Source organism: Pipistrellus hanaki (assembly GCF_964339955.1).
Source record: "Pipistrellus hanaki genome assembly, chromosome: 9".
Lineage (NCBI taxonomy): Eukaryota > Metazoa > Chordata > Mammalia > Chiroptera > Vespertilionidae > Pipistrellus > Pipistrellus hanaki.
The window spans coordinates 68,580,883-68,869,240 of NC_140511.1; the positions used below are offsets into that span (position 1 = coordinate 68,580,883).

General features: G+C 45.4%; 7 protein-coding genes and 1 long non-coding RNA gene across 10 annotated transcripts in view; 1 reads left to right on the forward strand and 7 right to left on the reverse strand.

Moving 5' to 3' along the window:
- Positions 1-11,177: 11,177 nt before the first annotated feature.
- EXT2 (exostosin glycosyltransferase 2) lies at positions 11,178-119,846 on the reverse strand. Its single transcript, XM_084894494.1, has 14 exons — positions 119,655-119,846; positions 114,312-114,877; positions 113,012-113,101; positions 108,532-108,648; positions 102,748-102,943; positions 100,998-101,137; positions 98,300-98,393; positions 71,742-71,873; positions 46,620-46,809; positions 38,545-38,711; positions 22,609-22,752; positions 20,849-20,977; positions 19,084-19,166; positions 11,178-11,820 (listed from the first exon to the last, which is right to left on the reverse strand). Exons 2-14 carry the CDS (start codon positions 114,845-114,847, stop codon positions 11,682-11,684), a joined length of 2,157 nt encoding a protein of 718 aa, XP_084750620.1. The 5' UTR covers positions 114,848-114,877; positions 119,655-119,846; the 3' UTR covers positions 11,178-11,681.
- Positions 119,847-123,902: 4,056 nt separating this feature from the next.
- ACCS (1-aminocyclopropane-1-carboxylate synthase homolog (inactive)) lies at positions 123,903-139,423 on the reverse strand. Its single transcript, XM_084896140.1, is given in 16 exon segments — positions 123,903-124,074; positions 124,076-124,155; positions 124,316-124,469; positions 124,566-124,708; positions 126,266-126,407; positions 126,521-126,566; positions 127,720-127,809; positions 128,528-128,628; positions 129,803-129,880; positions 130,403-130,500; positions 131,797-131,863; positions 132,866-132,935; positions 134,114-134,184; positions 136,104-136,163; positions 137,630-137,899; positions 139,290-139,423. Coding segments are annotated over 15 exon segments (1,524 nt in total). The 5' UTR covers positions 139,290-139,423; the 3' UTR covers positions 123,903-124,020.
- Positions 139,424-142,585: 3,162 nt separating this feature from the next.
- LOC311628477 (putative inactive 1-aminocyclopropane-1-carboxylate synthase-like protein 2) lies at positions 142,586-152,809 on the reverse strand (the record flags this gene model as incomplete). Its single annotated transcript, XM_084895697.1, has 14 exons — positions 142,586-142,689; positions 143,874-144,027; positions 144,114-144,256; positions 146,048-146,189; positions 146,275-146,320; positions 146,678-146,767; positions 147,734-147,834; positions 148,150-148,227; positions 148,490-148,587; positions 149,573-149,639; positions 149,889-149,958; positions 150,298-150,368; positions 150,824-150,883; positions 152,381-152,809. 14 exons carry the CDS (start codon positions 152,807-152,809, stop codon positions 142,586-142,588), a joined length of 1,653 nt encoding a protein of 550 aa, XP_084751823.1.
- Positions 152,810-160,055: 7,246 nt separating this feature from the next.
- LOC311628272 (putative inactive 1-aminocyclopropane-1-carboxylate synthase-like protein 2) lies at positions 160,056-199,829 on the reverse strand. Its single transcript, XM_084895354.1, has 15 exons — positions 199,795-199,829; positions 170,184-170,719; positions 168,866-168,925; positions 168,351-168,421; positions 167,956-168,025; positions 167,702-167,768; positions 166,643-166,740; positions 166,302-166,379; positions 165,868-165,968; positions 164,576-164,665; positions 163,150-163,195; positions 162,919-163,060; positions 161,427-161,569; positions 161,187-161,340; positions 160,056-160,465 (listed from the first exon to the last, which is right to left on the reverse strand). Exons 2-15 carry the CDS (start codon positions 170,676-170,678, stop codon positions 160,332-160,334), a joined length of 1,749 nt encoding a protein of 582 aa, XP_084751480.1. The 5' UTR covers positions 170,679-170,719; positions 199,795-199,829; the 3' UTR covers positions 160,056-160,331.
- Positions 199,830-223,761: 23,932 nt separating this feature from the next.
- On the reverse strand, positions 223,762-225,123 carry LOC311627222 (uncharacterized protein C11orf96 homolog). The gene has a single exon (XM_084893551.1). The coding sequence runs from the start codon at positions 225,078-225,080 to the stop codon at positions 224,352-224,354; it is 729 nt and encodes a 242-aa protein (XP_084749677.1). The 5' UTR covers positions 225,081-225,123; the 3' UTR covers positions 223,762-224,351.
- Positions 225,124-241,821: 16,698 nt separating this feature from the next.
- Positions 241,822-272,610, reverse strand: ALKBH3 (alkB homolog 3, alpha-ketoglutarate dependent dioxygenase). Of its 2 annotated transcripts, none has more exons than XM_084894006.1 (10): positions 272,551-272,610; positions 270,493-270,642; positions 270,048-270,151; positions 268,727-268,761; positions 266,211-266,258; positions 265,206-265,309; positions 263,445-263,533; positions 257,572-257,781; positions 243,588-243,686; positions 241,822-242,576 (listed from the first exon to the last, which is right to left on the reverse strand). In XM_084894006.1, exons 2-10 carry the CDS (start codon positions 270,569-270,571, stop codon positions 242,484-242,486), a joined length of 861 nt encoding a protein of 286 aa, XP_084750132.1. In that variant the 5' UTR covers positions 270,572-270,642; positions 272,551-272,610; the 3' UTR covers positions 241,822-242,483. The 2 variants fall into 2 exon arrangements, with proteins under 2 accessions (XP_084750132.1, XP_084750131.1); XM_084894005.1 differs by having other exon boundaries at positions 272,498-272,566.
- A 63-nt stretch (positions 272,611-272,673) lies between these two features.
- On the forward strand, positions 272,674-283,224 carry LOC311627481. 2 transcript variants are annotated; one of them, XR_014795926.1, is made up of 3 exons: positions 272,674-272,750; positions 274,370-274,501; positions 278,333-283,224. It is a non-coding gene; the product is annotated as an uncharacterized lncRNA (long non-coding RNA). The 2 variants fall into 2 exon arrangements; XR_014795927.1 differs by lacking the exon at positions 278,333-283,224 and adding an exon at positions 275,408-276,706.
- Positions 283,225-283,661: 437 nt separating this feature from the next.
- HSD17B12 (hydroxysteroid 17-beta dehydrogenase 12) overlaps positions 283,662-288,358 on the reverse strand; it is a 117,288-nt gene continuing 112,591 nt past the window's right edge. The window contains exons 10-11 of the mRNA XM_084894004.1: positions 284,601-284,750; positions 283,662-284,340 (exon numbers count right to left, since the gene is read on the reverse strand). Coding sequence (XP_084750130.1) covers positions 284,236-284,340; positions 284,601-284,750 — 255 coding nt within the window. The 3' untranslated portion in view covers positions 283,662-284,235. The remainder of the gene's footprint in view (positions 284,341-284,600; positions 284,751-288,358) is intronic.

Genomic DNA, 288,358 nt, shown 5'->3' on the forward strand with positions numbered 1-288,358 from the left:
GCTCTGGCTGCCTGTCCCACCACCAGAGCCTCGAGCCCTGTGTTCATGATTAACGCGTTCCTGCTCATCTCCCCACAGCTGGCTACCCTCCCTCTGGCCTGTCCTCCCTGTCCTGCCCTCTAGGGCCTGCCTGACACTCTGAGAACCACATTGAGAGCTGGGGAGTTGGGGGTTACTCTAGTTAGTTCAATCCCCTTACCATGGAGACAGGAGACCCGGCTCCCAGGGAGCAGTGACTGCCCTGACAGGTCTAACCAGAGGCCAGGAAAGCTGAGAGCAGCCTGACATGCTGCCTGGGTTTGACTGCCAGGTCTTAGGGGGCAGCTGATGCATGAAGCACCCCCCCACACACCCCCCCAGGGCCAGCACTCAGCTCTCTGCTCGGGCGCCTTGCCCTCCTCAGCTGCTTTCTCCTGGGTTCTTCCCCGGGGGCGGGGAGAAGAGTTAGGCCCTGGCCTTCCCTGTTTCAGGGCGGGAGGCATCCCCGAAGCAGCACCTGGGACGGCTCAGCCCGCTTGAGGACTCTCCAGCTGGTGGCTCCTCGGGACAGCAGCAGGAGGAGCAGGAGCAGCCTGCTCTGAGGCTGCGGAGAAGCTGAGGAGGCGAAGATTCCCTTGGGCCCCTTGCCTAGGATCTCAGCAGAGGTGGCGACCTGAAGTGGTGGGCAGCCTCACCCCGCTGGGGGTGCCCCTGCGGCCAGGGCTGGACACTGAGGTGCTGCCCCCTCATGCTGTCACTGCTGCGGGGCGGGGGAGGAGGAGAGGGCCTGGGGCAGGCACTCGGAGGGGCTTGTCCACAGTCTTCCCTGGACTTGGAGGACACGGGCTTTGTCACTTCCCTTGAGTTCTTCCAACGATACTTGATTCTCAGCTCTGGCTGCTGTGCCCCAGCGCGGGGAAGCACGGTGGCCAGGCTGGTCCAGCGACTGACTCTGCGATGGCGAGGTGGGGCCCGGCCCACATCGCGTGGCCACACTGGGCCCAGCTCCAGTGCCCTTTCCGCCCTTGATTCCACCGACTCCGCCGGGCAGGCGGGCAAGAGGAACTCTCCCATGAAAACAGCCACGCAGCCTGCTTCCGCCCTCTCTCTCCGGGCTGGGTCATGGGGAGGCCGCCTTGGGAGACACCTTGGGCTTCTGCTCTGGGTGATGGCCCTGACTGTCAGGCTCGCTGGGGAGGACGGCTAGCAAGCTGGCCCCCAGGATAATCATCCACGAACCGAAAAGAGGAAAATGAGGAGGCCACACAAACCCTACTTCTCAAAAGTCGGGCAGCCCACATCACTTCATGAAGGAAGCTGGCGGCAGGAGAGGTGTCCCAGTGAACATGACCTAATCTCGCCCCTCCTCCACCCCCTACCCACCTCCCCCCACCCTTAGGTTCACAGAGCTAGGCCTTTATACTACTGATTTTGAAGGACAGTTTTCGATGTCTAACAATCTGGGTGTGCCGTGGCTGGAAAGAGGGCTGAGTGCTAGAAGGAACATGAACCTCAACCGATACTGACTTGTTCTCATTGTAAGATATGTTAACCCTGTATAAACGCAACTTTTCCTTTAGCTTAATGGCCTGGGGTGGATATTAAAAATATATATTAAAAAATACATTAAAAATTCAGAAAAAAATGTATTAAAAAAAAATGAGGTCGGTTCCATAAAATTTTACTGCCTATACCACCAAGTAACTACATTACAGCAAAGTATTCATAGAAACGTTCTTGCCTTTAAAGTAAGTTATTGCACTTACGTCTTTTCGGGGAGGGGAGGGACACGGAGGAGGAGGAGACCTGGGGGCCCAGGCCTGGGGCCGCTGGAGAGCAGGAGCCCCAGTCGCCCCGAGCACCTGGCTGGTCACAGCCCAGACTGTCTGTTTGGTTGTTGTTTGCAATAAACTCCTTCTCCTTCCTCCTCTCCACTGGAACCTGTCTGTTTTGTTCCCGACTTGTGACAGATGAAATGTGATCAGAGGGGCCTCTGAAATCTCACGTTAATTGAAGTCGGCAAAAAATACTAACAGTGCCCTTTTGAACTGCTGACACAGTGCAGGGTGGATTATGAGGCCTAGATTAACAACAGGTGGCCGCCCGGCTCCTGCTCCTGCTCCGGGAGGGGTGCATGGCCTGCGGGGGTCTGGAACGGTCCCCCTTTATCCCAGGGGACCCGTCTGCGCGGCCGGGGGTGGGAAGAAGCAGGGCTACCATAGTCCGCTTCTCAGGCAGCAAAATGAGGTCCCAGCAGCAGCTCCTTGGCACCCCTATCTCTGTGCTGCTTAGCACAGCCCGCACCGAGGGTCTTCCCAGCTCACGGGCTCCCTCTGCGGCACCGAGTGCCGGACCGTGTCTCCAGGGGCTGTTCTGGAAGCAGGCTCCGGCCAGGACACGCGGATCCGGGGCAGGAGGCCTGGTGGCTTCGCCCAGAGCACAGGACAGGCCTCCAGCACAGGCAGGTCCCAGGCCTGGTCTCCTACTTGGTGGCTGAGGGAACTTGTCGGAGGTCCATCCAGATGACTTTTAAAGCAAAGCTCTAGAAACACGTGATCAAGCAACAGGGCCCAGCTCTCCCGCCTTCCGCACGAAGGTGACCCCGGGGAGAGGCAGTTAGCTCCAGGGAGCCCTGTGCAGAGAGGGAGCCATCTACGTTCACCAGACAGCCTGAAGGAGGGGAGTGAGCCCTGCCTGGGTGACCAGCTAGCGGGAGGGGTACAGGTCACACGCATGCACTCAGTGGTTCACGTACAGGCAGAGATCCTGTTTGCTGGTGGGGCATGGGAGGGGCAGCAGTGATGGTCCGTCTCCTCACACAGGCCCAGACTCGCAGACTCAGCAGCTGAAGAACAATAGGCCCTCCACAGACAGCCCACTCCCCGTGCACACTGTCTGCTTTCTCAGAGTGTCTAGTGCCAGCACCAGGGACAATGAGTGGGAGAGCTGACATTTCCCCCAGGAATTCTGATTCCAAACAGATTTTTTTTTTTTTTTTTTTTTTTTAGCTCAACATAGACCAACAGGCTTGAGGAAGGGCGAACTTCCGAAAGGAGCTTCAGTTTAGGACCATGTGCAAACCATGTGTTAAGGTGTTGCCTTAACTAGTTGGGAGCAAACTCCTGTGGGGTCCGTGTGAGGTCTCCCCGGCGTCCTGGCTGCAATGCTGTTGCCATGCCTCCTGGGATTCCTCTTTTGGCTGTCCCACAAGCCCCCTCTTCAACCCTTCTCTGTCCCTTCCCACACCGTACTCCTAATTTCCACACTCTGTGGGGAAGGAGGAGCTCGCTGTGGCTGTGGCATTCAGGCCGTGATGCAATGTGGAGAGAGAATGAAAATCAATGAGTGTGTGTGCTGGGGGGCAAGGGAAGGAGATTGGGCAGAGGAAGGAGGCACGAAGGTAGCTCTGTGCAGATGAGGGCATAGAAAAGGACCAGCCAGGATGCCGGATGTTGAAGTAAGACACAAGAACCCTGGGTTTAAGAATGGATTGCAACTGGATACAAAAATAAACACCCAGAAATCTATGTGTTTTTTTTTTTATACACCAATAATGAACTCACAGAAAGAGAAACAACATCAGCAACAAAATCCCATCTACTATTGCACCAAAAAAAATTAAGATGCCTCAGAATAAACTTAACTAATGAGGTAAAAGATCTATACTCAGAAAACTACAGGACGTTGAAAAAAGAGATAGAGGAAAACATAAACAAATAGAAGAATATACCGTGTTCATGGATTGGTAGAATCAACATCATTAAAATGTCCATACAATCCAAAGCAATCTATTGATTTAATGCAATCCCCATTAAAACTCCATTGGCGTATTTCACAGACCTAGAAAAAACTCTCCAAAAATCTATAAGAAACAAAAAAAGATCCTGAATAGCCACGGCAATCTTGAGAAAGAAAAACAAAGTTGGAGGTATCACAATACCAGATATCAAGCTATATTATAAAGCCACTGTTCTAAAAACTGCCTAGTACTGGCACAAGAACAGACATATAAACCAATGGAACAGAACAGCGAACCCAGAAATCAACCCAAGCCATTATGCTCAATTAATATTTGACAAAGGAGGCAAGAGCATACAATGGAGTCAAGACAGTCTCTTCAATAAATGGTGATGGGGAAATTGGATAGATACTAGTACATAAAAAAAAAAAAATGAAACTAGACCACCAACTTACACCATACACAAAAATAAACTCAAAATGGATAAAAGACTTAAATGTAAGATAGGAAACCATAAAAATATTAGAGGAATCCATAGGCAGCAAAATATCAGAAGCAATATCTTTACTGATACAGCTCCTAGGGCAATGGAAACTAAGGAGAAAATAAACAAATGGGACTACATCAAAATAAAAAGCTTCTGCACAGCAAAGGAAATCATCAACAAAACAAGAAGAAAGCCCACTGCATGAAAGAATATATTTGCCAATGTTATATTTGATATGTGCCTAATCTCCAAAATTTATAGGGAACTGATACATCTTAACAAAAGGAAGATAAACAATCCAATCAAAAAATGGGCAAAGGACCTAAATAGATGCTTTTCTAAAGTGTACATACAGAAGGCCAAGAGACATATGAAAACATGTTCAAAGTCACTAATCATCCGAGAGATGCAAATCAAAACAACAATGAGGTACCATCTCACACCTGAGCGACTCATCAGGCGAACCCATCCTGAGAATATAGTGTTCCCTATCCCAAGTTTAACTAGACAATGAATGCTGTGTCCAGCTCATAGTCTCACTGGACACTCTCAATGTGTTCCCAAAGCCTGGAGAAGCCAGGAATCACTCTTTAGGAAGTCCTAACTTGGAGTATTTCCCAACGTCCAGACTTCCACACAGGATATAACACCTGGCACTGGGCGGTCAGGTGTTTCCCTTTCCTCCCAAGGTTGTCATAGGTCACCTTCTCCATCGAGGTGGTATAGCCATGGGACCAAAGGAGCATCTATCTGTTATTAATGAATATTCCCCATTGTGTCTTCTAAAAAAGGGCCAAGGAACAACTGGCAACTGGAAGTTGCTATGAGAGAGGGGATGGAAATCCTATTTCTTCCAGGCATTGGAGAAGGTGGAGTTAATGGAGTCCTCATTTGCCCAAGCTGTCAACATACCAAACCAACCTGGTAACAAGAAGAAGCCTCAAGGCTGTTCGAAGAGAAATTATTGGGGCTACCTCCAGAAAACCAGGACAGAGATCAGGTGCAGGGTAGGCAGAAGGGAGGAGATGAAGGCAAGCCCCTCAGGATCTACTAGAGAAAGGCTATTGGAAATCTTATAGGCGCTGCTGCCACCAATGCACAATTTTCGTTAATTACCTCAATTGTGGCTGTTATCCCCCTTAATGAGAAACACAGCTTCACTTCTAAGCAGGCACTGAGGCTGGAAGAAAGCTGAAACCTGAAAATCAGCAGATACAGGGCTGCATACAGCCCTTACTATTGAAATTAAGCCACATCCAAAACATAGGGGAGGACTCCAAATAGCTTCAGACAGCAGTTAGGCAGGCAGGGCCCTCACCAGGCACCGGATGGACGCTCTCCTGACTCGTCAAGAGGCCCAGATCCCAAGTTCTCATTTCAATAACATAAGAAAATAAACATGGGGCTTATTTATAGCACAGGAAAGGGACTTGGGCAAAAGAACTGCTCATTCGGTAATCCACCCTGACGGGGCCAGATAGGATCCAGACCCCCACGCTCTCTGGTAACAGAAATAGGGGCCGGAAGAGGGCTGGCTGCCAGCATCATCAGGTACAATCTGGTAAAGGTCCTGGCTAAGAGGTGGAGAAGTGATCTGATAGGTCACTCCATCTCATCAACCAGAATCTAAGCGCTCTTGCTGTGTCCAATTTCTGGTTGAGGAAACTAAGGCCCTGAGTGGACTCTCTCAAGGCCAGAGAAGGGCAAAGGTACAACTCAAGGGCGGGTGCTATGAGAAAAGGAAATTAAAATCATCCTTGGTTTGGCTCAGTAGCTAGGGCATTGGCCCGTGGACTAAAGGATCCCAGGTTAAACTCAAGGGTATGTACCTTAGTTGCAGGCTCAACCCAGCCCCGGTCAAGGTGTGTGCAGGAGGCAACCAATTAATGTATCTCTCTCACATCGATGTTTCTCTGTCTCTCCCTCCCTTCCACTCTTTCTAAAAATCAATGGGGAAAATATCCTCAGGTGAGGATTAACAACAAAAAACAATTAAAAAATTTTAAAAACAGTTCTTCTTTAAAAAAATTAAAAATCCTGAATCCCCCCACGCACCAAAGGAAAGGAAATGGTATTATCTCATTTAAAGAGGGACTAAAACATATCTGTGTAGAGTCCTCGGCCACCAGCAGGCTCACATCATCCTACAGAACTCAAGAACTGTGCCTAGAATTAGAGCTCCTTTCTATCAGCTTAGTCTTGTTCAATTTTATCTCCTAGATTTAGTACAGAGCCTGGCCCAGAGTATATGTTGGTGAATGACTGAATAATTCATCAAAATAATTCATCAGTTCTTATTTCAACTGGATGAGTAACTAATTGGCTATTCTTCAGCTGTGATGACCAAAAAAAAAAAAAAAAAAACCACCAACAACAACAAAAAACCACACAGACATTTGTTTAGTATATCCTTGGGTTTATGAGTTAATGCTGTTAGGTTGGCAGTTATACATAAAAGCCCAAATAGATATGCGGGTGATCCTTGACTTACAATGGGGTTATGTACTGATAACCGCATGAGAAATTGAAAGCACGGTTAAGTTGAGAATGCATTTAAATCATATAGCCTAGTGACTATCAGAGCTTAGCCTCGCCCACCTTACAGGTGCTCAGAGCACTTACAATAGCCTGCATAGGGCGAAATCATCTTGTTGCCCAGCATCACAAGAGGGTATCGTACCACATATTGCTAGCCTGGGAGAAGATCAAAATCCAAAAGGGAAACTATGGTTTCTACTGAGTGGGTATAAACTCCACACCAGGTGAAGCTGAAAAAATCCTGGTTCGAAGACTGTATTCTGAAGGTGAGGCTTTGTGAATGGACCGGGGGCCAGGGTCTGAGATGATAGGTCCAGCGCCTGCTCTGTGGGCAGCTCTCACCCTCTGCAGCTCCTGAGGTTGTAGACAAATTGGTGCTTTGCTGAGGAAATGTCCAGCAGGCACAGCTGCCTGGTACCTCTAGAAAACCACCTATGTCCTTCCCTTCCTCCGTCTCCCACCTGAAAGCCTGTGCCCTCATGGGAACGGGGGGAAAATGCAATCTGCGGCCCAACCAGTTGGGAGAAGAAGAAAGGAAAAAGCTCTATCCCCAAAAGGTTATAAACTAGAAAAAAACAAAATGGCAGACACAAATGATAGTTGGTATCCCTTTTCTTTTTATTTATTTATTTAAATATATTTTTACTGATTTTAGAGAGGAAGGGAGAGAGATAGAAACATCAATGATGAGAGAATAATTGACCGGCCACCTCCTGCATGTCTCACACTGGGGATCAAGCCTACAAACCCTGGCCTGTATCCTGACTGGGAATTGAACCAGGACCTTCTGGTTCAGAGGTCAATGCTCAACCACTGAGCCACGCTGACCAGAAAGCCACCATTTTCTTGAAAGGAAACTTGGGAAGCCAGAAGAGGGGTCAAACTCTCCTGTCACCTTCCCTACGATGCCAGGAGGTGAGCCTGACATTAAAAATCCATGGCCAACCCGAAATCAATTTGGCTCAGTGGATAGAGCGTCAGCCTGCGGACTGAAAGGTCAAGGGCATGTACCTCAGTTGCGGGCACATCCCCAGTAGGGGGTGTGCAAAAGGCAGCTGATCAATGATTCTCTCTCATCGATGTTTCTAACTCTCTATCCCTCTCTCTTCCTTTCTGTAAAAAATCAATAAAATATATATATTTTTAAAATCCATGGCCAAAAGCTGCCCATACAGACCCACACACCCTCCTGGGAACATAGACGTCTCAAAGCCTGAAGATGGGGGTTCCTGAGAGTCCACTAATGGAGGTGGAGGAGAGGATGTGAGTTGCACTATCCTAGAGAGAGGGGGGGGATGGCAGATTGAGTGGAGTTCTGCTTGCCTACTTTCCACTGCCGGAAGTAGCCCAGGAGGCCTGTCAGATGCTCAGACCAGGCACGGTTGGCCTAATGGGGCCAGAAGCTATCCTGGACGTTGCTCAGAAGTGGAAAAGGCGTGGATCAAACGCTGGCCTGGGACGGGAGCCCAGGGTCTGGAACAGAGTTCTGGGCGAGGTGAGCAGACAGGCCCGCAGTCTCACTGCCTCGGGCCTGCGGTGGAAAGCTCGAAGATGGCAGCTGCCTGCCAGCCTCAGCGCTGCTGCCAGAGCTGCGCCTCCCCCGGGATGTGGCTGGGAGAGGCCAGGGCCGTTTAGCTCTGTGCCGGCCTCTCTGTGCCAGGGCTGCTTGGGGAGCTGCCTGCTCGGCTTCTTTCACTGCAGCAGATCACCTAGGTCCTAGGCCAAGAGACATGGAAAAAGCAGCCCACTCAAAAAGAAGCTACTGTCCCCGAAGCTAAAGAAACTCCCCAGGCTCAGAATGGGTGGTTGATGGGAAACTTGCAACACCCCAAACCTCTCCTCTCGCAGCTGGGTTCCCACGGATCTCCCAGCTGCAGCGCCAGGGCTGGTCTCACCGGAACGAAATACCTCCCAAGCCCCGTCTCTGCTGTATCTCTCTCTTCATTCTACCTTGGCTGGAAGCCATCAAAGCGCCTGGGATTTTAACCCAGTGCTCATGTCTTTAGAACCCGTAGCTAGAAACCAACTAACTTTCAATGGTCAGAACGCTCCACACTCCAATCAGAGACCACCGCCCTAGGAAGCGGCTGAAATCATGGCACATGAGCAACTCCTTCGGCAAATGAGACAAAGAGGCAGCTGCCCTCTTCCAGCTCCCAGTCCTGGTTGACACAGGCCAGGAGGATGGTCACTTTCTTCCAAAGGTAGCAGAGAAACGAGCCCCTAAGAACCACAGTTTTAAGCCCAGTGGGAAGCGTGCAGGCTGTGGCGCAGAAGCCAGAGCACTTTTGAACATCATGGCACTGAGTACCGAGAGGAGACAGCATGGCATCATGTGCAGGAAAGAACTAGATATTCTGAGAACAAAAACAGATATTTTCCCAGAAATGGAGGTTCTGCCTAAACGTGAGTGAGGCTTGGTAAAATACGTGACATGAGAAACAGTAACACTATCTAACGTTAGCCAGCAAAAACATGCTCCTCAACCTGGCTCTCCAAGCCAGCTCTCTGCGGGACAAAGGCAGTGGCCGAGGGCACACACCGGCCAGGGCCAGCTCAGGCTTATCTTCTGTATAAGCCAGAAGGATGCACTTTCTTAAAAAAGATTTCTTAATCTAAAACCAGCTGTTGCATGCTGTAGGCCAGGACATGACATTTTAATCTGCATTATTGTTCCGCTTCTGAAACCAGGCCCAATGGCATCCAAGGGCAGATGATCCCGACCAGGGCTCATGGGTGAGGCTGGTTGGTGAGCAGCTCAGGAATCCGCTCACTAGCCCTGCTGAGTCCCTGAATCATGGTCACGGCCTGTTTGACTGTCCCTGAAGTTCCCTGGGACCTGGACAACCCGTCTGCTTGCAGAAGAGAGCCTTTGAGGTTAGTTTCAAGTGCCTGGGATATAATAGTCATTCTGTAATATATATGCTTTCATGCTGTGTTGTAAGATCTAACCCCAGTATTTAGTGAGGTGCTTTAAATGAAGGTTTAACATCCTTAGGAGGCCAATGACTCCTAAGAAGGTGATAAAATCAACACTAACATAGCTCCCGGGGGCTCCTATGATCTCAGATTAAAGAGTTCCTCATCCAAAACCAAAGGGCTAACAAGGTTTGGAAAAAAAGGAAAAAAAATGTACCCATTGGGATGGAGCACTGGATGAGAAACTAGCCACTAAGGCAGTGCATTCAGTGATGAGGAAAAGGGCAGACACTTGGAGTGGGATGAGAGCAGAAAACAGAGAGATGGAGCAGACAGAACGTCAGCAGTTCTCGCCTTTAGCAGGAACGTGGTGTGATGCTCTTCTCCTCTACCTGCCCCTAATTTGAAGGTATTCACTGTTTGTGTCAGCTCCTAGTATCTGGATGACATTCCCAGATACTAGGTTTTAATCATGCCATTCCCCAGTATTAGGAATATGAGACCAGAATGCCTTCCACTGTGCCCTACTGACTAGTATGTAATGAATCAAAAATATGCATTAAGCAAGCCCCAGCCGCAGCATCTGCCTCGCTCATCCCTCCCACCTGTGAGATTTTTTCACTCCTTCACATGAAGACGAAGCTCTCTTGACTTCCACTTCCAATTTTACTTCTGAAATTTCTCCGATCTCTCGAAAGTCTGTCTGAACACACGTGGAGTTGTGAAAACAACCAGCTTACACACGACAGTGTAATCACCACTCACCTCTGTGTCACTCAACAGAACAGTGGGATGTATTAGTGACTTCGACTGGCACACAACTAGGCTTCAGTAATTATATCCATATTCCAGGCAAATTGTTATATATTTTGTGTTCTGGGGACATATGTTATGGCTAAAGCCCAAACTGTGGCTAATCTTAATATTAGAGCCAGATAAATCTGTTTCGAATCCATAACATCTAACATTTGCCAGAGTAGATTTGTTCATCAACTGGGCTTAAAGAGGTATAATTCACACATGTGCAGTATTACTAAATGCTGAAACTTAATGATTTAAATATACCAGCAACCACTGCAAAGCAGTTGTTACAGCAGCATTTAACATTAGCCAGAACCGCCCTGGCTAATGTTACATTTATACCAAGAGAATGAGGGAAAGTTTGGCATCCCCTAGGGGTGGGGTTACAACTCCCTCAACTTTCACAGTATGGTACTTGCTAGAGCAACTCAGTGCATGGCTATTTGAGGCCCATTTTTCCCTGAGAAAACCTCCGGTAGACTGATTGGACCTAATAAAGGAAAAAGCAAAACCTTTGGAGGTTTGGAAGATGTCTTCTCTTACAATGTTTAGGTTGGGATCTTGCTCTGCTTGGTACACGTGGCACCACATATTCCTCCTGGCTGTGTCTTCCCAGACTTGGGTGTAGACTGGAGTTAGGAGAAGATGAAGTTTAAATACACTAAAGAAGAAAGTTACTCCTTAGACCACCCATAATCAATGCATTAGACATAGTTGAAAAAGGAATAAAAATTATTTTAATCACATTAAAAAACCAAATCAAACAGGAATAGTTATGGAGCTTATAAGCTCCCTGCTTGGCAGCCGATGATGCTCTTCTGTGCGAGAGTCCAGTGCCCCAGGTCCAGGCACACAGGATGGGGCAAGAGTAGGTCTGCAGTTGTGAATACGTGAAAGAGTTTATTCCTGTATCTTATTAATTATTGTATTATTTTCCATGAGAACTGTAAACCGACTTTTGCCCACCCTGAGCTGGACTTGAACCTGGGGTGCCACCAAGGCTTCCGTTCGGCATCTTCAAAGAAAAGCCACAGAGACCACGGAAACACCAGAACAGGGGGTGCCCTCAATGCTCAGGCGTCCTCCTGAGCTGCCCGTTCTTGAGAAAGTAGGTCAGTATGGCAATCTTCACTCCGACGTTCCCCTGCTGGCAGGAGTGCTGGGGGCATGTTCTCTCCCTTGGTCCAAACTTATGTTCAGGCCCCGTCTGTGGCGGGTTTATAAGCTGCCGATGTTGGGGAAGCTCTTCAGCTTCTCAGGAAAGTCGTCTTTGTACAGGACAGGGTCGGCTCGGTGCTCCACCACCTTGAGAGGCATCGTCCCAAAGACAGAAGCAAATTTGTTGATGCACTCAGACCTGTGGGATTCAGGGAGCAGGAGGGCAGGTGAGCAGATGAGAGGGACAGGGGTGGGGGGAAAAGAGAAAATGTTCAAGAGGTTGAGAGATGATAGCAAAATACATAATATTCAGTATCAACAGAAAAATCCAAGGAGGCCCAGCCTGCTCCCAGGTTCAAAAAGGTTGGAGGGGTGTGAACACAGAGTGATGTGGCGGAGCTCTGACTATGAGCTCAGTGGGAGAAAGTGAACAGGGAGTGCTGTCTGGAGGGCCTGCAGAGGTCAGAATATCTCTTCCCCTCCCCCTAAATTCCAGTCATTCTTCCAGATCAGCACAAGCAGGCCTCAAACCAAGGTGGATTAGCTGCCAACAATCTTAACCCCGTCTCTGCCAGCTAAAGAGAAGGTAACCAACAGAGAGGAAAAAGCCACTCAGATCTGAGCTCACTGAAGCTTAACAGGCAGAGAGGAGTCCCCTACCACAGAGCAACGGAAGGCAAAAGAAGTTAATGGGGATGGTGAACCTCAAGTTCAAACAATAAACACTTTACCCATTCAACCAACATTGGCTAAAGGCTCTAAGTGGGAATTACCGGTCACCTTCCAAAAGCTGAAGTTCAGCTTCCAGGATGGGAGCCATAGCCATGTGAGAACCAGCAGCCCACAGACCACTGGGAGACAGGACAGCCCAGCCTTGGAGCAGGGGAGAGTCCGTTTCCTCATCACCCCAACCCCCAGCCTGGCGAGCAGCCCCCTAGGAGGTGAGCGGGTCAGGCAGGCTGGCGGGAAAGGGTTCTGGCCCATCAGGCCAACTGAGTGTGACAGCTGGCAATGAGGACACTTCAGCCTGAGACCAGGGGGAATAACAAGCCTGTAAAAACTGCTTTTGAAGTTGAGGGGAGCTCCAAGATGGATTTCAGAAAGGTCAACATACTCTCTCTTCAGTTAGGCCCATGGCACCCGAGAGCTACAACAAGAACAAACTAATCAGAGGCAGAACCATTACAAGGGGCTAAATTTCAAGACACAGACCAGGAGTCTCTTCTGTCCTCAGAGGTACTGTCAGATTTATTTCAAAGTATTTTAATCCATAAGTTTTTATTGGAGCCCTCTGAGCTTTAGGAAGAAATCAATTTAATAAAGAAGCCGGTCATTATCAATTCTTTTCACTTGGTCATTATGTTTCTAGAAAAATGTGTTACTACTACATTTGAGCTCTTCTAACTAATAACATCACTGTGTCTACCAGCACCACAAATCAACATTGGGAAGGCTGGGACACAGAGAAGCTCAGTAACATGTACAAACGTCAAGTAACTAGTAAGAGGCAGGGCCAAACCCAGGCATTCTGGCTCCTAAGGCTAAAGTCTCAATGATGAGATGACACAAATTTATTTATTAACACAATTCTAGGGCCCAAGGGGGAGGAGCTGGAAATGAGTAGCTGTTGAGCAGTTATTACATGCCATGTCATTTACACCCATGATCTTCCTGCTTCCTTAAAGCAGCTCCCTCTATGCACCTCAGGGCAGGGTTATCATAACGTGGTGATGCAGGTGAGACATCAGGACACAGTGCTTAAATAACGTGGCCACGGACCAAGAGCTGGAGTGGTGGGCGGTTTCAAACCAGGCTTCCCTTCTGCTGGCAGTCTTCTGAAACTCAGGAGGCAGTCACAGATTCCAAATGGAGAAGTAATTGGGCAAAAAGACTGGGCATTTTCAACAAAATGGTATGAAGCGAGCATTGGACAACAGCTTCCCTCTCCGATAATGGGGTCAAGGCAGTGAAAAGTCAAATCTCTGCGAAGCCTTACTTTGGACAGTTCTGCCTGTAATTATGTAGCGACTCTGCAGTTTCAGTTATTACGCCTGTAGACTCTGGCTAGCAAAGCCAGCGGTGCCAGGATAGGTACCAGCGAGCATGTACTAAGAAAGAATCATGGCTCGGGCAGAGAAGAGAGGCCCCACAGCCCCCTGGGGAACGCTGAGGACAATGTCTCCTCTGTAACTAGACCTGCCAACAGGGCCGGGCCACCGGCAAGAGGCCACAGGCTCCGTCCAGCCTGACTTGCTGACAGCTGCCCCTGGCTAACTCAGGCTCCGTGCGTGCTTCTCTCTCTCCACCCAGCCTGCACTGGAGAAGTGGCAGGCCGCTCTGAATGACAAAGGTCCTGAAGTCTCCCGCCAGGTACTGACAATGCTTCCCCCTCTCTTTTCAGGGAATCTGGTTTGGGGAACAGGTTGGGGTGAACGAGGAGCTTGGCTTACTGCAGGTTGCCCCCGAGTTGTTCTGTCAGTCCAGCTACCCCATCAGTAACTGTCCCCCTGGGTCAGTTTTCTAATTGAGTATAAACAGGCTAAGAACTGCCAATGTCTACCTCTAAAGTCTGGAAGCATTGGGGGGGAGAAGCGGGGAGGGAGGGAAGAAAGAAAGGACTAATGCTGGGGAAATTGGGAAGGAACGAAATCTACCAGGCACTGTGCTACAAGTTTTCTTGAATTATTATTTTACTTACCAGCATGTAATATGGTGTTTGGTACAAAGATGCTCAATAAATATTTGTTCAACCCATGAATGGACACTGTAATTTGATAGATATTAATACCCCATTTTAGGAGATGAAAAGATTGATGTTCAGATAAGGTAAGTCGTTTTCCTTAAATCAGACAGCTAACAAGCGACAAACTCATAATCTGAACAAAGACTGGCCTGAATCAAAATATTATGTTCTTTTCCTAAAATCAACACTGTCTGTCTGCCATACTGCCTTGACCTCTTTGAAGCTATTGGCCAACATGAGCAGCTTAAAGAAGTAACAGCAGATCCTGGAAGAAATGGATGCTGGGTAGTGCAACTGAGATTTCTGATTCTAGAACCCAAAAATAGAAGAAGCTTATTGAACCACAAAATCCAACACAAGGTTCATAACTTTTGAAGTGGTTCACTCCTTTCACTACTTTGTGCAAAATGTGATTCTGCAAAGGGGACGATTACAAAAAAGAAAACACCAATGAACACTCTACAGTCCACCTCTTGGTTTACACAACTGGCTTAAATCATGTCTTCTCTCATTATCTAAGGACCTTATTTAATAATTCAGTGATCCAGTCTTTAATCCAAATAGTTTTACTCCCAGTTTCTAACTAATTTCAAGATTGATTCCCTATTGAATTTCTCAAAAGGGTAATCTAGATTCCCTAACTCTACTCCTCACCTCAGGGGCATAGCCTGTGCCTTGGGGCACCACCACTCTATGGCATTATTTTTTTCAAAGTCACCGATGACCATTCATTTCAAAGGCCTTTTCCTAGTCTGCATGGTCCCTGCTCCTCTCCTGCTTCTGAGCACTGCAGATCCCGCTCTCTCCTGGCCTCTCCAGTGGTCACTTCTCTGTTTTCAGTTATTCTTTCTTTCTCCGAAATGTTAGAATTTCTCAACATTCTGCCCTTGGCCCTTCTTCAGTCAATTGCCATCTCTGGGCAGATGCCCTTAATCTTCTAGAGTTCTAGCTCCACATTCCCAACTGCCTGCCTGCCCCATATCTACACCTGCACACAGAGAGGACAAAAGCCTCCAAATCACACACCTTACTGCTCTCCAACTTCAGCATGATTAAGATCTCTTCCTGTCCTCATGATTATACAGTTAATGGTACGAGTATTCACCCCATCCTCTCTGCGAATTAGTGTCTCCTCCTAACTATATTATTTACACTGTTAAGGTACTACCACTCTTCCGGACTGGAAATCTAGAAGTTATCTTTCTCAACTCCTTCTCCATAACTTTCTCACACCTATCCAGCTAGAAATAAGTTCTAGTATATCTTTCTTTGGGGGGTGGGAGGAAGGAGAAGGGGAGATCGCTTGCAATTTAATTCCTTCTTTCCTTTCCACACTCAATTTAGTTCAAGCTTTCTGACTGTTCTTTCTTCAATCTCTTTATTTCATTCCATCCTATGCACTATTTCCAAATTAATCTTAAAACAATACTTAGATCAAGCTACTACCCTGTTGCATGTAAAGAACAGACTGGGAATATACAATAGAAGAAAAAAAATAAAGCTACCCCCCTGTTCAAAAATCTTCTATGGCTTACCAGAGCCTGAAGAAAAATGCCCAGGGATTCAAGGCAGTTTGGAACTAACAGGCCAGAACTCGATGCTCTAGCCAAAGTGAACTTCTTCCCCCTAGGTTAACTCATAATTTTATTTCTCCTACAATTTGATTCGGGATCCAAATGAGTTCCATATGTTGCAATTGCCTGATTTAGTCTGTAGGTTACCCCTCCTCTTATTTTCCTCCAGCTATTCATTTGTTGAAGAAACCGAGTTGTTCACCCCATCCCCACATGTGGACTTCGCTGACTGCATCCCATGGTGTCCTTTGATATGTTCATCTGTCCCTTGTATGTCTTGTCTACCAGTAGCTAAATTTAGAGTCTTCATCAGGTTTGATTTGGGGATAAGAATACTTCAAAGGTGAACATTTATCAGGAGGCACAAAATGTGTAATTGTCATGTCTCTTTTTGTTGTTAGCAGCCATTGACAATCACTGCCTAGATCTAATACTTTTCCATAGTTTGTATAATAGTGATATTCTAATCCTATCTTTTTTCCCTAATTTACTGGACTTCTATAAAGACTAAAATCTCCTCATGAACTATTTGAATGCCTGTAGTACAGCTGACATTAGAATGAACTTAACTGCTGGCCAAATACACCTTGAACTTGCTGATGGACACTTTTGATTACAGAGTTCCCCTGCCTGGGATCCTCTCTTGCCCAGCACATCATTAATTGGGATCCTAGTGGTCTTTGAAAACTCACTTCAAATGCCATCTCTTTTACAAAAATATTCCTAATAACTGACCTAGCAAGATGTCACTTCTCTTTCCTCTGATCAATTATAACTTTTAAAAAATATATATTTTATTGATTTTCTTACAGAGAGGAAGGGAGAGAGATAGAAAGCTAGAAACATCAATGAGAGAGAAACATCGACCAGCTGCCTCTTGCACACCCCCTACTGGGGATGTGCCCGCAACCAACGTACATGCCCTTGACCAGAATCGAACCTGGGACCTTTCAGTCCACAGACCGACGCTCTACCGCTGAGCCAAACTGGTTTCGGCTATAACTTTTTTTTAAAATCTCAGCTGAGGATATTTTTTCCATTGATTTTTGGAGAGAGTGGAAGGGAAGGAGGGTTGGAGAGAGAGAGAGTGAGAGAAAAGCATCGATTTAAAACAGACACATCGTTTGCCTCCTGCACACATCCCAACTGGGGATTGAACCTGCAACCTTCTGTGGGCCAATACTCTAACAACTGAACATACAGGCCAGGGCTCAATTATAACATTTTGAGCTTCCCTTATGTTACTTATTACATATAGTTTTGGATTAACTTTGATGTGTGTGTGTGTGTGTGTGTGTGTGTGTGTGTGTGTGTGTGTGCATGCATTTGTTTTTAATTGGAAAGTCCGATATAATTTGATTCAAGCCTAACAATATCTGGGAAGTTGCATTTTCTATTTTCAAAAGCTTTTTTCTTTTCTTTTTATTTTATTTTTATTGATTTTCTATAGAGAGGGATAGAGAGTTAGAAACATCCATGAGAGAGTCATCAATCAGCTGCCTCTTGCACACCTCCTACTGGGGATGTGCCCGCAACCAAGGTACATGCCCTTGACCGGAATTGAACCCGGTACCTTTCAGACCGCAGGCCGACGCTCTATCCATTGAGCCAAACCAGTTTCGGCCAAAAGCTTTTTTCTGATTGGAAGCCTCCACATACATCTCCCTTATTTACTTTCTTCAGTGTATAGTAATAAGTACATCCAACTTAAATCTCTCTCACTGCATTTTAGGTTGCTTTACATTCGTAATGATCAATAATTTCTCATTACATTTTAAGTTGCTTTGCATTTGCAATGATCTCAGTGGTGCTAGAGGCAAGATGTTTAACCTTAGCACATGTTTCAAGGCCATTATCAGATCAACTTTTCTCCCTACAATTCATTTCTTGGACCATATAACCCCACCACTTTAACTTGACCCAATCAACAACCAATTGCTTAATGCTGTAAGTTCTCCCAGACATAGAGGATAGTGGTAGGTTTAAAGGAACAATTTCATATACTCCAAATAGAACTATAATTTGGGTCTCTCTTCCAAATGAGCTATGACAGTTAATGTCACTGCCTTTGACAGTGTAATATTTATACCAGTGATAGATGTTTCCAAAATCACAATAACGAATTAACTGTTGATAAAAGTCCTATCATTTGGGTAAGATATTTATATATGAAAGAGATTATTTAGAGAGTAAGAGTAAGGAGTAAAGAATTATATAAAAGAATCCAGTCCAACTGAAAAGAAACATTGGTCTGTACAGAAAAATCCTCCAGGCTTGAAGGATGCTAATATGGCTGACAGATTTCAGAAATGAATGCTGCAAGCAGAAGCATGAGACCTGTGGAAACTTGAACTAGATATCTCATTCTACTACTGTAGCTTCTCCGAGTGAATTTTGGTCCCTTGACAACAGTGCTACTGGATGCCAGAGCCTGCTGTCTTACATAAGGAGCTGCCTTTTGGAAGAACTGGATTTGATTCAAGAGATTTGAAGATTGAGTACCTTTGGGTGACAAGTGAGAACTACTAGGTTTACTGTAAGATTATAATGGTCTCCACTCCTTTTAGATGCACCTACAAGGCCTGGTGTTATACTCTGCACAAAGGTGTGCTTGTTGAGGAGCTGACTGCATCGAACTACAGTGGTATTTCATAGCTGCCCTCTCCCTCTCTCTGTAATGTAGAGCTATGCTTTCAGTTCTGTTCCTGGTAGGTGTTTTAGTAGTGTCAGCACAGGTAATGTGTCCCTGGTGGGTTTGGTTTAATTCTTTCTGATCAAACTTCTACTGTAACATGGAGATATTACCCTGAGAAACAATCCAGTATTTCCTTAAAATTAACTACCTTTCACTCAAATGACTGTGGATGGTTAACTGCTTAGTCTAAACGGAGAATCTGGCTTCTGGAGCTTAAGGCCAGCAATATTTTTAAGACCCTTCCAGCCATTACAAATTGAGTAAGTAGCATTCCAAATTAATTCTTTGGGTGACCTGGGCTTGAACTAACCCAACTCCCACAGTGCAGAAGGAGGTGACTATGGCTACCAGCTGCTGTCCTTACATTTCCAAAAAAGTCCCATAAACAGGCCCAAGGCAGGAAATGGGGATCAGAAGCCAGGGCAGACTTTTGGTAAGCGGCTCACTCACCTCTCCACCATGTGCGTCTGGTCCAGAGAAAGCCCATCAATGGCTGTGCACTCTGGACACTTGAATTTCTTCCGCGGTGTTACCTACCGGAGGAACACAAAAACACCTGGCTGTCAGCGCCCAGGACAATAAAACCATGCTTGTGACACCACTCTGCATGCTTCTGTTCTGTAAGTGGAGATGCCTGTTCCCTCCATACACACATGCACACACCTCACCATTTCTCCATTCAATTCTGTCTGGCTCGGCCAACGGCAAACTCACAAGGGCCCAATAAAAAAGGCTTGGAGGGCTTTTGCCTTCTGTAGCTGGAAAGAAGTGGTGATGACAAGCTCCTTAATTCCTGTTTAATGACTGTTTTCTCACTGCCAAGGTCCTTGTATAAACACCATTTGTTCTTGCAGCCATAAGGGCGATGAAATACAGCTTCCCATAACTTTCACCGTAACCTTAGTTCCAACAGGCGCTCTTTCTCCTTTTTCCAGCTCATGGCAAATCCTATGAGCCGCATAAGGCTCTTGAAGATGCCAGGTTATTTTGCAATTCCCTTGAATCAGAAAAAAAACAATCCAATGGTCCCTCAGCCTCTGAATCCTTTTCTCTGATTCTGCCTTATCCTCCCAAACCTTAAACTTCCAGTGCTCTTCTAGCACACTCAGGGGAAGCTGCTAGCCTAACCTAGTGAAGATAAGTAAACAGCAGAGGGACTGAGGGGGGAATTAGAGGACTAACTAGGCCAGGGTCAGAAGCATAGGAATTACTGCCCAGAGTAAGCGGGCACAGCCCAAACAACTTGTCAAAAAGCAGATTTGGAGATAAACTTCCTTTAAAATGTATTTCACAATTCACATTCTTTCACTTTCCTTGTAGTGAGCTGTCCATGGAGTTAGTTAGAGAGCCGGGGAGAGGATGAGGATTGCAGGGTTAGAGAGCCAGTAGTGGCTCTTCCTCTTTCTTTAGTCACCGTGGTTTAATTTGGCTTCTCTCATTAACTAACAGTATGAGGAGCCACCCGGGAATGTCACACTATATTTCCAACATAAGCTTCCAGTATTGGAAGATTCCAGGATCAGGAATCTGGTCTAGAAGTAATGCCCATTGTCACACACAGAATTCTGACCCAGAATGAAAGAAGGTTGAGATGACTCTACTTATATAAAAAAGTGTGTGCTCTCTACATAACCAGGGATCTAGTTTGAGAAAAATCTGCATTTCAAGAATAGATATCAATCCCCAGGGGATCATTAATATATTATAGGAAAGGTAATTTTTAATATCCGGTAATCAATATTTACAAACATCATTTAAGGCAACTATAGTTATAACTTACAAAGTGTACTATCTTTTCAATGTCTATTAAAAAAAAAAAAAAAAAAGATTGGCTACCTTAAGATGTAAACTGTATCTTTTACCTAACAGAGCTAGTTTTCAAACCAGCTTTGAGATTAAAATTATTTTTTTTAAAAGCATGATTTGTAGATGGACCATCACAGCCTTCACCTCTGATACTGACGTTTAAAACCAGTAACCAAAGAAATTGCATAAAAATAAGGAAATATGTTTAAATTACCAAAGCCTACCCTTCAACTTTACAATGAGACAATGTTAATCATAGAATCTTAGAAAGTGAAAAGATAGCTCCAAGTTCATCTGGTCTAGTACTTCATCTCATCTAGTTATGAGAACTTCTCAGGCTCAGGGAAAAGAGACTTGCTCAAGATCACAGAGCAAGTCAGCAGGAGAGCTGGACCAGGATGCCTCCTACCTTGATGACAGCTTTCCCCGTGACATTAGCCACCAGGAAATTCATGGCAATGTCTTCACAGTTCATATGAGCGTCCACCCAGTTCTTGATGTCCCCAGGCATTTTGTAGGTATACAGGTAATTAAAATACTACCAGGTGAAGAAACAAAAAGAAGAAACATTCAAACAGCAGTTCCCTCTGGCTGATACATGAAATGCAACTCTGTCAAGGCACGGGGACAGCTTTCTCTCAAGGCTGTAGCCACAGCAAAGGCAAAGGAAGTAACAGAATGCTGTTGGCCAAGTGACCAAAAGCTTTAATATCGTCATTCCTTTCAAAATCACCCATTGAGAGCAGAGGAGAGGTACAATGTGACGCCCTTGCCAGGAAGCAGGCCCAGGGGACTGATTAAGTGTTTTACAAATGTTGTTCAGGGACACACTATACATTCATCTTTACTAAATTCTTCCCTGGAGTCACAATGCCCAATCCTGTTTTCTCTGTTCTTTCCATAGATTGCAAAGGGAAACGGAGATAAACTGAAGTGGATTGACATTGCAAAGGTACATGCTTTTTGCAGTAAAACAAAAATGAGGCAATTCTGGAACCACCATAACCTACATACATATGAAATAGTATAGACATTCACAGCCAAAAATAAGAGTATATACAATCTACTGACACAAACCTCCCGAATTATAAACCTTATTTATTATCTGTTACTAAGAACAAAAAAACATTTCTGGACCTATAGTCCTGAAAACTATGAGGGCAGCAGTGCCAAGATAGCAATAGCAATCAGGGCCGACACGGCTGAGCTACCTAAACTGCGCCGGCTGAACAGACCTTGCCCCTGCATCAGGCCTCACGCCACTGCTGATAGTGGACAGTTATTACCATTTAATTAAACCATACACTTCCAGGGAACACTCTATTACCAAACCGAATATTCTGAAGTCCAATGCATAGCCTTTAATCACTCCCTAATTAAGAGTCAAAAACATGAAGTGATAATTCTTAGACAAGGGAAATACAAAAGGCTCATAAGTAAACAAAAGGAATTTCAATCTCACTAGTAATCAAATCAGTTAATAAAACACTGAGATCCATTTTCATGGGCATTTCATGTAAGGGTAATGATAAGAACATTCACAAAATGTTCAGTACCTATGATAGAATCTATTATAATGCTCAAAAGTATAAACAGTTATGAAAATGGATATTAATCATTAAACATTAGATATTAAGCATTATTTAAAATAGTAAAAAAGTGAGAGCCATCTAAATAAGCAATGACAGAATAATAGTTACACATAATTTATGGAATACCAATTTAATGGTATATTAGCAATTCTGTTCAGAAAAAAATTATGGAGGAATGTTAATGACATGCGAAAATGCTCACAATATAATACATGAAAAGAGCAGAATAATACAAATATTTGTAACAGTATGTGTGTATATATGCATAAGTAAGTAAATGAAAGGCAAAGTGGGAAGACATCTAAACAACAATGGTTCTAAGTGATATACAAGAGACTTTTCTTACATAATAAAATTTGTTCTGAGTTTTCCATATTTTCTATTATAAGCATTTATTATTTCACAAGTAGAAAAATAATAACTTTATTCTTTAAAAAGTATCATACAACATGGCCTTTCTAAGATCTGAATAGAACATTATTCATAAACTCAGCAAAAATTAAGTTGGGCCAAATAAAAAGAGTATCATACTCTGTCAACTCAGACCCACCTGCCCCTAGCTTGCCCCACACCTTACCTTGTGATAAAAAGCTGCTCCCGTAAGCACCATGGACACCTCATTGGTCCACTCGGACTCATACTTCCACTTACTCATCTCATGGTCCCAGAGATGCAGACGACCTGGGTAACCCACCAACCGGTCAGGAAACTCCCGCCAGACCTAAGGATAGAAGCACATCAACAGTCCATTCTCAGTTCTCACACAACCAAGCTCAGAGAGTGAGTGTGAAGTTATCCAAACAGGTATCAATCAACCAACAGACTCCGAAGGTTCACGTTTTCACAAACTAAGGTCAGAATGCACTTCTGAAGATGTTTATTTGAACAGGTGCTCGCTCTTCTGACAGTATTCAAAGAGAGATGTTGATTCTGATTTCTTCCAACACTTCCTGTGCTTGCTTAGAAATTTCAAATAATGTAGAGAAATAACTTACTGAATTGAGTCAAGGTAGGTAATCTCTTAACATATGATTAATGAAATAGGTTCTGTCCTTAAAGAACATACAAATGAAGACTAAATGGAACCCTGTAACTAACTCACCTGTTCTGATTTATATTAAATTTTGGCAATTGTGAAAACTTGTAAAGTCTCTGTTTCTAAAAAAAAATTAAATTAAAACCAAAAACGATTTCTCCGGCACACAGCCAGCCATTCTTATAATCTTTTGGAAGCCGTAATTTAAGTATAGACAAATAATCTGTGACATATTGAAAACAAGCAAAAAAAAATTAGGTACAGTTTTGTTAAAAAGAATTTGGTAATTTGGGATAAGGTACTTCCAGTACCTCTCCCCATGTATTTCTGAGTAATTTAGTTTAACCATTAATGAGTATTGACAATTTGCCCGCTGTTCACGGGGCGCTGCTTTTCAGCATCAGGATTCGTTACCTTTTACTAAACCTCTAGACAGCAGAGTTCATTAGGACCCAGCCCTGATCTTCCTTAAACTCTCTAAGTAATCTCATCTAGCTTCAAACACTTTAAAAAAGACCTATAATCTAGTGTCTTATAAATTTGTTTGACCCTGAAAGTTCCTGAGATAACCAACTGTTTAATATCTTCAGCTGAATAAACAATAGACATCTCAAACTTAACATGTCCAAAGCATAGCTCTTGATTCCATATCTTCAGATAAGCCATTCTCTAAATTGTCTCCATCTAAATAAACCATCTACCCAACTGTCCAAGCCCAACAGCTAGAAGCCAGCCTTTATTCCTTTCTTTTCTTTCTCCACTTTTCCCATACCCAACCCATTACAAGTCCTCTGGTTCTACTGACCACCTGTTACCAGCTGTACTACCTCTCTCTACTTCAAACCACCCTCATCTCTCACCTAGACTGTCACAGGCTTCTTCTTTATCTCCTTGCTTCCACTCTTGCTCTTCCAAATTATTAACGAGCATTCCTAAAAAGACCATTCCTAAAACACTATTAGGGTATGCTATACAGGATAATTCAACCAATGGGCTCTATCCCATAATTTTAAAATTTATATTATTTTCATTATATTTTTACCCACATACAGGGGCGGGCAAAAATAGGTTTACAGTTGTTCATATGGAAAATACAATAATAAATAACCCTACCTAATAAAAGAGTAATATGCAAATTAACCATCACTCCGCTCCACAAGCCACACCCACAAGCCAATCAGAGCACATATGCAAATAATCCCAACCAATGGCTGCAGCCACAGAGGCTTGGGTTTCTCTGGCAACAAATGAAGCCAAGCTTTCCGCCTGCCCTAGCAGGCCTAAGCCTCCACTCCAGGCTACAAAGTTTCAATTGTAGAAGGTAAATAAATTCCAGTCACCAGGGCCTCCATTTGGGTCACTGGGGGGTGTGGCCAGCCTGCAAACCACCACAGGCCCCTCACTCAGGCTTCCCATTGCCCCAAGGGAATCCCCACCCTGATCCAGGACACCCTTCATGGCAAACCATCTGAGCCCCACCCATGCACCTATAGAGGCCTGGTGCATGGGTAATAAAAGAGTAATATACAGATTGACCATCACTCCAACACACAAGATGGCTGCCCCCATGTGGTCAAAGATCCTGCCCCCATGTGGACACAAGATGGCCACCACAAGATGACCAGCAGGGGAGGGCAGTTGGGAGGCACCAGGCCTGCAAGAGAGAGCAGTTGAAGGAGATCAACCCTGCAAACAGGCTGGCAGGGGAGCAATTAGACATCAATCAGGCTGTCATGGCAGTGGTTAGGGGGTGATCAGGCTGGCAGGCAGAAGCAGTTAAGGGCAATCAGGAAGGCAGGCAGGCGAGCAGTTGGGAGTCAGCAGTCCTGGATTATGAGAGGGATGTCCAACTGCCCGTTTAGGTCCGATCCAGATTGGGCCTAAATGGGCAGTTGGACATCCCTCAAGGAGTCCCAGATTGGAGAGAGTGCAGGCTGGGCTGAGGGACAGCCTCCGCCCCTGTGCACAAATTTCATGCACCGGGCCTCTAGTAATACAATAATAAACTGTTTTGCATACTCACAACTGTAAACCTAGTTTTGCCCCACCCTGTATATATGTCCCTTGGTCATACTGCTATAGCAACTGGAGGCTTCCCCAACCCCCAAGTGCCCCCGAGCCCAGGGAGGATGCTCCTTGCTTTCCCAAGGACAGAGCCAGTGAGCTAGCACTTCTCTTTTCTGATTTGCTAGGACTGTTGTAACACAGTAACACAAACCAGTGGCTGAAAATAACAGGAACCTACAAGTCCAAGATCAAGGTGTTGGCAAGGCCATGCTCCCTCTGAAACCAGTGTGGGAAGGATCCTTCCCTGACTCCTCTGAGTTCTGATGGCTGGTTGTCAGTCTTTGGCATCCCTTGGTTTGTACATGCATCCCGCCAAACCTGTCTTCACATGTCCTTCTTCCCTCCATGTCTCTGTGGCCAATTCTCCTTTTATAAGGATACCAGTCAAATGAATTAGGGCCCACCCAATGACTCATTTTAACTGGATTACCTCTGAAAAGACCCTATCCTATATAATGAAAGGCTAATATGCAAATCGATCAAATGGCAGAACAACCGGTCGCTATGACATGCACTGACCACCAGGGGGCAGATGCTCAATGCAGGAGCTGCTCCTGGTTGGTCAGTGTGCTCCCACAGGGGGAGCACTGCTCTGTCAGAAGCCGGGCTCAAGGCTGGCGAGCACAGCAGTGATGGTACAAGCCTCTCCCACTTCTGCAGCAGCACTAAGGACCCATCAGGGGTCCCAGACTGCAAGAGGGTGCAGGCCTGGCTGAAGGAAACACCCCTGGCTCACAGTGCATGAATGTCATGCACCGGGCCTCTAGTTTCCAAATAAGATTACTAAGAGTTAGAATTTCAACATATCTTTTTTTTTTTTTTTTTTTTTTTTGAGGGACACACTTCAACCCATAACATCCACTGAAAATCTTTAAATGTTTCACCCCAACACAAAACAAAAAATGGCTTTCTGTTGACTAAGAACATCCAAACTCTCCAGCCTGTTCTAAAGGGTCTACCACTCTTCAACCTCTTCTCTCACCACCTCTCAGACTGCAGCGTGGCTTTCTGTTCCTTACCCACAACTGGACCTTGTGCTTGCTATTCCTTCTGACTGCAATGTTCTCTCAGCTCTTCAAAAGGCTGACTTCCTGCTCACCATCAGGTTTCTGCTTAGGTACCTCCTCTGAAAGGCCTTTTCACACCTTCCTAAGGAAAACACTGCCCCCCAACCAGCCAGTCTTCATCACATCACCCCAACATCAGGATTCCTTGCTTTTCTTCACCAAACTATTATTTTTCAAAATTGTTCTGATTATTTACTGTTTCTTATTTATTATCTATTTTCCTCCCACAGAATTTAAAGTCTGTGAGGACAGAGAATTTGTCTTATTCACTGCGGCGTCTGAAGCACAAAGAAAAGGGCCGGCACACGCCAGCATTCCATGCACACGTGTTGAATGCATGAACGGGCAGAATCTCAGCAGGCAATTGCTGAGAATGAAAGAACGGAACCAGAGAGCCTGTCTCTGTTCTTCACAGCCAGAGCCATTATATTCCTTAATTCAGAAAGGATGTCTGCAACAGTATTGATCAACCGGCACCATTAATAATAATGTGATATCCTTTGTGTGTGAAGATCACAGTAATAATTCACCATCACTAAAGCACATGGTTCGAATTGTTTTTCCAGAAGCGGGTAAAGGGATATTTGCTGAGTCATTACACTCTCCTGCCCGGTCCTCCTTGTGATCATCTACTACATGCTTTTTATGTGAGGTCTGCCCTGGGTCTTGAGCGTGGTCTGGAGCTGTGAAAAGAACTTTCCTTTGTGTGAAACCAGCTCACCTAACAGGCACTCAAACCCACAACCTTGGCCTCGTTAACACCATGTTGTAACCAACAGAGTTAACTGGCCACAGGCATCATCCTAATAGCTGCAGACAAACGAATCCATGTCAAACATTTCCTCAGCTGTGTAATGCTGCTGCTGCTACTCTGGGGTTTGTTTTTCAGCAGATTAAAATAATATGATACTATTACAGTTTTATAGAGCCCAGAGCAACAACATAGTACATGAGCCGTAACTTCGGGTTGGTTTGTGGGCCTGGGCAGGCTCCATCAAAATGCACGGCCAGTTTCCTCTTCCCAGCACCCAGCACCTGTCTATGCAAGTCACACCAGCCCAATGCTCACTGATTCACTTCAATAGAATCAGAGAGATTTCTGAGGGCTCCAAGCACAAGCAAGTAAACACCAGGATGGACAAAGTGGAGGAAAAGGTGGGGAGAAATGGGGGGGGGGGTACCCCTTCAGTGGGAACCTCTGCTGGATGGAAGTTGCGCCCCCATTTACTCTGAGTCAGCACAGCTCTGTAATCCATGCAAAGGAAGTTGAAATCACTTTCCCAAGAGGTTCTTCTTTTCAAGCCCCCGTTTCCAGCAATAACAGTAACACTGGCTCCGTTTTAGGGTTGAACGCTGTTAAGATTTCAGTCCTCTTCCTGTAGCTGAAGTCACTTATCAGCACTTTCTCCAGAGGGACTTAATTGGTGACACTGGGTTGCAGAGCGCTAAACTGTGCGGCTCTCAAAGCATGCGAGGTGTCCCCGGTTTCAGATTCCTTTGGAGCCTGTAGTGAGCGCGGCTCCTCACGCGGGGCCTCTCTGCCCTTGACTTATTCCAGGCAGCTGGATACAATCAAGATACCATCCTTGTCACTTCATCTATAACTCTGCAGCTGACTGCAGGATCAAAACGGAGCGGAGCAGAAGGGGCTGGGCCCTCTCTAATCGAGCCCCAGTGTAGCACAGAGTCGATTATGTACATAGTAAAGCATTTTCCCAGCCAGAAGGGTGAGAACTCCAACTCTACCCCCCTCTCCTCTGGGCTACGCACCTCCTACTCTAATTCAACTTTTTTCTTCTTACCTCAGGAGACTGCTCTGGGGTCAGCCTTTGACATGACTAGCAAATGCCTTTATATATTGTACAGTGCAGGCATTTCAGACTTCACACTCTACCCCTGTGGGTCTAGTAACAGTGCTTCCACAGCTCTCTCAAGTCACAAAGCCATGGCTCTACTGTAGTGCTCCACATACTGTGTCCTCCTCTATGTTTAATCGCACACATCTTTGAAGACAAAAGCCAATGTCTCTTACAATAAATTCCATGGCCTGGTTAGGGGCTCAGCAATAATTTGAACAGTCCTTACATTAGGGGCCAGAGATTATAATAACATAATACCATCCTCCGACTGTTTCCTTCCAATCTAATTTTTATACATTTGGTCCTAACCACCTCTTTCCAGGATTATGAAAACTTCCTCTTCTGGACTCCCAGCTGTGATCACGTGACTGCTTTCAGAGTTACCGATTTTGTTTTTTAATTTTTAAGCTTCTGAGGACCTTGTGGCTTTCCATCACTAGAGGATCAAACTAAGCTCTACCTTTGTTTAAAGGGCACAGGGGCAGCCTAGATCACTTCCTACAGAAAAGACAGTGGGGGACATGGTTAAAACAGATCCAGAACTGGCTCCGCCACAGTCATGCAAGTGACCTATTCAAGTTGTTTCTTTCATTTTACCATCTGCCAAATGAGGGGCTGGATTAGGTGACCTCTAATGTCCTTTTAGAGCTAAAATCATTTATCTTCTCCTTTACTAAGCTATTCCCAAGGGAACTAACCCATTAATTGCAATCGGTTGCAAGTTATAGGTTTCTAAATAGCATGGCCTGCATTATTTAGCTTTGTTTAAAATGCCATACACATATGGGTACCTAATAAATGTTCCTAAAAAAGAGGATAATGCACTGTATTCTAAGCTAGCTTAGAGAATGCATTTTAAACTCAGGGTGTGAGCTAACCACAGTCACATTCAGGAAACTGACTGGGGGGAGAAGGGGAAGGTACAGCCACAGGTGGTGCCCATGTGGGAGATTCAATTAGGAAATCATGGGTCAGCTCCAGGAGAAAAGTAACTCTCTGAAGTGGCTGCTTCAGTTACCACACTTTCAAAGGCACAGCTCCACGGGGATATTGCTACTGGGTGAGAAGATGCCACATGTGTTAGGATTCAAGAGCCAAGAGAGGGACTGAGAAGTGGTGAGGTAAGTATGGATCCAAGGTGCACCAAACAGGGCCAGGGTTTCATTTCTCTCCTTGCACATGCCCCTGAGTGTTGGCAATCCCTGGCCATCAAAGCGGAACAGAGCTCTATGAGCCAGGCCAGCCCTGTGGTCACATGCTGGGCTCGGCCAGGGCAGAGTTGCAAGGAACCCAACTTGCAAACGTCTTTGAATTACTGGCCCTTCAGGCTTGCGCTGCATGCTCCCCAGATGGGAAAGGGGTCGCTGGCTGGATTCCAATTCCTAGCTGGTTTCCACAGAGGAGCCAGTGATCAGATTCACTCTCAGCCCTCTGGGAACAAAGCTCACCTTTTATATTTGGAATTTCCTGAAACGAGAATGGAGGACTGATTGGCTTCATTTTCAGCTCATGCTTTTCATTACACTGGTGGTTGGTAGTTTTTGTCAAGGGGGTGCCTGAGACACAATTAAATGCTAATGTTAGACATTTTAGAGGAAAGGAGCCCTAAAGTTATCACCTGGAGTTCCCTAGTGCTGACTGGTTTTGTGACAAAGACACGTGCATGCTGTGTTAGGAATTAAGATCTACCTGTTGGATCACACCAATCTACCTGAGAGACCTTTCCAACGCAAGGCAGGATGCTGTTTAAAATAAGCCAAGCAGAGCCCTGGCTGGTTTGATTCCCGGTCAAGGCACATACCTGGGTTGTGGGTGCGATCCCTGATCAGGGCGCATAGAGGAGGCAACAGATCAATGTTTGTCTCTCACATCGATGTTTCTCTCTCTCTCTTGTTTTAAAATATCTTTATTTTTATTTTTTAAAATATATTTTATTGATTTTTTACAGAGAGGAAGAGAGAGGGATAGAGAGTTAGAAACATCGATGAGAGAGAATCATTGATCAGCTGCCTCTTGCACACCCCTAACTGGGGATATGCCCGCAACGAAGGCACATGCCCTTGACTGGAATCGAACCTGGGACCTTTCAGTCTGCAGGCTGACGCTCTATCCACTGAGCCAAACCAGTTTCGGCTCGATGTTTCTCTTTCTCTTTCTTCTCCTCCTCTAAAAAACAAAACAAACAAAACAAAACAAAAACACAACCAAGTGGGAACAACATATCGCGGGAAGGCTTCTGGGATCTTGGCAGCAATCCCACTTTGCCCAGCCTGGCTGGAGGTTAGGCCTTGGTGCTGGGGGACACGATCTCCAAACGTTCCAAACTCCTGCTGCAGGAAGCCTGGGGCAGTGACGAAGGCAAAGAGGCAGTCTGGAGTTGGCCACGGCTGACAGAGGAATGTGTGCTACTAAGTCTTTCACCAGTTACCACTACCAGGAAGGCACAGCTGAAGAAGGTGGCTTTAGAAGTAACTCCTTGTGCCTCCTGTGGGTGGTAAGGAGAAGAGGCTCACTTTGATGGTCTAAGTTGCTGACCTGCCGACACTCTCTCAGGCAGAGATCCTCTCACCAGTTCCCTCACTACCCAGTGACAAAACTGAGAGCTGGAGAGGGAGTGGCTGTCCCAAGGTGACACTGCTAGTTCAAGCTAGGTCCTAACTGCCAGGCCAGTTGTCTCTTCATGACGTCATGATTTGCCACCCTTCTGATTCTAAAAAGCACCTCATCTCCCCATGCTCCATCCTCACTCATAAACAAGTCAGATGCTGTCTTACATCACACGCAGTGTCATCAGGGCAGAGATGGTAAAGTCACATGTGCATGTTGATGACCAAGTTGAAAACAGATCAGGGATGGGGGGAGGCGGAGGGAAGGAGGTGGGGAAAATGTCAAAACCCTTTGCTCTCAGCAGTACTCATCTTCTAAAAGCTGAAGGCTCTTCATGAATGTGGTTTCCATTTAGCAAAGAGAGCCACATGCTCACACCATTAAAAGAAGGAACTCCCGTCAGCTATGTAGCAAACTAGAGATTCCACATATGACATCCCAGGCCTACTGGAACCTTGTAATCTGTGAGGCTCTGGGGCAGAGAAGGAAGTACAAGCAAAAAGCAGCTGAACAAAAGATTAAACTCAGCTACTATTTTTCATGAGGCAATGAATCCCTTGAGCGATAATAAAGAAGGAAAGAGGAGACGTGAAATTGAGGGTATAGGAGGAGGAAGAGATAGGTCAGGATAGGGCCATGGATTTTCTAATTTTGTGCTCCTTAAGACCCACTAAACATGAAATCATTTTTATTTCCACAAGCTTCACTCCAATGGGGGCCATGCTAATCTAAGTCTGGTCCCAGGGGATTGCTTAATGAAGTTAAAAGAATAGTGATCATAAGCCAATGGCTATTCTCGTTAAATCCTGCACGAGTGGAAAAAGAGACGTTAGTTTTATAAATAGCCATTATCAAGTCTTCAAAATATCAAGTGGATTTTGTTTTCTTCTCAATGTAGAAAGGGAGGAAGTGGCACTGACCACAAACCCTGTAATCCTGGCTGAATTCAAAGCATAAATGTGGTTCAAAATAATTTCTTAATGAGTAAATTCATCACAGTGCCCTGTATGTGTACATAAACCCCAGAATCTCTTGGGGGAGAATCAAACAGCAGAGGGACTCTTTCGAATTATTTCTTTATATCCCATCTATTCCACCCCCCTCCCCAAATGACTTGTGGTGCCTTTAAATAAGAGGTAAAAAGTATAATAAAGTCCAAACTGTCAAAACAGATGATGTCCTCAACAGCATTAAAAAAATAAAAAAAAAAATCCACCCTGGCCAGGTGGCTCAGTTGGTTGAAGCATCATCCCATAAATCAAAACGTTGTAGGTTCAATCCTAGTCAGGGCATGTATGGGAGGCAACCAATAGATATTTCTCTCACGCTCATGGTGCACGCACTAACCCTAACCTCCGCCCCCCATCCCTGCTCTTCCCCTCTCTAAAATCAATAAAACATATCCTTGGATGAAATCTTTTTAAAAATCCAGAAATTTCCATCTATTTAAAAAATATTAATCCTAATATCAAGTTGGAGTATGGTAATACAACAGCAAGATTAAGTCATGGAGATGGAGAGATTTGAGTATCCCTATTAAATCATTTATGCATTCAACTCACAGATACTTATTGAGCTACCACTATTATTTAATTAACCATCTTATTATGAGACAGCCACACCCCCTACTAGGGATCAAGACTTCAACCCAAGACATGTGCCCTTGACCAGAATGGAACTGGGGAACCTTCCATCTGCAGGCTGACACTCTATCCACAGAGCCAAACTGGCTAAGGTACAAAATTACTCTTTGCTGTCTATCTAGCAGGCCAAGAAATGAAAGCTCAGGATTCCCTACCTAATAAAGAATAGGAGAGTATCTAACTTAGAACAGCTCCTTATAATTTTACTCATATAAACTATATGGGAGAAAATTCAATGTCCGAGAACATTAAGTTCACTCTTTAATCAATAAGTATTTACTGAGCATCTACTATGTGTCAAGCACTAGGCAAACAGTAGTAAACAAGGCAGACACACTCCTGCCTAAAGGGGAGTTTCTCAGTCTAGCCCCAGATCTATGCCATGGGTTTCATGATGGCCCTGCTTGCCAGTTAGCCCGCTCCTTCCTTCTCTCAGAGCAGAGTGTCAACATTTCATCAAGACTTCTGACCCACCCCTCAAATCTTTGGCATAACACACAGGCTGGCTGGAAACTTAGAAATATTAATTTTAAAGGTGGCCAGCTCTTGATCGAAATGAGCCAACAGACAGTGACACACACAGTGCACAATTAATGTGAATCCCAGGCACCAATTTTTGGGCATGAAGCAGTGGTGTGATCTAAGAGATATCAATATCACTCTCACCATCACCTTGCTTTCTAGACTTGCTTTCCCAATCAGGACGTTCCCAAGGTCAGGGGACTATTCTGATCTTTTAACTTTTCTTTCTCTTTATTCTTACAAATAATGCTATGACTAATGCATTAGCAATCATCAACCATGGCCTCAAACTCACAGTTTGTGAGCAGTTTACAATGGGCAATGCATAGCTCAGCTTCACGTTTGGGAACAAGAGAATTTTCCTCAGAAAGCTATTTCCTGAGTGTAGCTGGGAGAGTCCGAAGCCTGGGTGCTGCTGTGGCTTTCCCCTGGCCCTATGCCAGGCCTGCCCACACACCTCCTATAAGCATCTCTATCAAAACCAAGGCAGATAAGCAGCCCATGCAAGACAAATCCCCCTATCCCCAAGTCAGAAGCCAGATCCCGAAGCCCGAATTCCTGGAGAAAAGCCTGTAATCAACCCCAAAGAGACAATAGGCAGCTTTTGGAACAATAACCTCAGACATATGGATCCTTTCAGGGTTGGAATATCGCTGAGGTTATCTCCGTTTGATGGGGTGGGGGAGGGAAAGCGGGCGTTCTTTAAACCATCAACTGGACCAACACCTCTTTAAAGGAACCACCCCACGTTATAAGCACCAAACTATAAAGCCAGGTGGCCCTGGCGGCACCGAGGCAGGAAAGGTGCTGAGGCCCGGAGGGGGGCACACGGGGCTGGAGTGGCAAAGTCAGGAGAGCTCTCTCCTCACCAGCAATGCCGGCACAAAGTAGGCACCTACAAAACACACTGACACCAGCTCCCCGGACTTGCTCTGCATGGGAGTCTGAGGAGACACCCCTCTATGGAAGGTTGTGCCAGCAAGAAACATGCTCCCTTCACTTGGGGAGCGGGAGCCACTTGCCCCACATCTGATGCTTCGTTCATGGCTACGTAAACAAATTCGGAGCTTGTTCCTTTTAATGTGCTCAGCGGGGAAGAGAAAAGTGTCACTCCGTTGTCATTCCCAACTGGGTGCTTTTAACCGCTCAGATGTTATTTCACGGCTCAGCATACATATTCGATTTCCTTCCCTTAATATTTGTTTGACTTATTCTCCGATGGGGACTGGGTGCTTTAGAAAAGCTCTGCGAGGTCAGCCTCCCGCAGCCTCTCTCAGCACCTCCGTGGGCTCCTGGCCGCGGCCCTGGCTCTTCTTTCAGCAGTTCTCACTGCAGCAACCACACACACCAGCTATTTTCCCGCCAGCTCCCCTGGGTCTGGGGGTGTAAATCAAAGCAAGCTGGACGTAGGACAGACCAAACAGATTATTCAGTTCCCCCACAGGCTGGAAACAGGGAGCCTGAAGCAACATGAAGAGTACGCAGGGAGAGGGTCTCTGAGGAAGGACGCCTCACCTCTGCCCCAGCCTTCCAGGCTCCTCTGAGGGAAGCTGAGTATACACTACGGGCAGGGTCACTCACAAACATGAGCTATTTGGCCCATTCCCTCTTCCAAAGATGGCAATCTCTGCTAAGGGCAACTCTTCAGGTAAGTAAGAAAAGTGAAAAATGAAGTAAACACAGACAGATGTCCTTTTCGATATTTATTATTGCACTGATATTATGCCCAGGCCCAGCAAAGGTACTCAGAGAGGGACCATCACTCATGTGTCACATTCAGGCTCCAAGAGAGCTCAGAGTCATCAGCTTCTTCAGATACTTAGTGAAGAGGGTGCACCACAAACCCTAAGAAAGGTAGAGTTTTCAAAGAGTGCAACTTGGGCTCAGTGGTTCTAACTACATTGTAAAGCTTTAGTGTCAGACCCGGAAAATGCTGATTCAGAACAAGGTCAGCAAGATCTGACCCTGTGTGTGCCCCAAACGGACCCAGCTCTCAGCGCCCGCAGCTCCCCAGTGACACATGCTGGACTGGCCCCACTGGGTACTCCTGCTACAGTCCATTGGCCAGATAAGAAAATACTTGAATCCCCATCTTTCCAGTCACCCATCAGGTCAGATTCTGTGGAGGATCAAGGACCCAAGTCAGCCAAGAGGTCAAAGACGGTTTTATGTTCTCACGAGAAAAAAAGAAAGAAAAAAAAAGTGGGGCACTCCAAGCTACTTTGCTGTCTTCCCATAATTCTTTGAGAGTATGTACTTGCTATTACCTTGGGTAGTTGTGAACAAAATAATACAAATAAATTCTCAAAATTTATTAGCACCCAAGAGGTTTGACCAGCCTCTATAGCCCATGGGATACCCAGGCAGAAAAAGGAAGTAAAATGTTGGGCACTGTGTACGCCTAACAACATACAGTTGGCTCTTAGTGAAGTCCATTTACCACGTGAAGTACTGACTTTACAGCCAGTATTACCAGCCAAGAGTGTTTCACATCTCTCAGGTGAAAAATGTTCAACACTTAAGTGCTACTAATAATTTTTATGGTTGGAAATGAGGATCAAAGTATGAAAGGAAAAATAAATTCACGGGTTCATACATGCAGCCAAGTCTGCATGGCTCATTTTCTGCCACATGTTTTAAATGGTCTCTCTAAAAGGCGGGGGAGGGGAGGAGGAAAAGTTGCATTTTATTTCCCTACTCTTTAGGTATGAAATAAAAGCAGACAGACTTGGAGGGGGGGGGGGGGGGAATCAAACATTGGAGTAACACTATACACTGCTACTGTTCCCCCAGGAGTTCCTTGCAAATGAGTATCAAGAACTCAATAGATACTTTCCTGGTAAAATACATAAACAGATAAATAAATTATTCCAGGCTGAAAAGAATTTCAACATCTGGCAGCTCGCTAGAGATTGTCAAACAAGTCAGAAGCACGCAGGGCCAGAGAAGATCATTCTTAGCTCCTGATTTTGGGGCTGGAGAGGGAATGTAACATTTCCCAAAGCTCTTTGCCTTCCAAAAGGGAATATGACCCATTTAAACAGGCAATGACCCCTGTGTTTTCTTCCAATAAAATAAATAATGATACACAGCATTAGGTCTCTGATCCTAATGTCTGTGTGCTCAAGTCATAGACAGTGGAAGAAAAAAGGCCTTTCCTACATGGACTGGCCTTTCATTCTCAAAAACCTGCTGTGGTATACCTTCAATGGCTATATTAATTGAACATTTAACACTTTAAAGAAGGAATTTAACCCTGGCTGGTGTGGCTCAGTTGGTTGAGTGCTGTCCCATGCACCGAAGGGTTGTGGGTTCAATTCCAAGTCAGGCACAAACCCAGATTACGAGTTTGATCCCTGATCAGGGCTCAGGCAGATGACAACCAACCAATCGATGTCGATGTCTCTGTCTTTCTCTCATTCATTCTCTCTCTCTCTCTCTCTCTCTCTCTCTCTCTCTCTCTCTCTCTCTCCCCCCTTCCTCCCTCTATACAGTCATTGGAAAAAATCCTATATAATAAAAGGGTAATATGCAAATTGACTGAACAGCGGAACAACCGGTCACTATGACACACACTGACCACCAGGAGGCTGACCCTCAGTGCAGGAGTAGCCCTCGGTGGTCAGTGCATTCTGACAAGGGGAGCACTGCTCAGCCTAAAGCTGGGTTCACGGCTAACAAGCACAGCAGCAGTGGCAGGAGCCTCTCCTGCCTCCATGGCAGTGGGGAGCAGGCCTAAGCCATCAGTCAGACATCCCCTGAGGGCTCCCAGACTGCAAGAGGGTGCAGCCCGGGCTGAGGGACGACCCCCTACCCTTAAATGCACAAATTTTGTGCACTGGGCCTCTAGTATTATATAATATCCTCTGGTAAGGATTAAAAGAAGGGATTTAACTTCTTTGAACCCCCGTTTCCTCAGCAATGAAGTGGCAGGATATCTCTAGTTCCCTTTATGTTCTGCCTTTTGGATGCTTAACAGGCATGCTAAGATTCTGATCCTTTTGGCCAGATCAGCAGGGAGGCCTGAGGGCGGGCCCCGTCTAGTGCAGAGCCTGTCTATGTGCTGTAATGCACAGCATTAACATCACCTGTTTGTTTATGTTTTGACAATGGCTGGGAAAGCACTGTTGTGGTTCTAAGAACTTCTTCCTGGAAAGGATTCTAGGGCTCACTATCATTTCCAGACTAACAGTCCAGGTAGCCCTTCCCCCATCATTCCTCTTACATCTCTTACCTTTTACAGTAGGGGCAGCCAGTGCTAGTTATTAGTTACTGTCTTGCATCCTCACCCCTGCTTGGAATTCTGTGGCTGAGACTCCACAAGAATATGTCCAACTTGGCTACATCACTTTGAATGTTCCCTTTCTCACAAAAACAGATACATGGGTATAATTTGAAGCCATATAGGCAATGAAGAGAGAAAACCTGCAGAAACGATACCCTGAGTTGGCTAGAGAAACAAGTACCGGTGATTTGCTTTTTTTAAAAAATGAGAAGGAGATTTACTAAAAATCATCCAATACCCTAAGTGTGATGATGTAAAAGACATCTCTATGAATGAAAGTAAGTCCACAAAGATGAATGTATGTGTGATTAGCTACTCTCAAGCCTTTCACTGGCCAATAACTACAGTGACCAGGGTATCTCACACCTATTTCACAACAATTGCTTTTACACTCAAATGGAGTTATGATACATACATACATATTTTTTAAAAACAACCAGGGAAAACTTGAGCTTTGAATTTTTGGTGGTGGTGGTTGTGGTGATAGAGGGATTCCTATTTCTTCCCCTTAAAGTTCACTTTTTACTTAAGAAATGTACTTAAATGAATTTCTGTAATAAATACACTTACCAAATATGGCTTCATTTAATTAAACTTCATGATTTCTTAGAGTGTCAAATTCAACAAATCCCAAGACAACTAAGGAATATGGCTCCCTCTCCCCCAAAGGCTGGATGACTCCAGGGTATCAATGTCACCACCTTCGCCCAGGCCAGCTGTAGCTAATGGATTTGTACCCTCTGTTTTGCTTGGGCCTGACACCACCATCACGGCCCTGCAGCCAGGGCCCCCCCGTCGCCATCGTGCATCTCGCGCACATCCTCCCCCGACAGAGCTCATCGATTCCTACTGCTTTTCACCAGGCCTCAGCTCAGGGCACTTTCCCCTGGGGAGACCTTTACTGGTCTCCATACTTAACCCTTGAACCCTGCCTAATCCATCAGCCGCATCGAATGAACAGTGATAGAGAATGTTTTCTCCCTACAGACAGCAGCCAGCCTCCCCACTTAAAACTCAGAAAGAAAGCCATCAACAGGGTCTGCTTTCTGTTTGTCAGTGTCGCCAGCTTCTTCACTTACTGATGTTTTTATTGTTGCAGCGCCCAGCTGCTCGAGTCAGGGGAGCGCTACTCAAAAGGAGACATCAATTAAGGGCTTGTTAAATGCTGTAGATGCTCTTTTGAAAATGACCCTGGGACTCTCCTTGGGAGTTCCCAAGACTAGCAGAGGGGCAGTTGTCATTTTGGAATAGGGTTACCCCAAAGTTTTAAAGAATAACTTCAAAACCCCATGCACAGTGTTGGACTCTATTTGAACTTAAAAATCATGGCTTTGGAGAATAAAATGTAATAATCTTTATTAGGAAAAGTAAGCAATAATAGGCAATAAATATTAAATATGCAAATATACTGCTTAAAATCGCCTTACCTCATAACCAAACTGCAGCTCATCAGAGGTCAGCATAATGATATCATCATCAATAGCCAGGACAGCCTCTGTCTCGATTTCGTCATAAGGGAAGAAACGGTTACTCAGCTTGTTTTCAGCCGTCCTCACAACCTTTAATGGAACCCGGATTTTGGGCCAGAGGGACTCTGGAAAAAGAAAACGCAAGGTATTTATCTTCAATAAAGTGGTGACAGCAGCATATCACAGATGAGGTGGAAGAATCAAATCCACACACAGTGTGCAAAGGCAGTTCTTAAAATGCAATTTTATAATATTTCATACTAGAGGCCTGGTGCATGTATTCGTGCACCAGTGGGGTCCCTCAGCTTGGCCTGTGGGGATCAGGCCAAAACCAGCTCTCCAATATCCCCCAAGGGGTCCTAGGTTGCAAGAGGGTGGTTCTCTGGTGATGCACCCTGGAATTGAGCTTCCTCCTCTCTGGTTCCAGGTGCATCATCAGAGAACCACAACTGCCAAGTCACCGCAGCTCCCTGGTGGTAATGCACATCATAGCTACCAGCCGGACGGTAGCTTAGGCTCATACACACACACAAACATACACACACACATACACACATGCACGCACACACGTGCGCGCGCACACACTGAGTGGCCAGATTATTATGATCTCTGAACACATAATAATTTGGCCACTCAGTGTATATCCTATATAATAAAAGGCTAATATGCAAATTGTCCTCTCGACCAAGAGTTTGTCCAGCAGGCAGGCCGGCCAACCACCCATGTCCCTCCTCCCCCTGGCCAGGCTGGCCAGACCCACCCATGTACAAATTCATGCACTGGGCCTCTAATATAAATATACTAGAGGCCAGATTATTATGCACTCAGAGATCATAATAATCTGGCCACTCAGTGTATATTTATGTCTATCCTAAGACCCTAAAACACTACTAGTTCTCATCGCTGTCTCCACCAGAATGCACAAACTGGCTTCTTCTCATAGCTGAGAAAGGGAAGCCAAATGACCACAATCACAATGGTAAGAGAAATCGTGTCTGGATTGACTTTCTCAGGCCCATGGTTTTAACATCAGAACCCTACCACCTTTGCAAAGTACATTCAGATAGGTCCACCCCAGCTCAAAGCTTGCTGTGTCTCTGTTAGAAACAGCTCTGTCAGTAGAGGGTGCTGGAGGGACACTGCAGGAGGGCCAGATTATTATGCACTCAGAGATCATAATAATCTGGCCACTCAGTGTATATTTATGTCTATCCTAAGACCCTAAAACACTACTAGTTCTCATCGCTGTCTCCACCAGAATGCACAAACTGGCTTCTTCTCATAGCTGAGAAAGGGAAGCCAAATGACCACAATCACAATGGTAAGAGAAATCGTGTCTGGATTGACTTTCTCAGGCCCATGGTTTTAACATCAGAACCCTACCACCTTTGCAAAGTACATTCAGATAGGTCCACCCCAGCTCAAAGCTTGCTGTGTCTCTGTTAGAAAACACAATGCATATGCTCAAGATGTCTGCTCCAATGTGCCCATCTCCAAAATGCAACCACAAACAGCCATCAAAGCCGTGAAAATCCGTCCCTCATCCAACTGTTTCATTGAACGGGTTTATCTTCCTTAACTTAGCACTTTACCCCTCGACAGCCCTTCCCTATGATTTACTGTTTTTGGTTTCTCATCATGTCCAATTTACAGAGTAAATATCAAATGTCTAGGTTCAATTATGTGGGATTTTCTAGTATAGTGAAGAAACACCAACCCATGACTTGCCTTACATTTTCCCCATTCCATTTAGAAATGAGAGAAGCAAGTCAACCGCAGGTTCCTTATTTTAAAATGCTGTGTTTAGCACAGCATGAAATCAATCCTTTTTTGGTACAGTCCCCATCTCTACCCACCTCAGGGGTCTTTACACGTGGGCAGTTTGTTCTTCACACATTTGTTAAATTAGAATAGGAAAGCTAGGTGTTAAACTGCTTCCCAGAAGTTCATCATGTGACTGTGGGGCAATCTAGTTTTCGAGTGCAAAACGTGCCATTGGTCAATGTATTGCCTCTCAGCTTCAGTTTCACCCTTCACTGCCCTGACTGCGATGCTGGAACTGGGTCCTGCAAACAGTTCCCTTTGCCAGCTGGCAACGTGTGAAGAAGCTCTGTCAGTAGAGGGTGCTGGAGGGACACTGCAGGAGGAACCCGGCTTTTCTTCCTGGGTCTGGGTGCTTTGTTACTTCTTGCTCCTTCGGTACTTGGCCAGCGGAGAGGCAGGCAGGAGCATTTATGCCAGCAAGTTTAATTGCCCGGCCCCCCAGAGGCAGCTCCCAGAAGGTTCTGCAGACAACCCAACCAGCTTCCCAGTGAGTTCAACAGCACCTCTGGAGGCAGCTTCCCAGAAAGTTCTACAGATACTACTTCCAAGAGCACTCAGCTGAGGTTCTGCCCACGTGGTTCCCAGTGAGCTGCACCGAAGCCCTCACCAGTTTCCCAGCAAGGTCACTAACACCCCCTGGGTAGCTAACCGTCAGTTGAGCCCCAAGGGTATCCAAGGAGACAGTTAGTTGCTTGCTGGCCAGAGCTGTGTGGCACACCTCAGCAAACCTCACCATGCAGTGAGCTGCATGGTCTGAATCTCAGACCATGCTGGAGAAGGGACGCTCCCAAACTTACTTTCTGTTATCTCTAGAGCTCTTTTTACCCCTTAGTCACCAATATCATGGTACTAGTTAACAGTTCTTTACATTAAACTTTTCCTATTCAAGTTTAAAACTTGTCTCCTCCCTGGACCTTGGCTATCCACCAGGTCTTATCAGATGAGAGGGAATTGTTCTCTATGGCCGCTAAGGTTAGAACCATGACAAAACAGCTGGGGGAAAGTTACAGGAAAATTGATTTAGACTCAAAGTAGTTAAGAACTTTCTGATGGCGTAAACAGTTTTAAGGTGGAATTAAATGCCTTCAGCAATATGGGATTTTGATTCTGTTTATAAAATCAGGACAAAAGCATGAGGTAGGAAAGAAAAAATTGATGGTAAAGTTTGTTTCTTTTTTCCTTCCACTGGTATTTTCAAAAGAATAGATTTACAGTGGAACCTTGGTTCTAGAACTTACTTTGTTCCTGAGGGCTGCTCAAGAAACTAATGTTGCCAAAACCGGTTTGGCTCAGTGGACAGAGCTTTGACCTGCAGACTGAAAGGTTCAGGTTTGATTCCGGTCAAGGGCATGTACCTTGGTTGCGGGCACATTCCCAGTAGGGAGTGTACAAGAGGCAGCTGATCAATGATTCTCTCTCATCGATGTTTCTAACTCTCTATCCCCCTCTCTTCCTCTCTGTAAAAATTCAATAAAATTTAATTTAAAAAAAAGAGTAACAGCTTAAAAAAAAAAAAAAGCTAATGTTAAAAAACTGAGCTATTTTTCCCCATTAGATATAATGTAAATTGAATTCATTCATTTATTCCAGACCCCCAAAGAATTCCCTGTTCTAACCTAATGTACTGTTTAAGCTATAAGCAAACACTTCTTTTCTTAAATTTATCAAACTACCCCCTCCCAGCCTTAAATGAATCACTTTCAGCACTCGGTGCAGGGATGTCTTTCAGGTCAGAATGCAGCCTTTTTGCTTGTTCATATATCACTGCCTCCCAAATGGCTCTTAGACACTTTTTGTCATGCTGAGGCATCAGCTTGAAAACTGAAGTTTGGTTCGACCACCGAGACATTTTTTCAGTGAACATCTTGGTCGAGAACTAAATCGTTCATGATGGGTGACATTGGAGAAATGAGGTTTGACTGTACTTTTCTGTTTGAGTTCCCGACGAGGACCTAGTTCTTTTACATAATCCCAAATCGGAGAATTGACAAGACATGATGATGTTCCTACTGATAACGGGTGATCTAAATAGACCCCGTAGGGCTTAGTGCAAAGGGCATGAGCTTTAAGATCCAGAGAGGCCTGTGTTTATTTCTGACTCCACTATTTGCAGTGTAGTGGCTCAGGCAAATTACTCAATTAATCTGAATTTCATCCTTGCAAAGTGGGGATAACAACAGCTTTCTCATAGGACGAGAGATAATATATGTAAAGCACTTAGCACAGTTCCTGTTCCTGGGATGTAAAAGGTCTACAATGCATGGTTATAATAACATTGTATCACTGTCTTCACAAATGGATTCTTTATACAGTCTTATGAACTTCACTTCTCTACTGACAACCTGAAGAGGTGTAAACAGAGGACATGTGGTGACCTCTTAGGATGCAGAAGGAAACGGTGTCACGGCCAGAAGTATTCAGGCCCTAATTCACATCACTTAACCCAGATGGGGCATTTTTCCTTATACCTTTAAATTCTAAATGGAACAGTTGGCCCTGTATCCCGTGTCTCATCCTGCGGCTCTGTAGCTGGCAAAATAAAAATGTCCCCTTCCATTCACCAACAAAGAAGTCTGAAAAGTAGGATTTTCACACACACTAAATTTATGAAAAACACGCAGCTGAGCCAACTGACCCGGTAACTTCACAGTTATGAGCTTTAGTCTAGCTCAAAGAAGAAGAAAAAACCTCCTTGTGTTAAGGACTTTTAAAAAATGTGTCTTGATTAACGGTTTTCTCCGTTGGATGCCATGTGAGCAAAGAGAATTTTCCTTCAACGTGGTAAAGGCACCACCAACTGTTCAGGCTCACTGAGGATGACAGCAGTCCCATCCTGGCGGTCACTGTCACAAACACAACCACAGATCAATAAGTGAATGAGGAGACTATCTCCATGCCAACCTGGAGATCACTTCAAGAGGGCTCAGCTGCTTGGTGTCCACCTGGTCCCCCAGATCCTAATCCCCACAGCTGCAGAATGTAGCTCTAAAGGAAGGGAGCTGCTACTCTCACTTCCCTGTTGCCTCCGCTGAGCTGACCATCCTGACAGGCGCAGCCAATCCCGTCCCGCCTGCTAAGAACTATGGGAGTTGCAAGGTGAAAAAGGTGGGAGCTCTTGAGATCGATTCAAATTTTAAACTGACATCAGTTAAAAAAGAAGGCTGAGGTCAACTTGACTGAAATGGACAATGGAACGGCTTTCTTCCAACTGAGGCCAAGGGCCAAGCCAAATCACTCCTGTATCCGTCAAGTGGGGAGCTGAAGAGTTGGGGAGCAGGAGGCAGGGGCTGCCTTTTCTGACAAGGCTCAAAACCAACGTGACGAAAGCTCCCTGGAAATTTCTGTTGCCTTGTCTAAGTATTTATTTAAATTTCAAACCAAGCAATTTAGACTTAGATGTAACCAAAAAGAAAAAGGTATTTGGTTGGATTGGAAAGTGAAAAAAAAAAAGGGGGGGGGGGGGGGGGAATATTTCTGACTACACTAATCCTCCCAGCAGCAGACATGTTAACCACAATATTTATCTTAGTAAATGTAGAGAAAGTGAAAAACATCACTCCTGCCTCTAATATTTCAAAGCTGTGAATTTGTTTTTTAAAATACATATATATTACTAATGCTATACATAAAAAAATCAGATGACTTTGCTGGCGCGAGAGCTAGAGCAGACAGCCCCATTTGCCAACTGAACAAACACTTCCCCCACCCCAAAAGATTAAACATGGTTCATGCTCTCCCCAAACAACCACACTGACCGAGCCAGAGGCCTGACCTAAAAACCACTGTTAGAAAAAGGCTGGTCCAGTCTCTAAACTGAAAAATTTAGGGCCTCATCAGTTGAGGGCTCTCTTTCCTCCCTGGAGCCAAAATATTTAAAAAATAAACTAAACTCTTGGTCATAAAATTAACCTGTGCATTCTAGTAGGGTCTACCAAAAATCAAACTGAACACCCTGCTCCCAAACCTAGCTTCGTGCTATTGCATTTAGCTATGTCAACATGGGGGCTTGGACCAAGAAGAAAGAAAAAGATCCTCCTTTCGCAGTTTGCAATGAATACTTGCCCAAAAGAAGGGACTCAGATTCACAATAAACAAGTGGCTAACCACGCTTTCCAAGGAGAAGTCCCTTTTACATTTAGCACCAGACTTTGCAACTCTGCCTCTGGGCAGGGAGCAGGGCTGCGAGGCTCTCTGAGAGCTGGTGGCCTTTGTGAGCAGGAGCAAGTGCATGAGCTGATGGTGAATGACACCACAGGCTTTCTAGAGCCGGAGGCATACACAGCCCTCCTTCTTAAAACATGGCCCAGCCTGCCCTGGCTGGTTTGGCTCAGTGGACAAAGCATCGATTCCCGTCGGGGGCACATGCCCAGGTTGTGGGCTCAATCCCCAGTGGGGTTGTGTAGGAGGCAGCCGAGCAAAATTCTCTCTCATCTTTGATGTTTCTACCTCTCTCTCCCTCTCCTTTCCTCTCTGAAATCAATAGATATATTTGAAAAACAAAAACATGGCCCATCCTTTATCAATGAAGAGAGTAATTAGCAATACAGCACCACCCAATCCACTTCTCCTTGGGGGAAAGGGAACAACTGTACTGATGAATCCAAGGCAGCTGGTTAGAGGCCCTCCCATACCCGTCCCTTGTAACTCCTTTTTTGTCTTCTCTACCTGTTCCTGCTGGTCAGTCTCTTCCTTCCTCCTTACTTGACCTCCTTCCAACACCTCCCTTTTTATTCTACCTCTTTCCCCCCCTTTATTGACATCAAATAAAACAAAATTAGAAGCTGAGGAGAGAAAAAAAAATTGAAATAAATTTTTTTAAAGTAGTGTGTGTGCCCAGCCAGTGTTGCTCAGTGGTTGAGCATCTACCTATGAATCAGGAGGGCAGGCTTGATTCCCTGTCAGGGTACATGCCCAGGTTGTGGACTCCATCACCAGTAGGAGCCGTACAGGAGGCAGCCAATCAATGATTCTCATCATTGATGTTTCTATCTCTCCCTCCCTCTACCTTCCTCTCTAAAGACATTAAAAACATGTGTTTTTTGTTTGTTTGTTTTTTGTGGGGGTTTTTTTAAAGCAGCGTGCTTCACGACAAAATGCAGGACCTTCATTTAAAATACTACTTTGTTAACTCACACAACACCTTGGCTCCCTAAATCTAAAGAGAAAGCACATGATTCTCTCAGAGAACAAAAATACCACTGAGTGAAATGTTTTAAGTGTTTTAGGAGGAACTAAAGAATTTCCATGAAGCAATTTCTGATTTGCCTAACAGACAGAAGCATGGTCTTCTTCCAGCCTAGACTACACATGGACTACCGGGAGTTTCCAGAGTTGACTGTCCCGACTTCAGTATAACCAATTAAAAGGGACTAGCCATAAAAAGTGCAGAGACTACTGTCAGGCAATAAACTGGACCTTATCGGTGATAGTGGTGCACATTACAAACTTCAAACTGATTCCGCGCTCTAAGCCATCAGAAACTTCCTGGCTTTAATAGGCAATAAAGGGCAGGAGCTTTGAAGTCCCTGGGATTAGGATCAGTAATAGACGGACTGAATGAGAAACTAAATGGAGGTGGAACATACTCGATGCATTCTGAATTAAAAACAAATCCAATTAATCAAATAGTCTGGACCCTAGCTGCCAGCCAGCACATTACAAGGGTGGCCAAGGCAAGGAACAAAGTGATTAAGGGTGAACCAATGGGAACTCCAGCGAGTGCTCACGTAAGGAACTGCTTCGCAGTCTGGGAGGGCATGCTTTGCTGACTTTCCCCAACAGAGGTGAGGCCATCCTTTTTTCTTGAAGAGCACAGTATCAGAGCCGAGATAAGGAAGGAGAAAACAAATGCCTTTTAAACTGAGTTTTCATGTAAACAAATCAGCTGAGAGGGCTAAGGGAAGCTGAGATCTGTTTTCCCAAGGCTGGTGGGCTTTGATCCTACTGATTTCTAAGCCCCATCACTTGTGGCTACAGAACAAGCCATGGGCTGGGAGTTAAATGGGCCATTCTAGAACAAGAATGAAATGATTGATAAAACTGGGGTCAAGCTGTCTCAGAAGTGGCATTATTGCTGACAAAGTGGAAAAATTCATTTAAAACAAAGGAGGCCATTAACTTGGCTAGCCATAACGGATCCAGCTGAAAGTTGTACTAACACCCAAACCACCAGGCCTTTCCTGAACACATGACCTCCCCACACTTCTTACCTTCTGGAGGACTTTTATTCTGATTATTCCAGACGACTAGCAGTTTGGATAGACTGGGCACCTTAGACACTTCTGTGATGACCCGGAAGAGACTCTCCACTCGGTCGTAGGTGAGGACGATGGCGGTAAAACCTTGAGACTGTGGTGGGATCAGTGGGAGGAAGAGTGGGTTGCTCACACTACCCCATTTCTGCAAGAGAACAGATTAATGAGGGTCAGAGAAGGATCTACTAACAACGGGGCTGATCTCTTTCCCAACATCATCAATAAGCCCAAACATGGGAGGTTCGGTGGCTTCTACCATGACCCATCCAAGAGCTAAGCCAGGGGTCCTCAAACTTTTTAAAGTGGGGGCCAGATCACGGTCCCTCAGAGAGCTGGAGGGCCGGACTATATGAACTATTAATTCCTACTGTAACACCTAGACTGCGCTCACTGCCCAAAAAACCTGGTGGGCCGGATCAGACTCCTCTGCGGGCCGCATGTGGCCCGCGGGCCGTAGTTTGAAGACCCCTGAGCTAAGCAATTGTTCAAAATCTCCCCGTCCTCAAAATTCATACCGACTTTCTGTAATTCAGTTTGGCTCTGATACTATTAAAAACAGGCAGAGAATTGTTGCAGCTGAGGAGAGATTTCTAGCCAAGCATGGCAGATTAAACCCATGCATTTATCTCTATCAAATCCCCTGAAATGACAGTTAATAAATATAACATACTAATCTACAATGACAATGAGACAGGAGAAAGGAGAGCTGCTGAGGAGCAATATTAACATGTTTCTCAAAGGGGCCAGAGAAGAGGCAACAGAGTAGGAGAGTGAGAACTGAAACCTAAGGACCTACAAAGGGGGAAGCCAACAAGGTCAAAGTCAAAGTGTTGAACCCCACAAAGGCTCAGGAGTTAAGCTCAGTGGGTATGTTGTGAGGGTAAGAGGAGGGATAGGATTGAAAATAGGAGGACTGGTTAAAAAACACAGAAAGAGTAATTGAAAAATAAAATACGATTTTTTAAAAGAGTTTCAATTGGAAAAACAACACACACAAAAGACAGATTGAATATAAGGAGCATTGAGAGACCCGGATTCACAAGCTTTTCCAACTCAACTAGAGCTCTACTCTTTTCCCCACCCCCACTCACCAAGGAGGTTTATTCTCTGAGAAAACGGAAGCTCCAGACATGGAAACACAGGCACAGCTGAGAGGAAAATGCAGGTGGAAATCTATATTCTGAATGAGCCCTCAGCCTTCTTCCCCTGCAGTTCCTAAAGCGAGGGCAGCTGTGTGGAGAGCTTGCCACTCGTCATCTTATAGCAAAGCCTTCCAGGCAGCAAGCTGCCCTTAGACGAAGAACTTCTGACCCAGTTTTTAGTACTTCTCTTGTAACCATGAGCAGATCCTAGAATCACAGCCATTTCAAGAGCTTCTTCAGCATGAACAAAATAAACCAAATGAACAAACAGAAGAACAGGAACTCAGGAGAAACAGAGACAATAGAAGTAGAAAGAAATGAAAACGTCAACAAATTATATCCTCAGAGAGAAATTTTCATCCATGAAAGAATGAATTGTTACTTTTATTTTAAAAGATCTATCAAGAACAGGAGAGAACTCTTAATCTGACAGCTTGTAATTATGTAAAAGGCAGAATTGAAAGATAAATATGATAACATATTCCAGTACAGTGAAAAAAAGTCAGATGAAAAACAGGGTAGAAAAGATGAGAAAATCTAGAAGGTCCAACATCCATCTAACAGGAGGTTCCTAAAAAAACAAACCACAGAGTATGGAAGAAACAAAACTATCATAGAAATTAAATAAGTTCTTGGAACAAATGACATGAGACACACAAATTATTCAAATTGAAAGGGTCCAATAAGTAATAGTACACTGAATTTAAAAAAAGACAAAACCCAAAACAGAACAATGAAACAAAAACACAGCTATATCAAAAAAGCACATCACTTCTGAGTGCTGGGAATAAAGAGTGTAAAAAAAAATAAAGTGTGAATCCAGGCGATGAGCATGTGAGTTCACTGGACAATCCTTGCAGCTTACAGCTCTGTAAGTTTGAAATTTTTTCAAAAGATGTTTTTAAAGTAATGAAAGAAATTCAACTTCTTTGTTACCATTAAAATGCTAAGTAATTTTTATTGCAGCAAAGTAAACTAAAGTATTTTTGTACTGATCATTAGAAAATATTATTAAAGCATTACATTTTAACACAGCTTTATTGAAATAAGTCACACTATAAAATCTACTCATTTAAAGTATATAATAGTTTTTAATATAGTTTTTTAAACTGTGTTATTGAAATGTGCTATTGTAACCATTTGTAAGTACAATTCAGTAGAATTAATTACATTCACATTCATATATTATTATGGAAAACCCCAGGACCTAACTTCATTTCTGCAAGAAGGCAGTTGAATATGAAATGCCCTACCTGTTATTCTGGCTGCTTATGCCTCCCTAATGTCTTTTATAATCTGGAATTACCAAGTTTCTCGTCAACCTCATCCATATCACTGATGGACACCCATCACCACGTATATGACAACAGCTGTCTGCCAGATGTAACCATGTGGGACAGGAAATGTACACAAACATATGGAATACACATGGGATGGGAACTCAAGAAGACTGGATGGTTTTCCCAGAGTCCTACTGTAATCAGGATATTAAGCCAAAATGTCCACAACAGACCATAATTAGACTTCATAACTGAGAGACACAATTGGAAAGGCTACCTTCATAACACTGACTTTGTTTCCAGGACTTCACATGCTGACATTAAGCTGTAGGCTTAGGAAGGTGCCTGGATTTTAGTATTTGTGTCCTAGCATCTTATTCATTTGTAGGAATCCCTTTTAGTTTTCTTCCCCAAACCTTACTCTTCATATCTTCCTACTTTTATGGAAACTGAAGTCAGTAAAGTAGCCCTATGCTCAAGTCATAATTAATCCTCAAGGTTCCCCCCTCTGCCATCCCCATCCCAACCCACTCATCTACTACTCCAAAAACAGTACTCTCCTATGTTTCAAAAACACCACTTAAGTGGAAAAGAAAGGTAAGTGATTTTTTTAATCCTCATCCAAGGATAGGTTTATTGATTTTAGAGAGAGAAGAAGGGAGATAGATAGATATTGTAGATAGATAGATAGATAGATAGATAGATAGATAGATAGAGGAGAAGGAAAGAGGGAGGGGGGAGAGAGAGGAATATGGATGTGAGGGACAAACATCAATTTATGGCCTTCCATACATGCCCTGACCAAGAATCAAATATGCAACCTAGGCCTGTGCCCCAACCAGGAATCGACCCACAACCTTTTGGTGTACAGGACAATGCTCAAACCAACAGAGCCACCAGCTAGAACAGGAAAAATACTTTTTAAAGAAGTGCATAAAATATTTAATGTATGATGTTCAAAGAATCAAGATTTACTGAGCACATACTTACGAAGTAGTAGGCACTATGCTTTACATGTATTATCTTATTTGAGTCTGACAACACCCAAGACAGATACAGTCATTATTCTCATTCTATAGATGATGAAATTATAAAATCAGAAAAGTGAATTATGTCTCATTTGCTTTACCAGCCAAAGGAAAAGAAGGAAGAAGGAAGAAGAAAGGAGGAAGAAGGAAGGAGGAAGGAAGAAGGAAGAAGGAAGGAAGGAAGGAAGGAAGGAAGGAAGGAAGGAAGGAAGGAAGGAAGGAAGGAAGGAAAGAAGGAAAGGAAGGAAGGAAAAAGGGAGAAAGAAAGGAAGAAAGAATAAGTGATGTTCAAGGTTACATAACATCTAAGTGACAGATGTTGGAAACAGCCCAGCCATCTGACTCCAGAACACCAAATGGTGGTGGTTCTATGCCCTTCACCACGCCCCCCTACTCTGAGCCTGAGATACAGCATCACCATTTTACAGACTTGGAAACTGGAACTGTGGGTTATTCCAGAGTTCACTGTTTCTAGCTCTTTTCTGACACAAAAATGCCAAAAGTTCTTTATCCTTGATAATAAATTTGCACCCATTATATCAGAGGTTATAAAACACACCAACGATGTAACGCTGACACAAAGGGAGCACATACATTTTAAAAGGTACACACATCTCTGACACAGGAAAAACCATTTAAAAACCAACAAAATAAGGTCTGTTCTTGGGGAGCAGCAGGGAATGCTAACACTTGGATGCCTTAAAAGGAGAGGGAAATTCCCTGGGAGAGGAAAAGCTTGGTTTCAGACAACGAATCCCTTGGGACTGAAATGGAGGCACCCCTGACAGGCCCCACAGCTCTGATTCCAAGGTCTGCCAACGAGCTGAAGTCTGGCGAGACCACAGATCTCAGCTCATCCCGTAAGCCAGCTCCCTCGGAAGAGGATGAAGTGGGAGGAGAGGAAGGTACGGGTGGGTAAGAGACAGTTATTTGTCTTGGTGTTCAATTTTTCCACACTACTCACTTGCATACCAAATAGAGCTTGAAAACGAGAAGCAGAATAAGGCCACACACTGAGGAGACAGAGCATGTGAAGGAGCATAACAAGGACTGAAATCTTGCCATCACTTTCCATAAAAAAAACAGACACTGAGATGAACACAGAGGCGACATTTAGCTACTGAGCACATATTTGCTGATATAGGCTCCGATGATTTACTGCAGGATGCATCCCCGGGTTGATGCAAATGACTTTAGAAAAGTGGGTCAGCAAGCTCAGAGTCGGTTTTGGAATCATGAGTCCTTCATCTGAATCGAGGTTCTTTCACGTACACCAGCAGTGTGGCCTAGGCAATGTACTCAGCCTTCCTCACACCTCAGTTTCTGTATCTATAAAATCACGATATGCCGAAACCGGTTTGGCTCAGTGGTAGAGCGTCGGCCTGCGGACTGAAAGGTCCCAGGTTCGATTCCTGGGCATGTACATTGGTTGCAGGCACATCCCCAGTAGGGGGTGTGCAAGAGGCAGCTGGTCGATGTTTCTCTCTCATCAATGTTTCTAGCTCTCTATCTCATTTCCTTCCTCTCTATAAAAAATCAATAAAATATATGTATTTTTTAAAAATCATGATAATACGACTGACTCGTTTTCTAGATGGTATGACTTGACATTGTAATAATTACTTATATTATCATCATTTCTTAATTATTACTTAATAATCAGTGGTTGTTAATAAAAGTAAATAGGTGTATAAGTAAAGTCCCTGGCAGGTACAAACATTCGATAAGGGACAGCCAGTACTTGATCTTGTGCGAGTAACCATTTCTCTGGGCTTAATTTCCTGCATGTCTCAAAAGTGAGGTGCGCAGTAGCATATGCAATCGTGAGGTATATCTCAGCACCAAGAATTCTAAATCCTTTGTTATAATGCTTTTAGGTCATGGTTTACCTGGCTTTTCTATCTCAATTTCTCCAAATAGCTGCTTTTCTCTGCCATTTTCTTTTCCCTCCTATTCTTTTACTATCTGGAAAGCTCCATGAAAGCAGGAGCCATAAATGTTATAACACCCAGCACCTAGCACAGTGCCTAGTGCTACTCAATAAAACCTTGTTTAGAGTTAGTAAATTAAACCCACATGATGCAGGTCATGTTCTTTCTGTTCTCCTTATGTACGGATGTGAACAGCTGATGTACACTCAAATTGAGTGGCATCATGAATTCTGAAATGATTTCCAACTCAATTCATTCCTTTGAAAGTACTTACCAAGAATCTTATTGTGCTAAGTATTCTGAAAAAGTGTAGGATTAGGATATTTAACTGCCATTTACTAATTCTGTAATGTGTAAAGCTGTGAGTATTAATTTCCTCATCAATAAAATGGGAAGTGTGATAATATATACCTCCTAAGGTTTTAATGATTAAATAAGATCATGCATAATTACACTTAGCAGAGGGTTCAGCATAGACCTCCATGAATGGCACTTAAACACAGAAAAGTTCCAGCTCTCCCCAGTTCGTATTCTCCTTGCCTGCTAAAACAAAGGCATTAGCCATTCACAGCAATCATTCCTGCCAACACTATCTCTGGTACTCATTCACTCAGGCAATGTGAGCACGTACTATAAGCCTAGAATAATGTTAGAAATGCAAAAACGAACAAATTCCTTCCCTTCAAAATGTTCCTAATACAGTGGGAAAGACAGCCCGATAAAAAGATAAATTACAATGCAAAAGAACAAGTACTAAAGCGAGGATTAAAGTCCTGTGGGGGCATAAAGTCTCCCCAATCACCTCTGTCTCCCTGGAGATGCGGAGGGAACTCCTGAGTATTCTTCAAGGACAAGCAGGAGGGGGCTGGCCAGAGAAGCTGAGACATGCGTACCAGCCGGGGAAGATTCCACCCGGGTTGCGAGGTTGGGAGGAAGCAGGAGGGAGAGCAGAAATGAGAGAAACTCAGGCAAGCAGGATCCAGCCACATCATGCAAAGCCTTGTGTGACAGAAGTTGTTTTTAAGTCACATGATTAGCTTTTGAAACTTTCTTTTCCTGAGGACTGTTTGATAAATTAACATTGCTACCTTTACGTTCTATTTCAAAAGGTCAGAAATAGGAAACACTGATCTGCAACTAAGCTTCTGTCAATTGCTTTTTCCCTCGGCAAACATAATCCCATTTGCCTCTGGAGCCCAGTGACTGACCGCGAGGAGAAAGGCAGCTTTAATTGGGGTGTATGCCTTCACACAGGCACTCTGCTCCACTGGGGTAAGGTCAACAAACTAACCCCCAGAGGAAAAAAACCATACTGGAGAAGGACATTTGAAAACGGCATTTAGTCACCTCTGAAATACCTTTAAGACCTGACCCCCTGCTGGCTGACCAAAGAGAGTGTCTCTAGTCTGGGACCTCTTGACCCCACTTTCTGCAGGAAATCAAGCAAATTTAAACCTCCATAATTTACTCAAGAGTCTGACTTCTGCCAGGGAAAAGGAAACAATGCTGGCAATTAACTCTGTTGCCTGATTAAATTTCCATCATGGCAAGATAGAACATGGAGCCAGGCGCTTGGCAACAGAGACCTAAACACAGCGAAGCCCCTCTACTGCAGCTGCACCTTCAGAATCTTGGTTATCAATTCGCCTTTCAAATATACTCAATAAGCTGTTCACTCAAAGAGGGAAGGAGGTACCACGAGGAGAAGTGTGTATCATCCTGACAGAGTACCGGCATTTCGCCAAAATGCCTTGTTCTCTCTTGCCCACCCTTTGCTTCTCACTCCTACAACGAATATTCATTATAGAAGCTTCAGTAAGAAAACCAGATGGTTAAACTGCAATCGCATAAAAGTAATCCATAATAGCATGACAACTGTCAGGTCACAGTGCTCGCTTTAGAGAAGTTCTTTCCTAGCGCTTATTCAGAAAGCCCGGTGAATGAGCTGGTGGTGAGCAGATAGACTAGCTAGAGGGAGTTGTAGGTTCGCTTTTCAGGAGGCACTGAAAGACAGGCCTTGGGAGACGAAGCAAAGGGATTTTTCTCCTTCAAGAAAGAGATTCAAACTCCGACAACCAGGGGTGTCTTTTGGCAGTCCCCCATGAAGCTAGTTGTCCCAGCCCTTCCTCAAGTCCCAGTTTGCTTTCTCTTAGCGGAAAGATCATAGTAGCCCTATATGGCTAACCAAAACCATTCTAGCCAAGGTTACCCACCACAAAAACCTTAGAGGAAGGTGGAGAGCAAACGGCCTTTGCTAACCATTCTGAAATGTTCCTACTGAAACTACTTGAGGATTATAAAATCAAGAGTGAGGAAAGCCACATTTCATTACCAACTGAAGGACTCTTTCAGTCTATATCAACCCAATTCCAGACAGAAGAAATCAAGCTCAAAGCAAGATGATGCAAACTTTAATTCCCATTACTTACCATATCGGCGATTTTTTTAAATGTCACTATGTATAAATTTATGTGACAAGAAGAGAAGCAAGCAGATATTTGAGTCAATCCATATTTGACTTAAATAAAGGCATTTTGCCTGAGCAGCAAAGTGAGAAGAAAGAGAAGACAGGCCTGTTGCACAGAAGCTTTTGAGGCCCTGGTAATGAGTAGCCTTACCTATCCCTACCTTGATAGAAAGGGCAGTTTTCTTGGTTGTTTTGAAGTTATCAACCCTTACCTCAATGTGGTTTCAATTATGAATTACCAGACTAAAAAAGGGGGGGGGGGAGCTTTGATTTATTCTTTTTTGCTCCAATTATGCATGATGTGTTTCCACTGAAGACTTTGAAAAGTATTTCATCATGCCTCTCATCCTGAAGTGGTCAGAGGGCAAAACCAAAAGGAGCTAACCCTTTCATTTCTCCTCTAGGTTCAAACGGACTCCCTATCAATGGCTGTAAGGCAGGGCCTTTGAAGCAAACGGAGCAACGAAAGGGTTAAGCATTAGCATCATGTTACTAACGTGCACAGGGGTGGTGTCCCCTGTCCAAAAGGGTGAGATGATATTTATGTTAATGGGTACGGGGAGATTTGAAAGGGGCAGTCAGTAATGTGGCCCGTGCTGCCTTAACCATTAAGCCTCTGCAGCCCCAGTGACTCTACAGCACACTCTTCTGGGCATGCTCTGACTTGGGAAACCGGAAAACTATGGAGATCTAACAATGTCTTCAAGGAGAAGGAAGAGAGAAAAGATTTGAAACAAGTCGGACGTCTACTTGCCGCATGATGTCCTTAATTCATTCCACCAACAAAAAATAACTGATTGTTCTGAAAAACAAGAATAACACTGATGGCTAAATCTCACTGACTTCACATTTAACAGACACATGAAAGATGTCGAAATCTCAGGCTAGAATTCCCCTTAGTGCTGCGGACTCAGCTAAGGGAGAGAATAAATTACCAACTTAGAATTCCTACAACTACTTGCAGTAATCTGTTCATAAATAAGTGTTCTCATTGGTGGAGCTGGAACGTATCTGACCACATTTGTACTGTTGTACTGTAGGAACAGGTGCTGCAACTCTGACATCCAAAGAAACGGAGCCACAGAGTCTAAATCAGGGTCACAGGAGCAGGCCAAATAGTTCTACTATTAGTCTTTTTCATCTAAGTGTGTTTAACATCTTTTCTTTTTCTCTCTCTCTTCTTCTGGAACTCTGATTAGACATATGCTGGAATTGTTCCCCACATCACTCCATGATTCCTTCACCTCACCTCTCTTTGTCTCTGTGGGCTGCATTCTGAATAATTTATTGGAACCTAATAATCTAACCTTATAATCTGAAGATCCCTGCAGGTGTCTGCCTTATTTATGGTTTGTGGTTTTTAACTGTGAGCTGCTCATTTTCCTTAGACCCTTTGTTTGTAAAAAGTATGTAAGACCCAAGTTAATGCAGAGTTCCTCAAAGAGAGTTGGCGTCTACTTCTGCTGGTCCCTATCAACTCAAGCCACTTTTCATCAAATTCTCCTCTTAAGGCTTATTTGGGCCACACTTGTAGTATGAATTTGGACCACAAAGCCACAAAGGTGGCTTATGACTTCGGTTCTCAACATCTTGGTCAATACAGATTTACTGTTCTTTACTCTTTCTCTGATGATACAATCTTTTAGTTGCCATCCAGGCAGCTTGGGTTAGATCCTCCAGCTCACAGGCTTTAATCCTGGTCTCCTGTTCTCTGCTTCATACAGTTATCAGGTAGAAGCTCCAAGTCATCAAACTTGCAAAAATCTCCACAGCAAAAGCTGGCTTTGGCTCACAATCACCTCCAAGAATACCTAGTTTCACTTTGTTTAGAGAACCAACAAATACCACCCTTTCATACAAGTTTAGCAATAGGCTAAAGCTGCTTTATAATACTTCACTCAGTTTTTTAGTTGTTCTGTTGGGAAGGACATTTAGCATATATAATCTATCATAAAGCCAGTGACAGAGTCTTCTTATATTTACACTGTCAATCTAATCGTGTACTGTTGTGTTTTCTATTTAATTCTGGGGTCAAGATAAAAACAATTATTAAGAAAATATGGCAGTATAACAGGTGGCATGATCAATGAGAATCTCTGCGTTAGATAAGTCACCATACTTCTCCAGACCTCCACTTCCTCATTTATAAAATAGGATGATGGGGAGGTAGATCTCAAAAATAAATCAGTCTCACTTTCTTCATCTGTAAGAACAATAGAAATAAAAAATAGAGCCTATACAGGTTCAAGAAATGCCCTTCAGTACGAGAAATGCCCTCTAGTACAAGAAATGCCTTTCAGACCTCACGAACCACCAGTGGTCCTCGGACCACTGGTTGGCGACCACTGCTCTAATAAGTACATTCCAAATATCCCCTCCAGAGTCCCGCCAATTCTAAGCTCTGTGTTCCATGTGATTAAGCATTAAACTAGCAGCCTTACATTAACAACACTTCACTTTTTATAGCACTAAACATACTCTTACAAAATGGTTCCACACATATTATTTCATAGTAACTCTGTGAAATAAGTAATACCCCCATTTTACAGGTAAGGAAAATGAATTTCAAAGAGATAAAAAAACACAAGGTCAAGCAAATAGATGGTTTTGAACTCAGGTTTGAATCTAAAATGTCCTTTTCAATGGCCTTGATTAGTAACTGGAAATCAGTCACTCTGTTCTTACCTAAACCCAGTCATACAGATGAGCAAACTGCTACAAAGAGAGATTTGGTAAGTAACTGCATGTTACTTAGATCACCCCCAGGAAAAAGGGATTAAAACCTGCGATTCAGGAATTTCTAAGCTATAGTTAGCTTACTGAAGGCTCACAGTAAACATATCTGAATGCCTCTCTAAAAATTCCAGTTATTATCTGAGGTTCAGCTACTTAAATTTTTTTCTTTATATAGCACTGAAATTCACATTTGGCTTGATGCCCACCCTTCTTTTGTAAAGCCAAACTACTGTCAAGAAGAGCAGGAAGGGTTGCCACTGATTGCTTTTCAGGTAGTAAAGGAAAAAGTTGACATTTCATCCTCCTCGCTGGAAGAGAAACTAATCATTTATAAGAACCCTGGTCTGGCTCGGCTTCCATCAGTGGGATGGACAGAAGCCAGTTAAATGGCTCAACATAAGCCATATTAAAAGAATTTGGAATAAGAAAAAAGCAGGTTCCATATGCTGATGCTTTTAATAATTCATGAGTTATATCAGTCTGCAAGTAATAAATTTCACTAAGTTTATCTATGGTAAGATGGTTTAAGATACTGTCTTAAATGGGTGAATACAATAAAGTAGGAGCTCCAAAAACACATCACTGATTTATATGTTGATATGTTAAAAATAATAATTCAGCTCTTTGATAGTGCAAAAGATCTGGATTATTCTTAGAAAATGGCCTTGAAATACACAATCATCATCCCTGAATCTGTTGCTTAATATGTATACTGCAAACACTTAAAAGAAATGCTTCAATGAAAAGACTTGTAACTAATTTGATTCAAACAAACAAGTCAATCTACAATCCAAAGTGTCTGAGAATGTTAATGGTGGCTTAAATTACTATTTCTCATGAGAGGCAAAAAAAATTTAAATTTCACTTGACTATCCCATACTTGAACTACTACTCTGACAGTATGAAATAGATGCTTGTCCTCTGGCCTGGGTATAAAAATGTTTGCTGGTAGCCCACTGATGATATTATAGAGGTTAGCTATGGCATGGAAGAAGACTTCACTGGAGGAAACTCTACCTGGAGGTTAAATGAACTCTATCTTTGTAGTATGGAAAACTCCTATGAAAAATTAATGTTAAGCCAAAACCGGTTTGGCTCAGTGGTAGAGCGTCGGTCTGCGGACTGAAAGGTCCCGGGTTCAATTCAGGTCAAGGGCATGTACCTTGGTTGCGGGCATATCCCCAGTAGGGGATGTGCAAGAAGCAGCTGATCGATGACTCTCTCTCATCGATGTTTCTAACTCTCTCTATCCCTCTCCCTTCCTCTCTGTAAAAAATCAATAAAATATATTTTTTTAAAAATTAATGTTAAGAAAGTGATTTATCTCTGCATTAGCTCTGGAACACCTGGCAGAAGCAAAAAACAAAACAAGCAAACAAACAAAAACCACAAGAACAGATAAACTCTCTGGAAAAATGCTGCTTTATTCCCAGTGGCAAAGATTTGCACAGAAAACCTATGGAAGATGAGTTTACATTCTAAAATTATAAAAAATAGCAGAAAACAATGCAACAAAAGCAATAGGCAGCACATAAATGATAGGATTAGAGACCTTAAAAGGAAGTTAAAAATTGGAGAATATAAAGTAAGTATCGCAAATAATTAAAGATACAAAAGAATGAATTAAATATATAAAAAAAGACAATGGAAAAAACTGGGGCAGGCAGATTTGAAAAATAATAGCACTTCTAGAAATATCCACTAAAATTAAAATCTCAATGGATGGGTAAAAATCACACTGGTCATAGCTGAAGAAAACAGCAAGTTAGATGTAAAAAATTATCCAGCATGAAGAGAGATAAAAATATGGAAAACATGAGAGGAAAAAAATCTGAGAGACATAACAATAGAATAAAAGAAGTCTATATACATTAAATAGGATTCCAAAAGGAAAGATTAGTGAGTGCTATGTAATATTCAAAAAGAAAATGACTAAGAATTTTCCAAAACTGATTAAAGACATGAACCCCAAACTTAAGGAAAAATCACTCTCAAAAGCAGCTAGAGAATGGGAATTAGAAAATCACCATTTGGCAACCATTATAACAATTGATTCAGGCAAGAAATCATCAGTGTATGCTAAAAGTAGTGGGTGAAAGTTTGAGGAGTGACAGGATATTTATAGTCTCAAAGTATTTCCCCACCAGTGATTCCATACAAGAAGTATGTGGGGGTAAAGGTATATCATATCTGCAACTTTCAAATGATTCAGAAGGAAAAAAGTATGTATATATACAGGGGTTGGCAAAAGTAGGTTTATAGGTGTTCCTATGGGAAATAATACGTTTCCTAAATAATAACACAAGAATAAACTGTCTTGCATGCTCACAACTATAAACCCACTTTTGCCCACCCCAGTATATACAAACACACAACATCTATAATAAAAGTGTAATATGCTAATTAGACCGTATGTCCCCCGGAGGACCTTCCAGATGAAGCCAGGGCTGCGAGGAGAGCCCAGGTCCTGAGTACCAGAGGAAAGCTGGTGCCGGCAGCTGGGGGAAAGAAGGCCTACTCTTGCACAAGTTTCATACATCAGGCCTCTAGTATATATATATATATATATATATATATATATATATATATATATGTGTGTGTGTGTGTGTGTGTGTGTGTGTGTGTATATATATATATATATATATATATATATATATATATAGAGAGAGAGAGAGAGAGAGAGAGAGAGAGACAGAGAGAAAGAATAAAGGAAATGTGGTAAAATATTAACACAAGGAATATGAATGAAATGTGTACAGAACTCTACTATTTTGGAATTTTAAGTCTGAAATTACATTAAAATAAAAAAATACAGAGAATTTTAGGTCTATTTAATCAAACAACAAAATGCAGACAGAAGAACATACATTTCCAGCAAATCAAAAAAAGGCTGAACCTTCCAAGTATAATAATAAAACGACTCAGAAATTTAAGGTGTTATGTGTCCAGGAAGAGGAACTCTGAAAACAGGAATAATGAGCAGTTGGTCCCAAGATCCCTTAAACTGATAGGCACAAGCAGGCCAACTCTCTTGCTGTCCTCTTAGCAGGGGAGGGCAGTTTATTCTTGGGAGAAAATGAGTCAGAGAGATTCCATACTCAGAGAAACTAGGCATGAAAGGCAGGGTAAGACACTATACTGAACAGAGCAGAGCAAGTATTCATCTATAAAATGAAGGAGAACCCATCTCCTTCCTCCATTCAGCTCCCAAAAAGCATATAGCCCAGACTTATCCCTCCTCTCCCACACATCCAAGCAAAAAGATTAGTCTCTGGATCAATGAACCAATCCAACAGAAATAATCCATGAATATCAACATTTGGACAAACAACCAGGTCCCATCCTCTAAACCTAATAAGGCCTATCAGTTCACAAGCCTTACCTGTGTACAAAGAGCTTCTAATCAGCTTTGAGTGCCACACTCTTAAATAAGAGCAGACTGCTGAGAAACATCAGGCTATTGAAGAAAGTTTCCAATATGAAAGATAGAAAATAGCAAAATGAAAAAGGAATCAAAGGAAACAAACAATACAAGGAGCTAAAGAAAAATTAAAACCACAAGTATCTTCAGAAAGAGAAAATATTGTATCCTTTAAAAAAATAAGACTAGGAACCTATAAAAAAAAAAAAAAAGATTAACTAGTAGTCAAGAAAAAAAACTTAGAAATTAAAAATGCACAAATTTTTTTAAAAAATAAGTCATTCGATAAAATTGAGAAAAAATCTAAGAAATTAAACAAAACAAAACAAACAAAAAAAAAACCATTAAACAAAGAGGTAATAAATAGGACCGAAGAAATAAGAAAAATAAGAATCAACCTAGTACATTCATCATTTAGACCACATGTGTCAAACACAAGGCCGCGGGCCAAATCCAGCCCGCCAGGCCTTGCAATGTGGCCCGCACCGCGCTGTCATCACTGCACTCCGCTGTCAGTTTATGACATTGTCAGTTTATGACTGTTCAGTAAGCCATTCGGCCCGCGATTTAGGCTGGATTTTAGATTTTGGCCCCTTCTCTGATTGAGTTCGACACCCCTAATTTAGACAATGGAAATTCCATAAAGAGAGGAAAGAAAAAAAGGGAAAGAAAGTAATTTATATCTATATATATAAAAAGCTAATATGCAAAGTGTCCCCTCAGGAGTTCGACTGGGAGAATGGGAGTTCGATCACTTGCTATGACATGTGCTGACCACCAAGGGGCAGTGTGGAGAATGGCAACCAGTGGTGGAAGTGGGGTGCAAAGGGAGCGAGGGAAGGAGGAAGTGGGAGAGGGGAACCATGAGGTAACAGTGCACAGGTGGTGGCTAGGGAAGGAGATGGGGAGGCAGGCGGGGAACCTGATCAGCCCTGATCTCCAGCCAGGCCTAGGGACCCTTCCCATGCACGAATGCACTGGCTCTCTAGTAAAAAATATTAAACACATAAATTTCTCAGAAATAGACATGAACTTCCAAATTGGTATCTAATGAACAAAACAAAACAAAAACACCACTCATACCAAGGCATACATACCATCATAAAATTTCAGAACATAAAATTCCCCAAAAAAGATTAAAATGTTACATATAAGGATCAATAATTAGAATGACATCTTACTTTTTGATATTAAAATGGAAGCTTAGAAGTCAATGGAACAATGCTGTCAAAATTTTGAAGAAAACTCACCCCAACCAGAAATGTACACTAGTCCAACTATTAATCAAATGTGAAATGGAATACATTTTCAGACATGCAAGGTGACAAAAATTCATCTCCCTATAGTCCCCTTCTTAGGAAGCTATTGTAAAAAAAAATAAACCAAAAATGAGGATGATGTTGGAACCTGGAAACAGAATCCAACAACAAAAAAAAGAGAATAAAAGGGAATTTCCATAAGCATAGTACACTGAGTTCAGGATGACCACTGTAGAGGAGACCTAAGAGCAGTCAACCCAGAAAGAAAAGTCGTATAGTTTACATGTGCTTGACCATTTTATTCTTTTGTTGAAGAATTTAATAAAGATTAATTAGTGATAGGAACATGAAAAACTAGAAGGAAAAAAAAGAGGCAGTTATTAACTATCTGGAAAATAAAATGCTACACATTGTTTACTGCTTGGTTCAGTTGAAAATATTACTTACACAGTCGTAATAATGTATACAATAAATACTACATTAATAAAAAATGATTCAGCCCTACTGATAAGATGGAAGAAAGAGAAATGTGTAGAAGAAGGGAGAACAGGAGAAGTGCTAACTCAAAGGAAGCAAAAAGGTAATGTCTATGACTGAGAAATCAAAGAGTAGCATGAAAGCATTTTCTTAGAAGACGGGAAGATAAGCAGCAGAGGGAAGCCTAAAGAGTTGAAAGCAGCTGCCCTTTAGGAAAAGTCTTACTTCTGGTTATATGCTGTATTTAGTATTTGAATTTTAAAAGCATACGAGTGTTAAGCTGTACTATTTTTTCAAATATAAAATTAAGAAATATAGCTGAGATAAAAAATAAAGAATCTCCTTCTAGATGGAGCAACATGAATATTTTTCTACTCTGAAGCTGTAATGACTGTTTATTAGAAAATTATACTTTAAATATTAATTATTTAGAAGCCAGGTATTTAGAATAGGATATCAGAAATAGAAACAAAATTTATTAGTTGAAATACCCAACAACTACATTTTCCTGGTTACTTCTGCTACTGGATCATTTAAGCAGACTTTGAGGGAGAATTAAAATGGCCCCTGAAACGAAGAGAAAGGGAATTTGATGCGCTAGTAAGTGAGAGTTGGGGCATGAAGGATGACTTTGCCAAACATTCAATGTGTTCTTAATTACTCTGCTGCCAGATCAAGCTCCCACAGACTCCGAAAAACTCTTCTACTCACTGCCCTCCTACAAGCTGTGTGATGTAAAGAAGCAGCCAGGTTTTGATTCATGGCCACTGGAGCCATAAAAGTGGACTCTCAAGCAAGCAGCAGGGGAAGGACTGCATCCAGGGAAACAATGTGCACAGATTTACCAGCCGCTACTGGAGTTGCCGTGCGGCTGAGATACACAGGCACACCCATCTCTCTCTACTCGGAAGGGTCTGGGTGCCCGTGCAAAGACCTGATTGACATGACCATCATCTTAGCAACACCTCTGGGTCTGGCTTTTCATATTCCTACATACACTCCCTCCAACCTCCCACCCCCCAATCTGGATCTGGCTAGTGAGCTAATCTTTTTTTCCTTTTTCTTTCTGACCACCAGAACCGGCCAGATTCTTTGTTTGGGACACTGGATCAAGCTCTTTGGATCTTCCTGCACCTCTCTTTCTGCAGACCCAACTTGGCTATCTTTATTCCCTAGCTGCTGATGACCAGCGAACAGCTTGTTTCCACAGAAGTAACTGCAGACAGCAGACAATTCAAAGGCAAAGGCTGCTCAAAGAAAGGTCTGGAATTTGGGGTAATATAATGGGTTGCTTGTGCAACTGTGATCCTATCAGTGTGATACATCTAAAAACAAAGACTTCAAAAAGCTTAAACTTACTTAAAATTCAAGCTAAAATTTCTAAATTCCATACATACTTTAGTCATATCTAGGCAGTGGGAGGAAAAGGGGAGAATGAGCCCAGAAGGCCTCCTGGGGGGCAGAGTAGGCTTTCAAATTCCAGAGGAACATTCCACAACCTGGAAGTTAAAGGGCACTGGGTTGAGTTAAACAGACTGCTAACCTAGTATCTTTTCAACTCAGAGCGCTGCTTCAAGCATCTGAGCTGGTGCTTCTTCAGCCTGCAGAGTGATTTATTGCTTGTTAGTGTTTACAGCTGAGTGATATTTTCAGCTGCTTGTACAACTATAACCTTTGTGAGTGAGAGCCGCTGTCTGGACATCTCTAAGTACAAGCAGCCCTCTGAGTTCTTCATGCAGCTGACACAGATGTAGCCTGAACTCAATCTCTAGATGCTTCTAATCCAAGCCCTGAGGATCCAGAAGAGGAACTAGGTGGGAAGAGACGGCTAAGCTAGCCTTCTCTGGTCATGGTGTTCGGACACACACAGTGAATCAATCCCACATCAAAGTATGGTCCCTAGACCAGCAGCATAAACACCACTTGGGAACTCGCTAGAAATGCAAATTCTAAAACCCCGCCCAGACCTACTCAATCTAAAACTTGGGGTAAAGTGGCAGCAATCTGTGTTGTCCCAAGCCTTTTGGGAGATTCTGATGCATACCAAAGTGGAAAACACTTCCCTAAGACCTTAGGGGACTACAGCAAGCTGCCTCATTTTACCCACAACTGGGATTCCTGCTCCTCACGGGTGGTAACTGCCAATCAGGTACGCTTATGCCATATCCCACCTACTGACCCCTTCCCTTTCTGTCTTCAAAAACTGGACTTGGACTGAGGCTAACAGGGAGTGAAGGTAAGTGGCTAAATCGCCACTCTGGCTAGATTTCATAGGAATGAGCTCTTGGTTTTCAACCTTATTCCTATGCTGAATACAATAACCCATTTTGAGTCACTTCTCCACTTTCCACATCAGTTTTTATCAATAGCCATGGGGCCCCTGCCCTCTCCCCTACTAGTACAGTCAAGGAAGAAAATAAACAAATGTGGAATTGCTAGTGTTATTTATAATAGCAAATTTGGAAACAACCATCTGTCAAAGGACTTGGTACATAAAATTATGACACTGAAAAGGTAGGAAATAATCTTTTAAATTACATTGTAGAAAAATAACATGGGGAAATATTCCACCCTACAACATGATTTTAGGGTTATATTACATTTAGTTTTTTAAAAGTTATTGCTGAGAAAATATGGTTTGGGTGACATATGCCAGGAATCCAAATTTCACAGTTCCTGCCTACTCCATCCCCGTATCACATTTCAGTCTCTGTCCTCTAGACATGCGCACATCTGGCAGAGAACCAGAGGCAAGGCAAGGGAGGATATCCAAGGAGATTCCCACTACACACGCTAGGCCTAGGTGTAGGGATGAGGCCTGCCAAGGAGTAAGACCAGAAATGACATTAACATTCGGAGTGACACAGGTGTGGAGTATTTGGGGAGATGATGAAGTTTTGCTGATATGTGCAAAAATGGGGAGGAAAATGAAAGCATGAAGAGACTGGAAAGGCAGTAAAATACAGACAGCCTTGACATGAGGAGCTAAGAAAATTAATGATAAAAACAAACTCATTCCCTCATGAAGAAGAACCTTAGCTTGGTGAGAAATTCCTCCCAAAGAAGAGATTCAAAACAAAGGGCCAAAGTCTCTAACCAACAGATCTGCTTCTTAAAGTTATGCTCAAGAATTATTTTGTCAGACTTCTTCAAGTTTTGAGAGTGTGACACAATATGCATAACGTGATCAGTCTCCTACTTGGTTACAGGAAAGAATAACAGGGCATCTGGTGATGCAAATACTGGGTTTCTGCAAGGCCACCCCACAATATCTTCATAATCCACATAACTGGTTTTGTTGTTTATTTTTTTATTGACTTTTAGAGAGAGAGAGGAAAGGAGAGGGCTAGAGAGCCAGAAACATCAATAAGAGAGAAACACCATCGATTCGTGCACGCCTCCTATTGGGGATTGAGCCAGCAACCCGGGCATGTGCCCTGATGGGAATGGAACTGTAACCTCTTGTTTCCTAGGTCAATGCTCAACCACTGAGTCACATGAGCCAGGCTATTTGTTTTTTATAACATTAGATTAAGGCAGCAGCATCTGGCCAAAATAGGGCTCCACTCTCCCTTTCTCTCCAGCCTGAGCAAGCTCACTGCACGGCTGTAGGCCCTTAAAGCATACGTTTGAAAAATCAGACCTCCCTTGATTTAGTCCCCAAGATCCATGCCTACTCTCACCTCAGGGTCTCTGATATTGTAAAGTTGATGGAATCCAGAAGGGAAACTCTCCTGCAAGTTGGGTTTCTAGAAATCATATCTAGAGTAGGTTAAGTATTTCTGAAGGGAAGGAGCAAGAAAAAACCCACCTGAGAACCTAGAAATGTGATAAACACTAAATTTCCCTGAAAAGGACTATTTAAGAAAGAGTTCAACATAAAAATTTGACATATATTTTCCAACTGCATATCAGGATGTATGCTTTTTACACTTATGTTCTTTCCCAAATTTGACTATGATATTTTGTCCTAAATTAAAGCACATCTATTTCAAAACTGCAAAATGTCATGTACTATTTTCTTCTAGTTTATATTCTCATGAAAGACAAAAGTCCAACCATTTATTCTTATTACACTTTTCTTAGTGCTTTAGATAAAAGTACAGAATCAAGTCCCACTGTGCCCACACTTTCTGGCTGGGTCATGACCATCCCACCTGCAGGAATTCTCAAGCAGAAGAACAGATGTGATGCTCTTTGTCTCAAACTTGTACCACATGCTTGAAATAGTGGAAATGTTTCAGCCCAGAGGAGGCTCAATGGCTCCAATAAAATTCCATAAGCAGCCGAAACCGGTTTGGCTCAATGGATAGAGCGTCGGTCTGCGGACTGAAAGATCCCGGGTTCGATTCCGGTCAAGGGCATGTACATTGGTTGCGGGCACATCCCCGGTAGGGGGTGTGCAGGAGGCGGCTTGTCGATGTTTCTCTCTCATCGACGTTTCTGGCTCTCTATCCCTCTCCCTTCCTCTCTGTAAAAAATCAATAAAATATATTTTTTAAAAATTCCATAAGCAATTCAAAATAATCTACAGGTGGAAGACCTGGGTTCTCACTTGCTTACACAACTTGCCAATTATCTGACCTCAGATAAGTCATTAGACACCGTGAATCGCATTACATCAGCTTTACAGCAGAGAAAGAACTGGTCCTTCCCCACCTTCCCACAGGTGAAGGTCCAATAAAATAATGGATGTCACATCAGTGAGTGAAGCTTGGATGGCTCAAATCCTGAGATTCCAATCTTTCTCCTCCTCCTCTTCTTTACATATCAAGGGCTTCCTGTCTGAATTAAATTGTCCTAGGAATTGTGAGGAATAAAGAGATAAACCAGAAGTTCCCCTAAAACTATACAGGGAATTATGCTTCTATGCATGTTAAGTGATAGGAAAGAAATACAGGTAATATGCTCTAAGAGTTACGAGGAGGAAAGGTTACTGCCTGCTTAGGGGTCCAGGAAAACCTCATGGAGGAAGGGGTATATGAGTGGGCCACTGAAACCTGGATCAAATGTGGACAATTAAAGGCAAGGGTGATGAAAGGCATGTTAGTGAAAGGACCAACAGTCACAAAGGCACAGAGAAGGAAAAGCACAGAGTATTCCCAGGGAAAAAAAGAGAAATCTAGAACTCCGTTACAGAACAGAAGGAAATGAAGCTAACAATGCAGACTGGAGGAGACCGAGGAAGGCCCTGCAGTCAGACTGAGTTTGGACTCCAGTGCCATCCTCACCCAACACCCCATGTGCCCACATCCTGTGTGGATAAACTATACCATAAACTACTCAATTTTCCTAACCACCTTCTTTTGCCAGTTCAGACAGTCAGTTCTCCAGGATATTGCTCAAATTTATCCTCCATTAGGTCTCACCTAGATTCCTGAAATCGTCTCCTGTCTCCAGTCTTGTCCCACTGCAATTGATCCATTTTCCACACTGATGTAAGACTGACCTAAAACGCAATCTCACCACATCATACCCGTTTAAATGTTTCAGTGATTTCCTGCTACTTGCAGATAACTCCAACACCTTCAGTAAGACACAGGTATTTGGTGATCTCTCCAGGCTTCATCCTCTGCTGCTCCCTCACAAGTCTCCTTCACTTCTGCCACACTGACCTTGAAATTCCTTAAAATACCATGCCTCTTCACCCCTCGGCACCTCTGAGTTTGCTGTTCCATCTGGATAAAACTAACTTTCTCTCTTCCTCTGACTAGATAATACCTACTCTTCTCTTTTATTTTGTATTGATTTCAGAGAGGAAGGAAGAGGGAGAGAGAGAGATAGAAACATCCATGATGAGAGAGAATCATGGATTGGCTGCCTCCTGCAGGTCCCCCATTGGGGATCAAGCCCACACATGTGCCCCTGACCGGAATCAAACCTGGGACCTTTCAGTTCACAGGCTGACACTCTATCCACTGAGCCAAACCAGCTAGGGCCCTACTCTTCTTTTAACACTCAAATTACATTTAACATTGTTGTAGAAGTACTTGCCAATGCAATTAGATAAAAAAATAAATAAATAAAAGGTTCAAATGTTGGGAAATGGAAGCAAAAATTAGCATTTGTAGATATGATTATATATCTAGAAAACATAAGAGAATCAAATGTTAAAAATGAGACAATTGTAGATTTCAATAAAAGAATACACAATGTATATACAAAAGCCAAAAAGGTATGCTGGCCATGAAAGATCCCATGTTCAATTCCAGGCAAGGGCACATACTCGGGTTGCAGGTAAGGGGGGGAGGCGTGTGTGTGCAGGAGGAACCAATCAATGATTCTCTCTCATCATTGATGTTTCTATTTCTTTCTCTTACTCCCTCTCTGAAATCAATAATTTTTTTTTTAAGTCAATAAGGTATCTTTATACAAATGGTAGCTAGTAGAAAACTATAATGTCAGAAAGTATTTCTTCATAGGAGCGTAAGAAAGATATGATATCTAAGAAAATGTTTCAAGACTTATGAAGGAAAATGTTAAAATTCTACTAGAAAAACAAACCTTGCTTCCAGATAGCAATGTAAACTCCCCGAAGGCATGGACTTTCTCTGCTTTGTTCACGGATACATTTCAAGTACGAGGAACACAACCTGGAATGTGGCAGGCACTCAATAAAAACCTACAGAATGGATCTAAAAATCTAAAAATTCAATGTGGCAAATCAAACTACAAACTGGGTTTATATGTGTATTCTGAGGGGGGCTGACAGAAATATCAACCTTCCACTTAAAAAATACATATAAGAACAATTTTCCTTAGAGCAAAAATTCAAGTATTTAGGATTACAGAAGGCAAGCAGAACCAGAATAATCAAAATGTTATTGGTGAACTCTAAGTTGGTATAGTCATTTGAAAGGACCATTTCTTAATACCTATCAACATCAAAATGTGTTTATTCTTCAAGCAATTTCTCTGCTAAAATTAATTCCATAATTATAATTATAGTCACACATTTCTGTGCAAACATATATAGAAGAATGTCCTGCCGAAACTGTTTGGCTCACTGGATAGAGCGTCAGCCTGCGGACTGAAAGGTCCCGGGTTCGGGTCAAGGGCATGTACTTAGGTTGCGGGCAAATCCCCAGTAGAGGATGTGCAGGAGGCAGCTGATAGATGTTTCTCTCTCATCGATGTTTCTAGTTCTCTATCCCTCTCCTTTCCTCTCTGTAAAAAAATCAATAAAATATATTAAAAGAAGAAGAATGTCCCTTGTATTACTGTTTGAAAATGGGGGGTGGGGGGGAACAATCTAAATTTCTATCAATAACAGATCTGTTATGTAGGATACACCTAACTGGAATACTATATACCATCCTTAAAACTGAAGTACAATCATCCACTGGTATAGCAGGGGATTGGTTCTAGGACCCTCCCCCAGGGAAGGGTCCAAAATCTGCAAATGCACCAGACCCTTATAAAAAACGGCATATTGTTTGTATATAATCTATATTTGCATAAAGATGACAGCAGGGTATGCCCTACATATATCACTTCATTCCTATGGATTCGATATTGTGCTCAGCATATGGCAAATTCAATTTTTGCTTTTTGAAACTTTCTGGGATTTTTAAAAAATAATTTTGATCTGTAATTGGTTGAATTCACAAATGCAAAACTCAGAAAATTGAAACAGTGGACATAGACAGCCAATTGTATATTATCCAGAATGAAATGGAAATAAGTCAATGATCTATTAAAGCAAAAAAGACAAGGTGAGAACGATGTGTGTCGTATAATCCCATTTGTGTTCTGAAATTATATAACTAATAGAAGCCGGTACATGGATTTGTGCATCGATGGGGTCCTTCAGCCTGGCCTGCAGGGATCAGGTCAAAACCAGCTCTCCAACATCCCCTGAGGGGTAATGGATTGCGAGAGGGGTTTTTTTGGGGGGTGATATACCCCAGAATCGGGCTCCCTTCTCTCTGGTTCCAGGTGTGTCACCCAAAAACCACAGCTGCCAAGTCACCTCAGGTCGGTAGCTCCTGCATTGAGCGTCTGCCCCCTAGCGGTCATTGCACAACTTAGCTACCAGTCGGTCGGTCACTTAGACTTCTCTATATATAGATGCTTATGTGTGACTACAAACATTCTGTAAGTTTACCTTTGGTAATGGATTCAAGGAAGGAGATGAACAGAAGTAAACTTTACCTCAAGCAGAACAGAAAGGTTTTGCTTTGTTCATTTTTACCATAAACTCTATATTTACTTCCTCTCAGGCATTCGTTCAGGAAGTGTTGTGACCCCTCCCGCCGAGGAGGGCTGCCTCCCCCTGTGCTCCCACGGCATCCTGTACACCACTCTACGAGAGCACTTCACATTCACTTGCAGCCTTACTCACTGGCTTCCCCAGTTAGTGGAGGTTCTTTTGAGGGCAAGGACTGGCTTCTTTTTCTATATTCTCAGCACCTGGTGGAGTGCTTGACACATAGCAACTGCTTAGTAAAGATTGGAAGAGGAAAGGGATGGAGGGAAGGGGGGAGGGAGGGAGAAAAGGAGAGTCCTATATGAAGATTAATGAGGCAGCAATATACAGCTCTTCTGAGAAGGTCAAATCAGGAGACATGGAGGGTTGGCCGGAAAGAGAACAATGATTAGAATGAGGAATGGAGTTATCTTACATGAAAGTTTGGGGTCTATGAACTAGACAGCCAGATGCTCCAAAGCAGCTAGAAAGCAGTAAGTTCCAGCCCCTCAGCCTCGGGCATATCCCATGTAAAAGAAGATGCGGCCACCCCACCATGCCACAAGGGCCTGTGACTCCTTCAAGCAAGGAAGAAGCCCCGAGGTCAGCTTCTGATCATCTCACAGCTCTGCAGGAAATACCCAGGGACCTCTGCAAGTGGCGTGGCAATCCATGCTGCCCCTAGATCACCTTTGCTAGCTATTTTCCTCACAAGGTGTTAGAAATATTCATTGAAATAATCCATGTAAAGCATTTAGCCCGGTCCCTGGCAGAGAGTAAGCACTTAAGATAGAAACTATTATTATTAAGTAATTTACAGAATCTCTTCAAGAGTCTAAGCACTGCTACTGCAAGGCATCAGGAAGGCTTCATTTCCAACAAGACCCAAGCCTCCCCGCTGATCTTTGCAATAAACATACTGTCTTCCTAAGCACACTTAAAACAAACTAGGATCTGCTGCTTTTGTATTTTTTACTTTTATCATCATTTTAGAATTAAGCCGGCCTTATCAGACCCCAAGTATAACAGCACGCTTTCATTTTAGAAAGCTAGAATTTAAATATCCTTTACAAATTCAGTACATTTTCCTTTGTCCCATCCCAACAGCTGGACCGTGCCCAACATGGCTAGCACTGGAATTCACTTACCACAGTCGGAGGGTCATTCCATTCTTCATAGGAGATGGCAGCATAGGGGTAAATCCGGTCATTGATAATCTGCAGGGTGGCCAGGGCGATGGCTTTAATTGACTGGAAGTATGCTTCCCAGAACCACCGTGCCTGCAAAGAAAACAACACAGTTTTAAGTGAGCAAACAAGTGAGATAGAGTAAAAGTGATTATCAGTGCCGTTTAAATATCCGATGTCCTTACTGATTCTTTTCTGCTTGTGGGTGCACATATGTATAATATATGTTTTTATTTCCACACTCTTACTTTCAAATTTGTGTCCTCAAGGCTTATTTCTTGTAAAAAAGAACATAAATAATCTTAATATTTTATCCCATCCAAAAATCTTCAACATTCCAATTGTACATATAGTCCCATTTACAGTGTAATCATTCAGTTGGTTTCATCTGTTCTTTGGTCCTTTATTTCTCCTTTATTGCCTTTAAAATTGATCAAACAAATTTAATTATTATTCCATGTTATTCTTTATTAGATTGCTGGTTTTTTAGTCTTCTGTTATTCTTTTAGTAGCTATTAAAGTAAGCATCATTGATTTATGTATGATATTATATTTCAAATTAGTAATTTCACAACTTACCAAATATAAGAAAACCTCTGTTTATTCTCTCCCATCTACTGCATTATCAGTGCCAAATATTTTTCTTCTACATATTTTCAATAGCATAAGACATTATTATTAATTTTTAAGGTAAATTCTCATTTCCAGTTACCATATATTTTCCCTTTCTGATATTCATTTCTTCATGCACATTTGAGCTTTCATCTCAAATTATCTTCCTGCTACTTGAAGAACTTGTTGGTTTTGTGGGGTTTTTTTGCTGCAGGTCAGCTGACAGCAAATTCTCTTAATTTTTATTTTTTTGAAAATTTCTTTTCCCCCCACATTGGCTTTGGAAGCATATCTTTGCTAAATAAAAATTTTTAGGCTAGAAATCATTTTCCCCCAGCACATTATAAATACAATTTCATTGTCTTCTGGCTTCATGCAATTTTTGCTAATAAATAAAAGCTGTTGTACTACATGCCTTTTAATTCTAACTGCAGTTAAGCTTTCTCTGTCTTTGGCTTACAGCAGTTCAACATCATGTGCCTAGGTTTGCCTCTTTGCATTTACCCTACCAGAGTGCAGAGCTTCTGATATCTGTGGTTTGATGTCTTTCACTGCTTTTAGAAAACTCTCAGCCAAAATTTCTTTAAATATTGGTTCTGTCACCTTTCTCTTCTTCTAGGGCTCTAAACACACACATGAAATGTTTTCACTGCATCCCATGTCTCTTATTCTCTTTTCTGTATTTTTTCTCTCTGTGCTCCAATCTGGATATTTTCTCCCAATTTTCTCATAGTCCAATAATCCTTTCTTCTTTTTGTGTGTGTCTAAATTGCTATTAAACTCATGTGTTGAATTCTTACTTTACATTTTTCACTTCTTTCATTTTCATTTGACTTTTTAAAAGCAGAATTCATCTTTGTTGAAATTCTTCTATTTTATTGAACATAGTTTCTGACAGATAACACCAATATCTGAATCACCTATAGATCTCTTTCTACTATCTGTTTAACCTCTTCATTTTGTCATTTGGTTTCAAATTCTAGAATGCCTCTTAATTTTTCATTTGCTAGCTATTTTGTATATGCCGAGGTTCTGTATGATACATATTATTTTCCTCCTAAGAGTGTAATATATTCTGTCAGGCACAGTGAATGCAGTCAGAACACTTTAATCCGGTTAGTGGTTGGTTTTAAGTTTTGTTAGGGCCAACTTTTTTCAGATTTTTCTTACTCTTAAAACATGGCCTTTTGGAGCTTTCAGTTAAAGCCTGAATTAATTACGAGGACCCTTCCATCTTGGCAGGCCTGAACACACCTTTATCTTGTCAGCACTATATACGATTTACACAGCTTGTTAGGCACCCGGCTTTTCTTTCTGCAGAGATTCTTAGAGTCTTGCTCTGATCATGTGCACCTTAGAAGTTAGCAAATACCTCAAGGGACATTGCATGCCCATTTTTTTCTTATTTCCCTGTGGTCCCCTTTTCCCTTGGATTCTGTCTTTTAAATTTCAAACACTTTCATAAACCCTAACTCCAGCTCTCAGCCCTGTGGGACTACTGCTTTCTGCTTCAATACCAGCTACTCTATCATCATCCAATATAGTCTTCTGAAAGAAGACAGCTTCTTAGCCAAGCAGAGTTTAAAACTCAAGTTATTAACAAAGCAGGATGCTGGTCTAGATGATCTCAACTTCATTGAGACCTACGATTCCACTCAAAATCAAAGATCATTAGGATTTACACAGGGGTGAACTATGAAAATTTAACACAGGAAATTGGAAGCATAACCCAAAGAAGTGGAGGAAAAAGATACTTTCTAGTCTAGACTTGCCAACTTTGGTTCTGTTGCTGGGCAAGTCCTCAATTCATTAGTTAAAGCCCAAGATTACTTCTGAGTTATGTGACTATCCTCTCCACTAATTGTGTAAAAAAGGCAAAAGCATCACAATGAGAATTTCTCCTATTCAATGAAAAGCTGAAACAGATTTAGCTTCCAAAGGCATCTGACTTAAGCTGTCTTGTAGTTTCCCATCTGGGTACAGCCTGCTGGCTGCCTGCTGCTGCTTCTCCAACTCATTCCTGTGTAAATTCATGTTGCTGCTTCCCTTACCCCCAATATGCCATCATCTAGTCAAAATATTTACAATTTCTGAGACCTGAAAGAATATCTCTTCTCTATGAAACCTTAATTGACCACCCCAAATATCAACTATCTCCCATTACTATGAAATTCCACAGCACTTACAGCCTTTACCTTACAGGTTAGTCCTGTTATATACTGTCCTATAATTGTTTTGCTGTTATTTCAGATGATCACTTTTCTCTCTCCAGCTAGATTATGAGTTCCCTGGGTGTATAAATAGGCTTTCTTTTCTTTTTTTACTAGCATCCTTGCAAATGTAAGAATGTTTTACCTGCTACAAAGCTCTTTTGTATCCATGATCACCTCTGCTCTTTATAACCAGCTTGTCCCTTATTCGGAACAGATACGTACAAGTTTCATTTCATATGTGAGATACAAAGATGTTACGTGTCAGAGTCACAACTAAAATCCATGAATCTTAACTATAACTCTAAACTCAGACCTTCCCCTATTCCATTCCAGAGAATTCAGAGTATCAGCACATGGTAAGTTTTAGGAAATAGTTCTTTTTCAAGAAACTGAGAGGTATAAAAATGCACTAAGAAGCATGAGCCCCCACACAAACACACCCATCCTAAAATTTACTTTCCTTTCTATCAAGAAGGGTCCATCATCATATGTTCTTTTATTTTAAATCATATTCAAATTAAACCATGCTCAAACTTAAGAATTTCAAAGCTTTATGTTCATATTTAATCACAGTGGAGACAGCAGCCTTTGGGATTTATAGGAAACAATGACTTGATAACAAATCCATCTAGAATACCAGCCAAAGGCACAACTGTAGGACAGAGCTTCTCATTTAAGATGTCTCAAATCATCTCCCTCTGTACACCAAATGGCAAGTCACTCTACGGAAGCAAGCTTTGCCAATAATCATAGCTCAAATGTTTCAGCCTGAGGATAAGTGAACTTGTCAGGCTTAATTGTTTCTGCAGGACCTCTGCAACACCTTGAAGTGTTTAGAAGCATTATAATTTACAGCCCCTCCAGAACGCAATGGCAGCCACTTGTCGGTAGAGAGAAAGAAGTCTGCAGCTATCCTGGCCATACCCAAATGCAAAACCTTATGTTTGGGGGGTTTTCTCCCCTAAAACATGAGCCACATTTATCTCTATCTGTAAAGTTTAAATGAGGGATTCTTTACAGCTGTGCAAAAGCCCCAATCACCCTACACTGTGGGAGCTACCCAGTTAAAAAGTTAAGTCACATGTGAACTGGGCATACCAACATAACTGTGGACAAAGTGTTTAACCTTTCTTCATTAAGCAAATACCACCATAATTTTATAAAACATGCATATTCCAAAGTATATAAATTATAAAGTTCCTAGAATCCTTTCAAACATGAGAATAATAAAGTTCCTAAAGGGCAAGGATTAGGCCAACTTAAAAGGACCATAAGCAAATAGGTACCTTAAATTGAAATTACTACTTTAGTTTATACATCAGTTAAATGTACTTAATGTCTCTGATTTTCAATTCCATAAAGCTAAAGCAATAATCCAAGTTTAAAGGAAGCCAGTGCAGTATAGTATGAAGAGCCATGGCTATGAGCATCTTGCACAATTTCAAGTTTGAAATCCGTAAGATGAAGTTCCTAATGCCTATCTCATGAAGCTTTGATGACTGATGAGATGAGGTTTATGAAGCTCCTTTTTTTTGAAGTTCTAGTGAAAAACAGACAATCAGAAAACGTTAGCTCTCTCCTTACATCCATCCTGTCCTCTTAGGGTCTTCATCACTTCCATTAGAATGCCTTCAACACTTTTTGTTTGGGAGATGGGAAAAGGAAGAAGACAGAATGGGATCTCAAGAAATCCAACTAGTCAGACAATAGAGTTAGAAATAATAAAAATACATCAAATGGGAGTGTAACAGAACTTTATAATGACAAGTACAGCAACCAATAACATGTGCTTTGTAGCCAACTCTCTGAGCTTTCAAGGAAGAGGACAGTACTTCTGCAGAAGTTATTGGCGTGGGAATGCATCTGGCTTTGCTCACTCTGAGTTCCCAGCCTCTAGCACAGTGCCTGTCGAAGAGGAGCCAGTCAAATGTTTGTTGAAAGAACAAACCCACCCAACAATACTGCCTCATAGGCACAAGGAGGCACAGGCAACTCACAGAACTTTCCAAATCTTCTAAGTTCCAACCCATGAAGTTAAAGGGGCAAATAATCATTTAATAATAATGACTGCATAGGGGCAAATAATCATTTAATAATAATGACTGCATCTTGTATGCAGAATTTTAAAAGATGAAAGATGAGGGACATATATTTGAGGGAGAAAAACAAAATGTCAGGTGACGAGCTCCTCCAGGAGAGATGGGGCACATGATTTCAGCTTTGGCAGAGTACAGAAGGGAGAGGTGGCTACCATGAAAGTAGCCAAAGAAGTCAACTAAAATTGTAATGAATTCTTAAAACTGATTGTGGGCTAGTAAAACAATGTGGAAGCTCCAAACACAGGGTAGTCGCATTTATTTACAAGTTATATTCTTTTTAAAAAAAATATATTTTATTGATTTTTTTTTTTTTAAAGAGAGGAAGAAAGAGGGATAGAGAGTTAGAAACATCGATGAGAGAGAATCATCAATCAGTTGCCTCTTACACACCCCTACTGGGGATGTGCCCATAACCAAGGTACACGCCTTTGACCGGAATCGAACCTGGGACCTTTCAGTCTGCAGGCCAACGCTCTATTCACTGAGCCAAACCGGTTTCAGCACAAGTTATACTCTAATGGGTGTTTCTGAGAAAGACTGCGAAAGGGAAGGAACCCAAAGAGAGTCCTGAACAGCACACAACTAAAATCCCTGCCCATTTCTTGGACTTTTTTCTTACCCAAAACAAAGGCTTTCAACTGCTGGAGAAGGAGCACAAAATGCTCCCAACCAAATGTCAGCCACAGAGGCACTGCCTCTGGGAGAGGATGGAAAGGCAGCCTGCCACTGGGGAGGGTTGAAGCCACAGCTCCTATGAGCTACACCCAAGCCTTGCACTGAGGAAGCCACAGCAGCCCATTGCTGTGCTGGGGCAGGCCACCCTCCCACCAGCAATCCCAGACAAGGCTACACGCCCTGTGGCAGCAGAAGCAAAAGCCACCGGTCCCTGGAAGGCAAGCAAGAAAACTTACTTGGGTCAGGATCCTGCACTGACACCACGCAGAGGTCAGCTCCCATTAAGAGAAGGGCAGGGCACTCTCCAGCCCAAGATTCCTGCAGCAGACAGCTGCCTCAGGCGGAAGAAGCAGGAACTCTGAGAAACCCCACAAATGGGCCTGCTTGAGACTGGGGCTGGGCCGGGGGTAGGGAGAACCCTACTGCCCCCATCAAGAGTCAGCACCTCTCACAAGCAGTGAAAGGCTCCCGCTGAGGGGGAAGGCCTCCTCGGGGGCACAGGGTGAGGCGGGAAGTCTGAGAAAAACCTCAATACTGGGGCCCCACACTAATATCACAGTAGCAGCAGCTGACTGCTGGCGGCATCTGAGTGTGTGATGTGCTGAAGGGAAGTCTAGCAACAGCAAAACCCAAACCGAGCCCAATGACCAGAGTGAGTCAGCCTCCCGCATGCATGGCCTGACAGAAGTGGTGTGTCCGTTTCTGGACATGACATTTACCTCAGCCTCCTGTTTCTCTACAGAGAGTGTCCATCATTCAACCAAAATTTACAAAAAACAAGAGTAAACAACCCACCACCATAATATAAAGCTGTCTAAAGAACCAGACCCAAAGAGGACCAAGATGGTAGACCTATCTGACAGAGACTTTAAAATAATTAATAGTAGTAAGCTAAAGAATCTAGTGCAAAAGGTAAGCAACTTGCATGACTAGGCGGGGATTTTCAGTAGAGAGATGGAAACGAAATGAAACCTTCACCTTCTCCCTCAAAAACCTTAAAAAGAAACACAGCTGCACCATTAAAGTTGCAAAAGTACTCTGCCTCTGCGCAACTAGGAAATTCAAGAGATGTGTGCTATAGGAAATTTTCTCTTAACACACTCACACTGACAGAACCATTTGTTTCAGGCGAAGGGCTGGAAAATATTTCCACACCTCATGGATTAATTTTTCAAAGCTGTGTCTGAAGATGAATCTGAAACTTCCAAAGGGATTCCAAGTCTTTCCAAACACATGTACGAAAGGCGCCTTCCGTCCTTTCCTTTGTTTGCTGTGACAAATGGAACCGCGAGCATCCCTGCCTGTCCGAGGCTTCCTGGCAGCGGGCGGGTGCCCATCCTCCGTGCTGTAAGGGTGAGCCCTGATGCAGGAGCAGGGAGCCCATGCTCTTCCCTTCAGGAGTAACTTTCCAAGCGACCTGATTTCTAGCTGAGCATGACCACAGGCAAAACCGTTTTTGTTTCTTCTTTTGCTTACTCCATTTTATACATGTAAGAGTTAGATGACAACTTACTTAAAATTAGGGGAAAGAATAGCCACAAAACCACTCAGAATGAACAAAAAGATAGATGCAGAGGCAGTAAAGCACCGAGCAGTCTGTCAAATTACAGCGGGGAGGCTAGGGAGTGGGGGGAGAGATCAACCGAAGGATATACATGCACATAAGCACAACCAATGGACACAAGACACAGGGGAGGGGGGGGGGGTGAGGGCATGTGACAGGGGGTAGGAGAGGCTGGGGGAAGGTCAATGGGGGGGAGGGGGGGGAGGAGATATATGTACTACTATATGTAATGCTTTAAACCAGTGGTTCTCAACCTTTCTAATGCCGCGACCCTTTAACACAGTTCCTTCGCTAGCAACATCACCTAAGACCATCGGAAAACACAGATATTTACATTATGATTCATTAACAGTAGCAAAATTACAGTTATGAAGTAGCAACAAAAATAATTTTATGGTTGGGGTCACCACAGCATGAGGAACTGTATTAAAGAGTCGTGGCATTAGAAAGGTTGAGAACCACTGCTTTAAACAATAAAAATAAATAAATAAATAAATAAATAAACAAACAAACAATTTTAAAACAAAAACAAAAACACTCAGAGGCACTTCTCCTGTGCTGAAAGTTTTACAAAACTGTCCAATGCCCATGTGACCAGATTTTCTGGAGGAGAAGTTCACAAATATTTGATACACCTTTACTCAAGGATTCAATAAACAATAATAGAAGTCACCTTCTTTAAAATAAAAAGGGATTTTCTGAAACATAAAATGATACCTGGGATTTATCAGTACACCATTTTGTTCCTTAAAACTTTTATTTTGTTAATTTAGTTACATTTAAAATACCTTACTACATAAAATACGACTGTGCCTTTTCTCTCTCCTTCCTCATGAAGCTGCTTTATCTGCCCTCTCCATGCGTTCTCCCCAACAGTCTGTGATGCCTCGCCAGGCCCTTAGCCATCTTCCAGGACAGTGTTTCCAGCACCATCATCTCCATCACTTGAACACGGCACTTGAGGAACACACACATATCACACTCAATGGAATTTCACCCAAAACCACAGACATCTGTTCACAAAACAGTAAGCAGAGTTCATTTCACAATTTTTGGTAGGTGTGAATATTTTTGTATACTTCTTTACCATGCAAAGTTGGAATTGCTTTCTTTTTAAACTTTTTATTTTGAATAATTTTAGACTTAGAAGACAGGTGCAATCGTAGTGTAGGCAGCCTGCAGACCCCGCCTCAGCCTGAGCTGCCCCCAATGTTAGCATCTTGTATCACCATGGTATAATCATCAAAACTAAGAAGTTAACTAAACCTTAGACTTGTCAGATTTTCTCAGTTTTCTTCTAAGGGCTTTTTTGTGAACTCTGACCCAGGATGGCACGCTGAATTTAGTTGCCATGTCTGCTCAGTCTCCTCCAATCTGTGACAGTTTCTCAATCTCTCCTCATCTTTCATCACCTGGACACTTTTGACTAGAAATGGTCAGGAATTTTGTAGACTGTCCCTCAGTTTGGATTGATCTGATGTTTTCTAACTATTAGAGGTTATGGATATTAGAGAATACTACAGAGGTGATGTGTCTTTCTCTTCACATCATATTAGAAGATATCCGATATCAATATGACTTATTACAGGTGAAGTTAACCTTGGTCACCTGGTTAAGATGGGGTCTGTGAGGTTTCTCAATTATAAAGTTACTACTGTTCCCATTCCATATTTTATTCATGTCACCATGTTCAGTCCAAATTCAAGGTGAACATAATTAAGCTCCATCTCCTGGAGGAAGGAGTACTAAAAAAATTAGCACACTATTTTTAAAATACATTTGTTATTGATTTCAGAGAGGAAGGGAGAGGGAGAGAGAGGTAGAAACATCAATGATGAGAGAGAATCATTGATTGGCTACCTCCTGCAAATCCCCTACTGGGGATCGAGCCCATAACCCAGGTATGTGCTCTTGCCCAGAATTGAACCCGGGACCCTTCAGTGCAGGGGCCGACACTCTATCCACTAGCCAAACAACACTATATAGGGCTAGCACACTATATTTAATGTATTTTGAAAGGAATAAAAACCATGAAGTTGATTTCATTGAATCTTCTAAATTTTTCAACCTAGTCTATTTACATACAGCATGACATTCTATTAAAATCCTTAAATCTCTGGGGATCTGTGGATGATAGAAAGTATTAAAAAATTTCTTCATTAATAATTTCACTAAAATTGATCATCTGATATTTGCCTTAAGCATTAAGTTGAAGCCTGATAACATACTTCATCTACTTAAAAGAGAAAAAGCAGCCGGGACCAGTTTGGCTCAGTGGATAGAGTGACGGCCTGCGGACTGAAAGGTCCCAGGTTCAATTCCAGGCAAGGGCATGTACCTTGGTTGCGGGCACATCCCCAGTAGGGGGTGTGCAGGAGGCAACTGATCGATGATTCTCTCTCGTCAATGTTTCTAACTCTCTATCCCTCTCTCTTCCTCTCTGTAAAAAAATCAATAAAATATATTTTTAAATAAATAAATAAATGAGAAAAAGCATATAGCCAATTTTTATTAAAAATATTAGATGTGAAATATGCTGAGACCTCAAATATTTCTGAAATTTCAATGCTTTTAATCTAATACTTTAAATTACTCCGATGTACTCTGCATTACTGTACAAAAATTTAGTATTCAATTTTGTAATTTGGAAAAGAATGAAATATATCTTAAAAAATTAGTATAATAAGAAAACAGAGAAGAAAGAAATTTGAAAATTTGAAAATAAACCCTAGAGCTTTCCATAGATTTGCTCTTAAGAAACCTTGAGAATCAGCTAAAAACATGCCAGTACTAAAAGTAAAAATGTATAAAATAACCAGCTACAAAATACTTTTTAAAATAAATAAAACAAAAAACCAAACTCTCACATCCCAGCAATACCTAGTAAGATTATACACACAACACACACATACATACACATACACACACACACACACCAATTATTATTACCCCAACTTCTCACAGTCCAGATTATTCATAGTCTTTCAGATAGACGTCAGCTGCCTCCCCATCATCCATCACCCCTTTGCTAACTCATCTGACAATTTTAACACAAAAATCAGGATGTATATTCTCTACTCCCTGATGTTTTAGGGGGTGGAACTTACCGTCCCAGCCAAACTAACAATTTACTAGCCCCCACTGAAGGGCAAAGATTCAAGAAATTGGCCCATAAACACTACAGATTTAGGGTAGTGGGTTTCTGTGGGTTCTCACGGCTTCTTTACACTGGTGTCCTGCAGTCCCTCAAGAGTAAGGCTCAAGTGCCTTGGAAAACTGGCATGGGTTAAGGTAGAATGCCCTTGTCAATGTCACCACTCATTTTCCCAGCAGCAGCAACAATGCAGGACTAGATGTGACTTACCCAGTAGAGTCTCTATTTTAAGCTATGCTGCTCAGAGGGAGAGCTGAGAACACTTTTAAATGCAAGTGCAAGATCCAAAGTATCACACCTTAGTGAGCATGGTTTTGCTCTTCTCCCAGGATCTTATAGAGCCCAGTGATTCTTACTAGGAATTAGTATCTCCTAGGATTCAGTCTCAATTTTATTTTTACCTCATTCCCACATTCCCAGCCTTCTAAAAATACACTAGAATTTAGAATCTACAGATTTGTTGTTTTCTTGTCTTGTTTAAAATAGTCTTTATTCAGTTGGCACATAGGAAATGAAAAGAAAAAAAAATCACTTTATAGTAACAAATGTTGTTATGAGTGTACCACACTAAATGGATTTTTCTCTTTCTCATCCTTCTCAGAACTTTGAGAACTTGCTCAAAACATTGTCTCGTGGCTGGCTACAAGGTATTTACCTCTGTAAATCTAACTTTCTCCATGCCTAGCATTTTGATAGCCACCTCTTCATTTCCTCCTTCTCCTGGCACTTCGATGAAGACATTTTTACATGGTTTTCCAGGCCATGTCTCCCTAGTACTGTCTCAAGAATTTCTGAAGAACTCTCAACATCAGGGCAGTCCTATCCCAAAAGAACGGCTGAAGACACAACTTTCCCTTTGTATAGGGAAAGGATCTCATTCTTACATACCAAACTATGAGTCACGCAAAGGTTAGGAAAACAAGCAAGTACATGGACCAGTACCCAAACACTATTCTGAAACAGCGCTGGTGGGAAAATTCTCAAAGGTTCATATATAAGCACATTTCAGCCACTTAGAAGCAAAGCTTTTCTCTGCTTACCTCCAGTCACAGCATTTATATTTACGGCAAGTGATTAAAAATTTAATATGCAGTTAGTTCCACTTATACTTATCAAAGAAAATGGCTACGCTACATAATGTATTCCTTAGTCATCCCAAAAATGTGAGAAAGAAGTCTAAATGATGAAGTCTATGGCAATACTTTCTAAGGGCAAAGCAGTGTGCTTGCTTAAGTTCATTAGTTTTTAATCAGACTAGGTGTTTTTTCCAAGGGTCAGTATGTATTTACAAGCTCTTTACAATTCACATGGCATCAGATTACATGCTTGATTCCTATAAAGAGTTTAAAACCCTGAGTTATCATCAGAGAAAGGATTCAGAGAAAGAACTAGAACATGGGACTAGGTGAGGCCCAGCTGTACATGTATAAGTTGGGGTGCGTGTTGTGTGGTGTGATCCAGATGATGTATAAACAGTAGGCATGTATGGTTATAGACTAAGTTAATAATCTCGTTAGAAAAAGAAGTACAATATTTTTACATATCTTTTTCTTTTACTATCCTCCGTTTCTCCTGCCCCCAAATCAATCTTGAATGACACAAGCTTAAGAATGAAGAATCGCCTTTATCACAAAAAGAGGCTTTCTGCATTATTAAATCTTTTTTGAATTCTAAAGCATTTTTAAAGTCCTAAAGCTCTCCATCTGGTTCATATTCCTATACTTTTAACTTTCCCTCTCTGTAATTAAAACATGAATTGTGATATTTCAATTTCAATGAAAAAAAATCTTACTGCTAAGAACCTTTCCAACAAAACAAAACAATGTAAAATCTGAGCATTTGCCCTCGCTCAGTTTTTATTATTGTTTTGATAGAGCATCAGACTGCAGACTGAAGGGTCCCAAGTTCAATTCTGGTCAAGGGCACACGCCCAGGTTGCAGGCTCAATCCCTAGTAGGGGGGGCGAGCAGGAGGCAGGAGTTCAATGATTTTTCTCTCATCATTGATGTTTCTATCTCTCTCCCCTTCTCCCTTTCTCTCTGAAATCAATAAAAATATATATTTTTTAAATTGTTCTTTACCCATTCCTCCTCAGCCACTGTTTTGGATGCACATTATTGTTACTGCTCATACCTGGTAAGAAGCTGAAAGTGGGGTTCAGAAAAAAGACCTCAGAAGTTGATTCCACAGTAATCCCCTCTTAACCTCAATTGAGCCACTAAAGGACACCTATTGACTTTGGCTCTTGTACCTTACATGCACATTGGTATGGGATGAACTGTGACCTCTCAAAATTTATATGTTGGAACCCTAACCCTTTGTACTCCAGAATTTGACTATAGTTGAATATTGGGCTTTAAAGAGGTAATTAAGTTAAAATAAGGTTGCAGAGTGGACCCTGATCCAACCTTACAGCTGTCCTTATGAGAGGAGGATGCCTGGATGCACAGAGGGTCCCTGGGGTGCTCATGCCCAGAGGGATGACATGCAGAGAGGCAGCAAAAGGATGGCCATCAGCAAACCAACTAGAAAGGGCTCAGGAGCAGCCAGCCCTGCTGACATCTTGATCTAGGACTTCCAGCCTCTAGAATTGAGAGAAAATAAATTTCTGTTGCTTAAGTCACACGGTCTATGATGTTTTGTGCTGCATCCCTAGCAAACTAATACAGACATTAGTGACATTGCATACCTCCCCCTTCAAGATTGCTGGCTGCTTGAGTACAAGGACCATGGTTTGTACAGTTCTGAACCATGTACAGTATCTTACCAAACATGGGCATTTAATAAATAGTGTAGATGATAATAAGAAGTTCAAAAGTTGCTCTAAACAAAGGAAAATAGAGCATTATAAATAAACTTCATACTTTTTAATCACATGCCACAAACTTTTCCCAATCCCCAAGTCGGCTGCATAAACTTTGTAACCTCAGGCCATCAATTAACCTCTAACTTTCGCTTCCCTCCTCTATAAAAATGAGAATAATAAGTAGCTCATCAGATTTCCATGAGGAAGCTCCCAATACAGCACCAGACACAGGAGAAATGTTGATTCCCCCTTCCCTGCGCCAACTGGAAAACTTAAGCTTATGGCCACAAAGCAAGATGGTGGCAAAAATCAGTCCTGGCTCTTCTGAAACCTGGATACCTGCTAAAAACTCAACCTTTTCTCGGAGGCAGGAAAAGACCTTGCCAGCGTGTCCTTTTACAAAAGATTTCAGTAATATTCTATTTGAACTCCAGAAAAGCAGCGGACCTCCACGGAGATCATTTGCTCCCTTTCTAAGCTAAAGGCGTCATGAGTAGAAGAGGCATTTGCTATCAATATTCTTAGAAGGAGAAGTTTGATTTCTTGCCAGAGAAGCTATATTGAAGTCATCTAACATCCGTGAGTCCCTGGGTTTGCCTCTCAATACTAAAGCTCTCACTCCTGTTCCGTAGGCAGGAAGCCAAGCAGATGTAGGAGGGCAGTCCATGATATTTCTGTCTTCTTGCAAGATGTTAATTTTCCCAAAAAGTAGAATGGAATCAAGAAGACAGTGAAAAGTACTGCAGGGCTATCTTTTTTTTTTTTTTTTTTTTTAAATATATTTTATTGATATTTTACAGAGAGGAAGGGAGATAGAGCTAGAAACGTCGATGAGAGAGAAACATCAACCAGCTGTCTCCTGCACACCCCCCACCGGGGATGTGCCCACAACCAATGTACATGCCCTTGACCGGAATCGAACCTGGGACCCTTCAGTCCACAGACCGACGCTCTACCACTGAGCCACACCGGTTTCAGCACTGCAGGGCTATCTTACAATAGGGCTCCTCTAATATGCAAGCACTAGGTTGGAACATGTAAACCCCATTAATTTTTCAGTATGTCATCTTTATAACCATACTTCCAGACACTAAGGATGAACATAATTTTCATGTTTTAGTCCTACGTAAAAGGAAAATTCTTAAAAAAATTAATGCTATTTGGGGCAAGCCAGAATGAAAGTAGGTGAAAGAGCCTGAAGGTAGGGGGGGAGGACTCTGTGAATACTCGTAGGGAATGCTCCCAGGTTATGATCTCCTGTCCTATGGGAAACAAGAAGGGACCGAGGAGGAAAAGGGGGAGACTGAATCATGTTTCCTGACATATGACGGACAGCTCCTGAAATAGAAAGCCATAGGTTTCGAGTCTCAGGGGTATCGCCTTCAGATATGTCAATGTTCTAAGGATGGATCAGTTTTCCCAACTGCTGACATCCTGCTGTGAGAAGAGATCCCAAGCAAAACAGGAGCCTCTGACTGGGAGCCTTTGAGGTGGCAGGAGCCGTGAGGAGTTCAAAAGCAAGGCAGGCCAGTGGCTTGCAACACCAAGAACCATAGGGGTGAAAGGTTACTAAAGCAGGAGCCACTGACCAATAAAACGGTGCCTGGTCAAACCTTCTCAGCTAAGAGACGGGGGACTCAGGTCTGCCGTGTCCAGATTTCTGAGTTACCCGCGCCGCGCCTCTGGGTCCCACTGTTCCCTAGGTCCAGCCAGGGAGCCTGGATAGTGATTAGCAGCTGGCCAGCTTTCTCCTGACTGCTCCCATGAAAGAGCTGAAAGGTGGATTGGAAACCTTTAATCAGGATCTGTCATCAAAAATAAATAAATAAGAGCAGAACTTGGGTCAACTCGTTGCAAAGGAATCTGCCTGGGGTGAGATTTCCCATGTTTGCTATGTTAAAACCCGGAGAAAGCAAGCATTGGTTTGTTTGATTAGAGAAGGCAAATCTAAAACAAGCCTCCCTCCAACCAGGCCCACTTGAAAGGCCTGCCTCTTTTAATTAAGATACACACACAAACACAATCTGTGAGGGGACGAAGAAGACAGAGCTTGGAAACTTATGTCATTCCCCAGAGCTGTCATCATGTCACGCCATGTTAGGGTGGCGTTCTCTCCTCTACTGCTGCCCGTGTTGAAACGCTTCCAGAGAAGCGAAGGAGATTTCTCTGGCAGGTTTTTCACTGGCTGGGGACACTAACTCAGCAGTCAGCTCATGAGAGGCCTTCACTGTCCCTATGTATTCTCAGGGAAGGAGAAATTGAGAACAGTGTCACTTCTCTCCTGACAGCCACACAGGAATCCTCTACCAGCCGTTTGCTGCCGGAAAGCCCCACCTTCTGATTAAGTGTCATCAGTGTGCTCTCTCCTTCTGATTCTGAGTAGGAACCCCAAGGTAAGTTCCCAAAATTGGGACTTTGAACAGACGGAGAAGTTTGAAATAGCTATACATGCTAAGTCAGAGGTTCTCAATCCCTCCCCCCTTTTTTCACCTGAAGGCTGACAATACACCCACAAATAAGAGTGACTCAGGGTTCATCATGGCAGAGATTCTAGAGAGAGCATTTAGAAATTTGAGTGACAGTGAGAGAGATGTATGAAGTTTGAAAATCCCCAGGGAATTCTGATCCCCACTTCATCTCAGTTAAAAACAGCTATGGTAGCTAATTAGACAGTTGAAATCTTCTTCTTCCATGGTTTCCCATCTGTGAGTTATACCAAAAAGATTTCCAAAGATTATGCTTGCTTTATGTCATACGTAAAGTTACCTACAACCTGCTAGGCAAAGTGGTTTGGGAGAACACCGATTTGTGGTTATTCTTAGCCAAACGGAGTACAGTCAGGTCCGCTGTTCCCTCGCACTGCGCTCAATCCCTCGGGATGTTATTCTGACCCTTCAGTCTGCCATCACGTTCAGTCGTTCACATCAAATGCCAAAATGCCTCACTGCAGAGCTCAGCCCTCAGTCTGCAGCTGAAACCAAAAACTGCAAGCTTTTCCTAGAACACAAGTGACACATTTAGAAGATCAAGACCTGGTCAAAACAACCTACCTAAAGTTAAAAACACTTCACTACATATATGGACTTCAAATACCTGACAAGAAAACACTTTCTCCTTTTAGTAAAAAGTATTGGAATCTGAAAGATAACAAGTGAACTGCTTCCCTACCATTAAATTCCTTAATAAAATGGGAAGTACACATTTAAATATAACAAATTAAGTTATATTTAATTACCTCCTATAAGTTACAAGGAGAGAGATATCTATACTATCAGAAATTATTTTCTGTGAAGCTACTTCCGTACCAACCCTGATCTTTTTTTTTTTTTAGATTTTTTTTTATTGATATCTAAAGAGAGAGGAAGGGAGAGGGAGAGAGAGAGAAACATCGATGTGAGAGTGAAACATTAATTGGCTGCCTTCTGCATGCCCTCTACCGGGGATGGAGCCTGGAATACAGGCACATACACTGACCGGGAATTGAACCGGCAACCTTTTGGTGCACAGGACTATGCCCAACCAACTGATCCACAGTGGCCAGGGCTTAATGGTTTTTAAGTGAAAATAAATGAATACATGATTATTGTCATACATTCTCAAGAACAGTAGCACAGAATTATAAGATAATGCTATTATAAAACTGAAAATTATGCCATGACAAAAATAATTAAGCAACTCCAAATTCTCTCAACCTCTGCAATGCTGTGGGAGACTGAATATATAAATATATAATCTATAATAATAAAAGAGGCAATGTGCTAATTTGACCGGACAGCAAACATCCTTCCTCTAGTCATATATATTAATATTTGTAAATGAAGGCAGAAATCCTACAGATCAGTTTAACCCTTACAGAAGATTTGAAACAATGAATTCTTTACCGAACATATCAACACTTGATAATTTATAAGTTACTGTTTTATAAACAAACCTAGATATTTTTCTGAGTAGGTATATAATGAATTCACAAAGTCTGAATTACTTTTCCTGTAGGGAGTAATTATTTCTCAGAAATGCTTCACAAATACCCCCCTATGGGAAACCAGCCCCAAAGAATTAGACAAGTCTTATACAGGCTGCAAGTTAATACTTAATACTTTTATTACAGAGGCCATTTTTCAAAGCAACACCCCATATTTGGAACTCACGAGGGGTTAACCCATGGTTTTCTTTAGAGAGAAGCTAACCAATGCCCAATGAAGCATCTACCCTGACCCTTGAAAAGGCTGTGTATTGAAGAATAATCATAATCATATTTATTGAGAACCTCCAAGATATTTATTTATTAAATATTTTTATAAATTTGTTAAAATTATACCATAAGCAATAGCACCCAGTTCACTAAACTTCTTAGTAATTACAGGGTATGAATTGAGTCCCCAGCAATGTATAAAAAAGCAGTTCTAGCTTTGGAGTTTGGGGCCTTATTTTGTTTTATTGCTTGTTAGGTTTTTATACCTAATTACTCTCCCCTCAGGAGCTACACAAGTAATAAAACAAATCAGTATTTTTTTTATTGTTTGCTCAATGAAAATCATCAATCCTACCTCAACAGTGCTATAATTTCACTTACTACAAAAATTCCTTGCTTTTTACCCCAACCTCAAGCTAAATGGCTATTTTAAAAAAAATCTATATTTTATTGATTTTTTACAGAGAAGAAGGGAGAGGGATAAAGTCAGAAACATCGATGAGAGAAGCATCGATCAGCTGCCTCTTGCACACCCCCTACCGGGGATGTACCCGCAACCGAGGCACATGCCCCCGACCGGAATCAAACCCGGGACCCTTGAGTCCGTAGGGCCGATGCTCCATCCACTAAGCCAAACCGGTTTCGGCTAAATGGCTATTTTAAATTGAACACACTTGCAAAACTGCTCGTGTCCAAAACTATTTGAAAAAAAAGAAAAGTAATGCGTTTGTGCCAAACGGGGCAGAACAGTTGAAAATATATATCCATTGGATTTTGCTTATCTCTACTAACCCCTTCCTAAAAAGCTGTAGTGAGGAGGAAAAGGACAGGCAGATATGAAGCCCGTTGCGAGGGCACTTTCCTCCCACCCCACCCCCTTGGAAAGCCAGGCTGGAAAGCCGAAAGGAGGAGGGTAAGGATGCACTCTCTGAAATGCCTGGAAAAACATTCTGGTCAGAAGATGCCAGATTTTGAAGCTCCCATCACGCTGCTGGCCTAGATCCAGGTAATGGTTTTTCCTTCCCCTCAGCTGTCTGCTGCAGGAGCTTTCCAGCAAAGCAAGAAAGGAAGAGTGGTAGGGGAGAGGGGGGAGCGGCTTCCAGTCCACTTCTCTGGGAGGGTCTGGGAGGGAGGGGAGAGGGCCAAGCATGGCAGGCTGACATTTACAGAGGGCCTGGCGTTTCCAGGGAGCACTCTGCGAGGATTACTGGGGGTTAGCTAACGGGTCTAAAAGGGCAGCAAAGCAGCCTGATGAAAGTCCCTTTAAATTTGATAAGTGATGCTGTGGACACAGAGACAACAAGCTGGAGCTGGCGAAGACAGGCGTGCAGAGGTCTAGCCAGTCCGGCGGCCTTTAGGGAAAAAATACATTTAAACCTGGCTCCCCTAGCTCTTCAGGGCTGCCCAGCTCACTTGCTGGAGCTCAACAGAACGGCACTTCTAATCAGGACAAATATAAAAGCCCTTGCGAAATCCTCCCTTGCCTGACCCTTACTGCCCTGCCCCTGCCAACCAAAAACAATGAATCCCGCAATGGCGAAGATCCAGACCTGCAAAGGTTAATGATCTGGCTAGTCTTTTACCTCCAAATCAAGGTTGCACCACCCAGTCCCTTCTGCCTGGCATTTTTCTCCAATTTTAATATCAGAAGTTTCACACGCCTGCCTGAGCTCCTGGCCTCGGCAGAAAGGCCCATATAGCTGTCAGCAAACTGATAAGAACTTTAAAATTACTCCGCGGGGCCTCTTTAAAAAGAAGAGCCAAAGAAGCCCATAAAGAGAGAGGGCAGGGGCCACGGAAACCAGCCGCTCACACTGTTTTAACAGTGGCATTAAAATGAGCTGCAGATTTATGGCAGTGTTTTAGCCCCTGGCCCAAATCATCTGGGATGAGGCTCTCTTCTCTGCTCTCCAGAGGGATTTCAAATATGGGATGGAGCTGGCCAGAAAGGAGCGGGGGCAGGGAGGCAGAGGTAGGAGGAGGAGAAGGAAGGGAAGAAGAGAGCACAGGAGGATCATATAGAAGAACTAGCTCTCCTTTCAGTAGAAGACGACAATGAGCTAATTCTAAAAGATACCTGACTTAAATTCACATGAAAATCCTTTTTTTTTTTTTTTTTTTTTAGCTCAGACCCAGTAAATTCTGATTCAACTACTCAGCACCCAAAATGTCAATTCTAGTTTTAACTTCTCTCTGTAAGTTTATCTTTTGCAAATTTTTAATTCAAAAATCATGATTTGGACCAGTGGGCACGGCTCAGTGGTTGAGTGTCAACCTATGAACCAGGAGGTCACAGTTCGATTATTGGTCAGGGAATATGCCTGGGCTGTGGGCTTGACCCTCAGTGTAGGGCATGCAGGAGGCAGCCCATCAATGACTCTATCTCATCATCGATGTTTCTCTCTCTCCCTCTCTCTTTTTCTCTGAAATCAATAAAAATACATTTTTTTAAAAAACTTGGGGGGGAAATCATGATTTGGCAGACACACATTAGAAGAGGGGGAAAAGCCTTAAAATAAGATTTTATTTTTTCTCACTGGAAAGGGGAAAAAGTAATAGTACTTTATCCAAATGTGCCAATGAATTTTTTTAAAGGCCAGCTAGAAAACCACTTATTTTAATAAGCAATTCTGATTCGAACAGAAAAACAGAGGTGAACCTCCTTGTCAAGATGCAGAGAGTGTATCAGAACCCACAGGAATAAATTATCTTTCCAGTTTCCAAGCCCAGAAGCAAATGCATAATACATCCGCGCTGGTAATTCACTGTGGTTCCTGAAGCCCAAACTCCATACCAGGAGGCTCCTTCCAATATTCAAACCCAGGCCCAGGCGGAGCGCTCCCAAATCACTGCCAGCCTGGAGCAGACAGACCCGAATCTCCATGTTTTAAGCAAGTCACTCACTGAACCATATGACTGTTCTACAGTACCGTTAGTCCCGGGCCTGAGGGAAGAAAGACTGAAGCTTGGAACAGTCAGGTTACTTGCTCAAAGTCACAACGCTGGTAAGACAGCACAGCTGAGGTTATGAACTCAGGTTTCTCCAACTCAAAAGCTTTCCCTACCAGCATTTTTCAATCTTTTTGGACTAGGAACCACACTAAGAAACACATAAACACATTTTATTCTGCAACTCCCTACATATACATATATATATAACTGAAAGGCTTCAAGAAATATTTACCCTTACTAGGTAAGATGATGGTATTTTCCTTTCTATCATATTTCATTATTTAAAAATAAAATGCCAGACTTGAACCAATGATTTAACTTCATGAGCAACTAATGAATCATGGTCCTCAGTTTGGAAAACACTGCAGTGACAATGAAGAAGAAGAAAAAAAGAAAGAAAGAAAGAATCACCAGACTGGGTTCCAGCGGCTCAGCTCTGGCCCTGATAGCCCAAGTTTACTTAAACTCCAAGGCTTACTTGTGATTGTAAAATATGAGGAAAGGGCTAAATCTTTTCTAAGGTCCCTTCCAACTCTTTGATATATTTTTTTTTTTCAATCTGCTTGATTGAAACTCTTTTCCCCTTTCATCACACATCTTGTCATTACTCTTCACTTGTCATTACTATCCTTTCCTTCAATTCTCTACAGAGAATTTCTTTCAGTTCCCTACTGGTATTCCAAGTCCCCCCCAACCCCCACCTGCTCCATCTTACCTACTGAGTCTCTCACAGGTCAGTGCACTAACATAGCATTACCCGCCCTGACACCCTCACCCCTGCCACAAGTAACTACACAGCCCTTCCGGCCTTCGATGTATTTTGTTGAAAGTGCTGTCCCAACACTCTTGAGGGCTTTCTTAAAGACAGGATCCCCCTTTTAAAATCTCCCTCAACTACGAACAAAGCAGGTGTCTGATACATATTTGATTTGTTCGCATTATGAAATTAAGGACTTTATCTTAAATTTAGAGACTATTTAGGTGGGCTGCTCTAGGAAAAGTCACAAAAACAATTAAAGCTGGTATCACAATAAGGTACGAGAGCATTTACAGACTAAGTTCCACAGACTACTCATTCATGTTTGCCAGGGACAAGGTAGGCCAAGGTTGCCAAGGAAAGCAGCTTTATGGTCCCTCCATCTGGCCTGTGAGGATTTAAATCTCCGAAGCTATACAAAATAACTGCAAATCAGCCCAAACCTTAAAGACAAGAAAATTTATTTACAGGCCCTGGTGTACTATAAATTTCAGACAGTTCTATTAAAATGCTTTTTTTGGCTTCCCATCAGATATTTGGCAAAAGTCTTTTTCCAATAGGTTTTTTTTAAATACTAAAGTGGGGGGGGGGGGGAGTTAAAACACTCAAAAATGCTCTTCCTTAAGGGTTCCAATTAAACGAGTCCTTATTTTATCCTGCTTTCCGTAACACACAGGGGCCAGCATCCCCCACAGTGCGGAGTTATACCTTCAGAAAAACTCAAACACAGAGCACACGGTGCTTTGGAAAAGTCTTATGAAATTGAAACTATCCCAGGAAGTGAGTACACTCAGCCCCACGGCTCTCCCACTGGCCACGGAGCGGACTCTGTATCAGAACCATGGCTGTCTGTCTCACAGGAACAACTCCAGGATCGGGCCAATGTGTTTTGTTTAAGAGGAGGCAATCCAACACCTTTCTTCAGGGCAAGTATGAAAGCAGAGATTGGGAAACGGCTTGGAGTGGCAGGCTGGGGCTGGAGTATGGGGGAGAAAGGGAGGCACGGATATTAGGCATCTTTTAAAAGCCTTGAGAGTTCAGTTAAAAATTTTTCATTTTCACAGTTGGGGGGGATAAGAATGACAGGCGTTACAATATTGATTCTGGAAATTAGAAGTGAAATCTTTTCCACAGTCTCTACGATATATTTCCAGGGATGTGTCCAATCTAAATGTCTCAAGTAATAACTTTTTAAAGACTATCTAATAAGCAGTTAGTCTGAATTACTGGGAAGTTCATCCTGATTTTCAGTCTCAATCCTGACCACACAATGTTTTGAATACTCTGTGGGCAGCAAAATAGGTTAGGCTCCCTGTCTGTCCCTCACATATTGTGTGGTCTTGGGAGGATTACTTTACGTCTCTTTATCCTGTTTTTTTTTTTGTTTTTGTTTTTTTTCACAATGAAAGCTTCATCTTACTCTTCCAACTGCCTATCTCATTACTCTGTTTAAAGAGTGAATCACAAAAACACTTTAAGTGAATCACAAAAACACTTTTAAAAAATAAAAACAAACATTTTAGATAGAAAACTTTATAAAATACATGAGCCAATATTTTTAAACACACACACACACACACACACACACACACACTGGGAGCCCAGTGCACAAATTCGTGCACCTTGAAAGGAACCGTGGGCCATGAGGCTGCAGTGGGCACAGGGGTGGGTCTAGGCACATTCTTTGCTCCCCTGCCCAGCCCCTCCTGCTGCAGTCTCCAGTCCTCTCTCTGCCAGCAGCCTCACTCCTGCTGCTGCCGCTCCCATGCAGTGATGATGCCAGCCCTGCTCCCACCTGCAGCCAGTGCTGGAGCCACCACTAGCACCCGCTGCAGCACCCAGCACCAATCCTGATCGTTCGGTGCCATCATCAGGTACAAGCAGCAGCTGCTGCCCCAATCACCCCTCAGGAGCAGGGATAGGTTGAGAAGCCCTCAGGGGCAATCAGGGCCACCAATGAGGGCGGTAGCCGCCACTTGCATCCGCTGATGGCACCAAGCAATCGGGACCAGCACTGGGTGCTGGCAGTGGGTGCAAGAGGCAGATGCAAGTGGTGGCTCCAGCACCGGCTATGGGTGCTAGTGGGGCCAGCGCTGGCAGCAGATGCGAGCGCCAGGTAGGACTGAGGTGCACGGTACGAAAGAATTTTCAGTAACCACCAGAGGCTCGCCCCACTGACAGCAACTGGTACCCAGCCTTGGTCTGGCACCCCCACTCACTTGCTCCACCATCCCACCACTGCCAATACCTGCCATGTTCCATACTCTGCTGCCTACTGTCAATGCTCGCCATGTTCTGCATGCACTCCCTGGTGGTCAGCGCACGTCATTGCAACCAGTTGTTTGGTTGTTCTGCCGTTCAGTCTATTTGCATATTAGCCTTTTATTATATAGAATACTAAACAATTTAAATCTCTGCTTAAAAATTAAAGGGCATCACAAGGAATATCAATTTCTGTATTTCCTATACTTTAAGATACCACATCAATAACAGCTTCAGGGGGAAGGAAAAGAACTATGTTCAATGTTCAAACTGATGGTGAAAATCATTTTCAGAAATCCAATATATGCAATACAAACAAATTTGTACTTCTTTGAATTGTAGAATTCTGCCATCTTTCAATGATACACCCCGAGTATAGTAATGGAGTCAAGCCTGCAAAACTGCCTGCAGTATGTCCAATGTGCAGAGATCTATTTTTTTAAATGTTGTTTTTTAGAGAAAAAGGGAGAGGGATAGAGACAGAAGCATCAATGAGATAGGAATACCACCAATCAATTGCTTCCTGCACATGCCCCCACTGGGGATTGAACCTGCAACCCCCGCGTGTGCCCTGACTTGGTTCCTGGGTCATTGCTCAACTGCTGAGCCATCCCGGCCAGGAAAGATATATATTTTTAAAATAGCTTTTCCACCTTCTCAGTTCACGCCAGACTGGCAGATGAGCCATCTCAGAGACCCTCACTTGTAGTCCTTCACCCCTTCAAATTTGTGATTTTTATACTATGGCTCTATGGAAATTGGATAATTCAGTGTGTTGAAATTATGTATAAACAAGATAAAATGAGAGCCTACTTTTAGGGATGCTCCTGGGAATGAAGTGCACACATACTTGCTATCCTGTAGTCTGTTCTGCTCTCTCCTTTACCACCTCCAGGCCTAACTCCCTCCTGGTAGGTGATAGCACCACATGCCTGGGGTTTTATTTTCTTAAATAGAAGCTTTTTTTTGTTGTTGTTCTTAATCAGTCCATTATATTATATATTCAAGAATGCCTCTGCAGCCCAAATAGTTGGTATGCATGGTAGGAAAATATGGAGGCAAACTGAGTCAGTGCAATACACCGAAGAGAAACTAATATTTTAACGTACCTAAGCATTAAAGGTGAGAGAGAAAGATGCTGCTGAATGTCTCTGCCACCCCAAAGCCTCCGAGTCAACTGAGTACAAAGAAGAGTTCAAAGGCAAGGCAGGCTCCTGACTTCCACCTCCTAGTGTGGCTGAGGTTAGAGGTCACTGCTGGTGGAGCCACTGACCAATAAAACAATGTTTGGAAACTCCACTCAATAGATAAAACTAGGGATCCATTTACACCTTCCTCCCTATCTACACAAACATTTCTAACTATCCAGTCTAGTGTCTATCCAGCCTTCCAAGATCCTCGATTGCTTTCTTTTTCATTGTGCTTCAAGGGGGACTGGGGATATGAAATGTTCCTTTTGACTATAGAAAAATATTTAGTTGCACACTTCTTCTTGCTTTCCACCGTGAGAAAGATGGTTGATGGGCACTCCATCTTTAAAGCCCTCCACAAATGCCACCTCTCCAATAAATCGATCACTACCCATATCTTCTTCCTTTTATTTCAGACCCCTAATGTACTTTGGAAAATCTGCACCATCTCCTCAACTTTCTTTGTGCTCACGCCCATATGTCTACAAGATGATTGTTAGGCCTTTGAGACTGAGGATCACAGATTTTTTATTAACTCCTATCATCTCCCCTTGAAAAAAACCCACACTTAATTAGGGTTTCATTAAATTAATCAACTAGTTAATTTAGCTCATAGCACAATAGAAAACTGATTGATACTGTTTTAACTATTATCCTCTACCAATTGAATGGACTGGTTTTTAACCTACCCACAAAACTACAACAACAACAACAAATAATAAGCTATCCCTAGCCTGTCCAATGCATTCTTGTTGCCCTTCAGGGTAGATAACAGAGCCATTGGTTGTACTTTCCTTTAAAAATCTCACCTTACTGAGAGCTCTTACTTTAGGCTCTAGCCCTGTATTTCACATTATGGCTGTTTTACTATCACATCTAAGGCCAAGGGGAACATGTAATTTCTTCTTGTCAGGCTTATTCCCAAGGCACAATAAGGACTTTGGCCACTGTATACACTGATCAGAGTGCAGCCTTTCTGATGCTGATCTCTAAGTTGCAAAATGTTGCTGCAATCTCTTCATCAAGATCCCAACCCATTCTTGGGGTCAACTCAGAAACCATCTAGAGATAGCAAAATCCTGTGCTGAGCACTTTTTTCCTCAATAAAAGAATAGTTTCTGGAGAAGGGCTTTGAGGATGATGTCGGAGTGAACTACCAGAGCAGCTCATGGCATTTAGGATTTAGGATTTCTTGGAAACATTGACACAGAAGGAAAATGAGTCACTTAAAAGTGGATGGAGACCTCTGCTGGCTACAACTGTCCATGCAGCTCCTTCAACTTGTTCTGAGTTGCTCAGCAAAAAAAATCACTGGGCTCCTCAGCCTCTGGCATACCAACCAGAGGCTCTATGGATCAACCACTGAGGCAAGAGGTTTATGACTGTCTTACAAAAACATCCAAATGAGACCTCCCCAAAGAGAATTCACTAAAGTGTAAAAACTTCCCAGAACCAGCTGCATGCTATTTTTTTCAGCTACTCCTGCCAAGGTCAGTTTTAAACTGATAGACAGTAATCTGGAAAGGGTCCTATAGAACAAAAGAACTCTCTCTAACCTTAGAGAGCTGAGACTATAACTATCAATGGAACAGTGGCTCTCAATCAAAGCAATTTTGTTTCGCGGGGGACATTTGGCAATGTCTAGATAGTTTTGATTGTCACAACTTGGGATGAGAGTGTGCTATTGGCATCTAGTAGCTAAACCTTTATACCTATCTGGGAATTACTTCAACCTGATAACCTCACCTCTAGTTGGTATCAGTCCAGTCTAGAAATACGGGATTGGGAGAAGAGATCATTTTTGGAACATACAATACTCAGAGAAGGGACACTGCAGAGGAGTGCTTTAGAAGGTCTCAGAGTAGCACAGAGAAAAGGGGCGTCAGAAAGCAGGAGAGAGATGTAGAAAAGGAGGCAGGAAAGTGCCCCTTTCTTCCGCAGGTTGACATAATGTAGGGCATCCCCACCAGAGGGGGTAACTGGCCCTTGTGACTAGAGGGGTTCAGGAAAAGAGAGGACCTTAATTACTGCTTGGCCTCTTACCTGTCTCTGCATTTCTTCAATCTGTCTTTGGGGGATGCTCTGCAAAATGCTGTATACATCTGCCATCTTTTCTTCTGGCACAACCACAGAGGCTCTAGAAACAATAGCAGGACAATTTACATACGTACAGCCCTTTCACAGAGCACTTCTATATACGTTGCCTGTTTAATTCTCACAAGCAGAAACGACAAACCTCCTTCAGCTAGACTGTACACCGAAGCCATCCAGTTACTCAGCACATATTTATGGAGACCCTGTTAGGAACCAGGTGCTGGTAATGCGACAGTGAGCAAAGCAGACAAAGAAGGAATGGGAGTGAGACAATACCTGAGGCAGGAGCACTCCAGGCAGAAGGACTAACAAGTGAGAGGCTCTGAGAAAGCAGCGTGTCAGGAATGTTCCGGCAACAGTAATGAAGCCAGTGTGGAAGATGGAGATGAGCAGAAACCGGGGAGGGAGGTTTACAGTAAAGCATATAGGCCACTGTAAGGACGTGGGCTTTTACTGAGGTAGAAAATCAGTGGGAGTTTTTAGGCAAGCATGGCACGATCTGATTATGTTCCACAGGATCACTCTCCCTGAATGAAGTGTTAGAACAAACCACCAAGACCAGAAGCAGAGAGAAGAGTTAGTGGCCACCGCCAAATCTAGGCAAGAGTTGCTGAGGAGGGAGGAACTGATGAAAGTGATGAGAGAGGAGAGCCGGCAGGATCTGCTAACAGATCAGATATGGTAGGTAAGGGAAAGGGAGGACTCAACAGTGATTTACCCTCCATGGCATTTAGCAGAGATTGCAATTATATTTGTATAGATTAATTTATTAAAATCTAAAGCCCTCTCCCCACACTGCTAGTAGACCAGTCCATTGGGATGAAAAACCACGCCTCGTTCCACTCACCAGCATATCCTGAACATCTGGTACATTGCTTAGCACATACAGTTAGCACTTAATAAATATTTGCTAAATAAATACATGATTTGAACTACACAGAATGGAAAACCGAAGCTCAGAAAAGATTAAATGATTTGCCAAGATCACAAAGCTGGCTGGTTATCTGAAGCCAGGTTCCCTGACTCCAAATCCAGAGCCCTTCCACCACTTACCCATAATTCAACTACCCAAGCAGATCTGGCTTCCACAGGAAAACCTTCTCAGACTTGGCTCAGGGTCACTGCCTCTATAAAGCCCTCACCACCTCCACCCCAACAATGGTATGTGTCTCCTTCTCACTCTTCTCCAAGCACCCCACCCAGAGCTGAGTCTCATCGCAGTATTTGGTAATTACTGGTTTACTTGTCTATCTTCCACCACCAAACTAGGCACTTCTTGGAGGTAAAGTCTGACCTTGATCATCTTTGTATCCCCATACCTAACACAATACAGTACCTGGCAAATAAAAGACACTCAACCACTTTTTCATGGATATATAAATGACTGCAAGTGGCTCATCACTTCTCTTAGGTACAAAGAATTGCATACCCTCCTCTTCCAGGCTGACTTAGGCTCCCTCCTCCGTTCTGGACTCTCATCGCCCCCCTGTGCATGCATCTATTATAGCCCTTAACACACAATATTATAATTGGTTTGTCTACCTCACTAAATTTTAGCCTCCTTAATAGCAGAGATTGTATTATTCACAGTAGGCTTCCCAATGAATGAATGAATGAATGAATGAATGAATATGCATATGAATGAATACCCATATGAATGAATGCTACTTAAATTATTCAAATATCTGTAATGATCATAGTTAGATAGAAATATAAAAAAAAAAAATTAAAAAAAAAAACTGGGAAGAAGAAAGCAATTAAGCATTTAAGACCAAATTGAGCCCGAGAAGCATATATGAAAGAAACTAATTTCCAATAATCTTTAACCTCCAAGTCCTAGGAAAATGAAATAACATGAGCATCTCAGGCTAGTCTGTTTTTTTGTAGCATTAACAGCCATAACCAAGCAGAGCCTCCGTCTGTCCATCTGTCTGTCCACTTGGAATGTTTCTAAGCTTTCATCCATGGGGAGGCACTCCACCTACAGCTAGTCACATTATGCAAATTCAATAAAGATTCCAGAGCAATGGTTCTCAACTGGGGTTATAAATTATACCTGGGAGCTTTAAAATTCAGCATTCCTAAGATTAAATCCAGGCATTTAGAAAAGTTCTCCAGGTAAGTATACCTTGCAGTCTCTACAAACCACTTGAGCTTTAATACTAATATCACTAATCATATTTATTGGGTCAACTAATCCAATCGGATTATTACCCCACTCATTTACCCCGACCACTCAAATATCAATAAACCTTGGTATAGCCATTCCTCTTTGAGCAGGTACAATTGGCCAAGAATTGGTAAATGCTTTCTGTAAAGGGCCAGAAAGTAAATATTTTAGGTTTTGTGAGCCACACAATCTCTGCAACAACTACTCAACCCTGCCACCGTAGCATAAGACAATATGTAAGTGAAAGGGTTTGGATGAGTTTCAATAAAACTTTATTTATAAAAACTGGCAATACACCATATTTGGTTCACAATCTCTGCTCCAGGCCAATGAACTAACTCTCCTGAAGGAAAACATAGCCAAAAACAATCTACAGAAGTTCTCACACTTAGGTAGGCATCATAATTACTCAAAGGCTTCTGAAATCTAATACTCACAGAACCACTCGTGTAAAATTGATTATAAGGTAACACCTACCTCTTCCAGTCAAGCACTTCGGAGAAGGGCAAAATGTAGGAGTCTGCAATGACAACGGGGATACAGCCAGCCCGCAGAACGTCACTCAGTACTGCCTGGCCCAGCCGAGCCCCACGAAGAACCACGCAGAACGTAGCCTCCTGCAGGAACAGAAGCAGAAGTAGGGTTTACAGACCAGTTTCCCTGATCCACTTGTGATCCCTGCAGACCATAAACTTCTCCCAAAGACTGAAGCCAAGCAACACCGCGGCATCCTGACACAAAAATACAACCATTAATTCACCCTTCTGCTCTTCAGCGTCACTTCAATGCCGCCTCAGTTGCCATCCTGAAAATGTTTAAAACCCACCTCCAAGTCTTCTCTGGACACGCAATATGACTGTGCACAGACTGTCTCTTTCAGCTCTATTGTACCATGAACATACATGTGGCACAGTGTACTTACCACAGCCTACCGTGTAATAGAATTATTCTGTCTAGGCATATCGGGTTCTCTAGAGCAGTGTTTCCCAACCTTCTCTTATGATGAGAAATGTTCAATTTAGAAAAAATAAATTGGACAAAATGAAAAATCTCAAAAGGTCTTCCCCATTCACTCCCTCGGTGTGGGAAACATCTGGGAAAATAAGAAATGCAATTGGTAAACCAAAATAAGAAAAGACCCCTCTAACACTCAGTTTCTCCCAGATTTTGTCTCATCAGGAGAAAAAAGATTTTTAAAAAGACAGACTATTTCATCTTTAAAGCTAGAGAAAAGGAACATTTAGAAAAAAATGTGAAGAAACTCAATATGCCAAACTCCTCTGGGGATAAATAAAAGCAGCAGCAAGAGTCGGAGAGGAGAATCAGTCATGGCGCCCAGAGGCGCAGGTGGACAGCTCCGCCGCCCTGAGGAGTCGGCATCCAGATGTGGACACACGTGCTGATAACCATTTTTCCTGTCTAGACAAAGGTTACTATAAATACTCCTGTTCACATCACCACTGTTATCAGTCAGACATTCCAGAGAAGACGCAGTACTTTTTGAGAGAAACTATTTTAACAATCTCAGCATGGGCCAGTTCTCTTTGGAGATTAAAAAAAAAAAAAAAAATCATATCGGCACCTTGATATTTCCCCTAGAACTAACCTGTCTGCATCTTAAATATTGAAGTGAACAAAACTCAATGTCTCCTTTCTTAGCCTCCAGACCCTTGGAATGTCAAATATCCTGCTTATAAAACATCCCCAAAAGGATTGTTTTGCCCAGTTATGTATATTTAAGTACAAGACATGCCACCAGTTTTGCTAAGGGTGGCAAAATACCAAAAAACAAAACTGTGACTAAAAATAAAGACCTTCCATGCTCAGAAAAAGCTGACTGTAGCCTGTGGGCTAGCAGTCAGAGGGTTCAAGCTGCCACTTAAACGACCATTTCTCTGACTGGCTTATGATACAGGTGTAACAGCAAACTACATCTGCCTGCTTTGTCTATGTGGCTTCTTTGTAAACCTCTCACATTCGCATTTTGAAGTATAATGAATATCTGAAAGGCCTATGGACTCTCACAAGCCAAGCAGCTTCGCACAAACACTATGCCAGACTTCGAAGCACCTTTAGGTCTACACTCCCATAAAGAGCAATACTCCGCTTCCTCCTCCCTGGGGGAGTTCTCCTGGCTGCAGTGGAGACAGCGCCTGTTGGTCAGGGTTAATTCCACCTGTGGAAGTGATCTCTTCTGAGACCTGAGAGAGGAATGAATGGCACTCACCTGCAGCACCTGGGGGTAATCGAAGACCTGATGCTTGTGGCAGCGCTTCCGGACGGAAAGGACGTCCTCGGAGAGGTTGGTGCATTTATCCAGTACTAGCACTGACTCTCCGTGTTTGGCCTGGAGGGCTCCCAGCTCCTCTCGGTACTCGGGGTGGAGAGCCATCTGAGATGACAGGAGGAAGTACCGCCGGGGACTATAAAGAAGGGAAAAAGTGACTAGGAAGCTGCAGCTGGTGTGGCAGTCAAGGTAAGACAAACTCTGACATTAAACGTATGCCAATAGCGTTTTCTCATCAGTTTTCACATCTCTTGACTTTTTGGGAAATAATACTCTAGCATGGCTGACTGTTTAAAATATTATATGCTGTAAGAGAGTAAGGTATGACTCATTCACATGCTGAAATATTATGCAATAGGTGAAAATCTTATTTGGAAAAAGTTCTTAATGTTTTGAGGAACTGCTTACAATATGCCAAGCCACACTTAGCATGCTATAAATGTGTGTGTGTGTGTGTGTGTGTGTGTGTGTGTGTGTGTAAATAAAAAGAGAGAAACTGACTGACTACTTGATTGGAAGAAATGTCAACATGTTATCATTATCTATAGCTGATTCTCTGATCTGAAAAAGAACTGAGAGTTGGCTGCATCCTTCAAATGGGAAAAGAGGGAAACTTGATGGGCAGCACTGGCTGTAAGACCAGGAGAGAGTAGGACTTCTCTGGCTGTGGAATGGCACCCTAATGCTATGAAGAAGCTCCAGGGAAAGACAGCTCCCATGGTGAAGATCAGCCGGCCATCAGAAAGACTGAACTGGTCATTGAGAACAGGTGGAAAAAAAGTATTTACCAGAGGATGGAATCAGTGTTAAGATCTGGACAACAAGGATCTTAAAAGAAAATGGAGTGAAGAAAGGATTCCCAAGGGCCTAGTGCCATGTAGAACTCCATAAGATAAACATGAGAACACAAAACTACTAAGCCAGCATGAAGGGGGGAATTTTGGGGAGACCATCTGGTAAGTAATTCCCTCCTGGAAGACAAGATTTCCAGAAAACAGAGAGGTTACGGAGCTTAGACCCTGAATGGGGTGAGAGGCCATTAGAAAAGAGTAATACAAAGCAGAGTCCAGGAAGAAATGAAATGCCCATCATACCTAGTGAGATTTAATGCTCACTTAAATCTACCTCTAACTGGTATAGGCCATGGAAAATACGAGGGCTGTGCATCTCATAGGCTTGATGATAATATGAGTATATTCATAAGAAAGGACCAAAAGCTATGCTCTGTGAACCATCTCGCTCTCTTTTTTTCCTTGCTTTGGGAAGAAAGGGAGGGTAATCATTTCACTTTTCTTTATTTCTTAGACTTATTTAGAGGTTCATACATTCATTGCCAAAGACTAATCAATCATTCTCTAAGTGAGGTAACATCATTTAGTGAGTACTAAACTTCAGGTCCAAACCACACAGAGCAATGATGGAGAAGTTGAACTGGCCTGGTCAGCCAGTTCACAAACTCCAGAAAACAGAGCAACAGGTAACACAGCCCCGGATTACTTACAATCTTCAGAACCATTTCTTTTGGTAATTTCTTTCTACAAATGAACTAAAAGCAAAAGGCATTTCCCACACCATAGTGAGGGGGAAAAAAGAATAAAAGGATTCCCTAGAACCTCACTGTCCAATAGCAATTGCCACCTCAGGCCATTTAAATTAATTAAAATTTCAAATTCAGTTCCTCCACCACATCACCTGCTTTTCAAGCGTGGGCCCTATGTGGCTAGTGGGTGCCTGACAGCACAAATCCAGACAACCACCTCAGCACGGAAGGTTCTGTGTGCTAGAGCTGTACTAGAAGGTGGCTTAGACCCAGAGGCCCAGGTAAAGGTGAGTGGAAATAAGAACCACATGGAATAGCATCCCATCAGGGAGACAATTTGGACCAAATGTACAGACTGGTTCCTCTCATTCTGGGCAATGTCCCCCTAAGTTGTAATTTTATGAATAAGCTGAATATTTACATCCAACGTGTTTCTTCTGGAACTGAAACAGACTCTTGGTTTCTACTCCCAGCTCTGAGCCCCAACAATTTTCCTTGTGTGGAAGCATTCCTTTTGGAGGAATGACTTAGTGGTGCAAAGACCAGAAACAGGGAGCACTCTCAGATCAAAATATTTCCATGATCCATCTTGTCTGTTTAAACAGGAGAAAACGTTATACCCAAATTCACAAGATAAGCAGGAAAACCATCTTAACAAAGCTATCTGAAAATGATGTGACTGCAAGAGTTTTTCTTATTACAAATCAGAAAACTTTTTGTTTCAAAATTATAGTGAAAAGTCATGCATCAAGTTAAGGCTAAATGGCCGGGCCCCTAAGGGTCTTTCCAATTCCTAAGACACTGAAACAGGATACTTGCTGGATGTTTCTGGAGACTTTCTATTTCAGTAGAGCTGCTAACAAAAACGCTGCAAGAATAGGCATGTTGGCATCCAAAAGGGTGTCCATGCAGGACGATGCAGAGTTGAAGTCCTAGCAGGAAGAGGGTGTTTCTGCATGAGAGTGGCCCACCCAGAGTGTTGAAGGCCTTATGGAGTAAGACTTTCTACTTGGGGAATAGCAGGGGGTGGCCCAGCGCAGGGTATCAGAGCCCTAAAAGGGTGACTGGCTAAGGTTTCTACACTATAGACAGGGATAGAAGTAGTTATGGCAAGCCATGGGATGCTGGAGACCAAGGGAGATGAGGGGGCATCTGGGAATCCCACAACAGTCAGTCACAGGACCACTGGATCCCTGCTCTGTTACTGCTCCATTTTCAACATAAATGTGCAGATGTGAACAAGAATCTGAAATGATCCCCTGCTTCATGCTGGCTCTCACTGACCTGGAAGATGGTTGATGGAACATGCCCATTTTAGTTTTAAGCAAACAAAATGTTCAGGTGGATTTGTTTTTCTTTTAAGGACTAAAATTACTGGCTATGACTTTCATGTTTTCTCCCAGCAGTGATGATATCTAAGTTTAAGTAAAATCATGCTGAGAATTTGAAGTCTCCCTCAAGAGTAACAGTTGTAAACTCCCAATTTAGTTCCTTTTGGAGAGAAAATGACAAGAATTCCAGCTGAAGCCAGCACAGCTGTGAGAAGGAACTATCAATAGTAACAACCCTCAGCTTCCCATTGAAAAAACAGAGAGGGATTTAATATAAAAATAAAAACAAAGCTCTTGCTACTCTATATAGCCCTCAAGAGGTGTGGGAATTCCCTTAAAAAGCAACTCTCACAAAGAGCAACAAATACCAAACACTGCCAAGCGGTCCCCCACCATGCCTCCTCCCAAGTCCCTAGAAAGGATGGTGAGTCTGGAGCCTGTCTTTGCCTTATTTTTTTTTACTTGGGGTGTGCAGGAGGTGTTTATAAAAGAAACACCACAGCTGCAGAGCCAAACTGTGAGCTAGAGGGGAAATGTGGGTCCACACTCAGATGTGAAATGCACTAACTGGCCAGCAGAGGGAGGATCATGCCCAGTGCAGCCTTTAACATCTGCTGCTGCCCTTGAAGATAAATCATGTAACTAGTTACTGATACACAGAACTTCAGAAACTCAGAGACCTTAAATGATCAATAAACATATCCTCGGGTGAGGATAAAAAAAAAAAAAAAAAAAAAAAAAAAAAAAAAAAAAAAAAAACAAAAAAAAAAAAAACACCTTGAAAAACAAACACAAAAATAGAGGACTCACATTTACCAATTTCAAAACTTACTACAAAACTACAGTAATTAAAACAGTAGGGTAGTGCTATTGACCAATGGAATAAAACTAAGAGTCCAGAAATAAACCCACACATCTATGGCCAGTTATTATAATTTTCAACAATGGTGCCAAGATCATTCGATGGGACAAGAATAGTCTTTTCAACAAGTGTTGCTAAGACAACTGAGTATCTAAAAGTAAAAGAATGAAGTTGGACCACTACCTCATACTATATGAAAAATTAACTCAAAATAGATCAAAAACCAAAATGTAAAAGATAAAACTACAAAATTCTTAGAAGACAGCGTAAGTGTACATCTTTATGACCTTGAATTAGGCAATGGTTTTTGTTTTGTTTTGTTTTGTTTTTTAAATATATTTTATTGATTTTGTACAGAGAGGAAGGGAGAGAGACAGAGAGCCAGAAACATTGATGAGAGAGAGTCATCAATCAGCTGCCTCCTGCACACCCCCTACAGGGGATATGCCCGCAACCAAGGTACATGCCCTTGACCGGAATCAAACCCGGGACCCTTCAGTCCCCGACGCTCTATCCATTGAGCCAAACCGGTCCCGGAAGGCAATGGTTTTTTAACAATGACACCAAAAGCACAAGTAACCAAAGGAAAAATAAGTTGGAGTTCACTGAAATTAGAAGCTTTTGTGTCAAAAGACACTATCAAGAAAGTGAAAAGACAACCTACAGAATGAGAGAAAAGATTTGCAAGTCATATCTGATAAGGATCTAAACTATACAAAAAGTTCTCATAACAATAATAAAAACAAAATCCAACTTAAAAATGGCAAATGATTTAAATAGATATTTCTCCAAAGAGATCAATAAATGATCAATAAGAACATGAAAAGATACTCAACACTATTAATCATTAGACATATGCAAATCAAAACCACAATAAGATACCATTGTGCATCCACTATGATGGCTAGAAGAAAAAAAGATATGACAAGCATTGGCAGGGATATGGAAAAACTGGAACCCTCATACATTGCTGGTGCAGCCATTTTGGAATGCAATCTAGCAGATCATCAAAAAGTTAAACATAGAGTGACCATATGACTCAGCAATTCCACACCAAGATATACATCCAAGAGCATTAAAAACATATGTTTACACAAAAACCTGGATACAGATGTTGACAGTAGCATTACTTAAAACTGTTAAAAGTGGAAACAACTGAAATGTCTGTCAACTGATGAAGGAATAAACACAATGTGGTATATCCATCAATATGATGAAATATTATTCAGTCAAGAAAGGAATGAAGTATTAATTCCATACTACAAGATGACTAAACCTTAAAAACAGTGTGTTAAGTGATAAAAGATACAAAAGGTCCCATATTATATGACAACATTAAATGAAATGTCCAAAATGAACAAATCCATAGAGACAGAAAGCAGATAGTGGTTGTTGCTGGGGGCAGAGGGTATGAAGTTTAGCGGCAGGGATAGAGAGTGACAGCTAGTAGGTACTGGGTTTATTCTGGGGGTGATGAAATGTTCTGGAATTAGATAGCAGTGATGATGATAGTTATACAAACTTTGTGAATATACTAAAAAAAAAAAACACTGAATTGTATCAAATCCAAACAATATACACCTAACGCTTACACAGTGTTATATGTCAATTATATCTCAATTTTTAAAACTCACTGAATAGTACATGTTAAAATGTTATGGTATAAAAACTATATCTCAATTACAAAAACAAATTAAGTCAACTATGGGAGCCCAAGAACAGAAAAATATTCAGAAAGTTTATCTAAGCAACACATTCATGCAAGATCCAGTCTTTCTTTGTACTTCCCTATGGGTAGAGTAAAAGATGGTTCCACCTCATCTGAGCCTTTTTTATACATTGTCTAAAGAATAACATTTCAAGTAACTTCCATAATTTGGCCCTAGACCACATGGCAGAACACACAGACTCAGGAGAGAAAAGTCTTCACTTTGCACGGCTTCTGAAGGGAAGCTCTGAGAATGCACACTGGCTGTGCTGAGTGCACTTACCCTGGTCCTTTCTCTGGAAGGTCCACCTCAGCTGACAGCGGACTATAGACAGGAATGCTGACATCGTAGCCTTGCCTGTAAGTCCATGTAGAAAAGCCACCACCAGCCAACAGAGCCCTGAAAGCAAAGAAAAAAAAAAAAAAAGAAAAAAAAAAAGTCAAACAGTAGGAAGATCTTCATGCTGAAAAGCTCCATAGAAAGGGACAGAAGTAGAGTGAGTCTTCACTTAACACTGTGGATAGGTTCTGTGCCTTTAAGCAAAACGACATATAACGAAATCAATTTTACCACAGACTGACTAAACAAGAGTTAAATTCCCACTGCATCTCACAAATGCTTTAAGGAAATGAAGTTGAATGAAATGACATTATTCAAGGACCTGCTATAATTGAGTCAACAACAGCTAATGTTAACTTAGTCGTTTTTCCATAAAGACATGGTGCTAAGTGTTTTACATCACATCTCCTGGACATCAGCTGCATCCCATCCCTGAGTTACCAGCTTTCCTCCAGGGTCCTAGTAGTCGTTCCTTACTTTCCATTTTTAAAAATAGATGATAGGCCAGAGGACACCCTTTGGTATCTTATTCAGCTCCCACTCACCTCTCCCAAAAGTCATATCCTGGTCTTAAACACATTTACAATAACAGGAATAACAACAGGTCTGCATAGGAAGACTGGCTGGGACAGTCACTTACCTACTCATGGACCAGAATCTCAGGAGACAGTGGGCACTGAGAGCAACAGTGACAGCAAAGCATCACATCTCACTGCATATGCCCCAGCTTCTCTCCAATCCTGCCCCAAGCAGTTCTTCCCACTATTATCCCTGATCTGCATGGGAATCGTGTAGCCTCTCTCAGCAATCACCTTCCATTCTGGTTTATCTTGTTAACCCAATTCCCTGGACAGGAAGCAGAATCCAGACCTGGACCTTCAGTGCTTCTCTTGCAGTTCACATGCACCAGTTTTTATTCTCAATCAGAAAGCTGGGAACACACTGTTTTAATTGGATCCAGCAAGTAGTAAAATGACACTTCATCAGAAAAAGGAAGCAGGTGTTTATCACACCAACTTTTACTGTTATTCTGTCTTTGGGGTTCCAAAGCCATCAAAATCACTTACTGGAGCAAGGTATTGCCAGTTCCCTGCACTGCACAGTCTAGGCCTAACTGTCTGAACTGAGAAACCACATATTTTGCAGTATTGATTCCTACCAATCCCCTCCCTGTTGTGATGACAGTGTGCGTTCCCTTCCAACGTGAGCAGTTAAAGTTCAAAGATTTTCAAACCACCCCTGGAAATCCCAATCTGTTTGTTTAAGCTTTCTGAAACCAAGAATTGGTTAGTGAGGTAATGTATAGGCTAAAAATCTCTCCAGCTGCCAGTCTACTCTGTAAAACTTAACGACTATCCTTAGTATCACATACGGTCTTATTCTTCCTGATTAGCATTCACCAGTGAATACATCCAACATGAATTTGGCAGGTTCCATGACCATGATGGCAAACAGACTGTATGGGCCCCATGATCTCTATGCAGAGAAGCAAACACCGATCCAATATAAAGGCAGTGGGAGGTCCAGCTAAGCCAGGGTAGTGAGTGATTAATTACACCCACAGCTCCAGAGGAGAGGGGTGTGTGTATCTGGTGAGAAAAGAAGCACCAACTTCTACTGTTATCCTGTCCGGGGGCCCCACACTTCATCCTGTTCCATTTTATGCACTGATAGTAAAGAAGCATGCAATCCTAAGCATGTCTTACATCACAGATCATACACATGCAATCTCCATTTGTGATCTTGAAAATAGCCACAACTGCCATTAGGCAACCCAGACCTCACACCAACCCTGTCACTGACAAGATTTCAATTTTAAGTCATTGCATCTTCTTCTGCCAAGGTTTCCATAACACTGCAATGGAAAAATAATTGTAAGCACCCCTTGCTTTAAAAAAAAAAAACACATGTTTTACATTGACTGAAAAGTGAGCTCTGAGAAGTACATTCTGTTTTCCCATTATGCATCCCAAATCAGAGATTAGTTCCAAAGCTGCAAGAAAGTAGGCAGAAAAGTCACAGCTTAAAAATTATTAATATGACTAGTGGCCCATTGTACAAAATTTGTGCACATTAAAAGGGAATTAATTAGAGGAAATATTTTAATATTGCTACTTGCCCTTTCTCTATAATACAATAGAAGTGTCAGTGATGAAAGAAAATTAGTAAAATGTATATAAAAATCTTCCTCCTGTCCAAGTCTGGGGCACGCTGCGGGAATCAAAGTCAAGTCCCCACCCACCCATATGCACCTCACAATCGTGTGAGACCCAGACCCAGTCGGACCCACCCGCATTGGACTAGATCCAGACCCAGCCGGCCAGTGGGTGTGGCCTCAGGTCGCCTGGCCCAGTATCGGGGTTGGGGGGAGAGCACCTTGAGGTCCAGTGGCCCGGGCCAGGAGGCGCAGCCTGAGGTCTCCTGTCAAGCCCAGCAATCTAATCCAGTCCGTCTAGTTTCTAATTTCTGAATAATCTGATATGCAGCTCCTGCTGAAACCATTCTATTTCCCTGGTTCATGCCTCCTCTAAATCCAGAAATAAGGACAAAGGATAAGAAAAATTAACAGATAATTCTTCTATTCCTTACCCCAACCAGGGGACCACCTAAGTTTCAAATGAATTTCCCACATTTAAAGATACAGAGGACTATATGGTGATTCATTACTTGCCTCAGGATTGCTTCTAATCACTTACAAAAATACATGCACAGGGAAAACAATTTAACCTTCCTGATCCTTAACACCTAAGAACTAGCAAGAACTTAAACTTTCTCCTTACCACTTGACACTTTCCTGCAGAGAAATGAAACCCCATTTAACATGTGTACTTGATAAAAATAAAATCCTTCTCCCAAGCAGTTACATATACCAAAATGTCAGCAAACAGCGAAATGTCTCAAACAGAAATAAGCCCTTCTCAAAATAAACCCAAGAACAGCAGGTGAAGACATTGCATTCCTAACAGCTCTTTTCCTTCCCTTCTCTATTCACTAAAGTATTTCCCTTTCCCAGAACAACCAAATCCATAAAACAGTAGCCCACTCGGGAACACGGGCTGAGAGCCAAACCAAGGATCACTTTGGGTTTAGCTGGTTCCTATAGAATTTGTGTAGCGTGACTGCCCTCTATTGTCCAAAATGGTTTCCACTGCAAACTTGAGGAGTGATCCTTGTGTATTTCTCCTAGTGATGTTTCCAGAAAGAAACGCAACACTGACTCTAGATAATACTTAAAGCAGAGAGGGCTTAGATTTAATCATCTGGGGGAAAGTAGTACTAAGTGTAGATTTTCATAAATGTAAACATTGGCTTCTAACAAATTAGGATAAATTTGAACAGCTGGCCTTGAGCTGGTCACTCATCTTTTTCAGTAACAATGATTTTAAAAGTTAAACATCAACTGTAATAAAACTGGCTATAAATAAATTCATGCATAAATTTATAACAATCCTATACCTTGAGTATCGCCCAGGACTCTTATCTTGGACCCAAGCTTTCTGTTTTCCTTAAAGCCTTGAACCCAGTACCAGGAGAGGAACCTTAAGTGGCACTTCAGTCCTGAGCTTCCCACGATGCCTCCAGCCACAGTAGGTCAGTCCATGTATAAAAGGGCTGATAAACATAGTAAGTGAGCTCAAAATCATAATCACATAATCATGGTCACCCCATACCACATCTGTTGTCCGAAGGTTAATTAGGGAGGGAGGGAGGGAGGGAGGGAGGCAGAAGGGGGAACAGGAGGAAGAGAGAAAGAAAGAGAAAGAAAGGCAAGAACCCCACTAGCTGAAACAACAGAGACAAAATGATAACAAGAGTGGTCTCCTTTCCCAGTATTATAGACTTTGGGCATCACTTACACCACCCATGTAAAACTCAAAGGGTAACACGAGCCAAATAAATGAAGCATGCAGCCCGAGGGCCACAAGTTTGACATGCTTGACTTGCACACATCCCTCACGCCTCTCCCTCAGTAAGCTGTGGTTCTAGTTTTGGCAAATGCTCACAAATTCAGAGTAGACAAAAACCAACCATGAACCCGGCCTTAGGGGGGTGAGGGTGCTGCACTCAGAAGAGCATAACCCAGATTAAGGAAAGAAAGATAGTTTTTTAAGATGTTATGCTAGAACATAAGCTGTCATCAGTTCTCCACAAGGGATTTAAGCTGGTCTTAACAATTCAATGGCTTGAAGTAGGAAATACCTAGGGCAACTTTTGAACACTCAATTCTGATTCCAAAAGGCTTACAAATATGGTTTCACATGAACAAAAGGGCCAATGTTTACATTTATGAAAATCTACACTTAGTACTACTTTCCCCCAGATGATTAAATCTAAGCCCTCTCTGCTTTAAGTATTATCTAGAGTCAGTGTACTTACTTACTCCTCCGAAACCCATCACAGTTATAACCCCAAACGCGCCTACCTGTCTCTGGGGACATCCAGAGCGGTGTTATAGTCTGGGGGACCTCCAGGCAACATGTTGAACAGCAGATGGTTTGTACCTCGATCCCACCTATTAAGAAATTAAACATGTAAGAGAATTAGCATGTTGATGATGAAGAAACAAAAACAAGAGTCAGTCACTAGATGACAAGTGGCAAGTATCCCCAGATGGAAGCAGGCCACTTCTCAGGCAGCAAAGTGAGCCTCTAGCAATCCCAGAAGCACGTCGGGCATTAGCCTGGAGCCTAGAAAGGGAAAAATGGGTAGCTTTGTACTCCAAGCTTGTCCACCACAGAACTGCTTATGATAATGAAAACTCTCTAAATGTGTACCATTTGGTTAAAGAAACAAAAATAAATTAAATATAAAAGGCTAGTTGAAAACATTATAAAATAAATAAAATAAAAATAAAAACATTATGGAACATATGCAAAGTGGAAATCTATATAGCCCTTAAAATTATATAGTAATAGGATATGGCATTATTTGAAAATATACTCATGATTATTTAAGGGGGAATAAGTAGTAAAAGAGAATGTATTGTGTGATACCATTCTTGACAAAAATTTGTATATAAGTGTGTGTTGTTTTTTCTTTATCCTCACCCGAGGTTATGTTTTACTGATTTTAGAGAGAGAAGAGGGAGAGAAAGAAAAGCATTGATGTGAGAGAAACACCAACTGGTTGCCTCCCATAAATGCCCTTACAGGGGATCAAACCCACAACCTTTTGGTGTACAGAACGATTCTCCCACCAACTGAGCCACCTAGCCAGGGCTATGTATATATTTTTATACAAAAATATATATTCATGCATGTGTATAATTTTTATACAAAAATGACTGTAAGGTAACATCAAAACATTAATAACGATTATTTCTTAGAAACAGGATTATGGAATGAGTCTTATACTCTTCTTTTTGTTTATCTGTATTTTCAGACCTTTTACAATGAACACGGACTTGTGAGTAATAAAGGGGAGGGGAAAGTATTTAAATTTAAAAGAAACAGTATAGGAAGATGAGCCATCCTTCGTTTTTAAACTCTAAGAAGTTGTGAGCCATAGCAGCAGCCCCAAAGGCAGACTGCTGCTTTCACTGGGAGAAGCCAGCTGCTCACAGAGCTGGCCTCATGCTACAAGCCAGCCGCCCACCACATCCCCTCCCATGAGAAAAAGGGACAGCAGCTGGGAGCCAGCCCAAAAGGAGAAACCTTCCTCTCCCTCTCCTTCCCTCTAGTTCCCTGAAGGACCCGGCTCCAGGCTGTGAAAGTGCTCGATACCTGGAGAGCTGGGCCAGCGCTTGCGCTGTCTCCTTAATGCGGAGCGTGTTCTGGTTCAGCACATCGATGGAGGGAACAAACAGGCAGGCCCGGTTGATGTCGTCGGTGTAGTAGTCGCTGTCTGAGATGGCCGTGAGCAGTTCGTTATACTCCCGGGAGATGGTGTTGCTGACTGGGACGCCAGAGTCATCCACGTACTTCTTCAGAGAGTAGATAAACACCTTGATTTTGTTTTTTGGGTTGTAGCCACAGCGGTAGACGTCAAAACACGTGTGCATTCTGCAGCTGAGATCGCCCCGCTCGGGGATGGGACTGTCGGCCGGCAGCCTGACCACGGGCACGTCTCGGACACTGCGCTTCTCTACGCTCCAGTCGTTGGAGGATTCGATGGAATGAGGCCAGAACTGAAACACGCCCGTGGCAATGAGGCCCAGGAGGACGACGGAGAAGAGGGTGATGTAGTAGATTCGGTGCTTGATCTTCATCCTTGGGATGAGGGCAGGACCCCGAATATTGTACTTGACCGACGCACACATAATGGCACAGACAGCCTCTTCCTCACACTCCTGGTTACCAGGTCGAAAAGAGAGAAAAATAAAGTATTTAAGCAAATGACAATAAAAAGAACTGTTTAACTTTCAATATACCTATTTCTTTCCCTTAAGTGGTTTGATGAAATAATGAAAAGGAATTTTGACCCTTCTTTGCCTAGATGAATATATGCTATGTAATATCTTTAATATTTAATACTACATATACTACTTAATATAAATATTGATATACAATGTTAAAATGCATCTATAGCCTATACATATTTATTCACCAAAAGCAGAAGCTGGTAAATGTGTGGGGCCTAGGAAACGGGGTGCTGACTAGAACGAGAAATCCACAGTGGAATAGCTAAAGACTGTCGTTTTGTTTTGGTTTTAAACACTGCCCACCATAAACTGTTGCTTCAGCTGGACACATGATCTTGATTATTCTAAAATTTGTTTTCGTTCATTTATTCATCCTACCCCCTATTAAGCAGCTGGCATGCACTGTGAGGAAACAAAGAAGAAAGCAGAGACCCCACCTTAGAGGAATGTATGTTCTAGTAAGGGAGATAAGACTAACAAAACTGTAACAAAATGCCAAATACAGAAATACCACTAGAAAATATCAATACAGTGGCAAGGGTACTAGAGAAGAAAGGATTATTCTTTAATAAAATACAAATTGATGGCAGCAGACACAATTAAATGGAAGTAAGGAATGGAGAAAGGAATGGGAGGGAGAGTGACGCCAATACTTCTCTTCATCAGTGAATGTGCATGCCACTTTTCCAATCAAAAGATGCAACCTATTTCCCTTCCGGCTGAATCTGGGCCAGTCCTGTGACTGATGGAATGTGCCAGAAGTGAGTCCCCGCCTAAAGAGACCTATAGTTGCTGCTTTTGTCCTCCGGGAGCCCAGCTGCCACGCTGTAAGGAAGCAGCGCTCCCAGTGAGGGCAACCTCAGAAAGACCCCAATGCAAATGTGAAGCAGGCACAGACCATCTCACCCAGCGCTACAGATTGTAGAATCCTGAGCAAACAATGACTGATTTTTTTTGTTTGTTTGTTTTTTAAATATATTTTATTGATTTTTTTACAGAGAGGAAGGGAGAGAGATAGAGAGCTAGAAACGTCGATGAGAGAGAAACATCGACAAGCCGCCTCCTGCACACCCCCTACCGGGGATGTGCCCGCAACCAATGTACATGCCCTTGACCGGAATCGAACCCGGGAACCTTCAGTCCGCAGACCGACGCTCTACCACTGAGCCAAACCGGTTTCGGATGATGTTGTTTTTAAGCTACTAAATACTGGGTTGATTTGTTACTCAGCCATAGCTAAATGAACCAGCCAATAAGCACACTGACTGATACAAAGAAAAGTCTTAGTCCGCTACTGAAAACGTAGAGTTCCTCTGTAGATCGAAACTTAAGATACTTATCAAACAAACCTATATGCACAAGTAAACCTATAAAATATTATTTAATATATTTTATTGATTTTTTATAGAGAGGAAGGGAGAGGGATAGAGAGCTAGAAATGTCGATGAGAGAGAAACATCGACCAGCTGCCTCTTGCACACCCCCCACCCGGGATGTGCCCGCAACCAATGTACGTGCCCTTGAACGGAATCAAACCCGGGACCTTTCAGTCTGCAGACCGACGCTCTACCGCTGAGCCAACCGGTTTCAGCAAACCTATAAAATATTTACAACACAACAGAGACTGTTCAAATATCTCCATCCCAGGTCTCACGCCTAACTTCAGCAGAAGCAGCCTGTGTAAGCTGTGCATTCAGCTCCCTTTGCAGTTCTGCCACAATTCTGACTAAATTTTGGGTCTGATTTCAATACAGTCTGCGTGCCAGCTGCAAAAGATGCTGCCATACAGCCTTCTGTCTTTCACAGGGTTGATATCTGGCTGATCTGAAATTGATCTTACCTCAAGGCCTCTAAAGGAAATAAAAAAGAATAAGTCAATTCTACTGTTCTTATCATTATCGTTCCCCACATACTGGCCAAGTGCCAGAGCTACTGTACGAGCCCGTGCTTTCCCTTCTCCCTGAATCTCATCCCCACCCACCACTGGTGAGTCTTACAATTGTGACAGTAGAATACCAGGGCTTATCAACCCCTCATTACCAGCAGAGGGGTCCTTGTTGCCATGTGAGGATGAGTGACTGTAGTTTCACCAACTACTCTCAGAGCCTCATTTCTAGAGCCACTTCTACCGTGTTTCCCCGAAAATAAGACCTAGCGCAACTTTGGGAGAAAAAATTAATATAAGTCACTGTCTTATTTTCGGGGAAACTGGGTAGTAGCAACTGACGTAGTACATGTTCTGCCAAACTCAGAAGTGACATGTGTGCAAGCGAGTAGCTCACAGAAGTAAGAGAAAAAGCCAGAGTGGAGTCAGAGAAGAACAGAAAGCCATTAGGGGGGTTACCATACTATGCTGCGCAAATGGGGCTCAGTCCTGCTAGGATCCCTCTGGAAAATGCACCCTAGAACCCTCCCTCTGAAGGATAGGGAGCCATGCCATTCACCCACCAAGGTCCACCCCCTACTGACTGAGGGCTATTCCCAGAAATGTACACTCACGTTTCTAAAGGTCTGCCTACACAGGCCCAGCAAGCTCCCACAAGTCAGTGCCAACAAGCTGAGAGATGTGGCAAGGGCTTGAGACAGAATAAAAAATCAATGAGAGAGATAAGGTTAAAAGCCTCAAATGAAAAAGACCATAAGTAGTTAGAGATAGAGAACTCTCTCTGGGAGTATCCACATACCTTTGACATACTTCATGACGGCACTTGCTACATTAATTAGTTAAGTAATTGCATGTCTGTCCCCTCTACTTGCAGTCAGAGTTTTTCCTTTCTGCCCAGTATTCTCAGCCTCAAATGCCATGTCCAGAACACATTTCATTAAACCACAAAGTCTGCTGAAGGAATGCGTGTCTCTATCCTTCCCAGTTCCATCAGTGCACACACTATTTAGGGCCTAAGTTTTGAGATATTATATGGTGATGATTCTTTTCTTTCTTATTAGTTTCCAAAGGGGGGAAAAATGACTAGGTACCTAACTTTCTGTGTCCACCCTGTCCTCCTCAGGGAAGCTCATTGTTAGGAGAGGACAGACCAAAGGGAATCTCATACTGATGCATGTTTGTTCCATATAATACCATAACCTGAATCAAAACAGGAATTTCACAACAAAGCCCTACAAACTTTACCCTCCTTGAATCACATCAGACCTGTCCCTGCAAAACACTGGAACTGTCTGGCTGGCTGTCAAGCTCTGAGTCACTGGAAAAAGCTGTTAGCTCCATTCTACTGTGTGGATGAGATGCATTTTCTGTTCCTGGAATTATTTAATCCCAAAATTTGCCAAAATAACCTTTCCTTGGTGCTATAGGCGACAACCAATCCAGTTGATCCAATGCTCTGAGTCACAATCTCTTATCTTAACCTAGAAAAGCACCCCCAGCTGAACTCCCAGGGCCACTGGGACAGAACTTAGCCAAACTGTGCCTGAAAACAAAGGAAGCAAATAGCAGCAAAATCCGCAACTCACTGCCATGCCCCGTAGAGTTCTTCATAATAAAGTTATATTGTGATTCACCAGCCCTAAAAATGGTTTCCAATTCAACAACAACAACAAAAAAGCTGTGTGCCTTTGTTAGTGGGATTATACAATAATCGAGTCAATGCATACGTTAAGTAACTGATAACTAAACTTTACTGAGAATTTACTGCGTGCCAAGATCTGTCTTAAGCACTTTGAGTTAACATACTTAATCTTCCTAACGGTGCCATTTGAGAGGCTATTATTATCCTCAGTGCACAGGCAGGTTAAAGTTTATTATAACTCACCGCCAGGCTCAGTAAGGTGCCCAATGGCACACCACCAGAAAATGCCGAGGCCAGATTTGGCACATTGATTAATATAATCAATACTGGCAGTCCGGCTCTGGAGCCTGGTTCTTCACACGTGAAGCTGCCTCCCTGATTACCTTTCAAAGCCTGGATTTGGGAACCCTTTTTCACTCCTCCATGAGCCCAGCCGGCATAACCTGACGGAAGAAAATCTATCCATTCAAACCAGCATACACAACCAGAAGGCCTACATCAGCGGACGTGAGAATGACGGAAACTGAATCATAGAATGTCATTACCGGGAGTAGCTTTTGAGCTCTGAAATTTACCAAGCCCCGTTATAATAGTCCTTAGAGAACTCCCCCGACTTAGCATTAAAAAACGGACTCCAGCAATAATATTTGCGTCTCCAAACGTTTCCAGTCCGTAGATCTAGTTCCCAGCGCCAGTAGGAAAACTCCTGATGCCCCTAAGCTTCAAAGTGGATGCCGGAGCCCAGGCCACCTGGGCCAACCTTCCCCACCTGGTCCTCCTCCCGGGGTGGGTGGGGCACAGGGCACGGGGTCCTGCCCGCGGCAACCCGCTCTGTCCTGGATGCCACAGGCCCCCGCGGAGCCCAGAGCACAAGAAACCCCCGTGGGAGGAAGCAGGTCCCCGGAGCTCGCGGGGAGGGTGAGAGAGGTCACGGCGGAGGCGGGGAGAGGAAGCGGCCGGAGAGAGCAGTGGGCGGGGACACAGGTGGGAACCCAGTGCGGGGCGGCCAGGTGCAGAAGGGGAAGGCGGTTCGGAAACCAAAGCGCTCCCGAGCGGCCCCGGGCGGTGGGGGCGCGTCCCACAGCCCCCGGGCCTCCGCACGGCCCCCGCTTTCCCGGCGGCCCGGGGAGGCCCGAGCCCGGCCGTAGCGCCCGCTGGCCCTTCCGCGCGGCGCTTACCTCGGCCACGGCTGCCTCCCGCTCGGCCCTGCGCTCGGTCACCGGCTCATACCGCAGGGCGGGGGCCACGGCAGCCCGGGAGGGATCGCGGCGAGTAGGCGGCCACCACCGCGGGCGCCAGGGCTGCGCGGACAAGCGAGGAGTGCTGGGCCGGCGGCCGGGCTCCTCGGCGGCTGACAACTGCCGCACTGCGCATGCGCGAGCGCCCGGGCCCGCGCCCCCTGCTGGACAGGAGGAGTCAGGGCACCGCTTAGGTTTCTGAGGGCGGGCGCGTCCAGCTCAGGCTCCATGGTGAAACTCAGTTAGGCAGCCTTGTTCATAATTAAAGAAACTACAAACCGAAACAATGAGGCAGCATGCTTCACTTATAAAACGTCTAGAGCCGGCAAAAATGTAATATTTAATTATAATCAATACTGGTGAACGTGCAACATCCCTGGAAGGCAACTGTCAGTCAGTATCCATTACATGTAAAATGTGGAAATCTTACCCTAACAGCCCTCTGTATGAAGTTTACCCTGTGGATATTCTTAATAATGTTTATCAAAGATATGCATTGCAACATGATTTCTAATAATAGCAAAAACATTGGATGCAACCTAAATAAATTATGGAACATGATTAGAATGAAATAATACAAAAATGCATATATGCGTTGGTATGGAATTATCTTCAAGATATGTTCATATGAAAGCATGGCCCAAAACAGTGGGCAAGTATGACTCCTTTTATGTTAAAAAGTAAAACAACTTGGGAGACAAAATATATGATTATATTAAGGCATATGTAGAAATTAACAATTATGAGGAGAGCAATTGTGGAGGAAGAAATTGGGGAGAGAAACTTTAATTTTCATTTTGTTTTTGTATTATTTATAATCTAGCCTTCTACGTGTTAGTAAAATTCTTGTCATAAGGTATTATAGTAAGTGGAGCCTAAAAATTCCAATCTAAAGTCAGTGATGTTACTGAGAAATGAATGAAATGACCCACTCGCAGAGCCTATGCCATTTCCTGATACTGGCTGCAGAATCCATTATCTATTTCTGGTCCCAGCTATACCTTAGCGCCATCTGGTGGAAGTTATCATTTCCACTCCAGACTCGAGCTTCCAGCAACAATGGTGATTTCAGAAATATTCTTGTGAACTAATGCCTGCTTGTCACAGATCCAGGGAGATTGGGACGAGAGTATTCTGTAGATGGAATACTTCCACTTCTCCACACCAAGAAAGCAGTTCTTAGCATTCCAAATCCACACCCCCCGTAAAATAATAGGAAATTTAGCACACAAATACCCCAATATAGAACTGGATTAGTGGAGAGCATTTTGTTTTCTTCTTTCTCTGTATTAAATATATACATGTTTTTAATTAATCTTTTTTTCATTAAATGAGAACTTTGTGTTAAAGACCTGTGTTGGGCACAGCCTTTGAGAACCTATCTTGTTTACTTTATAACGGAGGCACGCATAGTAATGTTCAGTGACTCTTTTTTGAATGAATAAAGGGAGCCCCAACTTGGAAGAGCTCAATATCAAGAAGACAAATGCACAAGTAAGATTAGCCAAAGCAGAGGGTGAAAGATGGCCTAGGAGGTTATAAACAAAATGCTACAAGACTCAGAAGAGAAAGGAGCCCTAGCTGGTTTGGCTCAGTGGATAGAGCATCGGCCTGTGGACTAAAGGGTTCGATGCCAGTCAAAAGCACGTTCTTCAGTTGCAGACTCCTTCCTGGCCCATGCAGGAGGCAATCAATCCATGTGTTTCTCCCACATCAACGTTTCTCTCTGTCTTTCCCTCTCTCCCACTCTCTAAAAATTAATGGGGAAATATCCTCTGGTGAGGATTTTTTAAAAAGAAAGAGAAAAGGCAATCACATCCTGTTGGAAAGATGTAGGAAGACTTCATGCTGACATATTTGCTGGTCCTGGAAGACATTTAGGATGTTGATAAGTAGAGAGGTCAATAGGGCATTCCAGGCAGAGGAAAAAGTCCTGAACAAAGGCTCTAAAGAGAGAGAAGCAAATAAACTGGTGATCAAAAATAGACCCAGAGTCATAAAAGCATAAACAAGCCTGTTGAACCTCAGAGGGAAGGCAGGGGAGGGTGGGTGGGAAGAGATCAACCAATGAACTTGTCTGCACATATGCATAACCCACTGGGACACAGACAATGGGGTAGTGAGGGCCTGGGGGCTTGGGGAGGATGGGAGCAGGCTAATAGAGGTTAATGGGGGAAAGGAGGACCTATGTAATACTTTCAACAATAAAGATTTTTTAAAAAATATATTTTATTGATTTTTTACAGAGAGGAAGGGAGAGGGATAAAGAGCTAGAAACATCGATGAGAGAGAAACATCGACCAGCTGCCTCCTGCACACCCCCCACTGGGGATGTGCCCTCAACCAAGGTACATGCCCTTGACCGAAATTGAACCTGAGACCTTTCAGTCTGCAGACCGACGCTCTATCCACTGATCCAAACTGGTTTTGGCAACATTTTTTTTTTAATAAAAAGCAATAAATAAAAATAAGGAATCAGATTAAAAAAAAAAAAAAAAAAGGAGAAGCAATTGGAAAGAACAAGTCTGGGTAATCCAGTGTGGTTAAAATAGTATGGCTACATTTCTAGGGGTAGACACTATGCAAGTAATTGGAAGTGAGAAAGTATAGAAGCTGTGGTATTAGAAGTTACACAAAGCTAAAGAAGCCAAGGATGACTGCAGAGAAGGAAAGAAAATATGAGTCAGGACCTACAGTCTCTGAGAAGGTAGCAAAGTGTCCTAGAAGTTGGTGGTTAAAAGAGGAGAGGCTGTTATTGTACGCACTTGGAAGGTACAGGACAAAGCAAAGATGGCACCGAGTCAGGAAATGTGAAGCAGGAGTGCTTTCAAAGAAAGTGGCATCATGAGAGTGCAAAGAGCACAGGATTTGGAATCAAACCACGTTGACTTTGAATCCTGGCTGATACTTTTTAGCTATGTGACTTAGGGAACATCACTCCATCTCTTTGAGACTCAGTGTCCTCATCTCTACAATGGGGGATATTAATGACTGTTTCCCAGGCACTCACTATGCCAGAGTTAGGAATAATACATGGAATTAACCCAACACAGTCTCTGGCACATTGAAGGCATTCAAGAAAGGACAGGGAGGAGGAATGAATGAGGAAGGAAGGAAGGAAGGAAGGAAGGAAGGAAGGAAGGAAGGAAGGAAGGAAGGAAGGAAGGAAGGAAGGAAAAAAGGAAGGAAGGGATTGGTTCTAAACCAAACAGCATGTTGACAGAAAGGAAATGCTGATTTCACCAACATTTTCTTAAAAGAACAAGGAAAGCTTTTCTAAATAGGAGTGGCGGGCCTTGGCTTGGTGACTCCATTGGTTGGAGCATTGTCCCCATACACCACGATTGGGGGTTTGGTCCCAGATCAGGGTACATATCAATGAGTATCAACCAACAAATGCATAAATAAGTGGAACAACAAATCAGTGTTCCTCTCTTTAAAAAAAAAAAAAAAAAAATCTTTTTCAGTAAATTAAAATAAATAAATAAATAATAAACAAACAAACAGAAGTGTGGGCACTAAGAAGGGTCCTCATCACGTGGCTTCAAAGGCGATTGGCAAGCTCATTTGGGCTCCGGAAGGGAGGTAGGGTGGGTGGCTTTTTGTGCTTGTAGAGTGGGAAGCCCAGCTTTGGTCAGCCTGTCTCCACAGCAGCCTCCATTCAGGGTCCAGCCCCCACCCCACCCCACCCCACCCCCACAGTCATGAGCAGGTCACTCAGGTTGGAAATCGTCAGTGAAGATGGCTCCTTCCCAGGGAGGAGGAGGAAGAGCATCCCAGAGTCAGAGAAGCCTCGCCTGACTCCCACCACGGGGTCCTGTTCACGGGCTGTCCCAAACGGGCTGTCCCAGGTCCCAGGTCCCTGGCCCCAGGTCCCAGGTCTACAGACTCTAAGTGTGTGGAGCACAATCTGAACATGTAGAATTCAGTCCTTTCTCCTTAGAGTTTGGAAGTTGTCACTCTTTTTTATTTGGATGGTGTACTCTCTCTTATATGTGTTGTTCCTTTGAGTTGTTTCCCTGGCAACAAAGGAGGAAGAGTGAAAAGACTGCTAGAAAGAAGGTACGGGCTGCTTGCTTTCTTTTCACGATCCCAGGGGGCTGAGGGCAGTCGCAACTCCTCCATTCTATGAATCACTCACACAGAGCCTTCTGGTTCCTCCCAGTTTTGTTTAATAGAATGGGAAGGGGTCAAACATAGTCTTCACTGGCACTGAGAGAGCCGAGTGAAGAACAGTTCTTCAGGGTCAGGGCTATCTTCCTGGCCAATGGCTCAGCCACGACCAGTCTTGGAAGCCCTGAGCACCTCAGGCGGACAGTACTGGCCACAAGGCAGTGGCCAGCTCAGTTGTGCTGGCCCGTTGGCTCCTGAGTATGAGAGGAAGGGGAGTCTTCTGGCACCTGGGGCGCGCCCGTGAGCACCTTCCGGACCCTCTGCATTCCTGAGGAGGGGTAGTGAGGGCCCGGTCAGCAATGATGGCTGGCTGGCTGGGCGGGTGGGTGGGGAGGAATAGCTCAGGCCGCTGGATCAGCCATGAGGCCGGAAGAAGGCAGACAGGAAGGAGACAGTGAGGAGGGGGGCTCTGAGGGCAGACCGCTCACCCAGGCGGAGCCGGTGGGCCTTGTCCGAGAAGACCAGGCGGAACCACCCAGGCTCCTTACACTCGAAGGCTTCGCCGAAGGACACCAGCACCTTGTTGTCCAGAAAGCGACGCCACAGCAGCCTCTCCTCCTCGAAGGTGGCCTTGGGCAGGTGCTGGGAGGGCGGGCGGAGGGGCTCAGGATGTGGAGGAGACTGCCCCCTCCTCGACCTGATGGAGGGAGGCTTATGTCCCCTCCCCGCCTGCATTACCTTCCTCAGGTCAGCCCAGATGAAGAAGCCTGCGCCCCGGTTCAGATAGGGGATCCCGAGGCCCCTGAGCTCTCCGGAGACATAGGCGTGAGCAGCCTTGAGCCGGGCATGGTTCTCGGGCAGGTACACCTGGTTGATCCAGTCTGTTTGGGCGAAAGAGAAGCCAAACCGTAACTCCCCCATCGACCCTCCACTCTCCCTTGAGGCTAAAATGCTGAAAAGAAAAGGTCACCGGCAGACAACCCTGGGGGAGCCCCTCCTCTAGCTGGTTGATTGGGGGAGATGGGAATATCCAGTTTTGAGGATAAAGCACCTAAATCAGGTCACTTGGCCCTGACAATGCCAGGTCCCGCTGACAGAGTCCTTCAAGATATAGACCCTATTCCAAGGCCGAACCCTACTGTGTGAGGCCCCCAAGTCACACCAGCACGGCCTCTGACAAGGTGTGGGAAAGTTCACCTCCCTGATTCTTTTTTTGTTTTTGTTTTTGTTTTTGTATCCCATTCCATGAATTTTCACACACGGATAGATTTTAATAACCACCCTCACGGACAGGATACGGAGCAGTTCCCTCACCCCAAAGGACACCCCCATGCTATCTTTACAGTCCCATCATCCCCTTCCCCACAAACTCTGGTTTGTTCTCTGTCACTTCTTCAGGATGTCATAGCCGTGGAATCACACAGTCACGCCATCTTTTGAGACTGGCTTCTTGTGCTCAGGCTACTGCCTTTGAGATTAATGTGCACCGTCGGGGATTTCATGGCAGAGTGACGCCCTGCCGTGTGGACGGCCACTGTGTGTTTCTCCATTACTCGGCAGGAGGCATTTGGGCTGTTTCCGGTTTAGGCGACGATGAAGAGAGCAGCTACAAACATTCGCGTAGAGCTTTTTGCGTGACCATGAAGGTAAATTCCTAGGAATGGGATTGCTGGGCCATTGGGCATATAACTTTAAAAGCAACTGCCAATTGTTTTCCTAAGTGGCCGCACCATCTCACATTCCGCCCCCCCAGCGCGGTAGGACCATTCCAGCTGTCTGTGTCCTCACCAACATTGATGCTGTCACTATTTTTAAAATGTTAGCTATTATAGCTGGCATGCAGTATCTGGTCCTCATTTTCCTCATCTATAAAATAATGGGGAAAATACAGGAACGCCTGCCTCCTAGGATTCTGGGAGAGACAACGGAGATGACGAATTGGGAACAGCTACTTGAGCTCAATACATGAGGGCAGTTACAGGTCCCTTTACTACCTGAACTCGCTGTCTGAGCCTGGGAATAGAACACACCCATGTAGAGACAGACAGAGACTTCTTTCTGTCTCTTTCCATTAGTATCGTCTGCTCTAACAACTAATCATAATGAGTTTACATCGACTAAGTGCCTGTTATATGCCAGCTACTATTCTAATTGAATGAAAAATCACTTTAGCCCTATAAGGTTATGTTCCCTGTTTTATAGATTATGATCCCTGTTTTACAGATGAGGAAAGTGAGGCTCAAGGAGGTGAAGGACCGTGCCACCTCCCAGCCAGGAAGTGACCGAGTAGGATATGAACCCAGCCTGGGCCCCCAGCCGGTACTCTTCACACACCATCCTAAATTCTTCTCATGCACGAAGCATCCATGATCCCTGGCCAGTCCCAGATCTACTCCAGCCCTCCCTCCTTTCTCAGGCGGCCAGGCCCAGGCAGTCACCGCGGTCCTGGAGCAGCTGTGCCACCTGGTGCTGGACCAAGCCGCTGAGGCCATGGTAGCGGCAGAGGGAAGCCACCGCAGTGGCCACGTCCTGGTTCTCTGTGTACAGCGTGCCAAAGCGGAGCCCGGACATCCCGAAGTCCTGCGGGAGAAAGACGCCCGAGGCGGTGGCCGGCCCTCCACAGACAGAGCCGGTTCTACCCACCTCTCCGCCCTCCCGCCTCCCTGACACCCCAAGGCCAGCCAGGGACCCACCTTGCTGGTGGCCCACATCACATGAGTCCTCTGAGGGTCAGGCAGCCTGCAGAGAGCACAGTGTGGGGATGGAGGCAACACAGACCCGCGGGAGCTCACACGTGGGGTGGAACACAGAAGGAGATGAATGGGTGAATCTGGTTCTGGGTGAAGCCCTGGTTTTGTCTCTTGAATCCCCAACTCCCACTCATCCTTTAGAGTGGGGGGTCAGCAAACTACAGCCTGCAGGCCACATCCGGCCTGCTGCCTGTTTTCACAAGTAGTTTTATTGGGAAAGAGCCGCACTCTTTCATGGATGTATGGTCTACTCTGCTTTGGCGCTGTAATGGCAGAGCTGAATGGGTAACCACATCGCCTGGAAAGCCTAAAATAGCCACGTGACCTAAAAGTGCTTGCCAACGCCTAATCTAGAGCAGAACTCACATGTCACTTCCTCAAACAGACCTCCTCTGACCGCCTCCCAGCAGATCTGGCCAGGTGGGTAGCCCCGGCCGATCCTCCAGGGACTCCCGGGCTTCTCCATGTTAGCACTGAATCAAATGACTAGCCGTGTGTTTAGCCGCTAAAATGTTGCGTGTTTTTGGTTGTTGTTTTTTCTGGCTAGAAATAAAAGTTCTATGTAGAAAGGGCCTGTGTCTCTCTTGGTTGCTGCATCCCCAGCGCCTCGCTTTTCCTGCGTCTCACTTTTCTAATCCATGCACAAAGCCCATGTTCCCTGCCCTTGGCAGAGCTGTGGGAGAACTGGCTGAGAAGGGACATAGCAAGGCCTGAATAGAGATCAGACACTGATAGATTCTCTGAACAGCAGATTTACAGACTTCACAGGTGATCTGGTCCAAGTGTTTCCAAAAGTATTTTGGCTATAAATTCTGGGCTTAAATTTAATGAAAAAGTCCAAATACCCAGAAGTGGCTCCAGAATATTTTGATGAATGAATGAATGAATGAGTGGATCTGGAACTACTTTGCGGATGAAGGAAACAGCAAAAGCCAAGCCACCCCCTTGCAGCTCTCAGAAACCCCACAGAACAATTTGACAACCACCGATCTGGCCCAGTTTTCCCCTGTTCTCATTAGGGGCTCTGAGATGAACTGGCTGGGGCAGGTCATGCCCTGGGGCTGAGCCACAGAGGGGCCAGGGCAGGGGGTAGGATGGGGGACATGGGGAGTGCAGAGTCAGTTCTGATGTGGCAGCCTCACCTTTCCAGGCTCAGAACACTGCGGTAAGCAAGCGACTCCTCAAATACAGACAGCATGTAGACCTCATCCATCAACACGTGCAGCTCATGCCTGCGGGAGTGGGGCGGGAGACGTGGGAGAGAGGTAGGGGAAGGAAGGAGAAAGAGCTTGGTTTATGAATTCAATGCATCCCCCAGGGCAGGGTGTCAGTGACCCAGAAATCCAGAGGGACTGGATCTAGCCCAGGGTTCCCAAACTTGTTTCATTCCTGTGCATTTGAAAGATATAGTCAATAGCAGGTTGACTATATCTTTCAAATGCACAGGAAGCCACATACACAAGTAGATGACATGGGGCTTTTGAAGCGCTGTGGGGCAGAGGCGGAGCCCTTGGGCACCCCAAGGAGGAAGGACACAGTAAAGTGCAAGACAGTTACATACAAACAGACCTAGATTCAGACTGGCTTCCCTCTGACCTTCCCCTCCCTCCCTCCCCCCCTCCCCACACACACACACACACAATAGACTCAGTAAACTGAGGGTAACAATAGTATCTGTACCTAACTGGGTTACTGGGAGGATTAGGTGAGATGGAGTACAGGAAGTGCTTAGCCGGGTGTCTTGGCCCCAAGACTATACAGTAAATGATAGTTGTTACAAAGTGGGAGAGAAGGAACATCCCACTAACCGCTACCTCCCACCCTACTGCCCGAAAAGCCAAAGCATGTGGGAGCCACAGTGGAGAAAAGAGGATAAAGGGCCTGCCCCAAAGCCTTCGCCAGAACCCTCATCTGCCAGATGCTTTGCAGGGTGAATGTGGGGTGCCTCACCTCTTGGCAAACTCCAGGTACTCCTTCAGCTCTTCTGGGGAGTAGATGTCACCCAGAGGATTCTGGGGGTTGATGAGGATGAGGCCTTTGACCTTCACACCCTGAAACCACCAGAGGGCAGGACGCCATCAGCTCCTCCCGAAGGCCAGAGCCAATGAACCCCCAGGGTGGGGCTGGTGGCTGGGCAGGCCCCCAGGGACATGTGATGGGACCGGGTTCACCACCCAACAAGAAGCGAACGAGGGCAGAGAACTACATCTGCAGCATCGTGTCAGCCATGAAAGAAAACAAGAGCAGAGAACACAGCCTGGAGGGAAATATGCCCAGATGGCCAGCAGGGGTTGCCTTTGTGGGTAGAATTATGGGAGGGAGTTGCACTTTTAAAATTCCCTCAGTGCCGAAACCGGTTTGGCTCAGTGGATAGAGCGTCTGCAGACTGGAAGGTCCCAGGTTCGATTCCGGTCAAGGGCATGTACATTGATTGCCGGCAGCTGATCTATGATTCTCTCTCATCGATGTTTCTAACTCTCTATCCCTCTCTCTTCCTCTCTTAAAAAATAAATAAAATATATTTTTTAAATAAATAAATAAAATAATAAAATAAAATAAAATAAAATTCCCTCAGTGGGCAAGTACAGCTTTGATTACTACAGTAAAAAAAGGAAAAGTTGACAGACTGTTGAAAAGTGGACTGAAAAGGAATGGCTGGAGGATCCCTGCTCTCTGCCTCTCTCCAGGAGGCCTCAGGTCCCCCCAGAGGGAGGACCGCCTCTTCAAATGGCCAGGGAGGCTGCTGAGCATCAGACTGACCTGCTGCATCGGAATCAGGTGACGAGGGGTAATATTTTTAATCACGTTCCCTGGTTGATGATTTGTACACTGAGGCCTCAGAGTCTTCCTCTAGGACAGAGGTAGGAAACCTTTTTTCTGCCAAGGAGGGCCATTTGGATATCTATAACATCATTCGCAGGCCACACAGAATTATCAACTTAAAAATCAGCCTGCCCATATGTGGTCAAACATTTAATTAACTCATTAATTAATGCCTTGGCAGGGCCAGACCAAATGATTTCACAGGCCTTATGCGGCCCTCAGACCTGCAGTTCCTCACTCCGGCTCTAGGGGGAAGACTCTCCATGGACAGGCTCTGGCTTGGCTACCCCCATCTCATCACGGAGTGCCACCCCTACTCGGAGTAGATCAGCCACAGGAAGCGGGGTCTGTGCCTGGCTCGGACCCACCCATGCCAAGCCTTGGTTTGGTTTGATCCCAGACCTTAGCATTAGCTCCTTTCAGGGCCACCTCCAGCTTCTCCACTGTGAGCTGGAAAGGGCGTGTGTCCAGCTCAGTGACCTGGAACAAGATCCACAGTCAAATTCAGTGACACCCCCCCCCCAAACCCATGAACTCTGGGGCTCTCCTGCCCATCATCTCCAGCCTCCTTAGAATAGTCTCAAAAAATACAGGTGGGGTCACTCCCCTCTCACTGCCACCCGCCCCTACCCCAGCACCACACCAGGGACATCCTCATCACTACTAGGCTTCAGGAAGAGGCCCAAAGGTCCTCAGATTGGGGTCCATGGACTTCCATGTTGAGGTCTGCTCTGCCCCATCCTCCCCCCGCCATCTTGGTGCGGTCCCCTGGGATTGCCCTTGGCTTCTCCTAGTACATCAATGCCAGGGATCTCAGAGCTGTGAGAATGGGAGGCCCCGGGAACCCAGGCACTGGCCAGGGGCAACAGAAGCCTCTACTCCCCTTTCAGCCATAGCCCCCGAGCCCTCAGCATGGACATGCTCCCATGTCCACCCTCAAATTCAGATGCAGTAAAGTCTTGGCCTGAAGGAACCCCTACCTGGGGTTCCAGGAACACTTACCTCACTGTTCAAATAGACATAGACCAGTCGGACGTTGCCATAGAGATAGATGTGCTGAGTGATGGCTCCATAGTAAGGGGCAGGGATCAGGAAAGCCTCTGGAAGGCAGGAGTGGGCCAGGGCTTGTGACCCGCTGGCTGGAGCTCATGGACCCCCTGTCCATTCACCCCAGCCGCTCTAAGCCTTCAATGATCTTGGAGAACATTTGCGGCAAGCTCCCTCTCTCTACTCCCAAAACCCTTTCTAGAGCTGGGCTCCACTAAGACCAGTTCCTTATCTAAAAATCAGGAGCTAGTATTTATTGAGCACTTATGTGCTGGGAACTGTGCTAAACATTTATTTGCGTTGTATCCCATCAGAACCTCATAGTCACTCTGTGAAGTAAGTACTATTGTCCCCCTAACTTTACCAATGAGGAGACTAAAGCTTAGAGGATCCCACTGAGGCACTCAGCATGGGGGGGGGGGGTGTCACTCTAAGGAGACTTGGACCCATGAGTCAAAGCTGCAGGGTAATGATCTGGGCTCAGCGAGTGGGAAACTTGACAACATATAGAATTGCCCAGAGATATCATATGCTGTTTCCCGAGGACGAGGTTCTCCACCACTGTGGGCATTCACGCAAAGGCTGAGAGCATCTGGAGAGGGATGTCACGCAGAGGCTCCAGCTGTGGGTGGGGGTTGTTGAGATAACCGTAAGCTCTACTCTAACGGAGAGCTAAAGGCATTCCTCCGCTTCTGAAGAGGACACAGAGGTCAAGCGACTCTCCCTTTCCGACCTTCCACTAGCACTGTCCACTCGACGCACTGCTAAAAAGGGCAGCCTTTGTCCTACGCGTTCCTCTCCCCAGCCTCAGGGATTGGACCAGAGAGAGACAGATGACCCAAGGTGGCCAAGCCACTGGCTGGCCGGAAACCCACCTCATCTTTTCCCTCAAGACTTTGCTCTGAGAAGTACAGACTTGTGAGGACGTGAACTTGAATGGAAAGGCCATGTGGAGTGGCAGCTGGACCAGCACCACTGGGCAATATAAAACCCAGAAAAGGCCTGAAAGTGGCGGGAGAGACTGCATATCCCAGTGAGAGACAGAGTTCCACTGACCCCATTCATGATTGCCCTAGAATGGGCAGGAAATGTTAGTTATGTTATCATTACTGATGATGATAGCCTGGGTGGGCCTCAGTTCCCAGCAACCAATAATTCCTGACCATGACTACGGTCCCTGTGTTCTCAGCACGACTGTGTGGCTCCTGCCAACTGACTTACTTCAGCCCCCTGTAGGCTAGTAGTCTATTATGGCCAAAAGCATTCTGAGGCAGCCCTCGGGGACAGGCAGCTGGGACTCTGCAGGCACACAGCAGCCCCCAGTGTTCAGCGGGCCATCGTCCACTTACCCCCGACCTCACACAGCACCGTGGCCAGAGCAGAGAAAAGAGAGGAGCAGCCGTTCAGGACAACCACCTGGGGGTGACACATGCATAGGACAAAAGTGAGTCTATTTTAGGAAGGATCTGGGACCTGCGGCCTCCATCCCTGCATGGCTCAACGGGAGGGCCAGGTTGCCTTTCAGGACTCTGCCACAGCAAGGCCACAGGGGGTATGGCCCACTTCATTCCTGTGGCTTATCTGTGGGGACGCTGCCCTAAGTCAGCTGAGCAAGGAAGAGGGAGCTGCCCATTCGGAGTCTTGTTCAAAGGTGTGGAGGCCAAGAGGGGCCACGGTGTTAGGGGCAGAAATAGGATCGGGGGGACTAGAGATAATCATAAGAAATATTAATCCTGCTCTGATAACCGTGATTGTTCTGTTCTGACCAGAGAGAGCACATTCTAACCTGGCTGAGAGCTGTGCGCACCAGGACATGGGAGCTAACCCAGGAGTGCAGTCAGTCCACTCTCCCTTTCTGACAACTGCCTATCATCATTCAAAGATGAACAGCCTTGTCGCTGGAACAACCAGGCCCCAGAGGCGCCCACCGTTTGCAACACCCCCCCCCCCCCCCCCTCATTGCCTGTACCTGTAACCATCATATCTTGCCTACTTCCTCATGCCTGTAATTCCCACTCTCCCACCTTTGTCTTTCCACCCAACAAAAGCAGCTGGTTGATGGGGAGGCATAGAGCAGATTTTTGTGGATGGCCTGCTGCTCTCCCATACGGTCGACATTATTGCAATAAACACTCATATGATTCTACCTGGCTCTGCTTAATTGGCTCAAGAAATGACGGGCACCCTGAACCCACTGGTTGTCAGTTTTAACAGGATAAAATGGGGGCAGAAAGCATACCTAAACTCTAAGGGAGGGGTGAAGAGAGGAGGTGTTCTTAATTCCTCTAGGAAATAAATTAAAACAAAGTGAAAGGTAGATCCCTCCCCTTCTTCCCCCCCCCCATCCTTTATCCCTGGCCAGACAAAAGCTAGGGATGGAGAGAAGAGCATGACAGAGCGGAGGAGGAGGGCACTCACATTCTCTGGCTTAAGGGGTGCAGGGCTCTTGCAGTAGAAAGACAGGAACCTGGCCACTTCTTCCCGGAGGCTGCAGGTAAGACAGACAGGGGGCAGTGCTTGTCAGAGGGTCTTCAACCACAGTCCATCCCAAAGCTCCTCTGGCGAATCTTCAGGCAACAGCCGTTACCCAGCAATGTTACCCACAAGAGAAATGTGATCAGTAAATGTCTCCACCCACCTCTCCCCTTCCACCCCAAGACTACCCGCAGGCGTCGACACTTTCATTCTCAGTAGTTCTAGGGCAGCCAACCCCATCAAATCAGCATACCTCAAAGACATCATAAGCAATACTTTGATATAATAATAATAATAATAATACCATCTGTAGATCTAGTTGGTAATAATAATATCGTTATAACAATGACTATTATCATAGTTATTATTGCTAATATTTATTGAGCATTTACCTTATGCAGGTGTTATTTGGAGATTTTTTTTCATTAAGTTTTGCAATAACCTTATGATGTAACTATTATTATTATTATTATTATTCTCATTTTATAGTCAAAGAAACTTAGACTTGAAAAAATTAGGTCACTGGACAGAGTCCACACTCACAGCCAGTGGTCTGGGCCCACCATCCGCATTACTGTAGGAACACATGCTTTGGAGTCATTCTTGGAATCAAGTCCTGCTAAGGCACTACGCCCAGGACAGCATCTGGCCCCTTAGTAAGTGCTCGATAAGTACAAACTCTTAAGAGTATTATTTACCATCTCCCACCCTGCCAGGAGGCGAAATCCCCAGCCAGCTCCCCTTCAACTGATTCTGGCTCCTCTAAAGCTACTGAGAAAGTGGGGTTAAGGACCCCTCATATGAAGGCCCTCCCCATGCCTCCAAGCCAGGAAACCAAGTTAGGGAGCTCCTGATCTGGGGTGGGACTGGCAGGAGGCACCAGGCCCCTGCAAATGCTCTAGGAGACCCCATGATCATCCCCCATGTCTCCAGGACTAGGTAGCCCTCAGCCTAAGGCAGGCTTTCTCCACCTGCCACTCTTGACATTTGGGGCCAGATAATTCTTTGTTCTGGGGGCTATCCTGGGCATTGTAGGAGGTTTAGCAACAACCCTTGCCTCTACCCGATAAATGCCAGTAGCACTCACTTCCCAGTTATGACAACCACAGATGTCTGCAGACATTGCCATATGTCCCCTGGCAAGCAAAAGTCCCCTGGGGTTGAGAGCCACTGGCCTCTGCAACTACTTACAACAGATGTCCCCTCCAGTCAGGGTACTGCAACAGAGACGGCCTCACCTGCAGCATGTCGCTCTGGCTCAGCTGGGGACAGAGAGGAGAGAGCAGGGCTCAGGGCCACACACGCTCACAGTAAGGGCCGGTCGGCACTACCACCTGCATCGCACAGTACCAGGGCCTCTAAAGCCAAGGGCGTGGTCTCCTCATCAAAGAGACTGTGAGAGGGGCTCCTGGGGCCAGCATTCTCAAGCCCGATTTGCTAAAGCGGAAAGAGAAGCTAACCAAGTCAGGTGACTTAGCCAAGTCACAGAGCTAGCAAGTGTCAGAGCTGAGAATCTTAGAATATTTGACTTCCAGTCAAGGGCTCTTTATTCAACACTGACACCTAAAAAACCCCAGATGGGTGGATTTGCAGAAGCCGTGATGGGAGTCCGTGCTACCCAGCTCCTCCCTGGGGTGAAAGAAGAAGTCCTGGAATTGGCTCTAGAGGGATTCAGGCCACTGTCGTCCTGCAGACTCAGTTCAACCTCACACTTTGGAAAATGTGGCCATTTCTAGACTATCCTGACCCTGACCAGGACCAGGTGTTGGGTTAGTAACTACACACACACACACACACACACACACACACACACACAATGTCAAGGAAAGGCCGGGTCCTTGGGCAGTGGGACCACAAGAAGAAAGGCAGGCAGCCATTCATATATGACTCGAGCCTTTCCCTTTCTCCTTCATCCGTTAGAGCTGCGCTGCCCAATACAGAAGTTTGCTAGACACATGTGGCCATTGAGCACTTGGAATGTGGCTAGTCTGAATGGAGAAAAAAAAAAATGGATATTGAAGACTTGATCTGAAAAAAGTACATAAACTGCCTCATTGATTATATGTTGAAATGGCCACATGTTAAATGTATAAAGATAAGTAAAGTATATTATTAAAATGAATGTTACCAGTTTCTTTTCACTCACTTAGTAGAAAGTTTAAAATGATATATGAGGCTCAAATTTCATTTTTTTGGATGGTGCCGAGCAACCTTGGCATGTGGGGAGCTGGTGTTAGGTAGAACATGCCTTTCAAGCCCACTGCCTACAAGGCAGCCCTCTCCTCTTGGACGTGAATTTGTCATCTTTGGACATATGTCCCTCTGAGTGAAGCATCACGCTCTTTACAATCCCAAAGTCTGACTGCTAGGCCTTGGGAGACATTGAACAGGCATTTCCAGTGGTTTGCTAGAGATGGCTGGCACCAGCTCAAGCTGTGTTAATGGACAGCCATTTCAAGAATTAAATTACATAAGCGAATTACATTAGAAACAGAAGTAGTAAATACTCAAACAATATTGTTCTTGATTATGCTACTACATTTTACTAACCTCCTTGAGGTTATTTCTATCTGTGTGTCTAGAAGAGAATATGCTATACAGGGTGGGGGACAAAAGAAGATTTACAGATGGGAAATAATACAAAAATTAATCATTAATAATACAAGAATAAACTTGTTTTGTGTTCTCACAACTGTAAACCTACTTTTGTTCCACCCTGCATATGTGCGCCACTGCACTTCTCTTCCCAATTTTGTGTGCAATGATGTCATATCGGGAGTTTGAAACCGGTCCTGGCGGGAGTATTGACACTATGGGAAGTGGCAAAAGCTACAAATCAGCACCACCCTCACCTCCCAGAGCCAGGCGTTCATTACTAACTACACCCCTCCCCACCCCCACTGAGTGTTTTCCCTGCGAGCAGGGACCCTGCCAACAGGAGGATTTGTGTGAGGGGCAGAACATGAAGAGAAAAAGAAACAGTATCAAAGCAGGCCAAGTAACTCGCCCAAAACCACACAGGAAGTTGTCCCTGAGGCAGATCTAGAATCTAGACTCCGGACTCCCCGGCCAAGGCCACTGAGGTGAGCAGCAGGCTCTTGTGGGGAAGCAATCTAAGGAGTCCAAGAGAAACCAGGCCCTCAGAGCTGGGGGTGCCACCCAGATGTGCCCCGGGACTCACCCGACTGGACAGAAGGTCAAAGCAGAGCTTGTTCTCACTGGTGCCCAGGTTAATGATGCCCTGGAGAGGAGAGGCACAGAGGCAGGGTGAGCCTGGCAGAGGGAGGCCAATGGGAGATCAAGGAAGCAGCCCAGCGGAGCCCTCTGCAATCCCACCCTTCCAACCATGCCTGTTTGACTTGGTTCAATAATCAGAACTGTTTACTGTCTGTCTCCCCTCTCCCCCCCAAGACTATAAACTCCATGAAGGCAGACACTTTATTTTTGTTCACTGCTGTACCTCCAGCATCTAGGACAGTGCCCAGCATCTGAAGGATGCTCAACAAATAAAGATTTGTTAAAGGTTCTTATTTATGACAGCTCTGAAGGTATTACTGGGAATAACTTACGACAACCAGGACAAATAACATTCATAATAATAGCAGCTACCATTTGCTGGATGCTTCGTGTGGAAACACCGTGCTGGTAACTTTGCACACCTGATCTCATTTCATTGGGACTGTTCTATAGAACGGGCTCATTATCTCATTTTAGAGATGAACTGCAGCTCAAAGGAGTTAAATAGTTAGCTCAAGAATGCACACCCCGTAGTACAATAGATATGGTCCCAACCCTAGTTCTGCCCCAGCTCTCAAGGCGAACAGTTCATGATCTGTGGGTCAGAATCCACATTAGATCATTCCATGGTTCTCAAATTCCTCCCTCACAAATCAAGTTCCCTTAATTATAACTGGGCAATTATATATATATATATATATATATATATATATATATATATATATACACACACACACACACACGAAGATTGATTTATTGATTGACTTCAGGGAGGAAGAGAGATCAAAATATCATAAGAGAGATTAAAATATCATATAAGAGAGAATCATAGATCGGCTGCCTCTTGCACGCCCCACACTGGGGATTGAGCCTGCCACCTGTGCATATGGCCAGACTAGGAATCAAACTATGACCTTCTGGTTCATAGGTTGATGCTCAACCACTGAGCCATGGGCTGAGCCTAACTGGACCATTTTCTAACCCAGGTAATAAACTGGGGCCTTTCTACACCCTTCTTCAGGGTACCAGTGAAATACATTGTTTGTTCTCCCCAATTCTTGCAGAATTTTAAATAAAACACATCTCCCCAATTTATTGGGGTTTTTTGTAGGTGTAAATGGTACTGAAGTTATGGTTTTTCTAATCCTTATCTTTTAGAGAAATGTACTGTACATTTTACAGATAAAATGAGATACTGCTGGTATTTGATTAAAAACAATCTGAGGGTGGGATAGGTGAGTGTATAGATGAAACAAAATTGGCGATACATTGATAATTATTGCAGCTGTGTGATGGGTATCTGGGAGTTTGTTACACTATTCTCCCTCTGTGTTCTATGCTACATCAGAAAGCCTCTTGGAGATCAGAGGACCGTAAGTCTAACCTGGCAAGAGCAAGCTGGATGCTGCCCTGTGGGTCAAGGTAGGGTATCCCCGCCCTGCAGTCCAGTGGGAAGGAGGGTTCACTCACATTGGGGTTCTTGTCCTCATCATACTCATCCATGTGGTAGGTCCTGTAGCCCTCCTCGGCCGAGTCCCAGAACCACTTACTCATTCTTCCTCGGGAAGACAGGTGGGAGCTGACAGAGAACTCGGGGGTGGGATCGCCCACTCCACAGTGCTCTGGCAGCTTCTGTTCTGGTTTTCTGGAGCATTCTCTTTCCAAACCATCCCCAGAGTTAGTGTCCAGGCCTGGACAGGTGGTAGGTGCTCTGGACTCCTTCTTAGAGAGGGTACACATCTGCAAAGAGACAAAAGCACTCGATGCCTGATCAAGGACTTTCCACGGAAACAAGCATCAAAAAGAACTGGGAGTCGGGGGCCTCCTCCTTTCTCTCCCTGCCTCTTCTTTCATTTTATTATATATACTAACCGCATCCCATGTCCCTGACGTGTTGCAACCATGCGTGCAATGACTTCGAGTAAATTCTGCGAAGTGTATATTCCCTGCCAGGGGTCTGCACTTGCTACTTTTATACAACTTTGCTATATAGCTACTTGAATTTGTTTTACTTTTGTGCGTTTTTCATTTTCCCATTTTTGCTGATCTCAATTTCAAAAAGGCAGGTTACAATATTCTGATGAAAAGCAGAAAGCGCCTGGAGTCCAGGGGTGGGGTTTGGGGGTAGGATGTCTCTGATGCAAACCAGGGGTAAAGGGTGGGATGGGAGCATGCTGGGCTGAAGAGAGCCTTGGGTGGGGACTGAGGGGCTGCTGGTGGGACCTTCCTAAGTGCAGGCACCCGGCCGAGCTCCAGGGTCCCCCTTCCCTCTCAATGGTGGGAGGCGTGGGCCTGGGTTGGGTGGTCTCACCCTGCCAGCGGACGCCAGCTCAAGGCAGTTTCCCCATCTGCACAGCGGGTATAACCGCACCCCCTTCATGCGGTAGCCCTGGGGACGTATGTTCAGGAGTTAATGTAGATAAAGCGCTTAAACCCTGGCCTGCAGACAAACTTCACTCCAACATCACTCTTGGCTGATTTTTCCAGTCCTAACAGACAAGCTCCACACACCGAGTAACGGGGGACACACCAAATGATGGGGATCCAGCCAAAACCGGTACCTTGGTTGGGGGCACATCCCCAGGAGGGGGTGTGCAAGAGGCAGCTGATGGATGATTCTCTCTCATCGGTGTTTCTAATTCTCTATCCCTCTCTCTTCCTCTCTGTGAAAAAATCAATAAAATATATATATATATATATATTTTTAAATGATGAGGGTCCAGCCAGCAGCTCAGGGACTCTGGAGGGAGAGGTAGGGGGGAGAGACTCCGGGGCTTCTGCTAAATGGTGTACCACGAAGGCTCCTTTGGGCTCCGCCCCCTTTGGCTGGGCTCCCCAGCGCACACCCCACTCCAGCCCCCCAGCCCCCAGCCCAGGCCTGCGGACGGGCGAGGCCCGGGAGGGAGGCCGGGAGGGAGCCGATGGGCGTCCAGGCGGTGGCGAGTCCAGAGCGCACCTTATCCCCGCGCCGACCAGGCCTCGGACCCGCAACGGGGCGGACGGAGAGACGCCTGTGCCTCTGCCAGGGCCGCTCCGGGGTCCGGAGGAGGAAGTGCTGCCGCGCACAGGCTTCCGGACGGAAGGGCAGACTTTCGCCGAGTCCGGGAGCCAGTCGCTAAGGGAGGGCTACCTGTCTGCGCGGCAGGATCCCGCGGACCTGGCCGAGCTGGAGCAGCGACGAGGCTCCGTGGACGAGGGTCAGGATCAGCTCCCTTCGCGGGGACAGCCCGGGGCACCTGGGCTTCCGCAGGAACGTCCCCACCGGCCGGGGCTCGGGGCGGGGAGAGCACAGATCCCCTCGTGACCGGCTGGCCGATAGGGGGCGCACGCGCGCAGTCAACTCTGCAGGAGCTGGGGCTCCCTGACCCTATGGGACCCTGCGGGCACCCAGGAGCGGGCAAAGAAGGAAAAGGCGAAGGGGCCCAGGGCCAGGCTCCGGCTCCAGATCTTGGCGAGGAAGGGGCAGGCCACTGCTGCCCCCGACTCTGGTCTCCTCCCGCTGGCTCTTTGGGGCGCCTCCTTTTGCCTCCTGGTTTAGCTCCCCAGTGTCCAGGCACCTGAAGCCTGCATGCAGCCAGGGAGAAGCTTTTCCGGATTAAGGCGAGTGCATCCTTAAAACATCCTTCCCTGTGAGAGTTCACACTGGCGTTTGTAGTCGCTCCCTTTGGATCTATGACCCTACATGTTCTGGGGTTTGGCGGTGAGTTCCACTACCCAGGGCCCGGGCTAGCTCAGAGGCTCCAGTAGAAAACACATGATCTCACGCATCTAGGGGAAATAAACAACGTAAAGCGATGAACAAAAACAGACCCGGAGACAGAGAAGCATCGATCGGACTATCAAACCTCAGAGGGAAGGTAGGGGAAGGTGGGGGAAGGGGGAGAGATCAACCAAAGGACTTGTATACATACATTTGTATATGACATATATGTATATGTACCTAACCAGTGGTCACAGACAACAGGGGGGTGGGGGCATACGTGAGGAGAGGTTTGGGATGGGAATGGGGGGAAGAGGACAATTATGTGACACCTTAATCAATAATGAATTTTTTTTTAAGTCTCTTTTCCCCGTGAAAGGACAGCAGCAGGCTCCCTCCGTACAGCATGGCGGGAAGACCTGGCTGCCTTCTGAGGGCTTTGTCTTCACGTTGACCTTGCCACTACCAGTAATCAGCATCACAACCTCAAGCAGCTCTCGTGGCTTTTTCAGTCCTTCGTGTTTTGTTCTGCAAAATGAGCCACTTCTCTGTTCACGTCATAGCATTCTATTTAATCCAGATCAGTTGCCTTATTGAAGGGATGTTTTGTGCCAGATCTCGGCCATTGCTGGGATACATTTATGAGCAAATCAAGCCGTGGACGTGTATGGTTGATTGGGAAGGCAGACAGACACATGGGATAACTGTTAAGAAATGGACTGCTGGGGGCCCTGGAAGCATACAGCAGGGAGGCTTAATACCACCCCCACAAACGCATACCCCATACACAGCGCGGTGTTAGAGCAGAACAAGCATCTTGATAGGCCCCTGAAGGTTAGAGATGTGTACAACATGCATGAACAGTACAAATCTGATACCTCTGAAACTTACAGGTATGGGAGAAAGGACAGAGATACAAGCAGAGGTTAAGACATGAGTCTTAAATAAACCATGGTAAGGACTGTATAATTCTCACTGAAGGTAACAGGAAAAAAGACATTACATTTGACTGGGAGACTGAAGTCAATTCTGTAAGACTGAGAATAAAAGAAGGTCCTCTCTCACCACTTTTCAACATTGGACTGGGGGTTCCAGCAGTGGTTGGCAAACCGCGGCTCGCGAGCCACACAAGGCTCTTTGGCCCCTTGAGTGTGGCTTTCCCACAAAATACCACGTGCGGGCGCGTACGTACAGTGCTATTGAAACTTAGTGTCCCATGTGCAGAAGTCGGTTTTCAGCCTGGGCAAGTCTATTTTGAACAAGTGGCTCTAACACCGAGCCACACTGAAGGGGCCAAAGAGCCGTATGTGACTCACAAGCCCCGTTTGCCAACCACTGTTCTAGGCAATGCAATTGGAACCGAGAAATAAATACCAAAAAGGACAAAGAAAAAATTATCTTTATTAGCAACAGGATACACTTGTGTACAAATTGTGTACATTGAAAAATCAAAGAAACCCACCTTCCAAACACACACACACACACACACACACACACACACACACACACTGAGAGCTAATAAGTGAATTGAACAAGATCACTGTATTGTTGGGTGATGGTTCTTTCTGGGTCTCTCACATTATTGCTTGTCTTGCAGGCAGGGGCCTTGACTGCCTTTGTTCTAGACTAAGTTTTCCAAAGATAGACATTTGATATGTATATAGATGCGAATATATGTACAGCAAACTGCCTTTCAGGATTATATATATATTAGCTGCCATTTCCAAGATGCCAAGATGCCAGGTACCTTCTTTTCTGGTTCCACAAGCTCCCTCTTTCATTCAATGAATTCCTCTGTTTCTTAGCCATTGTTGATTTCTAAAAAAAAAAAAAAAAAACTGTGTAGAGAAAAAAACAAAACAAAAACCTGGAAGAATCATTTGTTCTTATGTTTTTTAATTAACACACACACACACACACACACACACACACACAATCAGGAGATAGTCATCAAGGAACAATAACAACCAAACTTGGATCCAAAAGAGAAGATGATCACAAATTCAAGTGACTGACCGAAGCCATCCATTGGCACTGAAATTCCTTTAATCCTCTATAAAATGAGGGTAGTCACTGCTCTGCCTACTTCACAGACCCAGTGCTCTGATTAAAGCCCAATAAGCAAGGGCTTTGCAGAGACACTCCCGGGTGGTGTTAGTTGAACAGCTGAAGAGACTAGAGAGAGAAATGGAAGACCCCAGGCTTGGCACCAGAGATTCTTTTTAAAGGATTTTTGAAAAGGCACAAAGGGAAAGCTTGTATTTGGAAGAGGGAACATCTGCAGTTATATCACCATCCTGCCATTTGGCCACTCGTGTGGAAGGTGGCTGTGATTTCATTAGAGTTCTCTGGGACACGGCATCCCCAGCCCTAGAAAACCTTCTCCAACTCTGTTCTTCATGTATACCCTACCTTGGAATTTAAAAATAAAAAGGACCAAAAAAAAAAAATGAATAGTTCCTAAAGTTGACTATGAAGAGTGAGAAAGAAATAAAATGGGCCTGGAATTTAAGAGAATATGGACTTTATTAGGTTTCAAATACAAAAATAAACCCAATTAAACAGGGAGGCAGAAAGCTCCCTTTGTTACTCTAGGATTTCCAACCCCAACCCATAAAAACATTTTGCTCACACACAATGGCTAGCAAAGAGTAAAAAGAAGCAAGTTCTCAAAGAGGGGTCCAAGTTTTCGAAGGAGTCAGCCTCTGGAGGATGAGCTGGAGTGCCTAGTGGACGGGGAAGGACACAGTTTCTGGCATTACATCTTCCATTGACACCTTTTCCCAATCTTCTGTAGCATCGGGTAGTGTCTCAAAGAACCGCTTCATGGCTACAGAGTCCAAATGGAGATAGAAATAGAATTAGTGAGTTTTCAAGGGGGCCCCAGAAATCCCCATGTCATGATAGACCATCACGGAGCCACACTTCAGGGCTCCCTGATGGTCTATCATGCCTACCCTTCTTTGGGATGCATTTCCAAGTCTATCCACCACATCCCTGATAGCCCACTTTTATTTATTATTATTTTTTAATATATTTTATTGGTTTTTCACAGAGAGGAAGAGAGGGATAGACAGAAACATTGATGAGAGAAACACCGATCAGCTGCCTCCTTCACACCCCCCACCAGGGATGTGTCCGCAACCAAGGTACATGCCCTTGACCGGAATCGAACCCCTGAGTCTGCAGGCCAACGCTCTATCTATAGCTCATTTTTATTTCATTTTATTTTTTTAAATATATTTTATTGATTTTTTACAGAGAGGAGGAGAGAGGGATAGAGCGCTAGAAATGTCAATGAGAGAGAAACATCGACCAGCTGCCTGTTGCACACTCCCTACCGGGGATGTGCCCGCAAACCAATGTACATGCCCTTGACCAGAATTGAACCTGGGACCCTTCAGTCCGCAGACTGACACTCTACCACTTAGCCAAACTGGTTTCGGCTGATAGCTCATTTTTAGCTTCAGTGTCACAGCCATGTGCCTACAAGACACTTTGTCTCATGTAAAATCCTATAACCTGACCATAGACTTGGACTCATCAACATTTCTATTGCCTCTAGTGTCCCTTCACTCCATCTATCCTCCTCAGTAGCTCAAAAATTTTATGACATAAATGATTTTTCTTCACTGCTCTATTCCAAGCAGACAGAACAGTGTCCAGCATATGGTGAGATGCAACAGGTCATTGATAACTGAATGCCATGTTCTCATAACCTTCAGAGGAGAACCTCACTGTATAAAATATACAGAGACGTCCATGATCATCTCTGTCTATCTCACCCACTAACTCAAGCCCCACAGGGCAGAGGACCACTTCTGATTAGTGCCCTGATCAATGGCAGGTCGTGTAACCCCTGTTTGCAAAGGAACTTAATCAAAATATGACAGTGCAAACCATCTAAGGTATAGATGAGCTGAAGCTATAGATACTAAAGGCCAATAAGGGAAGACTCAGCTATTGGACTACAGGAGGGGAAGACACCAGGATTGGGATGTCAGCACCACTCACCGACTTTCAGGCGCTGAGGCTTATCTGCAAAGGTGATTCGGAACCAGCCAGGCTCCTTACACTTGTAAGCCTTGCCAGGGGCCAATAGGAGCTTGTGGTCCAGGAAGCGGCGATAAAGCTGCTGCTCTTCCTCAAATGTGCATGGATCCAGGTGCTAGGGATGGCAGAGGGGCAGAGCTGAGCCCAAGACCTATCAGGCAGGTCTGCCCAAGGACACCTGTCCTCACTCCCAGAGCTCACCTCTTTCAAGTTGACCCAGATATAGAGGCCAGAGCCACAATTGAGAAAAGGGATATTCATTGTCTTCAACCTGTTGGTGATGTACTTGTGAGCCTCCTGCATCCGGGAGCAATTAGTGGGCAGGTACACGTTGTCAATCCATTCTGGATGGTGATAGGGGAGAATGCTGTCACAGATCCTCTGGCACAGAACTGCCAAGAATTCTTTGCCACATGCTCCTACCTGGATTTCCTGGCAGCTATTTCTGTCCAAGACTGACTCCGCACTATATTTGAGTCGATGGCATCCATATTCAAAACTTACCTCCTACCTATTACCTATAGCTCTGGTGAAGACACTGGACTTCTCTGTAAACCTGTAGACGTGTTCTGCTTGACTTTACAGCTCTGACACTAAGAGTCAGGGCATCCCTTGTAACGGGTTGATGCTTTTGTCTCAAATGAGCAGGAAGCAGGAACTCATAGCTCCCCCTACCTCCTGCCTTACAACCTCACACAGTGGGCTTTGAGGTATTGTGATGATCTTAGCCCAGTTGTTCTCAGCATTGGCAGCACATAGAACCACCAGGGGAGCTTATGGAAATCCTCATGGCCAGGTTATATCCCTAGATCACATGGAGCCCACACATTGGCCTTTAAGCTCCCCATGTAATTCCCATGTGCTTCCCAAATTGATAGCCATGTTTAGGGGGCTGAGAACCTGGTTTCTGCCAAATATCAAAGGGCCTGGCACCATGTAGGGAAACAGGTCAATGGATTTCTCCTATCTACCCTTTTACTCACCCAAAGATGAAAGTAAAGTTGTTTTCTCAACCAGATTATTTGGTTACTTAAATTTATTTAATTATTAGAGGTCTGGTGCATGAAATTTGTACACAGAGGGGCGAGTCCCTCAGCCCAGCTGCACCCTTTCGTAATCCAGGACCACCAGCTCCTAACTGCTCACCTGCCTGCCTTCCTGACCACCCCTAACCTCTTTGTCTGCATGCCTGCCTGGTCACCTTAACCGCTCTACCTGCTTCTCTGATCACCCCTAGTCATTCTGCCTGCCTGCCTGCCTTCCTGATTGACTGATCACCCCAAAGTAGGTGCCTCCCTGCCTGATCACCCCTAACTGCTCCCCTGCCTACCTGATCACCCTGAACCACCTCTACTTACCTGCTTGATCACCTCTAACCACTCTGCCTGCCTGCCTGATTGGCCCTAACTGCCTCTTGCCTCGATTCCAACCACTGTGGCTTCATCCGGAAGGATGTCCAAAAGGTCATTTGGCTGTCCGGTCTAATTAGCATATTATTCTTTTATTATTATAGATATCCCACCTTTTAATTTAAATCTGGCATCTGCTCTACTACAGAGAATTAAAGAAAGGGGCCCTTCTCTATGTTTGGCCTATGGTACTAAAGGGGGAAGTTCTCCCTGAAGCCAGCATTCACATCAGATCCAAAAGGCAGAAGAACCCAAGGGCCATAGGTGTAGCCAGAGCAACTTGCCCAATGGCAGCGTTCCCTTGGCCACATTGGAAGATGAAGTTAAGTCATAGTTGAGGAATCAGGGCACTTGTATCTTTGTAATCTTTGCTGAGCAAGCAGAATATAGAAAGGGAAAAGAGACCTTGACATAAGGACAGATTTGGGAAGTTCCCCCAGAAGTCTGCATATAATTGTCTATCCCCTTTCCAAGCAGAGCAAGAACTACCAGACAGCCAGAAATTAAAGCCCATCCTGGCTTTTAGACCAGTGCCTCCCTCTTCTGTCTACACTTTAGTGCCTCCTCTAAGCTGCATCCTGCCTTCCTTCAAACTTCCTGTCCTCCACCATGACACCTGAGACAGCAAACAGGATGTCAGGGGTCTGAAGGCATGACGAGGCCCAAGCAGACCCAGGAATTCCCCTATGGCCCCGATCACCAAGATGTCTGAATGGAGCTCAGTACCTCTGTCCTGGAGCAACCGACACAGCTTGTGCTGGGTGATGCCAGAGATGCTGTGGAGGAAGCCAAAAGCACCCACAGCAGAGGCCACCTCCTTGTTGTGGGTATACAGAGTGCCAAAACTAAAGCCAGAAATCCCAAAACCCTAGAGGAAGAGAATAAGGGAGTGAATTCCTTATGTTCTTGGTTCCCATCCCTTCCCAACCCAAGAATAGGCTATTAGGATTCACCTCACTGGTGTCCCATATCACATGGGTCCTGTTGGGGTCAGGCAAACTGGGGAGGAGAGAATACAATCAAGGTTATAGAGAACTATTTGAGTGAGGAAGACTGAAGGTCTGTGTGTGGAAATGGGGAATGAGCCTTGAGGTCCTCTAACCAGACCTTTTGTAGAGGTTTATCTTTATTTTAGAAGGATAAAATAATGATATTTATTTCTACCTTGCCCTCAATTATCTCATATACAATGTGGTATTTAGATCAAAGGTACTTAGGAGGAAAGATCATACTTGGTTTATTTTCACATTTAACTCAATTCCTAAAACTTAGCCAGGTAAATTTATGACACATAAATCACTGTGCAAAAGCAGAAAGCTAATATTCTTATTCCCACTCCAGCTGAGACCAACTCACCTTTCCATGCTCAGAACATTGTTGAATGGGATGGATTCATCAAACACAGACAGCATACAAATCTCATCAATAATCACATGAAGGTCGTGCCTGCAAGTTAGGCAGAAAAGGGAAAGCAACATCAAGGTTCTCTCTCTCATATTAACTCACTTTCTTTTATGGTCAATTCTGAATTCAGATCAGATTTTCTCCTACTGCCCCAGCAGCCCATCTACCAAAGATCATAAGGCAGAGGGGCTGGTACACAAGAAAGGACCTTACACATGGAGAGGGTGTTCTTGGAGGGCATAGAACCCAAAAGATACACATGAGAAAATTTTACTGAACCTTTCAATCCTCAAGCAGAGACCACTTTGTGGTATTAAGTGGGTTAAGACTATTATGTACATTGTGTTTGTTCTCACATTAGCCCTCTGAGGCAGTACTGTTATCTTCATTTCACAGATGAAGAAACTAGGTTCTGAGACAAAGTTAATACTCGCTATCAGCAGGTTTTGAAGCAGGGCCTTGAATCCAATTCTGTCAAATTCAAGCCCAGGACTTGCAATGTTCTTCCTTTTGTCCCCGTGTTTCCCCGTTAATTGGTCTGGTTAGTTACCAGGCTTAGAATAGAAGACTATCTACCCTTAACAGGGCTGTTTTTGGACTCCAGACACGTCATATATGAACATGTTCTCAGGAATGGGACATAAAATTCTGTGAGGATAGTCTTTATTTTCACCCCACATCTTTCTTCCCTGGAACCTCAGGCCAAGCAGTTTGGGAAGTAGAGGCTAGAAAAGTGCACATGCTACAAAAAGTGGATGAGTAACAAAACTATAGTATGATTGTTACATAGATGTTTGCACATGGAAAATACTATAAAGAAAATGGGGGGGGGCGGTTTGGTGGAAGCTGTAAGCATATGGTTGCATTTTTCTTATTTCGATTTTAGTTGTGCACCACTTTGAAGAGTATAATAAGCAATAAGCATAATTAGAAAAAAAGTATTTCTGGTTCTGACTTCTTGTCCATGACCGGTGGCAATTTGTTTAATTTCAAGCGGTAAACTCCTACCTCATGGCAAATTCTAGGTATTCCTTCAGTGAGTCCCGAGAGTATATGTCTTCCAGAGGATTATTGGAGTTGATGAGAACAAGACCTCTGACCTTTTGCTTCTGAAAGAACCAAACATAACCCAATGAACTCAAATCCTTCACATCTACTTTACATTCAGCCAATGTCAGACAGGACACCCAATATAGGTCTACATAGAATCCTAAAGCAACTACCATACTGCCCCAGAGCAGGGCAGAAAGTAGCACTGGGGACTGCCAGTGAGAAGGCTCAGGGCTCCCAGAGGGACATGTCCCTGGAACACTGCTTCTTCTGAAGAAGGAGCCCACACTCCCCTGTTGAGGAAGTTGGAGCAGAGTCTTAGCACTGAACCCCCTTCAAGGGCAGCACTTTAGGACCCATGGTCCTCTCCTTACCTTAAACTTAGCCTCACCCATGGCTTTCTCCAACTTGTCCACAGTCAATTGGAATGGTTGGGTATTGGCGTCAGTGATCTGGAACACAAACACTGCCTGAGGACCACCCATCTGAAAGCTTCGAAGCTTTGGTCTCTCATTCCCACAAACCATGAACAATCCTTCGCCTTCATACCCATGGTACCAGTCCCCACATGCCCTCTGTGCTGATTTCTCCATCCTCATCCCATCATCACTTACATATATGGCAGGAAAGCTAGCCCCACCCATAAACCTTGGAATGCCTCCAGAACATTTCATTGTCTAGGTGGGCTGAGCAGGAAAAGGACCCCGTTCTGACCTCACTCTGCAGATGGACATGAATCAGCTCAACTTTTGAATACAGGTGGGAAGTTAATGAGAAGCTGGAACTGAAGGGGGTGGGGATCAGAAAGGCATCTGGAAACACAGAGAGACAAGGCTGTCAGTCCAGGGTCTCTTGGTCAGAACCACCACACCCACCTGACCCCCCAGACCAGCAGCAACTCTACTGACAGGGTAGGTTACTTGGGCAATCCCTGCCACTTGGGAAATGCTTTGGGGCTCAAGCTCTGTAAAAGGTAGCCATTCTTATAAACAATTATTTGGGGAACAAAACTCAAGTGTCCTTGCTTTGGGGCTACACTATAGAAGGAGACCAAAAAAACAAAAACAAACAAACAAACAAACAAAAACAGTGCTCTGCATGGCTCAGAAACCAAGGTGCAAATCAAGCCTATCTTGCCAGTATGATGGGCATTGAACATATTCCGATCAGCTTCAGGGTAAACACCAGAGGCTGAGGACCCTGCACAAGGAAGGTTCTTTCTCTCCACATAACTCATGTTATCTACACCTGGTGGTCTCAAGTGTGCTTCTCTTCCCATCAATTGGCCTTATTGATGAACTAACCAAGGACCTACTGATTTGAATGAAACTGGCCACCTTGGTAACTATCTTCCATGCAGGCAAAGCTCATTAAAGTCTGAGACTCTTGTTTGGACATTATTAAGAGGGACATTGAAAACATATTTTTCAGCTTTATGTGATCTAGAACTCATTAGACATTGTTTTTGAGGAGGAGAAGGTGATAGAAATTCTATATATATAGTTTGAGTCAGTTTACCAGGTCTCTCTGTATTGGAATTGAGCCCTAAATCCCAGCTAATAATATAATGGGTTGGCTCCCATTATCACCATTCCCAAGCGCATACCTCCTTGAGGTCTCTTTCATGGTTTTCTTCCTCATTAAGTGAGGATGCAAATCCCTCACTCCTATAGAAATAGTAAGAAAATATAACCAGTATAGGAGAGTCCCAGCATTTTAAGGGAAGGGCCTTCTTCTCTGAGGCCCAGTGCCTGTGTGCTGCTATTTCTCTGAGGGAAAGCAGAGCCATCAACTTACCACCTGGATCACACAGCACCATGGTCAGGGTCAAGAAGACAGAGGCACAGCTATTTAGAACAACCACCTGAAGAAGATGCACAGAGGTAGAAGTAAAAAAAACAACCAATCTCCATGTATGATGGGCTAATCCCTCTGTCTCCCTCCCACTCAGTAGGGACAGGGATAAGGAGCCTTCAAAGTTGGAATCCATTGGCTTTCATTCTATTGGCCCTGAAGGCCTCTGCTGGTTCTTCCTGGACTCTTTAGAAAATGCAGAGCCCTCAAGAATACATCTCCCCACTAGGAGATAAGTGAGGCTTAGAAACTAACTTACATTTTCTGGATCAAGCTGCTCAGGTGCCTTGCAGTAGTGGGTCAGGAACCGGGCTACTTCTTCCCTCAGGCTATGGAGAGACCCAGAGAGATCTTGTGGTTTCAGGCCCAGGAGCTCTTTCATATTCAGTATCTAGACTTTAGTCTTTTCCAAAAAGCAAGGTGTCCAATCTCATGTTATTTGGTTACTGACTGAGATTATCGATTCCCAAGGTGACAGACAATGAGTGTGAGAGCTTGGGCTATTTTTATTATACCAGGCTGCCTCCTAAAGTTGTGCTCTAGACATTTTCTAGAGGTTTCACTGAGAGAAACAGAGGTAGCCAACCGAGAAACTGATATTTGAATTCTGCCCTGCCTGAGAACTGGTACCTGTGGACCAGGAGGCCATCGATCTGGAAGTTACTTACAAGGCATGTCCTCTCCAATCAGGATATTGCAGAAGGTCATCATTAATGTAGTTCATGTCACTCTGTCGCAACTGTTGACAAATAAAGCATGAGGACAGCCAGACCAGCGAAGCTCCATAGTCTTCATCCTACTCTTAGGATGCACGTAGGCATATGCCCTACAACACAGGGCCTCCCAGAGGGCAATGGGCACACATGCTGCATGCTCCTGAATGAAGGAGGCCCTGATCTTCTTATCAGATCACACAAATGGGTAACTTACTGAGAACTGCTTAATTAGCAACCCCCACAACCGGAACACTTGGGCCAGAGGCTCCCTTGTCAGTCTACTATTCTTTGGATGGGTAAAATATACCCATCCAAAGAATACCTCTGAACACTCAAAATCCAGGAGATGACACATGCTATTCCAGAAGTTTTTCCCCCATTCCCTTTCCTAATTGCCTAAGACCCACTCCTATAGCCTCCACATGCTAGGGGGCCTGGGCCTGAATATGGGCCCCAGCAAGCCCAGAACTTGGCTTACCCTTTCAGTCAGTAGATCAATACAGAGCTTGTTCTCATTGAGGCCAAGGTTAATGAAGCCCTGCAAATAGAAGGAATCTGAGATCAGTCCTCCTGCCCTGCCTAGATCAGCCCTTTAAACATGTCAAAAAATACTCTTCTTAGATGATTTCCAAAGGGGAGAGCTCACTATTTCATTAGGCAATTCAACCCACATTTATGTGTTTGAAAGTTTCTCACAGCCCCAAAATCATACAGTTTGCAAATATCCCCCTTTAGAGCCATAGAGATAAATAGTTGTATTACATACCAGTGACCAGTCAACTTATTGGCTAGAGTCAATAGGCTATCATTAGGCTAAGTGCTTCTTGTTCATTGCCTTCATTCTCACAACTTCTAAGAAAAGGGTTCTGTGGTGATTCCTGCTTTAAATGGAGTGAAGCTAAGAAAGGACAAGGAAACTTTCTCAGGGAAAGACACCAGAGAGGAAGAGGGGAAACCCTTCACCTTTCTTAGGCATGTCACTCTATTTGTTCCCATTCCCTTATCTTTAAGGATCAATACCTCCTACTTTATAGGGCCAGGAAGAGCAAGTAAGAGAGCACCCAGTACTTGGCACAGGACTCAGTAAATCGGAGTGTCTTTTTGTCTCCAGTTTAACCTATCCATAGGACCTTGATGATGGGCAGACTCTACCTGCCTGACCAGAGCCTGGATCAATTAGTACCACATACCATCTCTTATTATTCCCATTTCCTTGTGCAGGCCTTATATGTTATTAGAGGAGTTATAGTTCCTCAGAGTCCAAGGAGGTACCTGACTCACTTGGCCCCCAGAAAAACACATGGCCATTGAACACATGTCACTCAACTAGAAGCAGAGAGATGATATATTCATGCTGTCCTCTACCCTGTGGCTGGAGAAATTTTGTGAACATCCCTTGCTGGAAGCCTTTCATTGACTCCCTGTCACCCTTAAGGTAATATCCTACCCCTGACCACTCCTGTCCATACTTCTTGTCACAGCCCTCATTGCCCTACTCTATCCACATGGGCTTCCTTTCCCATTCACTCCAAGCCCTTCCCACCTAAAGCTTCACACATGTTATTGCTCCTGACCCCCGACAATCCCTGCCCAGTGGAGCCCACATCTCACTATGTCTGGCTGATTCAGTCTATTAAGACATCTTCCCAGACCACCCAAACCTGGTATCTCCTTAGTTCTCTTTGAAACATCATTAATCTTTGTATCCTCATGGCTGATGACTATCATTTCTAGACTGGGTCCCGTGAGAACAGGTCCACTTCTACTGTGACTTCAGTGACTCCTAGAAGGTAAGGGCAGGGATTAGGGAAAGAAACCAGAGGGGAAAAAGGGAACCCAGTCTCAGCCTCTCACCTTTCTTGAGCATGTCATTCTATTTTGTGCCCATCCCCTTATCCATAAAAGGAGAATACCACCTACTTCATAAAGCCAGGAAGAGTAAGCAAGAGAGCACAGTACATGGCCCAGAACTCAGTAAATCCTAGTGACTGGGCCTCTCTAGTGTGTGTGCCCTTCCCACCACCCACATCCTCACCAAGGTGTTGTTTTCATCGTATTTGTCTCCTTGGTAGGCTATGTGGTCCTGGAAGTTGGACTGGTATAAGGCAGAGATGTCAATCCCACGATTGGATAGGTCACGGCTGATAAGTGCAGGTTTTGAATCACGCAGTTGGTGACTTAGCTGGTCAGGCTCCCTGGATGACTGGGCCTGCTGCCCACCTTCAGCACCACCCCTTGAGTCTTGGGATAGGTGAGGTAGTTGGAGCTTCAGGATACTTGAGGCTCCGGAGTGTAATTGCTTGACCACCTCACACATTAAATGGACAAGGATGGCTTCCTGATCCCTGATTTTCTGATTGCGCCGTTGCTCCTCCTGCTGCAGGTTCTCCTGCTGCAGGTCCTCCTGCTGGTGCCTGCTCTCCAGCTGCAGGATATACTCCTTTATGATCTGCTGCAGGCGCATGATCAGTTCCATCACCTGGGGATTGTGTCTCTGGTTTCTAAGGCCCTGGTCCTTCCTCTGGCCTAAGGGCTTTTGAAGGGTGTTTGATTGGCAACTCACATTCTGGCTTTCAGTTTTGGCCTCACGAGGCTTGCCTGAACCTTCAGGGAAAGAGAGATATTATGAACTGCAGCAACTTACACTCCCCTGACCTTCAGGTGCAGGCCTGCACAGGGGAATTCTAGCATGTATTTAATATAATATATTGGTCCAATACTATTTACACTGTGCTAGAGAAAAGGAAAAGAATCCACATCCTATATAGTAAAAGGCTAACATGCAAATTGTCCCCTGGGGAGTTCGACCAACCAGGAGTTCTGCTGCTTGCTATAACATGCGCTGATGCCAGGGGGCAGTATGGAATGAAGGAAAGCCCTGTCAGCAGTTGGCATCCGGTGGGAAGGAACACCCTGATTGGCCCTGATCACTGGCCAGGCCTAGGAACCCTACCCACCCACAATTCGTGCAGTGGGCCTCTAGTTTTATAATAAAGAAAATAGTGACATCACATTTAATGAAGATTAAATGTAAAACAATGAATGAATCTCACATGTGATTAGATTATCAATACTAAAAAGCTGAATAACACTTAAACAATTTTAATAGCATCATAAGATAACCTTGTGGGGTTAAGTGAGAATGGAAGGGTAGTTCAATTCTACATTTATATTAACTTCATTAATAAATCCTAAAAGGATAAAAATCACTTCAGCTATAGATGCTAAAAAGACATTTGACAAAAGTAGACAACCATTCTTGACTTAGAAAACTTATTGAGATGAATGGATACCTCTTTAACGTAAGACAGTCTCAGCCAAAACACCAGCTTCCTACTTAATTGGAAAAATCTGAAGAGTTGGGACTTCTAAATGAATTATTAGGCCATTCATTAATTGTTAGTGTTAAATATCTTACATTGCACCAGAAGTCTCAGCCAAGAACATTAGGCAAGGAAATAAATCAGAGTTAGAAATTGGGGGTTTGGTTATTGTTTTCTGCAGATTGTTACAGACTTAACAGGTGATTTATAAGATAATTTGGTATAGTTATAGAATAGGGGCCCACCTCATGTTTCTGCAAATACAGTTTTATTGTAACATAGCTACACCTATGTGGCACATATTAGCCCGGCAGAGTTTGATAGTAAATGATAGATTCCCATTTTCAATCTGGATCATTTACCTAATTAGTGAGCCTAACAACTGCTCAGAAGCCCCATCTACATACAGCTTTGTTTTCATTTAATCCTAAATGCTGGGAGGTCAGAATTCTCCTCAACTTTCAGATAGAGCAATTAAGGACACATTTATTACAGTCCATTGAATTTAGTGGGGTTGCCCAATGTATCCAGGGTGAGAATGAATGGTGCAGGTTACAGAATCCTCAGACAAAATATTATCAATGGCAGGCATTGGGAAACACAGAACACTCTGAAAACACAATATTATCAATGGCAGGCTCTGGTCTAAGGTCTTTGTACACACACGTGATTGAATCCTTAACACAACTCTATGAGGACAGCACCTCCATTAGCCTCACTTTCCAGATGAGAAAACAGAGGTCCAAAAGGAGGAGATAACACAAGTTTGGGACAGGGGAGCTTTAACAAAAAGTCCACTACCCTCAGATGCCACCAACCTCTTAAAAATCCCTCCTCAAGGCCGCCTTCTGGAAGGATGCACATAGTATTCACTCCTTGGGATGCATAAGCCCAATAAGTCCATTGGTGCCCAACCCCACTGGCCGGAGGGGGTCCAGGAAATCCCAGTGGTATCTGGTCCAAAGCCATCCTCTTACTCCACATCCCATAGCTTTCCCAACCCTGCCACCAACACTTACGTGGGTTTCTGGTTCGACGCATCACTTCTTTGGTCCCAAACCCTTATGCCCAAAGAAATCAACCTTGACCACCAGGGCTCAGGCACCGCTCCAGGGTCCTCCTCCCCTCACTAAGCTTGATTCCTGTGTTGGGCTTGCAGCTCTGCTTTTAAGAAGCATGAGCTACTCAGGGCAACAATGAGATCCACCTTCTCCATTTCCGAGGGATCTCCCCAGGAGCTCCCTATTACCCAAAATGGCCTTCCTTGCCCCCATTACAGAGAAAGGGTCTGCAATGCCCACACCTGAGGTCACCCCACCTTGGAGCTATGGCTCTCAAACTTTGAAGGCATTGGTAACACCTGTAGAGTGAAGAAAAACCTGCAGGCAGTTGGAGGTAGGCTAGGGCTAGGCCCAGAGAAGTATCTCAAGATCACCAGGTGCTTTGAATACCTACCGACCTTTGAGAACCACCGGGCCAAGTGAATCTCAATGAAATCACAAATGAGCTACTAACTTTCTGTGTCTCTGACAAGACTGAGATTGAGAGCAATCTGAAATGGTGAGCCCAGGGCAGAGGGACAACTTGACAAGGAAGCCCTGGAGTGATCTCCAATTTGGTCCCAATCCCCAGCCCTCCCTGGCTGTGTCCTTGGCAAACCTCCCCAGCCTTGCAGGTCCTTAGTCTCTCCTAGTTAAAGGGGGGGAGGGTGACATCAAGCTCACAGAGGGTGATGTGAAGGCTAAATGGGAGGACATGCCAAAATGACAGGTGGAAGTGCCGCATGACTGTGTCTGTGTCACCCTGGTCAGTTCCTGTCCTTCTTTCCCTGGAGCTTGACAAACAGAAGCAAGAACCAAAGCAGCCTGTGGTCTGAAAATACCCTGCCTTCTGACTCTTATCCAACTTCAGTGCTTGTTTAACACGCAGGTGCCAGGGCTCCACTCAGGGTCTGAGTCAGGAGGTCATCATTGGGCCCAGGAGTCTGCGCTGTGAAACTGCCTCCAGTATGGAGCATGCTAGGTGGGCAGGGCTCAGGCCTCTGCTCTAGCTGGGCTGCAACGCCCATACTGTTCTGCTCCCAGAGAGGAGGGACAGAGTGAGGGAGAGGAATGGACTGGACTAGTTGGTATTCAGCAGGGGCTTCTAACTCCCCACCCCCTGGCTCACCCTCTCTTCTCCTTTAAGTCTTTCTTCAAATCACCTTCTCCTCTGACCACCCAGGTAATTAACATGCTGCTCTACCTCCCACATCGCACTTTCCCTGGCCATTCTACCTCTTTTTTTTTTTTTTTTATAGCACTTTCTCCCTTCAAATGTACTGAAACTTTACTTACTTATTATGTTCCAGTTTCTTTTCAGTTCCCCCTTCTAAACTCCATGAGGGCAAGGGTCTCAGATTGTTTTGTTTATTGCTGTTTCTCAAATGCAAAGAACCATATTGACTATTGGGGAGCTCAGTAACATTTACCACTGAACAAATGAATGGATGGATGCACGATATTTTAATGCGATTATCCGAGGTCTGCATCCCATTCTGGACCACAGGTTTCTCAGCTTCTGCCATCATTACAAGGCACAGAGGGGGTTCTTGGTTAGGGTTTGTTGATGATTATTGGTAACTAACCAATGAGTGACTAAAGACGGGAATGGAGAAATCCATCAGTTGTAGCTCAGGTGAATGTTGAGAATGGATTGATTTGCCCAGAGGAAAACCCTCATGTTCCTCAACCTTCTCCATTTCCCACCACTCCCTCAGCTGATGCTCTCTCCTAGCAATGGGCTCCCCTCCCAGCACAGCGCTGTCCCATGGATTTGCCAAAAGGGGTCGCTGAATCCTAACTTTCCCATGGATTTGCCAAAAGGGGTCGCTGAATCCTAACTTTCCTTCCTGGCTCAGAAAACTCAGGGCAGCTATAGCTGAGGACTCAGAAGCCAGGGTGAGAGTGGAAGGGAAGGTGTGGGAAGGCCCAGAACCCCTCCTAGAGCTGCCAGTGTGTCTTCTGCCAGTATCCTTGCCAATAAGATACTGGTCACCTGATTGGGCTCTGACCTTGGCACTCATATCTAATTAGATTGTAAAGACCTCGCAGAGAGAGAACACCTGTTTGCTTGTACCTCTCTTTAGCCTTAAGGCCTGAGCATAAAGTAGGTGTCAAGTAGCTACTTTTGGTTTTCCTCTTTGCATCTGACATGTGAAAACAGGTGACAGAAAATGGACAGCATATATAAATAAGTGGAGTTGGATAAGTTCTGTGAAGAAAACCCATGCTGAGTAGGGGACTGAGACCAAGAGAGAAGGCTATGGAGATAGGGCAGTTAGAAAACAATCCCTAGGAAGGGAAGGAGCAAAGCATGTGGACCTCTGGGAATAGTGTCCCAGGCAAAGCACAGCAAGTGCAAAGGCCCTGAGGTGGCAGCAAATATTTGCTGTATTTGAGGAATAAACCACACAAGGTGTGATGAACCTTGATAAGGACTTTGGCTTTTATCCTGAGCATGATAAAGCAGGGAAGACAGGACAGATCGTCCCGAGCTGGCTGTGTGAGTGATCAACTGCCTGTGAAGCTGGCTGGGGTTCACAAGCCAGTCAGGACGCCTCGGGCAATGGGAGAGATGTTTCTGGCTTGGATTCACTTGTTATTGCAACAATAGATCCCCGCTGCTTCTAGAAAGCCCAAGGTCTTCATCTGAAGTCTGCGGAGCTGCAGGATAGCATTCTCAGCCAGGGACACCTGGGACGCCCCATCCCCCACCAATGCCAAGTTTCACCTCTGCCCCACTGACGCAGGGGATGAACATCACTCATCAAGAACCACTGTTTCAAGGGCCTGTGGATGGACTTCTCATCCCACCCCATATTTTATCTGCATGTCCATTTGGTATAAAAGGGATGAGAAGATCCATGGCTTTCATCAGATACCCCCAAAGATCCAGAGTCATATTCTAAGGTAGAGGGGTTCTGTCAGGAAAAACTGGGTTAGAACCTACCACCCGGGGTGCTCACTGCTTCCTTCATCCCCCATCCCCCCACCTCCCCAGTCCCCTTGCTCTGGCTCTTCCATCTCTTTCCTCTGCCTGGATTTCTTTTGATGGAAGCATCTCCTTACTTTCAGCACTTAGTCTGCTGCCAACCTTCAATGCCTCTTCAAATATGAGTAACCCGTTCTCCTTCCAGACCTGAGGCTCTGTTCAGTGAGTTTTTTCTGGGCTCTTTCTGTTTGCTTTCCCCAGGGTCTTCTTGCTTCTTCTGTCCCAGAGGAGTTGGTTCCAACCACCCCGTCCTCCCTCGCCCAGGACTCAATATAGTGCGTAGGACAGGAAGAAAAGTTTTTGGTTGTTGTTTTATTAAATATTAGAGGCCCACTGCACGGAATTAGTGCACGGGTAGGATCCCTAGGCCTCGCAGGTGATCAGGGCCAATCAGGGTCTTCCTTCCCCTGGCTGCTGGGTGCCTGCCAGGGCCTTCCTTTATCCCACACCGCCCCCTGGTGGTCAGCACACATCATAGCGAGCATTTGAATTCCTGGTTGTTTGAACTCCATAGGGGATAATTTGCATATTTGCCTTTTATTATATAGAATATTTTTATTGATTTCAGAGAGGAAGGGAGAAAAAGAAACACCAATGAAGGGAGAGAATCATCAATCGGCTATCTCCTGCACCTGCTACACTGGGGATTGGGCCCGCAACCTTGTCATGTGCCCTGACAAAGAATGAAACTGTGATCTCCTGGTTCATAGGTTGATGCTTAACCACTGAACCACACTGACTGGACACGAAGAAAAGGCTTTTGTTTCATTTCCAGGGACACTATCTCTGCTTGTCACCCACACTTCAGAGCCCAGGAGCCTTTTCAGGAGCCCTGGTCCTGGGATAAAGGCCAGGCCACATGTGCCTGGGTGTGCTGGGGAGAACATGCAGACCAAGGCAACAGAGGGTGCCTGGGGGGCCTGGCTCCATGAGGACAGCACTGACTGGCTTTGGCAGGCACTCAGCTCCTCTGCTTCTTGTCTAGACCTGATGAGTACGGTCCTGAGAAGTTTCTCTTTCTGTGTGGGGTGTGGGGTGTGGGGTGTGGGGTGGGCAGTGGGCTCTGTATGGAGCTGTTGTCAAGCACCTGGGGTTCAAGGCACAGTTTAAGGCCCATCTCAGCCACTTACAAACCTGTGACTGTAGGTTATTAAGTATCTCTGGGATCAATGTCTCATGCGTGAAGAGACATGAGGAAACAGGGCTTGAGAAGATTATGTGAAATAGCAGATATAAATTTGATCCCCTTGTTCCAAATTCTTTCCAGGACCAGGCCCTGTCCCCTGGATCCAGCATGTCATCTCCCTGAGCAGCTTCCTGCTTCCCTGGCTGCTCCCAGGACATCTCCCCCTCTCCCACCAGCTCCTTATGCCCAAGGAACCCCTGGGCCCGGCTGAGCCACTTTGGGATGGGCTGCAGTGCAGGGCTCTCCCTGCCTGACCTCGTCTCTCTTCTTGGCCAGGGCCACAGCCTGAGGGCCCTTCTGCCTCCTCCCACTCCTGCCCGCTGTCCTTCTCAGCTGTTTTCTCAATGGGAGGTTAATTCACCTAGAAGGGAGGCACTGGCAGGCCCAGGTGTGAGACATTTCAGTATCTGCTTGTCCGAGGACATGAACTGCCAGTGAGAAAGCCCAGGTGCTAACTCAGGGAGCCCCTGCCTTGGTTTCTCTCCAACATCTTAACTCTCAGGAAAAACAGGCATCTCCTGAGGTGGCCACCGCCCAGTCCTCAGCGTCCCCAAGGCCACAGTGAAGGAAGCCGCAAGGACAAGTAAACAAGAGACAGGAACCCCCACAGACACCCTGGGGGAGCCAGGCAGACACCTGGCTCTTCAGGAGCAGACAGGGCCCAGGAGCCTCCAGACAGGACTGGGGGGGGGGGGGGGGTTGGTAGGGATGGATGAGGGGGGGCCTCTGCAGAGGCAGGGGCAGGAGTCAAATCAGTTACCCAGATCCTTCCTGGGGTGAAAGAAGAAGTCCTAGAATTGAGCGTCACTCTGGTCTTGGCTCTAACTTCTGGAGGGACTCAGGCCACTGTCATCCTGGAGGTTTAGTTCAACATCACACTTTGAAAAATGTGGCCATTTCTAGACCATGCCACCCTGACCAGGTGCTGGATTAGTGACTCCCAGGGCATCACACACACAATGTCAAGGAAAAGCCAAGCCCTTGGGCAGGGGAACAAGAAGTAAGGTAGTCAACCACTCATATTCAATTCAGGCCTTTCTCTGTCTTCCATCCCACACAGCAGTGCTGCCTCATACGGAAGTTGCTAGCCACATGTGGCTATTGAGCACTTGGAAGATAGGTAGTCTGAACTAGGACACACTGGATATTAAAGACATAATCTGGACTTTAGGAGAATATAGAATTTATTAGATATGGGATACAAAATAAAACCCATCCAAAGCTCTCTTTATTCCCATAGGCTTTCCACCAAAATCTCCTAAAATTGTTTCACTCTACAAAATCACTAGCAAAGATTAAAGATAATGCAAAGCTCCCAGAAATGACAGATGCTCAGTGGAATGAGGATGATGATGAGGTCAGATGAGCTCATTCCTGGAGCCTCACTGTTTGCTCTGTCACAGCAGCAGGTCAATACTACACCAGAGGCTGATGTCAGGGACATTCTAAGCATGTAATTGGCTGGAGCTTCTGGTTGGGGGATGAAGGGGTAGACCACTTATTCCCCCAGTATGTGCTTCATGCTTCTCTGCCAAATACTGCTCCTGCTCCGAGAGAGCCTGTGAGAACCGGTTCATGGCTGGAGGATCCAAATGAAGACAGAGAGAAAGAAAGACTTAGTAGGTTCGCAGGTCATGGTAGACTATCATGGAGCCTCTCGTTCAGGGACACTGAACTTCAACCTGCTCTTCTTTGGGATGATTTCTAAGTCAACTCACCACATCCCCAATAGTTCTTTTTCAGCTTCATTGTCACAGCATCGGCTTGCCAGACACCTTTGTGTCTCATATAAAATCCTATAACCTGGCGATAGACTTGGACTCATTGTGGTTTCTATTACCACTAGTGTCCCTTCACTTGGTCTATTCTCCTCTACAGAATTTATTTTTATTTATTTTTATAACATAAACGTTCTTTCTTCACTGCTCTATTCCCAGCAGGCAGAACATTGTCCAGCATGTGGTGAGATGCAACAGGTCATTGTTAAATGACTGTCATGTTCTCATAATCTTCAGAGGAGAATCTGACTCCATAGAATAACATCCAGAGACATCCATGATCATCTCTGCCTGTCTATCTCATCTACTAACTCAAGCCCCACAGGGCAGAGGACCTCTTCTGATTAGTGCCTTGCTCATGTAATCCCTGTTTGCAAAGGAACTTAATCAAAATATGACAGTGCAAACCATCTAAGGTATAGATGAGCTGAAGCTATAGATACTAAAGGCCAATAAGGGAAGACTCAGCTATTGGACTACAGGAGGGGAAGACACCAGGATTTGGATGTCAGCACCACTCACCGACTTTCAGGTGCTGGGGCTTATCTGCAAAGGTGATTCGGAACCAGCCAGGCTCCTTACACTTGTAAGCCTTGCCAGGGGCCAATAGGAGCTTGTGATCCAGGAAGCGGCGATAAAGCTGCTGCTCTTCCTCAAATGTGCATGGATCCAGGTACTAGGGATGGCAGAGGGGCAGAGCTGAGCCCAAGACCTATCAGGCAGGTCTGCCCAAGGACACCTGTCCTCACTCCCAGAGCTCACCTCTTTCAAGTTGATCCAGATATAAAGGCCAGAGTTACGATTGAGAAAGGGGATCTTCAATGTTTCCAACCAGTTAGTGATGTACTTGTGAGCCTCCTGCATCCGGGAGCGATTAGTGGGCAGGTACACGTTGTCAATCCATTCTGGATGGTGATAGGGGAGAATGCTGTCACAGATCCTCTGGCACAGAACTGCCAAGAATTCTTTGCCACATGCTCCCTACCTGGACTTCCTGGCAGCTATTTCTGTCCAAGACTGACTCCATACTATATTGGAGTCGATGGCATCCATATTCAAAACTTACCTCCTACCTATTACCTATAGCTCTGGCGAAGACACTGGGCTTCTCCGTAAACCTGTAGACGTGTTCTGTTTGACTTTACAGCTCTGACACTAAGAGTCAGGGCATCCTCTGTAACGGGTTGATGCTTTTGTTGTCAAATGAGCAGGAAGCAGGAACTCGTAGCTCCCCCTACCCCCTGCCTTACAACCCCACACAGTGGGCTTTGAGGTATTTGGTGATGATCTTAGCCCAGTTGTTCTCAGTATTTGCAGCACATTGAACCACAGGGGAGCTTATGGAAATCCTCATGGCCAGGATATATCCCCAGATCACCTAAGTCAGAATCTTTGGGGTGAAGCCCACACACTGGCATTTAAGATCCCTATGTAATTTCTATGCACTTCCCAAATTGATAGCCATGTTTACGGGGCTGGGAACCTGGTTTCTGCCAAATATCAAAGGGCCTGGCACCATGTAGAGAAACAATGGATTTCTCCTATCTACCCTTTTACTCACCCAAAGATGGAAATAAATTGTTTTCTCAACCAGATTATTTGGTCATTTTCATTTATTTAATTATATCCCAGCTTTTAGTTTAAATCTGCTAGACTAACATCTGCTCTACTACAGGGAATTAAAGAAAGGGGCCCTTCTCTATGTTTGGGCCATGGCACTAAAGGGGGAAGTTCTCCCTGAAGCCGGCATTCACATCAGATCCAAGGGGCAGAAGAACCCAAGGGCCATAGGTGTAGCCACAGCAACTTGCAAAATGGCAGCGCTCCCTTGGCCATATTGGAAGATGAAGTTAAGTCATAGTTGAGGAATCAGGGCACTTGTATCTTTGTAACCTTTGCCTGAGCAAGCAGAATATTGGAAAGGGAAAAGAGGCCTTGACATAAGGACAGATTTCTGAAGTTCCCCCAGAAGTCTGCATATAATTGTCTATCCCCTTTCCAAGCAGAGCAAGAACTACCAGACAGCCAGAAATTAAAGCCCATCCTGGCTTTTAGTGCAGCAACTCCCGCTTCTGCCTACAACCTAGTGCCCCTCTGAGCTGCATCCTGCCTTCCTTCAAACATCCTGTCCTTCACCATGACACCTGAGACAGCAATAGGATGTCAGGGGACTTAAGGCATGACAGAGGCCCAAGTAAACCCAGGAATCCCCCCATGGCCCTGATCACCAAGATGCCTGGACGGAGCTCAGTACCTCTGTCCTGGAGCAGCCGACACAGCTTGTGCTGGGTGATGCCAGAGATGCCGTGGAGGAAGCCAAAAGCACCCACAGCAGAGGCCACCTCCTTGTTGTGGGTATACAGAGTGCCAAAACGGAAGCCAGAAATCCCAAAACCCTAGAGGAAGAGAGGGAAACCTGGTTGGTTTGCCTTCTTCTCTTGGCTTCTCTTCCTTCCTAACCCAAGGACAGGCAACTGGGACTCACCTTACTGGTGCCCCAGATCACATGGGTCCTGTTGGGGTCAGGCAAACTGGAGAAGAGATAGTACAATCAAGGTTATGGAGAAACTAGAGGCCCAGTGCTCAAAATTTGTGCTCGGGGTGGGGTGGGGTTCCTCAGCCTGGCCTGCACCCTCTCCAATCTAGGAACCCTCAGACTTATGTCTGATGGCCAGTTTATGCCCCATCCCAGAGGGGTCTAAACCAGCAGTTGGACATCCCTCTTGCAATCTGGGACCACTGGCTCATACTACTTGTCTGCCTACCAGCTTGATTGCCACCTAACCACTCCCCTGCCAGCCTGATGGCCCCCAACTGCCCTCCATGGCTGGCCTCATGGCCCCCAACTGCCCTCCCCTGCTCACCTGATCGCCCTTAACCACCTCTGCCTTGGCCCCCACTACCTTGGCTTTGTCTGGAAGGAAGTCGGATGGTAGGAAGATGTCCTGGTCTAATTAGCATATTGCCCTTTTATTATATAGTATAGATATTTGAAGGATAAAGACTTGGAGTCTTTGGGTGAAAAAGAGGAAATGAAATTGAGATCTTTCCTCAATAGAAGGGCGTACAGGGTAAAATTTCAAAACTCAATTGCCCCAGTTAAGCCAAGAAATGAATACAAGGTATTTGGGGGGAACAAGATGAATGGCTCTCAAGTGCCTATTGAATAAAATCAGGACTCTCAGCCTGGCTTGTGGGCCTGCCTCTATCTGGTCTCAAGCCACTTCCTGTTAGTTGATTTTTAGCACATGAGGTACACCCAACATTTCTAAAACGTGCTCACTGTTCCACCCATGTTTATACTTTTACTTCATCCATGAATTCCATTTCCTTGTTTTGGCTGTTAGAATCCTATCCCAGGGCCAAATACTGTTCTTAAAAAGTTCTACCCCATTCCTACATTTTCCATAGAAACCTTTCAAGAGGTTCATACATGGAACTTCAGCAAGATCCATCTTGACTTTTTAAAAAATATATTTTTATTGATTTTTAGAGAGAGAAGAAAGAAGGGAGAAAACGAAACATCTATGTGAGAGCAGAGCATCCATCAATCAGCTGCCTCCTGCACACCCTTCACAGGGGATCCAGCCTTTCAGCCTAGGCATGTTCCCTGACCAGGAAGTGAACCAGCAATCTTTTAGGAGGACACCCAACCAACTGAGCTACACTGGCCAGGGCCATCTTGATTTTTGATAGTGCACTGTCCACCTTGCCCTCAAGTTTCCTCATGTACAAAATGGCATTTAGAAGAGAAGACACTTGAGAGGTTAGATGAGGCCTTGCTAGTTTTCATATCCCAGTTGGTACTTATTTTCGTTTCAAGCACTTAGCCTTTTAAATTTAAGGCACATAAACTGATCCAGCAAAGCAGTTGATGATTCTCATTCCCACTCCAGCTGAGACCAACTCACCTTTCCATGCTCAGAACACTGTGGAATGGGATTGATTCATCAAACACAGTCCCCATGTATATCTCATCAATAATCACATGAAGGTTGTTCCTACAAGTTAGGCAGAAAAGGGAAAACATTAAGGTTGTCTCTCTGATCTTAACTCACTTTCTTTTATGGTCAATTCTGAATACAGATCAGATTCTCCTACTGCCCCAGCAGCGCATCCACCAAAGGTCATGGTAAGGCAGAGGGGCTAGTACACCAGAAAGGACATTACACATTGCTAGGGAGTACTTGGAGGGCATAGAACCCAAAAGACACACATGAGAAAATCTTACTGAACCTTTCAATCCTCAAGCAGAGACCACTTTTTGGTGTTAAGTGGGTTAAAACTTACATGCACATGGTATTTATTCTCCCATTTGGCCCTCTGAGGCAGTACTGTTATCTTCATTTCACAGATGAGGAAACTAGTTTCTGAGACAACGTTAATACCCTCTGTTAGCAGTTTTTGGAGCTGAAATTTGAACCTAATTCTGTCAAATTTTATCATTCTTCCTCTTGTCCCCATGCTCTGCTATTGATTGCTCTGGGTTTTATGAGGCTTGGACAAGTGCCTCTCTTCTAGAAAATAGAAAACTCTCTACCCTCATTAACAGGGCTGTTTCTGGACTTCAGACATGTCAGATATGAAATGTTCTTAGGAATAGGACATTTCTTCATCTTCATCCCACAACATCCGACAAAAGTCTCTCTTTCCTGGCACCTCAGGCCAAGTAGGTTGGAAGTGGATTCTGGGAAAGTGCTCATGCTAGAAGAAGTGGATAGGCAAAAAAAAAAAAACAACCAAAACAAACTATAGTATGATTGTTACATAGGTTTTTCCACATAGACCACATGTGTCAAATACAAGGCCCGCGGGCCAAATCCAGCCCGCCAGGCCTTGCAATGTGGCCCGCACCGCGCTGTCATCACTGCACTCTGCTGTCAGTTTATGACATTGTCAGTTTATGACTGTTCAGTAAACCATTCAGCCCGCGATTTAGGCTGGATTTTAGATTTTGGCCCCTTCTCTGATTGAGTTCGACACCCCTAACATAGACAAAGACTAGAAAGAAAATGGGGGAGAAAAGATTGGTGGAAGCTGTAGCATGTGGTTGCATTTTCCTCCATTCCCATTTCAGTTAGTTGTACACCACCTTGCAGAGTATAATAAGCAGTAAGCATAGTTAGGGGGAAATTATTTCTGGTTCTGACTGCTTGTCCATGACCGATGGCAATTTGTTTAATTTCAAGCGGTAAACTCCTACCTCTTGGCAAACTCCAGGTATTCCTTCAGTGAGTCCCGAGAATAGATGTCTCCCAGAGGATTATTGGGGTTGATGAGAACAAGACCTCTCACCTTTTTCCCCTGAAAGAACCAAATATAGCCCAATGAACACAAACACTTCACATCTACTTCACATTCAGCCAATGTCAGTCAGGACACCAACATAGGTCATATAATCAAGGTCTAAATTTGATCTTGAAGCACCTATCATAGTGTCCCCAGGGCAGAGCAGGAAAAAGAGCTGGGGACCGCCACTGAGAAGGCTCAGGGCTCCCAGAGGGACATGTCCCTGGAACACTGCCTCTTCTGAAGAAGGAGCCCACACACTCTTGTTGAGGAAGTTGGAGCAGAGGCTCAGTACTGACCCCCTTCAGGGGCAACAGTGCCCACCCCGACCCATGGTCCTCTCCTTACCTCAAACCCAGCCTCAAGCAGGGCCTTCTCCAACTTGTCCACAGTCAGCTGGAATGGCTGGGTGTTCGCCCCAGTGATCTGGAACACAAACACTGCCTGAGGACTACCCATCTGAAAGCTTTGAAGCTTTGATCCCTCATTCCCACAAACTGTGAACAATCCTTGGCTTTCATACCCAGGGTACCAGTCCTACCTGCCCTCTGTGCCGATTTTTTCATCCTCACCCCATCATCACTTATATGAGAGGAAAGCAAACCCCCCACCCTACCCTATGCCTTCAAATTCCTTCCAGACATTCCATTTCCTAGGTGGGCTGAGCAAGGAAAGGGCCCCATTCTGACCTCACTGTCCAGGTAGACAGGAATCAGCTCAACATTCACATATAGGCTGGAAGTAAACGTGAAGCCAGAATAGAAGGGGGTGATGGTCAGAAAGGCATCTGGAAGCACAGGGAGACAAGACTGTCAGTCCAGGGTCTCTCAGTCAGAACCTACCACATACCATCTGATCCCCAGACCAGCAGCAACTCTACCAACAGAATGGCTTACTTGGCCAATTCCTCCTACTTGGGAATTAATACTTTGGGGCTCAGGTTCTGTAAAAGGTAGCTATTCTTATAAATAATATTTGGGGAACAAAATTCTAATGTCGTCCTTGGGGCTATGCTAGAGGAGGAGACAAGGAAAGAACAGTGTTCTGAATGGCTCAAAAACCAGGGCACAAATCAAGCTAGCCCTCCTCGCAGGGTGAGCACTGAGCACTCACAAATTCTGGTCAGCTCCAGAGCAAACATCAGAGGCTTCTTCTCCACATGACTAAGATTATCTGCAACTAGTGGCCTCATGCATTCTCCTCTTCCCATCATTTGGCCTTACTGATAAGCTAATGAAGATCTATGGCTTAAATGAAACTGGCCACCTTGGTAACTACCTTTCATGCAGCCAAAGCTCATTAAAGTCTGAGATTCTTGTTTGGACATTGTTAAGAGGGACATTGAGAACAGAACTCTCAGCCTTAATTGATCTAGAATTAATTAGACATTATTTTTTAGGAGGCAGTGATAGAAATTCTATATAGTTTAATCTACTTTACCAGGGATCTCTGTGTTGGAGTTGACCCCAAGTCCAGCTAATAAAATAATGGGTTGGCACCCACCATCACCATCCCTAGAGCATATCGCCTTGAGAATTCTCCCATGATTTCTTTTTTCATTAGGTGGGGATGCAAATCTCTCACTCCTACAGAAATAGTAGGAAGATGTTCTAACCAGTGTAGGAGAGTCCTAGCACATTAGGGGAACGGCCTGAGTCAAGATGTTTTTGTTTTTTTTTCTTTTTCTCTGATGCCCAGTGCCTGTGTGGTGCTATTTCCCTGAAGAAAAGCAGAGCCTGTCGACTTACCACCTGGATTACATAACACCAAGGTCAATGCAGAGAAGATAGCACAGCAGCCACTTAGAACAACCACCTGGAGAAGATGCAGAGAACGCAGAAGTCAATCCCCATGTATAAAGGGCTAGTACCTATTGGCTTTTACTTTGTCTTGACCCTGATGGATCTCTGCTGGTTCTCCCTGTACTCTCTGAAAAAATGCAGAGTCCTTCAAAAATACATCTCTCCACTAGGAGATAAATGATGCTGGGGAAATGACTCACATTTTCTGGATCAAGCTGCTCAGGTGCCTTGCAGTAATGGGTCAGGAACCGGGCTACTTCTTTCCTCAGGCTATGGAGAGACCCAGAAAGATCTTGTGGAAAAGACTGCAGTCTTTTCCAAAGGGCAAAGAGTCTAAATATGCTTCAGGGATTCTGACAGAGGCTGTCAGTTCTCTGGGTTGCAGATGGTAAATCTCACCAGGATCTCAAGCCTTTAGAATTAAACATCAGTGCCATTTATACTATAGCAGGCTACCTCCAAATGTTGAGCCCTGGGTTTTTCTAGAAGTTCTTCCACAAAGAAATGGAGGTAGCCAAGCAGGAATCTTATACTTTGAGCCTTTCCCTGCATGGTGCCTGTGGACCAGGAGGCCATAGATCTGGAAGTTACTTACAATGCATGTCCACTCCAATCAGGATATTGCAGAAGGTCATCATCAATGTAGTTCATGTCACTTTGACTCAACTGTTGACAAATAAAGCATGAGGACAGCCAGTCCAGGATGCACGTGGGCATTTGCCCTACAACACAGGGCCTCCCAGAGGGCAATGGGCACACATGCTGCATGCTCCTGAATGAAGGAGGCCCTGATCTTCTTATCAGATCACACAAATGGGTAACTTACTGAGAACTGCTTAATTAGCAATTCCCACAACCGAACTTCTTGTTTGTACATTGTTAAGAGGGACATTGAGAACAGAACAGAGGCTCCCTTGTCAGTCTATCCAAAATATACCCATCCAAAGAATACCTCTGAACTCTCATAAAATCCAGGAGATGACACATGCTATTCCAGAATTTTTCCCCCCACTCCCTTTCCTAATTGCCTAAGACCCACTCCTATAGCCTCCACATGCTAGGGGTCCTGAGCCTGAATATGAGCCCCAGCAAGCCCAGAACTTGGCTTACCCTTTCAGTCAGCAGATCAATGCAGAGCTTGTTCTCACTGAGGCCAAGGTTAATGAAGCCCTGCAAATAGAAGGAATCTGAGATCAGTCCTCCTGCCCTGCCTAGATCAGCCCTTTAAACATGTCAAAAAATACTCTTCTCAGGTGATTTCCAAAGGGAAGAGCTCACTGTCCCATGAGGCAATTCAATCCACGTTTACATGTTTGAAAGTTTCCCATAGCCCCAAAGTCATACAGCTTGCAATACCCCCCTTTGGAGCCACAGAGATAAATAATAGTTATATTACATACCATCAACCAATCATTGGGTTCTTATTATGTGCCAGACACTAGACTAAGTGCTCCACTTGAGTTGCTTTCAATTTCACTATTCCTGATAGTGAAGTTCTAATATGGCCCCTACTTTTAAGTGAGGTAAACTAAGAAAGATTGAATAGCCTACTAGCCATACCACCTTAGTGATGGGTAGACTTTACCTTCCTGCCCCAGAATCTGGATCCTTAAGCACCACAGACCCTACCTCATACCCATCTTTGTCATTTCCAGTTCCATGTACAGGATTTTCAAGTTATTAGAGGAGTTACAGTTCTTCAGAGTCCCAAAGAATATCCGACTCACTTGGCCCCCAGAAAAGCACATGGCAATTGAGCACATGTCACTCAGATAGAAGCAGAGAGATGATTTACTCGTGCTGCCCTCCACCCTGTGGCTGGAGAGCTGTTATGAACATCCCTTGCTGGAAGCCTTACATTGACTCCCTGTCACCCTTAGGATAATATGCTACCCCTGACCACCCCTGTCCATACTTCTTGTCACAGCCCTCATTGCCCTACTCTATCCACATGGGCCTCCTTTTCCATTCACTCCAAGCCCTTCCCACCTAAAGCTTCACACACACACACCCCATCCCACCACCACTACCTTTAAGACAAAGCTGGCATCCCCTCAGTGCTCTCAGCAACATTGTTTCTTTCCCAATGGCTGATGACTATCATCCCTAGATTGAGTTCAATGAGAGCTGGTTCACTTACACCTATGACCACAGTGACTCCTAGAGGTAAGAGCAGGGATTAGGGAAAGAAACCAGAGGGGAAAAAAGGGAATCCAGTCTCAGCCCTTCACCTTTCTTGGGCATGTCATTCTATTTTGTGCCCATTTCCTTATCCTTAAAGAGAGAATACCACCTACTTCATAAAGCCAGGAAGAGTAAGCGAGAGAGCACAGTACTTGGCACAGGACTCAGTAAATTTTAGTGACTAGGCCTCTCTAGTGTGCCCTTCCTGCCCCCCCCCCCCCACCACCACCACCACCATCCTCACCAAGGCGTTCTTGTCCTCCTGGTATTTGTCTCCTATGTAGGCTATGAAGTCCTTGAAGCTGGACTTGTAAGAGGCAGAGATGTCAATCCCACGGTTGGATAGGTCACAACTGACAACTGCAGTTTTCGAATCACTCAGTTGGTCACTAAGCTGGTCAGGCTTCCTGGGCAATTGGGCCCGCTGCCCATCACCACCCCTTGAGTCCAGGGAAAGGCGAGGTAGTTGGGGCTCCAGGCTACTTGTGGCACCAGCCTGTAAGAGGTTGACCACCTCACCAAGTAATTGGACAAAGATGGCTTCCTGGTCTCTGATGTTCTGACCGCGTTGTTGCTTCTCCTGCTCCAGGTCCTCCTGCAGGTGCCTGATCTTCAGCTGCCTGGAGTACTCGTCTATGATCTGCCGCAGGTGCAGGATCAGCTCCATCACCTGGGAGTGAGGCTTCTGGGTTTTGAGGCCCTGGCCCTTCATTTGGAGGCTGTTTGGTTGGTGACTCATAGTCTGGGTCGTGGTTGTGGTCTCAACAAGCTTTCTGGAACCTACAGAGAAAGAAAGAGATCATATACTGCAGTAACATAGACTCCCCCTGACCTCAGGCTGGCCTAGTGTCCTCCCTCATCCACACTAGGTTATAGAACTGAATTGGTTCTGAAAGAGTTACTTACTCATTCAAGGGCAATGCCTAAGTTGTCTCAGCCCAGACCCTTGGGCAATGTGCTTCCAGCATCAAGCCCTGATCATCAAAACCCCCAAATAACCACCACAAGACAAAAAGAAGCAAAAACAACAACAACATTAAAAACACATTAAGCCCAGAGGCATTATCACTTTTGAGGAGATTGTTAACAATGTCTGACAGGTGTGGCACCTGCCTAGTCTGTGCACTGCAATGCTGATGGCCAACACCCTGGTGACATCATAGATGATGTCAGCAGTGGTACATTGGAATGCCCAGCTGGTTAAGAACTACAAAGGAAAATGTTTCAATTAAAGATCATTTGACAACAACAAAAATATATATATATATTTTTTATTTCTGAGGGGGGAAAAAAGAATCTTAGGGCTCACTTTGAGGAAAAGTGGAAACTGAACAGATAGGCTCTGAGTCCTCCACCCTGTGCTTCAACTAGAGTAATTCCTGCTTCATAATGTTCTAAGAAAGGAGAGGGATGCTGCTGCTATAAGAAAGGAGAAAGAAGAAAGGAAGGGAGAATAGAGGAAGGGAGAGAGGGAGAAAAGGAGAGAGGAAAGGAAGAAGGAAGGAAGAAAAGAAGGACTAAAATCTTGTCACTTCTATTATAGTTTTGTGGCACCAACACTTCAAAGTACTGGATACTATGCCCAACTCTCCAAACTATGTTTGGTCAACTTGTGATGTTCCCATAGCAACCTATACTTTTAAGTCAGTGGTCGGCAAACTCGTTAATCAACAGAGCCAAATATCAACAGTACAACGATTGAGATTTCTTTTGAGAGCCAAATGTTTTAAACTTAAACTTCTTCTAACGCCACTTCTTCAAAATAGACTCACCCAGGCCATGGTATTTTGTGGAAGAGCCACACTCAAGGGGCCAAAGAGCCACATGTGGCTTGAGAGCCACAGTTTGCCGACCATGGTTCTAAGTGACAATACTTGTTCAGTGTGTGTATAGATCGTTATATCCTTAGCACAGTGCCTGACACGTGGGTAACTAGTTGTTTAAAGTGGTTAGAATGAGAACTTCTACAGGCAAGTTTATGGAGCAGAAAATGGGGGTGAGGTCAAGTAACCAAAAGAACAGGGCTTTCCTGGTAAAATGTATTTTCTGATATAAGGAAACTGAGAATGCAGAAGGCCAGAAGGAAACTTGGCAGGTGGGCCTCTGCCAAGACCAGTCCTTTCTATTAAAACAAAACAAAAAAAAAGTCTATTGTCTTTCCATAAAGGCCATAATGTCTCTAAATTGTCTAGTGTTGAGTTGTACCAATCTCTCCTCAAGTCTTTTGCCTATACCTCTGGTTTCAGTATTCCTCAGCTCCCAACCATCTACACCTCTCAAGCCACTTGCAGGGGTCTTCTACAGCAGCTAGAGCAGGGTCTCAGAACGATCCCAGCTGGTGCCAACAGCCCTCTGATAAGAGCTGAAGGACAGACAAACAGTAGAAGCCAAGAAGGGGACATGGACATGGGAAATAAACCAGCAACAAGCCGGTATCATGATCATTCATGATCTAGCACATGGGTATACTCTTCAGACCCAGGAAACTCTGAAAGTCACTTTTCCTAGTGCCCTACAAACCATCTCCCTCTGCTTTGCCCTCCAGCCTTCCTTCCCCTTTCCAGAGCCTCCCCTGGTGTCTCAGTAGTCTAACCGAATTCGATTCTTCCTTCTTAGTGTGGCAGTACAATAAGGATCATAGAGTTTTCTTAACATGCACGGGAAACAAGGTGTTTGGGGATACGGATCCCTAAGTACTAGTGGCAAAATTGAAATCTCAGGCCAATGCAGCCTGGAGAAGCCTAGATTCTATTCTATAGTAACTATTCACCAATTGTCTGATGTCAGAAGAACTATTTCCCCCATCTGGGCATCAGTTTTTCCATATGTAGATGAGAAGATACTTGCCTCGATTCAAGGTAATAAAACGGAAGCTCAGTGAAGACAAGTAACTTCTATGGTTCCCCAGTAGAGCCAGGATTTAAGCCTCAGACCTCCCACATTAACCCAGAACTCTCAGACAGAGGAGATTACCAGCAAGAAACCAGCCCTTGCGTGGACTGTTCCCTTCCCCTCGCATTCCCCCAGAGATTTCAGGTTTTAAAGTTGGACTACTATGTCCAACAATGTTGTCATCTGGTCTTATGGGTGACTCAGAGTCCTTGGACAGAAGCAAACAAAATTCTGGAAGTGGTTTAACTTAGCCCTTGAACTTCTCAAACGGTCATTTTTTGAAATACAGTGTCCAGCACATAGAACATCCAGCCACGTGAACAAGCACCATGGGCTAAAACCAGCACAGATAACAGAAAGGCCAACTGGACTCCAGCTGCCAGGAATAGATTGTAAGATCATTGCTTTCCCATTCATGGGATGGGATCCATGAGTGGGGCAGTGAGGTCTGGGTCCCCTTCTGGACCACAAGTTTTTCAGCTTCTGCCATCGTTCCGAGGCACAGAGGGGGTTCTTGGTTAGGGTTTGTTGATGATTATTGGTAACTAACCAATGAGTGACTAAAGACAGGGATGGAGAAATCCATCAGTTGTAGCTCAGGTGAATGTTGACAATGGATTGATTTGCCCAGAGGAAAACCCTCATATTCCTCAACCTCCTCCATTTCCCACAACTCCCTCAGCTGATGCTCTCTCCTAGCAATGGCCCCCCTCCCAGCACAGTGCTGTCCCATGGATTTGCCAAAAGGGGTCGCTGAATCCTAACTTTCCTGCCTGGCTCAGAAAACTCAGGACAGCTATAGCTGAGGACTCAGAATCTGGGTAAGAGTGGAAGGGAAGTTGTGGGAAGGCCCAGAAAACTCAGGGCAGCTATAGCTGAGGACTCAGAATCTGGGTGAGAGTGGAAGGGAAGTTGTGGGAAGGCCCAGAACCCCTCCTAGAGCCGCCAGTGTGTCTTCTGCAAGTATCATGTCCAGTAAGGTATTGGGCACCTGGCTGGACTCAGGCAATACAATCCTGTTCTAACTCAAACCAACCCTGTACTCTGAGGGCCTCTAGGATATTGGTCTTACAGACAGGACCCTGGGCTCAGTGGTCACACAACTAGAAATCATCAGGGGAAGGATTAGATTCCAGACTTGGCAAATATTTGTTCCTCCTCCATTCCCCTTCCAACCCAGTTCCTTTTGGCTTCTCTGTTCCAAGGGCAAAGCAAGATTCCAAGTCTGGCATCTGCCTTGGCCCAGCTCAGAAGGCCTTGGCTCTCTTTGCTGGTGGGAAGGCGAGGAGGGAAGCAGAGTCCCTCCTCCAAGAGCACTGCCTGGCTGCCCTCAGCTCCCCTGATCCTCTGCTTTGCATCATGCTTGTTCCATTGATTTCTATTCCCTGGGTTTTTAAGTAGTCACTTGCCCACAGGCAAATTCATTTTGGAGGGAGGAGTGTGTCAGGCCCAGGTATGAGGGTGAAAGGAGGAAGATTCAGCAAATGGTCCTCTGACCCAGCTCAGAGAGAGACAGCAATGAAACTGAGGTTCTGAGGGGCCTACCTGAGAGGACCTGGCCTGTGCACTTTGTGTGGTCAGAACCTGGGAGTCCAATCATGGGGCTTTCTTTGCTGATGTGGGTCCTGAGGAGAATGACCTTGGTCCCACTGACCCAAGGGAAGTATGTCCATCATTAGGAACTTGTTTTGAGGCCCTGTGGATGGACCTCTCATCCCAGCCCTAATTTTATCTGTATGTGCTTTGGTGTAAAAGGATGAGAAGGTCCATGGCTTTCATCAGACTCCCCCAGAGACCCAGGGTCATTCTAAGGCAGAGGGGTTCTTCCAGGGAAAGCTCGATTAGAACCCATCATTCGGGGTACTCCCTGCCTCCTTTGCTCTCCCCCCCCCACCCCCCCCCCCACACACACACACACAGCACTCCCCAATTTCTTTGCTTGGTTCCTCCTTCTCTTTCCTGTGCCTGGATTGCATCTACTTCCTTCCAGCATTTAGTCCTCTGCCAGACTTCAATAACCTCTTCAAATATGAGTAACCCATTCTCCTTCCAGACCTGAGGCTCCGTTCAGTAAGTCTTTTCTGGGCTCTTTCTGTTTGCTTTCCCCAGGCTCTTCCTGCTTCTTCTGCCCCAGAGGAGTTGGTTCCAACCACCCTGTTCCCCCCCTCCCACCCCCAGGACTCAGTATAGTGCTTAGGACACGAAGAACGAAGAAAGGGGTTTTGTTTCATTTCCACAGACACTATCTCTGCTTTGCCACCCACACTTCAGAGCCCAGGGCTCCCTTCAAGAGCCCTGGTCCTGGGATAAAGGCCAGGTGACCTGGTCCTGGGTGTGCTGGGGAGAAGCAGGGGACGGCAGCACGGGGCGCCCGGGGGCCTGGCTCCCTGAGGACAGTGCTGTAAACATTGGCGGGCACTGAGCTCATCTGATGGCTGTGGTCCTGAGAGGTTTCTCTTTCTGTGTGGGGTGTGGGGTGTGGGGTGTGGGGTGTGGGGTGTGGGGTGTGGGGTGTGGGATGTAGGATATGGGGTGGGCAGTGGGCTCTGTATGGAGCTGCTGTCAAGAACTGAGGTTCAAGGCACAGTTTAAGGCCCATCTCAGCCACTTACAAACCGTGTGGCTGTAAGTTATTAAGTATCTCTGGGATCAATGTCTCATTGGTGAAGAGACATGAGGGAACAGGGGTTCAGAGGATTCATGTGAAATAATGTGAAATAATGGATATAAATGTGAGCCTCTTTCCAGATTCTTTCCAGCCACCCACCAAACCATTCCTTCACCTGATCATTAAAATACTCATTCTTTCCATCCATTTTCATTGAGCCACTCCTACCCCCTACACCCCCCCCTCCCCCGCTCGCCAGTCTCCTGGGGTTGGGGCCATTTCAGGGAATATTCTGGAAGAAGCTGATTCCTCTCCCCCCGTTCCCAGGAGACCTAGATGATGACGAGTTGAGTTTCCACCGGATTTTTTCTTCCAGTCGCACCACATTGGCTACTTCCTCCCACTGGGAAGTCTGCCGGGAAGTCTCCTCCTTGTCCCCGAGAGCCCTGCTCTGACTTCCTCGCGTCTACTGACCCGGGTCTTCCCTCAAAACCAAACTCTGCAGAGCTGGTCTCCCTCCTCCCTTCTCCCTTGGAATTCTGGGGCCAGGGCAAGGCCCAGCTATCCCCACCGGCCCGCTGGGCTAAGTTCTCCTCAGAGTCCAAAGGCTTCTTGCACCCCAGAGCTCTTCCGAGAGCTGTTTCCCACGGCCCGGCCTCTGTGTGGGGCTCATGTCCAGAGTCCTCTAGACGCTGTGCTGAGCGCTTAGCAATGCTACCCTTCCAACCCTCGCAGCCCCGGGGCAGCATTCACACCGGTGGCCACAACAGAGGCCCTGTGTGGTCTCCTCCCTGATGGCTCTGGCTTTGCCATGTGATTTAAGAGCTTGGGCCCTGGGTTTGTCCTACTGCAGTGTTTCCCAAACTTTTGACATATGTGTACCCCTTCTATAATTTTCGTAATGCTGAGTACCCCTGGTACTCATGAGAACGTAGAATTAGGCACAGCTAAGCACGGTGCAGTCCATATCCCACCAAACTCCGGTGCAACGCATACCCCTGGGGGTACGCGTACCACACTTTGGGAAACACTGTCCTACTGGAATGCTTGCCCTTAGCCAGCTGTCATGCAGGAAAGCAGCTCATGCTCGGCTGTGGCATGACCAGAGGCCATAGAGAGGGAAAGTCTGAGGGATGAGAAGCGTCTAGCACAGCCTAGCTCTGTGGAGGGCACCTGATTTCAGCCACATGAGTAACTTCAGCAGTAACACGCAGCCCCGATTGACCGCCCTCCTGAGCCCCACTGACCACAGACTCGAGAGAAGCAGGAAGTCGACGTTGTTTTAAGCCAACAAGTTCAGGGGTCGGTTCCTTCCACAGCCAGAGGAGACCGAGACAAACCGCCTGTCCTGGACTCTATCATCATACCATTGCACCCATGCTGAACCTGAGCTCAGAGAGCTTGAGTGCGTACCCCGAAGTTGCCCAGTGAGTAAGCGAGTGTGGAGGCTGGGAAACAATACTGCGGGCAGCTTCGTGGACTGACAGCCCCAGCCCCTGTCCCCTAGGTCCAGCACAGCATCTCCCCAGCAGCGTCCTGCTTCCCTGGCTGCTCCCAGCCAAGCACTGGGCACAGAGGGGCACTAAGCCCAGCCTGCTCCCAGGACACCGCCCCCTCCCTCTCCCCCGCCAGCACCTTAGGCTCAAGGAACCATGGGCCCGGTTGAGTCCCTTTGGAATGGGTTGCAGTGCAGGACTCTTGCTGCCCGACCCCTTCCTTCTCTCTTCTCAGCCAGGGCCACAGCCTGCGGCCCTTCCACCTCCCCGTGCTCCTGCCCGCTGTCCTTCACAGCTGTTTCCTCAAACAGGAGGAGTCTTTGCAATCCCATTTCTGCTTGTCCGAGGCCATAAACTGCCAGTGAGAAAGCCCAGGTGCTAACCCAGGGAACCCCTGTTTTGGTTTCTCTCCAACATCTTAACGCTCAGGAAAAACAGGCATCTCCTGAGGTGGCCACCGCCCAGTCCTCAGAGTCCCCAAGGCCACAATGAAGGAAGCTGCGAGGACAAGTAAACAAGGGGCAGGAACCTCACAGACACCCTGGGGGAGCCAGGCTCTTCAGGAGCAGACAGGGCCCAGGAGCCTCCAGACAGGACTGGGGATGGATGGGGGGGTGGGGGGAAGAAGGCAGGCTAACAGAGTGGTTTTCTTCTTCTCTGCCCCAAGCCTTTCCACACAGGCTCACACTGACTCCTCCCAAATGCCCACACGGCCAGATTACAATCCTCACTTTACACTTGAGGACACAAGGCTCAGAGAGGTGAAGCCACATGCCTGGAGTCACACAGCTGCCATGTGGCAGGTCCAATACTGAGAGCCAGGTGAAGTCTGTGCGGTCAGGTGTTTTCCAAATCCCGGGTGTAGTTCCCTGTCCTTTCACATTTTCCAAGAAGACCTTGGGCACGTTTCTTAATCTCTCTGATTCTCAGTGTCCCCGTGAATAAAACATGGATTCTAATTGTCCTCCTCCCTAGGGACCTATTCATTCTACACACACACACACACACACACACACACACCCCAGCCCCTGCCCCTCCCTCCAGTCCAAGCAGTTTTCCATTCCACCGCAGTTTCCATCCTGCTGTGGACACAAACAAGGTAAGGACTTTTAAAATCCCAAGCCCACACTGATCACAAAAGCCAAAGCCCAGGCCTGATTCTAATCTGGTGTGATATTTATTATATATATAAAAATCCCAGCACATTAACAACAGAAAACCGTATAAATTAGTGAGGGATACAGAAAGACCGAAGGCTCCAAGCCAGGACCCAAAAAAGATCCCTGGATTCTTTCCCCGTGAGGGGAGGTTTTCCACAGGGAGACAGGCCCGTGCTTTGGCGCAGGGACCTCCTGCTTTCTCCTTGAGAAAGCTCCTGGGATAAAAATAGCCCAGCAGAAGGCGGCCCCTTCTGGGGCTTGGGGAGGAGAAGGGGAGCGATGGAGGGGAGGGGGCCTTGGCTCCCAGATTCCTGTGCCCTTGAGAAACTGGAGGGGTGGGGGTGGGCTCCGCAGTTTGGGGCCTGAGCAGGAGGTGGGAGATGAGACTTCCTGGTGAAGAGGAGGAAGGAAGGAAGGGTCAGAACTCCCCGATCTCACTGAGCCAGAGAATCCTGAGAAAGTGCCGCTTGGGGAACGGGAAAGGAAGCGGGTGGGGAGGAGGGAAAGGGGGAGGGACTAGACTTTGATAGACCACCTGCCATCAAACAAGGAAGACTAGGAGGAGCCCCCTAATACATCAGAGCAACGCAAAGCAAAGCAAACAAACAAAAACAGACAGCAAGGCCCAGGGGCCCTGGTCTGAGTGAAATGAGCTCAGGCCACTCCCAAGAGCCCGTGTTCCCCAGACGTGGTCCCCGCACCCTTTTGCCCTTTCTGGCAGGAGCCTCCTGTCTTGTCTCCCGCATCCTCTCTGAACATTCTCACCAGGACAATGGTCCCTTCACATTGGCCCTCACCGCACAAATATGTAAGGGGTTTCTAATTAAAAGCCTGAGCCAAAACCGGTTTGGCTCAATGGATAGAGCGTCGGCCTGCGGACTGAAAGGTACCGGGTTCAATCCCGGTCAGGGGCATGTACCTTGGTTGCAGGCACATCCCCAGTGGGGGATGTGCAGGAGGCAGCTGAACGATGACTCTCTCTCATCGATGTTTGTGACTCTCTATCCCTCTCCCTTCCTCTCTGTAAAAAATCAATAAAATATACTTTAAAAAAATAAATAAATACATAAATAAATAAATAAAAGCCTGAGCTCTTGGTTGGATATATTTGTATTCTCACAGGTTATCTAATAGATGATCAATAGAACCCCAGAGAATACTCTTTGACGCCTCAGCCCCACACACACACATACGCTCAGGGTTTGTCAGGATCGCCGCCACCCACGTGTGAGCTCGGAACAGGCCTACCCATCCCTCCAAGTGGACGGCCTTGAAATATGGCTTTGGCCTTGGTTTGGTGGGGGAGGAGAAGACTGATTCCATCAGTATAAAAATTATCTATCTCTTTTTTATGTTTAAAACTCTCTTATTCATTTATCCACTCACTCAACAAATATTTATTGAGCAGTTACAGGGCTGGGGATAAGGAGAGATAGGAGGGCTAACTTATATGGCGATGTTTACACGTTTTGGTCAAAAATATGTTTTGAACTCCTTTCTCGCTCTGGGGTAAGTGCAGGGGACAGAATGGTGAGCAAAAGCAGATGTAGTCCCTGTGCTCACTGACGTGACCAAGAAGCAGGGGAGGTGGCCGTTACTTAAACAAGTTCACCAATAAATCCACGGCCAGGACAGCGGTAAGTGCCAGTGTCCGAGCCAGAGACGGGAGACTGGACCGGATTGGCTGGGAGTTGGGAGACAAGGTCAGGGTGGAGGTATCAGGGGAGCAGGTGTCAAGGCAAGAAGGGAGGGCAGCAGGGACTGAAGAGGTAGCGAACAGACCTGAGAGATCCTTAGGAAGTAAAATGACAGCGGGCGGGGAGCGGGAGGGGCATGGGGCTCCTGGGTTACAGGCCCTGGAGGCAGCACACTATTTTAACTTATTTGGACTTTTATTTCCCAGCCTTTCCATCAAGCCATGTGCCTACCCTGAGTCACCCTCAGCAGCTAAGGATGGGAGTCACATGGATATGTTTACAGACTCTTGTTAAAAATATAGAGCCAACGCCTCCACCCTAGCTTTCGAGTCAGCAGCACCTCACTCGGCTGTCTGACCCTCTGGCTCCTCCTGGGAATTTTCCATTTTCTGCCATTTTCCAGACCAGACAACTTCTCGGGAGACACAGGCAAGGGCTTTGAGCTTAGATAACAAAGTCAATTGGTTTCTATCAATGATCAGCACCATGCCTCATGGGCTTCGGTTTCAGAGGAGGGAGGTTTTTCCTCTCCCGTCATCACTTAGACACAAGAGGGGCTGATTTCAATGTTGCCAGTCCTGTCATGAGCCCCCTCTGAACATCTGAATGTTCACTTCATTTCAGGGACATTCATCCCTGCAACTCCAGCACCCGGAGCAGCGCCCGCGCATATTAAGTTCTCAGTAAATATCTGTTGAAGGAATGAACCTGAGGGTGTTTTGTTGTCTTCCATTTATATATGGGTCCCCTTGGTCTAGTTCTTCCATCGCCAACCAGATGTTTGGAGCAGGCAGCTCTGGTCTCAATAAGAAAGAAGGCCTTGGTGACCAGGAAGGACAGAGGGAGGAGAGAGCAGAGGGCTGATCTGTCCGTTCAGAGTAACTAGGGCAGTGGTCAGCAAACTCTTTCGTCAACAGAGCCAAATACCAACAGGACAATGATTGAAATTTCTTTTGAGAGCCAAGTTTTTTAAACTGTATAGGTAAGTACGTTGTTATTAACTTAATTAGGGTACTCCTAAACTGGCCTTTGCTAAAAACTCAAGGGGCCAAGAGCCCCATGTGACTCTCGGGCCACAGTTTGCCAACCCCTGAACTAGAGGGTGTGCTCTGTGAACTGCCAGAGTCCCTCACGCCTCCTGGCGTGTGAGAAGCGTTTGGGAGATGCCCACAGGTGGGCACTCAAGTATTGGCATGTCCAGGTGGATGGGGTCAGTGAGATGGAAGCCTCGGAACTGGGCGGGAGGATCAGCCCGCACACCTGCTCCGGGCTGCAGCTGTGCACACATGTGCAGGCAGATGCCAGCTCATGCAAGGACGCTCTTCCCGCTCTCCAGGCCTGACCCACTGGGGATTGTTGGACCCTGTGTGCCATTTCCAGGAGTCAAGACGGGTTTCATGGCACCATCCAAACTGCCATCCACACCGGCATGTGGCCAAAGGAATAATGAGCTTCTACAGAACCCCTACAGAGTGCCAGCCCTGGGCATGGTCATCCTACCCTTCTGTTGTCTCATGTAATGCCCACCACAAACCAGCAAGGCCCGCTTGTCCCCATTTTACACAGGATGGGCCTGAGGCTCAGAGAAGTTGAGTGCCCAGCCCAAGGTCACACAGCTCATTAGCAGAGGCTAAAAGTTTCAAAGAGCTACCTTCCCCCTTACACTTAGGTGCCTTTTCTTGGACTGAATCCAAGACCTTGTCCCTTGAGGCAACAGGGACTTGATTTGTGAAATCAGCTTCATCCTGGGACAGACACGAGGGCCTGGGTGGCCCATCACTGCAAAGCTGCCTGGAACTCTATTCTTAGGGGGGATCCTGAAGGGCCCCACCCCCCACTTGGCCCAGACATTTCCTCCGAAGCAGGGGCTCCAAATTCCACATCTAAGAGAGGCGCCTGGGAAATCGTGGGCCTTGGGGCCTCTTTCCACCCAGGCTCTGGCCAGGAGGGGGCCTGGAGCCGGGCTGCCTCTCTCAAAGTGCTTTTAACTAAGACTCGACCACTGGAGAACCATCCATCTGAGGAAGAAGGAGCCTGTGACTTCCTGAGGCAGCCCAGGCAGCTCTGGCAGAACCCAGAGCAGGCCAGAGGCAGCCGGCCCCGCAACTCCCTGCCCCAAGGGGCTGCCCGGTGGCACCAGCTCTGGCCTTGTATGGGCAAAACTGTCCTACCAAGCCTGGCTTTGCAGGCAGCTTTCTCTCTATTTTAGGCCCCGGGGTAGTGTCGCTCTCTCCCCTCAGCTCTCATTGGCTCAAGCGTCAGCCAGGCCTGCCAGACCCTTGATGCAACCTGGGCTGTGGGATGGGTTCGCTTGAGTCCCCAGCCTCAGGGTGGAAATCACTAAAAATAATACCAACAACAATAGCAACAACTAGCTATTATTTCTGCCAGGCATCATGCTAACAGCTTTCCATGCAGTGTCTCTTTAAGACCTTAAAGACGTGGGTCACGTCGTTATCCCCTCTCTACCAAGCACCTTCCTAGAAGTTGGGTAACTTGCCTAAGGTCACCGTCAGCTAGGGGCTGCACAGCCAGGCACATTGGCTCTCAGCTGCGCAATGAGCAGCATTCAGCTGGCACCCAGCGCTTCAGGGGCCTCCACCTGCCGGCATCCAAGCCAACCCCTCCACTCCACCAGGGAGCCAGAGCCTCCGGTGCTGCTCTTTGGTGGCAGGTCCAGGCCTAGATCACTCAGATGCCAAGGCCCCGAGCTCTGCCCCTCCCCCGAGCACCTGCTTCTAAGGGTCTAGCCACCCCTCCTGAGCCTGGCCCCGTTCTGGGATCCAGGAAAGAGTCTGCACAGGGAAGGGCCTGATAACCCTGTGGGCAGCCGGGGGTCGGGTGGAGGCCGTGGGGCTCACAGACCACCCTCCCCTGCACATTGGCATTTGCACAGATAACTTGTACGGTGGACTTTGGAACCAGATAGACCTGGGTCTGAATTCAGCGTCTGCCGCTTCACAGCCGGCCAAAATCCTCAGCCTCTCTGAGCTCTGGTTTCCCCATCTGCCGAATGGGTTTCATTCAGCCGATGAGAGGATTCCAGGAGAGTGGTCCAGAGATTGGCCGGCCGGGGACTGGTGGGGATTGGGGGGTTCTGGGTACGTGATAAAACTGGGAATGTCCTGGGAAACCAGGGTCACAGTCACCCTGTGACTCCCAGTATGCAGAGCACAGGACACAAGGCCTGGCCCGGCGCAGGCGCTGCACAAACACTGGGTCCGCATGGAGGGCCCACTCCTCGGCTGCAGCCCCCTCCATCGCTGCCTCACTGCCTCGGAGATTTGCCTCAAAGCCCCCAGCCCAGGAGCAGAACAAAGCCCGGTGCTGCCCCCAGGGGTCCCCTCCTCAAAGTAAACCCCTTTGTCCTCAAAACCCTCCCGGCCCCCACCAGAGGCAGGCTACGTGCCAGCAGTAATCACAGAGCCACTTATTCACAGCGCCCGCACGTGCAGCCCCATCAGCGGTAATTAGGCAGCAAAGGGGGTTTGAAAGTCCGTCAGCCACTGCGGGGAGGGCGCTGAATGGGACAATCAGCCGCACCAGGCAGGGGGCCAGGGGACAGGGAAAGATGGTGAATCTGGGGGAGGCAGCCATTGAGACAGCCACCCCACCCCCTCCAGCTGCCACAGAATAAAGGGGTGGGGGTGCTTGCTGGAGAAGACCACCATAGCAGAATACAAGCTCTCTCCTTGGTCACCACAGTGTGCCCATAATGAGATCTACAATGGCCCGTCCTTCTCTGGGGCTGCTCCCTTTCCCAGTGGGAGAGGGAAAGAACTTCTCCAGATCACCGGGGCTGTGGCTACAGCGGCTTAGGCAGGCCAGGGAAGGCCCTGGCGTTCTGCATTGCCAGCCACCTCCCAGGTGCTGCCCAGGTCCTCATCGGGGACCACACTTTGAGGACCGAGGTTTTACTGCATTGGGGACGGGGTGGGCAGAAGGGAGGGGGAATCCCTGCTCTGTGACATTGGGCAAGCCCCCCCAATCCTCAGAGCTTCATGATTCCTACACAGAGAAGAGGGGGCATCCTGCCTGGACCACGGGGCCGTACTGAGAATGAAATGGGACATTTGTGATCACGTCCCGGTGAGCTGCAGAATGGCTTTATGGCAGGGGTCCTCAAACTTTTTAAAGTGGGGGCCAGATCACGGTCCCTCAGAGAGCTGGAGGGCCGGACTATATGAACTACTAATTCCTACTGTAACACCTCGGCTGCGCTCACTGCCCAAAAAACCTGGCGGGCCGGATCAGACTCCTCTGCGGGCCGCATGTGGCCCGCGAGCTATAGTTTGAAGATCCCTGCTTTATGGGTAGAGATCGGACCCAGGAAGCTTCTTTGGCTCAGCTGGGTTCAGAAAGCTCCAATGGGGAAAGGGCTCAGACTGAGCTCAAATTGTGGGACCCGTGAAACTGCTTCTCTCCCTTCCTGCTCTTCGGGTCTGTGGGCGGTTTGGGGTCCCCACAGGGGGGCATGTGGTGGGCAGACACCACCCGATCCGTGCCCCTTCCCCAGCTTACAATCTGATGGCCCTTCTGCTCTGGTTCCCTCAGCTCCGCGTATGAGTGCAGTGGCTCTCACGGCCTGAGATTCCCACCTCCCCTTCACCTGACTGACTGCTGGGAGCTGTGTGGCTTCAGTTTACCCCTCCCACCTGTAAACTCAGCCCCACCCCTGGTCCTCAGAGCCAACAGAACTCTAGTTTGCAAGCCCCTCTAGGCAGTCTTTACTCAGGGGCCCTATGCCTGTTCTGGTGACCTTGACCCCAATATTTCCCAGGCCTGGGGCCTGGCTTTGCTTGGCCTGCTGCAACCTCTCCCCAGGACCCTCACTTTTCTCCAGCCTGCGATACCACCGGACAGCTGGCTACTGCCCAGAGGGTGATGACCATGGGTGTGGTTCTTACGGGGTGAGGTACACACCATCTCCTGGGTAACAGGTGGCCTCTGGCAAAACCCAGACCCATCTGAGGGCGCATTTTCTTCCTAAGAGTGAGTCATTCCTGGGGGTCCTGTGGATTCTACTGGGGTGCAACCAGGCCAGCGAGGGGGGCCAAGGGAGGATCTGAAGGGATGAGTCAGACTCCAGCAAAGCCCAGAGCAGTGTGGGGAGGCTCAGTCCAAGCCCCACTCCTGCCTCCACCAGAATGCCCCCTCAGGTGGTCTGGGGTCTGTGTCACCGGCCCAGGAACAGGGACAAAGAATCAGGGACAAGGCTTTCCTTCTTGTCTGCAGATAAAGAAAACCGGCAAAACAAAGGCTATAATTGCAAACCAATTTCCTTCTCTTGGCTTGCCGGCCACCAAGGCCCCCTCCCTGAGCCATTAATACTGGGAACAAGCCGTTCTGGCTCTGAGAGGACTGTCAGCAGAGTGCAGTGGGGTGAGATGCTGGGGAAACGGGACTCTGAGGCCCTCTCAGCTCTGTGGGGGTGGGAGGAGCCTGAGGGGAAGCAGGGCTGGCCTCCTTCTTACACAAATCACAGGCCCACGCTCATCTCGCCCCTTTGCCTCCTCCCGCCCTCCAACTCAGCCATAATTCTAAGGCAGAGGCTGAGCCTCCTTTTCTATAACCACCCCCCCCCCCACCCCTGTCCACTTACAGTTTATCCTTTTAATTCAGCTCTGAAGGTGGGTGGGTAGGATCCCTTTTATATTTTCTTTTTTTTTCTTTTTAAATATATTTTATTGATTTTTACAGAGAGGAAAGGAGAGGGATAGAGAGTTAGAAACATCAATGAGAGAGAATCATCGATCAGCTGCCTCCTGCACACCCCCTACTGGGGATGTGCCCGCAACCCAGGTAGATGCCCTTGACCGGAATCGAACCCGGGACCCTTCCGTCCGCAGTCTGACGCTCTATCCACTGAGCCAAACCAATTTCGGCCCTTTTATATTTTCTTGAGTGAATACAGGAAAGCAAGAACAAATCTCCATTTGACAGATGAACAAACTGAGGCTAGACTTTTCCCCTGGCAAGTCACCAGCAGAGGAGGTGCCGGCTCCCATTCCTTTTCCTACGTTCTTTACCCAAAATCTTATACAATTTCTCAATTGCAATAATTTTGATTTTTCTCCACTTTTTTTTTTTTTAGAACCTTAGATGCCTGTTGCTGCTGTCTGCTAGCAAAGGACTGAAGAGAAACAGTCAGAAAAAAACTCGTAGGAACACTTGGGGACAAGCCACCACCCAGAGCCGGGCAGCTTGCTTTGGTCCTGGTTGTGGTTTCATTTTGCATACAAATAGTGAGCATTATTGGCCAGTGTCTGCTGGTGAATTGTTCCAGGTTTTCACGTGGCTTAGTGTCATGTGTCTGTTTATGTTTTGGTCCCCACAAGAGTGGGAGCTCCTTGAGAGTAGGGACTATATCTTCTGCATCCCTGTGACTTACACACTCCAAGCCCAGGACTGGACCTGGCACAAAACAGATGCTTAATGTTTGAAAAATAGTAATTTTTCATTATATTTCAAATTTTTCATTAAATTTCAAAATATCTCAAGGAGGTATAAAGTTAGAAGGATAAACACTGCCTGGGTTTGAACCTAGGCTCAATTTTCTTGGCCTCTCTGTGCCTCAGACTCCTCATCTGTGAAATGGGCTGACAGTATTTACTGCAAAGGGTCGATGGAGGATAAAATGACTATGGCACACCAACTCTACCTTGGCTAACATCTGTATGTAACATCTGCACCTGCATTTATTAGTTCTTACTATGTGACAATTCCTGGCTACATGATTATACACCTTGTCTCATTCAACCATCACAATCCCCTGTTCAGTGAGGTCTGCTGCCATCCCTCTCTCACAGATAAGGAATTTGAGGCCCAAAGCAGTTAAGAAACTGCAGAGCTGGGATTTGAACCAAGGTGTGCCTAACTCCAAATGTCATGCTTTAAACCATGTAATGGTGGTGGTGATTTGGAGTTTAAGTCGATGCTCAACCACTGAGCCACACTAGCAGGACCCTGGTCCATTCTTTACACCACATCAAGCCAGACCATCTCAAAACACCAAATCTAGTTATGTTATTTCTCTGCTAAAAGCCATCCATGGTGTAGAACTGCTCTCTGAGCTCCAACCTCGCTGGCCACCTTCCTCTTAAATGCACTGGGTTCCTTGCAACTTCCCTACCACTGTCTCCTTGGGCACAGAACTCTCTGTCCTGCCTCCTCACCCCAGCTCCTCCCTTTCCCCACCCCAGCACTCCTGCCGTCACTCCCAGACCCGGTCATGGTCATATTCTCCAGGACATGCAAGTCCTGTCCTCTCCACCTTATTATAACATCTGTGTCGTAATGAACTATTTACACCCTGTCTTCTTCACCAGAAAGCAAGCTCCCTCCAGACAGACAGTAGATCAGCTCTGCTGACAGCTGTGTCCTAGGGCCTCATGCATGTCCTCGGTGTGTGTGACTGGCAGCTGCTTGGTGAGCAGAGCAGTCGCTAGAGATGCCCTACTTCACGGCGGGAGCAGAGCAGGCCTCTCAGTGGCTGCAGAATCCTAACACTTGAACAGCTGCGTCAGGTCACCTAAACTTCCTGAGCACAGAGTCCTCATAAAAAAAATGGGCCAAATAACACCTCCCCCATCACACACACAAACACACACACAAAGCCTGCACAGTGCCCAGCATGCAGCAGGCTCTCTCAGAGTTCGTTCTCTGCCCAGATTGAGCTGGGGGCGGGGGCTCCCCCTGCCTCTGTGCCCGACACTCCTGTCTGATGCGGGACTTACTCAGGGGTCTCAACTGTGACAAATGCAATGACCAGCTTGTTATAGTAAATATTTAGTAACACCCCCTTTGCCTCCCAAAAGGAGATTCTTAGGAACTGGAAACGACCCAACCACTAAAATCACACACACACACACACACACACACACACACACACTCACCAAACAATGCTCTAACTCTAATATAGGGGAGCAATAAAAGGAAAAGAATCTAGACGAAAAGCCTCCCCACTATCTGAATAATGTTATGACTACACTGAAGGCCAGGGAAGTGATCAGAGACAGGCAAGCATGGGCGAGGTCACCGTGGACGTGGCAGCTGCCTGTAAGATACCTCCAGGGGCACCACCAGGGAGGACTCTGTTTTCTGGAATGAAAACTCCTGGTGAAGTTCTGAACAGAACAAAAGAGGTTGCTCTGAATGGTGGTTGCAATTCAGAAAATTAAGTGATTATAAAAAATGCACAAATATTTAGTATTTAGATGTAAAACAGAATTATAGTCTAGGCCCAGATGTTTCAAAACAGGCTTCTCCCTGAAGGAGGGGTCCTCAAAGTGTGGTCCCGGGACCAGCAGCACCAGCACCGCCCAGGAGCTGTTCGGAACCCACATGCTCCTGCTGCTGCAGACCTGATGGCTTGGGTGTGCGTTCCTCGAGCTGGGTTTGCAGGCCCTGCATGCTTAGTGCCACCCTGCAGGATCTGAGCGGGGCACGTTAAGGCCATGCAGGATGCAGGACCGTTCTTCCTGTCCCAGGATCTGTAGCATCCTTGGCCAGTACGCCCCCATCAGGCTCTGCAGCACTCCCAAACACCCCCTCTAATTTCCAAACATCTCTGTGACCACTGGTCATGGTAGTCGATGAGGAGCTTCCCTGCTTGTTTCCAGAGATCCTTGGCCTTGATGTAGGACTGAGAGGGGGCTGAGATGTGGCTGAGAGGGGGCAGGCACTGGAGTGGGCAAAAACTGGGGAGCTGGGGTGCCAGGCTTCCGGCTGAGCGATGCTGCTCACCCCGGCAGAGCTGGTATCTGCTTCCAGGGGCTGGAAGTGTTGGGGGAGAGAGAGGCTCAGCTTTCAAAGAGCCTTTGAAACTGCAGCTGAGAGCACTTGGCCATGGAAACAGACCTGACCTCAGCTTACTGGAGAGTTCTGGGCTGCAGATAGGTCTCCCCGAAGCAGCTGTACCATCTGAGAGGCCAGGACACAGCCCTCCCCTCCCCGTCCCTCTGACAAGGAAAAAAAAAAGCTGCAGCCTGCTGGGGTCTGCGCTCCTCCAGCTACAAAAGCCTGTCCCAGGCCCTGAGAGCCTTAGGCCCCAAGAAGACTGTTGGACCTAGAGCAGCGTTTTTCAACCGCTGTTCCGCGGCACACTAGTGTGCCGCTAGATGTTGCCTGGTGTGCCGTAGGTGCAGACAAGACAAGAATTTTATAATTTTTCACTATTTTGTTTACTTAATATTTCATAATAAAGTAATTATAAAATACTTTCTTTGTGTTTATTTGATTCCTATTCAAGAGAATTACTTTATATATAGTCAATATAGGCACAGAGTTAAATTTTTTAACATTTTCTAATGGTGGTGTGCCTCGTGATTTTTTTCATGAAACAAGTGTGCCTTTGCCCAAAAAAGGTTGAAAAACACTGACCTAGAGCAACCCTCCAACCACCAATGGGCTTCCCATCCTCAATGGCCGGTCTCTCTAGCTCTGTCTGCCCAACAGACCTGGTGGGGCTGGAGCCCATGGATTTCTCAAGCTGTTCAGCCCAGCGTGGTCTGGTAAGAGGGGGCAGGCAGAGCAGCAGTTCAACCCCGCCACTGTGGCCTGGGGGGTCTGCCCTACAGTCTCCACAGACACAGGGGCTAGAGAAACAGCCAGAGAGGTGACCGTATGGGCAGAGATATTCACCAAAGTCCACGTTCTCCCCCTTTTCCAGGCACACGGCTAGGCACCGTCTCCCACTACCTTGCTCTCTGATGTGGCCGAGTGACAGAGCTCTCCGGGCAATGGCGCATGCATAGAAGCAGCTTGTACTAATTCTGAGCCTCTTAAGAGCAGCCATACCTCCACATTCTCACTTTCCCTTTCTGCCAGTTGGATGCAGATGACAACAACCTATATAATGGTGGGACCTCAAAATGAAAGAAGCCAGGCTTGACTGGTCTGGCTCAGTGGATAGAGCGTCAGCCTGTGGACTAAGGGGTCCCGGGTTTGATTCCGGTCAAGGGCATGTACCTTAATTGTGGACACATCCCCAGTAGGGAGTGTGCAGGAGGCAGCTGATCGATGATTCTCTGTCATCCATGTTTCTAACTCTCTATCCCTCTCCCTTCCTCTCTGTAAATCAATAAAATATCTTTAAAAATAATAAATAAATAAATAAATGAAAGAAGCCAGGATCCCCAAACACTGCACAGAGGAAAGCCACACGCAGACCAGGAGTGTTCGTCTCGGACTCATGTGAGTGAGAAATAAACTTCTGTGGTGTCCACACCACTACGCATCCCATGGCCCACTTGTCCCTGCAGCCTACGCTAGTTAACCCACCCCACGACACAGCATGTAGTGACACTCAGATCATATCTGCTGCGGCCGGCAGTGGGGATGGATTTGTCTAAACCTTTCCCTTCCAGGGCAGCCTGAATCTCACATGGATCCCACCAGAGCTACCTCAGCATCCCTGCAGACACTCATCTGGTGCTAATGTCCCAGCGGGCACTATGCTCAAATTCCTGCCCAGGGGCTGAGGGAACAGACCTGCAGCCGCACTGCCATGATACACCATGCGAACCAGAAGGGATGTACCAGAGGCATGGGCACCTGGCAGGAAGAATCCGGATCTGAGAGGCTAGAAAGACTTTACCTAGCAGTGGCAGGTAACTGAGGCTGCCTTGAAAAGAGAGGAGGCTGGTTGTCAAGAAAAGAGGCTTGAGAATCACGGAGATAGTACTCTGCTAGAGACAGGACTGGTGGGGAGTTGGTGAGGTGTCTACTGGAACCAGATCGTGGGAAGCCTCGCCTGCCAGGCTGAGTCCAACGTGAACGTGCACGGTTAGGAGAAACAGACTGACACCACCCTCACGGTCCTCGTCCGAGAGCGGCCACTTGGAAAATGCTGTGCGCTCCGTGAGCAATATCTCCCTGCGTCCTCACAGCGCGCCCCCGGGGCAAGTTCTCTGTGAGCCCATTTGCCAGGTGACCAAGCTGAAAGTTCGAGCGGTTAGGAACTTGCCCAACACCACCCAGCAGCCTGGGCTGGGACTTGCACAAACGGCAAAGACAGCTTCCTACCCTGTTTAGGCTATTCTGTAGCACATAGGAAGCAACTCGCTAGACTCTTTATTTAGAAAGACACCCCTGGCTGTAGCAGCGAGGAGAGCAGAGGTGGCAAAGCCAGCGAGAAGGGTTAGGAAGCACTCCGGGAGAGGCTGGACTAGGACACATCAGAGGGAACGAAGTGTGTCAAAGATGACATGAGCAGACTTTGCTGACCAATTAGATAACAAGATCTAACATTTACTGAGCAATTACTGTGTGCCAGGCGCTGTCCTGAGCGCTTTACCAGTATTAACGCAGTATCTCTTCCCTGCAGGCCCACGAAGCAGGGACTCTCCTTATCTCTGTTTCACAGACGAGCAAACTGAGGCACAGAGAGGTAGAAGGTCACAGACCTGGTAAGTGAGGCATGTGGGATTCAAAGCAGGGCACCGGGGTCCGAGCTCTGTGCAGAGAAGAGTAACGGGGAGAAGGGGAACCAGGGTGGCTCCCAGGTTTCTGGCGTGGTGCCTGAGGAAGGTAGGGCCTCTGCTTCCCCCACTGGCCTGGAATTCAGAGGAGCCAGGCCCCAAGCCAGGGGACTGCCTGCCCTCCTGCCGGGCCAGGCCAGCATTCTGGTGGCCGTGTCTCTCTGCAGGAGCCGGAGGTGGCTGAGAAGAGAGCCCTGTGTGGAATACAGATGACTCCACCCAACCCTCAACCTCAGTGCCCTGAGGGCAGGACTGCAACAGCAGGGTCTGAGCCAGAAGGGCCGGCTCCCGTTCCCCACTTTCTCAGTATTACAGACACAGGACCAGCTCACACCCACAGGCCCTCTGGGTGCCGGACCGCCTCCCTGCATGGCAGAGGCCGTGTTCCCTGAGCTGGGAGCAGGATGTGGGGGCTCCCAGGGGCCAGGCCAGAAGGAAGGGAGGGCTGGGAGTGAGCAGCAGAGGAAGGACGAGGTCCAGCTCGGAGCCCATCCTGCGAGTGGAGACCCTGCAGCCACCACATGGCCCCAGGCAGAAAAGGAAGCAGGAGGCTTCTCAAAATAGACCGGGAGCTGCAGCTCCACAGCACTTCCCCACTCCCACCATCTGCCAACCCTCTGGAAGAGAGGCGGGGGAGGGGAGGGCCCAGGGTGGCACCTCTCCCTGCCAGGCTCCCTGATCTCCTTCTTTGGACCCTCACCGTGGCAGGGCAAGGCAAAGATTATTGTTTCTGGAAAAGGAGGAAACCGAGACTCAGAGAAGTAAAGTGACTTGTCCAAGGCCACACAGCGGGGCTGCCCCACAGCCAGGAAGCTGGACAGCAGGGCCTACACCTAAAGGCAGCGGTGGCCCAAGTCCTTCGGGGAACTCAGTGGGAGTAGGGGCAGGAAATAGAGGGGACGGAGAAAGAAAGAAAAAAAAAACAAAAAACAAAACAAAACAAAAAACACGCCGAAACCAGTTTGGCTCAGTGGATAGAGCGTTGGCCTGCAGCCTGAAGAGTACCCGGTTCGATTCCGGTCAAGGGCATGTACCACGGTTGCAGGCATATCCCCAGTAGGGGGTGTGCAAGGGGCAGACAGATCCTGGTTTGGCGGGACACACCTTCCCATGTGAGAGAGACAAGATGTTCATGAACATCCTGTGCTGAATGATCCCCAGGAAATGACCAAGCCACGAGGAGGGACAATGAGGGACCCCCTGAAAATGGGGGCTTAGGGCAGTGGTCGGCAAACCGCGGCTCGAGCCACATGCGTCTCTTTGGCCCCTTGAGTGCGGCTCTCCCGCAAAATACCACGTGCGGGAGCACACGTACAGTGCGATTGAAACTTCGTGGCCCATGCACAGAAGTCAGTTTTCAGCCTGGGCGGGTCTATGTTGAAGAAGTGGTGTTAGAAGAAGTTGAAATTTAAAAAAATGTGGCTCTTGCCAGGACCGGTTTGGCTCAGTGGATAGAGCGTCGGCCTGTGGACTGAAGGGTCCCGGGTTCGATTCCGGTAAAGGGCATGTACATTGGTTGCAGGCACATTCCCAGTGGGGGGTGTGCAAGAGGCAGCTGGTCGATGTTTCTCTCTCATCGACGTTTCTAACTCTCTGTCCCTCTCAATTCCTCTCTGTGTGAAATTAATAAAATATATTTTTTTAAATAAATAAATAAATGTGGCTCTCAAAAGAAATCTCAGTCGTTGTACTGTTGATATTTGGCTCTGTTGACTGATGAGTTTGTCGACCACTGTCTTAGGGCAAAGGCTTGGCTCCCCTGAGCCTTTCCCAGGCCCACCACGCAGCTGGACATCCTACGGGCCCCTGTATTGTTCAGCAGTCAGGCGGGAGCGGGGGAAAGGGTGGGAAGGAGAAGGCATGGATGGGCCTCCTTCTGGCCCTCTCCTGAATCACTGCAAGGGTGGTTTGGGGACCTCCTGGAAGAAACCCCCACTCCTAGAAGCCTGTGAACATGCCTAAAATTCCACCACCGGAGACACATTTTTGGGGAATTAAATATTATCTTATAAAAAATAACTTTAGAGAGAGCCTCATTAATCTTGGGTTGAGTTTATCCAGCTTGTCGGGTAAGAGGTGGAGGCGGATTGCCTTGAGTACCACTGTGAGATTCTGGGTACGTTATTTAACCTCCATGAGCCCAATTTCCTTCTCTGTAAACTCGGAATGAGAATATTACCTCCCTCAGGGGATAAGGTGATTTGAAGCCATTTAGAAGACACTCTGGAATTGTTAGCTGTCATCATTATTATTATTATTACTGTCCTTATTGTCGTCATCATTATTATCCACACAACACTAACTCTGTCCTTGGTCGTGTGCTTGCCACTGAAACTATTGATACAAAGAGGAATAAAACAGGGACCCTGTGCTCCAGAATTTTATAGTCAAATGCCCAGAGCAGGGGAAAGCCTGCAGGCATCGTTCACCCCTTAGTATAAATTAGTTTCGTGAACTACTGGGTCCTTAAGTAGGGGAAGGGACCTTCTGGTGAGATGACCAGAGCCCATAGGAGAAAGAGCAGCAGGGGAATTTGTCCATCCTGTTTTGACTTGCTGGGATAGGGTGGGGTCACAGATCTGACCCCTGGGACAAAAGCCAGGAAAACCAGGTTCCAAGCAGATTCTTCCAGGCGAGGCTGGTCCTTGGCCCGAGGAAATTCCCTTCAGGAGGTGGGGGAGAAGCATCCGCTTGAAGTGCATGGAAGGGAAAATCTTCTCTGCCTGCCAAAGCACATGATTGTTCCAGCCACCTCCCAGCCTCAGACCCACTTCTGCCAGGGCCTCCCTCCGCCTTGGCCTTGAACTTCAGCATGCCGGATTATTTTCATTCTGTTCACTTGGGAAGAGATTGGGGCCTATTTTGGGAAGTTGGCTGGACCTCCAGCTCTGGCCTTCTCCTCCCCCCATCTCCTCCCCCTCCCCACCAGAGGGGGACAGTTACTGTGTGAGGCCTGGGTGACCTCCAAGCCTGGAGAACGCTCGGCTCAGAGGGAGGCAGAGCGAGCCTGGGAACGTGGAGTGAAGGAGGCTCGGTGGGCCCGTGACCCAGATTTTGCTCCCTGTCCCGCTTCCCCCCATTCCCAGACACTAGCCGGGGCTGGACGCCAGCTGCAGGCCAGCAGGAAACCAACTGTTGTCTCCTTGCTGTGAGTGAGGCCAAGACTCAAGCTTCTCTCTGGCTCTGAGTCGGGCATCTTGCAGCCCACAGGGGCGACACACCCAAGCGCTTTCTCATGGAGGGCAGGGAGTTAGTCCATCAGGCCCAGCCCACACCTCCCATTCCACACAGAAACAAATAGCCCAGAATGGGCAGAGACCTGACCAACGCTACACAACGGATGGTGGCCTAGGCCTGGGTTTTCTGACCAGGCTCTCAAGAAGTTCTGAATGAATGTGTGAGTGAATGAAAATTCTGATGCACGTGCCCCTACATCAGTGATAAGAGAGCAAGAATCCATTAAACAGCTCTTCTTGTACCAGAGATAAAGAGCAGGGCCCGGGCCTGCAGAGCCCACACCATGCCAGGGCCCGGGTCTGTAGAGCCCACATCATGCCAGGGCCCAGGTCTGCAGAAACCACACCATGCCAGGACCCGGGTCTGCAGAAACCACGCCATGCCAGGGGCCAGGTCTGCAGAGCCCACACCATGCCAGAGCCCAGGCCTGCAGTGCCCACACCATGCCAGGGCCCGGGTCTGCAGAAACCACACCATGCCAGAGCCCAGGTCTGCAGAAACCACACCATGTCAGGGCCCAGGTCTGCAGAAACCACACCATGCCAGGGTCAGGTCTGCAGTGCCCACGCCATGCCAGAGCCCAGGCCTGCAGAGCCCACACCATGCCAGAGCCCGGATATGCAGTGCCCACACCATGCCAAGGCCCAGGTCTGCAGAAACCATGCCATGCCAGAGTCAGGTCTGCAGAGCCCACACCATGCCAGAGCCCGGATCTGCAGTGCCCACGCCATGCTAGGGCCCAGGTCTGCAGAGCCCACACCATGCCAGGCTGCCTGGCGTGTGGATGGAGCTGGACATCAGGGCGCAGGCGACAGACCCTGCCTCAGAAAATAGCCTCGGCTCTCCCAGCTCTCCCTCTGGTTTCCTTCCCTCCTCCCAGCTTCCTGCCAGGAAATCGTTAGCCAGAACCACCCCCAAAGGAGAGCTGCAAAAAAGGCCTCTCCTTCCATTATCCTGGATGATCCTTGAAACCACCTGGGGAGGTGCCCGCCCACCCGCCAGCCACCCAATAGGAAACAGGGAGGCAGCATTTGGGGGGTGCTGGCGTCATCAGGATGGGAACACAGGTCTCTGCCACCCTGCTTTGACAAGAATTCTCACAGTCTGGGAGCGTTCTGTTCCCCGAGGACATTGTGTTTGAAGCAGAAGAGCAGAGAAGTCCCTCTGCATTGGTCCATGTTCGATAATACTCTGTGTTCCGGGAACACCTTCTAGCTGACGGCAGCCCCACTCACCCTGGCAGAGGGAGCTGTGGAGGAAGCTGGAAAGAACTCACTGAGCTGCTTTGGCCAATTCCCTTCCTCTCCCTGGCCTCAGTTTCCCCATCTGACAAATGGGTTGTTGGTTGAAATGTGACAGGTCCCTTCCAGCCCTGCAGATCTCTGAGCCTCTCTCTGACCGAAGGTCCCCAGACCCCAGCTCTGGAGGATCCATAGACAGATCTGCAGGCCCTCTTCCCACCCCCACCACACCACCGCCCCGGTGGCCACAGCAGCCCCTGGCCATTTCCCAGCAGCCTCTGCTCAGTCCAGCAGATGCACGCCACCTGCTCTGGCGTGGAGCCGTTTTCCTGTTGGGCAAGGCGGTGACAGGAAAGGGACAGGACCTGACCTCTGCTTGGAAAGCCAATTGTGCAACACGGTCTGCCGGGGCGGGGGGGGGGGGGGGGGGGGGGGCTGGAGGCATGTGGCCGACGGGAAAGACGCCTGAAGGAGCCAGGGATTTCTTTGAAATGAATATCTTGGCCATATCTACAAAGAAATGTCCTTTTGGACACCACTAGCTCTGGGTCAGACCCAGACTGCAGCCGTGTCCGGCAGTGTCGCGGAATACAATCTTGCTGGGTCACTGTCAAGGATGCATGGAGTTGCAGGGCAGTGGGTAACCTAATCTTCTGGGTTCTGCAGCCCAAACCTCTGGTTTGTACTTAGAGGCAGCCTAGGTCTGCAGTCCATTCCTCTGGGCGTCCTCTCCCAAGGCAAGAAAGGGATGTATTTTTAGGAACAAGGAAAAGTCATTTTGCATCAAGCCTAAAAGTAAAGCAGATGATGTTAGGGACTGGTAGGGACAGAGGAAGGTGGAGGAGAGATTTTAGAGGCAAGGCTACACGGATCATTTTTTTCTTATAATTAGGATGGTTCTGAGGATCATGAACTCTTCACATGGCTGTTTGAAAGAAGTGCATCACCGTGGTGTGCATATTGGACACAGACCACATGCCAAGGACAGGGCTGGGAAATCTCTACACGTGACCACTCATTCTCACAGCTTTCCTGCAAGGTGGATTACACAATTTTTTTTTAATTACTCTAAGGCAATTCAAGTTTTCTATCCTTGAATCCATCTTTTGCAATTGATGTCTTTCGAAGAATTGTTTGTATCTAAAATTTCAGATGTACTGGCATCAAATGGTTCATTATAGTCCTTCCTCGTTTCATGTCTGTAGGGTCTCTAGTTATGTCCACGCTTCCATTCCCCTTCAAAGCTACAGACTAACCAAAATGCAACAGTAACCCTCCCCTCTCAACGTCTATGAAGGGAGAGGGTTTCTATGGAGGAGGGAGGAGAAGACTGTGAAGGTGTCCCTGGCAGGGAGAGTGGCTGGGGCCAAGGAAAGCCAGCCTTGCCTCCCTCAGTATTTTGTCCCAAACTGACTGCAGGCACAGGCACAGGGCGGCACCCTTCCTAGCCTGGCCTTCTGCCAGAATATCCCGGGAGAGGCTGCTGAGCAAAGGGTCCCAGAGCTTAGCTTTTGGGCTGGCCCTGTGGACCTCATAAGGCAAGCCTGCCAGAGTAAGAACAAGAAAGATGCATTCCTTCCCATGTAATACCCCTGGGCAGTGGGAATGTAGAGTTGGTTAAAATCGGGAGGGGTACATATAATGCTGGGTTGGAAGAAAGGAGTTTTTCTTTAATGTATAAGCATTGATTTTTTTTTTTAAATGCCCTTATTTAAAAAATAAACTTGGCTACGGTGGCAGATCCCATCCTCTCCTGCCCGTATCCCACACACCCTGGCTTTGGACTTGGGGCTTCCCACAGCAGTCTCTGCGGTTCTCTGTCGGGGTTCCTGTGGCCACAGGAAAGCACTCAGCCAGTCTGGGGCAGGTCAGAGTGCCAGGGAGTGAATGCCCTGGAGAAGCCCGTCTCAGCCAGTGACACAGGGAATGGGTGACAAATCCCTGCTTGTTGTCCATCCTGTGGTTTGACATGAAGGCATTTGCTACCCAGTCTCCCAGAAGATGGAGGCCAGCTGTCCATAAGGGTGACCTGCTCATTCATGCAACCGGCCCTGGTTTCCTTCCTGCCCTATTTCACTTCCCTGCCCACTTACTCTTTCCTGGGACACATCCCAAAGAACTGCACCCAAATCCTTGCCTCAGGGTTCCCTTTGGGGGAACCCAAAATAACCACATAAAGGAGGCCATGTCCTGGGGTCTGGGCTCAAGTCCCGGCTTCAGCCTGTCCTATCGAGGTCACGTCACCTTCCTCCCTGCCAGATGGGGGTGAGAACAGCACCTATCTCAGCAGTTCTTTGTAAGGACTGAATGAGACAATTAATGAAAAGCAGTTTTCACAGTACCTAGTACTTGGTAAATTCTCAAAGATGACTAGCTATAATGAATAGATGGCCTACAGCAGAGCCAAATAAACTTGGGAATAGCAACATGGCGAACAATATTAACAACAAACGACAAGCAAAGGATTGTTATCCCGAATATACAAAGGACTCCTTATTAAGAAAATGACTAGCCTGGCGGGTGTGGCTCAGTGGTTGAGCATCAACCTAGGAACCGGGAGGAGTGGTTCAATTCCCAGTCAGGGTACATGCCCGGGTTGGAGGCTTGATCCTCAGTGCTCAGTCGGGGCGTGCATGAGGCAGTCAATCAATGATTCTCTCTTAACATTGATGTTTCTACCACCCTCCCTTCCTCTCTGAAATCAATATATGTATGGATTTAACTACCCTGCAAAATAGCAGCAAAGGACATGTATGGGTGATTCACTGAAGAACAAATAAGGGAACCCAATAAACATATTGAAAGATGTTCAACCTAACTTCTCAAATAATTTTAAAAAATGCCAAGAAAACCATAATAATTCATTCACTCATGCACAAATTGTGCAACTGGCAACATTTTTAAAAAATGGATAACATTCTCTGGTGAAAAGGATGCAGCAAAAACAGGTGGCTCGTGACCACGGGAACCGTCCAACCTCCCCGCAGGGTAGTTTGGCAAATCTTAGGTAAATCTCACATTCACACACCCCCTGCGAGACCTTCTCCTCGGAAATCCCACACTCATGCAAAAAGGCTTAGGAGCAAGAACAGTCACGACACCACCGCATACGAAAAAGTTGTCAACACCCAAGGTGGTTGGAAGGGGACTAAGTGAACATGGAATATCCAAACAAGAGAAAGCCAGGCAGCCGTCAGAGAGAACGAGAGGCTGACATGTGCCCTGAAGATGAGGGTTAGGATGATGTGGAAAAAGAAGTGGCACACTTCCACAGACAGCATGAGTGTGCTCCCAATTAAATAACACTTTCGTTTTTCCTTGTGCATACGATAATACGTGCACCATGAAGTGAGAATATAAAACTCTTAGCATTGAGAAACACTGGAAGAAGAAAAAGAACAATATAGTAATAGGAGTGCCAGGTACCTTGGTGACTTTCTTCTCATTTAAAAAAAAAAAAAATGTTGGTATTGCCCATATTTTCTACAATGAACAAGTATTTCTTTTAGCATTAGAAACAAAGCACATGAGTTGGAATAGAGGTGTGACCAAATTGGAGTGGCCTCAGCTCGCCTGAAGGAGACTTGCCTTCCACAGGATACAGTGAGAATGTTCTGGAAAATGACCACTTTCTACCAAGATGTAGAGCAAACAGAGGCCACAGTAGGTGCATATACAGCTTCTCTGAGCTCCTGCAGCTTTTCCCCTGGCGATCGAAAATCAGGAATGCCCCACACAGTCAGGCCGCGTCCTCTGGGAAACGACACTGCATCTCCTGAAGCTTCTGTCTGGATGGGGCTTTGGTGAAATGGAAACCATGAGCAAGCTCACTCGGGCCAGATGTAAACCACCAGCACCTGTTCATGAGGTGCGGGCCCCTCACCCAGATTTCAGGAAGAACAAATGGAAACACCCCTTCCCCCTCAAATAACAATAACAAACAACAATAATTAGTACCAAAGGCTTTCCCCTTCAACCTCGAGGCCCAGTCTCTTCACTTGGGTTGAAGCTTGGCTGGGTGGCTAGAGGAACAAAACTTCTTACCTGATCAGATCGTGCTGGAGAGCAGGAAGTGCACTGAGCCAGGAGGAGAGCGGCCCTCCCTTTTATAGGAAAGAAACCCCACCCATCTTCTCCAACAGGAAGTTTCATCCATGGCATGTGAGTGTTGAGGTAGCAAGTAGATGAGATGGTTCATCCACCCCTGTGAACTTTGTGTCACGCAGGAAGAGAAAAACAAGTTTCCCCATCTCAAAAGGAGAGGGTGATGGGACTTAGGGGGTGCCTCCCTGCTCAGGTGGGAACCAAGCCCACCTGTAGGCACAGTCAGAAGGACCTTTGGCAGTGGGGAGGCTGAGGAGGAGGCTCCGGGCCCCTTGTTCTCGCCTTTGCCAGGATCTCAGAGGAGCCTCTCACTCATGCCATGATCTGTGTGAATTTGTAGGACATTGGGTTGAGATTCATGTCTTCTGACCCTATTTCACGAATGCCTCACAAAACATTAGACAAATGGCTTGAGGTGGAGCTCCCTAGAGGCAAGACTCCCAAGGAGGGAGTCTTCTCGCCTGGTGTTACATGTGTTTATGATCTATGGAGCATACCTACATGTCATACCAAGCCTGGGTCATTTGTTACCCACAGTAACACCAAGAACAACATCATCTCCAACTCACAGATAAAAAGATGGAGGCCAAGAGCGATGAAGTGACTGCTTAAGGTGAGATCAAGATTCCAACCCAGGCCAATCTGAAGTCACCACCTGAGACTACCGTTAGATCCGGAGGGAGATATTTCCAAACAGTCCTGCTGGATTCCTCAGGCAGAATGCTCAGTATATTCATCCTATCGCTGCTGTTACAAATGACCACCCATCTAGTGGCTGGAAACAGCACAAATGGATTGCGTTAGAGGTCAGAAGGAGGTTGGAAATCTGATCTAGATCTCACTGGACTAAAGTTGGCTGAGTTGCATTTTTTCCTGGAGGCTCTAGAGGAAATCCATTTCCTTGTACTTTGCAGAGACTGGAGGCCACCCTCCCACCATCTTCAAAGCCAGCAATGACCCAATTGAGTCTCTCAAGGCCATCTCTTTGGTCTCACTCTTCTGCCTCCTTCCTCCCCATGTCAGTACCTTCATGATTAAATTGGGCACACCTAGATAATCCAGGATAACCTCATTGAAAAATATTTTTATTTATTTGAGAGAGGACGGGAGAGGAAGAGAAAGACAGAACCATCAATGATGAGAGAGAGTCACTGATCAGCTGCTTCCTGCACGTCCCACTGGGCATCAAGCCTGCAACCTGGGAATGTGCCCTAACCGGGAATCAACCCATGACCTCCAGGTTCATAGGACGATGCTCAACCACTGAGCCATGCTGGGCAGGATAATCCTATTTTAAAGCCAGTTTATTAGCAACCTTAATTCCTTCTATAACCTTAATTTCCTCTTGCCATGCAAATGTAACATATTATTCACAGGGTCAGGGGATTAGGACAGTGGACACCCATGGTGGGGGACTATACACTCAGAGAGACAGCAAACCCAGGTAGTCACCAAACCCAGCATCTGGTGGAGAGGCAGGGTGGAGGCTCCCTGAGCCAGAGGATTCACCAGCTCTACATTCTGCATGATGTCCTTTGTGATCAACCCCGGGGTATAGAATCTGCTGCACCATGAAGCTGAAAATATACTTTATACCATTCAGGCCTCACCTAGTGGGGCAAGGGTTCAAAGGCAGATGTAGACTCTGAAGGATGAATAGGTATCGGTCTCCAGAGTGCTCCAGGCAGACAGAGCTGCCAGCACCTGTGCATGACGCACTCTGTGATTTAGGGGGAGCTGAATTCAGCTGGTTGAGGAGCGCTAAGAGAGGGGCATGGAGATGGGATGGGGCTGGCATGAAGGATTTTGGGGACCCTCATAAAAAGAATGCACTTGATCCTGAGAGTGTTAGGGAGCCGTTGAATTATCTGAAAATGGATGGGCACAATCATCTTTGCATTAGCTGCAGCCGGAGAAGGAATGAGGACTATGAGTGGAGGCAGTGGGGTAAGCTGAAGAGCTGCTCTCACCCACTTCCTTGGGGGCACATGGCGGAGAGGTGGCCTCTCTCACCTTCCAGGTTCAAGTTCCAAGAGACTGTCCCTGCAACTCTGAAAGACTGATATGACCTACCGTGTGCCAGGTTCTGCCAGGGACATGATCACAAAGACTAATAGGGGCTAACCAAATGTCCACTGACATGAATGGATAAGCATTATATATATATATATATATATATATATATATATATATATATATATATATATATATATATATATATATATTAGAAGTCTGATGCACAAAAATTCATGCACTGAGCGGGGGGGGGGGGGGGGGGGTAGGGTCCCCTCAGCCCAGCCTGCACCCTCTCATAATCTGGGAGCTCTCAGGGGGTGTCCAACTGATGGCTGAGGCCCACTCCCCAGGGGGGTCAGGCCTAAGCCACAGTCAGACATCCTTAGCACTGCCAAGGAGGTGGGAGAGGCCACTGTGCTTGCAACTGTCAGCCCGGCTTGTGGCTGAGCAGAGCTCCCCCAATGAGAGCACACTGACCGCCAGGGGGAAGCTTCTGCATTGAGCATCTTCCACCTGGTGGTCAGTGCGCATCATAGCAACGAGTCGTTCTACTGTTAGGGTTAATTTGCATATTACCCTTTTATTATATAGGATTCAATGGGACATTGCATTCCTGGAGGTAGGTGATGCTAATAAATGCACAGCAGTGTGGATGTACTTAATGCTAGTGGACCATACATTTGAAATGGATAAAATGATGATTTTTATATAATGTATATTTTACCACAATAAAAAAATGTAAGGCTAATAGGACTAAATCTGCTACAGATGGCTACAACATAAAAGATGGCAGAGAAGAAAGTTTCCAATGAGAAAAACACCCACAAGGAAAAGGGAAGAATGAGAGAGGTTATGAGGTAGGTCAACGGAAAGTAGGGGAGGTGGACTCATGATTGAACAACTAACTATACACCCCACGTGTCACCCCACGGAATCCTCACCAAGACATTTAAATTCTATTTCACTCCCATTTTACAGATGGGGAAACAGTGGCTCAGAGACTTGAAGTGGCTCCTCCCAAGACCCCACAGTGAACAGGCTGTGGGCTTGGCACTGGAACAGGGGTGCCTGACGCAGAAGGCATGCCTCCACACCTGGCCCCTGGGGAGGTGATGGTCCAGCGAGGTTGGCACAGAGCTGAGGGGAGGTAGCGGAGAGAAGGCTGGAAAGGGATGTTGGGAGCCTGGAAGCCAAGGTAGGTGTCCATCCTGAATTCATTAGACAACTTAGGAAAGACTGAAGGTTTGGATCTAGAATGTGGCACAAAATCAACCAGGACTACCTCACTTCTCTGCATTCGCACTGATCTCCCCCGTTGAAGGCAGGTGCTAGCTGAAAAGGTTGCCTTTTTTAGAAAGTGGCACCCGCCAACCCCTTGCTCTGAATGCACTTACTTGCAAGGCCACAGATGAGAGAGAGCGGTACCAGAGGGGTGTGGCCAGAGACTGCTTTAAGCGTGGGTCCCCCACCTCTCCCAGCACCACATCCCTCCTCCCTGGTCTTCTTGGTGATGGGCAGAGGGAGTTGCGGGGGTGTGAGGTTTGGCCCCAAACCATAGGGTTGTCAAGGGAGTAGGAAGCTGAGAGGTGTAGCATCCAGCTCGGCTTAAGATACTAAGGGCTGGCTTGAGTTAGGACAGGTCAGAACAGCCTCTCAGGCTGACAGCCCCTGCCCTCTGCCAACACCTGCTGAGACAAGTTCGCTTTGAACAAGGGACATCCACACATCATCATCTTTAGTTTAGTCAGGACTGAAATACACAAATGGCATTTCAACGCTGTCTCTGAAATCCATGCTACCTTCTCACCCAGGTGCACACCTGGTGCACCTGACAGTAGCTGGTGGCCCGGGAATGACTCACTGGAGAGATAATATCCCTCCTTTTGGGGGTAAAAGAGCGAGAGTTTAATCACCTGAGCCAAAGATGACGTGTTGAGATTAAAAACAAATGGAGACCAGCCTTGAAAAGTGCCTGAATAGACCGAACCAGCTTACTCACACAAGCAAAGCTTCATTTATTTCATTTTGGAAGTCTCATTTATCTGGGGCATTTCTCACTCACGCCTCTGGAAATCATAAGTAAAACTTGAACTGTTTCTCAAGGCTGATGCGAAGTAACCAATAATTCCCTATCATTTAGGAACACTCTCTAATAGTATAAGTAATTACTGTGAAGAATAAAGTCACTGCTCTCTCACTATATAAACAGCGGAGCCCACGCCTCTGTCCGTGTTTCCGTTTGAGGGCTCGCAGTCTGCAAACTGTCTTTTTGGGATGTGCGCAGTAAAGCTGGGGTTGTGATTCTGAATGATGCACTGGCGTTCCTGCAGCTATAATATTTCTGAGGCTTTGATAGACACCAAGTGCCACCTCTGAACTAGAACAGCATCTGGGCGTGTGGGACCTGCCACGCCATTTCCTTCCTTTCAAACATGTACAAAATGTTCAAACAGCTTCCTCGACAGCCCATCACCTGGATTAACTAGGTTTAACATTTTTATCCGGTTGGCTTCTCCTTTTCTTTTTCTTAAATGCAGCTGAACTCTCTCTCACATGAACTCACTTTTCCACCTTCACCAGAGGCAACACAATGACACGCACTCAGTCACCTCTTACTCTTTCACTCCAGTATACGTGCATATATGCATATTGATTAATAGCATATTCTATAGTTTTGAGTAGTTAAGTTTTATTGTAAGCATCTACATGTAATGTGCCTGAATAATGTACTAGGGGTCCAGTGCATAGACTCATGCACTTTGAAAGAAACTGTGGGCCAAGAGGCTGTGGTGGGCACACGGGTGGGTTTTGGCCCATCCTCCGTGCCCCTACCTGGCCCTTCTCACTGCGGCCCCAGGTCCTGTCTGCCAGCAGCCCCACTGCTACTCCCATGTGCTGACGGCACCAGCCCCACTCACATCCGTTGACACCAGGCCTGGCACCATCAGCAGGTGGAAGTGCAAGTGCTGCCCCGATCGCCCCTCAGGAGCAGGGGTGGGGGGTGGAGAAGCCCTCAGGGGGGATTGGGGCCTGCAGCTACTGATCACTTCTGCTAATGGTGCTGAGTGATCAGGGTCAGCACTGCTGCCAGCAGCAGGTGGGAGTTGCAGGTCTGGCACTGGCAGCAGGTGCAAGCACTGGGCAGGACCTCAACAGGAGCAAAGAATTTTCAATAACCATCAGAGGCTTGCCCCAATGACAGCAACCAGTGCCCAGCCTTGGCCAGGCACCCCTGCTTACCTGCTCCACCATCCCTCCATAGCCAATACCTGCCATGTTCCCCGCTCTGCTGCCTACTGCCAACGCTTGCCATGTTCCGTGCACACCCCTGCTGGTCAGCACATGCCATAGCGACTGGTTGTTTGGTTGTTCTGCTATTCTATCTATTTGCATATTAGCCTTTTATTATATAGGATTTGTCATTTATACATGTTGAAATATACAGCTCTAGTTCACTCACTTTTTAAATTGATTTTTAATTATTTTTTTACAGATTATTATTAACTAATTAACTAGATTTTTTTTGTCTTTTTAAAATCTTTATTATTAAAAATATAGCATAGGTCCTCCTTTTCCCCCATTAAACTCTTCCCACTCACTTTATTATTTAGCTTTTTGTTATATTATTATGTTGATAGAATTACATTTCAGGGTCAAATCACAAAAGTTGGATCTACTGAGGAACAGTAGGGCTGTCTTCATCTTTATTGTTTTGTTTGCAAAGTGTGCAATTAATATTCTTGTCCATGCTTCTTGACAGCTGTAGTGGAATGAATGTCAACTTTGGAGGTAGGTCTTGCAAAACTCTAATGTGGCTGTGCCCATTTACACACCCACAGGCAAATATTATTAGACTTGATCAGTTTTTGCTAAATTAATGAAGGTAACATTTTATTGTAATTTGTTTTCATTGGTCTAATTTGTATGTTTGAATTTCTAATGAAGTTGAGCATCTTTTCATTAAAGTGCCAGGTCAAACACAGGCAGCCCAGCACATACATATACCAAGAATATGGGAAATACAGGGCATACTTACAGTAGAAAATTATCTGTTGTTTGTATACCGTGTATTTTTCTTTGTTAAATTCTGTGCATTGCCAACTCAAAAACTTGGCTTGTTTTTCTACTGATTTTTTTTTTTATTATCATTAAGTGGGAGAATGCCTTTGTATATTCTGGAGGTAAGAGGTCATTTTATGATTCCAAACATTTCCTCCCTATCTGTGGTGTTTCTTTTTACTTGATATATGCTGTCTTTTTTTTTTTTCCAGTGTAATTTTAAACACATTTCCCCTATATTTTCTTCAAAAAAAAGTCTTAAAATCTGTCTGTAATTTATAATTACATGTGGTCTGAGGTAGCAATTTAATTTTATGTTTTTTCATATTTATAGCCATTTTTCCCTATCAGAATGTAGTCCACTGTACACATTTTCCTCACTGATTTGTAACACTTCTCTGTTTATTCTACATGCCCTTACTTATGTGTCCGTTCCCAGTTCCCAGTTCTAATCCACAGGCCCATTTGCTTACCCCTCAAACACAATGCTGAATTGTTATTGCTTTAATAAATCTTACAGGATTTCTCCATTTTTTTTTTCAAACTATTTTTTGTCTGCTCTTCTAGGCAAATTGCTCTTCAATATTACCCTCCACCTCCCCTACCCTCCAATCTGATAGCAGAGAGAGATGTTTTTTTCAGAGAAACACAAAGTAAAGCAGAGATAGCCTCAGAGATGAAAAATAGTGTTTGAACATCATGAAAGCCTTTCTTTGGTATCACAGTGCTGGGATGATGGTGAAATGGTCTGATAGCAGAGTGATCAGCAGGGGTCCAGGGACTGGACAGCAGGGTTTGATTTCTGGCTCTGTTCCTTTTTGACCTTGAACTTAACTCATTTATGCCTCAGTTTCATATCTTAAAATGGAGATGAAAAATAGAATCTACCTCATAGGGTCATTAGGAGGGTCAAGCATAACGTGTATGGAGAGCTTTAACTAGTATTAGGCAACATGCAAACACAGAATAAATGTGATTAAGGGCTTACGTTTTAACGCCAGAATAGAACTGCCCACATCATTCAGTCATTAAGGAAACACACTCCTTTGTGAAATATGACACAGAAGAAGACAAGAAACAAGATATAAGTACATCCTATGTCAATAGTAAAGCTAACGCCTTTATAATCACCACCCCACCAAGAATTTGACCACTGGTGGTAACCCTAAGTCCTCCTTGTCCATGCCTGTGTACAGCCCCTTCCCCAGTGTGACTGCCTGTAGTAAATATGTTGATTCTTCTTAATGATTCTCTTTATCTCTATTAATATTTTTTCTTTAAACCCTAATTTGTCTAATGGTAATATATCTACACCTAATCCCTGTTTAGTATTTACATGACATTTTTTTTTTCATTCTTTCATTTTCAATGTATTATTTTCAATGTGTTATATCCAGCTCTTGTAAACAGCACATAGTTTGATTTCTTTAAATCCAGATTGATATTCTTATATTTTTAACCATTTAGTCCATTAATTTTTAATAAACTTACCAAGGTAGTTGGGTTTAAACATACCATCTTACCTTGTGCTTTCTATTTACCACACCTGTTACATTTCTAACTTTTCTTCTTTTCTGCCTTTGGATGATTGAGCAATGTTATCATTCCATTTTCCTTCCACACAATCACTATCTGGCGTTAAGCACTCTTCAAATGCTCAGAGTTGTTTTCCTAGAAACTGTAACACACACCCAAAACTTGCCAGAGCATGGCACAACACAAGGCTAAACCCTCTTTTCAGACCAGATGAGAACTGCAGAGTACTTGAACTCTGTTCACTCAGTTCTATGCTGCTGTTGTGGTGTGTGTTTTCACTCTAGAATTTAAGAGTGTGCAGGCATTGTTATTATTGCTTATAGAGCCTGTGTTCATCCTGATTTACCTCTTCTCTACCAGGTTCTTTCTTTTCCATTCCCGGTTGCATTTCTAACCTTCTGCTTGAAATTCCTTTGAATTTCATTGGCTACAAAGTTCTTTTTTCCTGGGGAAAAAATATTTTTTTGACTTTATTCTTTTAACACTTTTTATTATGAAAAATGTAGATATAAGCAAAACAAAAGAAACTAGTATAATGAGCCCCATTACCCATGACAAGCTTCAGCAATTACCATCTCGTGGACAGTCCTCTTTTCCTGGTCTCCCCACCCACATCCCCTCTCCCTAAGTGACTTAGCAGCAAACATCATGCCATTTCATCTGTAAGTATTTTAATATGAATATCTTAAAAGAAGGGGATTCCCTTTTAAACACTTCCACATCATCCAACAAAAATATATCAGTGATAGATGTTAACTAAATTTATTGCAGTAATCATCTTGTAATGTCTATTTATACCAAATCATTATGTTGTACACCTTAAACTAATATAATTAATACAATGTTGTATGTCAACTAGAGGCCTGGAGCATGAAATTCGTCCATGTGTGGGTACAGTCCCTAGGTCTAGCCTGCGCCATCAGGCAATGGGAGCCTGTGAGTCGGGAAAAGGGACCAAGAGGTTGGCAGTGCACCTCATAGTGACTGGTCAGTCATTCTAGTCATTCTGCCTTTATGGGTGCTGGGCTTTTATTATATAGGATTACACCTCAATAAAACCAGGAAAAAAAAACAGTTGGGAGGAAGAAAAAAAAAAGGCAATAACTCCTTATATCATCGTATATTTTATTGGTGTTCACATTTCCCCAATTTTTGTTCTTACAGTTTACTTATTTGGACTGGAATACAAATGAATTCTATACATTGCTATTGGTTACTTTGTCATTTAAATTTCTCCTCTTCCTATAGATTTTCCCTCCGCCTTTTCTCTTTCTTGCATTTTATTGTTGTTATTAATGAAGAAACAATCTGATTTTTTGCTGATTGTATCACTCTATGTCGTTTAACACACCACTCGGTTTTCTGTACTTTTTAATTCATGGTTGGATTTGGAGACTTCAAGTTGAGTTTCAATTATTTGATAAGACTACTTCATAGGTAAGGTGGCATTCCTCCATCAGGAAGCATACAATGTCTTTGTTTCTCTCTGGGTATATAAATAGAGACTGATAATTAAGGTCTAGATCCATGAATTCATTAGAGGTTGGAAAATGGTGACATTCTAATGCTGACAGTCTTCATTAATTAGCAGGAAAACTGCAAAGAGTAACTGCCTTCATCGATCATTTGGTAATCCTGAAGAACAGTTTATATAGTAAAGGCAGCATAATTAATTCTTTCCCTATTTTTATCATTTCCAAAATGAGTCAGTTCCTTGGTCTCTCCCAAAGGTGATTAATAAGCTTTGGAAAATCATTATATATTTATGCAATTAAACAGATTTAATGTGTTTTTAGCTACTGTAGTTATCTTTATTGATGTTCCAAATTGAGCAATGACAGCTTAGTCAAGTTGGCTCTTGAGTCCTTTTGACTGAGCCTCTTAGTATTATGAGCTTCTTTACTTTCTGGTGAGAAAAGATAACTTAGGTTCACCTTGTGCATTTCTCCAAAATCCATGGAAACTTTTAGTGGCAAATGGTCTATGAAGACCCCAATGCGGGCACCAGAGGAGCTCCTTACTACTGCGTTAGTCATTGTTTTGAGACTTTTCAGTGGACAGAACTAGGAACTTTGTTCTTATTTTTCAGGTAAAATATATCACAAGAAGAAAAACATTATGAATTGATGCTGATATTTATAATTCCCTCTTTTATATCCTTTGTAATAGATCTTCTAACTGTACCTTTTATATTTCTTATGACTACTTCTATATTTTTCTTCTTTCCTTGTTAAATTCTGGATATTTTATTCTGACTTGAGTTTACAAATGCCCTATTCTGATGTGTCTAATCTATAATTAAACTCCTCATTGAGTTACTCAAGTTTAGTTACTATATTTTTTTTTCTCAAAATTCTATTTGTGTTTTTTTCATAATCAATAATACTTTTTATAGTTTCTTATTTATTGCAGATAATTTCAACCCCCTAGTTCATTTCTTTAAACACAGTAATCATCAATTTTTTTATTCTCCGGGTCTAATGATTTTAACATCTTGAGTTTTTGAGGGGTCTGTTTCTGTTGGTTCTCACTCATGGTTTTACAATTCCTTATGCATGACAAAGATTGTATATGAAAAATTAGTTGTAGGAATAATTTGAGACCAGTTTGATAGTAATTTTCTTCATAAAAGATTTTTTTTCAGAAAAATTTTTTTCTTTAATTCTTCTGGGCATGTGGATGTACCAACATTCTGAAACTACCTTAGTTGAGTTCAAGGCTTAAGATTCCCTGGGTTACCATGTGAAGCAAACTTGAGTTGCAAGTCTGCTCAAGGGCTGACTTGCTTCCTATTTACTTTTATCCTGTAGTTATACAATAGATACTTCCCCAACTTAAAGGGGAAGAGTTGTCAGTTTTGTAACTGATGCTGCTGGGTTAGCAAAGTACCTCAGGGCAAAGGTAATTTTGAGTGCTGGACTTTCTTCTCTGATTTTTCACTTCTAGATTTTGGCCCACAATGCCTAACTATCATACCTATATTGTTTACTCTTCTTTACTTTTAACAAAATAGTATTTCACCCGGCCTTTGAAGTTGTCACTGGTAGGAGAATCTGTCCAAAGAATTTAGCTTGACATTTAGATAAAAACAAATTTATTTGCATTCTCTTGAATTTTAGAGCTAGGTGTCAAGAACACCAAGGCTTGCTGGAAACCACCAGAAGCTAGGAGAAAGGATGGTATCTGCCTCCAAAGAGACCAACCCTTCCAACACCTGGATTTATGGTAACTGGAGGACACTTTTCAGCTGGCTACCATAGGAAGTCTGACCATCAGTGTGATCCTTGCTCTAAATTCAAACGTGTATATTTTGCGATGGAGGTCTCCAGTCTTTGCCTTTGGAATCTCCTAATGGCCTTTCCTTAAATATGTATTGAACACCTCCCATTTGCCAAGTACTATTCTCAATGCTGAGGATAAAACTTTCTGAGACAAAGAGACAAAACTTTCTGCTTTAGTGGAGCTTTCATTCCAGTGGGTATCAGTTCAATAGTTTGATACTTTGGCTCCTTTCATACTCCCCATATTATAATGATCTTATATATCCACTGGAGAAAAACTAAGATAAAAAGTTATGCCATGAAAAGGTCAACTTACTAAATGAAGAAATACAACAAGAGAAACATGGGGAGTGAATTATCGTTAAGACCTCATTCTTTAAGTGAGGATTTAAGAGAGCTCCCTCCACACTCATTAAAACCACCTCAATGCTCCTCCACCGTTTCCCTTTCAAAGATGCTGCTCTTTTCTTTCCCGACCTGGGAGCCCCTTTTACATCAACTGCAATCCAACTGCCCTACCCCACCACTGGGGTTGAGGACAGACCAAAGTAAATTTTTTGGACTATTAATAACATGGGGATGGTATTTAATTAAGCATTATTACCTTGCCAACTTTTGCTAAATATACCAATGTTTCTTTTCCAGCATATATAAAAATCAACCAAAGAACAAGGCATCTGCATTTTTTTAAAGGGCCACTCCTGGTATTGGTGTGATGTATATGCAGATGGAGTCTACATACAGATCACTTACATATTAAAACTACCATTCAGAATCATTTTGTGTGCAGAGCATATACAACCATTGCTTAGCTGCCTGGGATAAACAGTGTTGAATTATCTCACAAAATATGTGTCCTCACTTGTATTTTTGCTACTGAACATGTCTCACATTCTAAAGTCTTTTTTCTAAGACCCAGGATCACTTAAGTCCACTGTATGTCAGTATCATTTTGGGTGAATGCATACTTGGAAAAAAGAAAAAAAAATGCTTCTTAGAGGTGTGATTTAGCATGATTGAGGGTCCCAAGTGTCCGCATTTAACCAGCTTCCAGAAGATTCTGGGGCATGGAAGCCCTGCTCCTGATGTTATCCCCTGGTCTTGGCTCATTGCTTGGGTTACACGTGCCCTTTCCCCTTTCATTGAGATCTATCCTTTACTTGGCTCTATTGGTAAATCTGAGACAGAAACTCCTTTCTTGCACCTGTCAGTGACAACTAGTCACATGTGCCCTAGTGTATATCTCCTAATCTGCTGGGTTTAACCCTGTCACCAGCTATTACCAGGTGGGTCCATACTTCCTGGGAGGCATAAGACTGTCTGGTCACCAACAGAACTGCACAGTCAAGCACAGCTATCAGTTTGAGACAGGTTAGAAGGCCACTCCTGGTATTGGTGTGAATCACCAAAAACATTTCAACCATATAAAACTCAAAATCAAGTATTAGAATATCAATAACTTTCTTTTACTGAGAATTAGTTACTACACAGAGTCCATCTGCATGGGTTTCTAGAAGCCCAGAACTACTTTCACGGGACTGAGGATCTAAACACTAATGTGAAGAGCATGTGGGGACACAACTCATAACGGTCAAATGAGTCTGGGTTCTAGCTCTGCTCTTTTTCTGGAATGGGATTTTAGAACTAGGCCCTTTCCTTCTTTGAACCATTAGAGTACCCTCATTCTTTATAGCTCAGGTCACTCTTGCAGGACTGTGGGACAAGTCAATGAAAGAGTGGATGAGATGGTATCAAGTCTAGGTTGGACCAGGAGACATAATGGCAACAACAGCAGATATGATGTCGCAGTCTATCAGGGTAGACAGACAGGAATTGAATAATAAAATACATAACTGTGAGCTTGCAATTTCAGTGCTAAAAAGTTGGGGTCGATTATCAAAGTCATCACCCAGGGAGCTGCCAAGGAGCACTGGGGAGGGCTATCCCCAGAGCAGCTGGGGAGCAAAGTGCAGCCTGGTTGAGGGGACACAGTGGTAGCAGGATTGGTAGAAGGCAGCACAGAGTTTAGAAAGGTGAGGCTAGAAGAGAACAGTGCAGGTCAATAGCTGATGCCCAGAAAGCTGGGTGTGGAGGACTATTCATGGGTCTGGACTTCTGTGTGTTGCACTTTGTCATCTGCGTGACATCCCTGGTCCCCCTGGTGTCTTTCCATCCTCAATCTACCAAAACCCTTTCCATTGAATCCTCATCAGTTTATCTGTCTCACTCTCATGACGTGTGTAAGGCGACAACATGACACAGAGGTCAGAATGCAGGCTCTGGATATTGCCTGTGTGACCTTGGGCAAGAAGTTTCATCTCTCTCAGCCTCCACTTACTCTTTCTCGAATAAGGAAAGAACCTTACTTATCTCACAGAATCAGTATAATGAACTAACACATGTCAAAGTTTTAGAGCAGGACCTGGCACATAGTAAGTGGGGAATAAATATTAGCTATTAATACTACTGGTGTTCTAAACACTTTAACATAATGGCTCACTTACTTCTTGTGAAGCCTTATGATAGTTACTATTATTACTGATGCTTTATAGGTAAGAGTTCTATCATTCATTTAAAAATATGTTAGAATCTAGGATTGACAATGAGCAAAACAAACACAGGCCTGCTCTTAGATGCAGGAAGACTAGTTAAGGTTATTGGGCTCCCACTGACCAAGTCTGGGACAATTTGAGCCTCCATACAAATCATGATAGCAACAATCACAAGGTGTTGAATGAAAAAGGGATTCATGACTCCATACTGATATAAATAAATAAATGCACAAATAAACAAAATGGGGGGATTCTTTGTTATGTTAGAATGCCAACTAATAAGTGCTGGTCAGGTGGCTCCATTGGTTGGAGTGTCTTTCCTGTACACCAAAAGGTTGCAGGTTCAATTCCCAGTCAGGGCCCATACTTAGTTACAGGTTCAATCCCTGGTTGGGCACTTACGGGAGGCAATCAATCAATGTTTCTCTCTCATATAGAAGTTTCTCTCTTCCTCTCTCTCTAAAATTTTTTAAAAAACATATCCTTAGGTGAGGATTAAAGAAAGAAAAAAAGAATTATAACTAATCAATGTTGAGGAAATGGAGTTTTAAAAAAAACAAAAACACACCAATTAGGCCAAAACCATTTTGGCTCAATGGACTGAAAGGTCCCAGGTTTGATTCTGGTCAAGGGCATGTACCTTGATTGCAGGCACATCCCCAGTAGGGGGTGTGCAAGAGGCAGCTGATCGATGATTCTCTCTCATCGATGTTTCTAACTCTCTGTCCTTCTCTCTTCCTCTCTGTAAGAAATCAATAAAATATATTAAAAAACACACACACACACCAATAAACAAATATCATAGTAGTAAATGATTCAGGCAAGAATTTTCAATGGATGCTAAAACCATGGGGTGAAAGTCTGATGAAGAATAGGATATTTACATCCTTTCAAAATAGTAATTCCAAGGAGGAAAATCACGTCCTTATGGAAGAGCCTGGTGGACACCACCTTAACCAAGTGTATAAAGTTACCATCCCCAGGGATGGGACAAACTCAATCACATGCCTCCCGAGGCACTGAGGACACAACAGTGCTTCTGCCATCTGTGCAGAGCCTGAATTCAATCCCAGAGAAACAGCAGACAGACTCATATTCAGGGACATTCTACAAAGTTACTAATGAGTACTCTTCAAAGATGTTAAGATCAGGAGAGACAAAAGCAGACTGAGGGACTCTTCCAGATCAGAAACCTGACGACTAAGTGCAATATGGGAGGCTGGACAGGACCCTGGAGCAGAAAAAAACATGATATATAAATGTCATTATCGGAACAACTGAAAAAAATATGAATGTCTCTAGTTTACATGGTAGTATCATATTCATATTAATTTCCTGAATTCGATAAATGCACTGTGGATAGGTCAGGCAATATCCCTGTTTTTAGGAATATATTCCTAAAATATAGGTGAGGGGTACTGAGGAGCAAAGGAGCTCCTTATTTGCAAGTATCTCTCATACGGTCCAGACAATAATAATAATGACGCGAGCGTGTGTGTGTGTGTGTGTGTGTGTGTGTGTGTGTGTGTGGACAGGTAGATAAATCAACAGATTAAATAATAAAGCAAATGATGCAAAATGTACACACTTGGGGAATCTGGGTTAAGGACATTCAGAAGTTCTTTGTGCTATTTTTGTATAATTTTCCCCTGAAATTATTAAAAAATTAAAAGCTATCCAAAAAATCAAGAGAAACTCCAAGCCTGTTTTGGGGGGATGGGATGGGATGGGGTGGGATGGGAGGAGGGAGGAGGCGAGAGAGCTGAGGGCGGATCTGTCTGTAGAATCTGCAGACCCGCCAGGTGGCTGCGTCTCTCTGCAGACTGGCTGCTTCCGGCTGCTGGGAATGGGTGCTGACAGCCAGAAACATCATTTCTGGCCCCTCTCCAGCGCAGGAGGAAACAGTGAAAGCTCTGTGAGGCGGAGGAGCTGGTCCCCCAGGACTGGCGCCAGGAAGCAGAGGTGTGGGCTGGAGGTGGGGTCCTGGCAGGGTCTGCAGGTCAGCAGAGCTTGCTGGGGACAGGGATTCACTGCCCTGGGCTCCCTCCCACCACAGGGAAAGGGGAAGGAGGGACTGGAAGAAGACTGAACATGTGTTAGGCACCTACTATCTGCCAAACACGCTTTTGAGTGGTTTGCATGTATTACCTCACTGATCCTCATGGGGTTTTGAGATGGCTTCTGTTATTATTTCCATTTTAGAGATGAGATTATAGAGGCTTAGAAGCAAGGGCAAAGATTCTGTTCCAGGCAGAACAGTGGAATGCATGTGCTGACTGACTTTTATGATAAAAGCAACTTGAAAAGCTGGTTAAAATAAGAATTTTTTAAAAATTAGTCAATGATCTGACAAGAAAGTATGGAATACTCAGAAGTCCCAAAAATAAGAGAAATCAGGAACCCAGAGAGGAAAGGCAGCCTTTCCCCCCTGAGGGCATTGCCAAATCATGGGGACCTTGACCTTGGTACGCATGGATTGACAGAGACCAGAAGGGTAAGAGTCAACCCAGAGCCCATCCCAAGTGGAAGGTTAATGGAACACCCAGCTCTGCACAAAGCTGGATCTCCAGTCTCCCCCACCCGCTCCACACCAGGTTAGGGGAAAACTAGGAGCGAAATCCACCAGTCCAGCCCCACTGAAACCTCCGAGGAAATCTTAGCAATGAGCTCAGCAGGAAAGCGTTTTTCCCTGAGCATTCATAGCCGCAAATGGGCTGTCAGTGGGTTTTGAAGCCTGGCTTCTCCCTCCCTGGTTAAGCTAGAACAGCTCAAGCTGAAGTTCAGGTGCATATCTGTGCAGCAGATGACCAGCAGCTACCTTCAGCAGGACTAGTTCCAGCAGTGCAGGAAACAAGAGCGTGTGCAGGACACGGAATCTCTCTCCTGGGGGGTCTCGGGGACAGAAAAGCAAGGAGAGTGTGCAAGGCAAGTTCCGCTGCTGCAATAAGAGATCCACATCCCCACAGTCGCTGAAAGAAGAAACAACTTCACTTTTCTTTCCAGAAACAGGCCGGACAGCCAACAGCTCTGCTCACTCAGTCCTTCAGGGCTCCAAGTCCCTCCCACCTTGTAGATTATCATCTCCATGTATATCAGACCATGTCACCATCTACTTGGTAGAAGCCAAGTTGCCATCATTTCCAGGTTGCTCCTGCCAGGCGGGAAGGGAAAGTGTGGAGCTGGCATACTCCTAATCTCAGGTCAGTGTCCAGGAGAGGCAAACAGTACTTGCACTCACATTTGATGGGAGAAAACCTGGCACTGGATAAACTCACATCTAAGCACCGGGGTGGGCTGGGACTGTTCTGGCTTCCTGCCTAGGAAAATGGATAGAACACATTCATTTTGGGAATCACGACCAATCTCTGACATAGCCCATCCCTCTGGCTGCTCACTATGTGGGAGACACAGCAATGTCCAGCCGGTTCCAGCACCCTGATCGCTGAGGGATGCCCAGGCCTTCGCCACCTGGTTCAGATGTGGGCCCTTGTGGTCAGATGACCAGTATGCTAAGAGACAGTTTGTGCCACCCCCGGGACCAGTAGGCTATGATAAAACAGGGAAAGCAAGACCACAGAAACATGCCCATTCAGAAGAGAGACGGGGCCAGCAAGCAGTGGTCCCCAGGCCGGAATGGTGAGGGCCCTTGCCCCCGGCCCTGGAGGTTCCAGCTGCATGAGCCTTGGCCGCTGGAAGATTCTCCCTTGTCTACTGTCCTCATCTGACCTGGATGTCAGAAAATATGTCTTCCTGGAGGGCTATTTTGGGGCTTTTATGGTTTCTTTGGGAAAAAAACAATTCTTGGAAGAATCATTAGGGATCAATTACTATTTGCTTACTGTCAGCTCAAGAACAAGGTTCTGCTGTTTTCTCACAGATTCTCAAGCATGCTCCACCCATTTGCTCCCTCGCCCTGGCTCCCTCACCCATCCCCCGGCAGTACTGTAACGGCAGTGATTCTGAGACCAGGCTCAAGAGAGAGCAGCCCCCGTAGTCTGACCTCTGCCTTGGCGCTGCCTCCCTTGTGTGAATGTTTTGCTTGCTGGACAGTCTTTGAGAAAGGCTCTCAGTCACAAGTGTCTGATCGCCTATGTTTGGGTGACAGAAGCAGATGGCCAGACACTTGCTACTTCCTTTCACGTCCGCTGGAAATCCAGCTAATATTTGCAGAGGATTTTTCTTCGAATGTCACTACAACTAACAAGGAGCAGCCGGCACTCACTAACCTCCTGGCTCTTCCCAGCTTCTCCTGAGTTACAGCCTTCAAAGGCAAAGATCTGCCTTTCAAGCTAGCGAAGGAGACAGTCTCACCTATTACTTGGCCCAAGGTCCCCACACGCCCAGCCCACAATATCAGTGTTCCTGCTGCCTGCCCCCTAGGATCAGAGATGGCAGAAGGGAAACACTCAGACGTGCATAGCAATAGGCCCGTTGAGCTGGCCTCAACTGGATGGACTTGCTCTGGTTGGCTAGTCCAGCCAACCTGGTTCCAGAAGATTCTCCTTTCCCCACCGTCTCTGTGACCACATCTGAGGCAGGCGTTAAAGGCCTGGCCTCCTTAGGGGTGGCCTAGGGGCTCAAACAACCAATCACTGTTTCCAGTTCCTACTTTCCTTGGAAATTCCCAGTCTGAGGGCTTCTAACTAGTTCCGGGTGCCAATGACCAGTCCCACGCTGTTTTCCCAGTGGAGTTCTGAGGTGATTTTATTACTGTGTTTCCTGTTCATCCTGGCGACCTTGGGAGGGTTCTAAAGCAGAAAGTCTGGGGGCCAAACAACACCCTCCATCCGATCTCGCTCCGGGACTGGGTCGTGGGCTGGTCCTCCTGGGTGGCCTCTGAGAAAGGCTCTGGCCCACAAGCTGACCTTCGGTGAGAGTTCCAAAGGGGGGCAGCTCTCACCTCTGTGAGGCCCTCGTTTCTAGATCCTCTCTATTCCTTTCCGTCTCATGTCTTTCCTGTAATAATTTGCTGAAAGCCACAAGGAGCAGCAGCTGCATACACTAACATTCCAGCTCTTTCCGGCCACTTCTCCTGGAGCTACCGGCTCGGCCAATATGTGATCTGCCTTCCCAAGCGCCCTAACCGTGGTTTTGCTAACTGTCCTCCCCAGGTCTGATGAGGCTCCCCTCCTCTCCGGCCTGTGATATCCGAACCATCCGACATGCAAGAAACCACGAAGCCAACGACCCACACTGTAGGGGTTCAGGACCGCAGCCTACCGCCAGTACCGACTTCTGTGTATTTACGGTAACGAGAGGCTGCTATAGCACAGAGACCCAGGGATGACTTGGTGGCTGGAAGAAGGGAGACATGTGTTTCTCTCATGTGCAAAAATGGTCCCCGAGGCTGATTCTAGATGGGCAGGCTTGAATTCCACACGGTCATTCAAGATCCTGCGGTCCTTTCTACTATGTTTCCTTGCCATCCCCTAAGCCAGTGGCCTGATCACCTTGATCACCGTTGGGTTGCAGGGGAAAGAGTGTGGGGAGAGGGGAAAGTACACCTTAAGACCCAGGCCCTGGAGAAACACACTTTTCTTCCCAATACACACCACTGGCAAAGACTTAATTACAGTGAGAGACCTAAGTACCAGAGCATCTGGGACACAGAGTCGGCTGGAGGGAGGGGAAAATCAATCTCGGTGAGCAAAGAGCAGTCTCTAACCACGGACTGGAAGCTAAATGGGCAGGTCTCCTTATGAGTCAGATGGCCTTGAGCATAGGCCTGGAGGAGGACTGTCCATGGAGGGACTCTTCATCTTCTCCCCAGACACAGGCCAGACATGGGTATTCCCCATCGAGAACACGGGACCAGCAGACCAGCAGGACACACATTTGTTTGGTAGCTTTGCCACGGCCCCACAGTCCTCCCTGAAATGATGCCCACCATCACCTCCTGTGCCAGCGGAGCCAGAGGGGCACGCAGCACCGGGAACCTGGGAGGTGGAAGAGGGTGCCAGCCAGGGTTCTCTGAGCAACGGATTGACGATAGGATTCAGCGTGCAAGGGTTTCAGTAGGAGACATGCCCGTGGGAATGAAACAGAGAGGGAACCAGCAGATTATGAGGCAAGAGACCCGAGAGGAGAGCGGGAGAGGTGTCCATGGGTGGCCCTGCAGCCTAAGGAAGCTCCTGCAGAGCCATCGGGAAAGCCTTGAGCCCAAGTCCACCAGCAAAGGACTCTCAGGCCTCCCAGGGACAGTTCTGCCTCAGTTTCCCAGCCATGCACACAGGCATTGGTGGGGAGCAGCCCGTGGGGGGCCATGGGATGGATTTCAAAGCCAGAGCTGCTCTGCTCTGGCCAATTGCACCTCCTATAACAGGAGGTCTGCAAGGCCCATTCTCAGGGCTACCACAGGGTGTGACAGAAAGAAGCTGGGATTCGTATCCTTGAAAGAACACAGGCTTTGAAATTTACAAAGAAATACTGGGTTGCAACCCAGCCCACCACTGACTTGGGCAAGAAACCTAAGCCCGTTGTAGTTTTGTCATCTGTACAAAGCCTGGGTCAGGTAATCGGGATGGAAGTGGAGTATCCATATGAGGTGCTCACTCAACGGCAGCCTTTATCTCCTCCTATTTTGCCAGAGCCCAGTGGACCTAGGGTCCACCCCAAATGTGCTCCCTAACGGAAGATGTGCAAGTCCACGGCTGACCCATTCCCTGGAATCACACCCAGCCCATCCTTCTCACCCCCACACCAAACAGGCCCAGAAATGGCACACAGTGAGCTGCAGAGGCCAAGCTAGCCTTCAAAACAGTCCAAAAAACACCCTGATAAATATCTCCCCCTGAGCCAAAGAGAAATATTTAGAAGAGGCTGCCAGCTAGAGCTGGGATGGCCACTTGTTACCTCCTCTGGGATCCAGCTTGTTTGAAAACTGGTCAGCCAGGCCAGGGCTATGGGCTGAGGCCCAGACAGGGAGGGAAGGAAGGAGGCGTCAACTTGGACAAGCCTGCAAATCCCAAAGGCTGTAAATCCAGACGGCTGGGCGGGCTCCCACCCACCCAGCTCCACAGCACTGCTCCCACAAGAAGCACCCTCACCTGGAGTTTCTCTCGTCTCCGATGCTCATTGTCCAGAGCACTTCTTTCTCTCCTTCCCTCCCTCCTACTCTCCCTGGGTCTCTCTCTTTCTTTCCTCTCTCCCCTCCTCTTCTCTTCTCTCCCCTCCTCTTCTCTTCTCTTCTCTTCTCTTCTCTTCTCTTCTCTTCTCTTCTCTCTCTCTCTTTCTCTCTTTTGCTCTCTCTCCTCTCTCTCTTTTTCTCTCTCATTTATGTCCATCTTTTGACAATTTCTGGCTCCCAACTCCCTCTGTGTTCCCCCTCTCTCCATGCCTCCGAGTTTCCCATCTGTCCGAGGGCCTCAGTCCTCCCCATTTTTCTGGTTCTCATGTCCTCTTGCTCCCTCAGCCCATGTCTCTGCCTCTCTTTCCTCTTCTCCCACCATTTGGCCTCCAGGCCCAGCTCAGAGGCCTCTGTGGGGCTGTGTGCTGCCTTGGAATGCCTTCAAGCCACTGGGAGGAGCCGAGCCCCGGCAGTTCCATAGGGACCTCACGGGAGCCCCTCCCGCCCCCTCCTTCCTCCTCTGTGCAGGGAAGAGATGCCCAGCAGAGAGCATCCCAACACAGGGCATCCCAACCACCCCCTCCCTTCCCCGCCCCTCTGTCCATGTCACTGCCTCTTCCAAACATCTTTGTATAGCCAGCCCTGAGAACTAATTGCCAGTTGTAGGCAAAACAAAGAAACTGGGACAAATTGGACTCACTTTTATACCAGAGAGTGGGGAATTAGCTTGATTAAATGCGGAACATTGATTCAGTAGAATAATTTAAAGACAAACCAAGGAGTAGGCAAGAGGAGCATCAATCTTCCTCACTGCCCCCTTACTCATCTTTTTTTTTTTCTTCTTTATTTTATTGATTTTTTTACAGAGAGGAAAAGAGAGGGATAGAGAGTTAGAAACAACTATGAGAGACATCCATCAGCTGCCTCCTGCACACCCCCCCACTGGGGATGTGCCCACAACCAAGGTACATGCCCTTGACTGGAATCAAACCTGGGACCTTCAATCTGCAGGCTGACGCTCTATCCACTGAGCCAAACCGGTCTCGGCCCCCCTTACTCATCTTAACCCGACAAACATTTCGGAAGCACTGACTGAGAGCTGAGCAGGGACTGGTGATGGGACGTGGTCGCCATAACAACCCCGGATACTGTCCAGGGAGACCCTAGCCGGCCTTCGGCTGGGGAAGGAGGCTTCCCAACAGGAATTGGGGTGTGGTGGTGCCCACAGGGGAGACGCCCAAGCCAGGATCTCCAGCCCACAGGCTGTGACAGCCCCTGGGAAGGTTGGGGGCACTAGCCCCTGAAGCGTGAAAACAGGAACTACTGTTAAAGCTATAAGATAAAAGGGGATGGGGACAAGTTGAGAGAAGGGAAGGGGGATGAGGGGATTCAGAGTTCAGCAACCCTCCTCCCACCTGAGGTGCTCAAACCAGCCTCACCATGGCAGCTGCTGCACATCAGAATGAAAGCCTCAAGCACAGCTGCCTCCCAGGCTGTAAGTACGGGCCTTCTGTCAGGAGCCCTCCCCGCAGTGGAACTGGCTGCCACTGCGGACTGCAATGGCCCGGGTGTTCCCCGGGGCCAGGACAGCGCCACAGACCCCAGGCCCCTCTGAGCCAGCGAGGAGGACATTCAGGCCCCGTGGGTCCTATTTTTGTTTCATTTTTTTTTCTTTTTTAATAAAAGAGATCTAATTGTCCACCTTAGCTAGTTTGGCTCAGTGGAGAAAGAATCAGACTGTGGACTGAAGGGTCCCAGGTTCAATTCCAGTCAAGGGCACCCAGGTTGTGGCTCAATCCCCAGTGTAGGGCCTGCAGGAGGCAGCCAATCATGATTCATTCTCATCACTGATGTTTCTCTCTCTCTCCCCCCCCCCATCTCCTTTCCACTCCAAAATCAATGCAAATATATTTTTAAAAGATCTAATTTGCCTTATTTAACAATTCATGAATGGGGTAGCATCCCATCTAGTACATAAAAAGCTGCTTCTATTTTTGTTTCTTTGTTTCATTTCCTCTGTTGTCTAGTTTTCTGCAGACCCAGGGCCTACAAGAGGTGCGGGGTGAAAGTAAAAAAATCGGTTCAGCCAAAACCGGTTTGGCTCAGTGGATAGAGCGTCAGTCTGAGGACTGAAAGATCCGGGGTTCCATTCCGGTCAAGGGCATGTACAATACATTGTTGCAGGCACATCCCCAGTGGGGGGGTATGCAAGAGGCAGCTGATGGATGCTTCTTTCTCATCGATGTTTCTAACTCTCTATCCCTCTCTCTTCCTCTCTGTAAAAAATAAATTAAAAATACATATTAAAAAATAATAATAATAATAATAATAATAATAATAATAAAAGGTTCAGCCCCCACCACTAGAGGGCACCCAAGCACAGAAACAGGGAAACGTGGAGAAAGAAGTAGGAAAAGCACCCAACCTCCCACCCTGGAATGATGGGTCCACTCTGAAGTAACGGCGGAGGAGTGGGACGGCAGGGCTGCAAGTGGGGATCCTTCCCTCCTCCACCGAATGTCGTTTACTACCCCACCGCCACCGCTGCCCCGTGGGCCTGCAACACGGCCAGCCCCGAGGGCTTAGGGCGGAGACGGGTGCGGGGCAGCTGCTGTAAAAACTGGAAAGAGGCTCCGGTGATGGTAGGAGCCCTGGACCCAGAGTCGGGGGAGCTGTCTGCGACTCCAGCTACTCTCCACGTGACCTTTCCTTCGCCGCCTGCGAGGGTTTGTTTTCCATCTGTAAACAAAGCAGGTGGGGAGACGCGGTGGTACCCAAGCGCCCTTCAGGCTCTGACCTCAGACCTGCCCCACCCGCCTCCCGGGATCCCAGAGACGGCAAGGTGTAGGGGCTGCACACAACCGCTGTTTGCTCCCGCGCAGGGTCCCGGGAGGGGGCACCCACTCTCGCCCCCTCGAGCCCCACTACCCACCCAAATACCCTGCCCGGGTCTTCCACTGCTGGCTCAGGCATCTCCCCACCCGCCGCCAGGAAAGGACACGGAGTGCGTGGGGTCCTCCGGGGTGGGGAGAGGGCGATGACCCTGACCCCAGCCGCCCGGAGAAGCGCCCTCTCCATCCTCACTGGGCCCACTTTCCTCCCCAGCGGCTTCAGCTCCACCCCGGCCGCCGATCCCCCACACCCACCTCCACCCCTGGTGCTGGCGAGCGGAACAGGGAGGCAGGGCCGCTCCGGGCCGGGTGCGGGTCCACCTGGGGGCGGGAGGGGGGGAGGCGAGCCAAGGACCGGACAGGGGGACGAGACCTCGTTCCCCTAAGCGACGCTTGTGGAGTCCCCTTCACTGGGGGAATTCCCCCTCCCTCCCCGCACCCCACTTTCCCAGGCCTGTGAGCCTGGGCCCTGAAGGTTCAAGAAAGTCAAGAACCTGGGAGAGATGCACTGTGCAAATATATGGACTTTATTCGTCTCCGTTCGGGAGCCTCACAGACATATCCAGGTAAAAAGAAGACCGTTCAGTGAACGCCGCCAGCCATCGCCATCGCAATGCAAAAATAAATATCTGTCCTCCGGCCACTGCGGCGGCCGCGCTGCACCCCGAGTCCCCGCGGTTATAAAAGTGTGCAGCGAGCGGAGGGGGCGTGAGTGGGAGCCGGTGCGCGGGGGGGCAGGCGTGGAGCGGGGAGCGCAATGGGAGCTGCAGCCCCTCGGCCCGGGGCGCGGGGCGGCTCTCCCTCCCGGGAGCTCCCGCACACCCTCACTCACAGCAGAGTCCGCGCTGGGCAGAGTTTAAAAATAAACATGGACACGGGCGGAGAAGCGGCCCCCTTCCGGGCGCCCCCGGCGCGCTCGGACCCGGGATGCGCGCAGCCCGAGGCGCACCGGACAGTTCTGTTTGGCGGGAGTCCCAGCGCGAGCTCTCGGGGGGCGGTGGTCCCGGATCCCGGGGGGAATCCCCGGGGGTCCCCGGGGCGCGGGCCCTCCCGGGGTTCGCACGCTGGTCCCCGGCGGACCCCGGAGGCGGCGGCCTCACAGGGCCGAGTCGGAGTCGCTGGAGTCCAGGCTGTTCCTCAGTTTGCAGCTGCCGAGCTGCTCGCGCTGCAGCGACAGGCTCTGCGTGCTGCGGCGCAGGCACTCCAGGCTCTGCAGGAAGGACTTCTTGGCCTTCTCCTCCTCCATGGGCGACACCCCCTCCTCCTCCACCTCCTGGATCTCGTCGAAGGTCACCGGCTGCGTCTTGAAGCGGGACTGGCGCGGCCGCCGCAGCCGGCCCTTGCCCTTGGGCAGCTTGGCGGGCCGCACGGGCTGCGGGAACGCGTCGGCCAGGCACACGAAGTGGGGCATCACCGCCTGGTAGCTGGAGCAGATGCCCATCAGCTCGCCGGGCTTGGCGGCCGCCATGGCGCTGCCGGCGGCGTCCTCGGGGCCGGGCGGCGGCGGCGGCGGCGGGGCGGCGGCGGGGCTGTCGGGGAGCGGCCGCTGCGCCGCCGGGGCCCCCCGGGAGGCAGCCGCCTGGGGCTCGCCGGGCGGCGGATCCAAATCTGCTGCGGGGCGGCGGCGGCCCTGGCGGGCCCGAGGCGGCGCGGCTCGGGAGGGCGGGCGAGGGCCCGTCGGGGACACGCGGCGCGGGGGGCGCCGCTGCTCCGCCGCTGCGATCCGAGGCGCCGGCCGCTTCCGCGCGTCTGCCCCGCGGCGTCCGCCGCCGCTTATATAGCGGCTCCTGCCCACACGGCCGGCGCGGATGACAGCCGATGCCATTTACAGCGTGCGCGCCCCGCGCCCTCAGCCTGGCGCCGCCCGCCGCGCTGGGGAAGGAACAGCCCCTTCCCGGAGCCCCCCGCCCCCTCCCCCCCCCCCGGCCGCTCGGGGAGGCGGGCCCCGCCCGCGGGGGTGCCGGAGCCTCGGGGCGGCCGGGAGCGGGGGTCCCGGGATGTTACTATGGGTGCTGGGACCCCCAAGTCTGTAGGTCCCCCTTCCCAGAGCTCGATCTCAGAGGCTCACACTCAGGGCGCCGGCTGTCCTGCCGCGGGGTCTGCGCGGGGCAGTGGCAGCTCCCGGCTGTCCTCACGGCGGGCAGAGCCAGGGCAGGGCTCCCCAGAACTTAGTTTCTTCTCTGGATCCTTGTTCTTCTCCCCTCACTACAGTTTCTCCCCACCTCCCCCCCCCCCCCCCCCCACCACCACCACCATCACCACACACACACAGGCATGCTTGAATACAGTCACAACTTATTATTCCATTATTCCATTCTGGTTCTTCTGTTGCCTCTATGTCTTCTCCATGTTTATCCCCTCATTACCCCACCCTCTTCAAGTCCCTCGGGCACCCCCCTTCATGCTTAGAAGAATGACACTTGGATATGCCACTAACAACAACAACAACAACAACAACACAACAACAACTACCATCTGGAGAGTTGTACTCCAAGCCAGCCAGGGAGCTTTGGGTTACGCATGCGGTGTTACCCTATTTGATCTTCATAACGGTGAGGTAATCGGTTTTCTCCCAATTTTACACATGAGGTATGGCAGGCACAGAGAGGATAAGTAACTGAGGGGCCCAGCGGGGCCAACTCCAGAGTGCACGATCTGTAGCAGCCAGCCGAGGGTGAGACCCCAGTGCCCCTGGGCTTCTGAGACAGGTCCCCTGTCCGATGTCCTAACTCCCAGTGCAAACCAGCAGTGTCTTGCAGAGCTGTGGGCCTGTGGGTCGGAGCAGTGCCCCCTACCGGCTCCCAGAAAGGAAACTGGAAACCCAGGGAACCAATGGGATTGGGCCTCTATTCCTTCCATAGCCATTCAACAAAGATGTATTGAGAACCTACTGTGTGCCCGCTCAGGAATGTGCTGCCCTCTGTAAGTTGCATTGGGGGCAGGGAGAGTGGTGGTGAAGGGGGGACACAGACAATGAATGGGAAACAAGAACACGCACTGGGGGCGGGGTGATGGGATGCAGATCCAGTCTGGGCGCCAGGAAGGCTTCTCAGAGTGGGTGATGTTTCAGGTGACACCCGAAGGCCTGCAGGACAACAATATCAGTACCAGGGACTTAGTGTGTGCCCTGCTCTGGAGTACCTTTGATGCATGAACTCATCTAGTGTGTTAACTACTGCACTTATCCTCTCAGCAACCCTGGGTGACAAGTACTTGTAGTGTCGCCATTGACAGACAGGAAAACCAAGGCACAGAGAGGCTAAGCCTCTTGCCCCAGGCCACAGAGCTAGTAACCAGCAGAGCTGAAGTTCCCACTTGGCTCCTAAGCCACTTCGTGTCCACGGCACTGCGTCCACGTGTCCGGTGGAGAACAAAGAAGGACGCAGTGTGTGCCCACTTCGGGGGGGAGGGGGGAGCATTGGGGCAGAGGGAACCAGCCCTAGTGCAAAGGCCCCATGGCAGGAACGAGCTGGGCTTCTCCGGGAACTTCAGGAAGGCCGCGGAGGGTTGAAGTATTTTATTCTAGGGGCCGTGGTGAGGCATGGGGTTTTGTGCAGGGGCGCTGCACAGTGTCTGGTTTTAAGAGCCCACTGTGGCTGCCATATGGAGAGCAGAGTGGAAAGGGACTGGGGGGAGGGGGGAGGGGTAGAAGCAGGAAGTGTGCTGAGAAACTCGACCCTCCTCCCTCTACCCCCCTTTCCTTCCTATCCTACTTAACTGCTATCTAAAAGGCTTCTCGTCCGCTTGTTCCCATTACTTGTCTGCCTTCCCACCGGCCTACAGTTAGCAGGAGTCCGGGGGCCTGCAGAGTGTGCCACCACCACCCTGCTCCCCCAGCGCCTGGTTCCACCACAGCTTCCTTTCCAACCCATACAGCTCCTCTGGACCCCAAACTCCCAGGCTGGGGACTGGGGTACCATAGGCTAGCGGTCGCCAACTGGTGGCCCATGGGGTCTGAAAGGTTGGCGACCGCTGCCCTAGGCCATTCCTGTCAGCTTCCCTGTCCAGATGCCTGGTCCCACTGGTCCCACTGCTGACCCTTCCCATCCATTGCTTCTCTCCCTCAGGATGTCTCATGGACCAGCCCCATACTTAGTAGCCTTTTCACACTGTTCTGTGCTCTCTGGAAGGCTGCCATCGGGTTACAATCCAGACCAGATTCTAACCCTGCTCTGCCACAGGCTCCTTCTGTGACTCGGGACAGGTCCTGCTCTCTGAGACTCAATTTCTGCTCCTCAGAGCACAAGTAATGCCCCGGGAGCCGGCGATCACCGTATGGAAAGCTCCTGGCGTAGTGCCAGCATGTCTTGGGCATGAGGCACACCGTCCTTTTGTTTTCATTGTCTCATACCCATCCTGCCCAGCCCCCACGTGGCTGAGATGCCTGGGGAAAGTGCTCCAGAGGGCATCTGAGCTCTGGTGCTTAGCCCTCTGCCTGACTCAGTGTCAGGGCGGGAGCCAGACAGAGCAATGTCTCCAGGCGTGGGATTCCCTGGGAACCAGTGCCCAGAGACGGTCCTAGGGGGCTTCAGGGGATACCAGCCTCTTTCAACAGACCCCCCTCCCACGTGACAGGGGGAAGGGCAGATCTGGGGGGGGCCACAGCCTCCCCAGGTATCGGGTTCTGTTGACCTCTGGCCTTGCTGATTCGCAGGGTCAGTGCTGGGTTTTCCAGGACAGGCTAAGCGGCCTTTCTTGGCCACCTTGGGGCAGGGGGTGGCTATTAAAGGGGATGCAGGACAGTCCCTCTTCTCACCAGGCCCGTGTCCCTGGGACGACCAAGGAGGGACACAGAAATGTCGGCTGTTGAGCACCTATGTGCCTGGCACTGTGCCAGTGATGCTTGGCATGTGCCTCACCTGACCATCCTCATGGCATCCTCGGAGGGGTAGCATCAGCTCTGTTTTAGAAATGAGGACTCGGGGTGCTCTGTAGCCCACCAGGGCCCCCCTCAGTGCCGGTGCCGATGCTCACAGCTGTCTGCCTGACCCCGACACCCATGCTCTGTGCCCGGACCACCCGTCTCGCCATTCCTCTGAAGTGATGGGAACAGCCGGGAGTAGAACCCCCAGGTTCCGTCACCCGCATGTGCTGTGGCCTTGACCCAGATGCTTCCCATCTCTGAGCCTCAGTCTCCTCACCTGTGAGGTAAGGAGACCAGGCTCTGATTTACTAGGGGCCCCTCCGCTCTGACATTCTGGAATGCTCAGAAGGATGCAGGGATGAGGGCACCCATTCACAGGAAGTAGATGCTTCCTCTTGGGCCGGAGAGTGGCAAGCAGCCTGGCGGAGGCTGCGGGGGAGCCTTGCCTTCATGGAGGGGCTGCTGGGGGAGCAGATGGGGCAGGAAGATGGCAGCTGGCCAGGGAGGCCTGTGCCTCCACCTCCTCCACCATCCCCACCCACACTTTGGCTTTTGGGCAGAGCCAGGGTTTAAAAAAAGCAACTCCAGTTCTTCTGCTATCAGCAGGCTTTGTTTCCAAGGGAGCCTGCAGGGCACACACCTGGTGGGCGGGAGCAGGGATGCCCAGTCCGTCCGGGATGCAGATGGGCAGCCACAGAGCCAGGTGGGAGAGCGCTTGGGCAGTGCTCCTTTGCTTTTCTGGGAGGCTTAAGGGGGGCAGGGAGAGGAGAGGGGAACAAGCAGGTTAGGCCCTTTCCTGTGGCTGCTCTGCCACCCTGGCCCTGACCAACTGCCAGCTAGACACCTTGGTCAGCTCCTGTCCCCTCACACTCTCCCAGAAGCCTCTCCAGAGGGCTGCCAGGCCTCCGAGTGCTGAGTGAGGTGGTGGTTACTCTAGGGGCCTTGCTGTTCCGGTCAGTTTGCACACCTGTGCATTCAGGTGTGGGGGGTAGGATGAGGGACTGTGAACGGTGGTTGGCAAACAAGGCCCATGGCAGGCAAGCGACAAGGCCTGTGCAGTGTCCTGCCTCTGGCTCCACCCTCACCCCTGCGGGAGCCCAGCCCAGCCCAGTGATTTCAGCGTCCCACCAACTGCTTCTGTCTCACTCAGAATTACCACTTCGTCTGGTATGATTGTGAGCAAAGTGTTTTGATAATTTTGCTGGAGGGTTGCCATGACAATCTCCAGCGAGCTCCAAGAGGGGGTGTCAGTATGTGCTCTGCTCGGGAGGTAGACAGAGGAAGAGAGTCCGAGAGACTCAGGCAGGGAGAGACTGAGGAAGGAGAACCCCAGTGACAGTTCCAAGTCAGACCTTCAGCCTTCATGGCCCCCATCCTGAGGGGAGGGGATGGGGGGCCATTGATGCCGCAATGAGCTCATGGTCTAATCTCGGCCTCACTGTAGGCCCTGTAATGGGACACCAGCTGCGGAGGGCAAGCTGCCATAGCTGCCATTCCCAGGATGAGCCCCAGGAACACCAGAATGGAGTGGGGGCAGGGAGGTTCCCGGGGACTCAGAGGGAGCCAGAGCCCAGGGGAACCTCCTAAGAATCACCCCAGCCCATGGGCCTGGCTATGCTGCTGGGAATACTGGGAGCACATTTCCCAGCCACGACCTGCTTCCTGGCACAGCGTCAGCAGCCTGGGTCTGTGCTCAGTCCTCCCTGCACGCTTTCTTGCAAACCGAAGGCTCTCTCTCCTGGGACCACCGGTCTGACTATCACTAAGGACAAGGCTAGAACCCTGCACAGTCTGTGGCCCTAGAGATTTGCAAAATAGTTCCCCCTCTATGACTTCAGCAAAGCAGGACTCTCTGCTGTCTTTTGAGATGAGGACAGAAAGGCCCAGAGAGGGGAGGGAATGAGATCAAGGTCACACAGCAAGGCAGGGGCAGAGTAAAGAGGAGACCCAGTCCCGGACTCTCCCCCAGCCTCACCGCCCTCGGGGAGGACAGGTTCTGTGGAATGGCCCCTCTGGCACTACCCCCTCAGATGGACAGGGAAACTGCAGCCCAGAGATGTACCCCAGCTAGTACACATAAAGCCCGACTAAGACGTTTCACTGCTTCTACTGAAGCACAGCCCCATGCGCTCCATAAACAAGCCCGGGGACTGATCTTGTTGGCGCCCCAGTGTACAGTGTCCTCTGCCTTCGAAGGAGAACCTTCTGGTTATTGGCAAAACAGAGCAGAGGGCAGCGGAGCTGGCCGGGAACTCGGAGGCCAGGTCAGAGGCTCGCCGAGTTCCAGCTGCAGAAGGCGGCCTGCCAGCAGCCTCCCGGCCTGCGCTCCTGGAGCTGAGGCCCTGGGCCTGTCACACTGGCTGTGGGAGCTTCTTTGCAGGCTGCAGAGAGCTGTGCACAGGAGCCCTCAGGGAAACTGCTTTCCAAGTGCCGGGAAGCAGCTGCCAGGAGCGGCAGCCCCTGGTGAGGCAGCCCCTGGTGAGAGAGGTGCCCGCAGCCGGTCTCCAGCTCAGCTCAGATCTACCTTTCAATTATTTACCATCATGGGGGGCGGGGGAGGGAGGGAGAACCACAAAGCAAGTGCTGTGGGCTCTGAAGACAGCCGCAGAGATGACTTCCCTGCAGTCTCGGTAATGAGTAACAGCATGAGCGTGAGCAAGCAGCACCCCAAGGCTGCCTGCTTGAGTTCCCCGGTTCCGCTGTTTGCTAGAAAGTTCTCACCAGCCTGTGACTGTGGAAGGCTTGTGCCTGCCCCAGCCTCCTCCCAGGGTGGTGGTGATGAGGATCAAGCCAGATGATCTACAAGAACGCTGTGAGGTCAAGCCCTGTAGTTGGGTGAATTTCAAATGGATGCCCAGGAATCATGGTTAAAAGATGCCATTCTGTGGAGCATCTTCTGAGCCCCGCCTCAAGACAGCATGCACTGTTAGCCTTGTAAATAGCTCCTGGCTCATTTGGGGGGTCCAGAGAGTCTGCTCTCCCCAAGACCTGCCTGTCTTCCTTCTTGAACACTGTCTCAGGCTGCCCAGCATTCAGGAGGTGCCTGCTGTGCCCCAGTCTCTGCACGTTCTGGACACGTTGGGATGGGTGGTTCCTCTCAGGTCCCCAACTTCAGGCAGCCTCTCTCTCATGTTGCTGTGCCTGTCAGTGGCCAGGGAGGCATCTCCTCCATCTTTCTCAAAGCATCAATAGCTGCCATGTCTCCAGCCATCCCCTCACAGGGACAATGGGATGGGATTAAGGAGAATGAGTTTATCCTGAGCATCGATGTCACACCAGCCACCAGCACAACGCACCAGGAACCTACCACCGCACCCAGAAGTTTATCCTCTGAGACTACCTCAAGCTTTAGCTCAGAGATGTCAGCGAACTTTGCCAAGGCCGCCCAGCCAGGCAGGGAGGCAGCTGGGAGTTGATCCCAAGCCCACCAGTTGCCACAGCTCTTCTCACCCATCAGCTGCCCCTACAATGGTGATCCTGGAGCTGCCCAGGCAGGTTCAGTGGGAGGATGGACAGGGCGCAGGGTCTGGAATTCTGAGAGCCAGGTCTCACTTCCCAACAACTTTTCCAGGGAGTGGCTGCTGTCCTCCGGCCCATGCAGCAGTCAGCGTGCGGTGGGGAGGAGTGTGGATGACATCCAGACGCCCTCTTTCCCAGGGTGGTGGCAGGAGGAGGTGTGGGGGCTGCTCCCCACTCCCATGCCCCAGTACTTGAGACCCAGACAGGGGCAGAGCCAGGATGCCATGTGGAGAAGGGACAAGCATCTTCTACTCTAAGTTGCAATTAGGAAGAGACAGCTCCAACCCTAGGAGGGACAAATAGGAAAAACACCACCTACCCTTCTCCCGACCCTCCCTATTCTCTCCCCCAGGAAAGGAGGGCTGACTGCTCCGATGAGGGAGCTTGGGAGATGAAACCTGGTGATGGGACAGGGGATCCCTTTCCTGCTCACAGTCAGATCTACCTCCACGCAGAGAGTGCGCGCAGCTCAGCTCCTAAGTCCCCAACCTGGGAAGGGCCAGTGGAGGCCCGCCTCTTCTGCTCCCCACTCTCATGCAGGCTCGGTGGGGTGGCGGGGACCTCCTGGCCCGCTGGCAGGGCAGGGCGTGCTGTGCTGCTTCCTTGACCGGTGCCCCACAGCCTCATCGAGGTGCAGGGATGTCAGGAAGTCTGACTGTGGTCGTGGATGTGACCCAAGGTCTCCCGTCCAGCTTTGTCAGTAATAACACTGATATTTTTTTTACCTCATAGCCGAGTCCTGCATTTGTTTTTCTTTTGCTTCAGCACTTGTGGGAAGAAGGGGTGTTACTAGCGCCAGAAAACCCAATATCTTTTCTCTTCACCACTCCCAGGTCTCAGGTAGCTCTGCTTGGGCTCCTATCGTGGTCTCCCACAGGTCCTCTCACCTCCAGCCCCGTCCCCTTACTCCCACCTAATAAATACATTTTCCTAAAAGTCGCCCTCTCAGCTCTCAGTGGCTTCCCACCACCAGAGCCCTCTGCATGAGATGCCTCTCAGGCCTGATTGGAGCCTGATGTCCTCTTTCACGATCTCTCCCCCAGCTCAGTCCCTGCTACACAAGCCCTGGAAACAAGTCACCCAGGGCCCTCGATGCTCAGGAGCCTTCAGATGTCACTCTGCAAGGTCTCTTTCCCGGTCCCCAAGTGCCTCCTCCACCATGCAGCCTTCCCTGACCACCCCCCTAAGTTACATCTCCTGCTCTTCCAACTCCTGTAGCATTCATTTTTGGGACCCCTCGTTTCACATTCCCTTCCTTGAGGTGCATCAAATGTGTGTCTTGTTTTCTCTACAAACGACACAAAATATAACAACAATGCAGCACAGGCTAAGATGTGCTTGCTCTGTGCAGGGCACTGGACGGCTGCCCCTTCAAGGGGAGAAGCTTCAGAGGACACAGAGCACAGGGTGTGGCCCCACTCTTGGTGCTCCCGGCACAGCATGAGCTTTGCAGATCTGCTCCAACACTTTTGGTGGAAGAATCCGTTGGCACAAACTTTCTGGAAAGCCATTTACATTATGTATTCAAGGCCTTAAATAACACACGCAGCCTTTGGAGTCTGGGCCAGCACCTCACTTTTAGAAACAACTATAAAGTGCACACAGGCCCCGGTGCAGGCGGCTGCAGGAGTGGGGGGCTGTGCTCCCTCCCTCAACTGTAAAATGGGATTAAAAAATAGAACCCTGTCCATGGCCATTGCGAGGATTAATAAACTGCGAGTTCATACATGTAAAGCATTTAACACTGTGCCTGGCACTGTACTCAGATTCTATAAAAACGTTACCTCTTCTTCTTACTATTTAAATGGAGATCTGAATGAGGCCAAATCCTGGGCTCTTAGCTACAACACCGTCCTGCCTCCCACATCCACTCCTATGATTTCCGAAATCAACAGAACAGTTAGTTACTGATAACAAAATAACACCAACATCAACACTGGTCCAGGGATCCAACACAAGCAGGTGGGTTACATAACTGCAGACAATGCCATGCAGACTCTCAAAAACCTGTTATAGCACAATAATCGATGCCACACACCGAGGTACAAAGGCAGTGGAGAAAGGCTACAAGAGGGTGAGTGCAGTATGAAGTTACTTTCCCCCCCGGGATACAAATGTTTAGGGGAAAAAAGGCATTGCAAAAGGTAAAGACTCGTCATCCTGGGGCTGTGAGTGACAGATGACTTTCCGTTTCCTTTTTATCTTTCTGACTTCTTGCGTGCGACACGTTAACTCCTTTTGTGGCTAGGAATGAAAACTAATTTTGAGAAAGAAAAATAGAAGCCGCCGGTTCACTTCTGTCTATGAAAGCAGGGGTCGTGTCTTCCTTTCAAATCTCCCCACTTCATCTAGCACGCCATCTCCGGACACAAAAGCCCCGGGCTTGGACAGAATCTTGCTTAATCTTCCAGGCCACGGCGTTCTGTACAGAACTTAGACATGGCCTGCAAGGACAAGAAAACAATGTGACCGGCGGGGATGCGTGTCAGCCTGGTTGGTGACCCGCTGCTGGGAGACGTCAGGAGCTGGCCTGAGGGGGAGGGGATGGCAGCGGGCCAGGGCGGGTGCATTAGGAGGGAGGCCGGTTATCTGGGGAGCATGTGGCGGGGCTGCGCAGAGTGCGCTGAGCCTCGCTGCGAGGCCACTTTGGCATCTGGGAGCTCTCTCCGGCTTGTTTTAGAGGCTTCCCAGGAGACGCTTAAGTGCAGCTGAGTCTTAATACGATCAGCCTCACTGGTGAACCATTTTCATTTTGCCCAAAGCCTCCAGGCCTACCCCTGCTAAATGCAATCGAGGTACGGGGCACCGGGGGAGCTTACAAGGGCAGGGTCACAGGGCCATCGTCAGCCACGGAGGGATCACCCACCCAGATAAGCATTAGGGCAGGGGGTGGCAGGGCATGTGGAATGTTCTACTTACAATTACATGACTAAGCACATTACCATCAGGCACGTTACGTTCATGCCCTTGACCCTCACAAGACCCCGGAGAGGTGGCTGCTTCTGTGTCCATTTCACAGCTGAGGAGATGGAGGCTTGGGGGCTGCCTGACGGGTCCCTGGTGGCTCAGTGAGGAAGAGCAGAGTGGGACTAAGCCAGGTCTGCCTGACTCCAGCTGAGGCTATTCCCCCAGGGCCCCAGCGGTAATTCTGATAGATGTGGAGGCTGGGGCAGGGGTGGGGTGCATAGCTGCTCCCTAATTCCACTCCTGCAGGCACCACGTGACTGGAAGAGGCCCCTCCCTGGCCCAGGGCCGGGCTTGCCTGAAGCTGGCACAGAACTCGGCTTGCACTATTTTCGGCAGGAGGATGCGGCCTCCGGCTGCAGCACGGACCTTTGCCATATATCGAGCTGCCCGCTGATGAGGCAGGAAGACCGTCAGTACCACTCCCTGGAGGGCTGCCCCAGAGCACGGTGACCTTCTAGTGCTGTCTGTGCCCGTGTTTTCTCTTATCACCGGGTTCTGCTTTAGCTGGGCGTCTCAGAGGCCACAGAACCTCAGGGGGGCGGGAAGAACACTGGCCTAGGCAGCTGAGGATGGTCTTCATGGTGGTTCTGCCTCATGCCCTGGGTAGCCCTCAGAGGAGCCCTTAACTGCCTCGGGCCTCAGTTTTCTCATCTGTCCAATGGGGAAGGTAGCCCCTAGCCTACACCCTGACAGGACTTTGGGGAGACAAAGGGCAAGGTGTGCCCAAGAACTCACTAGCTCTCCTCTCTGCTCACCCCTCCCAACATAGGGAATACTGGGGAGCAGAGGGCCCTGGGAAGGAAGCGCGTTCAGACTTCCCCCTGCCCTTTCACCTCCAGGCCAGCGGCCTTCCGTTCCTTCCCTCTGGGGAAGAGGCCAAAGGTAATGTCCGGTGGGGAGGAGGATGAAGGGAAGAACTGGGTGGTTAATCATTTGACACATTTTCAGAGAAACTGCAAAATTTTCTCTAATCCGTGGGGCTCTCCGCCTCTTGAATTCTCCTGCCTGAGTGGTCCCTGCAGCCCGAGTACTCCTGGGCCAGAGGTTGGGAAGCCACGCCCTTCATCCACCCATCCCACCAAGATTCTTTTTTTTTTTTTTTTTATTGATTTTTTTTACAGAGAGGAAGAGAGAGTTAGAAACATCGATGAGAGAGAAATATCGATCAGCACACCTCCTATTGGGGATGTGCCCACAACCAAGGTACATGACCTTGACCAGAATCATACCTGGGACCTTTCAGTCCGCAGGCCGATGCTCTATCCACTGAGCCAAACCGGTTAGGGACCCAACAAGATTCTTTAGGTAGAAGGATCTGCCCTCAACCAGAGTCGCTGTTGGAGGGTGTGGATTCCCTTCCTGGTGGGTCTCACCCATGCCCATTCTCCAGGCCTTGCCCCTTCTCCAGGGCCGATGAGGAGAGCCGGGAGGAGAGGCCTGGGGAGCACCTTCCTGGGACAGCCTCTTGGAAGGACCAGCAGCCCTCAGTCTCCACCACCAACTGCGGCAGAAAAGGTTTTGGTCGGATCCAGTGGTGAGGCATCTGGGTCCTCAGAGGCTCTGCATGGCAGGTGACTGTCATCAACCCCCTCCACACCCTTCCTGACCACAGGGCCCTTCCTCCAGACTCCTCCCTATGGGGAGAAGCTCCCGTAAGGACCACTCTCTACCTTTGCTTCCCATGAGGAAGCTAAGAGAACACTCCTGCCAGCCCCAGGCAACTCCGGCTGCTGTGGCCCCACTGCTTGGGGCTAGGGCTGGAGGAGGTGCAGAGGCACAGAATGCCTGCTGACCAGTAATGATGCAGGGCTCTTCCGGCCCTCGCCGGGCACCAGATCTCAGGATCTGACCAGTCCTCTAGGAACCTCAGTATCATCATTCATCATAAACAAACAAACAAACAAACAAACAAAACCCAACCACCTCCTAGAGTTGCTCTTAGGAATAAATCAGACAATAGATGTAACGGCCCAACAGAGTGAACTCTGCCCCTCCTGGCTTCCTTTCAGAAAGGCAGAACCTGTGCCCCGAGGTAACAGCTCGGGGTTGGAGGCCAGGACTCTGCCTGAGCATGTCCACGGGCTGGAGGCCGCAGGAGAGGGACTTCCCCGGAACCCAGGAAGTGTGACATCACCATTGCCCTGAGGAGAGTGAGAGCACAGAAATAACTGTAGTGTCAGTGCGTCACACAAACCTCGGCCAGCTCCAAGTTCGCTCATCTGAGAAAATAATCTTTTAGGTCATGCTGGCTACAAAGCTACTATCTACTTTTCCTGTTTTCCTACCCTGTTTGTGGGTCCTGTGCCCAGCCCAGCCAGGGCCCTGTGTGCGGCTGGGGAAGCTTCCGTAACCCAGCACTCACAGGCGTAGTAAAAGGCCCAGGTGGAAAGACACCGTGAGTGAAGGTTCCACTCTAATACACAAACATCAAAGCCATCCCCCCCCCCCCCGCCCTCCCCCCGGAACAGAAATCATCAATCAAAAATGGGTTCCAGCAGCACAAACCCCACAAGGGCTTCCCATGGGGGTTCCTTCCAGAGAAACCAGGAGGGAGAAGGGGACAGCTGTAGACTAGGTTCCTGCGAGGGGGCATGGGGGGAACCATGTGTAAGTAAAGATTTAAACAAACAGAATGTATTGCTATGAAAACATTTGGCATCACTATGAAAACATTTGGCTTTTTCTAAGGCATTGTTAAGGAAAATAATCAAGAATTCAGATTCAGCCTTAGCTGGTGTGGCTCCACAGAGAGAGCATCGGCCTGCAGACCGAAGGGTCCCAGGTTCAATCCTGGTCAAGGGCACATAGAGGTTGCAGGCTCCTCCCCAGCCCAAGGCCTGGTCAAGACATGTGCAAGGGACAACCTACCAATGTGTTTCTCTCACATGGATATTTTTCTCTTTGTCTTCCCCTCTCTCAAAATCAATGGAAAAATATCCTCAGGTGAGGATTAAAATAATAATAATAATAATAATAATAATAATAATAATAATAATTCCTATTCAACACTACAAGTGTTTATTTCCAGAAAAGGCAAAGCGAGTCTCAGATATTTTGCAGGCAAATAGAAGCCGCCAGAACTCAAGGAGACATTCCCCACAGGGCAGGGACCCATCATGTCAGACTTTCTCTCAAGCCCTCAACGGGGGCATTCTGCTCCTCACGCGCCCACTCAGCTTTTCTGGGGTTGCCGTGACACAAGTCAAGAGAAGGTGCCAGCTGCTGACCAGGTCCAGACAGACCTGCACACACTAGGGCAGCGTCGCATCAACCCGGAGGCTTCAGTAGGAGGGTGTGCCACGAGGACATGCCAGATTTACGAGCTGTGTCCCACACTTACTGGGAATCCCCGAGGCCGCCTGAGCCAGTGGGCCCTAGTTCCATACTGCGCATATGCTCTGATGCCAGGCACGCGTTGTTCCGACCTGCGCTTCGAGGCAAGCGTTTCTCTGGGCTGTCTGCTGAAGGGCACTGCGAAGTGTTGTGAAGAGCCTGATGTTGAGTCTGGGCATCATCCACAGTCTCCAAATGTACTCACAGGTAAGAATGAAGGGAGGACCATGCACCTACCTCTGAAAGTCTCTTAGACATGGTCAGGAAACACTGCCAGGAAGGTTGGATGAGGACTTGTCTCCCTTGCCAGAAACTGGATTCTTTCCCCCCAAATGAGCTTCCCCGGTAAAATGGCCAATGACTAGTCCATGTGGCACATGGTGTCTGACAAGGAGATACCAGGTTGAAAGGGAGGAGTTACAGAGGCTGCCCTGATGCACAGGAAAGCCGGGGCACAAACAAGGTGGCCTGGTCGCCAACTCTTCCAGCAGCAATGGGGCTGCTGGGGCACCAGCCTTGCCAGCAGGCATGGGGTGGCTGGGTTACCAGTTCTGCATGAGCAAGCCCTGAGCTCAGGGCCCGGGGATGCTGAGCAGACCACTCTGCCTACATTCAGAAAGGCAGAGGTAGCAGCACAGTTTGGGGACTGGGGTGTGCTTTGAATTCTGGTTCTGCCATTTCTAAGTCCTGTAAAATTTCTTAGGCTCTTGGAGACTCAGCTTCTTGGTGTCTGTCATGGAAACAGCATCTTTCTCACAGGACTATGAAGACTAGGGACTCTGTATAAAACACTCCTAGGACAGTGTATGGCAGGATATTAAAGCTCAAATAAAGGGCAGCTAAAAAAACGAAACCTGTGTTTTCCACGTGCTATTGCCATCACATCTGCTTCCTCTGCTTCATTCCTAATCCCAGGGAAGACCTGCCACCAGCAAAGCCCAGCAGTGGGCGGTGCAGTCACTGAGCAGGGCTGCCCCCACTAGGGTCTGGAATTCCTGTCTCATCCTAAACCCTGTCCTATGACTCCATGGCGAGTCCCTCCTGCACATTTCAGGAGGGACACTATTTTCGTGGCGGGAAAATGGCGCTTCTGGCACTGGGCAGCAGGAAACAAGACCTCAGGCGGCTCTCAGCTGAAGAAAGCCAGCACTTGCCTTGCTGGCAGACGGAGCTGCGATGAGTGACAAGGCTGACGCAGGGGAGGTCAGGCCCTACATTAGGAGGGATGCTGTAAGACCGGGGACCATCTGCCAGTCCCTTCATGTCTGGGAATGGAAGAGGAATTTCCCCGTGTCAGGTGTCAAACTCAGAACAGAAGCTGGCCACACCACCCTACCCAGCTTCTGTTTGCTTTAACAGGAGGAAAGCTGGGGATTAAAGAGAGGCTTTGTTTTTATGGTGATTTGTAGCTCCCTCACAGGAAGGCTTAGTATGACGGTCAGATTTTATGAAGCATTTAGAATTTCTCAGAGAAAGGAGCTGTACTCAGGTAATAGCATTAACAGAAAAGGTGGAGGGACTCCAATGCAAGAAGCCAAGAGCTTGCAGGACAGCCTGTCAGAGCAGAGCCTGGTCAGGCGTGGTGCTACACCGGAGCTCGAGGAAGAGCCCGTCTGGCCTCTAGCACTTTGCCCCCCGATCTTGGGACCATCAGCCTTACAGCACCGGATGGAAACAAGACCAAAAGCAAGGAGGCTCTGTAAATGTTCCCCACGGGCAGCTAGGGAAAGTCTAATGCTCCTGCCCTTTTTCCATCCATTTTCTTTTTCTTATCTTGGTTTGGAATTAATCTGGCACACTGCCTAACTCAAGAGGTCAAGATCACATGGTTTTATGACGCAATGGGGCAGCCACGTTTTTGTGTTTTGGGAACTTTGGTGACATCATGGACTAGCCTTGAATCTTGGGAACTTGGGTCTAAGGAAACACTGAGTCAGAAGACAACCTTAGTCACAGGCCCCTGGAATCTCAATGGAGAGAACCATTAGGTAACCGAGTCTGTTCTCTGCAGGGCTGCTCCAGCTTCTGTCTGGTTTGGGTTTAAATGACTCAAGTCATTCTCCAGGGGAAACTAATTTATGTGGAACAGCTGCCACTAGCAGAACATTTGCTGCTTTTGAGCCCAAATTTCTCATGACACCAAGCAAGTATTCCTCCCTCTGAGGGGACAGTTTTCTCTTGTATTACAAGTAGTCCAGGAATAGAGAACCCAGAAATCACCCCAAACCACTATGCTCAATTAATATTTGACAAAGGAGGCATGAACATACAATGGAGTCAAGACAGCCTCTTCAATAAATGGTGTTGGGAAAATTGGACAGATACATGCAAAAAAAAAAAAAAAATGAAACTAGACTACCAACTTACACCATGCACAAAAATAAATTCAAAATGGATAAAGGACTTAAACTTAAGACAGGAAACCATGAAAATACTAGAAGAATCCATAAGCAGAAAAATCTCAGACATATGCCAAAGCAATTTCTTCAGTGATACTGCTCCTAGGGCAATGGAAACTAAAGAGAAAATAAACAAATGGGACTACATCAAAATAAAAAGCTTTTTTACATCAAAAGAAACCATCAACAAAACAACAAGAAAGCCCACTACATGGGAGAACATATTTGCCAATGTTATTACCGATAAGGGTTTAATCTCCAACATTTATAGAGAACTCATACAACTTAACAAAAGGAAGATAACCCAATAAAAAAATGGGCAATGGGCCGGGACCGGTTTGGCTCAATGGATAGAGCGTCAGCTTGGGGACTGAAGGGTCCCGGGTTCGATTCCGGTCAAGGGCATGTACCTTGGTTGCGGGCATACCCCCAGTGGGGGGTGTGCAAGAGGCAGCTGATCGATGACTCTCTCTCATCGATGTTTCTAACTCTGTATCTCTCTCCCTTTCTCTCTGTACAAAATCAATAAAATATATATTTAAAAAAAAAATGGGCAATGGACCTAAATAGATACCTTTCAAAAGAAGACAGAAGGAAGGGCAAGAGGCATATGAAAACATGCTCAAAGTCACTAATCATCCAAGATGCAAATCAAAACAACAATGCAGTACTATCTCACACCTCTCAGAATGACAATCATCAACAAATAACAAATGACAAGTGCTGGTTAGAATGTGGAGAAAAAGGAACCCTCATGCATTGCTGGTGGGAATGCAAATTGGTGCAACCACTGTGGAGAACAGTATGGAGCTTCCTCAAAAAACTAAAAATGGAACTCCCATTTGATCCAGTGATCCCACTTCTAGTAATATATCCCAAGAAACTAGAAACACCAACCAGAAAGGATATATGGTATGTACCCCTATGTTCATAGCAGCATAATTTACAATAGCTAAGATTTGGAAACAGCCTAAGTGCCGTCTGCAGATGAGTGGATTAAAAAACTGTGGTAATCTACACAATGGAATACTACACTGCGGTAAAAAGGAAAGATCTCCTACCATTTGCAACAACATGGATGGAACTGGAGAGCATTATGCTAAATGAAATAAGCCAGTCAAAGAAAGATAAATATCACATGATCTCACTAATTTGTGGATTATAATGAACAACATAAACTGATGAACAAAAACAGATCCACAGACAGAGAAACATCAATCAGACCATCACACCTTAAAGGGAACGTGGGGGGGGGGGGGGAGGAGGGGGGCGGCGGTAATGTGGAGAGATCAACCTAAGGACTTGTGTGCATGCATATAGGCCTAACCAATGGACACAGACACCAGGGGGGTGAGGGCATGAGCGGGGGGTGTTTGTGTGTGCGTGGAGAGTTAATGGGGGGATAAGGACACATATGTAATAACTTAATCAATAAAGAAAACTAAAACAAACAAACAAACAAAAACACACAAGTAGTCCAGGTGGTGGCTTGAAGATGGCAGCCTGGCTAACACTGCCTTCACCTTTATTCCCGGCCGTAACCTGTCTCGTAACCTGTCTGGGGTGTCCCGGGAGGACTGGCAGTTAAATACAGTGCTCCCAGAACTTGCAGCTTTCCATTACAATAGCACACGCGCCACACCGCTAAGGAGTCAAGGCCGACTTCAGCGAAGCTCTGTGAACCACGTCTGTTTGGGTTTCTGCAGCTGTCTGCCTACGAACAGCTCCAGAGTCCCTGACGCACATTTGTTATCTCCACTAAATTTAGTCACGGGGAGCAAACACGTGTGCATTTACACCAGCGCAAAGGCCATTCGGATTTCTTCAAATGGAGCGAGGGAGGGCAGGAGAAAGACTGTTTATGGCCAGAATCATCCGTGAGCGCAGCTGCAGGGGTTTTAATTTGCCTAAACAAAATATGTGCTTTCAAGATGTGATCAGGGATTACTGTTCCCACGTAAACATATTATGGATGTGAGCTGCTGGCTGGTAGTTAACAGGGCCCTGAGCTGGGAAGTCAGTCTACCCTTGTCTTCCAAACAGCCATCCGGGGAGATCAGCTGGACCAGCCTCTCGAAGTCTCTTCACGGTGGAAGGGTTGCTCAGCGTCGGCAGTGTCTGCACGGCTTCTCTCAAAGATTTCACATCACTGTTGCGCCCCTCTCGGGTCTGGATGGACTGTCCGAAAGGTCAGGTTTATTCTCTGTGCTCTAGAGTGGTACTCTTTGGGTACCCGATGCTAAATGGAAATAGAAATAATTTTGCATAAACACACACACATTTTTGTTTCAAAGCCATCTGAAGCTTATTTATGAGCACATACACACATTTTGATTTTATGGACCCTTAAATGAGCAGCGTTAGATGTTTAGAGCCTTGTGGAGAAAGGTCTCCTTCTCTGAAACAAACCCCACCCCCACTACGAGATGCCAGCACCCTCACAGTGCAGTGGTTTTGTCTTTTCTAATACTTGTTCTTCCTCTCAGCCTCCTCCCATGTTTCGGACTCTCATAAGATAACAAATAAATGGTTGAGACCAAAGAAAGATGTGGGATTCTGCTCTTATGCTAAGTGTTCTCACATTCATTTACACAACATGAAAACGACCTGACTGCTGGTGTGCTTAGTGGTTGAGCGTTGTCTATGCACCAGGTCTCCAGTTCAATTTCGGGTTAGGGTACATGCCTAAGTTGCAGGCTCAATTCCCAGTAAGGTGTGTGCAGGAGGCAGCAGACGGATGTTTATCTCTCATCAATGTTTCTCTCTCTCCCAGAGAGAGAGAGAGAAACATTGTCATTTAAAAACAAAACAAAAGACAATTTTGTTTTGTTTTTAAATGACCTCCCCTTAAAATCAAGAAAGACAATTTTGTTTTGTTTTTAAATGACCTTCCCTTAAGATGGCCTGGCCTAAGCTGTGGACCTACACAGCTCCATATGCCAGTCACTAGATATCTGAAGCTACTTCAATTTATTTAAATTAAAGCTCAGTTCTTCCGCATTCTAGCCATATTTCAGGAGACCCACAGTCACATGTGTCCAGTGGCTGGAACACTGGGCTGCACAGATATGGGATATTCCCCTTCCTGCAGAAGGTTCTCTGAGGTTCGATTTGACTATCAGTAGCATCAAAACTCCTGGTCAATTATAAAAGCAACTTGCTCTGCACCATGTTTACAGAAATGGATTATTATAAGTCAGGCAGGACGCTGCCTCCACATGCACGATCCATGTTACTTGGACGTTCTCACCTGCCAGTCAGCTTGCGTAGCTCCTTCCATGATTAGCAAGGTCCCGTGATCCAAGGGTATCTTCACTCTTTCCACGTATGTGTAGTCTCCATTCTCTTCCTAGAAAACAGCATTCATCGCACTGAAGTTTGTGCTTGTGTGATCAAGATGCAACAGAGCACAATTCTGGTCAAAGAAACGGGGCCTCCCCAGTCAGACTGCAGGGGCCAGTCAACGGCTGTCAGTTGACAGCAGCTTGGCCTTAGGCCAGGCATTTCCCCTCTCTGTACTGTGGGGTGGTGACAGCACCTGCCACATCAGTTACAGGGCTGGCGGGAGCCTCTATTGATGCAGTGTATGGCAATCACCTGGAGACCAGCACAAAGCGAGTCATCGTAAGTGCCAGCTATTGTTATTAGTATCAGCATCCAAAACGCAGAAGAGCCCATTCTGGCCCATGAAGGAATTAAAATTCATCTATCCAAGAACTCTATGTCTGCTTTATGCTGTGAGCTGTGTTCATTGTAGCATGGGAGAATGGGTTTCTAAACAAGACATGGTATGATGAGTTCTGATCATCGTCCACATTTATGCTAATTCACTAATCAGTACCTATGTTAAAACTAGTCCTGCGGTGTTTTGGCGACATATTGCTGTTTCTTTCCAGAACAGTCAACAGTGAGATTTTCTCAGAGAAGGGAGCTCTGGCTTGACCAGAAAGCATAGCACACTGAGCCTTGCTGTTTAGGCCTTGGGAAGTGGACCACAATTCCTGAACACTTGGGACACAGAGGCCTGGTATTTCACATGGCCCTGTCTTCCAGAAAGCTCAGGCATGGCCGGTGCCGTAATGAAGCTTCACGGCCCAGCCTGCAAAGCAGCCGACAGGTGGTGTTGCTCCTCCCGCACAGCTGCTGGGGTGCATTACACAACTCCCCTGCTCACAGAGTTGAGACTGGGACAGACCCACGCTTCCTGATTTCTTCATCTCTTTTCTGAGCAGATCCACCCATTCCTCTGCTTCACTGGTGCACGGGACTACCTCTGGGTTAGTGCAGGATTGATTTAGCTGCAATACCGTGTTTATGCTTATTATTGCAGGGGTGCTTCTGAGAACATAACAGTTTACAATGACTTCCCCCAGGAAAATCAGAATCAAAACAATAATGAATTAGAATAAACAGTCTAAGTTCCAGGCCCTAATCCTGGCAAAGACTGCAAGCAAACTCATAATTTTTACAGGCAGAATATAAGAAACAATGTTGGAAATAGCTTTCTTTCGGTGATTGATTTTAATGGTGTCTGCCACCTCTTTTCTATGCACCAAAACATTTACCTCTGACCCCCCTCAGCCAACCAGAGAACAGTAGGAAGGTGACCTTGTCCTTCTCAGAAAAGCTCCATCTCAGAAACGCAAAAGGTTGCTCTCTGAAATAAGTATTCCAGATGCAGGAGATGATGTTTTACTGGAGAGAGTTTGTGGTCCATGAGATTAGAAGGCCCGAGGTTCTGTGACTTAGGCTGGAGAGTCAGTGACCAGACCAAGGCTCGCACAGCGAGAGGTAGACCTGCTGCCCTCTTCATAATCGGGGAGGCCACAGGTCTTAATCTACCAAGCACAGACACGAGGACAGGAGAGGGAAATAAAGCAGAGAGGAAAGACGCTCAACCACAACATGAAGACAGTCCTGAGATGAAGATCTTGTAGGACATTTAAAACAATAAAGGAGGGGTGCCAGGCCAGTGGAAGAGAGGAGGTGAGCACTGTAATTCTACCTGGAAACATGAAGCAGGAATAGGCTTAGCAAGTGAAAGAGAATTCCAACTGTAAGAGGGAAATACCAGCACTAATGGAAAGTGATGTTCAATTGATCTACATTTCCCTTAATGCCCCTAAGATCTGAACTTTCCAAATGAGAGAAGGCCTCAGGTTGGTTAGAATAAATTTCATCCAGTATAACTATTAGTTGGACCAAAAGTGGAAGGGGGTGAGTCTGCACTTGGGAGGGAGCTATTCTAATCAGTGCCCATAGGAAACAGCAACACACTGAGCACCTACCATGAAAGGTGACACCAATACCGTGGGGTTTGTTATTTGTTCCTTCCAATATCCCTGGCTTAGAAAAATGCATTCCCAATTTGCAGGAGATAGAAAAGGGGGCAAAGGATTCTACCAGGGCAACACGGAGCTCACAGATGCTTCCTTCTCCTACGATCAGAGGCAACAGACTGCTGTGTCACCGTTGAACTTAACCAAGAAGCACTTTCCACTTAGGAAGCAGATAAAAGGCCAGAGGAGCCCATGTGGCTATGCCGAAGGCTGAGCTGATAAATGGATAAGAGCAGTAGAGGAAGTACAAGCCAGTGAGAGGGGCACATTCACATGTATTAAGCATGGTTACGTTACCAAAACACATCTCTGTAACCCTTTCAATTTAACCAGGTCTTTCTTAAAACAAAACAAAACAAGACAAAAACAAAACACAGCCCTAAAAAACCATGGCTTGGATAAAATTTTCCATCCTGATCCCAGCTAAAAGAAGCTTTTAGGGCCACAATCAGTCTACTCTACAGGGTAGACTTTATTGATCTTGGTCTGGGTTTTCTACATGCATGAAACCTCACAATTTGATGGAAAAGGAGAAACATCTACACTAATAAAAGAGAAAGACGTAAATTGACCATACCTTCACTAAACCCACCAGCCAATCAGGAGTGAGTATGCAAATTAACCCAACAAAGATTGTGGGCTAATTTGCATAAACAGGCACTGAGCGGCCTGAGCGGAATACAGAGGTTCTGCACCACCCCAGCTGCTCTGGGCCTCTGGGCAATGTGGGAAGGCAGAAAGGCGGCTCTGGGCCAAAGCAAAGGCAGTGCCAGCAGCCAGGGGAAGGAAGGCCCATTCTTGCACGAATCTTCGTGCATCGGGCCTCTAGTATATTTTATATTAGTGGAGATCAACATTCTCCCTCCTTCCCAACCACAGCCAGTTCATTTGAATATTGAAGCATAATTTCCAAAGAACAGTAGGGCTTCCCAAAGTTCCACAACTCTCCTGTCCACCTCACCAAGATATGAGCTTTTTCAATTTCCTTTGGAAAAATGCTATTTAGGAAAAAATGTCTGGATGTATTTATTATGTCATTACTAATCACCCAACAGACAGGATATCTACACATCATTTCTTCATTGGAATGGTAATTTCACACTGTATGAGCTCTGTGTCAATTTTTTCACATAATTATCCCTTCCTTGTTCTAAAAAAGTGTATTAGAAATTACAACCAACCATCAATGCCTGAAAAAAATCACCGTTGGCATAGAATTTCTTCCTGCTATAAAATTAACATAAGCTTACCAAAGTAAATGACACACTTTTAATTTCAATGTCAGCCTTCCTACTCCGATAAATCCATGAGGGGAGGCCTGTGTTGTCTTGCCTTTCAAAATATGCTCACTGCCACTCATCACATACATCAACAAGTAAGTGCTGAATGACTGAGGAAAGCACCACGTAATATATAAATCACCTTTAATCCTACCATCCAGAATTCATACAACACATGTACAGGAATAGTCTATAGATTATTCTACATTGTTCCACAACTGTGTACTCTACATGTTAACACTATATTGTGAGCATCTTCCTATGTCTTAAATATACGTATTTCAAAAATATGGCCATATGATATTCCTTTGTCTGAACATACCCTTCCTTCTTTAATCTCACAAATATATTTCACCACCTGTTTATGTTAGGCACTGTGCTTATGGTAAGGATAGAGCAGTGAGGTAGACATGTTTGGAGACTGAGCTTTTCATATACAAGTACTGCTAAAAAGAAAAGAGAAAGAAAAAACTACTGCAAAACATTTCTGAATCTATTTCTAGTATATATTCTTAAAAATGGAATTGCTGGATCCAAGGACATGAACTTGAAGCAGTTTGAGTTATACCACCAGACTGTCTTCTTTAAGAAAGTTGTGGCAATGAACAATTCCATCAAGAAAGTATGATAGTGTCTGTCTTCTGGCCATATCACTAATACTGAACACTATCAACTGTCCATGATGAAAAAAAGTAGGGAGAAATGGCAACTTATTCTTCAGAGCCCTTTAATTAATAACCCAGTTCAACAATTTCTCACATGCCTATTTGCTGTTTGCACTTGGCTGTGAACTCTCAGCTCATGTTTTTGTCCATTGTTCCACAAAATGTTAACATTTTTCTTATTGATCTGTAAGCACAGATAGTAAGATGTTTTGACTTTGTCTGTCATACTTTCTCATTTGCTACTTGCCTTCTGTTTTATCATATTTAACACAAAGTAGCTCCAAAACTTTTAGTGTCCACTCTAATGATCTTTCTTTGGCTCTCCTCCACAGTTTTTGTGCTTAGAAGGTATTTTCCTATCATGAGGAAAGTTAAATATACAACTGCATTTCCTTTTAGTTTAAAAAAAGAAAAAAAAAAAGAGGGAGTTTATATCTTTTAGATTTAACTCTTTAATTCACTTGTTTGTTTGTTTTTGTTTTTTTTGTTTTTTTTTTCTCTCAGTCTTCTTTTTATAACAATTTCCAGGTACTTAAACCAAATACTTTTTGTACAGAATTAACTGTGGTGTGTGCTGCTCAGGTGCCAGGCATATTAATATACTATTAATACATTATTTCTAATCCTCACTACAGTCCTCTAAGGGAGGTTTTAGTATCCATTTTTCTTAAGCCAAGGGAGCTGGAGGGAAAGTACATTTCTAAGGCAGGAAGTGGGCAGGGCTAGAACTCAAGCTTATATTTGCCTAGTTCTAAAGCCTCTATGCTTTCCACTATCCTGTGCTCTCCAAGGTGACCTTCGTTCCTTCTGAAATCCTGTAATATTTCCTGTCCCGTCCTAATTATGTGGCACCCTGACTGTACTGTAAAGGTCACTAACACCAGCAAGTAGCATAAACAGGGGAGTGGAGGGGGCGGCGCAGGGCCCGAGTGTAACACAGCGGGGAGTGGGGACCATGGAGAATCAGAGCATGGGGCCTGCACTGGGGTGGCTGCTCTGCAGAGCCAGCTCACTGTTCCCCCATGTTGCCTAATCTTGGCAGCTGATAAGTAAAATTTTTATATAAAAGCTCATGAGTTATCAATTTTGGCAACTAATGCAGTTTCTTTAAAAATACTGGGTAGTATAAACAAAACAAGTCTGCGGACCAGATTCAGCTCCAGAGCTGCCCAGCTGTGCTGCTGATGGACCCATCACATGACTCCTCCTCTTAGGCCCATGTCCCATCATCCTGCCTGGCTGGTAAGCTCCTAAGCAAGGTCATCATCTGCCGGGCTTCTTGATGCCCCTTTGCTACTCCACATAGTAGTGCCTGCTAGGAAGCTCAGGACACACACACTACTTCATCTCCAAGAGTCCTATTCTTAACCTCAGGTACATCAACTCAAGCAGAAAAGGCTGTTGAAAAGACACAGGAACACACACACACACACACACACACACACACACACACACACTACTAAATGCTGGGGTCATAATAATGAATAGGACAGAAATGGACACCTTGGCCATATGGCGTTTGCAATCTATTGCCAGTTTATAATCTCCTAAAAAGAATGTAGGCAAAGATAGCAGACTCAAAGATAATCTTAAACATACAAATTTAGGAGTTGAGGCAAAAGAAGATACCTCAAAGGAGATAGAGAAGTAGCAATGAGAAAAGAATGAGAATAACAAAGATAATATAGTATTTCAGAAGCCAAAAGGAGAAAGGAAAAGAAGCTAATAGATGGCTGAGTTTCAAGCAGAGAGGTGATGGATATTGGTGAGGAACATTACAAGGAAGAAGAGAATAATGACAGGGAAGAGGCCAATGTGCTTGCTCTTTATGTCAGTGGTGTTTATATAGCTCAGTGGTGGGGATGTATCTAGGCAGCAGGTGTTTCCAGAGTGAGGTAAGTTGTGAGGAAAGGGAAACTGCAGATATAGACAACTTATTACAGAATTTGTGCTTCTAAACCAAGAAAAAAAAGCAAGATATTATTACTGAGAATGTCTGCAGCGTCAAGCCAAGTGTTTCCTCAAGATGACAACAGATACAATAGGGGCTTCCCTGACTCTACGGTCCAGGATCAGACACATGCGGAGTTGCTTGAGAAGTATGGCCCAGGCTTTTCTTGCGGAGTGAAATACTTCAAAATCTAAATGTTAGCTTGTGTTCCAGCTGCTTAACCTGCTGAGGGCCAACTGTCCCTTCACCTGCCCTGGCTCCCAACTTACGCCTATGCCAAAATCATTTTTCACCTCCCCCTTCCCCCTGCTAATTGTGGTGTTACTTGGCCTTTGAGAACCCCGCTGGCTTCTAGGCTGCTTCCTGGATCATCTGGATCATCTACTCCAGCAGCTATATTTAGACTGTAATGTTGTTTCTACAACGCCAACACAGGAGCACAGCTGGACGTCTTGTCCACAGTGGTAATATATTTTTTAAATCTGACAAAAACAAGCATATTAGCTATGAAAATTATGGAAAGACAACATAGCTAGGATGCTGCAAAGCCATCTGTACAGTGTTCTGCTGACTCAAACCATACTTTAAATGACATCCTGGGTATCGATCTGAAATACATTAATTTCAAAACAGAAGCAGCTGTTTCTGAAATTAGATCTGCTCAAGTACGGCTAGCTGGAAAAACATAGATTTGAAGTCCCTGGGGTTATCTGTTTGAAAGGTTTTAAACCCACTTGCCAAAACAAATCTTTGGGTTTTTGCCAAACTCTTTCTTGATTTTTAAAAAATATATATTTTAATTTATTTCAGAAAGGAAGAGAGAGGGAGAGAGAGATAGGAACATCAATGATGAGAGAGAATCATTGATTGGCTGCCTCTTGCACCCTTCTTTACTGGGGACTGAGCCCACAACCGGAGGCATGTGCCCCTAGCCAGAATCAAACCCAGGACCCTTCAGTCCACAAGCTGATGCTATACCCACTGAGCCAAACTAGCTAGGGCATCTCTTTCCCGACTTTTGGCACTGATCTGGCATGGAGGGCTCTGGTGCAGTGAGAATACTAGGCACAAGGAGTGGCACGTTCACTCAATCATCCTACCCTGGCACACGGTGATCTGCACCTCACCAGTGCCACACTCACTTCTGGAAGAGGGCTTGCGAGGTCGGGGCAATTATTCACTGCAGAGGCTCTCTCCGCAGGCATTCAGAACCTAGCACTGCCCACAAGACTAGTACGGGGATTCCCGTCTTTCCTTCCGGACCAGACAGGTTAAAGGCAAATGCAGCTGCATCTGACATACTCGCTGACAGTGTTTGCTGTTCAGATTTGTTGTTGATATAGTACTGGGGTAGGACAGGGACAAGAAGTTACTAAATTTAAGCAAAAGCAAAATTCTTTACACTTACTGCCACAATCAGCTACACAAAGGTGCATCTGAAATCAGAGGAGTTCGTGCGATGAAGATTCCATTCTTGGTAATATAATATTTCCAAGAAATGCACCGTAAAGGAGTTGTTATCTCAAAAGAGCTTTCACCTCAAACTTTTGCACCAAAAACAAATGCTCTCTTTTCCTCTAAGATTTTATGAAAGCATGTCCCACCATTCTTGAAATCCAGCTGATCCCAGTCCCCAGCAAAAGTGCAAGCTTCTCCAGTTGTCTGTTAACAGCAGGACATTCAGTCCCAAACCATTCCTGGACAGGGCCTGACCAGACATAATCCCACCACACCCTCTCCTTCCTGCACCTTCCACTGTGTCTTTTGAAATTCCCATTCAGTGATAAGCAAATACCCCTACATCCTCTCAACCATGTGTGCTCTGCAGAGTCCCTCTACATTTCTTTGTCCCAACTGAAACCTAGCTCTCACCAGAAGATTCCAAATTCCCTGAAGCTTCCTCAAGTGAAAGGTGACTGTGTCTCTCCCATCTAGTAGAGCTCAGGAACAGGTGACAGACCTCCGGACTTTCAGACCATTATTCCCATGCCTCTCTTACAACACCCTCTCTCACAACACCTTGCTCCTTTGAGCTTCATTCACATGTCCCTCCTTCTCTGCCTCGATCTCACACAGATGCAAGGTCTAACAACTGCCTGACGGGTCTACTGGCTTCTATTCTTGCTCCTTTCTAGCCCAGGCTTTCCACATTAGCAACAGACCCTGTAAAATTGTCAGAGCATGTTGCTCTTCTGCTTAATGGCTTCTTGATGTGCTTAAAAGAAAATCCACTCCTTCTCAAGGTTCATGAGTCTCTGCGTGGTCTGGCCCTGCCCACTTGCCCCATCCCGTTACCCACTACTCTCATGTGCTCACTTCTTCCAGCATGGGGGCATCCTTCTTCTTCAAATTCACTAAGCTCTTGCCTGCGTCAGCTAAACAATCATCCACCATGAAAATGTGGCTTCTGAGAAATAAGAAATCACCACAAAGCTTAGGATTAATTCCTATGAATAAAGAGAAGGGGGAAAAAAAACCCTACCATTGGGACAAGGTCTAAAAAAGCTAAGTTTGGAAGCAGACCCCAAACCCAATAACAACAAATCTCACTGGTTGTTCTCCTAAGACTAGAAGTACTATTACCAGAAGCACAACACTGGAGGGGTCTTTGCAAAAATTAATCAGACCCAGTGGCCACCTGGATTCTAGCCTGAGATGAGGCCCCAAGGAAGCAAAGGATGAATCCAACTCTAAGTCTGAAGATAATTCAAGTCCTCCCAGGACTACCTGCTCACACATGCACCCATTCACTGTCCCACGCACACTCTCCAAACCACTTATAAATGACCCTAGAGATAGAAGCTCAAACACTCAATCGCGATGCCTGATTCACAGGGCACTTCATGCTCCCGAGCCTCCTTCTACTCCCTCGGTGAATGCCATTTCAGGGGCCCAGGGGATCTTGGAGTTCAGCTTCACTGCTATTCATTTCCTTTCTCAATTCCCACACCTACAAAGTCACCAGGACATCTAGCATTTATAACAGCTTAGAAAATTCACTGATTACTGCAACAACATTCACAGTGCCTTTCCTGGGAAAACTTTCTATTACTCCTATTGAGTGGCTGCCAATTACCATCTCCTTCTACAAAAAAGGGAGTAAGTATAAATGAGTAAGTATAAAAGATGAATGCTTTTTACCAGCATCATTTCAGAAGCAGGAAACAAAACTTGATTTTCTAAATTTCATTAGGGTATGTACTAAAAAGATGATGGTAATCAAGGATTTCTTTCCTGTATTTCTTGTAATTTCTCAGGACAGCTGCTGTAAGAAGGGAACAGAGTAATAAGGATGGATGGATAACTGGAACAGCATGGGGGGAGGGGGGTTGTTGACACTCTATGAAATACTACGCATGGTTTATCCAGTTTTCAAGTTGAACCTAGTCAATATATTATTTTGGATTCCAACATCATCATTTCTTCTAAAGTCCTGGGAAAATGTCAGTATTTATGATTAAACTGAGCTTTTTGTACTCTGCTCTTAGCAAGGGAGGCACTGGGAACTCCAGTTCATTGGGCACTCTCAGAGCCTCTGCCATTACAAGTGGTTTTACAACCATCTCTCCTGGTGACACAAACAGGGTTCCCATCTCTCAGAGGGAGAAGTGGCAAGAAAAATGTCTAATGTGTCTCAACTCCATCATCTTGTAGTAGATAAGAAACCCCTCCCTTTTTAGGATCCAACTGATGAAGGACAGAATTTACCCATGAATAATTTGCCACAAAAAAAAAAAAAAAAAAAAAAAGGCTTTTGGCATCTAACTCTCCAGTGTATCACAAACTTCCTGTTATTACCTAATAACAACCCCCAACTCAGCCATCACCGTTTCCATGGTAACTGACGGAGAAATAGCAGCCTGCCAAATGGCTTTTGTAGTTCCCCGTCCAGCTTGTTTTTCAGTATAGAATTAAAGCTAGCTGGGCAAAGAACCAGACTAGTCTTTACAACAGGGACACGGTGCAGTTTGAAAAGTACAATGGCATTTGGGACAAAGAGTGCAAAAAAGCTTTAACAAACTCAGCTTGGTAGAATAAGAAAGGTTCTTGGTTTCTAAAAAAATGTCTACTGAGGTTTACTTTTGTCTTAAGACAGTATATCCTGACATTGGCCAGTAGATAGACAGAAGTGTGCTATTCACTCAGTCCTTAACTGAATTAACAAATGGGATGGGGTGAATGGAAGAGCAAGATCCGGTTAGTTTCCTATGCCCTAAGCACCTTATTATCATTAAAGGAACAATAACCTACTCTACAATCACAGTGAATGGGCAGGACAGTGAAAAAGGATGGGCATCTTGGAGGAGAGAAATGTGTAATCCCAGGGATGATGCAAGCATGAAACTGACTGAGCCAACTGCATGAATCAGAGGGGCACTGCTGCTTAGGAAACAAAGATCTCCTTACCATCTCAGCACAGGGAGAGACTGTTAGGACTACAATGTGAGGAATGGAACTGGAACAGCTTTCAGAAGATCAGCAGCTACAGAAATCTGCTTAAGGTGCCAGACCAAAACCAACAGCTGCTGCAGGGGTGGAGGAGTGTGAATGTAAAAAAGAAAGAAAGACTATTTCTCTTTGAAAGTACTCCAAATTTAAACAGATGCCTCTCAGTCTTAAAACTGCGTATTTGAATGAAGTACAGGAAATCTCATGATTATTCTATGTCAGTTTCAGATGAGAAACTGACTCAAGTCAAACAGCTATTAGCTTCCCTTCTAATAGGTTAAAACCAACTGGATTTTGAAAGAGATTCCTCTGACAGCCTCTAGCACACTCCGAATGTCTTGTTGACAGGCAGGAAAATTACAACCTATAGTGCCATACGAAGACAGGTGCCTAAGAGCTACAGAAAGTCAGACTCCTACAAATTCCACACAGCACACTCACCCAATTTATGCTTTTAAATTTATGTTTTACCTGGGGTTGTATGAGTCATGAGTCATGTTCTCATAGCTACTTTCTATCACTGGAGTGTGGAAAGAAAGAAGACAAAGACTTGCAATAACCATTGTCTTTCCATCCTTCAGAAAGCGATCATTATAATAGGATGAAGACGATGTGCTCTAGATGCACTGTAGGCTATCGACTAAAGAAAGGCTTCTGCACTTCTAGTTTTGCTAGATTTGCAGAGCCCCCCGATTTTTATCTGTTAAAGAAACTTGCAGGAGTTTTTGGAAAAGTTTAAACTTGGGTCCTCTTTACCCAAGAATGGAACCTATAGGTTAGGGGTGGGGGAAGGGATTCATTTGTAAAGGATATTCACTTATGCATGATCATAATTTAAATATATTAACATTTAACTTCCCCATCTTAAACAAAAGCCAGAATTGAAGGAACATACAATTGCATCAAGTTCAATCATAGCTAAGACTATGTAGGAAGCCAAACTTATTAGAGTCAATAACCTGAGGTACTGACACACTTACATTTCTTCCCGAATCCGTTTCCTTTGCCAACATTGTTTCAAGATCTCAGACAAATTTTCTTACTTATTAGATCTGTATTTTTATCAAATCAGCTACCATAGTTACAGTGCAGATTCCCTTGCTACTGGCAGACAATGAAAGGGACTTCACTACATTGTTAGTGTTTCATGGCCTGTACTTGCCCTCATGTTCATCAAAACAGACTCCAAGATGCCTTGAGCTAGGGCTTCGGTATGAGCAGTCTCTCTTTAACAGAGGTTTTGTTCCAAGCGGTTGCCCTGAGAAACAGTGCTATGTGACAGTTATATTCTCCACCCACACATTAAACTATAACATAACTGAAGTATGTTACCAAGAAACAGCTCTTGAACACCATGAATGTTTTATATCAGTAAATGAAGACCTTCAGCTTCCTGGAGGCGAAAAGGAATGGGGATATTCTGGGCACAAGAACATTATTAGTGCTTAATAGTAGCCGGAGACTGCTTATACAGTAAAACTAATTACCCAGAAATAATGCTTTGGGAACTCTTAAACTTCAATCTATAAAGAGGCCAAAGATGTTTTTAAAAGAGGATGATGGTAAATGTACGTGGGTAAAAAACTGTAACTGAATACGTAAATACTTGGCAACAAAGAAAATAACTGTGAAGAATCAGACACTAGGATTGCAGTAAAGGTTATGTTGGACATGTTACAGCTTTTTGCCAATTGCAAGGAGGGAAGGATGACGGGGGGGGGGGGGGGGGCACTCAGCACATAGCTGGTGTTCCATGTGACTGGCTTAAGAAGAGGGTCTGAATTAACAGATGAGACATGGTGTTCCTCTGCCACTCACGTAACAGGGCAGGATGAATTTAATTCTTCACACGTGTGAACTTGGGATTTAACTGAATGGAAGTCTCTGCAGAAACACATAAGCAGACCTAACAGGAAGACAGCAAAGGCCGGGCAGTCTGCTTCTCGAATGGTATTCCCTGGTACAAGAGAAGGCGGACTGCCAATCAGAGTGTGAAGAGAACTCAAAGAGCAGGATCACTCAATAACTAACTCACTGGCAAGTGACAATACCCTGCTTACATTGATCAAAGTTTCTGTGTAAACAAAGTAAAGGAAACCTAAATCAATGGGAATTTTACATACAAAAGGTACTTAATGGCATAAATGTAAAATAACACCTTAAGTTTCAAAATACTATGCTTGGAAACCCGAACACATGTCAGGAAATAGTCCAGTCCATTAATTGCATCCTCAGAGAAGATGTCTGACGAAGGACAGACACAAGCACTGCCTAACAGTAACTATGAGGTCTGGATCAAGTCTCATTCAAGACAGCCTCGCAGGCCTTCCACACTGCCTGCGTCTGGTTCAATGTTGTAAAAGGAATGATTGGGAACCTTGGTTAGAAAAAGACATGAACTCTGGAAATAAGATAATTTGGTAGAGATTTGTGTGTTTTTTGTTTTGTTTTTTTCTTAGAGTTTCTACTGTCTTTCTATTTACCTTAGTCCTAAGCTTCTGTACTTAAAAAAAAAAAAAAAAAAAAAAAATTAACAGCCTTGCATCACTCAACGTTATATAATACAAGAGCTGAGATGGAAAAATGAAATTACTGTATAGTCTGTTTAGTCACTGCTTCTTTATCTGAACTTGGTCAGACCGCCACTTCAGATATCTGGCTTGAACTTCCTCTCTGAAGGAATGGCAGGGGCATCAGTATTCCGGGAGAAAGCTAAGGAGGCAATGCGGATGCAGGTGATGCTCCCTCACAGGGAAAAGACATCAGTGCCATGAAGAACACTTACTTCAAATAAGGCTTCTTTAGGAGCATCTTTCCTGCAACCTCCTACCTTTCCCTTCTCGCCCCCTTTAGCTTGGGCCATCTTTTTTTTTTTTTTTTTTTTTTTTTAATATATTTTATTGATTTTCCACAGAGAGGAAGGGAGAGAGATAGAGAGCTAGAAACGTCGATGAGAGAGAAACATTGACCAGCTACCTCTTGCACACCCCCTACTGGGGATGTGCCCACAACCAACGTACATGCCCCTGACCAAAATCGAACCTGGGACCTTTCAGTCTGCAGACCGACGCTCTACCACTGAGCCAAACTGGTTTCGGCGGGCCATCTCTTTATAAGTCCTCCTTTATTGCATTTTCCATCATTGTAATTATGTGCGTAATTATAATATCTGTCTACCCGTCTCCAGGAGCACAGGAACTGTGTCTGTCCTTTCCACCAAGGACAAATTTTCTTACTTATCAGATCTGTATTTTTATCAAATCATCTACCATAGTTACAGTGCAGATTCTCTTGCTATTGGCAGACAACTAAAGGGACTTGACCAGCACCTGGCACGTGGCAGGCAGTGTCTGGTAGGAAAGTGAATGAGTGAATGGGCGCTTTGGAAGCCAAAAGTTAACCATGGAGTAAGCAATCAGTTCAAAATGTTTCATCAACAAATCACACACTTCTATCCTCTAAATCTGAAAACAGGAGCACCCCTTTTTTCACAGAATACCTGGACGCGGGAAGAACATAAAAGTTAAAAAAAACAAAAAGGAGTACTCACTGGCGGGGGCTTCTTTCTCATCTCAAAAGTGCGTGTGGCACCAAAACTGAGAGAGGCGATGACCGGGCACTTCCCCAGCGAGGGCTCATCATCGCTGTGCCAGTCCACACTGTCCTTCTCGTTGCGGTAAAGGTTGCAGAGCAAGGAGTTGAAGGTGTGGCCTGTGTTCTCCTCAATTTGGTTCTTAAGTGTGCGCAGCACAGGGTGCCACTGCAGTCCCCAGGCCAAGGAAAGGAGCAGAGAGCCACATGGAAAAACAGAAAGGAAATGCAAAATTAGTCACATTTTATACACAGGAGCGTGGAATAAGCAAACCACTTGGAATGCAATAGACAGAAGGCAGGAAGAGTAGTTTAATGCCCATCTGTTACTTCTATTTTGAAGCAAGTTAACCTCTGCAATTTTATTAAGGTACTAAATTTAGTATCACAGCTCTATGAGGACCAGGCCTATCCACCCATCTCATCCCTTCCATGTTAAATACATGACCCTCAGAAAGAGGAACTGTCCATTCCAGGCAGTCACCTTGGTTGTCAATAAGGCGGGAAGTGGAGCAGTGAGTCTGGTTTGCACCATCGTTGATGGGCTGCCAGGTAGATAGCAAACACAGATTGAAGTGTGAGAAGCCAAACAACTTTCTTGCTGGGTGGCCCTCTGTCCATCCTATTCCTATTTTATTGTGAATGGCAGAATTGCTTTAAAAAAAAAAGAAATTTAATATTTCCAGAGTGGCTAGCTTCCTAGAAACTCAACCTAATGGGAAAAATACTCCTTTCTACAGGATGAAATTATGAGATAGTCTTGGTAAGTGTACGGTCTGTGAACTAGAGGAGATTTAAACAGATCCACAGCCCTGCCTCCTGATCACCAAGTTCATTATGTAGTTTACACTTTAGAAATCACAATCTACACTACAGGAAGCTATGACCCCTGACCTTAGGTTGTACTTTCGAGCTATAAGCAGCATAGCTTGTGCTGACTCTTGTTAAAATTCTTTCCTCTGGAAAACACAATGCTTTACAGAGCTTCTTTTAGGACAGTGGTTGCACTATCAAAACCTACTGAGGACCCCATTGACCTTCTGTTTATATGGGCTACGGCTTTAAGATTTGGCATGTTAAAAATTATAGCTGAAAAAATTTTTAAGCTATTGGTTAATTTAAAAAATACCAAACTCATTACATGTTAACAAAATAATGTTTTATGAGAAATATCTATATTTTCTAATACAAACAATGGGCGAGAAGAGCACCACTGCTTTGCAAGTCTCTTTAATGTCTGGCTTAACTGAAGCCAGCTGACTGTCAGATCTGCTTCTGCATTCAATCTGGTACAGTATGTTGTTTTTTCTGAACTATGTGAAGAAAATTGCCTTCACACAAACATGTGGTTAGAAAATAGTCTTTTATAGCCTTTTCAAATAATTACAGATATTCTTTGATATCAAACCAAAATTCAACAAGCCCTGATTTCTAAAGGTTAGTTGCAATGTGGAATCTGAAATTGTATGAATAAACTTTTCATATTGTTATATTTAAATCATTGGTCCATGCTGCATTTCAAATGGATTTTCAATCCTGTATACTTCTGTAACATCTAGGAAATATTGGTTCACTGAGTTATACACATCTTCTAACATTTCATTATATAATACCAAAAAAACACCCCACATCCATTAACATTACCATGGATCTCATCAGAAAAGGCAAAGTAAGGAGAAGAGGTCAGGCTCAAGGTGGCAGTCATGAGTTTTCCCAAAATACTATTTTTTGCTTGAAAACGTAATCTTTATTATTAGTATTGAATCCTGTTGTTTTCCTTGAAGTGACACTCATTTCATTCATTTTAAAAAAATATGTCTGCGAAATACTCAAGTGTGAATAACTATAATTGGTCTGCTAGTTGATATTTCAAAGAAAAAATGGTCCATAAAAAAAGTAGCCAGTTCAGCTTACGGCTTACACAATCACACATGTTTTTTCTTGATAACCATCATACTGGGCCTTTATTAGGATACTTTGCACATACTTCCCATTTCCTCAAACTATTAAAAAGATTGAGATTTCATAACACTAATGTTTACTGCTTCATCCAAGGGCGTTCTTAAAGGAAACCACATTTTTTTTTTTTAAACTGAAAGAGCACAAATGTGAATACAATGGTTATTAGCACAGTCTGATGACAATGCCTGGTTCAAACTAAGTTATATCCACCATTATTTTCTTTATTCACCATCAGTGCAAATTCAACATAGTAAAAATGTCACCCAGTCTTAGTATTACTATAAAAATAGTTTGACCTTATGAATTTCCAAAAAGAATTTTGTGACTCTCCTCCAGGGTCCATAGATTGTACTGTAAGAATTGATACGTTACAGAAACCCTTCAAGGTCCATGTTCTAGGTTTGGTAGCAAAGGAATGAATGTTTAACAAAGGAAAGCATAATAATGTTATTATATTGTTGCTGTTGTTGTTGTTGTTGTTGTTATTATTATTATTATTATTATTTATGTCCCTTGGCTACGGTCAGGTAAAAATGCCATGGAAGCATATGGGGGAATCATTCAGCTTTGCTGTGATAGGGAAACCATGGCAAAAGCTGGGATTCCTCATGAATGTTAACATTACATTCTAACAGAGGACTTTAAAAGATAAACAGTGATAAGAACAAAACTTAGATCAATAAAACAGAAATCTTATTAAGTTAGCCTATATTTAAGAGAATGATTTTCAAGTGAAATTCCATAACAATGTTAGCAAGCTGTATTTCCTATTTATTTTATAGCTTTAAGCTTAACTTCATGGATCAGATAAAGATCAGCTGCTAGAATTACACTCAACAAGAAAAACCAGAATGTAACGGAGGAAGATAGCTTTTCTGCCATGTGACTGAGAAACCAATTAGCACTTCCCTGTCTTGCTTCAGGACTGAGCACTGTAATAACACCAGGTTTGCATTATGTTTCTAAGTGGCTATGTATTTTTTTCTTGGTTATTTTTGGTGGTGAAGTAAGGAGAAAAGGAGAAAAAGGGGGATAATGAACTAGAGGATTAATTTAGACTCTCCACCCAATACTCTATATACAGAGCCCTCAGAGCTGAATGCCTAAATTAAAATTCAGCGTCATCTCACTGTGCAGTGAAGCCATGCTATCCTTAAAAGACATTTGTGGAAAAGTCTGAGAAAATATGAATCGCAGAAGTGAAAGGATGCATTCAGTGGATTTCAAACAGTGTTTTGTACAGTCCTAGGTAACTCAGAGGTACCTCTGGGATTACCACAGGGGAAAAGAGAGGGCAAGTGGTAGGACTCCAGGCAGCTAAGGCACTCAGCTACTTCCATATATCAGGTTCATATGAGATTTAGTTTGAGCAAAGACTAAAAGAAGTTTAATAACCTATGATTGAATCTGCTTCCTGTGTTATATGATATTAAGCTTGAGATAATTATTTTAAAATCCAACAAGTATCCCCAATACACACATATATACACATTAATGAATCCCCCTTAAAAAATATGCCCAGGTCTGGTGGTTCAGTTGGTTAGAGTACTGTCTCATATACCAAAAGATTATGTGTTTGATAAGGACACACACACACACACACACACACACACACACACACACACACATATATATATATATATATATATATATATATATATATATATATACCTTAATTATACCTTAATTTAAAAAAGGTTATGTGTTTGATTCCCGGTCAGGACACACACCTAGATTTTGGGTTTGATTCCCAGCAGGGGTGTGTACAGGAAATAACTAATGGATGTTTATCTCACACATCAATGCTTCTCTCTCCCCCTTCCTCTCCCTGAAATCAATAAAAGCATATTTTTTTAAAAGCAATAATTAATGCATAAAGGAGTGGAACAGCAAATCAATGTTTCTCTATCTCTCTCTATATAAACTCATTTTTTTAAAAAAAGAATAAAATCTTACCATTTGCAATAGAATGAATGGACCTAGAGGGTATTATGCTAAGTGAAATAAGTCAGCCAGAAAAAGTCAAATACCATATGATTCCACTTACATGTGGAATCTAAAGAACAAACTAAACAATAAAAATAGAAACAGACTCACAGATACAGGGAAAAGACTGATGAATGGTGGCCAGAGGGAAAGGAGTTGGAGGACTGAGTGAAAAAGGTGAAGGGATTAAGAACTATAATTTTGTAGTCACAAAACAGTCCCAGGGATGCAAGGTACAACTTAGGGTATATAATCAACAGTATTGTTATAACTATATACGGTACCAGGTGGGTACTTGAAATATTGATGTATAACCTTGTAAAGTATATAACTGTCTAACCAAAATGCTGTATAGCTGAAACTAATACAAAATACTATATAATACTGAATGTAAACTGTAACTAAAAAACAAAATTTAAATGATAAAAAAAGAAATGCAGTATACATAATTTATTTTACTCTTTTCATATATTTGCCTAAAATGAAATAGAGACTGGAACCAAAAATCAGCTGGAAGAATTACCCAAAATTTTGTTATTCTCCATGTTTAACTGCAGTTTCTAAATTTTCAATAATATATACTTATTACTTACATTATAATAAAAGGATTGTCATGAAAAGAAATACCCTTTAAGAGTTGTCAAAATGTCCTCCAAGCATAAAAGACTATTCTACTCAGCAGATCTTATGTGCCTTATGTTTATTCTAAAGCAGTGGTTCTCAACCAGGGGCAGTTTTGCCCCTCAGCAGATGTTTGGTAAAGTCTGGAATCATTTTTGGTTGTCACGACTTGTTGAGAGTGCTTTTGGCATTCAGTGAGAAGTCAGACTAACTGCTAAACATCCTACAATGCCTAGCACGGCCCCAATAACGAAGAATTAGCCAGCCTCAAAGCAGTAATGCTAAGGTTGAGGGATCCTGTTCTACAAGATTAACTAGAATAAATGAGGAGCTTCTTCCCCACAGCCTGCTTAATCTTCAGCTTCTCTGCTGTGACGGCTGACAAAAAGGTACATTAATTCGGACAGAAACATCAGCAGTCTATGTTGGGTTGGCCTAGTTCCATTCTCTTGTCTCCAAACCAACCTCAGCTATAAGGCCTCAACACCTCCCTGATCACACTCTCAGCGCAGCCCAGAAACAAGGCGCAGAGCTCTCCCCTTACGTAAAAAAGCCACGCACCCCACACCGATGTTTGACCCACAGACATTTTAGCGCAGGGACAGTTTATAATTATAAATTATGAGAAGCTCTGAAGTGTGTCATGTCACATTTCTGTTTATCCCAATGCCGTAAGCAAACTCCATTTTCTTCAAAGTTGCTTTCCATAAAGCATAACATTATCTGCCAAGGGCAAGGTTCCAAAGACTAAACAAGGAGCTATTTCTTGGATCTCAACTCCATCCTCTGGACAAGCTTAATTTATATACTAGCATCTCTTTGTCTGTCATGGAAATTTTTAGAAACAAGCCAAAGCAATAAGTTGAGGTCTAAGAAGAAATCCAAAGTCAACAAGAAAAACACCAATGTTTTCCACAAATGACAACCTAGCCTGAAAAATGAAGAGACGTTCTGACCTCGCTGGACAGCCATAAGGACTCTGGGCTCGCAGTAAATGTGTCCCAGGGTACGCACAGAGGCTCTGCAGCCAGAAAGGCTTGGGGAAGGAGGAGACTAGGAGAAGAAGTGGATCATTTTCCTGAAATCCGGGAGTCTGATTCCACTTCACTTCAGTTCCAGATTTTCTGACCAATGACAAAGAGTGTTTGAACCCAGAGGGTGTTTGAATGAGGAACCAACATGCAACTCTGTAAGGTGTCTTATTGTTCTTTTCTAGTACTTTACAGTTATGTATAGAAATACAACAGCAATGTTCCAACATACGTGAGGATTTGGTTCCATAGTGATTCTGGAGTAAGTGTAAGGAAGTTCTCCATACCATGCTGTGAGTCTTGGTTGCTGGTAAGATACATCTGAGAAAGAAAATACAGGGCCTTTGAAATGGTTTAATGCTATTTAAGGTGTATCTACTGAGTGCTAACCACAATGTGCAAAAAGCTATGAGAAATACAAAGGCTGAGCAAGGATGGGCGCTGACCCAGGCTCCACCTTCAGAGAGAACGTGCAATTTCAAGACAAGAAGAGGTGTTGGCAGAAACAGTCTGAGCAAACTATGAGGTGAGAATGTGTGACTTAGGTGTGTCAGACACAAATAAGAATGAAGGAGTCAACAAGAGACAAGGAGGATCGAAAAAGCAGGACCCAGAGTCTGAAGCCTTGTAGGTAGGAATTTGTGGTACCAACATCCCTACAAAAAACAGGACAGGCCCTGGCTGGTGTGGCTCAGTTGGTTGAACATTGTCCTGTTCACCAAAAAGGTCACCGGCTCAATTTCCAGTCAGGACACAAGCCCAGGTTGTGGTTCGGCCCTTGGAATGGGTGTCTATAGGAGGCAACCAATTTCTGTTTCTTTCTCACATCGATATTTCTCTCTTTCTCCCTCTCTCTCAAATCAATAAAAAACATATTTTTTTAAAAGAAACAAGACAGACCATTTACCTTTTGCCACCACCATATAAACCCCTTTGATTTTGAACAAAGAAAAGTGTACTCTGATCAACCACAGCATGCAGCTGATTTTAGAAGTTTCTTATGTCCAATTTATTTAGAAAGGGAGTTATTCATAGATCTATTTCCCCCTGCAACAATAAGAACAATAACAATAAAAGCAGCTAACATTCACTGAAGGCTTACTATGTACCTGCCATTCTGGTAAGTACTTACCATGCATTATCTCATTTAATTATCACAACAACCTTATAAGGTAAATAATAATATTATTATTATTATTATTATTATTATTGGCTCCATTTCACAGATCTGGAAACTTAGGACTAGGAAATTACTGTATTTTGCTTAAAATTAACAATTATTTTGAATAACAGAGTCTGGAATCAAAGGCAAGTCTGTCACCAAAAGCCCTGCTGTAGAAACTGCTGGGAGTGAGGAGGGAGAGCTGAGTTATTCTGATGTTTGAGTCAAATGAAGCCAGTATACTTCGACTTTTTCTTTACAGAAAATTTAAATTCACTTGATTTGCCAGAAAGGAATTGTATAAGAGCACAGATGCCCCTCAGTGGCCCCCTCCGGTACTACAGGTGCTCTAGCAGCTTGTGGCTGACCACAGAGCAGCTCCAATGCTTGACAAGAGAGTACAAGCTCAAGAGAGTACAGCTGAAGCTACAGGAGGGACTCTTCCAGTGAAACAAGAAAGAAAATAAAAAGCCAGTAAGGATCGTGAAAAACGTATGCCGAGTAGAATCAGAAAAAGATAGAAAGCCCTGGAAGTTTCTATGAAGAAAGAGGGACACTGGCACCATGTGATGTAATAAAGGTAGTGAACAAACGCAAAGGGAAGTTAGCGTGTCAGCCACAGTTCGGCCAAACCAAACTGCTCTGGTTCCTTGAGTGCCCGCCCACCCCGTTCTCCTGCCATGTTCTGAGTCTATTACCCCTCTGTCCCCTTTCTCTGTCTGGCTAACTTCTATGCATCCTTGATAACTGTGGTGAAAAGAGGCGAGTGTTGGAAAACACTCCAGAAAGCGAGGCAGGCGGCAACCTCTGCGATCTCAGAGATCCACTTACCCTCTCTGATGCCGGTCCTCTGTTCCCAGGGAACTTCCCGACAAAGCTGCTCCAATACCCAGTCGGCTTCTCTCAAGTCAACAAAGCCAGGATACAAGCGCACCCTTGAAGCAGAAAGAACCATTCGTAACTAAACTGCACAGAAAAGATGGCTTGCAGACTCTGTTAGCAGACTGAACTAAGCTGGATGATGCCTCCTTTCCTGGGGAGATGAATCATCTCACCACACCTCCCGTAGCAAGCAGAGCCCAACATCACCCAGGTCACGATGCTCGGATGTAAAATAAACTTCTGTGTGCAGACAAATAAAAGCATGAAGAATAAAGGGATTCATAAGGGCTCTTATAGACATGGTTCAAATTTGCTGCAGCACTGCTTCGCTGTGAAGCCTTGGGCAAGTTATTCAACCTCTGGACCTTGGCTTTTGTAACCCGTAACATGAAGTTCATATCCACCTCAGAGGGTTGCTGTGAGAAGTAAAGTAAGCCTGGCCCCGTGTCATTTTAACAATTGGTAGTCTTCTGATGCTATGCGAAATGTATGGGAAACAATCATTTATGATTACATTAAAATTAAAATAGCCAAATGATGGTTCTTTCTCTCAATGAATAAGCAACTTATTTTAATATTGCTAAGTCAGTTCAAATTATTTTGGAGATCCTTCTTAGGAAGTGTTCTGAAAGCCCTTGTAACATTCTCTTAAACTTTTTTACTCTTTAAAGATGCATTCGATATTCTGAAAGAGCCCAAGCTCACCTTAGCCATACCTGGTTAACAATGAGATGTGACCAAAATAATGCAACTGGTTTCCTTGTGTGACTGTTACACTTTCTTTAAAAGGGAGGCTCCAGAAAGGGTTATAATAATGGCAGTGCCACTAAGTAATTACAGAGACTTCTTCTAAGCAATTAATTTAGATATATAAGTTCTGATATATTTTGCTTTAAATGCTTCATTATTTATAGTGACAATTAGTACACTCATGCATCGATTAAGGTCACTTACCTAGATATGCCTGTGGGTGAATGGCTGATTTCATATACACCCTCTTTGCTAAGAAAACAAAGAACACAGGCTTGTTAATATCAAACAAAACAATACGTCCACCCAGTGGAAGGGCTGTCCTTAGATCTCAAAATCCTGGCTCACCAAAGTCATTCAACAATGAGGGCAAGAACAGCCCACCTCCTACCACTGAGATAAGGGCGAGATGGCAGGACATCATTAATGGCACTGGGAACAGATCCTGACAAGATCAGACCATGAAAGGAAGACTGTAATAACATAAACTCTGATCCTACCCCTTCCTATTCACCCATAATTTAGGCCAAAATAGTGCCAAATAGAGAGCCCCCTTGGAAACTCTGGAAAAGGGATGCATCTAACAGGTAGCAAGGGCTCTGTGCATCTACTGCTTTCAGATACATGTCTAATGAGGTTCCTCCTCTGATTAAAGCCCTTCAAGGCTGCTAAAACTGGATTGGCTCAGTGGATAGAGCATCGGCCTGCGGACTGAAAGGTCCCGGGTTCAATTCCGGTCAAGGGCATGTTCCTTGGTTGCGGACACATCCCCAGTGGGGGGTGTGCACGAGGCAGCTGGTCGATGTTTATCTCTCACCGATGTTTCTAACTCTCTATGCCTCTCAATTCCTCTCTGTGTAAAATCAATAAAAATATATTTTAAAAAATTAAATTAAAAAAAAGTCCTTCAAGGCTCCCCAGCAACTTGTCAGCATTGTATTTAACGTCCCTGTGACCTGGCTCCACCTCCCAATAGCTCCACCAACTTCACTGCCTCGACTCCCTGACTACATCACCTCGTTTCAGCTCAGCATCACCTTCCTGACCTTTAATCCACCCGAATGTTAACATCTCATCCTCTGTGCTACCATAAGACCTTACGTACAAATCTACTATTTCACGATACACAGGATTACAATGTATTTGGTCACATGTCCATTTCATTTACTAGACTGTGGGCTACTGAGGGGCAAGAAATGGATTATTACTGTTTCCCAGCACTTAGCACATACTAGTCGAGCAATAAAAGCTAATTGAATTTAATCAAGTTTGCAACAGCACAAAACTGTTGCGTATGTGCAGGGTGGCGAGGTCCATGTAAGAGAAGTGTTCCCGACTGGATAGGTGCCTCTATCCAGATAATTGTGTCAGTTCCTTCTCAGAAGGAGGTACGTTACTGAGGATAATACAAAGGGACAGTTTTCACACACCGCTCTGCCATGTGAGTGAGTAGCTCACAATCTCTGAGCAGGCTCTTAGATAGATGTGTGAGCTACTCTGAACCAAAATGTAGCAGAACTACTGTTACATATACAGTATTGGTCATATTTCTAAACGTGTTGTGTGTGATTACAATGTTGCTATGTGATATATTTTGGGCCACATTTAGAAACTGGCTCACTGCAAATGTGAGCCACACTTCTGGCTATTAGAAAAATCTAGCACAGCTGACTCTAGATAACCAAAATTAACAAGCCCTAGGGTTAAATAGGAATCAGTTCTGTCACTTTGCAAACTCACAATTGCCCATTTTGTAACAGGTTTCATGGTTTTATTTATTCTCTTTATCACCAATGGAGATAATATCACACTGGTATTTGTAAAACAACCGAAGACTGTAGAGCTACTAGACTGGACCTTAAGGGATTAAGTAGTCAAAACACTTAATATTACAGACAAGAAGACTACAGCCCAGAGAGATGACAGTAGCTTACCTAAGAACTAGTTACATAGCTAACTAGTGGCAAGGCCACAAAAACATACCCTTTCTGAAAGCATGATGACATTTGTGTTAGTTTAAAATATTTTTAAGATATACAAGTCAGCCTTTAACAGCCAAACAGCTTAACAGACTGCTCATGAGCAATAACATAAGCATAATGATAACCTGCTAAAATAAAAGGATGCTTTAGACTGACAACTTATGCACATCAGATGAAAATTGAAAAGCAGGAAAAGAGGAGTCAAAGCATCTTTAACAATTTTTGACAAGAACATTTTAGACACATTAATATGAGGAATGGAATGTTTACTATCATTCACTTGCTCTGAAACAATTATGTGGTTTTAAGAAATAGGTTGTAGGGATATCCAGATTTCTAGCAGCTTTCATAAGCATTGCTAGTAAAATGGTACCTACAGGCTTCTCACAGAGCCATGTTTCAATGACTCAGGAAAAACGCTCCTCCAACCTGTCTTAACCTAGGAGATATTTTAGCTCACTGTCTGCAGACATATTAGTGAAGTAGGGTCAGGAAAGCTACACCAGTCAGAATTTGACGTAGACTATCTTGTTGCATTTTCCACACCCTCAGTAAATTCAGAGAGGCTTCTCAAAAGACCCAGCTTAAAGACATCTGAGATAGGAATATCCCAGCCTAAAATTAAGACACTAACTGAGCTGCTATCTCTCCCAGATGGAAAAACCAGGGTGGGGGAACAATCCCAGGCTCTCCATTTCAGTGCGGGCAATAGTCAGAGGAAGGCAGCAAATTACTTACTCAATCACTCGCGGCTCCGGGGCTGTGCGCACCGCCTGCAAGGAAACAGGCAGATCTTACTGTGGAAGGGCTCCTCACCCTCAGCGAGGCTGACTTGCAGGATTACCGTAACCTTTCATTCTGGTCAAAATAAATCAGTTCAAAACTATCCTTTTTTATTCCAAGATCTCACTGTCCCACCAGAAACTCTCGTTTCTGCTCTTCTTAGTTACTAGTGAGCGTTAAAAGACGAGGCAATTGGAATTGATCCATTTTCCTAACAGTGAGCATTAGGAAAACCTTTCCAGGAGATTTTTTAAAACAGAAGATATTCTAGAAAGTAAGGGGTTTTAATCATTTATGAAATCATTACTAGAACACAGCAATTTTTGATCACTATGCCACACGCATTTTTAAAACACGCAATACCCGACTCTTTAGTCAGGGGCACTGACCTCTTTTCTCTTAGATTGTCAAATAAGAAAATGACAATAGCTAACACAACAACAGCTATCCAGTGTGAATGTCTGAACCATAAATATATAGGTCATATAATTGGGTTGCATCTTATTGGTTATGTCACATAATCAGGTGGTGTTTGATTGGTTAATTCTTGGTACCAGAACTCCTTATATACAAGTATAGGCACCTGATTCTTTAAAAAGTCACACTGGAGAAAAAAGGATGGATAAAAACTTTCTTTTTCTAAGCCAATCAAAATTATACCTTTTTAAATGTCGGATCGGCAAAAAATATACTTTTTGGATTGCTAAAGAATTTTAGTAATTAGTTTACGTGTGCCATCAGATGAAAAAGGTTGAAAATCACTGCTACAGCATGATGCCTGATATTTAGCTTTCTCCCTTATTAGAAAGAGTGAATCTTCACTGCTTCTTACATTTTTCCCCATGGGGGGAAAAAAAAAAGCTAAAATATCAAGCATTGTAGTTGCTGAAATTTCAATCCAATTCCAGAGACATTTGCTGCACTAGCACTGAAGACAGCGTGGTTTTAGGACTGTTAGACTTTAACCAATGAAAGCTCTAGTCATGTTGTCACCTCTAACCTCTGATCATGTACAGCCTCTGTACCAAAAAAAAAAGGCGGGGGGGGGGGGGGGAGAGGAAGAGTGGGGGAAATTACACATGCCCATAATTTGGGGGAAGACTACAGAGAATTCTCAGACATACTAAGAAATTGATATTCTATATTTCATTATTATTATAGTCCTTTAACTCTCCTTTATTAGTGAATTTATTCAGTCACTACTTTTTTGAGTGTCTACAATGTGAATATAATTTATAAACCATCCGTTACTGTTGAAGGATAAACAAGAATTTACCTGCTGGGGTTCTTTGAATACAAACTGTTTGTCTGACAGATGATGCTCCTTGTTTGTCCAGGTCTGACCAGGGCTCTGGTGGAAATGGCTCTTAGCTGTGGTAGCTGAAGAAAGAGAGAGAAAATTCTGCTCTCATCACCTACTGCTGAGCAAGGACCAACGAAATCCACTTAGATGTGACCTCTATGACCTCTACAAATTAATCAGTAACATCTACTGAAGACCTCAACACACACATTGAAAGGTCTGAGTGTAATGACGAAGTGAGAGAAACACTACAGATCAACCCATAGCTCACCGTCAATAAATTCAGAGAAAATACCAGCCAGATTTTAAATAATTCTTTAACATCGAAATGGGAGTCCACTGTACACCAGAGGGATGTAAAGGAAAGAGGATGACAGTTGTCCACATTCACACACACAGGATCCCCACGGGTGCTTGCCTGGCTGAGCCACGGCCTGGCTCTTGGCTGAGCCAGCCCAGGCTCCCTGCACGCGGGCTCGCCGTCTTTTGTCCTCCATGTTGACCAAAAAGGCTTCTGCTCTTAGCTTTCAGACGATTTCATTGCTGATATGACCCGCACGATGGTAGCCTGTTTTTAAACACACACACACACACACATGCTTTTAATAGGAGGTGTGAGAACTTCTACTACTAAAGGGTAACTATAATCCTTCCAGGCAGAAGAGACTGCTCCACAGCAATCAGAGCTTCTATATAAAATCAACTTCTGTGATCACAACATCTCAAGCAAGGAGCCTACTAAGTCACTTAGGGCTGCTGGTGTTAAGGTTTACCTTTTGCAATCTTATTATAGTACCTTCACGTCATTCACAAGAAAGTGCATTCACGTCATTAAGAAATTCTATGCCAGGATTATAAACTACATTCCTCTTATTAGTCCCCAGAGCAGAACTTGAGGAAACTAATACTCCCCCCTACCTGGAAACTGAGAAATAGGCCAAGGCTCAGTTTCCGAAGACATTTCCATATCTTATCATCACTGGTGGCATCAAACATCCCTCGAAGCTTGTTAAAAACACCCATGTCCTTGCCCTGGCCAGATGTCTCAGTTGTTTGGAGCGTCATCCCGGTTGCAGGTTTGATTCTCAGTCGGGCACACACCTAGGTTGCAAGTTCAATGCCCAGTCGGGGCACATATGGGTGGCAACTGATGGATGCTTCTCTATCACATCAGTATTTCTCTTTCTCTTTCTCCCTTCCTGTCTAACTAAAAATAAAAAATAAAAACCATTTTAAAAATGGCCTGTTAGAAAATTTGATGTAGGATGGATACAAGTGTAATAAGCATTGTAGGAGACATGTATGAGGACCACAAGGTTAAGTACCTCACTAACGTCACTCAAGAAATCAATAGCAGCCCTAATTGATAGATGTCTCTAACTCTCTATCCCTTTCCCTTCCTCTCTGTAAAAAATCAAATATATATATATATATATATATATATATAGTCAATAGCAGATATATTACTATTCAAATTTTGTTACAATCTTCAGTTAATTGAAAAATCTACCTCATAATGGTCAGTAACGTCATATCACTTTGACATTTTCACCAATAAAGTTTTAATTCACAGCATATACAGGAGCATGCAGACCTACCAGGAACAGGGAGGTTTAGGCATGCTTTGAAACTATGATCCATTTCTTTATGAGCCTATCTAAAAAGCTTCTCATCACAGGTTCTCGAAGGTAACAAGCCTGTTTAACCTACTGATTACCAGGATCCACCCCACACACACCTTCTGATTCAGGACAGCTGGGATGGGCGCCCAGAAATCCGAATGTTTAACAAATTGCCCAGGTAACAAATACGTAATTCTTCTCCTAAGTGGGGAGATGATAGAGACTGTCATCTGCCCCCAAAATACCAACTCTCCAGTCCCACAAGACTGGTAGAGGAAGCCCTCGTTTGATATTTTCTCTCCATTGAGGCCTTAAAAGCTTAACACGACAATTAGCTATAGTTCTTGCTCGGCTCAGGGGCAGCAATAGGTTACTACATGTCAGGGGACAGATGTTGAAAATACGGGTTCCAGGGTCCCATAACAGTTTAGAAACTGTTCATTCACCCCACCTCCCACCCGGGATTCCTATCCCAGTCCAAGCTGGTGAACCCCGTCGGCCAGGACTCGCTTTGAATCAAGATCTGCCACTTCCCAACTGCATAACCTGGGGCACATGATTCCACCTTTTGAGGCCTCAGTTTCCTCTTCTATGAGCAGGACACCCATCTCTCCCTCACGATTGAAATACAGATTAAACGGTCTGAAAGCTTGGCCCTCCACAAGGGTTAATAACTTTCCCTAGCAAACCCTTCTCTTCCAGGAGGCTCGGGTGAGGTCGCGGAGGCCGCGGGGAAAGGACCTCAGAGGCGGCCCCCGCCCCACCAGCCCGAGCGCCCACCGGGGAACCCACGGGCCGCACCTGCCGGCGGAGCCGGGCGCGCTCCGTCCTGAAAGCAACCCTCGGCCCCGGACCTGCTTCGCCCCCTGCAGCCTGGGGACCCTTAACAGTGCAGCACCGACTCGAGCAACTCCCAATCAGAGGCCGTGGCGTCAGGTACTTCCGCCTACGTCACGCGCCGCCGCCGCTTCCGGCGCCAGCACCTGGCGTCCGGCCTGCTCTGCGTTCCGGGCTGCTCCGCGTTCCTGGCTCCCGAAGGGCCGCGTATCTGAAGGTGCTGCAGGGAGGGCAGGTTGGAGGGGGACACGGGGTTGGAGGGTTAAATGGACCCCCGCGAGGAGCCCGGATATGGCGAAGGGAGGAGTGAGGACGTGTTCCCGAGGCCAGGGCCCTTCTGGATATCACCTCCCCGGCTCCGCCTGTTGGAGACGTCCAAGCCTCTTTTTCCGCCCAGCTAGTGGAAAGGCGAGGGAGTTGGGGAACCGGGTGCTAAGCAAAAGGATTTGAAGTTTGCTCAGTGGTTGAGCATCGATCTATGAACCAGGTTTGATTCCGGATAGGAAACATGCGGGGGTGGCGGGCTCCATCTCCAGTCGGGGGCGTGCAGGAGGCAGCGGATTAGTGATCCTCTCTGCTCCTGTGCGTCCAGACCGGGGATGGAACCAGAAACCTGTGTGTACCCTGACTGGGAATGCAGCCGATATCCTTCCGGTTCACAGGAGGACGCTCCAACCAACGGAGCCACACGAGCCAGGGCAAGTTATTCTTCAAGATCTGCAAAAGTCTTTAGAATAAACCTCATACTGCTTACTTGCAGGACGTTCAGTCTACCCTATCAATGTAGCTATGTGGTTGATACTATCTCATCTTCACAACATCCACAATTCTTTGTTGTAACTTGTAACATGGAAGGAGAAACAATTTAGCCTGGAACTGAAAGGAGGGGCAAGTGGTATGGTCGGACTGCGATTTTTATAAGACACGCCCATCAACTAGTAATTTGTCAGTATCTGCTTCTGGCTCAGGGACCTTTGGCTGTATCTTCCCAAAGGGATGTAATTTCTTTCTTTTTTTGATGGTTAATGGTTTTGGAACAGAAACAAAGAGGAGTCCCTAGAAGTAGAGTTCTCCACGTAGAACACTTCTCAAAAATTAATACATAGCCCTCTGGCATCTAAAATAACTGCATCTTTAACAGAATCACTTGTGTTTTTACTAAGTGCCTAAGGTGTTTCTGATGCATACAACATTTGGGAACCTTTTGGACACATGTAGGGTGACAACGTGTCCTAGTTTATCTGGGACTGGGGGTTTCTCAGGATGCAGGGCTTTATAAGTGCTAAGCCAGGGCAGTCCTGGGCAAACTGTTGATCATCCTAGGTACATGTGAGTCTATACTATTAGAAAGATGATCTTGATGCAGTTTGGCATCCTGGGTTGCCCCATTTCTGTTTGCAGGATTTGTTTCTATTAGGGGTGGTGGTGGTGGAGACCACAGAAAAGGGATGAAAATGAGGTGCGTTGCCAATTCTTACTGATTCTCAGGTCCAAACCCATCCTTCACTGACCTGCTCGCAGTACTGGCACATGTCTCCTTTTCCATCTGGCCAGGTGTTCAGTTCTATCGGTAGAGGGTGCTGGAGGGACATACTAGGAGAGGAGGAAAGGGCTCTTCCTGATTCCAGTGTGCGGTCTCAGCTGGCTTTTCAATGCATGGTGGCTAGCCGTGTTTGACAACTGTCTGTGGGCTGAATTTCAGTGTTAGATGAATTTATAGCCTTGTTAAGTTTCTCTTGTGAGGCTAAGGCATTGATTGGGGAGGAATGGGATCCCCAAACTTGAAATAGGCACTTCTGCTTGGGCCCTGATGAAAGTGACGATTTTGAACACCAGGTCACCCTGTGCCTCGTTTGGCAGTGGAAGTAGCTTGCCCTCCTTTATCTGGGGACACTTGAAAACCCTGTGAAACCCTCACCTGGAGCAGATGACTTGAAAAATACAGCATAAGTCTGTGCTTCCTGGCAGGTGAGAGTGCTTCCGGCTTTGTGCGTTCCTTTGTATTCTGCCTTGACCTAGAGGTAGACCAACCTTGAGGTGCTTTTAAGTGGCTGCTCTCTCTATCCACTATGTCGGTATTTTTAGTTTTCCTTTTCCCTTGGAGGTAATTTTTTTAAAATATATTTTTATTGATTTTTCACAGAGGAGAGAGAGGGATAGAGAGTTAGAAACATCAATGAGACAGAATCATCAATCAGCTGCCTCTTGCACACCCCCTACTGGGGATGTGCCCACAAACAAGGTATATGCCCCCCCTCCACCCCCGACAGGAATCGAACCTGGGACCTTTCAGTTCACAGGCTGACGCTCTATCCACTGAGCCAAACTGGTTTCGGCCTGGAGGTAATTTCTTATTATGGTGAGTAATTCTTTGTTTTATTCCTGTTTGAATTACTATATGGTTTCTGTCTATTTGAGTATGACCATGATAGGGCTAGCAAGGGACTGCCCCAGGGTCTGCCTTAAACTGTAAGTAACTGGTTTGCCTCTGATTTGGGCCCTTTGTTCTAGTGCCACTCTCTGGTTTCTTTAGCTGAGACCTCCCTCCTGAAGTCCCAGTAGGTTTTGCTGGCCCAGTTGCCTTGCCTCTCCTCTGAAACCAGTATCAAGGTATCTTCTGATTTCTTCCTTGATTGTTTTTTTCTTTTTATTATTGATTTTTTACAGAGAGGAAGGGAGAGAGATAGATAGTTAGAAACATTGATGAGAAAGAAACATCTGCAGAGTCACTGGAGGAATGCGTATAAAAACCAAAGATTCCAGGCCCCATCAAGATTCTGAGTCAGGAGGTCTGGGGCAGAACCCAGCATCTGGCATTTTTAACAGTGCCTGGTTTCAATTTGCAAGAACATTAAAGAGTTCTGCTTTTTCCAGGTGATCCCTTTTCTACTCAGCAGTTATCTCCTCCCCTGGATGGCAAAACTGATCAATATTTTATGTGTTGGTAGCTCTTAGAAACGACTCTGGGCGAGTCACACCCTGCAGCCTACTTTCAGTTGCCTGTTTTCACAAGCAGACTCTTGCCCAGTGTTCCCTGTCTGAATCATGTGCCACTTGTGGAGCGCCTGCTGCTGAATTCCTGAGAACATCCAATCCAAGGAAAATCATGGCACATCAAGCTAATAGCTGTCAGCCAAGGTGTTGCAGAGGGAAATTCCCAGCCCGTGTCTCACAGCCCCAGGCTCAGCGGTTCCCAGCCTGAGGAAGGAGGGTGGGACAGGAACCTGCCAACTCGGCAGCGTGTTTGTGTGCAGGCTTTCAAGACTTGGCCAATTTTAAACAACTCAGAGAGAGGATGCTTCCCAGACTCCACTCAGGAACTCCTCCTGCTCCTTGCCCAGCACGACTGCAGATGCTGCCAAAGATAAAGTCTCCCAGAAACCGCAGTGTAAACCACGTGAGGCACAATTAAAGAACAACATACTTGGATGTGGAATTGTGGATAGCAGACAAAAATCTGGGATGGGAGAGATCACTAGCGGTTACAGTCATCAACAAAGGCTTTATGGCGAACAGAGAATTATACCAAGGCTCTAAAATATTTGGCATTCAGAAAGCCCAAAGGTATTCTGATAGTTCTATTACCCTGAAAAAGAGTGGGCAACATTTATATACACATTCTTAATTATAAAAAATAGCAAATACAAATACTACTTAACATTTATTGAGTGCCTTGCTTGCCAAATGCTGTTCTAATTACTTACATGCTGATCTGATTTTCAGAAAGATTTTATGATGTAGATGTATAAATATTAGCCTCCATTTACAAAGGGATAAACTGAACTATGATGCTACATGATGCCATCACACCACTGCAAATACATGGCAGAGTGAACGCTAATTAGGAAAGACAGGACTATTCCTGGAATGATATATGGAGCCATCTCCTGGGACCACATAGCTGGTGGTTTGATTTTGTGTGTGTGTGTGTGTTTTTTTTTTCAATGAGTTCAAAAGTGAAGGATTGGTAGCAACATAATATGGTATGGAATACAGGCATTCTCTGTACTTTCTGCTAGATTTTCTTGTAAATCTAAAACAAAAGTTAAATATACAGTCTATTAAAAAAGACAATTAATGGCCGAAACCGGTTTGGCTCAGTGGTAGAGCGTCGGTCTGCGGACTGAAAGGTCCCGGGTTCTATTCCGGTCAAGGGCATGTACATTGGTTGCGGGCACATCCCTGGCAGGGGGTGTGCAAGAGGCAGCTGGTTGATGTTTCTCGCTCTCTATCTCTCTCCCTTCCTCTCTGTAAAAAATCAATAAAATTAAAGAAAATAATAAAAAAGACAATTAATGGAAAATATTCAGAGAGAAAAAAGATGGAAAACTCAATGGAGATTCCTGGCAGTACAGCTGAATAATACAACTCAATTCTGGCTAAATTAGAACCAACATAAAGAGTGGCCACTAAGTCCCCATGAATGTAGCTTGCAGCTAGCGCCTCTGTTCTCTGCAGAAATGAAAAAACTTTTCTTTGTCGTTCTATCATATATCTATTAGCTTACATGATATTGAATTCCTACCTAGAAGAAATGTAACACAAGTACCCAAACTCTAATGCAAGGCTAGAGTCACAAAAAATATTTTATTATAAGATATTACTTATTTGTGGGGCAAGATATTACTTATTTTGTTATAAGGGCAAGATAATAAACCAAACCAAAGGGGTGGAAAAAGTGTAAGAAAATGAAATCTGGGCTAGAAGCAGTTAGCAGTAAGAAAATAAGAACTCAGTGGTTGCTCCTTGGGGGAAACACAGAGGCTGCATTCGGAGCAGGAGAGTGACTCGGCACCATTACAAGGTGTGAGAGCTAAGGCGGGGGCTGCTGCATGGAGCCGGGTACCTCCAGTGGAGTGCGAGTAGTGCCGGGTTGGTAGAGTTCCCAGGCTGCCAACGGACAGAAACAAAACATTTATCTCTGAGGAGCATCCCAATTTAGCCCTCAGGACTTTCTCTTGATTAAAATCAATCAAACAGGATTTCAAAATAATAATACCACCACAAAAGAAAATAAACCACTTTGAATGAGAGTCTGGAGAAATACAACCAATAGATTTAGACTCCTAAGAATTTCTGATTATAAGAATCACCAGATATGGGATATAAAATGCCAATGTGCGAAATACTTCCATAAAATTTTAGGACTGAATTTGGAAAATGAGCAAGCATGAAACTATCAAGAATAACCAAGCAGATTTAAACAAGAACCAACTGAAACAGCAGCTGCCAAGCTTTTGGACCTCATGGACCACCAGTGGTCCGTGGACCACCGGTTGGCAACCGCTGAACTAAAACATGTAAAAATGAAAAATAAAAATAGCAGTGACTTGCTTTAACAGAAGATAAAAATAAATGAAAAAACTAAGGAACTAGAATATGTATGTAAACAAATCGCACAGTATGCAGCTTGGGAAACTCGAGGTGGAAAATATGAGAAATGTAATAATGTAATGAGGCAGAATCAAGATAGAACATTTATAACTAGACTTGAAGACAATGAGATTTTTTTCAGAAAAGATCAAAGACATGACTTCTTACATACAGAAAGCATAGCATAAACCAAGTAGGATATATTTTAAAAATTCCGTACTTAAATATACTGTCATGATACCAAGGAACACCAAGCCAAAGGTATCTTAAATGTGGCCAGAGTTATTTCACCTATGAAAAAAATGCCATACTGACACTGACTTCTGAACACCAACCACGGGAGCCGGAAGTCAATGAATGAGGAGGTATTTTATTAACCTTAAAATAGCATCAATTCTAAATCATACCTTTACTCATTCAATATAGCACCAACAGAGAAAAAGTAATGGTTCTAATTAAACTATGACATGCATCAGAAGGAAGATCTGACATGCAAGAGAGGAATGTAAAAAAATTGATAAGTATATAATTTATTTTAAACCAGCATCATTCTATAAAACAATAATGAAAACACTGAATTTATGGGGTTTAAACACAAAATCCTAGTCCACAAAAACATAGAAATCAGGAAATTAGGCCAGGGGGATTGGGCCTAAAGCCGGCAGACAGACATCCCCTGAGGGGCCCTGGACTGTAAGAGGGCGCAGGCTGGGCTGAGGGGAACCCTCCCCCCATTTCAGGAATTTCATGCACTGAGCCTCTAACAGAAATATGTTCTAAGCACACATGGTACACTTAGAATTTTGTCTATACCTAGTCATAAAGTCTCAATTTCTAAAAATAGGGAGTAATAAAAAGTTTACATATGTATTCTATGCATTCTTTTCCTAAGCTGCTCTAACATTACTACAAACTCAGACACTTAAAGCAAGGCTCTCCTCTCACACTTCTGGAGACTAGAGGTCCAAAGTCAGTTTCTAGGCCAATACCAAGGTGTTGGCGGGACTGGCAATCCCCCAGAACCTCTGGAGAGAGTCCGTTTTGTCTCTTCCAGCTTCTGGTGGCTGATGGCATTCCCTAGCTTGTGGCCCCATCTTTCCAGTTTCTGCCTCCCTAGTCACATCGCCTTATCTTCTTCTGCATGTAATACTTCTCTCTTATTAAGGATACTGGTGATTGCATTTAGGGCTATATGGATAAACTAAGATAATTTCATTTCCTAAATTATTCACATCTGCAAACATCCTTTTTAAAACATAAGGTGACATTTACAAGGTACAGGGATTAGGACCTGATATCTTTGGGGGCCATCATTAACCTTATACAACACATATATATTAATTTCAAGCTGGATTCTGAGCACTTTAAAAATGTCAATTTCTGCTCAGAACTCTGAAATAGGTGCTATTAGTATTCTCATTTTTCAGGTGGCAAAAACTGAGGCAAAGAAAGATAACTTGTTCAAGTTATATCATACTCACATGTTCTTTGACCACAATGCAATTGTTTAGAGATCAATATTTTTAACTTTTATTTAGAAGTTCATTTATAGGACATTTGCAAAAACAGTACAAAGAATTGCCATATACCCCTCACTTAGATTCTCCAAATATTAATATTTTGCCACACTTTGCTTTATTATTTCCTATGTAATTTTTTTCTAACCTTTTGAGATTAATTTGCATATAGTTGCATGTGTAAATACTCTACATTTTCTAAAAATCAAGGACTTTCTCTTAAGTAGTACAGTACAATGATCAAACTCCAAAAATTAACATTGATACAATGCTACTATTTAATCTACAGATCTTACTCAATTTTACCAATTTTATCAAAAATGTCTTTTATAGCAAAAGAACAAAATTTTTTTTTCTCAACCTGGATCCCATCCCAAGATCATGTATTACATTTACTTTTCAGATTTCTTTGGTCTTCTTTAGTATGAAATGTTTCATAAGTATCGGCTGATTATTCTGTGAAATATCCCTCAATTTAGTTTTTTCTGATATTTCGTCTTGGTTAGGTTCAGGTTGTATGTTGTGGCAGGAATACCACATAAATGTATCTTCAGTCCATCACAGCAGAATGCACAGTGTAAACTTCTTATTAATGGCAACACCAATACAAATTTTGTTTAAAACAAAATACATTTATAAAATTTAAATTTGTGCTTTTAAAAACTTAAGTTTGTGCTTCTAAAAACCATTTCTAAATAATTCCTAGTTCAAGAAAATCATAAGGTAAACTTTTAAATATTAGCCCTGAAAAAGAATGTGTGTATGTGCTTGTTTGTGTGTGTGTGTGTGTGTGTGTGTGTTCATGCGCGCGCACGCGCGCACACACACACACACACACACATAATTGTGGGATATAGCAAAAGATCACCAAATAAATTTAGAGCCTTAATGTAAAAATAGGGGAAAAATTGAACATGAATGAATTGCATGCCTAAATTATGAATAATAACAGAATAAACCCCCAGAAAGCAAGACATAAAAAGAGCAAAGGGGATCAATCGAGCCAAAAGTTGGCTCTTAAAAAAAACACTAATAAATAGCCCAGCCAGTGTGGCTCAGTGTTTGAGCATCGACCTATGAACCAGGAGATCATGGTTGGATTTCGGTTAAATTCCCAGTCAGAACACATGCACAAGTTGTGGGCTCAATCCCAGTAGGGGACATGTAGGAGGCAGCCAATCAGTGATTCCCTGTCATCATTGATGTTTCTATCTTTCCCTCTCCCTTCCTCTCTGAAATCAATAAAATATGTTTTTTAAAAAACAACAATTAATAGACAAACTTCTGACAAAATAGTAAGGAAAAGAAAGTGAGAAGCATAAACAATATTAGAAAAGGAAATATAAATATATATCCAGGAGAGGTTTAAAAACTAAGAATATTTCTTGAGTTACTTTATGCTAACAAATTTGGAAAGAAATAACTAAATCCTTAGAAAAAACTTTTGTTTTCTAAATTGACTCAAAAAGTAGAAACCCTGGGTATCCTTATTACCATTAAGATAAATCAGTAATTAAAAATCTTCCCATGAATAAATAGTAGGGCCAGATGGTTCTTATTTACTTTCAAGGAAAAGGTTGTTCCGCTCTTTTACAGAATCTTCCAGAAATAGCAAAATAGGCAACACTTCCCAGCTCATTTAATGAAGTTATAATCTTGATATAAAAACACAATTTCCAAAATACAGATGCAAAAATTCCAAATGAAGTATCAGCAAACTGCATTCCACAGTGTGCAAAGATGGTGAAACATGACCAAGAATGTAAAGGTGATTTAATTCTAGAAAGTCATAATTAAACTAAAACAAGATCTTTGAAATCTCCAGGAGACATGTCACTTAATATATACTTCAATATGTGCATACTCCAGACATGCTCTCCTTGGGCTCTGTGCACAGGCTAGTCTGCTTGAAATGCTCCTCCCTCAGGTCACCGAATGGCTTGCTCAAGACTGTTCAAAGGCCACCCTCACCCAAACCTGCTCTGAGTACCTTATAATCACAAGCCTCCCACCCCGACACGCACCAGTTCCCCAGCCTCCTAGCGTTGCTTCATGTGGCACTCATGCTACATTAATATTATTTTTTCTGTTTACCATCTGTTTCCCTCCTTTGCTCCCTCCCCCTCTCCCAGCTCAGCTGTGTTTGCTGCAGTTTCTTGGGCATCCAGAAGAGTCCATGGCACATGACTGACACTCCCATCAACACACACAGTGGTACTCCTGGAAGCTTTTGTAATGAAGATAAGCTTGCTTATATCCTTTCGAGATGACCTTTTGTAGGACCCAGGTTGCTTATTTTTCAATGACACACATTCAAGGAGAGTAATATGTGCTCACGTTAGACACGTGTTCCACTTCTAGATGTCTTCATCCACCTCTCATCTATATCTCCACAGGGAATTTAAAGAATGTCTGTCTGTATGTGTTTTATAGCATGAGTGACATAAACATGCCAATCTAGAAATATTAGAATGTCACAAAGTAGTGAGTTCTTAACATTTAGTTTCCAACATACTCAATAAAAAAAAGGCTTCAATACTTTATTTTGACCCTGGAAAACTACAGAGCAAACTAGCAGAATCCAGGACCACCTAAATTTCAGGTAAAGTTTTAGACCAAGGGAATTATAGTACTATTTAAGCTCATTTCATTCTCACAACGTATTATCACAATAAATCTTTTTCTCCACATTGAATCAGCACCATATGTATTGGTATCGGGATTAATGTTCACTCTGTAAAGTTCAATTATATTTCAATGCAATAAATATCAAATGAGAAGTCAGAATTCATCTCTTTAGGACAGAACCACATTTGAGGAAAAGGAGACCAGTAACATCACCGTAGTATTTACTTATTTATTCCCACTGTATGTGGAACTGACACAAGGACAGGTCAGAACGGCACAGACCATTACGTGTGCAGAATAATTCCCCCCACGCTATCCCATTGAAAGGGCAATGAGAAAACAATAAATTAAAATTTGCTTCCTATGTTGTGAGGAGAGCTTACTCTACATAAATAACTAATACTGTCTCCCACTCGGTGCATTTTGGGTTCAAAGCTTACCCAGCACATATCAGACAAGTCAACAGAGGATAAGTCTCAAATTTATGCTTTACCATGTTGAAGGTTTTGAGAATATTTGTTTCTTAGTACAATTTTTCTTTCATGTATCTGGAAACATAGATTTTCATTTCATCCTCTTCAACCTTGAGTGTCAAATACAAGAGGAAATTTGCTAAGTTGAAGAAGTCAAAGCCATAGCTCAGAAGTTTTGAGGTTGCTAAGAGATTTCCTAGCCAGAATATAACTATTTCCCAACTGGGGTAAAAGGAAAAATATTTTGTATACTTGTTAGCCAATCCATCTCCTCTCTGCCAACTTTCCAGCAATAACCACATGATAACCATCAACCAATCAACCATGTGAAGGCAAATGAAATATTGCCCAGGTCATTGTGCTGTCAACAAAATGAAAGAGAGAAAAAGGCAATGTTTTTCAAAGAAACTTTATTCCATTTAAATGAGAATTCCTCATTCTGAGATATTGTTCTTTCCACTTTTGGTATGCTATTAAATGTCTTTTATATAATGATGGTAATTTGGTTTTCTGTTTTTATGTCCTTAGCTATTAAAATTTAGAAACACTTAAATACCCCAATTAAAAATGTTTTGTGCTAATTTATTGGTGCTTAAAACTTAGCCTGGGAACCTCAGCCTAGGAAAAAGTCTACCTTTCAGATGACATGTCTCACAACTTAGAATTATTGCTTAGCGATTTCCCCAAACAAGTTATGTAGCAGGATAAAAGTGAGCCTTAATTTATATTAAGCCATTGTAACAATGGCCTTAATTTCAAGCACTAAAGAAATATATTTTTAATCAACACCATGGTTCCATCACCTTTCATCAAGACCATTATATCAGTATATAGAGGGTACAAATCTCAAAGTGTAAGGCCACTTCTCTGATGTCACGCTGTTCTAGGAATAGTCTCTGTCACATATGTAAGCAGTATTATTGAAGCATAGACACCAGGCCACTGGGTCCACCAGGCCACTTTCCTGGGCAGGGTTTTAGTGGCACCACAGGTGGCTATTTGGCTCAGTAACATTTTGGCCCCTTTTATAAATCATACCATACACCTTAAAGTAGCTACATACATTTAAACTGAGAAGAAATATGTATTAAAAGAAAGCATATTTTTATAGTCTTCACGTGTAAAAAAAAAAAAAAAAAAAAAAAAAAACACAAAAAACCCTCCAAATTAATTTTCTCATTAGCTATTTGGAAAAAGAATAGTTCCATATAAACATACAAACGGGGACAGGCCTTTAGAAAAGCTTACAAAGGAACTATGCAAACTGCAGTGTATCCTCCCAGTGTAAATATATTCATCTCCAGGCCCTCAAACTGTTAAAAACAAGAACGAATAGCTGGCCGTGACTTTTTAAAGTATGTTTCAAAGAAGATACAAGAGTCATCATTGGCATTTTGGGCCAGATGAATCTGCTGGGCCTTATGCCCGACTCTAGCCTTCTGTGATTTGCTAAACTTGTGCACCTTCTCATTAAGTTATTCTTGTTAATATTAGTTCTATATCCAATTGATATGAGCATTTATATTAAACTACACAATAACTGCTGCTGGTAGCACCCAGAATATATGTCAGGAGCTCCTGATTATGGCCTCATTTAGCCTTATGAGTAACTATTAAAATGACCGACGATTTGGGAGCGGGGTGGGTGGCCCGCGGGGAGCGTGTGGAGGCCGGAGCATCTGGCCGAGCTACAAAGAGCAGTTATCAACGCTTAGTTCTTCTTGACTTTCTTCAGATAGCGAGCCCGCGTGGACAAGCCCATACGCATGCCCATTTTCATATATAACCAAGAAGGCACCATGGAGGCAAATACACCCTAGGAAAAGAAATGGGGAGATATGTAATTACAGCCTATAGTTTGAGCTAAATTAAAACACGTGATCTTAGGTTTTACTATAGTTTTTTTAAACTTATAGGTAGATTTTAGAGTTCCTGGGTTTTTAAAATAAAACACAGATGACTCGTTAGTAAGTCTAGCCTATATATATATAAATTTATCACATCATTTTTATGACTCAATGGAGGAAAAGAAAACACACACCCAAGTGCTGATCTGGGACTTAGAAATCTACCTACCATTAGAGAATGGATCGGGTATCCATTGGTTCGGGTTGTCAATCCCACTGTTTTCAATGCCGACTTCACATATGCCTCTGAAGAGGGTATGGTCAGAGTTGTTTTCCGGATTTTAGCCAGTTTCGTAGCGACATAGAAGGGCAGGACACTCTGAAAGGCAACACCCCCCAGAAGAAAACATGCCATTGATTAGGAGGCCACAAACTCAGGATTCACAGTGATGCTTGACTGCTGTGTGGCAGAAACATTCTGATGAAATATAAAGTTTGATTAATAACATTATATAAATTTCTGAGTTCTATAAACTTTGCTATTATTAAGTAGGAGAACGTAAGCAAATCATGTCACAGCGCTATGCCTCAAGGCTTCCTGGTTACAAAAAGAATGAAGATTAAAAAACTGTTTGCATATATAGACCATGAGCTTCTAAAGTGTTCAGCTTCTCAAGACAGATGATCTTGTATTTCCCAATTACTTGATTATAACAACCCATCCCTTTATATATCTGTATCTGCATAAATTGGACTATTTGGATCAGAATGAAGTCACAGTGCCTGGCCAAACCACTTGATGGCGCCATAAGTCAACTCCTCACTCAGCTAACTCATCTGGAGGTGGAGGAAAGGAGACAAGCTAAGTGTACATTCTATTCTGAAAAGAGCATTCAATTATCTCCACAATGGTTTCAAATCAAGGCGCTTAACATGGCCTGGTAGAGGAAGGAGGGAGTCGGAGATGAAATAACTTTTGAGCTGAGACTTAAACGAAGTGGAAGGGTTTGCCAGGTAAACAGGGAAGGACATTTTGGGTACTGGGAACAGAAAGAGCACACCAGGAAGTGCAATGTCCTCAGAGTAGGGTAAGCGGTTCAGTATGGTCTATCTATAAGGTGCATGTGAGGCAGTGGCAGGAGGAAGGCTGAGCAGCACAGAAAACGAAATCCAGTCACTGGACAGTACTGACTGCCAGAGTGTGAACTCTAAGAACAAAGCATGGTTGTGAATTGTTCTGGTTATTTTTAAATGCGAGAAGGTGTGAGTAGTACTCATGGCTGCATGACAGATGTCATGGATCCAGGCTCGTCTATTTGCACAATATGGAGTACAAGCCACTATACTGCCAACGCTTAGAACGGTACCTAGAACGGAGCAGAAGCACAAAGAGGAGCTACTAAAGGAATCAGCAGCAGAACATTCCGCTATGCAGCACTGAAGGAAGCCTGGGCCTTTCCCCTGCTGCAGTCCGGGAAGCCATTTACACCAGGAGGCTGACAATGTAACAGAGTATAAGCCACAATTTTAGATATGCCTGAGCTTAAGCCAGATCACCCATTTAAACAAAGGCACACTTACCTGGGTACTATGTAACATTTCAAATTATGTAAAATAAATACCTGTCATCTAGGTACATCCTTCAGTTAAACAAAAAAACCAATAAGCAATAATTAACCCATCTTTCCTGCTTACTCAGGGAAACATTACAGTGACCAGGTCAAGAAGATACTTATATTTTCATACGAAGTATGTCGGGCAGAGCAAATGTTAAAAGTTGCTTAAGCTCAACAATTTGCCATTTTAAATACTGCCAACTGAAACAGACTAGATCTTTACAGCTATAGATTTGGGCAAGTGCTCTGGCCTTCAAATTCGGAATCCTGAACTGAAAATAATTAACTCAGCCACAAAGCAAAGCTGAAGTTTGGTCTTTGCCAGCCTATTAAAAAAAAAAAAATCCCTGGAGACAACTTGGTCTTTTTTCTCACACACTGGAGCAGCTGGCTTAGGTATCTGGTTTTAATGAAACAATTCAAAGGACCTAAATTAGGAACCAAAAAGCTACTACAATGCAATGTCATGGGGCAGTGGAAGGATGGACGTCCCATGCTGCATGGCCGGTATTTAAGAATTCAACACTGGATCTCATAACTTCACATGGGAGAACATCTGTCATGCAGCCATGAGTACTACTCACACCTTCTCGCATTTAAAAATAACCAGAACAATTCACAACCATGCTTTGAAACACATGGATCCAGGCTCGTCTATTTGCACAATATGGAGTTTAGACATGGTGTTTAATCTGTCTTTTATGAGCATTAAATTCACTAGTCTTAACAGGCACATATTCTTAAGGCAGAAGCTGCAGTTTCTATGAGGCACATGGGGGAAGTTTTTGTCCTTAAATCTGTGTATTCATTTGCCATTTCAGGATCTGTTCAGTTAAAAAAAAAAAAGCAGGAGTACTATATTCATAAAAAATGCCAATACCATAAAAGACAAAGGCTGTGGGTGTATTCCAGGTTAAAAGACACTAAAGAGGCAGGGCAACTAGATAATACCTGGTCCAAGACTGAATTATTTACTGGAGATAAAAGCTGCTATAAAATATGGGGATTACAAATTGGGAGTGTAAGTGGCAAACTAGATAAAAATATTATATCCATGCCCTAACAGGTTTGGCTCAGTGGATAGGGCATTGGCCTACGGACTGAAGGGTCCCAGGTTCGATTCCAGGCAAGGGATGTACCTTGGTTGCGGGCACATCCCCAGTAGGGGGTGTGCAAGAGGCAGCTGATAGATGTTTCTCTCTCATTGATGTTCCTAACTTTCTATCCCCATCCCTTCCTCTCTGTAAAAAAGCAATTATATATATTTATTATATATTATAAATAATTTTATATCCTGTGTTAAATAAAATAAAATAAATTATATCCCGTGTTAACACTGAAGTTGGTAGCTGTATTGTGGTTATATAAAAGAATCTCCTTATTTTTGGAAATATACACTCAAGTATTTAGAGGTAAAGAACCATGATGTATGCAACTCATTTACCAATGATAAAATAAATGGAGTAAAATGTTAACAGTGACTGAATCTGAGGAAAGGGCATTTGGATATTCCTTGTATTATTCTTACTCTTGCAATTTTTTTGTAGATTTGAAATTATTTCCAAATAAAACATTTTTTGAAAAACAAGGCTTCTGAAAGTTTTACAGAATGAATTCAAAAAGTAAAGTTTCAGAATATCATCCTAGTGTCAGCTCTTTCTTACCTGCTCAGCATAAATGGCCAGTGCAGGGCACACAGAAGGGTCCACCAACTAGCCAATTAGGCTACTTCTGATTGTGCTCTTTCAATGAGTTCAACATAATTTGGACTATGCTTTAATGCAGGGCAATAATGAGGACAGATAGTTTACACCAACAAAGTACACTTTTGATGAGGTTATGAAAAAACAATTCTTGCCCTCTACTGAAAAATTATTAGACAGGGTTTCTCAGGCTCAAACTTCGCCCTAAGGCCCTTGATATCACTCAGTCACTATGGTTTATTTGCATTTCCAGGAAATGCCCCCATAACAGCAAATCTGAATTCATGAAGGAAATTTTAAATGCTCTTATGGAATTATGGGAAAGAAGTTGAGGGGAATTTCAATTCAGTCCAAAAGATGTTGGACATCCACTGGAAGACCACCAAGGAAAGCAGCCTTGCCTGCCTGGTATTTTAACAATATCACCAGGAAACGGCACGTGGGATGGAGTGGGCAGGAAAGACTCCTAGTCCAAAAAATGTGCCAACAGAAACACCACCAGAGAAAGCCAATCATTTTTAACCGAGTGTCGTATGTATATAGAGGGCAGATTGTTTTGTCCCTCTGGTAAGAACTAACATGAGACTTCAGCATTCTGATATGTTCACACAGAAATGACACCTGTACTTCCCCTCACCAACATCTGAATTTTTATATATCATTAAAAT

Excerpts from the sequence above, each read along its gene's own strand:
- LOC311627222 (XM_084893551.1), bottom strand. The coding sequence starts at position 225,080 with ATGGCATCGGCTGTCATCCGCGCCGGCCGTGTGGGCAGGAGCCGCTAT.
- LOC311628272 (XM_084895354.1), bottom strand. The coding sequence starts at position 170,678 with ATGAGTCACCAACCAAACAGCCTCCAAATGAAGGGCCAGGGCCTCAAA. Across the intron at positions 168,926-170,183 it reads AGGAGGACAAGAACGCCTTG|GGCTTCATTAACCTTGGCCT; the intron begins GTGAGGATGGTG and ends TTCTATTTGCAG. Across the intron at positions 168,422-168,865 it reads TTGATCTGCTGACTGAAAGG|TTGAGTCAAAGTGACATGAA; the intron begins GTAAGCCAAGTT and ends ATTTGTCAACAG.
- EXT2 (XM_084894494.1), bottom strand. The coding sequence starts at position 114,847 with ATGTGTGCGTCGGTCAAGTACAATATTCGGGGTCCTGCCCTCATCCCA. Across the intron at positions 101,138-102,747 it reads ATTACCCCCAGGTGCTGCAG|GAGGCTACGTTCTGCGTGGT; the intron begins GTGAGTGCCATT and ends CTGTTCCTGCAG. Across the intron at positions 98,394-100,997 it reads GAAGTGCTTGACTGGAAGAG|AGCCTCTGTGGTTGTGCCAG; the intron begins GTAGGTGTTACC and ends TATTGTTTCTAG.
- ALKBH3 (XM_084894006.1), bottom strand. The coding sequence starts at position 270,571 with ATGGAGGACAAAAGACGGCGAGCCCGCGTGCAGGGAGCCTGGGCTGGC. Across the intron at positions 270,152-270,492 it reads CCAGGCCGTGGCTCAGCCAG|CTACCACAGCTAAGAGCCAT; the intron begins GCAAGCACCCGT and ends CTCTTTCTTCAG. Across the intron at positions 243,687-257,571 it reads TGAGAAAGAAGCCCCCGCCA|GAAGAGAATGGAGACTACAC; the intron begins GTGAGTACTCCT and ends GCTGTTTTCTAG.